The sequence below is a fragment of the Pelodiscus sinensis genome, chromosome 23 (assembly GCF_049634645.1).
Source record: "Pelodiscus sinensis isolate JC-2024 chromosome 23, ASM4963464v1, whole genome shotgun sequence".
In the NCBI taxonomy this organism is placed as follows: domain Eukaryota; kingdom Metazoa; phylum Chordata; order Testudines; family Trionychidae; genus Pelodiscus; species Pelodiscus sinensis.
In genome coordinates this window covers 23,941,141-24,159,126 of record NC_134733.1, presented here as the reverse complement: position 1 = coordinate 24,159,126, position 217,986 = coordinate 23,941,141, and the positions used below count along the sequence as shown (strand labels likewise).

Here is a 217,986-nt window from a genome sequence, read left to right as displayed (position 1 = left end):
CCCCACACCTGCCCAGGCTGCCAGGCCATGTGCTTGTGTGAATTACTCAGCGGGAGGGGCGGGAACTGGTGCTGCCTGGCTCCTTTTATTCAAACAGGCAGCTTCCATTGGCCAGTTTCTGGCCAGAAGCCAGCCAATGGGATTGTGCGGGGGTGGGAATTACACCTGAAACCTTCCCCCTCACAGTTTTTAAAGAGAAAGGCCCCAGGCACTTTTCTGAGCTGCATGTGGGGCTGTGGGACAAGCAGGGGAGCTGCCTGGGGCTCCCCACAGGATCCAGTGGCTTGGGAGGCAGATTCAGCAGATGGGCCATATTTTGCCTAGGCCTGATCTATCCCCATTCTCTCTCTCTCCCCATCCCCGTACACTCCCCCTCCCCGCCCATCCACAGCCCTCTGGCAGTCTAAGTCTCTGTCTATCCGGTGCTAGGTGCTGGGCTTTGGGGCTGGGCTTTACCCGCCAACACAGGGCTGTTTGCACCCTGCCCTGGACCCAGGCTCGGGAGCCTCGCACCGTGGGGCTGACTCTCCCTCAGTGTGGCCCCCCCAAGCCCTCTACCAGCCCTGTCCTGGGGGCCGAGCGGTGTTGGGAGGCGAGCGCTGTCCGTCCGTCTGGCTCTGTCTCTGGGCAGACAGGGCAGCAGGTCCTGGCACGTGGCTCTGGGCAGCTCCCGGCCTATGACTCCTCGGGTACTGGGGTGGGGGGGTGCCACCCGGGGCCCACTCTAGCCATGCAGTGGAGCTGCCACCCAGAGCTGCTGAGGCCCAGTTATCAGGGGAGGGCCCTGGCAGGAGGGGAGGGGCTGGGTCCTGGGAGGGGGCTGGGACCTGGGGGGAGGGGCCAGGACCTGGGGTAGGGAGCCCTGGGTCCTGGGGGAGGGGAGCTTGGCCAGCCGCCTGGCCCAGTGGTGCAGTCCCCACCCCACCCCCTTGCCTTCTGCACAGATGGACACAAGCAGCCCCTGGCCCCTCTGCTGGGAGGTAGGGCCCCGCACTTAGCCCAACCACTGGGCTGTCTCCTAGGGGGCTGTGCCCCCACCTGCCACATGCAGAGCCTGCAGCAGAGCCGCCTCCACTCCGCCAACCATGCCAATTACCCCCGCTGGGCTGTGGCTCAGGGCACTGGGTGCCTGGCCCGCTCTCCCGGGGCTGGGGACACCAGTTACCAGGGTCTGGCTCCACGGGGCTCCAGGGTCTGGCTCCACAGGGCTCCAGGGTCTGGCTCCACGGGGCTCCAGGGTCTGGCTCCACAGGGCTCCAGGGTCTGGCTCCACGGGGCTCCAGGGTGTGGCTCCACGGGGCTCCAGGGTGTGGCTCCACGGGGCTCCAGGGTGTGGCTCCACGGGGCTCCAGGGTCTGGCTCCACGGGGCTCCAGGGTGTGGCTCCACGGGGCTCCAGGGTGTGGCTCCACAGGGCTCCAGGGTCTGGCTCCACGGGGCTCCAGGGTCTGGCTCCCCCGGCCTGGGTTCTCACACCTGCCTCAGCTCCCCAGCCCCGGCCAGAGCGCCAAGGGGGAGAATCAAGGGCTTGTTGCAGGGGGCTTGGGCCCTGGCGGATGTGTGCGCCCCAGGGCGCTAGTGAGACCGGGCCCGGAGGCTGCAGGCAGTGGAAAGGGCGTTAGCAGTGCAGCCTCCCCCCATCCAACCCCACCCTCTGGGGCCCGGGCAGCGCAGCAGAGACCCGAGTAGCCCCTGGCCTGGCCAGTTCCCCTCTGCGGCTCAGGGACCCGCTGGGAGGCCGGCCGACGCGGCCCTATCCGGAGGCTGATGCAGAACGCGGGTGGGACATCACAACAGCAGCTTGGGGCTGGAGGGAGACGCTGCCCTGGGGCTACTCACACACACCCAGCCAAGAGAGGCCGGGCACCGCGGACCCCTCCTGCGGGCGCGGAGCTGCGCCCAGCGGGCTCCCTTGCCAGCCAAGGGCTGCGGTTCCCCTGCACAGGCGGGGGAGGAACCGGGGCTGGTGAGATGGGATTTCCCTGGGCTTTCCATAAGAGCCTTTGAAAGGTCCAAGAGCCCCAGTGGCGCCCAGGGCCAGCAGGAAGTCCGGCCGGCTCCCGGCTCCACAAGGCCGCTGCCGCTCTGACATGCGGGGGGGGGGGGGGGGGGACGCCCCAGCTGACCCTGGGCTCCCTGCAGTGCCCCTCCCCCACTTGAGAGACCAGTCCGCTAGCCTGTCACTGTCCAAAGAGCATAGCGGACTAGCCCCCCCAGCCCTAGTGCGCCCCGGGTCGGGACACAGACTCCGGGCAATGGCCGGGGCCCAGGCTAGCGGGAGCGGGAGAACTGGCAGGAATCGGTGCCGGACGGACGGCGGGGAGTCCCGGGCAGGAAGGGGCGCAGGGAAACCCGCTGGTCGCCAGCGGGGCGCGCTGCGGGCGTAGCAGGAACACACCGGGCCCTGGGCTGTGGGATGCGGGGCGGGCGGGGGCTCCGAGGCCTCCCCGGGCGGGCCAGCAGCCGGTTGCGCCTGGAGCGACGCACAAGGGCGGCTTGGGAAGCGGCTTCCCCCGCAGCCCGCTACCGGCGGCGCCCCGCAAGGCCCTTGGCAGAGCCCCCCACAGCCCGCTCCCCGAGGCGGCCCCGTCCGGAGCCGGGCGCTGAGCTCAGCACCCTGGACAGCAGCGCGGGCAGCGGCAGCCGGGCCGGGATCGGCGCAAACTCTCCGCGGGGCGCCCCAGCGCCTCTGTGCGCCCCGCCCCCTCCCCGCAGCCCCGGGAGCCGGGAGAGGCCGCGTCCCGAGAGCCCAGGCGGGGAGCGCCCGCCCACAGGTGGCAGCTCCGGCCCGCGGGGCCCCGGGACAGCACGGCCCGGCACCGACCTGCCAGCCCGAGCGGGGCGGGGGCTCCCCAGACCAGCGCTGCGCCGCCGCCTAGTTACCCCGCGGTCCGACTGCGGGGAGCGCCCAGGGGCCCCGGGATAGCGGCTTGTGTCGGCCTGGGACGCTGCCAGCCTCGCTTCGGAGCGGCGGGTGGGTGTGTCCGTCCGCGTGTCTGTCTGTCTGGGTCTGTGTCTTACGCTCTTGTGTGTGTGACTCTGTGGGTGGGCGTGTCAGTTTGTATGTGTCTGTGTCGGGTGTGTGTTTGTGTGAGGGAGTGTGTTTCTGTCAGTCTGCGCGTGCCTGTGTGTGTCTGTGTGTAGGGGTGTCAGTTTGTGGCTGGGGGGTGTATCTCTGTGTCTGTGTGTAGGGGTGTCAGTTTGTGGCTGGGGGGTGTATCTCTGTGTCTGTGTGTAGGGGTGTCAGTTTGTGTGGGGGTGTATCTCTGTGTCTGTGTGTAGGGGTGTCAGTTTGTGGCGGGGGGGTGTATCTCTGTGTCTGTGTGTAGGGGTGTCAGTTTGTGGCTGGGGGGTGTATCTCTGTGTCTGTGTGTAGGGGTGTCAGTTTGTGTGGGGGTGTATCTCTGTGTCTGTGTGTAGGGGTGTCAGTTTGTGTGGGGGTGTATCTCTGTGTCTGTGTGTAGGGGTGTCAGTTTGTGTGGGGGTGTGTATCTCTGTGTCTGTGTGTAGGGGTGTCAGTTTGTGTGGGGATGTATCTCTGTGTCTGTGTGTCGGGGTTTCAGTTTGTGTGGGGGTGTGTATCTCTGTGTCTGTGTGTAGGGGTGTCAGTTTGTGGCTAGGGGGTGTATCTCTGTGTCTGTGTGTAGGGGTGTCAGTTTGTGTGGGGGTGTATCTCTGTGTCTGTGTGTAGGGGTGTCAGTTTGTGGCGGGGGGTGTATCTCTGTGTCTGTGTGTCGGGGTGTCAGTTTGTGTGGGGGTGTATCTCTGTGTCTGTGTGTAGGGGTGTCAGTTTGTGGCTAGGGGGTGTATCTCTGTGTCTGTGTGTAGGGGTGTCAGTTTGTGTGGGGGTGTATCTCTGTGTCTGTGTGTAGGGGTGTCAGTTTGTGTGGGGGTGTATCTCTGTGTCTGTGTGTAGGGGTGTCAGTTTGTGGCTAGGGGTGTATCTCTGTGTCTGTGTGTAGGGCTGTCAGTTTGTGGCGGGGGGTGTATCTCTGTGTCTGTGTGTAGGGGTGTCAGTTTGTGGCGGGGGGTGTATCTCTGTGTCTGTGTGTAGGGGTGTCAGTTTGTGGCGGGGTGTATCTGTGCGGGTGTCTGTGTGGGTGCGTATTTCTGTCAGTCTCTGTGTTTCTGCGTGTGGAGGGCCGAGGCTTTCCCGGCGGTGCCCGGGACTCTGTACCGCTGGCGCTGCAGCGGGCCGGGGAGCCGAGCCGTGGCTGCGGGTTCCGGGCGCCCCGCCAGGCAGACCCAGCAGGGCCGGCTGGGGAGCCAGGGGCGCACCGCGGCAGCCAGGGCCCGATCCCAGCGCCCCGGCCCAGGGCGCAGCAGATGGGGCTGTTCATTGGCGGGGCCGCTTTGAGGAGCCCGCCCTGCCCCGGGCGTCCCTCTTCAGCCGCGGCACAAAGGCGAGAGGCGGGCCCCAGCGGAGGCGGCTCCATAAAAAGCTCCGGCCCCGGCTGGGAGCGCGATTCCACCTCCAGCCGCTCTGCCCGGACAGAGCTCCCAGCCCGCCTGCCTTGGCCCCATGGCTCCGCGCAGCGCAGTGCCCGAAGCGGCGCGTCTCCACAGCTCCAGGCTGGGCGCGCACAGGAGCAGCGGGGAGGCCGCCGAGCTGCGGAAGGTGAGCGATTCGCGCTCAAGCACTGGGGCCCCTCGAGTCCGCCCCCCACTTCCCGGGACCCGCAGCCCCGGGGCCTGACCCGCGCGGCTGCCTTGTGCCCCCGCTGCCGCGGGACTGACCCGTGCGCTTGTGCCCGCAGACCCTCAAGCCGCTGATGGAGAAGCGCAGACGAGCCCGCATCAACGAGAGCCTGAGCCAGCTGAAAACCCTCATCCTGCAGCTCATCGGCAAAGACGTGAGTACCGGCCGAACCCGCGCAGCGCCCCCGGGCCGCCCCCCCGCGCAGCGCGCTCTGTCCTGCGCCCCGGGCCGCCCCCGCGCAGCGCGCTCTGTCCTGCGCCCCCGGGCCGCCCCCCCGCGCAGCGCGCTCTGTCCTGCGCCCCCGGGCCGCCCCCCCGCGCAGCGCGCTCTGTCCTGCGCCCCCGGGCCGCCCCCCCGCGCAGCGCGCTCTGTCCTGCGCCCCCGGGCCGCCCCCCCGCGCAGCGCGCTCTGTCCTGCGCCTCCGGGCCGCCCCCCCGCGCAGCGCGCTCTGTCCTGCGCCCCCGGGCCGCCCCCCCGCGCAGCGCGCTCTGTCCTGCGCCCCCGGGCCGCCCCCCGCGCAGCGCGCTCTGTCCTGCGCCCCGGGCCGCCCCCGCGCAGCGCGCTCTGTCCTGCGCCCCCGGGCCGCCCCCCCGCGCAGCGCGCTCTGTCCTGCGCCCCGGGCCGCCCCCGCGCAGCGCGCTCTGTCCTGCGCCCCCGGGCCGCCCCCCGCGCAGCGCGCTCTGTCCTGCGCCCCCGGGCCGCCCCCCGCGCAGCGCGCTCTGTCCTGCGCCTCCGGGCCGCCCCCCCGCGCAGCGCGCTCTGTCCTGCGCCTCCGGGCCGCCCCCCCGCGCAGCGCGCTCTGTCCTGCGCCCCCGGGCCGCCCCCCCCGCGCAGCGCGCTCTGTCCTGCGCCCCCGGGCCGGCCTTGCGCTCTCTCTCCTGCGCTCCCCGGGCCCAGTGGCGCAGCGTCTGCTCTCCCCAGGCTAACCTGCCCCTCCCCCCGCAGAGCTCGCGTTGCTCCAAGCTGGAGAAGGCGGATATTCTGGAGATGACCGTGCAGTTCCTCAAGGAGACCCCCGGCCCCTGCCCCTCAGCCCCAGGTGAGTGCAGCCCTCTCGGCTCAGACACTGCTCGGACCGGCCGCCCCTCCTCAAATCGCTCTGCCGGGGAGCCCCTCACCCCGCCCGCCCCAGGGCAGAACAGTCAGTGCCTCCCCCCATGGTCCACCTGAGCTTGTGGGGGCTGGTGCCCCTGGGAGCTGCTGGCTGGGCTGCTGGGCCTGCTCCTCCGGCATGGCCAGGGCTTCCACACGCCCCCCCTCCCCCGCCTTTGCCACTGCCCGCGCCGCGCCACCCTGCCAGCGCCTAGGAGCCCAGCAGCCGGCCGGGGAATTCCATGGGGCCGGGGCTCCTAGCCACTGGGCCTGTGGCCGCTCTGGTGGCGGGGAGGAGGGGCTCATCACGTTGGCTGGTCCTCTGGGCAATTGTCCCCTTTGCCACCCCCATTGGTGGGCCTGGCCCAGCCTCCTTGTGCTCCTCTTGCACCCCGGGGGCCTCCCCACGAGCTCCCCTCCGAGCCACTGGGACTGGGCGGTTCCTGCCCAGGCAGCCCTGGCTCCGCACCCTAGCGCTGACTCACTCTCTCCCCTGCAGACCCCGCCGAGAGCTACCGGGAAGGATACCGCGCCTGCCTGTCCCGCCTCCCCAGCCTGCTGGCCACGTCCCACCTCCTGGGCCAAGACGCCTGCAGCCGCCTGCTGGAGCACCTGCAAAGGGCTAGCACTGAGCCCTGCAGCCGCCAGCCCTGCCGCAGCCCCATGGACTTGTGCCCAGCCTGGCGGAGGGCAGTGCCAGCCAGCCCGGCCACGGGGTGGCGGGAGGCCTCCCCCTCTCCCCCTCAAGCTGCAAACCTGGGCATCTGGAGGCCCTGGTAGGGCAGTGGACTCTGCACCCCTCACTGTACATAGCGTGTACATAGGAGCGCCCGGCTATTTATTTGTACCTGGATCGCCCTGTTCCTCCCCGTGGACATGTCGTGGACAGACCCTGCGTGGTCCGGCAACGGGGAAGTGGAGCCAACTCAAAGGGCTGTCCTCTCGGCCCCCTGCCTGTGTGGCCAGCAGCTGCCTGGCCCTGGCTGCGAGTCGCACGGGTTTAACAGGCAGGAGACTCTTTTTACTTTCTACAAATAAAATGCTCTGTCCAGAAGCCTGGTGAGTGTGGGGCGTGGGCGTGAGCTAGCCCTGCGGCACCCTGGGGAGCTCTGACCCCGGGCAGGGGCAGCCCCAGGCTAGCTCCTCCCCTGCCCTGGGCCCCTGTGGGGGGTTGGGTGTCCAGGGGTGCACCGCATGGAGACTGCCCTGCAGCAGAAGGGGAGCAGGCTGGAGGGGGCATGGGGAGTGTGTAGCTGCTGGCAAGTCCCCTGCTGTGAGGGGGGCCAGTCCCTGGCACTCAGCCGAGCACCCGAGGCTTAGGCATGTGACCCATGACTTTCCGGGTGGGGCATGACAGAACTGCCCTCCTCCACTGCCACTCCCCCCCAGGATGCTGTGCGGTACCCCCTCAGGATACTAGTCTGGCCTGGTGCCTGCCAGGGGTGGAGCCTCATGGCCGGTTGAGCGTGGCTAGTTCGCGACCGCAGTAGCCACTCGAGCAGGCACCTGGGCATGGGGTACGAGCGTCAGACTCAGCACTTTCCATCTTCAGAGCAGGGTGCGGAGTCTGGGCTGCTGGCCGGGGCCCTGAGCTCCTCCCCCTGCACATGGGGCCAGAACCGGCCCCTGGACGTTCCCCGCTGAGGAGGGGAATACGGAACTGGGGTGCTGCCGGGGAGCGAGCCTGCTGGGAATCCCCTTCTGAGCCAGGGCTAGCTGTGCCCCAGGGCTTGTACGGGGGAAGTCAGGTGCTCGGGGTCTCGTCTTGTTTTGCCCCTGGCTCCGTGTGGGATGATCCTCAAAACCCTGAAACCTGTTGGTCCCAACTTGGCCCTGGGATGGGAGGGGGGCTCCCCCCAGCTGACAACCAGCCCCCCCTTGAGGTGCTTCATTTGAGGCATGCAAGTCAGAAAAGGTTGGCATCAATCTGACTCAGTTTCCCCAGCTGTAAACTGTGGCTGATAATACTCGCCTGTAAGTGCATTAGAGGCAGGCCTGCCTCCCCTCCTTCCCCCGCACCTGGGAACAGTCAGTGCATGGACCGTCAGCTCAGCTCCAAGGTTACCTGCAGACCCATTTCCCCCTGGATCTGAAATCCCAGGGTTTTTTCTTTTATCATCCCTACTGGCCTGGCGACGTCAGGTGGGACATGCCCCCCACCCGCTCACCCGGGCTCCGTGCTGGCTTCGGTTCCCTGTAGCCTGTGGGTTCACAAATGTGAGTTTGAGCCCTTCTGGGTGCCAGGAGCGTGGGAAGGCGCCAGAGGTGGCTGGTCCACGGACACCCGCGCTCTAAAGCTGAGAGCGCCTAGGGTGCCGGGGGACGGCTCGCGGGAGGCAGGGAGCTTTGGCAAATGCTCATTCGTTTTCATCAGGCGACCACGAAATGAGCAATGAGCCCAGGACGGGCGTGCTCCCCTGGAGGAGTGCGCTGAGCCGCTGCAAAGCCCCGGCCCTGCACTCCGGGCTCCAAAGCGCTCTCGGAAGGAGGCGGCGCCGTCGGCGGGCAGCACGGCCTCCGCCCCGCTTCAGTGAATTGCGCAGCACGCTGCAGCCGAGGCTCCCTGCCTGACGCAAGGCTCGGGCGGCCCCCGGCTGTTCAGCTCCTGGGGTCATGTCTGGTCCTGCCCCGCCTCTTGCAGGCTGGCAAACCAGAGCCCTTTGCAGGCCTTGAATTTGCCTCCCGAGGGGCCTTGCCGATTGGGGGAGGGCGGGACAGCTGTGTGAACCTGCTACACTTGCTAGGAGGGAGGCCTCCCTTCCCGCGGGGGACAGGCCCCAGCGTGCAAGCCCTTCCAGCCAGGCAGGCCTGGAGGTGGCCGACGCTTGCAGAGCTCAGTGGGAGAGGAGGCAGATTGGCACGATCCAGACTAACAACCTGCCGCAGCAGGCAGGGCCCCGGGCAGGGGCGGAGGGAACCTGAAAGTCACACCAGGCCCTCAAGTCTCTGGAGACCCAACCAAACCCTGCCCAGGCCTGAGAAGTGTTTCGGTTCGTGGAGCTGATCCAAATGCTTTGAGTTCCTACACGAGGGCACCGCACAGTCCTCACTCCTGGGGCCGGCTGGCCCTGGAGGCCGGGGGGAGGGCCATGGACCCACACAAAAATCAGTTGGGTGGGGGTAGTGGGGGCTGGAGTGCCGAGTGGGATCCCCAGTGCTGGAGGGAGGAGCCCTGAGCCCCGGGGGCCGGATCCAGGCGAGCCAGAGACCACATCTGGCCCCCGGGCCTTAGGTTCCCCACCCCGCCGTAAGGTGAGTGCTTGGGCAGGTCACCCAGGAGAGATTCCAATGCCACCAAGCTGATTAGCAGAGCTCCCACAGCTGGCAGCTTATGTTATTACTGGTGGTGCACATCCTCACATGCCTTGGTGCATGTAACAACCTTTATTCTGCACAGAAATGAAAAAAAATAGAAGGAACATTGCCTGGCTCTGCACATGGTGCAAGGGACCTGAGCTGCAAACCCCACAACCCATGGGGCCATTTCCTCTCTGTCCAGTGAAAGTCCCGGCCCCTCCTCCTCCTCCACACGAGGGGAATGACTCCCCAACCGTGCAGCAGCTGAGAGCTGCTCCTGGGCCAGCATTCTCCTGCAGCAGCGTGGAACTGAGACGGGCCCCCCTGCACGCCCAGGCCCGAGTCCTGCTGCCGATGCCCGGGGCTCTCTGCTCACCTGTACACAGCCCACCCCCACCCCCAAAGGCAGGTGGACGGTGCAGCGGTCATGCCGCCCCTGGGGCCGAGCAGCAGCAGCACCCCCAGGCTCTGTGCATGTGTCCCGGGGCAGTGAGTGGCAATTGCCTGCCCCGCCCAGCCCCCGTCACTCAGCCCAGGCCTGTGGGCAGGCGGCGGGACAGCTGCATGTCGTGCTGCTCGCGTTTCCCCTCCGCTAGCCCTAGAACTGAGCCCATCCTCTCCCTCCACCTGCCCCCTCCACTTGCCCCCCTGTCCCTCCATCTGCTCCCCTCCATGCTGCACAACCAGCCCGGGGCTCAGTGTCTCCCTTAGCTCGTGCGGCTCACCCAGCTACCAGCGCAGGCTCCCCAGGCCAAGTGGGGCTGGAAAGGAGTCTCCGGGCCGGGGACAGCGCGGAGGGTCAGCAGCTGGCACTGGCCTGCCAGGCCTTGGAAGGGACAGCCCCGGACTGGGGCTAGTGCAGCGAGCTGGGGAGGGCTGGAAGTGGGCTCAGTCAGGCGGGACGGTGCCACAGGAAAACCGGACTCTCTTCCCGCCGTGGCTCCTGGGCTCCGTGGCCGCCTCTGACCACACACCTGGGGTCTGACTCCTTTTCTCTGGTGCCTGGAGCGTCGGGCCCTGAGGCCGTGACCCCCGCCCCTCGCTGGGCCCGCCGGGCCTGGGCTCGCTGCAGGGGTAGCCAAGGAGCAGCCGGCTTGAGGGCGGTCGCGTCTGGCTGAGCTTTTCCAGGGACGGGTCACTCTGCTTGGCTGCCAGGCCAGCCGGGCATCGTGGGGAAGGTGAGAGCAGCCACCCTCTGTCAGACTGAACCTGGCTGGGACGAAGTTACCCATCCTCAGAGCTCTCCCCCCAGACACGGCCCCTTGGCGGAGCCCGAGAAAGTCTCCAAGGCCCAGAGGCGAATCCCCACATGGGCATCTCTGCCTTTGCTCGCTAGACCCTCGGGACTCACACACCGACAGGAAACGCAGCGGTATCCTGCCGTCGGCCCCACCCTGCAATTGCTCCAAACCGTCTGCCTGCCGGCCGACCTGCCCCGGTCTGGCACACAGGCGATGCCGAGCCTTTTGCACGGCATTTGCTCCCGGTCAGTAAATAACATGGGAGTGGTGATGGGGAGAAAGGTCCAGCGCAGATGGCAGCAGGGGAGATCTAACCCCAGCTCTGACACCGAGTTCCTCTCTGGTGTTTGGCTAGTCACTTAACAGCCTCAGGCACAGGAGACTGGCCCACCTCCCAGGGGTGCTATGCGGGAGAATGTTGGTAAAAGGCTTTGAAGCAAAACCCACGGCCCCTTGTCAGAGGACAGGGCCTGTCTGCCAGACCCGGATGGTTCTAAGGTGAGGTAGCACTTGGTGAAGCTTTGAATGGTCTTTCCCAGATGCGTATTGCTGTTGCTGTTCAGCAGGGAAAGCTTGTAGAGCCCCCAAGCCATCCTGCGGTGCCTCCGGAGCACCACTACCATCCTCCCGGCAGCCTGTTAAGAACAGGGCACAGCCCCCAACACAGAGGTGAGTTCTGTACTTGCACGTCACCAACCAGTTATCAAGTGTAAACTCCTCAGCCTCCACACCAGCCGAGCACGGTGTCGCAGCACCCGCGGGTGCTCCTGCCTTGCCACCCACATCATCTCCCCTTTGATAGCAGGTTCCTTACCCCAAGTCTCACAGCAAACTGCCTGGTCACTCCCAGCCCACTGCACCCCAGATCTCACACCAAGGACAAGGCTTTTCGAGACCAGCTCGTGTCTGGAATACTGCATGCAGGTATGATCAGCTCCTCCCACAAAGGAGCTCCTGGCACTGGAAAAAGTTCAGAAAAGGCAGCAGAAATGGTGAGGTGTTTGGCAGGGCTACGGGATGAAGAGAGATGTGAAAGACGGGGACTTTTCAGCTTAGAAAAGAGGAAACTAAGGGCGGGGATCGGCTAGAGGGTTATAAAGTCATGACAGGTGTTGAGAAAGTAGATAAGGAAAACTTATTTACCTGTTCCCACAACACAGAGAACTTGCTCACCAGAGGAAATGACTAGGCTAGGCAGCAGGTTTAAAACAAACAAAAGGAAGGGTTTTTTTCCCTCAGAGCATAGTCAACCTGTGGAACTCCTTGCCAGAGGATGTGGTGAAGACTAGAACTTTAACAGGGCTCACAGAAAATAGCTTCATGGAGGTTGGGTCCATCGATGGCTGTCAGCCAGGCTGGACAGGGAGGGTGTCCCTACCTCTGTCTGTCAGAGGCTGGGAGTGGGCGACAGGGGAGGGATCACTTGACGATTCCTGTTCAGTTCGCTCCCTCTGGGGCACCTGCATTGGCCGCTGTCGGCCGACAGACACTGGGCTGGAGGGACCTTGGTCTGACCCGTCGGTTGGTGCTTATGCTCCTGTGTAGAGACGGCAATGAGTGACCAGGGTTTCTTATCTAGGGAAGGGACACGAGCGAGTTTGTTACCAGGTGAAAGCAGGTCAACGCGTCCTCGCAGTCGTGTTTCCAAGCTACGGAGCAGCTTCTCTCATCAGCAAGTGCCACGTGGCCTTCAGGGCGAGCCCAGGCTGAGCATGGGGATCTCTGGCTTATGCCCAGTAACCCCTTGGCTCCCCCGCCCCACAGCCCGGGCCCAGGCAGCGCCAGACACTGCTCCTTCTTGTGATGGGCCCTTCCCCCTCCTGCTTTCAGCTGCCGGCTCAGCCGACGGGAGGCATTCTCTTGGGGGGGGAGTGACCAATGAACTCTTTTCCTCGTCAGTTTTCCACTCTCGTCCACCTGGGCCTTTCCGCTCGGGCCGGGTGAAACCCTCGGGTGGAGCCCAGCATTTCGCACTCGGCACCGGCTCTCTCCTGGCTGAGCTCCCAGCGACGGCTCGACTGGGCCCTTGCTCCAAGGGGTGTGGCTGGAACGTGGGGGGTTGGCCAGGCGCCGCTCACAAGCACTCCCTAGAGTCTGACCATTCTCCTACCGCCTGTGAACGCCGGGGAGCCGGCCTGGGGGCAGCCAGGTCTCCGCCTGTGAACGCCGGGGAGCCGGCCTGGGGGCAGCCAGGTCTCCGCCTGTGAACGCCGGGGAGCCGGCCTGGGGGCAGCCAGGTCTCCGCCTGTGAACGCCGGGGAGCCGGCCTGGGGGCAGCCAGGTCTCCGCCTGTGAACGCCGGGGAGCCGGCCTGGGGGCAGCCAGGTCTCCGCCTGTGAACGCCGGGGAGCCGGCCTGGGGGCAGCCAGGTCTCCGCCTGTGAACGCCGGGGAGCCGGCCTGGGGGCAGCCAGGTCTCCGCCTGTGAACGCCGGGGAGCCGGCCTGGGGGCAGCCAGGTCTCCGCCTGTGAACGCCGGGGAGCCGGCCTGGGGGCAGCCAGGTCTCCGCCTGTGAACGCCGGGGAGCCGGCCTGGGGGCAGCCAGGTCTCCGCCTGTGAACGCCGGGGAGCCGGCCTGGGGGCAGCCAGGTCTCCGCCTGTGAACGCCGGGGAGCCGGCCTGGGGGCAGCCAGGTCTCCGCCTGTGTGCCCGTGCAGCAGGGCGAGGCCGGGCGGCCGCGGGCCGGCAAAGGGGCCCTCTCCTGTTTCACAAACACTCCCAACGGTGCCAGCAATCCCGGCCGGCGTGTCTGGGTTTCCAGGTGTGCAGGATCCCGGACTCAGCCTGCCACTCCCGGCACGAACCTGGGCCTTGCACCCCCCCCCCCGGCTACCTCCTCTGCCACCAAACGCCCCCGGGCCCACCGCAGAGCAGCTTGTGGCCAGCCAGGTCCTGGCAGCGTGGCCGCAGGCTCGTGGCCGAGTGGGGCTCAGCTCGCGCTCCCTGCCCGTGGTCTGAGCCAGGCTCTGCCAGACCCTCACCCCGCGGTGGGACGAGGGGCTGGGCTCTCTTGGGCAGGCCAGTCACTGGACAGCTGCCTGCATGGCCTTGGTGCCAGGGCAGGGCTGGCCTGCTCCCCAGGGGGACAAGGCTGGAACCGTCCCTCCCTCTGGGCAGCCTTTCACCTGCCAGCTCCCTGCCTCCCCCAGAGCTGGGCCTGGGCGCTGCAAACCCCACCCTCTCACTCCCATTCACTAGCCCCTGGGAAAAGCGGAGCAGCTCTTGGAGGAATTGCAGCATCTGCAGCCTGACGTCCCGCCGGGCGGGTCTCCTCGCTTCCACGCGTTCCTGGAAGGCTGGAGCTGTTGCAAAGCCCTTGCTCAACCTCAGACACCAGGAAGGGCAGGGAGGGGAAGAGATGCCCTGAGGAGAGAACATCTGCCTGGCTAACCAGACTGGCCTCTGGGTCCCTGCCTGCTCACGGAGTGGCCCTTAGGCTGGCCTGCCTGGGAGCGAATTCCCCAGCGCTGCCACCAGCACCGGCAATAGCGCAGGCCCTAGTACCCCGCTCAGGATCTGCAGCCTGCGCCCGGCTTTTGGGGGGCTGGGAGTGTGCGGTGCCCGCTGACGCTGCAGGGAGGTGCTCAGGGCCGCAGGAGCCAGGCCCTGGCGCTGGCAGAGCTGGGCCAGGGAGCACCGGGGGCAAGCCTGAGCCCATCTTCCCTCGGCCGGGCGGTGCTGCCGCTCTGCTCACTGCACCTGAGCCGTGCTCGTGAGCCAAGAGGGCGCAGGGTGCCCGGCAGGGAGCAAAGCCCTTAGCGGGGGCCTGGCAGGCAGTGGAGGAGTGTCCAGACCTGGGGCCACAGGCCAAGTCCCTTCCCGCACCAGAGCGGCCCAGCAAGGGCCGAGCCACCTTCTCTGCTGCTGCCAGGCCCCTGGCCGAGAGGCGAGCACCAGGCCTGTGCCGGGGGCTGCTGGGCATCTGTCCCGGCTGTGAGCTCGCTGGCGGGGCCCGTGGCCGGAGTTCCTCCCGCGTTTGGCGCGAGCCCACCTGTTCCGCCAACCCGGGAGCAGCCCAGTGTGATGTAGTGGGGGTATCTGGCTGGGGCTGTGGGTGACCTCTGCTGTCTGTACCACGGCCCAGCAAGACAGGCGATGAGTCATTATGCAAAGAGGGTCTCTCAACCTGTCTGTCCAGCTACCCCCAGGGAGAGAAACAAAGGGAGGTGGATGCTGCCCGGGCTGGGGGGCAGGGCTGGAGGAGAGTTAGTTAGTTTCTGTCTGGGAGCATGGAGGAAGCAGCCTCAGCAACAGGCTGGGGGTTTAGAAGCCGAGACCCCCCCCATCTCAAGAGGGCCTGAGGCATCCTAGGCCTGCCCTGGAACCAGATGACATCTGTGCTGGGCTGTATCCTGGAGAAGCAATAAACTCCCCCTGTTCTACTGGCTGGCGGAGTCCGTTTGTGCCATTTCGGGGGTGCAGGAGGCAGGGGAACCCCAACACGTCGTCACACCTGGCCCCGGCCCGGGGCTGGCAAAGGCAGGCAGGGTGGCTCTGCCGGGGCTGCGGGATGCGGCTGGTCTCCCAGCGGGATGCTCAGCCCCTCCCGTGGAACGGGGAACTGTTTCCCCTGGGAGCTGACAGCCGGGGGTCTCCCGAGGCTGGGCGGTCGGCGTCCTTCCGAAACAGCCTGCATCTGGCGCCTGCCTTTACTGCATCCGAGGCAAACCCGGCCCCATGCAGGGCCAGTCCTGGGGCCAGCCTCCCGCAACCCGCAGCCTTCTCGCGCTCCCAGCTCCTCGCTGGCGGTGTCTGTGTCCCTGTGGGCTCTCTCCGGAGGGGCGGTCCTGACCCCTCGCCCTGACCCCTCACCCAGGCAGGCAGAGGGGCAGGTCCCTGCTTCCTGGCAGCAGTGCTGGGCAGAGGAAGCTCCCACACCCTGACCCCATTTCCCTGGCAGAAGCCCGGGAGGCGGGCTTACACAGGGAGACTGCAGGCAGAGGGGTGGGCGGGGCCCCCCAAAGCCCCTAGTCTGAAGACTCCTGAGCTACTTGCCTCGCTGCACAGGTGAGCTGGGAGGTCAGCCAGGTCAGCGGGAGCAGAGGCACGTCTGAGTGAAACTGCGGCTCTGGCGCGCTGGCTGCCAGCGGCGTGTTGGCACCTGCAGGCAAGGGGAGGGAGACGGCACCCGACCGTCTGTAGGCGTGGGGGGGACGCGCTGCTCCCGGCTCTCTCGGTACCCCTCCGCCTCTGCAGGTTACGCTGCATTCTCCTGGGGCAGAATCTGACCCTGTCTCCCTCCGACAAACACTCCTCTTTCCGTCCCCGTCTACCCCCCATACAGTGCGCGCGGGCACGCGGGGGCCTCCCCGGACCCGGCAGCAGCCGTTCAGCCCCTGGGGCAGGGGGCTTGCAGATGGGTAGTCACTGGTCCCGGGGCAGAGGGAAACCTCCTGTGGGGAGTGGCGGGTACCCTCCGGTCCTGCATCCTGTCTGCAGCAAGATGAGACCCCGCCAGCCCGTAGAACAGGGGGGTTTGTTGCTCCTCCAGGACACGGCCCAGCACAGACGGGACGCGGTTACAGGAGTCAGGGCCCGGCAGCCTCAGACCCCTTGGGTGGGTCCACAGGCCCCTGACCCCTCAGGACTCAGCCTAGTCCCTTCTCTTCATGTTTTCCCAGCCAAAAACTGCCCAGCCCCTAGGCCCTGCCCCCAGCCAGGTGGCCGATCCGCCTCCCCCCTTTGCCTCTCCCCCGAGAAGGGCCTTGGTATCTGCTCAGGCTGGGACCAGGTGTCTGGGCCAATGCGCAGGTGGGTGAGCCAGTGGGAATCGCACAGCGCAGCGCAGGGGCACAGGGTACCGAGCAGACAGCCCCCCGCTGCGTCACATAGGCCCAGACTCCAGCCCCCTCGCGTCCTACAGCTCTGAGCTGGCTGGGCTCTGTCCCTGGGCGCGCGTGGGTCTGTCCAGCTCTCGCGGTGCCCGGGAGCATGAGCTGTGGTCGGCCTGTCCAGCCAGCGGGGTCCGTCTGTCCGTTGCTGAGTGCAGCTCTGCCGCTGGCTGGCTGTGCGATCTCCCTGGCGGAGGCAGCATGTTCAGTGCTGCAGGGCTCCCGGGAGCTGCCCCGACTTGCAGCCCAGAGCGGCGGCTCCGCCCCCCACGGCTCCCGGTGAGTGAGCAGTTTCGCTCGGCCTTTCCAGGCCCCAGGCTGCGCCCCGGGGATTGGCACTGGAGCTCCCGAAGCCTGGGAACGGGGCGAGAGGCCCGCCCCAGACACTCCCACGCGGCTGGGTGTGCGCGGCGCCTGCAGGCAGCAGCACCGGAGTCTGCCCTGGCGCTGCCCCATGGCTGCCCATGTCAGCAACGCTCCCACCGCACACGTGGCTGCCGGTCTGCACGGGGGTTGTAGCTCACAGTGTCTCTGCCCCCTGGGCCGCTCCAGCCACAGGCCTGGGCTCCACGTGCCACGGGGGCTGGCTCCAGACCCTGCAGTTACCTCCCAGCCAGTCTGCAAAGAGCCGGGAGGTGACCAGCCCCACTGCTCGCGGAACCACTCCTGGGGTAGGGGGGCAGCTGCGGAAGCGCAGCCTGTCCGTGGGACCAGCCTCTGGGGCAGGGGAGCCGCCGCAGCCCGGCCTGTCTGTGGGGCCAGCCTCTGGGGCAGGGGAGCAGCCGCCGCAGCACGGCCTGTCTGTGGGACCGGACTCCTGGGGCCTGTCCAGGGGTCTGAGTGGAGATGGGCTGGCAGGGGCCTAGAGGACGGACGTGCCCCTCTTCCCAGAGAGCAGCTGAAATCCTGATGCGGCTGCCCCCGGAGGACCCTTTAAGGGAGGCTTCCTGCAGGGCAGGGAGCAGGGAGTCCTTAGCACTATGGGGCAGGCAGCTGGCGGGGGAGCCCCATGCTGACGGCCTGGCTCCCCAGGGATTCCTGTGCTGCCCTGCCTGGGAGGGATAGAGGCCCCGGCTTGTTCGGCGGGAGGATGACCTTGGCTGGGATAGGGGAGAGGATCTAGGGAGCGTCTCAGATTTTCTCTCCTCCTGGCGGCCCTTTCCTTGGACAGGGGTTCAGCTGGGGTGCAGGGACCCATCCCCCACATGAGCCCAGTGATCTAGGCACAGGAGAACAGGCGTGCCAGGGAAAATAGCTTCCCACTCCTCTCCCCCACCCCTGCTGGGGGCTGGAACCAAATCAAGCCAAACCATGGTCATGGGCTGCACTGTGGGGCGCTTCCTTCTCCGCTGGGCCAGAAGGGGCAGGGCAGCATCTCCAGACAAAACCTGCTCTGTGGAGTCCTCCCGCCCCGAGCCTGCCAGACCGCTCCAGCGTCACAGTTCAGAGACGCGCTGGCACTTCTGGCTGCTTATTCCACACCAGGCGTGACCCGTTGCTGAGCCAGAGCCTTGGCCATGTGCCCGGGCGTGTGGGGAGGAAAATCTGTGGGATCCCAGCTCCTGCCGTGGGGCAAAGGAGTAAACTGGAGTTCAGAGGGGCTGACCCGGAGCGCTCCTGCCAGGAAAGCTCTGCCAGTGAGCAGCGCGGCGCTTTGAAACCAATCCATCCCTGGCCCCGCCCCACTGCCTGGCAGCGTCCCCTGGGCCTGCAGGTGGAGCGGGGCTCGCAGTTTCGGTCTGGCGTGTCTTGCGTCACCCATTCATGCACCTGAAACTCAAGGCAAACAGCTCTCCCAACCCAGGGCCCTCCAGCAGCTCGACGTGCAAGGAGCTGGTGCAGGAAGCGCCTGTCAGCTCGCCCTCGGGGCACTCAAACGGACTAATTCCACCTCGCTCCGCTCGTCCGACACGGGGCGAGACGTGGGAAAACGAGAGCCAGCCTGACGCTTGTGTTTCCCTTAACAACCGTTTCCAGGCGAGCCGGAGTGGGGGGGAGCTGCTGTCAAGTGGGCAGCCAGAAATGTCAGGGACCACCCTGAAGACTCAGGCATGGTCTGTCCGACAGGTCATGCACCCACAGGCCGCCCAAGACAATCTGGCCGACGGGGCAGGTACCTAGCTTGCCTGTAGCTAGAGTGGCCGTGTAATGCCGATTGCAATGTACCAGTGGCCTGGGGCACGTCAGGGCCAATTGCCTAGAACCAGGGCACAGCCCAGGACTGGGGTCCCCCTCTGTACGGCCCCAAACCAGCCCCACCAAGCGCTGCTGTTTGCACCTCTGGACAGCAAGAAGTTACACAAGCAAATCCCCTCACACACCCCAGTGCTCCCTGTACCCCCCCAGCCCCCCCTCACACAGGGGAGCAGTTATAGCCCATCCCCCACCTCCCCTCGGACACCCCAGTGTTCTCTGTGCCCCCCCAGCCCCCCCTCACACAGGAGAGCAGTTATAGCCCATCCCCCACCTCCCCTCGGACACCCCAGTGCTCCCTGTGCCCCCCAGCCCCACCTTACACAGGGGAGAGGTTATAACCCATCCCCCACCTGCCCTCAGACACCCCAGTGCTCCCTGTGCCCCCCCCCAACCCCACCTTACACAGGGGAGAGGTTCTAACCCATCCCCCACCTCCCCTCAGACACCCCAGTGCTCCCTGTGCCCCCCAGCCCCCCCTCACACAGGGGAGAGGTCATAACCCATCCCCCACCTCCCCTCACACACCCCAGTGCTCCCTGTGCCCCCAGCCCCCCTCACACAGGGGAGAGGTCATAACCCATCCCCCACCCCCTTCACACACCCCAGTGCTCCCTGTGCCCCCCCAGCCCCCCCTCACACAGGGGAGAGGTTCTAACCCATCCCCCACCTCCCCTCACACACCCCAGTGTTCCCTGTGCCCCCCCAGCCCCACCTCACACAGGAGAGAGGTCATAACCCATCCCCCACCTCCCCTCAGACACCCCAGTGCTCCCTGTGCCCCCCCAGCCCCACCTCACACAGGAGAGAGGTCATAACCCATCCCCCACCTCCCCTCACACACCCCAGTGTTCCCTGTGCCCCCCCAGCCCCACCTCACACAGGAGAGAGGTCATAACCCATCCCCCACCTCCCCTCAGACACCCCAGTGCTCCCTGTGCCCCCCCAGCCCCACCTCACACAGTAGAGAGGTCATAACCCATCCCCCACCTCCCCTCACACACCCCAGTGCTCCCTGTGCCCCCCCAGCCCCACCTCACACAGGAGAGAGGTCATAACCCATCCCCCACCTCCCCTCACACACCCCAGTGTTCCCTGTGCCCCCCCAGCCCCACCTCACACAGGAGAGAGGTCATAACCCATCCCCCACCTCCCCTCAGACACCCCAGTGCTCCCTGTGCCCCCCCAGCCCCACCTCACACAGTAGAGAGGTCATAACCCATCCCCCACCTCCCCTCACACACCCCAGTGCTCCCTGTACCCCCCCAGCCTCCCCTCACACAGGGGAGAGGTTCTAACCCATCCCCCACCTCCCCTCACACACCCCAGTGCTCCCTGTACCCCCCCCCAGCCTCCCCTCACACAGGGGAGAGGTTATAACCCATCCCCCCCCAACAGGCTCTCCCAGTCCCAAGGGAGCAGCCACAGTCCCAGGGCGATTCACACCCCAGATCTCACCCCAAGGAGCTCGCTGGGCCTGCCTATGGCATCCAAAGGGTTATTAACAGCAGACGCGGCTGAGGGTAGCGGGCTGGGGAAAGCGCATCCCCCCGTCCCCAGGGCTCGGCGCAGGCTCTGAGCGGGGGGGGGGACACGCTGCCGGCTGAGCAGTCTCTGGGCCCCTCTGGTGCGGGATGGGTCAGGGAATCCTTCCCGGCCTCTGTCCCCGGCGAAGGGGCGTGTGGCGCGGAGGGCGGGTGAAGGGATGGAGGCGCCCTCAGGATCCTTTTGTCCCCGGGTGTGACGTAGTGGGGGTACCTTGCTATTTGCTAGGCTTGGGCTGTGGGTGACCCCCACTGGTTACTGTCTGGACCACGGCCCAGCGGAGTAGCTGATGGGACAGGGAGGTGCCTGTCCGACCGGTTACCCCCCCAGGGAGAGGGACAAAGGAAGGTGGATGCCGCCCCTGGCTGGGGGCAGGGCTGGAAGTGAGGGAGTTGAGTTTCTGTCTGGGATCATGGAGGAGACAGCCTAGGGAAGGGGCTGGGATTTAGGGGCCCAGTCTCCCCCATCTCAAGGGGGCCTGAGGCATCCTAGGCCTGCCCTGGAACCAGATGACATCTGTGCTGTGCTGTGTCCTGGAGGAGCAATAAACTGGCTCTGTTCTACTGGCTGGTGGAGTCTGTCTGTGCCATTACAGGGGTGCAGGAGACAGGAAAATCCCAATGCGCCGTCACACCTGGCCCACGCGGCGGGGAACCTGCCCTCCTCCGGTGGGATGGTGTGAGGCCCCCAACCCTGCACCCCTCCGCAGCCAGAGGTGACTCCGCCGGCCAGCAGAGGAGAAGGGTTCTTGCTTCTCAGACACAGCTCAGCGTAGGAGCGATGCTCACACGGGAGCCAGGGCAGAGCCTTGTTCCTCTTGGGGGGAGGGTAAAACATCCTCACCCCCCCTTAGCCCAGCCGGGACTGACTCACCGCCCGGCCCTACCCCCAGCCTGGGGCCGTCCCTGCCTCTCTTCTTCTGTCTCTCCCTGGGAACAGGGTTGTTATCTGCCCAGGCTGGGACTTAGGTGTCTGGACCAATCCACACGTGGGGTGAGTCATGGGGAATCGCACATAGCAGCACAGCCAGGTGGAGACACGGGGTTACAAGGTAGACAGCCCCCCCACATCACAGATGGTGCCTCCCAAACTGGAGTGTCACGTGGCCAAGCCGCCTGTCCACGTTCTGTTTAAGCAAAGAGCAGAGGGGCACCTGTTGGGGGAGGTTTGTGGGAGAATTCCCACACCAAAGGGCCACTGCGGGTGGAGCATGGCTATCCGCTCAGCCGCCACCCTCCACAAGAGGTGGGCGCGCCTGCTGCTGCCTCTCAGAAGCAAACTTTTAAAACACAAGCCCAGAGCGGATGCTCATCAGGTCCCCACACGAATGGGGCAGGCGTGTGACAGCACAGAGAGATGCAGCACAAGCTCTCACCAGACACCTGTGCCCAGAGTGTGGGGTAAACACGCAACAGTGCGAGAACAGTTCAAATCTAGGGCCGTCCCCCCGATGGAGCCCGGTGTGTTCCTGGTGCTCTGGAAAAGGTGAAGGGGGGGGGGCTGTATATGGTGGTGGGGGGGGGTCTGTGTATGGTGGTGGGGTGTCTGAGAAGCAGTGTGAATTGACAGTGCAGTGATCCGCCAGCATCGCTCCCTCCCGAATCGATCACATGGCTGGCTTTTCCCTCTGCGTCGTCATCCTTGAGCCTGTTTTGTTTCCTGGCCGTTAAATGACTCTTGTTCCTTTCTCTCACTTGTTTGCTGCCACTGATTCTGTTGCCCGGGAGTAGCAAGGGAGGGAGCCCACGTATAGCTCAGCCGTCGCCCTTTACTCCCCGAGATTGCCGGTAGAAATGCCGGTCTGCCCCAGCACCGCCCCAGCAGCCCCAGGAAGCTGAAAGAGGGAACACCACCGTGGGGAGACTTTTCCTGAGGAAAGCGAGTCCAGAAAGGGCCTTTCTGCTGGGTGCTCACACATCGCCCCCCAGGGACTGAATGCGAACAGAGCAGGGCCCAGCAGTGGGATCCCGACTTCCGGGTGGAGTTCTGTTCTGGTGAGTGCTGTGCGCTCCCTTTGGCCCAAACGTTCAGACGTGGCTGCTCACTCAGTCTGGGTTTGCTTGTGAGTGTGCCCCCTCCAAGGGCGGTCTGGCCTGGTACTAGTCTGTGATGCCTGTTAATTGCTTAAAAGGGCTGGATGGTGCCACTTCCTTCCGCGCAGAAGGAAAACGTTTGTGCTCGGGCAGTCCCCGTGGCCTTGGGTGCGTGCTACCCGGTAAACCTCGAGGCGCTGTCAGTCAGGGCATGAGCTGGCCACGTCGGGTGAGGTGGGTGGAACCAAAGGGCAGATTTCTCCTGCAGTGAGTCAGCCAGAAGAGAGCTGGCAATTCGTAGAGAATCCTCCGCCAAAGCTCTTGGCTATTTCGATTTGAGACAGGACTGACTCTACGGGAGATGTGGAGCCTCCAGGGTTTAGCAGCTGCAGAACCCGCCACGCCCCTTCAATGCGAGACTCATCTCTAAGGAGCAGGGGAACGTGTGGCCGGGTGGCTCAGTTCTGTGGCCTGCAGTGGGACAGTAGATGTACTTTCCAGGCTCCATGTCATCAGGAATGTCTTACAGCAGATTAGCCCGGCTTGTGAGATCCCTGCCAGCTTGGAAGGAGGAGGCGTGGTGGGATACAACGTGGCATGTGAGGCTGCAACCTTAGCAGAGGCCCCTTAGTCTCACGCAATGAGACGGGCCACTGCGCAGAGACTTGCTCGCTTTTAGCCTTAGATATTCTGGAAGCCACCTTGTGAAACCCAGAGGGAAGTTCGACACGTTCACTTGCCCACGCAGTGCACATCACACGTCCCAGGGTTTTGTGGCTGAGGAGCGTGCTGTGCATTACATAGCTCCCCAACGGAACTGGGGCGGCACATCGGGGTTCCCCCGACTCCTGCACCCCCATAGTGGCACGAACAGACTCCACCAGCCAGTAGAATAGAGGAAGTTTATTGCTTCTCCAGAACAGCATAGGTGTCATCTGGTTCCAGGGCAGGCCTAGGATGCCTCAGCCCCCCTTGAGATGGGGGAGACTGGGCCCCTAAATCCCAGCCTGTTGCTTAGGCTGCTTCCTCCATGATACCAGACAGAAACTACCAAGTCCCTTCCAGCCCTGCCCCCCAGCCAGGGGCTGGCCTCCCCCTCCTTCCTTTGTGTGTCTCCCTGGGAGGTAACTGGTCGGACAGGTTGGGAGCCTCTTGCATAATGACTCATCCCTGTCCTGCTGGGCTGTGCTACAACCAGCCGCCAGCGGAGGTCACCCACAGCCCACCGCCCAGCACAGCAACCAGCAAGGTACACATCCCGTGCGGCACTCATCTCCAATAGCTTCGCTGGAACCTCCACTTGCCCAGTTCTGGGCCTCTCTTTTCTAACTCTAGGGGCTTTGCCATGTAACGGCTCTAATTCTTAAGCTGCTTGCTATCGCCCAACAGGGAGTGCACTCAGAGACTCCCACGTCAAGGCGCAGTGAAGTGCAGTGTATCTTGCGGTGTGTTGGCCGCGTATTCGATTCCTTGGCACGCGGTAGAGAAACGCCACATCTTTCTCCAGATGACTGCGGCACGGGTGTGTTTTATCTTACCGCACTATGATTCGTTCGGGGGAAGATACAGGTGCCCTGACCACTTGGGTGAGATGGATTAGTGAGATGATGCATGTTCTATCAAGTCAAGAAAACCCAGCAGCTTTTCACTGTGATCCCGGAAATGTGCACCGTTGAGAGCCAACTCCCAAAGGAGGGGCTTCCGGAATACCCGCTTGCTCTGCTCCTGGCACGAGGGCGCTGAGGTTCACACCAGCGCCCAGTGGAACGCTAGCAGATTTCGGCTTCCATCCAACACTCCTAAGCAGACCCGCTTGCGCTGTCAGCTGCACTTTGCCCATTTTCGGGAGGAAAGGCTAATTCACAGACAGGTTTTATTCCCCAGGCCCGCTCACGGTTCATTCCCCCTTTCCCACGTTGATACCAAACTGCCATCAACCAGAATTCTCACACTGGACTTCCTGACCCATCTGCAGCTGCGTGGGGCACCTGAAAATTTGGGGCACCCGAGTCTTAATGTCCACCCACCCTCCTCCTCCCATCCCTGTTCCGTGGCTCAGCTTCCTCCGGAGAGGAGCGAGTTAACGTCCTAGTGACAAAGCCTGCCAGAGCGATTAGCAGAACGCCGAGACGGGGACAGAGCCAGTCCAGTGGTCGTTAAGCCCCGGGGGTATCCTGCCAGTTCCCGAATGTTCTGGGTTAGTTGACAGGACCCGAGTTTAAAATTCGCTTTAAAAATGTTAGTGCATTGCTGAGAGCGATACAATCACAGTATCACCCCCCGCTCCAGGCTGCCATGGGGCGCAGGGGCACCGGTTTATTGGCACTGCCCAGGGCCCCATCCATCCTCAGGACGGCCCTGAATAACCGGCACCAGTCTCCAGTCGCTAGCACCAGTTAGTCTCTGAGGAGGTCCCTGAAGATTCCCCACAGACACAGACTTGGGAAATTTCCCTCCTGCCTCCCCCGTGCAGAATCGTCTCCCTCCTGCCATTCCCAAGCCGGAAATTCCAGGTCTCTCCTCTCTGCCATGGCCTGTTCCCACTGGCTTTTCCCACTGCTCTTCGGCTGTGCTTATCCTCTGGGTCTAGCTCAGTATCTGCCTCACAGGGACAAGATGCTGCCAAGGGTGCCCTAGAGGAGAGCCCGGAGGGGCTGAGGCTGCAGGCCCTCCGACGCGTGCTGGGTTTGAGGCAGAATTCCTGCGGGCGGCTCCCAGGAGCCACGCCAGAGCTCTGGAGCGGCAGCCGCTTCGTTTCTTCCCACTGCATTTTAGTCAGTGTCTCTTGCTAAGGCATGGAGCGGCCGGGGGCGGGCGGTTCACTGCGCTGGACAGCTGCCCAGGAGGAAGTGTGCAGAGACCAGACTCAGTTCACAAAGGCTGCCAGCTGGACTGTCGACAGTTCCCAGTTCCCCGTGTCACCACAAATCCCAGGGGCGAGTCCCTCCCTCTGCTTCCGGCAACTCCAGTTTGTGAATGAGTGAGGCAATACCCAGTCTGGGAGCAGCGCTCGCTTCTAAGCACGTTAACCCTTCGCTGTTCCCCTCACAGGGACCTGCTGAGACGCCAGGGTGACTCCAGGCCTGCAGCGGAAACAGGAAATGAGGGGAAGACTCCCTGGTGCCCCCCAAGCACATGAATAAAACGCACAAACTCCACCCCATGCAGCCTCCTCCCAGCCCAGCTTTTACCCAAAGGTGAGACGGGCCAGACCCCCTGGACTTAGCTCGCTGCGTGGAAGGTGCCGAGCAGAGCCCTCGGCAGGCAGGCAGAGGCCCTAGGACGGTGGAGATTCTGCTTCTCTCAAATGGCTCTTTCCCCCGGTATCCTTAAATAAAACGCAAACAAAGCAGACCAGCCGGCATCCCTAGAAACAATGGGCATTGCAGACAATGCAAGAGCCACTGTGGCTTTAAATAACGGCCGAGGCAGCAGGAAATCCAGAAGGCGCCATGGCAGGGAAGTGGAGGCAGCGTGCCGAGGCGCTGCGGCAGGGGAGGCAGCGTAGCACAGGAAAGCGAACCTTGCGCCGGGCGGTGCAAGTGAGTGGGAGGGCAAGGGCTGAAACTGGAGCCCTGTGGCTAGTGGCAGGTCCCCGCGCCGTGGCTGTCAGGGCGGATCCCGTGGCTCGTTACTGCAGATACAGATGTGGGTGCGGATACACGTTTTGTATCTGCACAGAGCTCGACCTACCAACTAGCTGCTTACAGTCACCATGAAGCCTTCTGCCCACACATCCAAGGATCAGACCTGTTAGACTGGAGAAATACTCCCTGGGAAGGCAGGACCGGCCACGCTGTGGTTGGCTGCTCAGCGTGGCTGGGAGGCTCCTAGCCAGGGCAGTGAGCGGCGGGTGGGCATCAGGCAGCGCAGGGCCCTGAAGGCGCCTTGCCCTAAGGCTGGGCTGCCTGAAGGGCCTGGTTCACTGCTGGGTGCGCCACTGGAGTGACGCTGGGGCCACGCTGGCACCACACAGCGGGAGCTAAGGCCCAGAAACGTCGAGGCGAGGGAAGGAATGGTGCTCGTCCTCTCATAGGCCAGTGACAAGAGTCCAATGCCGGCGAGAGGAGCAGAAAGGGAAAGTCCCCAGCCACGTACAGAACAAGCCGTTCGAAGGAAATACCCACTCAACGACTTCTCCGAAAAGTAAGGCCCGGCCCGTCGCTGGGATGATGCATTCTGCAACTGTTAGTCACCGTGAGCAGTGCTTAGTTTCGCTGGTGCGAGTGGAACAGGTCACATGACTACTTGTGAGCGTGAGCACTCCGCCGGTCAGCCAGGCGTGCCGAATTGGGCTCTTAACCCGTGCAGAGGCTGTTGGTATCGCCACGTAAGGAGCAGCTCTGGGAAAATGACTCTGGTTTGGGCTCTCGCGGCTGTCTGCAAGGAGTCCCAGTGCATTCAGTCCGGCTGAGGAGCTGTCCCCACGCTGCTTTCCAGTAGGGCCAGTTCTCATCCGGGAAATACAAACACACATTTTCCGCAGTTCTTCCCTACCCCACTTGCTCCCTGGTGCACAATCCCTGGAGAGCCGCCTCGGTTGTGGTTTGGCATCTGAGTCTCGGGCAAACATTTAGGCCTTGGGCAGGGATGGGACATACTGGGGGGACTTGTTATCTCTGCGTCTGAAAGCAAATTCCAATCCCTTTCAATGACCATTCAGCAGCAAGTGTGCTCAGGGACAGACCCGCTCTCGCACGAGTGTGAAACTGGAATAACGCCCTTCAAGTCAATGGAGCCTCTCAGCTGGTCCCGCTGCTTGCCGAGAGCTGGTGTCAGTTATGAAAGGACAGGTGGTCAGGCAGAGGCAAGATCCATTGGGATCCCTACGTGGTGTCTTTGCCAGCAAACTACGGCCGGGAGCGTCCCACTCCTGGTTCTAGGCGCATGGGTCGTGTTGCTGGGGGCCAGGAAAAGACAGAAGAGCTTGTTGGTGTTTGATCTGTGACCTGAAATTAATCCCAAGGAGAGCAGCCCCGAGCGGGAGGGTGACTTTCCTGGGAAGGCTGAGAAATGTGGAGGGGCAGAATTTAAGAGCCAGGTTGAGTTTATTTGTATTTCTTGTTCTGGGATGCTGAGCTTCATCAGAATGATTGTTCTGGAGCCGGGGGGGGGGGGGGCAGTTTAGACCGCAGCCATGACATCTCACACAGGTGTGAGATCAGACTCTAGGTGTCTCTGTTGGACCGTAGCACCCACAGTAGCAAGTGCCCGCTCCCTGCACTGTGAGAGATACCTGGTGACTACGCCCCTTTCCCGTGGGAGGAGAAGCGTGGCCAGAACTCGACTCCACACCGAGAACGACAAATCTGTGTTACTAATGGAGCTGGTTGAAACTTGGACTGTCTGCTGGGTGGGAAACGTCGAGGACAGGGAGACACTGATGCAAAGGAAACGGCTTGGTTGGGACAGCTTGTCTCCAGGAACATTCCCCCTGAAATGGGTTTCAGGCGGCTCTAGCTGCACGTGGTCTGGCTGTGGTCTCGCCTCCAGCAGTCCCAGTCCCCCAGGCGTGGCACGGCTCTGCTCGTCCCCTCACATTTATGGCTGACACGTTTTACATCCAAAATACCGACTCACAGGTGGGCGTTACTCCCCCCCACAGGAAGAATCCCACACCGTCTTCACACTCCTGCCTGAAGAATTCGCTGCATCCCCCCAGCTGGGGTCTTTGTTCCACAGTTAGGCCTCAGGGGGGGGGGAGGGTGTGAGGGGAGGGAAGGGAAGGCGAGGTAGGGCTGCCGAAGGACACTGCCGCTTGGAAGTCACAGCAACAAGTCCTTCTGAGTTCAGCTCCTCCTCTTCCCTTCCAGTGACCGTTAGGCTCTGTCTACACTTAAAATGTGGTGGTGCTTCAGTGTAGGCCCTGGCTACAGTGATGGGAGGGGGTCTCCGGTCGTAGTTAAGAACATAGGAATGGCCAGACTGGGTCAGGTCAACAGTCCATCCAGCCCAATATCCTATCTGCCAGCAGTGGCCAATACCAGCTGCTAATTAATTATGCAATGAAGTGCAGCAATATTCTACTCCGCACTTCATTTGCATAAGCTTTTGTGGAAGAAGGCTGCAGTATAGACACAGCCCTGATCTCTTTTCTAAGCTGAAAAGTCCCATTCTTTTCAGTCTCTCTTCATGTGAGACTTGTTCCAAACCCCTCATCATTTTCGTTGCCCTTCTCTGAACCTTTTCCAAGGCCCAAATATCTTTTGTGAGACGAGGCGACCACACCTGTACACAGTATTCCAGATGTGGGCGTCCCATGGTTTTCTATGGAGGCAATGCTATATAACTTTATATATAGCAAGGAGTTAATCCGTCTCCTTCCTACCAGCCTACGGCTGTCTGCAGCAGGGGTGATGCCGGGTTACCTCCGTCTGGCAGGGAGTGAGTTTTGCACCCTCCTGTGATACAAACAGTGCGTGTGAGTTCCAGAGCAGCCCGCCCTTGCTCGTCCCGCCACGTCTAGAACTGGACCATGAGTGCTTATTGAAGTAGGAATAAGATCCTCCGGAAAAGGGCGCTTTTTCCGGAGGATCGGGGCCAGTGTAGACGCTCTTTTCCGGCTTTTCTAAAAGCCGGAAAAAAGCGGCGGACATTTTTATTTAAATGCCGCGGGGGATATTTAAATCCCCCGCGGATTTCCCTATTGCGATCGCTGAAATTAACATGCCCCTTCTGGAAAAGGGGCCAGTGTAGACGTAGCCCTGGTGTGAACAGAAAGTCTCAGAGTACTTCTGCTTTGACTTTGATATATTAAAGAAGAACAATCCACAACTGAACTGTCTAAGCATTCTGTATCTAGGATACCTAAACCTGTAACTCAGGGCTGCTGCTTTCACTCTTGGTGTGACAGCCTGCCTGCATGCATCATAAAGTTTTTCCTTCTAGGTTTCTCTCCTGCCTCACTGATTTGACCTCCGGCCTCGGACCCTTCTGGGGGCTCTGTACCCCAGGGGAGTGAGATTTCCCCCTCACATGTATCTGCCCCTTGTGCAAGTAGCCCCTGGGGGGGCTGTGAATAACCCTGTGGCACTAGCTGGGTAAGCCAGTGAACAGTACATGGAACATGGAACTTGGGTGCTGCCAGCTCTTGTGATTTATCCTGAGTTCTGTGTTTCTGCCTTCTGCTGCAGCAGTTCTCTCTGTGTTCAGAAAGCAGAAGGAGCTGAACTAGCCTGCCCGCCCTCCCCCCACCAGTGACTGGCACGGGCACGTACCTGCTGGTCTGAGCCCTCCCTGCCCTCTGGCCCTGGCAGCCCCTCGATCCCTCAAGCTCTCCACTCCTGCCCCCCCAAGCAGCGACAGGGGCCGTGGAGGCAGATTAGTGGCATTTCAGTGCTGGGGAGCACGTTGCCTGGGGAGAAGCACAGCCCCTGGGCGGGGAAGGCGGGCGAGCGGCAGCCCCTGCCAAGCAGTGTTCCCTCTCCAGCTGCCCATCCACGGGAGGAATAAATCGTATCATGTGCACCGAGGCACGTGCAGATGTGCACCACAACAGGCACTGCTGCTGTCAGGCAGCAGGGTGGCCCCGGGCTCTCCCTAAGCGGCCCCCCAAGCGCGGGGCTTACAAGGGGACACTGCTGGCGGGCCACGCCCCGCAGCCAGTGGCGGTCTGACGTCACAAGGGGGAGGCGATGACGCAGCGCGATGACCTCACGCTCCGAGCCAACCCGGGCAGGGCAGGGGCGGGCCCGCAGCCGAGGGGCGTGTCCCGCGCAGGCCCCGCCCCGTCCCCATTCATCCCCGTTGGGCTGCGGCCGCACCTCGCTCGGGCCCAGGTGTCGCCATGTCCGCGGGGGGCCCGGACGCCATCCAGATCAGCAGGTAGGGGGGGCGGGGCGGTGACGTGGCTCCTCCCCCCCCGCCCTTGCGGCTGCGGCACCTGCTTCGGGCAGGAGGCCCCGAGGGGCGGGGGGGCTTGTGTGTGTGTGTGTGTGTGTGTGGGGGGGGGGGGCAGCAGCACTGGAGGCCTGTGTGTGTGGGGGGGGGCAGCAGCACTGGGGGCCTGTGTGTGTGGGGGGGGGCAGCAGCACTGGGGGCCTGTGTGTGTGGGGGGGGGCAGCAGCACTGGAGGCCTGTGTGTGTGGGGGGGGGCAGCAGCACTGGGGGCCTGTGTGTGTGGGGGGGGGCAGCAGCACTGGAGGCCTGTGTGTGTGGGGGGGGGCAGCAGCACTGGGGGCCTGTGTGTGGGGGGGGGGAGGGCAGCAGCACTGGGGGCCTGTGTGTGTGGGGGGGGAGGGCAGCAGCACTGGGGGCCTGTGTGTGTGGGGGGGGGAGGGCAGCAGCACTGGGGGCCTGTGTGGGGGGGGGGGGAGGGCAGCAGCACTGGGGGCCTGTGTGTGTGGGGGGGGGAGGGCAGCAGCACTGGGGGCCTGTGTGTGTGGGGGGGGGAGGGCAGCAGCACTGGGGGCCTGTGTGTGTGGGGGGGGGAGGGCAGCAGCACTGGGGGCCTGTGTGGGGGGGGGGGAGGGCAGCAGCACTGGGGGCCTGTGTGTGTGGGGGGGGGAGGGCAGCAGCACTGGGGGCCTGTGTGTGGGGGGGGGAGGGCAGCAGCACTGGGGGCCTGTGTGGGGGGGGGGGGAGGGCAGCAGCACTGGGGGCCTGTGTGTGTGGGGGGGGAGGGCAGCAGCACTGGGGGCCTGTGTGTGTGTGGGGGGGAGGGCAGCAGCACTGGGGGCCTGTGTGTGTGTGGGGGGGGAGGGCAGCAGCACTGGGGGCCTGTGTGTGTGTGGGGGGGGAGGGCAGCAGCAGCACTGGGGGCCTGTGTGTGTGTGGGGGGGGAGGGCAGCAGCAGCACTGGGGGCCTGTGTGTGGGGGGGGGAGGGCAGCAGCAGCACTGGGGGCCTGTGTGTGGGGGGGGGAGGGCAGCAGCACTGGGGGCCTGTGTGTGTGGGGGGGGAGGGCAGCAGCACTGGGGGCCTGTGTGTGTGGGGGGGAGGGCAGCAGCACTGGGGGCCAGTGTGTGGGGGGGGGGAGGGCAGCAGCACTGGGGGCCTGTGTGTGTGGGGGGGGGGAGGGCAGCAGCACTGGGGGCCTGTGTGTGTGTGGGGGGGAGGGCAGCAGCACTGGGGGCTTGTGTGTGTGTGTGTGGGGGGAGGGCAGCAGCACTGGGGGCTTGTGTGTGTGTGGGGGGGGAGGGCAGCAGCACTGGGGGCTTGTGTGTGTGTGTGTGTGGGGGGGGAGGGCAGCAGCACTGGGGGCTTCTGTGTGTGGGGGGGGAGGGCAGCAGCACTGGGGGCTTCTGTGTGTGGGGGGGGAGGGCAGCAGCACTGGGGGCTTCTGTGTGTGGGGGGGGGAGGGCAGCAGCACTGGGGGCCTGTGTGTGTGGGGGGGGAGGGCAGCAGCACTGGGGGCTTGTGTGTGTGGGGGGGGAGGGCAGCAGCACTGGGGGCCTGTGTGTGTGGGGGGGGGAGGGCAGCAGCACTGGGGGCCTGTGGGGGGGGAGGGCAGCAGCACTGGGGGCTTGTGTGTGTGTGTGGGGGGGGAGGGCAGCAGCACTGGGGGCTTGTGTGTGTGTGTGTGTGGGGGGAGGGCAGCAGCACTGGGGGCTTGTGTGTGTGTGGGGGGGGGAGGGCAGCAGCACTGGGGGCCTGTGTGTGTGTGGGGGGGGGAGGGCAGCAGCACTGGGGGCTTGTGTGTGTGTGTGGGGGGGGAGGGCAGCAGCACTGGGGGCTTGTGTGTGTGGGGGGGGGAGGGCAGCAGCACTGGGGGCCTGTGTGTGTGTGGGGGGGAGGGCAGCAGCACTGGGGGCCTGTGTGTGTGTGGGGGGGGAGGGCAGCAGCAGCACTGGGGGCCTGTGGGGGGGAGGGCAGCAGCAGCACTGGGGGCCTGTGTGTGTGGGGGGGGAGGGCAGCAGCACTGGGGGCCTGTGTGTGTGGGGGGGGAGGGCAGCAGCACTGGGGGCCTGTGTGTGTGTGGGGGGGGAGGGCAGCAGCACTGGGGGCCTGTGTGTGTGTGGGGGGGGAGGGCAGCAGCACTGGGGGCCTGTGTGTGTGTGGGGGGGAGGGCAGCAGCACTGGGGGCCTGTGGGGGGGGAGGGCAGCAGCACTGGGGGCTTGTGTGTGTGTGTGGGGGGGGAGGGCAGCAGCACTGGGGGCTTGTGTGTGTGTGGGGGGAGGGCAGCAGCACTGGGGGCTTGTGTGTGTGTGGGGGGGGAGGGCAGCAGCACTGGGGGCCTGTGTGTGTGTGGGGGGGGAGGGCAGCAGCACTGGGGGCCTGTGTGTGTGGGGGGGGGGAGGGCAGCAGCACTGGGGGCTTGTGTGTGTGTGGGGGGGGGAGGGCAGCAGCACTGGGGGCCTGTGTGTGTGTGGGGGGGAGGGCAGCAGCACTGGGGGCCTGTGTGTGTGTGGGGGGGGGGGAGGGCAGCAGCACTGGGGGCCTGTGTGTGTGGGGGGGGGAGGGCAGCAGCACTGGGGGCTTGTGTGTGTGTGTGGGGGGGAGGGCAGCAGCACTGGGGGCCTGTGTGTGTGGGGGGGGGAGGGCAGCAGCACTGGGGGCCTGCGTGTGTGTGGGGGGGCAGCACTGGGTACTGGGGGGGCTGTGTGTGTGGGGGGGGGCTGTGTGTGTGGGGGGGCAGCCCTGGGCACTGGGGGCCTGGCCTGTGTGGGGGGGCCTGTGTGTGTGGTGGGGGGACAGCCCCGGGCACTGGGGGCCGTGTGTGTGTGTGTGTGTGGGGGGGGGTGCAGCCCACGGGGCTATGGCAGGGCGTTGGTGGGTTATTGGCAGGGCCTGGAACATGTCATGTAACTGGCTAACCTGTTAAACACCGTGTTTAACCAGTTAACTGGTTAAAATCTGGGGGGCATGAGCCTCCCCCTCTGGGCTGAACCCCTTCTGCGCTGTAGGCAGGGGCTGTTCCAGCCCCACCGGTTAACTGGTTTAATCTTCGCATCACTAATTTCAACCTAAGGCTAGAGCCCCGACTGGCTGCTTCCACACGGCAGGTGAGGTGCTGTGTGACGGCCCCAAAGGCAGTTCTGCTATCCGCCCCTCGCTTACCACGGGGCGGGGGGGAGAGTGTGGGAAGAGCGGTGCCGGGACCTGCCAGCAAGGACCCTTCTGCAGGCCTACCTTGTAGGAGCCACGCGGGGGCCTGTGGGGTGCAGGGCGTGGTCCGTGCTGGCGAGTGCTGAATACTCGTGATGCAGCGTGTCAGTTGCTGGAGTGCTGTTCTGGGTGCAGGGATCCCGAGGTCACAGCCTCCAGTGCGTGCGCAGCGAGCGTTGTCAATGACCCTCCCCCTGCCGCCGATCAATAGACCTGTCTGCTGCCTGGCATTGGCACGCTGGGCATATGTGGATTGCTCTGGCTTCTTGTCTCATGGCATCTCCAGTCATGTGCCCATGGGAGTAATTAGAGTTTAGAAGCAGGCTGCGAGAGGGTTCAGCGTCCTTTGGGGGATAGTCATTTACTTGTTCCTCGGTGCCTTGGTCTGAATGCACTTAGGATCAGGGCTCAGTTCAGAAAGTCACTGGTGCAGCTTGCTGTAATCCACGCTTCTAAAGTATGCTGACTCACTGGGTTTCATCTCCTTGTGCTGCTGTGGGCTAGCTAAAGAATTCCATGTTTGTGATCCTGTTCCAAATGCTTGTAGCAAGGGTTTGAGTTGTAGGTGATGATAAATACCTGATCGTGTTTCACACCTGCCATTTTTCCACAGGGGTTCAGTCCCTCATTGAACAAAGTTCTCCGTAGGCCCCTTTCTCTGTAATGTATGAAGAGAGATTGCAAGCTGTGTCCAGGCCTTACTAGCTCCTGGTCTAGGCTGGCAGGAGGTTGGGGTGGCACGGCAGAGGTGCAGCTACTTCCTTCACTGCTGGAACAAGGCGATGAAGTTGTGTGAGTGTGGTGCGGCGGGGGAAAGCGTTGTGTGCAAGGGTCTTCTCGCGGTGTGTGTGTGTGTACAACTCTATCCCATTTGGGATATGTTTACGTTGACCCAGTTTGGAGCCTGGCTTATTTCTGTAGCTACAGCACGGCCTTGGTTTGCAGCTGCAGAAGCAGTGTCTCAGCTGTACTTTTTGGTGCTAGGCTGTGTTCCTGAACTGTCCCTGCATGAGTCTGAGGCTACGTCTAGACTGGAAGCCTCTTTCGAAAAAGAGCGTCTACCCTACAACCAGAACTTTCGAAAAGCAAGGCACTTTCTTGAGAGAGAGCACCCAGGCAGTCTGGACGCACTCTTTTGAAAAAGCACCATTTTCATGACATAGCACTTTTTTTCGAAAGAGCACTTTGAAAAAAGGCGTTCTTCCTTGTAAAACGAGGTTTCCCGCGGTTGAAAATACTGCCGCGTTCTTTCCATTTACTTTGGAAAGAACTCAGCAGCAGTCTAGATGCAGGGGAAATTTTTTTGAAAAAAGCCACTTTTTATTGGAAAAACCCCGTGTAGTCTAGACACACCCCGAGGTAGGGATGTTAATTTAGATTAATTGGCAAATCGAATAGTCAGTTCCATTTGCATTGACTAGTCGATTAGTCGACAGGCTCCTCTGCCTTTGAAGTGGAGCAGCACTCGCAGGGCTGTCCCAGCTCTTCAAAGGCAAAAGCACTGTGGGGAGCACGAGATGGGGGGCTCAAGCAGTCCCCTGCTGGCCCCTTGCTGCCACTTTGAAGCATCCCCTCCTCCTCCCTTGGCGCTTTCTTATAGAGGCAGTGGGGGGGAGGGGAAGGAGACTAGTGTGTCGACTGGTCGTTCACGTCCCTAGTCTGAGGGTGACCAAGGTAAAAGCAAAGTAAACATTCTTGATGAGCTTAGGTTTAAATGCCTCTTGTCTTGGTATCGCCGTTCCTGGCGATTCTTGGGACGGTCCCGCTCCACACCGCGTTAGTCGCTGTTGCAGATCTTAGGGGCATTGCTGCTTTCCACGCAGGCATTGTCCTGTTCAAGGGCCAGGCTCAGTTAGAATCACAGATGGGATTTGCATTTATAAAAGAAAACTAGAATTTAATTTGGGAAATCAGTTATAATAAAACCATTGGCTAATGGCCCCCTGCAGTATTTGCCTCACCAACACTGGTGAGTTGTTAAACATGAAACTAACTAATCGGTATCCCTGGGTAAATGCGAGTGACAGAATCCTAGAACACTAGGACTGGAAGGGACCTCGCGAGGTCATTGAGTCCAGTCCCCTGCCCTCCCGGCAGAACCCAGCACTATCTAGACCAGTGGTCTCCAACCGTTTTACACTCAAGATCACTTTTTAAATGGCAGGGCAAGCAAAGTCCCCAGCCCTCCTTGAGGCCCTGCCCTCTCCATTCCCCTCCTCTCCATCGTTTGCGGTCCCCTGCCCTTCCTCACTCTCCCTGGGTTGACAGGAGGTGCGGGCTCTGGGGTGGGAATGAGGGATTTGGGAATGTGGGAAGGGGTGAAAGGAGCAAGCTGTGGGAGGGAATTTGGGTGCAGGAGGAGGTGGGGAAGGGGCTGCTGGCTCGGGGAGGACTCCAGGCTGGGGAGGGTTGGGGTGCTGAGCAAGCCGCAGGTTTGTGGATATCGGGTGCAGGAGTTTGGGTTGGGGTGTGTGAGGCGCTCAGGGTGGGGAGGTTGTGAGTATGATGGGCTCAGGACACAGGTTCGCGGTGTGTGGATGGTGCAGGCGTGTTGTGGCAGAAGACTTGGAGATGTGGAGGCTGCAGGAGTTTGGGGATGTGAGGGGCTCAGGGCAGTGGGTTCGGGTGCATGATGGTCTCAGGGTTGGGGCGGGGGAGGGTGCAGGAGTGTTAGATGCTGCGGTGAGATGGGGGTTTGGCCCCAATTGGGGGCTTGTTGACCAGGCTTCATTTTTAAATAAAATACGATGTCCTACCCTAACGTTTCAGCATTGTCTGTAGTTATGGGTGGGGTGGGGAACCTGTTTTGGGTCGGGGTCCCTGACCCACAGAACAACCAGTTGGGGACCACACAAGTGAGATGCAAAGAAACAAACCCTCCAAAAACCCACCAAGCTTCATTGATCTGGCCCTGACTGAGACACTTCCCTCCCTGGCACTCCAGCCCTATGGAGGGGGAGGGTAGGTAGGACAGAGGTTCAAGGTCTCGGGCCAGATTAACTCTTCTGGGGTTCCAGAGTTAGTGGATTTTGTGGGCCCCTCTACAATCTGAGGTGGGGCCAAAAATGAGGGATCCAGTGTGCAGGACGTGGCTGCCAATGAGTGGGATAGGGATGGGGGGGGAGGCAGAATCTGGGTGGAAAGTAGGGTACAGGAGCAAGCTGGGGGTAGGTGTCTGTCCAGGAGGCAGGAGCAGAGTGCTGGTGAGTGTCTGGCCACGGGGCAGGGTGGTGGTGGGGTTCTGGGCAGGGGGCAGGTTGCTGGAGGGGGCCCAGGGCAGGGTACTTGTGGGGGTCTGGGCAGGGTGCTGGTGGGGGGTCTGGGCAGGAGGAGGGGGAGGGGACAGGGACAGCTTGGCTGGTATCTGAGGGTCCCGCAGCTGCATGCCAGATCCAGCATCTCAGGAAGCATGCACACTGCTCCTCCCCTCCCCAAACAGCAGGCCTGCTTCCTGAGATGTCGGCTCTGGCGCACAGCCGTGGGAGTTCTTCTCTGCCCCTCCCTGCTGCAGGAAGGGAAAGAGGAAGGCAGCATGGGGAAGGAAGTCCTGTGGCTGCGCACCAGAGCCGGCATCTCAGGAAGCGTGTCTGCTGTTTTGGGGAGGGGGGGAGCTGTGTGTGTACTTCCTGAGATGCTGGATCTGGTGCGCAGCCATGGGACTGTGCCCCCCCCCCCCAACTCTTCAGGAAGCCATTTTCACAGGGGGTTGTAGGGTTGTAGCGCCAGCGCGGGCTCCTTATTGGGGGTGGGGGAGAAGTAGGGAGGGCTGGGAACACCTCGCAATCGACTGGTCATGCACCCGCAGTCAGCCAGTCGATCGCAATCAACGGGTTGGTGACCACGGGTCTAGACCATCCCTGACAGGCGTCTGTCTAACCTGCTCTTAAATATCTCCACAGATGGGGATTCCACAACCTCCCTGGGCAATTCATTCCAGTGTTTAACCACCCTGACAGGATGTTTTTCTTAATGTCCAACCTAAACCTCCCTGGCTGCAGTTTCAGCTCATTGCTTCTTGTTCTATCCTCAGAGGCCAGGGAGAACAATTTTTCTCCCTCCTCCTTTTGACACCCTTTTAGGTATTTGCAAACAGCTATCGAGTCCCCTCTCAGGCAATAATGACTCTGTCTGACTTCACTCCAATACAGCTGATGAAGTGGGGTTTACCCACGAAAGCTCATGATTCTGTGTAATGTGATTAGCCTCTAAGATGCCATAGGACTAATTCAGAGGGGGAGCCGAGTTAGTCTGTAACTAGAAAAACTTAAAAAACAACAAATGGTCTAGTAGCACCTTAAAGACTAACAAAACATGTCGATGGGATCATGAGCTTTTGTGGGCACAACCCACTTCTTCAGATGACTGGAGTGTTAATGGACTACAGGCAGTCCCTGACTTACGTCGGATCCGCACTTACGAATGGGGCTTTCTCGCCCCGGAGGTCGAGGTGGCGGATTGCTACCTGCGAGCTCCGGGGCGAGAGAGCCCCGTTCGTAAGCTGCTCTGGTGCCCCTGGTCTGCTGGAGACCGTCTCCAGCAGACCAGGGGCACCGGGCGGGTTCCCGCACTTCTGAGGCTTTGCCAGAGCAAAGCCTCAGAGGCGCGGGACCCCGCCGCGGCTGCGGCTTCAGTCCCGGTGCCTGTGGTCTGCTGGGGACGGTCCCCAGCAGACCACAGGCACCGGGACTGAAGCCGCAGCCGCGGCGGGGTCCCGCGCCTCTGAGACTTTGCCAGAGCAAAGCCTCAGAGGCGCGGCACCCCGCTGCCACTGCGGCTCTGCTCCCCGTGTCCCTGGTCTGCTGGGGGGGCACAGCTAGTGTGCCCCCCCCCCCCCCCCCCCCAGCAGACCAGGCTTTTGTTTTGGACCCTGGGGCAGAGCAGCTGGGGCGCTGCCGATTGGTCCTGCAGCGCCACTCTGGGCACTACTGGACCAACCCGGCAGCACCCCAGCTGCTCTGCCCCATGTGTCCTGATTCAGCCGCTGCTGGTCAGTTTCAGCAGTGGCTGAATCAGGACGCCTGGGGCAGAGCAGCTGGGGTGCTGCTGGGTTGGTCCAGTAGCGCTGAGGAGCGGTGCTACTGGAGCAACCCAGCAGCACCCCAGCTGCTCTGCCCCAGGCTTCCTGGAATCAGCTGCTGATCAGTTTCAGCAGCAGCTGACTTGGGGACGCCTGGGGTTCTTAAGTTGAATCTGTATGTAAGTCAGAACTGGCGGTCAGTTTCAGCAGCGGCTGAATCTGGACGCCAGTTCCGACTTACATACAGATTCAACTTAAGAACAAACCTACAGTCCCTATCTTGTACGTAACCCGGGGATTGCCTGTACTTGTTTTTAAAGTTACAGACTAACATGACTGCCCCTCTGTGACTTCACTTTTGTTCGCTAGTTTTGGAGAGCACTTCTGGTAGGCTCTGGAATGAGAGATCCTTTGACGGTTTTTACACTGGAGTGAGAGCTCTATGGCACGTCTGAGTTACAGCAGTAGCTGAGGGTGGACATGAGGATGGTCGAGTAGAGGGCCTGCTAGGAGAGGCTTGGTCAGGCTTGGGAGCAGGAGACTGGCTTTCCATCTGCTTCGTGTGCTTTGGGTTAGCTCGTGTGCCTGGTCGAGCTGTCAGTAGCACTTGTTATGTGGTCAGGGCCAGACCTTCATCTCCTGTAGACAAGGGCAGCCGGGAGGCTGGGGGGAAGTGCAGGAATGCACGGTGGTGGTAAAATGTGTATTAAAGTGAACGTGCATTTTACCATGGCTACAAGCGGGCTGTGTGTGTGGCAGTGGCTCCCCGCAAGCACTGGCTCTCGCCTGCTCCCGCTGTGCTGTGGGGGGCTGGATGTAACTGCATGTTAACCAATGAGCCCTCGCTCGTCCGTTAACCGTGTAACCCAGGGCTACTCAACATGCAGCGTTTGTTTGCGGCCCGCGGTGCGGTTTGGGTTTACGTGGGGCTCAACACGCGGCCCACGGGTGGGAGCCAAAACCAAAAAGCAGCCAATAGAATGCTCTTCTGTTGAGATGCATTTTGGCAGTTAAATTCCTGGACTGTCGTTGCTCATTGAAAGGTCTGTCATACAGGTGGAAATCGGGTCAATATTGCACTGTATGAATATCAGCAGAACTGACTTAAACGGGGCCTGCGTGTTGTGCAGTCTTGCCTTCATCTTTGTCTTCATGCCTGTTGGTGTGAAAGTAGCTACAGTAAAACTCCATTAGTTCAGCATCCAATGCTCTGGCACTCCTGATGGTCCGGCACCATCAGGAACCCGGAAGTGCTGGGGCAGCCGGACAATTGGAGCTGCTCTGCGCCCGGCTTCCCTGATTCAGCCGCTGCTGAAACTGGCCAGCAGCTGAGTTGGGGAAGCCGGGGGCAGAGCAGCTGGGGTGTTGCCGGCTTGGTCCCGTAGCGCTGCCCCTTGGGGCTGCGGGACCAACCCGGCAGCACCCCAGCTGCTCTTGGGGACTCCTAGAGCAGAGCATCCGGAATGCTGCCGGGTTGGTCCCGCAGCGCCGAGGGGCAGCGCTATGGGACCAACCCAGCAGCACCCCAGCTGCTCTGCCACAGGCGCCATTATTCAGCTGCTGCTGAAACTGACCAGCAGTGGCTGGATCGGGGATGCCTGGGGCAGAGCCAGACTATTGGAAGGGGGGGAGCTATGAGGGGCTGGGGTGGCATCCCCCCCACCCCATCCCAGGCACCTCATAGCCACTGTCACGATTGAGGGTTAGCCAGCAGCCTGAGGATTAAGGGGTTAACTACACCTAGCCAGGTGGAGTGACCAGTAGGAATGTAGGTGAGACTTTCAAACTGGGACAAAGGAATTTGGGGGTGGTGGTTGTTATGTCTCTGGGTGAATCCTCTGGGTGAGTCCTCTGCAGCTACAGAGAGGGACAAGCATGTCTGTCTGTCTGTCTGTCTGTGTCTCTCTCTCTCTCTCTCTCTTCCCCCCTCCCCCTCCCAAGAAACTATTCTTCACTTACTGTAAGTAGGGTAAAGTTTAGGTAGTTTTGTTGTTTTAAGGGTTGGGTAGGGGGTCTAATATCTGGCACTGCTTAAGAGATGTTTGGCTTTTCTTTGTAACTAAGTTCTAGCCATGGTGTAATTCCTCCATGAGTATATTTTGTTACCTTTCCATCTGCTCCTTATGCTTGCAACAGGAATATTGTTGTAGTAATAAGTTTTCTTTTCTTTTGATTAACCTGGCATTGGTTACTTGTGTGCCTGATTTTTATAATAGGGGTGAGATTTCCCAAATGATCTTCCCCTAATCTCGTTATTAATATTTGGGTGGTGGCAGCGGAAGTTTTATTCCCAAAATCTAGGGTTTTGAGATTTTGAGGCAAGTTTTATACCAAGGCCTGGTAGATAAGGCTTTGGGGTCACCTGCTGGCCCCCACTTCTGCATTTATCGTGCCAGAGTAGGGAAGGAGCCATGGCATGGTGGGATTATTTTGAGAACCCAGGATTTTTAAAAGGACACAGGTTTTTCTTTTGAGTTGCAAGCTTTGCAGTTTTTCTCTTGTTTTTTTTTTCTTTTGTTTTCTGGGCTGCTCAGAGGGGCAGACAGAAGGTTAAGCTTAAGCCAGACACAGACCATCCCAACCAGTTTTTTTTATATAGCTTTCGTGACAACTGAATAGCTAGGGCAGTTAAGGCAGTGTTGGGGACTCAACCCAGATGGCTTCGGTTCGTTGTCTGACCGCAAAGAGACAGGCAACACCAGCAAGGTCCAATCATAAGCTCTTTATTGAAGAGTGCGCACAACAATAGAGAGCGGCCCGTCTCCAAAAAGAACCAGCCCCAATTTCAATAACAGGTAGGCTTATAAAGATAGTTCCGTCGCGTCATAGACTAGTCACCTAAGCAACACACCCTCCTTTTCTTAGTTAGAAAGTTCTAGTATTCATGCATATCTGGCCAGCCATGCATTGTGGCCTTAAGCCTTTCATAATGCGTTAGCAACTTTCTTATCAATCCCAGAAGACAAGTACCAGGCAACAAGGAGACAGGGAGTTAAGAACAGCAGAGGGCAGAAACAGGGAGTCAGTTTATCAGTTCTCAGAACAAGCTGTTCACTCACCGCAGGTACAAGAACGCAATTTTGTACTTAGCGTACCTTTGCAACCTAAGCAAGTGTGTAGAGTGCCCTTGCTTGAACCGTGTCTCCAGTTCTGCTCAGGGATTACCCAGAAACCTTTGTTAGCTTCTTTTTGGTTTGCCTTCGGATACCCGTCCTAGGCCCAGTTTCCTGTGACCTAACAGCAGGATGTCCAGCTCTAGGACAGATTCGGAGAGGGCAGGAGCAATGTACAGCTGTGCTGCTCCTCCCTCACCTCTGCCTTCTCTATGGGAAGCTGCCCACGAGGCAGCTGGCAGACCTCTAACTCCGAGAGAGGTTGAGCTTCTCCTACGGATAGAGGAGAGGCGAGCACAAACTGAGCATGAAGAACAAAAACACCAAGCTGAGGAGGAGCTCAAGGAACAAGAACACCAGGCCAAGCGAGCAGCAATCGAAGCAGAAACAGAAGTGAAGCACGCACATCGGGCTAAGCGAGCAGCAATCGAAGCAGAAACAGAAGTGAAGCGCGCACATCGGGCTAAGCGAGCAGCAATCGAAGCAGAAACAGAAGTGAAGCGCGCACATCGGGCTAAGCGAGCAGCAATCGAAGCAGAAACAGAAGTGAAGCGCGCACATCGGGCTAAGCGAGCAGCAATCGAAGCAGAAACAGAAGTGAAGCGCGCACATCCGGCTAAGCTAGCAGCAATCGAAGCAGAAACAAGTGAAGCGCGCACATCGGGCTAAGCTAGCCGCAATAGAAGCTGAGGATGAGCAGAATGAACGAGAATACCAGGCAAGACTAGCAGAAATAAAGGCAGAGACCAGACGAATGGAAGAACCACAGAGACTGTATCTTCCCAGGAGTTCGGTGTACAACCATATGGGGAAGGGGTGTGATTATAGCATGGCTAATATGTGTAATCAGGCTGGTACCTTAATCCAGCCCCAGGACATGTATGAGGTTTGTGAATGGGGTGAGGGTACCTCTGGGAAGTTGTCTGTGACTAGTCTGTCCTGGAGCAAGGTAAAAGTTTCTCTGAGTGTTTACCTGAGGGAGATAGTTGTGTGTCTGTGAGTGAGGCCTCTACATGTCTGCCTGGAGCCTCAGAGGAGAGGCTGGAGTCAGATTTTTGGGCTCTCCCTGCCCTATTTCGGGGAACGTGTCCCTCTGGAACAGTCTGGAGTGGCTGGCCAGAGTGAAAGTTTAGTTGGGGGGAAAAGATCAAATTCTGGAGGGCACCCTGAAATTAACCTGGCATTTGTTACTTGTGTGCCCTGATTTTTATAATAGGGGTGAGATTTCCCAAATTATCTTCCCCTAATCTCATTATTAATATTTGGGTGGTGGCAGCGGAAGTTTTATTCCCAAAATCTAGGTTTTTAAGATTTTGGGGGAAGTTTTATACCAAAGCCTGGTAGATAAGGCTTTGGGGTACATTTGCTGGCCCCCACTTCTGCATTTATCATGGGGATAGTGGGGAAGGAGCCATGACAGCCCCCCCTTCTGATAGTCCGGCGTATCTGATAATCCAGCACCCCCTGGGTCCTAAAGGTGCCGGATTATTGGAAGTTTACTGTATTTGCATATATATTGGCATGTCTATGTAACCACACTTAAGTTGCGGCCCTCGGCATGTGCTCTGAGTTTCATTGTGGCCCCCGGGGCTTCCGAAGTTGGGTAGCCCTGGTGCAAACAGTTACGCTTTCACATCCCTCGTTTGGAGCGCAGTCTGTCGGTTTCTCAGAACCCGTGTTGCTGTTGCAAGGGCTCCTAGCCACAAGGCAGAGTCTGACTTGACCTGCGTGCGGAGGAAGGCCCCCTTGCTGGGGCGATGGCTGAGCTCCTTCTTGAGCTGGAGAACTGGATCTCCAGGAGGGTCCAATAAGCGTCCTCCGTGCTCTAGATCTGAGCAAATCACCTGCTGCTGCTCTCGCTTGGCCAGTCGTTTGATTCTAGATTGACTTTTACTTGATCACGCTTCCTCCTGTTGGCCAGAAGTTGCCGCAGAGGTAGACGATGCAGTCCCCAGTGGGATAGCTAGGAGCGGGAACGTGGGCAGACCCCGGTGTCGGGGTGGATGGGCACTGACGCTGTGCTATTCACTTCCCCGGGGCCATGCCCCGTTCCTAGCCCTGGTGCCCCCAGATGCAGGGCTTCCCCGCCGCATGGGGCGCCTGCATGGGGAGGCTCAGAACATGGCAAGGCAGAGCTGCTGGCGCGTAGCTCGGCTCTGGATGTCGGGCTGAGCAAGACTCTGGGTTCTGGTGGCAGCACTTGGGACTGCTCTCTGCTCCCATGGGGTGGGCTGCAGCTGCCTGTTGTTCTGGGACAGCCCTGACATTTGGGGCTTTTTCTTATATAGGCGCCTAATGCGTCCCATCCCGATGTTTCGCGTTCTGTCTGGTCCCCTGGGCACGGCCCACCTGTGGCTGTGCCCAACACTGCCCAGCGCTGACAGGCCAGGCTGGCTGAGTGGCACGGCTCTGCTCTGGAGGGGGCTGGCATGTGCAGTGCACTGCAGCCTGCGTGACCCTCTGTACACGGCCACGTCCTCTTCGGACCAGCAGGGTCGCTGGTGCCAAGGGCTCAAACGTGGAGCCCTGTGGCCCGGCTAACGTCTGTGTTAAGCTCTGTGCCGCCGAGGACATGGAGGTGACTTTAGGGGCAGGTAACTGAGAGGGGACCCGCTCCTCTTGATGCTGGAAAACGGATTCGTGCAGACGCACACAGTGTTTTCTGGCCTACTTGAGAGATCCGCCAGCCGAAAGCAGAGTGGAAGGTAGAAGCAGTATCTCAAAGTCCAACAACTGATGTTCGCTTTGTTGGCTCATCCGTGTAAATGAGACTGTGGTTTGACTTGTGCATTTTATGAAACACTGTAATGATCCAGCCTCGGATCTGATGCTTCTGACAACAAGGGTGTGTGTGAGATTTATTGGACTGTAACTGAGAATTCTTGTTCCAGTCATAAAACTATATTGGAGCAAATATTGCAGATGGCTTGTTCATAGACCAGACACGCCAAACTCAAGAGCGGTCCTATTGGGTCAGACCAAAGGTCCATCCAGCCCCGTGTCCTCTCTGCCGGCAGAGGTCAATGCCAGATGCCCCAGAGGGAGTGAACAGGGAATCAAGTGATCCCTCCCCTGTCGCCCATTGCCAGCCTCTGACACACACCATCCCTGACCATCCTGGCAAATAGTCATTGATGGGCCCAACCTCCGTGAATTTATCTAGCTCTTTCTTGAACCCTGTTAATGTCCTGGTCTTCCCAGTCTCCTCTGGCAAGGAGTTCCACAGGCCGACTATGTGCTGCGTGAAGAAAAACTTCCTTTTGATTGTTTTAAACCTGCTACCTATTAGTTTCATTTGGTGACCTAGAATCATAGAATTCTAGGACCGGAAGGGACCTCGAGAGGTCATCAAGTCCAGTCCCCTGCCCCATGGCAGGACTAAATACTGACTAGACCATCCCTGATAGACATTTATCTAACCTACTCTTAAATAGCTCCAGAGATGGAGATTCCACAACCTCCCTGGGCAATTTATTCCAGTGTTTGACCACCCTGACAGGAACTTTTTCTAATGTCCAACCTAAACCTCCCTTGCTGCAGTTTAAGCTCATTGCTGCTTGTTCTATCCTCAGAGGCCAAGATGAACAAGTTTTCTCCCTCCTCCTTGTGACACCCTTTGAGATACCTGAAAACTGCTCTCATGTCCCCCCTCAGTCTTCTCTTTTCCAAACTAAACAAACCCAATTCTTTCAGCCTTCCTTCAGAGGTCATGTTCTCTAGACCTTTCATCATTCTCGTTGCTCTTTTCTGGACCCTCTCCCATTTCTCCACATCTTTCTTGAAATGCGGTGCCCAGAACTGGACAGAATACCCCAACTGAGGCCTAACCAGCGCAGAGTAGAGCGGAAGAATGACTCCTCGTGTCTTGCTCACAACACTCCTGTTAATACGTCCCAGAATCATGTTTGCTTTCTTTGCAACAGCATCACACTGTGCTAGGACCTAGTTCCTATGTTATGGGAACAAGTAAATCATTTTTCCTTATTCATTTTTTTTCACACCAGTCATGATTTTATAGACTCCTGTCCTGTCCCCCTCAGTCTCCTCTTTTCTAAGCTGAAAAGTCCCAGTCATTTTAATCTCTTCAGATGGCACCTGTTCCCAACCCCTGAACATCTTGGCTGCCCTTTTCCGACCCGTTTTCCAATGCCAATAGATCTTTTTGAGATGATGCGACCACATCTCTGTGCAGTATTCAACATGTGGGTGTCCCATAGTTTTATGCAGAGGCAATAAGATATTCTCAGTCTTATTCTCTCTCCCTTTTTTAATGATTCCTAACGTTCGATTTGCTTTTTTGCCCGCCGCTGCACACTGAGTAGATATTTTCAGAGAACTCTCCACACTGACTCCAAGATCTCTCTTGAGTGGTTATAGCCAATTTAGTCCCCATGTAGCTAAATGCTGGCAGCGTCCAGATCTGTGTGTAGAGCCCTGCAAATCCACAGATAGCATCTTTGTATCTGCATCTGTGGATGTGGATATCTGCCGCTCGTATCTGTGGATACAAGTTTGTATCTGTGCAGGACTCTGTCTATGGTTGTTAAATTCTGGAAGGGTCTTCTGATTTGAAGCATCATTTCCCCCCTTGATTCCACAATGATGGGAGCTTATCTTCTAGCATGCAGTAGTATAGAGAGGGACAAGCGCTCTGTGTAGCCTACAGAAAATCCTTGCAGATAATTCTAACTTTAAAGCATTTGGCTGGATGCCTACTCTGCCCCTCGCTGCCAGGGAGATAAATGGCGAAATCTCTCTCTTCCCTCCCTCCCCATAAATGTCCAATATTTGTAGTTGCTGATTTGAGTTCTGTCGTCTAGCTTCTGAAGAATCCCTCCAGCCCGGGCGCTTTGTATTCTCAAGATCGTGGATGAGAGCCAGATATATTCACCTCTGAATACGAGGCCGGCCCGGTGAGCTTGGAGTGCTCTGCACGCAGTCTTGTGGTAACTCGTAGGCAGGTAGAGGCTCGGCTGAGCCACAGAATTCTGCAGGACTTCTGTGCGTGTGTTTCTTGGACTGAAATAGTCACTGGTCTCCTGCGAGAATGCTGCGGGTGTGGCTCTCTGTATGTACCCTTCAGAGAGGAGTGCGACTTCTGCATGGTATCGTGGAGCCCAGACGGTGAGTGGGAGATGAGGGGCCAGGTACTGTTTGACGTGGCTCCTGCTAGCTCAGGTGGGATGAGAGCTCCCTTCGTGGATGCCTGGCGGAGGCGTGGAGGAGAGGATGCGGAGGCGTCCGTCTCTGGCTTTAACATAGCCAGCGACATCCAGGCCAGTGAGGTCTGGTCTTGTGACTGGGTGCATGTGAAATGGGACTGTACATTTGTGTGTGGCTATCAAATGGCAGCTGAAGTTGGACGGTGGCAAGCGGAGACTGGCTGGCGGCTTGTACAGGGTGTACAGCTTTCTTGGTGGCTACGAAGTGGCTGAGGAGCGGGATTGAAACTGCTGGGCTGAAGAGCGAGAGGTGCAGGCAGCTGCCCTCGGAGTTCGTGCAGCCGGCTGAGCGCGGTGTTTTACCAGCCGAGCAGCTGGCCTCTCCCCGAGGAGGTGGGATTGTGGAGGCTTTGTTTTCCCCATTGCGTTTAGCAGTAGGGTCACCGTCCTGGCCTGCTCTAAGGATGCGGGGCGGAGAGGGGGTGCTAACCAGTGAGATTAGGGGGTAATTTCCTGAGGGGTGTGGCTAGACTTGGGAGTGAAATGGAGTCTCTTGAATACATTCCAAACAGGTGTACTGCTCTGCTCCGTCCTTCTGACCTCCAGCCTAAGTCTGCCTGTGTCCAGGGCAGCCAGTCTGCACAAGCCTCACAGCAGAAGAGCTGGCTGTGGGCTGCGTGAGGCACAGTTCGACACAGGCAAAGCCCAGTGCGATCCGGTGACTTTCTCAACTTAGCCGGCCCCAGCAGACTGGCGAGTCTCGGGCGGCGCTAGGAAGGTCTTGAGCTCTTTGGTTAAAGCCGGGATGTGGTGCAGGGCCTAGGCCAGACTCCCTAAGGGGATCCAGCTGCCCATGACGCAGCGTTCCCTGGCATCTGGCTCATTCCATGTGGAGAAGGACTGGAGGGCAGGTGCATGCGCTGAGATGCTGGAGAAACCCCTTGTCCGCGGGGGCATTTCTGCTGGGGCTTAGGTCAGCTGGACAGCCCCCCAGGGTATGTCTACACTATCACCCTAGTTTGAACTAGGGTGGTTAATGTAGTCATACGAACTTGCAAATGAAGCCCGCGATTTGAATTTGATTTGCATGTTGCCAGGCGCCGCCAGGAAGCCTATTCCGAACTAGCTAGTTCGTGCTGCGTGTAGCCGCGGGCACGGAGTCCGCACTAGAGGACATTTAAAAATGGCGGCGCCTGGCAACATGCAAATGAAGCCCGGGAAATTCAAATCCCGGGCTTCATTTGCAAGTTCGTATGACTGCATAGGATCATAGAATAATAGGACTGGAAGGGACCTCGAGAGGTCATCGAGTCCAGCCCCCCGCCCTCAAGGCAGGACCAAGCTCCGTCTACACCATCCCTGACAGATGTCTATCTAACCTGTTCTTAAATATCTCCAGAGAGGGAGATTCCACCACCCCCCTTGGCAATTTATTCCAATATTTGACCACCCTGACAGTTAGGAATTTTTTCCTAATGTCCAATCTAAACTTCCCTTGCTGCACTTTAAGCCCATTACTCCTTGTCCTGTCCTCAGAAACCAAGAGGAACAAATTTTCTCCTTCCTCCTTGTGACACCCTGTGACGGCGCGTTGGGGGTCCCCCGTCTCCTGCACCCCGAAATGGCACAAACAGACTGCACCAGCCGGTGGAGTAGAGGAAGTTTATTGCCTCTCCACGATACAGCACAGCACAGATGTCATCTGATCACAGAGCTGGGCTAGGATGCCTCAGGCCCCCTTGAGATGGGGGAGACTGGGCCCCTAAACTCCAGCCCCTTTCCCTAGGCTCTCCTCCAGGCTCTCAGACAGCAACTCACTAACCCTCTTCCAGCCCTGCCCCCCAGCCAGGGCAGCATTCCCCCTTCCTTTGTTCCTCTCTATGGGGGGTGGCTGGCCATACTCATTTGCATAGTGACTCATCCTGTTTTGCTGGGTCGTGGTACCCACGGCAGCCAGTGGGGTTACCCCAGAGCCAGCAGCATAGAAACCAGCCAGGTACCCCCACTACGTCACACACCCTTTTAGATATTTGAAAACCGCTATCATGTCCCCCCTTAATCTTCTTTTTTCCAAACTAAACAAGCCCAGTTCATGAAGCCTGACTTCATAGGTCATGTTCTCTAAACCTTTAATCTATCTTGTCGCTTTTCTCTGTACCCTTTCCAATTTCTCCACATCTTTCTTGAAATGTGGCGCCCAGAACTGGACACAGCACTCCAGCTGAGGCCTAACTAGTGCAGAGTAGAGCGGCAGAATGACTTCACGAGTTTTGCTTACAACACACCTGTTGATACAACCTAGAATCATATTTGCTTTTTTTGCAACAGCATCACACTGTTGACTCATATTCAACTTGTGGTCCACTATGACCCCTAGATCCCTTTCCGCCATGCTCCTTCCTAGACAGTCGCTTCCCATCTTGTATGTATGGAACTGATTGTTCCTTCCTAAGTGGAGCACTTTGCATTTCTCTATTAAACCTCATCCTGTTTACCTCTGACCATTTCTCTAACTTGCTAAGGTCATTTTGAATTATGTCCCTATCCTCCAAAGAAGTTGCAACCCCACCCAGTTTGGTATCATCTGCAAACTTAATAAGCGTACTCTCTATTCCAATATCTACATCATTGATGAAGATATTGAACAGTACGGGTCCCAAAACAGACCCTTGCGGAACTCCACTTGTTATCCCTTTCCAGCAGGATTTAGCACCGTTAACAACAACTCTCTGACTACGGTTATCCATCCAATTATGCACCCACCTTATCGTGGCCCGATCTAAGTTATATTTGCCTAGTTTATCAATAAGAATATCATGCGAGACCGTATCAAATGCCTTACTAAAGTCTAGGTATATGACATCCACCGCTTCTCCCTTATCCACAAGGCTCGTTATCCTATCAAAGAAAGCTATCAGATTAGTTTGGTATGACTTGTTCTTCACAAACCCATGCTGGCTATTCCCTATCACTTTATTACCTTCCAAGTGTTTGCATATGATTTCCTTAATTACCTGCTCCATTATCTTCCCGGGGACAGACGTTAAACTGACCGGTCTGTCACCCTAGCTCGAACTAGGGTGGTAGTGTAGACATACCCCCACGGAACACAGGCTCAGGCCTCGTGGCTTGCGTTTGGCCTCTTGTCGTTCACGGGTACGTGAGCCCGCCCTCAGCCTGTGAAGGCCGGAGCTCTGCCACGCAAGTGCAGGTGTGGCTGCCGCTTTGTTGGCAGGAGCGTTTTCCTGCCAGGGGGAGTGTTGCCAGCGTGCATGCCGTGGACCGTGCACGTGCCGGCTTTTAGCAGCGGGTCAGTGTCGGCGCAGGCTTGCGGTTGAATGCTCGTAGCACGCACGTACGCATGGCAAGGTGCGCCTGACCCCTGCTGTGGAAGTCTCCTCCCAGCCTTGCTGCAGCCTCCCCAGGGCTGGCTGCCTTCCAGCAGCAGGAAAACCCCGGGCATGGGTGGAGGGCATAAGCAGCAGAGCTGCTGTGCCCCTCGGGGCTCCTAGTGCAGACGTAGCCTCGGGTGTGACTCACGCCCGGGAGCAGTGGGGCTGGGGTTCGGCTTGCCCGCGAAGGCGTAGTGTGGCGTGGCGTGCTGTCCTCCAGCTAGAATTGACAGGCAGGAGGAAGTGTTAAGGGCTTCCTGTCGGCCTTCGCTGGCTCTAGCTCCGCTGCCTTTGCCAGCTAGGCACGACCTTAGCGCTAACAAACGTTGACTGGTCAGTCGGTCGGGTGCCAAGGGAAATGAGCCTCTGCGAAAAGCCCGTCTCGTACTTCCATGCCCCTCCGGACGTCCCTCCCAAGCGGTCACAGGGATCCAGAGGGCGAGTGTAGGGACGTTCACTGGTGGCCGAGGGACTGACCCTCAGCGAGGGGACAGCGAGCGAGTGAAAGGAACCCTGTTCTTTCCTCCTCGCTCCTCTGTCTTGCAAGGGTCTGACGCCGTGAGCACCGAGCATCTGCCTTGATGGGAGTGGCAGGAGCTCTGCACCAGGCTGGGCAGGGTGAGGAGGGGTGAGCGTGTCGTGGAGGCTGGGCATTTGCTGCTTCCAGGCACAGGTAGCTCCCCACGCAGCCAGGGCCTGAACTTGTGGAACCCTTCCAACCCTCGAAGAGATGAGGGTCCCACGGGCCAGGGCAGAGGGCTTGGACTGGGGCCAGGTGCGGTGGCCCCGTTTGCGTTTCCTGGGCGTGCAGGGGTCAGCGGGGGTCGGTGCTGGGCCCGGCTGCGGGGAGTCAGTGCAGCCGAGAGCTCTGGGGAGCGCCCAGCTTTGGGCAGCGACTCCTTGTGTAACTGTGGGGCAGGATGATTCCTAGGACAGCTAGTTTTAAGTGAGTCATGCGGATTGGCTGAGGGCCCATCTTCCTGTGTTGGATGGGACAGCACAGGAAGCTGCTCAACTCGTAAGTTGGCGTGTGGCTGAGTTGGAGCAGCAGCAGCCGTGTGATGCAAACCGTGAATGAGTGCAGCCCTGTGCCTGCTCCGGCTGCAGCACGCACATTCGCCGGCTCCGGGGCGTCCGCCAGCATGGCCTGCGAGCTTGTCCGGTAGGTGTGCGGCGCTTCTCGTGTGTCCGAATTCTGCCGCGTAACGGGCAGCTCATGTCAGGCCACAGCGGGCGTCTCCCAGGGAAGGAGGGTAGAAAGTAGTGCACGCAGCTGGGGCCGGGCTGGCTGCATGGAGGAGGAAGCTGTCTGTCTGCAGCAGCCTCTCTAGCCCGTGTGGCAGTAGCGGGTGTGTGTGGGGCGGGGGGGCTCCATGTCTCACCAGAGCTGGCCTGCGCCCCCAATACAGCAGGTTTTGTGACCCGGAAACATTTGTGGGTTTGACACTTTCCCCAATGGTTTGGCTGAAGGGTGTGATGGGGGTTGATTCGCAAGGGGTTGGCTGCCATGCCCACTACAGCCCGAGGGCAGGAGGCGGTGGTGCCTTATCCCAGCCGTGAGCCCGGGGGCAGGGCAGTGTTCCGCTAGGATTACCCGCCCATCAGTGGGGCTAGCTTAGTTTTGTGCCCAGTATTGAGTCTGTGGGTGCTTGTTCGGGTGCGCGCCACAAGTTATTAATAAGAGCTTATAAACCTCTCCCTTTTCCCTCTGCTGCCATGTCTCCTCCCCTCCCTTCCCCTCGCCCCTGCTGCCCCCCACCCTCCTCTGCTGTCCTGCCTCGGGCCCTTCTCGCTCCCCTCAGCCCTTCGGGGACCCCCGCCCCATCCTCCTTGACCCCTGCAACAGCCCTTCTCTTCCCCCGTGCCCACTCCTCCCCTAGCCCCACTCTGCTCATCTGCAGCTACACTCCCCATCCCCTCCCTCTGCCCACCTGCCCTGCCTCTCTCCTCCGGGGCAGTTTGCGGGGGCTGGAGCCTGGGGCCGGGACTGCAGTACTAAAAATAGCACCACGGCCCCAAAGCCCCCGCAGCCCTGGCCCCAGCTGCTCCCGGGGTGGGACCGCGTGCCAGGACCAGAGCAGAGGCCGCCCACAGTGCTGTTGATGCTACTGTGGCCCCGAGCTGCCCCGGCTCCATTTGGAGTGAAGCGGCAGCCACACGAGGCCCATTCCCGGTGGGGCAGCCTCCCTGTAACAACCTCACCTCACACCCCCGGCTCCAGGCGGAGCAAAAGGGCAGCCACCCGCCGCCAGGAACCCGTCAGGCCACTGGCTGCCGCTGCACCCGCCGTCTGTTCCCGTGGGAAGGGGAGCGGTGAGTGGTGGTGGCTCTTGAAGGCCGTGAGCGGACCTAAAATTGTCAGTGCGCAGGCGCGCAGCTTAGAGGGACACCGGAGTAGGGCCCTGCCCCCGGTTAGAACACTCCTCGCAAAAGGGATTGGGGTGCAGACACGCCCACCAGGCTGTACTGGACATTCCCGGGGGTGGGGAGGTGCGCATATAAAACATAAGAACGGCCGGACTGGATCAGACCAAAGGTCCATCTAGCCCAGTATCCTGTCTGCCGACAGTGGCCAGCACCAGGTGCCCCAGAGAGGGTGGACCGAAGACAATGATCAAGCGATTTGTCTCCTGCCATCTCTCTCCAGCCTCTGACAAACAGAGGCCAAGGACACCATTCCTACCCCCTGGCTAATAGCCTTTTATGGACCTAACCTCCATGAATTTATCCAGCTTCTCTTTAAACTGTATTATAGTCCTAGCCTTCACAGCCTCCTCTGGCAAGGAGTTCCACAGGTTGACAACATGCTGTGTGAAGAAGAACTTTCTTTTATTAGTTTTAAACCTGCTCCCCATTAATTTCGTTTGGTGTCCTCTAGTTCTTCTATTTAGGGAACTAATAAATAACTTTTCTTTATCAGCCCTCTCCACACCACTCATGATTTTATAGACCTCTATCATATCCCCCCTCAGTCTCCTCTTTTCTAAACTGAAAAGTCCCAGTCGCTTTAACCTCTCCTCATATGGGACCTGTTCCAAACCGCTAATCATTTTAGTTGCCCTTTTCTGAACCCTTTCCAAGGCCAAAATACCTTTTTTGAGGCGAGGAGACCACATCTGTACACAGTATTCAAGATGTGGGCGTACCATAGTTTTATACAGGGGCAGTAAGATGTTCTGGGTCTTATTTTCTATCCCTTTCCTAATAATTCCTAGCATCCTATTTGCCTTTTTGACCGCCGCTGCACACTGTGTGGAAGTTTTCAGAGAACTGTCCACGATAACTCCAAGATCTCTTTCCTGATTTGTCGTAGCCAAATTAGCCCCCATCATACTGTACGTATAGTTGGGGTTATTTTTCCCGATGTGCATTACTTTACACTTATCCACATTACATTTCATTTGCCATTTTGTTGCCCAATCACTCAGTTTGGTGAGATCTTCTTGGAGTCCCTCACAGTCTGCTTCTGTCTTGACTTTCCTAAACAGTTTGGTATCATCCGCAAACTTTACTACCTCACTGCTTACCCCTTTCCCCAGATCATTTATGAATAAGTTGAACAGGACTGGTCCCAGGACTGACCCTTGGGGGACACCACTAGTTACCCCTCTCCAATCTGAACATTTACCATTTATTCCTACCCTTTGTTTCCTGTCTTTTAACCTAAAAACTGGACTAGTCGTTGGGCTAATGAGGGGCTGGTGCTTTGGACCTGGGTCTTCACGTCCCAGGTGAGTGCCCCGCCCGCTGAGACCCCACCCCTCCTCCTCTGGGAAGCAAGTCCGTTCCAAGACCCAAAAGAGGAGATGTCAGCTCAGCTGCTGGCTTTGCTGGACCCAGATTTTCTGACACGCACAACATTCCCCAAAGATTTGAATTTGGTTTGACCTGAATTTTTGCAATGGCCAGTAACGAGCAGACTCGGCTGTGCACCCTGCTGCCCTGCTCTTGGCCTGCCCTGGGATCCAAGACTTGCAAGCCTCTTGCGCTTCCTTTAAACTCTTGGACTTGTCCGTGCCCCAGCCCAGCTGCTGTTCTCGTAGCGCGTGCTGTGCTGCTGGGTTTGTTCTGGGATGAGGATGTGCTGCAGGAAGTGGCTGCCATAGATCAGATTGGGCCAGTGGTCCATCCCTCCAGGGTTCTGTCTGTCCAGCATATGTAACCCAACTTGCAGAGAAGTAACTGCTTCTTGAATTGACTTCGGCACCGGAGGCCTCGCCCAGGCGTGCCCTGGGATAATCCCCTACCTCCTAAACCCATCACTGCAGTAATCCTCAATTAGACCGCAATTAGTTTTCTTTTGACTGAACTCTTCTTGGAAACCGTTTGGTGTCGTACCCAAGAGGCCGCCCGCTATGTCGCCGTTCAAGATCAAGAACTCTTGGGTTGGGTCACGTGCCCAGTGAGGTGACGGGTCAGTCGCGACGCAGTCCGGAGTAAGGGATGTGAAATCCCATTTAGCCAGTTAGACCCTGAACCGGGATCCCATGGGGAGGCATTGGGGCTGCCTCAGTCAGGTGGGGCTGGAGTGCCCCCAGCCTGCGGCATGGTGAGCCTGGCTGGGTGGAGCAGCCTCCTGCCCGTCCGGTCCCGGATAAGCATCACCCGGGCAATGCTCACCACTTCGCCATCGCATCCCTAGTCCTGAGCCGTCGTGGGGGGAGAGGCTGCTGGTTCCAGGTGGTGGAGGACTCTCCCAGGGCCTCCCCCGCCCCTGCAGGTCCTGTCCCCTGGCTCACTCCTGGGTGCTGTGGTGGTTTCTCCAGCCCCGCTGGGCCCCCTTCTCCGGCTTGCACGGACGGGTGCTAGTGCCCTCCACCCCCAGGTCTGCTGGCCCCGGTTAGTGAGAGGCTCCGTGCCTGAGACCTTGCCAGGGTGGTCAGCTGGGGCTTGGAGGGAGTGGGGGGCAGGAAGCGTCACCCAGAGCTGGGTCTCGGGTGTGGCCAATGGAGGCGGCTGCTCGGGCCCCGCGCTTGGGGGGTGCCTCGTGGGCCATGCAGTTTGGAAGTGGTGGGCTGGTCCCTGAAGTGGCGCATTGGTCAGTCCTGCCCTGGGCCCTGCGCCCCGCGGGGCTGCTGTGGAAGGGGCTGGGCCGTTTGCCTTGGCTCTGACGCGGGTGAGAGACCAGCACTCACGTCCTGCCTTGAGGGAGGTCGCGTTGCTGGTTCGTCCCGTCTGCGGCGAGCGAGTGTCAGACGTGCCAGCGCGGCTTCGGGGCCTGGTAACCATGGCGGTGGCCAGGAAGGGGGAGAGCTGGTTTCCGTGGGTTTGACTCTGCGGTGCTTTACCTGTAGCAGTGGACCCGGCAGCGCTGCCCTTCTCTGGAGCGCAAGAGTGCAGGGGCTGCTGTGTCGACAGCTCTGGACTTCCCTCTCTGGGAGGGGGGCTTTCTTGCTGTTCAGTGGCGGGTGGGGTGGCTTTCAAGACATGAATAGTCCCCCAGCGTGGTCCGTCTCGGCACCTGGCGAAGTCTGCTCCTTCGGGGGTGCTTGTGCTGCAGACGCTCAACGTCGTTCTGGAACCGACCGTCACTCTGGAGCCACGTTCTCAGAATTTCCCTCCGGCTGTGACACCCCCTCGCCCCCCAGCTAAACCATGTGACCTTGGAAGCTTCAGGGGTAGCGAGTTAGTCTGTACAGGATCAACTCAAAAATCAACCGGTGGGCTGGTAGCACTTTCTAGACCAGCCAAACCTGTGGCTGGCACAGCCCACTTCTGCAGGGGACGGAGTGCTGAGTTTAGGCTGTGCAGGCCTAGCAGGGCCGTGCTGTGGAGGGGGAGGCCGGGTCCTGGTGGGACATGGTACCAGCGAGGCTTCTGGTCTCCCCTGCTCACCGTTAACCCTTGGCTGCCGTGCTGGCTGTTCCTGCCGGTCACGGTCTGCTTTGGGCCCCTCTCCTGGGGGAGACAGACGGTCTTTTGGGGAAGCCTGTTGACAGCTGTCACCCGATCTGGGGGCGACTTGTCCTGGGAGCTGTGCTTGTTGGGAGGGATCGCGCTTTCTCTGAACAGTCTGTCTGGGGCCGTGTGGCAGGAGCAAACTGACTCCTGGGAGGGAGCATGGACAATTGGGCAATGGGAGTTAGGCCAGCTGGGGGCTCTGGGAAGCTCTGTGCTAGCCCCCCCCCCCCCCCCCCCGGGCCTGAGCCTCATTGACCCCTCTGTGAAATGGGGACTGTACTAGGGATGTCATAGTATAGTCGGTAACCGCTAAGCCGAAGCTTACAGGCTAATGCTACAGACTACACGCATTTACCTCCTCCCCACTCCCCTCTGCAGCCAGTACATTTAGCAGCAGGCTGGCCAGCAGCCGAGCTCCGTTCTGGCTCACGCCGGGTCTGGGCCTACCCCTGCTATGGGTCTCCATTTAAAGTGTATTAGGAGCTGGGTGGGCAGGCAGCCCAGCTCAGTTCTGGTTTCCGCTGGGTCTGGGTGCTCAGGCGGCTCCCCCCCTCCCCCCCCCGCAGACAGGGACTGCTGCCAGCCCCGCCCCCGGGACTCTAGAATAGGCGACTGATGATAATTCCCGAGGTGACTCGGCTATTCAATTAACCGATCGTTAACATCCCTAACCTGTACTGGACAAACATGCCAGTTTTCGAGGCGTCGTTACAGCTTGTAAAGCCCTTGCAGAGCCTCTGACAAATGGGACTGGTGTGAAGGGGGCTGACGTCTCGGCCCCTTTCACCAGCGCTGCGTTAGTTGTGAAAGAAGCAGGAGGTGAATTAACGGGCAGCTATGTTGGCCGCCCCATCTGCTGCCTATGACTTCGCTCCATCGTCTTGTCTCCGGTTAAATCGGCCACTTGTGGGCAGGCTAGTGGCACCGCTTCCGCCCACCGGGAAGGCACCGTGGCTGGTGTTGCACTAGCCGCGAAGGGCGGAGCTGGGTGTTCCCCAGGCTGGCTGGTTCCAGGCGGGGGAGGTGGGAGGAGAACTGAAGTAAGATTTTTTGCATCTTCTTCCATTGCAGGATCATGCGCCAGGATGATGCAAACCTCGCAGGCAACGTCCATGGGGGGATCATCCTGAAAATGATTGAAGAGGCAGGCGCCATCATCAGCACCCGACACTGCAACTCCCAGTCAGGGGTACGTAGGCGGGGGGCTGGAGCGCGGCCATTCCAGCTGCTGCTCTTAGCACAGGATCCTGGCAGAGCACCCAGCCCCATGTCATGTAGTAACCACTTGGGACGGACCCACGTGAGTCTGGGCGGGGAAGGGACTGCGCGGGTGGGAGAGAACCGCGGCAGCGATTGACGTCAGAGAACGCTGCTCTCCGTTCCTGTGGTTTTTCTTGGTGCTTGTGGTACAGGATGTTTGCGAGGGGCTGTGTCGCTGCTGGACCCTTCACCTCTGCATTTCCGGACTCTCTTCACTTAATCATGCAATCTTAGCTCCCGTTTCCGGCATGATTGGGCCTGCTGCAGAGACCTGGCTAAGGTGGTAAATGTGAGCAAGGAACCTGACCCTTAAACTCTGTGTTCAGAGGCAGGTGTCTGGTCTGGTGTCTCGTTGGTGTCCTTTTCTGTAGAAGTGCCATCTAGTGGAAAACACGTGGAAGTTTGACATCGGCTTTTTCTGTTAGCGTGCAAGAAGGGAACGGTGAAACTAGCATTTTTCTTCCTCTTTCCATTTCACTTAAGAATGATTTTCTGTGGTTCTTCAAGTTGAGAAGATTTGTGAGTGACTTAAAGTACACTCTGGGTGAGGGATCTCCCAAGCTTTGAGATTTCCTGGAGACAGACACTGCACTTCTCTCTCACTCAGCCTCTTCTCTGTCCCCAGGTTGGAAACTGAAGTTCTGTCTCTACTTATCCAGAGACCTGATATGCCCAAAGCCGGCCTGGACTGGCACCTTCCAGGGGTTACAGTTTCTGACCTTGTTTGAAATTCAAAAACAGCCTGTTTGCTGAGGCCTTTAATGGGCTCTTTTAGTCTTCAATCTTTGTTGCCTTTCACACTTGGACTATTCAGAGGTGGCTCTTGGAGAAAGAACCATTGGTCGCCCCCTGGCCATGGCGATGTAGTGTATCTTCGTTCTTGGAGCGGTGTTGGGTGGCATTTTAAAATGCTGCCAACAGAGATGTTTTCTGTAACTTGTTAGAGCCCGTGTGTTCTACCCACCCCCGATTCCGCGCCACCACTGTGAAGAGAACACGTGGGTTGCAAGTCCGTGTTCAGAAGTTGAAGAGGGCTTGTCGAAGTTGAACCAGCCAGGAAAGTTAATCTGAATTAACCTAACGATGTGAATTTGAATAAATTGGTTAAACCGCATTAAATCCCTTGGAGGAGGAGGAGGAGGAGGATGTTTGTAGATTCTAGGCCAGAAGGGGCCATTGTGATCATTTAATTTGGCCTCCTGCATAACAGAGGCCATAGACCTTCCCCAGTATCATTCCTAGCGCAGAGCTCTCTTGACTTAAAAAGGTCAGTGATGGAGGCTCAGTTACGACCCCTTGGCAGATGGTTCCAGTGGCTGGCCGCTCCCTGCTAACCATTTGCACCTGATTTCTAGTCAGAATTGGATTCGCTTCAACTGCCAGTTTGTTGTACTTTTTTCTGCCCCACCTCCCCATGCGTTGGAGGAAGGCCAATTAGCTGATGGTCAAGATGACAGTCGGCTGGCACAGTCCCAAGACAATCCCACTTCCCCTCCAGAGGATGCGATAGTCCCGGATGATGAACATACGATAGCGGACCTGAAACAATTCCAGAACCTTTTTAAGAGGGTTGCTACATCACAAGAAATGAAACTTCAGGAGGTGGAGACGCAGCACCATCTCCTGAAGATTATCTGCCCAGCACCATAGGCCAGAATCGCGTTGCCCATAGCAATTATGGAGGTGTCAGAAGACATCTGGCAAACACCTGCATCAGCTCAGCCGACCTGCAAAAATGCGGACAAGGAATATTTCGTCCCACCTAAAGATCTAGATTTTCTTTTCTCCCATCCTCGGCCAAACTCACTGGTTGTCGATGCAGCAAGCCAACAGGCAAAGGCCCCTCACCTTAGATCAAGTAATGGTGACAAGGAGCGCAAGAGGCTAGACCAATTTGGGAAGAAGGTCTACTCGTCTGTCACCCTGCAGCTTAGGTTAGCCAATTGCTCAGCAGATCTGGCAAATCCCGACTTTGACAACTACTCCAAACTAGCACACTTGATGGAGCATCTGCCTGATACCAAGAAGCCCATACTCAGGGCAATCATACGGGAGGGCCACAGAATTGCCCATACAGCACTGCTGTCTGCAATTGACATTGTGGACACAGCAGCGAGAACAACAGCTACAGCGGTCGTGATGAGAACAACATCATGGCTTCAGGCCACGGAGGTGCCAAAAGAACTGCAGTCGAAGGTAGAAGATCTCCCCTTTGACAAGCACAAGCTTTTTTCCGGCAACACGGATGAGATTCTGCACAACAGCAAAAACACGTGTACCACCTTGCGTACCCTGGGAATGCACACACCACCGTACAAGCGCAAGAGCTACACCCCCTACATTAAAAACAAGGACTCGTACTACAGCTGTACTCAGTACAGACCATAAGAGTGCAGTCGTGCCAGGCAGTGCACCCAGAGGAACCGCAAACAACAACCATGTTCTTCTGGTGGCCAGGCCCCGAAGCAGCACACTTGAAACATTGGTTGAGGGCATGCCCGACCTCCCCCCAACCAGCCAGTGCAACAAGACCTGAACCATCTATTTGACCACAGATTACATCCATTCCTTCATCACTGGGCCTCCATAACATCTGACCAGTGGGCCATAGAAATTATCCCTATGGGATATTGGATTCCGTTCAACTCCCTCCCTCATACCCTTTCCCCTACCCCGTCCCTCTTCAGGGACCCATCTTGGGAGATACCCCTCAAACAAGAAACTGATCGGCTTTTTCATCTAGGAGCTATAGAAGAGGTACCCAAATCATACCGGGAAAAGGGGTTGTTCTCCACTTATTTCCTGACCCAGAAGCCTACAGGAGGCTGGAGACCAATCCTAGACCTCCACAAACTAAACAAGTTTCTGTGAAAGTAGAGATTCAAGATGGTCACACTGTCTGCAATCAGACCAGCGCTGGACAGAGGGGACTGGTTCGCAGCCCTCGACCTACAAGATGCATATTTTCACATTGCGATACATCCTAAGATTCGCGGTAGGAAACGCACATTTCCAATACAAGGTCCTACCTTTCGGCCTTTCCTCAGCACCGCGGGTCTTCTCAAAGGTCCTAGTGGTGGTCGCAGCATACCTTCGGTGTCAGGGCTGCGTCATCTTTCCATATCTGGACGACTGTCTAGTAAAGGGACACTCCAACCTAGAAATTGAGATAATACTAAAGACCAGACAGCTGTTCAACCACTTAGGTTTACTAATAAATGAGCAGAAGTCGACGCTCAATCCAGTTCAAGATCTAGAATTCATAGAAGCGCGACTTGACTCAATATCAACCGGGGCATACCTGCTGCGGTAGAGATTCGAGACACTACGCGACCTCATCACCACCCTACTTGTCAACCCCAACATGACAGTACATACCTGCCTTCAGCTCATGGGCCACATGGTGGCCACCACATATGTGGTCTAATATTCACGTCTACATTTCCGAACTCTGCAGCATTGACTGATGTTGGTCTATACACCATGGATACATTCTCTACAAAAGACTGTCCTTATCCCCAGACGGGTCCTGGAACCTCTCCAATGGTGGACCTCTCCCACCAATCTTCTCGAGGGGGTGCCCTTCTTTCAACCAGAACCATCAGTCCAAATCACACCTCACTAATGGGTGGGGAGTACACCTGCAGCAACAAACAGTGCAAGGCAAATGGTTACCACACGAGGCACTACTCCATATCAACCTGCCGAGCTCAGGGCTGTCAAGAATGCATGCAAGCACTTCACATCATCCATCACCAACAGAACTGTCCGTGTCCTTACGGAGAACACGACCTCCATGTTTTGTATAAACAGACAGGGAGGAGCACACTCCCGATCTCTGTGCGGAGGCGGGCCGCCTCTGGAACTGGTGCATCCAACGTGGGGTCACATTAAAGGGAACATACTTACCGGGGTGAACAACACTGGCAGACGTTCTGAGCTGCAACTCCACCCATCGATCACAGGTGGGAACTCCACCCACAGGTGCTAGACTCCATTTTTTCACAGGTGGGGCTATCCAACAACGGACCTATTTGCAATGCAAAATGCCCTTGCTTTTGCTCCCACACAGGGCTGGGGAAGGGGTCCAAGGGAGACACATTCCTAATCGCATGGGATGAACCGATTTACTATGCCTTCCTGCCAATACCGCTAATCCATCTGGAAGCAGCCTGGTCATCCTAGTAGCCCCATCATGGTCCAGACAGACCTGGTACCCTTATCTGCAACACATGTCCATGGAACTACCACACCCGCTCCTTCACTGCTGCAATCTCTTCTTCCAGAATATGGGCAGACTACTGCACCCAGATCCACACACCCTCCATCTCCATGCCTGGCTCCTGTCTGGTTTCGAGGTGCAGAAGTAACCTACTCAGAACAAGTCAGAAATGTCCTCATGCATAGCAGGACACGCCACTGGAGTAACTTACCAGGAAAAATGGAAACGCTTCGCATCATGGTGCTGCCAAAGAGAACTCAGTCCAGACAAGACATCAATCCATATGATACTCGACTACTTATCCTCTTTAAAGACTGAAGGCCTGTCAGTGTCTTCTATAAAAGTTCACTTGTCAGCCATTACGGCCTTTCACGCCCACATAGGAGTCATCGGAGTTTGTGCATCCCGTGATGAAGAGATTCCTTAAGGGCCTTCCCACCTCGTAGAGCATCTCCGCCCTCTTGGGATCTGTATTTGGTCCTGCAGATCCCTATGAGGCCCCCCTTTGAGCCCATGGCCACATGCCCTCTCCTGCTCCTCACAACGAAGGTGCTGTTTCTGGTGGCGATCGCGTCAGCAAGGAGGGTGGGCAAGTTAGGAGCCCTAATAGTGGGCCCTCCACACACGGTCTTTGCTAAGGACAAAGTGACTTTAGGGATAAAGGCTGGATGTGGTCTCAGTCAACACACGCTTCCGCATTAAGGAACCGATAGTTTTACCTGCGTTCTTTCCAAAGCCACATACATCGCTACTCACGCCATGCGTCCCGCCCTCCATGTTAGACGGGCCCTGGCTTTCTACATCGACGGGACGCAGGCGTTTCGCAAGTCCCCACGCCTCTGGCTCCATTGCAAACTACTCCGGGGCAACCCACTTTCCACACCGTGCATTTAGAAACTGATAACGAGCTGCATCCTCCGGTGCCGCTCCCTTGGTAACAAACCACTAAAGACGGCCCCGAGGGCACTACAGAACATCCACGGCATTCCTTAAGGGGGTGCCCTTAAACACATTGACCGGGCAGCCACGTGGTCATCGGACCACGTTCTTGAAACGTTACGCCATGATGCCTCAATTGGCGGCTGACACGTCCGTGGCTAAGGCGGGTCTATCTGCTGTTACACAGCAGTGACTCCGAGTCCCACCAGCCATGGCGAGTACTGCTTTGTAGTCCCCTAGAGTGGAGCACCCACGGGGGCATCCCCCGAAGAAGAAAAGGCAGTTACCTTGTGCAGTAAGGATTGCTCTTTGAGATGTGTGTCCCTGTGGGTGCTCCATGACCCTCCCTTCCTCCCCGCTACTTGAAGTCCAGGTGCTCTGTGGTAGACAAGGAACTGAGGGGAAGGGGTCAGGCCGTGCTTAACTGTCAACTGCCACCAGTGCGAGAGGCTCACTGCGCACGCACAGCCCGACTGCTAACTGCTATGAAAAAATCTCCCATCTGCGGCACCGGGGAAGACCCGTCACCTACAGTGGAGCATCCACGGGGGGACACCTCGAAGAACAGTCGCTACGGCACAAGGCGCGAAACTTCCTTTTTCCTGGCGTGAGGTGAAGGTTTCAGGCCGGCTGTTCCCCACAGCCCAGGTCCGTGCAGGGTGACGGAGGAAGAAATGAGAGATGATGATGAAACTGATCAGTTTGAACTTTGCTGCTGCTTGGCTGTCGAGTGACTGGCTGTGTTGCTAGGGGTTTCCAGGGAGCTATTTGTGTAGTGAACTTCCGCGGGTTACTGACGTGGGGTCATTTTAAGACTGTCACTTTCCTCAGAAGTTGCCTCACGTGTTGGGGTTTTTCTTGTTTTCTGAAGGGAGGGGGTGGCGTCAGACACAGGGGGTTTGGGTGAAACCTGGAATGTGTTTACATTGCTGATTTAAGTGGCTCTTTTCTAAACTGGTGCTTGCTGAGGATGGTCTAATTCACCCCTGATGGGGCAGCTTGTAGACTCCGGGTCTGGCTGCCACCTGGTTTGTCTGAAGGCCGTGGGGGAGGAGCTGCCAGTCAGAGGGAAACTTTGCAAACTGTGAATTGGGGTAAGGCCAAGAAGCCCTTGGCTGAGATTGTAGAAGCTGATCTCTGTGCGAGTGGAAGTGAGGACCTTGATCAAGCTCTGCCAGCCTGGGCCCATCTCTCCCAGCACCGGAAGGATGCCCTCCAGTGGACATCGCCATCTGGCTCCTTGACTGCCGTCCCAGCACCCTCCGAGTGAAGTCTAAGAGGAAAACTTCATAACTCCTGGGTTTTGTGGGTTTGTGTTAGACACAGGTGGGACCCCCGTGGCCTGGCACCCTCGGGACCTGACCAGTCCTGATCGAGGGAGTTTGCCGGACCAGGGGAGGTCAGTGGTGGCCCCTTACCTGGCTCTACACCTGTCCCCACCCTGGCCACGACAGCAGCCCCACTACCACAGCCAGCCCCAGCTGGGTGGCCTGCTTCCGGCTGATCAGACAAATTAGACTCCCAGCCCTGCTGCTGCCACTGGCCCTGGCCGGGATGCTGGCCCCCTGCCACTGTGGCCCCTGGCTGGGATGCTGCTGCATCCATTAAGCTGCCCCCGCCAGCCAGGCGCCCAGCCACTGGCTCAGTGCTGCCAGCCCCACCTGGCTGCCCCTTACTGCCCAGCTCCCAGCTGCCGGCACTCTGGCCCAGGAACAGCGATGTCGCTGGACCAGAGTGTCCTGGATTTTAGAGGTTCAACCTCTATTTAACTATTCAAGCCATGTCGGTGACATTCCTTAGCTGGGCTCTAACCAAATACTCAGCCACCACAGAAGGCTCCTTCCTAGAATGTATATAAAGGCTGATTACTTTGGGCATTCATTTGGCTTAACTGCATTCCAGTGGCAAAGCTAACTCAGTGGGTTGATTTGTTGTTGCTTTAGTCTTGGTTCAGTTTTAAGATTTTTCGTTTCATTGAGGCTTTCAATAGAACGTGTAAGTGACACTGATACAGCGCTGGGCTGGCGCCTTTGCCCTAAAACCCTGAGCAGGTCATGCAGGCGCAGAGCAGGCTGCCGTAGCGCCTGGGAGGCTCCAAGGAGCTGGAGTGACACTGAGCGCTGGCTGAGCTGGGTCGGACGGGGCTTGGCAGGGCTGGATGTAACCTGGGAGTTGTTGGTCAATGTCAATTTCAGCCCCCCCTCCTCCCTCCACCATTGCAATAGGCGAAAGGCCATTGGTGACTAAGTGCAGCCTCTGTCAGGAGCCCCCTGGGCAGCCCCTGTGGGTGTTGGGAGTCCCCCATGGGCAGCCATGTTGCATGTTCTGCCTTCCCTTCATTTCTTGCAACTGTAAAAACTGTTATAGTGAAAAAAATTAAGTCCTTCCCCCTTCCCCCCTGCAAATTCTGCCAAGCCTAGTTGTGCAGCACTAGCAGGGGAGCTCTGGGCACCTGCTGGCAGAGCGAGTGTCTCATGAGGGCTGGGAGCCTGCGTTTGGAGCCAGGCTGCTGTGTGTAGACTACACCGATAATTCAAGTGCAGACAAAGCAGCTGTGTAGGAGCGTAGGCCTGCTTACCGCAGGGCAGGGCGGCCGCTGAGCTTGCCAATAGGAGCTAGCTAATCCCTCCTGGATGACTGAGCCGAGAGTTTAGTTTCACAACTCTTAAGATCCAGCCTTTCAAAACACCACTGAGTTTGGGTGCCTTAACCGTAGGGTGGATTAGCCCATCTACAGACCTAGGCTCTGACTTGCAGACGTCTACAGCTCCAGCTGCAGCACCTCTGAAAAATGACTCTCTCTCTCTCTCTCTCTCCGCTTGAGCACCCGCTGTCGCTGAGTGGGTGTTGCTCAGAATCGGGACAAATAACAATCTTCTCAACCCTACAAAATCCTCTTCAGGGAGTTGGCAGTAGGTGGCGCTGCAGCCCCTCTGTGCGTGTGAACAGCGGGCGCCTGGACCCAAACCAGAGCAATGGATTCCGTTCCTCACCACGCGCCCTCCCGGAAGCGCATGAAGTTGGACAAATGGCTAATTGTCAACATTGTGGCAGCGTAAACAGCCTGAGCGGGAAAGCAAAGCGGCTCTGTCTGTTCTCCGGGCTGGCTCCATGGGGTACACCTGTGCCTTTTTGCCTCTAAGCAACTCCACTTGTATGTCTCGTTGAGCTGCAGTGTTCTGTGATCAGAACCCCTCCTAACAGCACTGCAAATAATCCGGGGATAGTGCGTTTAACGGGCCCCCCTCTGGCAGACGTAGCATGTAGGCAACACTTGAACAGGGGGCACCTGTTCCCCCCCCCCCCCCCATTGGCTTCTTCTCTGAGAAGGAGCAAGAGGAAACCTGAGCGGTGTGCCCAGAATGCACCCATTGCATTTGATCCCTTACCTCCACAACCGCCAATTTCAGTCCAATGGTAAATTGGCTCAGAGCCAGTTCTGAGCCTGAATTATCCCCGTCCTGAAGACCAGCCCCTCCAACTAAACCAAACCGGTTTGGCAGAGCCCCCGACAGTGATCAGTTCTGTGGTGGTACATGCGTGAAAGGGTTAACCTAAATTGGACACTGCCCGGATTGAGATTAGGGGTGTCAGTGTGTAGACTACACGATGAACCAATAAACCTGGGCTTATCGGTTAATTGTCGACTTACGTGCACCCCCCCTTTGCTGTGAGCTGGTGTTGGGGGCGTCCGATCCTGTGGAGCAGCCTGCCCTCTCTTCCCAGCTGCGCTACTGCCTCTGATAGAGAGGCAGCAGCACAGAGGGTGTGGGAGCTGGTACATGTGGGGAGCCAGCTCTCAGCACATGCTGGCTCCGTGGAGCTGCCTGCCTCTGAGGCAGGGGGAAGGGTAGCCAAAGCCAGTGGTCAAGGGATGCCGGCTTAGAAGCCAGCTCCCCCAACTCCCCGGCCCCTTCCCGGTGCTGCTACCTATCCATTAGAGGGAGAACCCTGGGGAAAGCAGGGGAGGCTGCTCTGTGGAATGTCAGCAGAGCTCCTGTCCATGGGGAGCTCGGACCCCGCCAGACGGGCTGCTGCCGCTGTATCAGAGGCAGCAGCACAGAGTGACAGGTAGGAGCCGGTCTGCGTGGAGAGCTGGCTTTTAAATCTGCTCCTCTGGCAGACTGGCTCCTGCCTGCCACCCCACACTGCTGCCTCTGATAGAGGGGGCTCCCTGGGAGCGGGGCCGGGAACGCACTGGCTGGTTGCCAGCCCCACACCGGGGACTGTTGACAATCGTGTAACTGCAAAGATTTGATGCAGTTACACGACTGTTCAGTTACACGCTGTCTACCATCCCTACCGGAGATCTCATGTCAAGGTGTAACCAGGACTGACTGTTTTTGTCTGTTCTAAAGAGCTGGAATATGCCCGGGCCAAGAGCATGGGGGAGATGTGATTAAACGAGTCTGGAATTCGGATGGAGTTCGCGCATGGTGGGCGGTTGGGCTCAGTTAAACAAAGGGTCTTACTCCCACTCCAAAGTCCACCACAAGCCCGGCACCCTCGGGACCAGGGGAGTCAATGCTGGTCTCTGAGCTCCACTCCTGGTTCCCTAGCCCGGCTTCCCACCTCCCTGTTACAGGCCCCCAGCTGGGCTCTGTTCCGGGCCACTGGCCCCCGTGCCAGGCTCCGCACCAGGCCCAAGGTTCCCGGCTGTAGGGACTCTGGTCTACCCACATGGGTGGTCCTGCTGTGCCAGTTTTTCCCCAGAGGTGCTTCAACCCTGGAGCCCCCATGGTGTCCCTGAGGTGCTGGCCCAGGGATATTTGCCGGGCCCACGTCCCGCGTTGGACAGGCTGACCCTGGCTGCATGGTTGCTGTGTGGAGCCTGTAGCAGCGCTGCGGACGGTGCAGCGGGTGAAGCGCTCCCAGCTCAACGTGGCGCGGCGTTGGGGAGGTCGTGTGAGAAGCTGCTTCTGCCTTCCCGGGAGGGTAGCGCTCGCCGAGGGGTTCCGCGCTCTTCCTCAGCCGCGCTGCGCGTTCGCCCGTCCCTTCTGACGGCATGGGTCGCGCTGGGGACTCTAACCGCGGTTCCTCTGCTGTCTGCAGGAGCACTGTGTGGCGGCGCTGGCCCGGGTGGAGCGGACAGACTTCCTCTCACCCATGTGCATCGGGGAGGTGGCGCACGTCAGCGCAGAGATCACGTTCACCTCCAGGCACTCCGTGGAAGTCCAGGTCAGCGTGCTGGCTGAGAACATCCTCACAGGTAACTGCTGCTTCGCCTGCCTCGTGCTCTCCCCGGGAACGAGCCCCTGAAGCAGCGCAGTTTGGGCAGGCGTGTTGCTGTTGCTTAATGCGCCTCGCGGAGCCTGATTTCCAGCTTTGCATTAAGGATGTAATTGGGTAACTGGCAAGCATCACCCTTACCAGTGACCGGTTAACCAGTGCCTGATCCAGCTGGAGCAAGCCCCTTCCCTGGGCCCCCAGCGCCATGGGTGGGGGTGCTCCAGCCCTGCTGGGCCCATCATGCTGTGCCCCAGGCGTGGGATGCTCGCGTGGCCCCCTGCCGGCACCGCACCATGGTGGGCTGATTAATGGATTAATGACGGTTTCAGCAGTTACCGTTTTACACAGGCATTTCCATCCCTACGGTGTGTAACGATCTCTCCTCGGTTTCCCGTTTGGAAAGCCGGTGGAGATGATGGGCGCTCCCCAGCTGCTCCTGTCTGTCCACTGGGCAGCGGCTGGATGGCGTTGCGGGTTTCCCATCTCTCCGGCAGTGGGTCGACGTTGGGAGTAACTTCCCGGTCCCCTGCAGGCAGTACGGATTCTCCATCGCTACCTCTGGGCACCGGCGAGATGCTACCCGCCTGTCCCAAGCATCTCCCCCTGGGGGCGGGCTCTTGGAACAAGGGGGCGCCTGGGTAACAGCTCCAGACAAGCAGGTAAGGTGGTCGGGGTAGTGCCCAGCCCGGCGCCTCTCCAGAGTCCGGCAGCCTGCGTGTGGCGCTCGGTGGGGAAGGCGAGCCCCCGTTGAGACGAGGGCTGTCGTGCAGTGGCTGCTTTGCCTGGACATGGCAGTGGTGGCGACAGAGATGGTCTGCGGGTGCTTGGGTCGGTTCAGCTGCGGGGAAGGACAGGTCCGACTTGCTTGGCGTGTCTGGACTGCACCTGTGCAGACTTGCTGGGATCCACGTAACCGCCACGCCAGCGCCACGGGGCCTTCTGAGCAGCTCCCGGAACTCGCCAGCTAGGGCTTCCGGGGGCTTCAGTCTGTTGGCAGGAGGGGAGCGCTCACACATAACCAGTTCCTCCTCCCTGCACAGCCCGCTGCCACCGGCCCATGCTGCCCCGAGGGAAAAGGTGGCTCCTTCATTTACGGCCGGTGTGGAATCTCTCCCTTTACGTGGGCTGTGAAGCAGTTTTAACGGGGGGCTGTGGCAAGCTCCATTTTCCCACTGGTTGCTTCCCCTCCTCCTCTCCCTGGCTCGCTCCGGGATCTCCTTACGAGGCGTGGAAAGACGTGTAAGGCGTTCTCCAAGGGTCTGCCTGTGCGAGGAGCGTCAGGAGACGGGGTTAGTACGTGGCAGTCCCCGACGTGGTTACAGCATGGTGCCAAGCGACAGCTGGGACCGTACCCAGGTCTGGCAGCTGACTCAAAGCTTAGCGCTGTCCAGTGAGCGCGTCTGCCAGTGCCTCTGCCCGCCTGGACTTGTGCCACAAAGGCACGTTCTGTGTGACCAGCCCGAGTGGCGAGGAGCTCCCAGCAGAGTGAGCTTTCTGTTCTTGGCTGGCACGCTCAGCGGCGGACGCTTCCAGGTCTCCTGGCTCCCCTTCTCCTGGGCAAGGCTCCTGCAGACGCTCAGTGTGACGGGAGAACGAGGCTGTAGCATGACCTAGCAGGGTGCGGTGGGATCACCCTTGTCTGGAGTCCGTGCAGCTAGTGGGTGAATAGCGAGCAGCCTGGAAGACAGGGCTGTGTGCGTGCTCGTGGTAACCCTGTCGGTCCCAGGATAGCGGACACCAAGGCTAGACCTGGCCCCAACCAGAAGACGAGCTCTGTGTGGCTCAACAGCCTCTTTGACTAATGAAAGTCCAATAAAAGTTTCACCTGCCTTGCCCTCTAGAAGGCAGGGTGGCAGTTCTGCAGGAACATCCGCATTCTCCTGCATGGCCAGTAAGGCTTAGTGCTGTGTCTGAAGAGAGACATTCAATGCACGTCTGGCCTTGCGGGCTGTATGTCCTTCCGTGTGTGGACAGCAAAGTAATGGCTAATGCAGTTGCATGACCGTGTGGAGGATGATCCGGTGCCCCTAGCTGTACAGAGGGGCGCTGCCTGACTCGCGCGGATCACGCTGAGCTTGTGGCAAGAATGACGTGGCTGCTGCAGTTGGCTTGGGACTCGACGCTAGAACAGGGTGGGAGACGAGCAGGGCTTTGCAAAACCCCGAACTCCAAAGAAAGTTTGCTGTAAAAGTAAAAGTTACTGTAGTGTCTCCGTTGGCTTCTCCCCCTCGCTTGGGGCAGGTGTGGCGCTCTCTCAGGTTGTGAAAATCTGCGTCTTGCTTCCTGGTAGTAAGTATTTCCTTCTAATTGGTGAAGGGATCTTTCCTGGTTCCTCTTCCCAAGCTTGCCTGACTAGGGTTCTAAGCGACTCATCGACTATCCGATAAGCCTAAGCTTCCTAAGCCTAAGAGGAATGCAGTGGAGACATACCCCGACAGAGGCAGCAAGGGGGGGAAGCAGGAGCCGGCTTAAGCTGGTTCCCCCAGCACCGTCTCTGGGGGGGGCCGGGGAGGTAGAGGCGCAGCGGGAAACAGCACAAGCAGGGACTGAAGCCGTCTATGCTCACGCCGGTTCTGCTGCGATCCTGCTTTTGAACTGTACAAGAGCCTGGCTGCAGTTCAAAGGTGGAGGTGCCCTTATCGACTAATTGCACCGTCGATGGAAATCCCATCGACTATTCGATTAATTCATCTAAATGCAACATCCCTGTGCCTGAGCTGGACTGGGGCTGAGATTTCTGTACCGACGAGTCTCTTTAGTCCTGACAGGTTTGCTTGAAGTACTGACATGGGATTGCTAGTGGCACTGGGGCTTATGGGGCTGTTAGAAAAGTACACGTTCAGGGTAAGCCAAGTGTGCGAACACCAACGCTGCTGTCTGGGCTGTTGACGTTGTCCTCTGCCTGGCTCTAGCTGCAGTTGTTTTCTCAGCGCAGCGAAGGGTTAAATGCCTAGTCCCAAAAGAAGGCCGCAGTTAGATGTGGTGCTCTGATTTTCCTTAAAATATACTCGGATGCTTTCTCCCAAGGCGCACAGATTGCAGTGTGCTCTTAGCATTCAACTTCTGTGTCTAATTAAACTCTTGAGTGACGGCATGCATGGCCAGTACTGAGTGTTACAGGTTAATAGCAACGGAGGGAGGACGGGCAGGAAGAGACCGATGCAATCTGTGCTGTGTGTTAATGACACCGATTTCTTACCACCTCTAAGTTGTCCTGGCATCGGATCTGCTCTCTGCATCAGAAAGTTTGAGCTGCACTGGTTGGAGCAGGGACCCTGTCCCTCGTTGGGTTGCGCTCCCTGCCCCCGGACTCTTGGACATGCATGCGTTTCAGGTTGTGGAACTGGATCAGTTGCTCCGTGGTGGCTGAAGTTTGCAGGCCGGGTTGTTCCCATCCCTGCTGCGGCATCAGACGCCAGTTAATCAGGCTGAGCCTGTAGCTTCGCAGGCTGAACCCTTGGCTCTGGTCTCAGCTGAATATTCTCTTCCCAGACAGTAGTAACCATGGTAACCCATTTTCATCTTCCCACATGGCAGCTGCAGGAGGCAGTGGTGGCTGCACACACGCACAGTTTTGCTGCTCTCCAACTGGGGTTGCTTTCACACCAGCACAGCGCGCTTTGTCCGAATGCCTTGGTGGGGGCTGCAGACCCGAGGAGCGATTTATGTCCGTGGCTTCAAGCTTTCTGCTCAGCCCGGCCCGTTTGTGCTCAGGTCCAGTCTGACAGGCCTTTCCCAGACAGAAGAACCCCCAGTATTTTTCAAACACCAACGTCAGACTCTCCTGGGTCCTGCCAACTACCGAAGGCCCCTTAAGGCTCTGCTTCTGGGGAAAATGATTAAAATCAGCAGCGACTAATTGCTGTGGCCTCCCTGCCTTGGCCCATGCAGCCGCTGGCTGGGAGTGCGTAGGCGCGCGTCTGTCCTAACACTGCCTAGGCAAACTCTCCGCCTTCAGACTGAGGCACAGTGCCTGGGAATCCCCGCGGAAAGCTGAGCCCTTCGGCGAGACGTGCCCTAAAGGGCCTGGCTCAGCAGGGAAGAGCCCAGCCGCGCTGAATCTCCTGGCACAGTTTGCTTACATGGCGCACACGTCCCTGGGAAGCGGCCGACTCTGGCATGTCCCTTGGGCTGCTGCATGGCCTGAGGGGACGCGCTGACGGCTCCAACTAGACTTCCCAGCTCCTCACCCGCCCACCAGCTCTTCTCCACAGTGCTCTTGGCACACTGCTGCCTCCAGGCCTGCTCGCCGGGATGCTGGTGGGCGCGCAACAGTTCAGTGGACAGCAGCTCCGTTTGCAGACGCCAGGGGACGCCTGAAGCGAGGCTGTGCAGATGTGGGCACGTGCTGGCAGGGAGGCCGAAGGGAGGCGACTGCCCTGTTGTCCCAAGTTAGGGCTAAGGCGAGGGGGACACCCCAGGCCAGACGTCGTCACCCCAGCTGGCAGTCTCTGCCCATTCCCTTCGCTTCCTGTCGCCTGCACAAGTCCTTGTTCGTTGCGACAGTTTGGTGTCTGACTAATCCACCCCCATCCCTGTCTGCTGGAGCCTCCCTCTCCTCCCAGCACCGTGATGTAGCCTCAGTCGCTCTGTGGCTGCAACCCCCGCGCTTCTCTAGCAGGTGGGTGCTTATTCTAGAGCATCTTTTCAGGACTGCAAGGGTAAAAAACCCAAGTCTGTGAAGTGTAACTTGAAATGGGGACCAGTGACTTGGCTGCCTTAACGTGTCAGCCTTGCTTGTCTGCAAAACGGGACTTGAAAGAAAACGTTTTGCCCTCAAGCTTCATCATCAATAAACAAGCACAAATGCGAACCCCCCGTTACGCCCGAGGAAGCGCGTGCGGCTTGCAGCTCAGCCTAAGCCGCTCGTCACAGATGTGACTCCGTTTGGTTTTGAGACGAGGACTAAACTGCATCCAAAGATTGTCAAACCAGTTACGTTTTTAAGCAATTATTTTTGGCAGCACGTTGCTCCTGAGTCTAGTGATTTGAGTTGTTGCGGGGAACGAAGGGGAGTGTGAGATTGCAGCGCGGTGGGCAGGGAGGTGGGTGTGACGTTCTGTTTAGGGATTGGCATCTAACCATTGAGCAAAGCAGAAATTTCCTTTACTCTGCCTGCAGCACTGACAGGTAGCAACTAGATGCAAATAAGTCTCTTTGTAGGATTCCTTGTATCTCCTGCAGCACTAATGCTGAGGCTGAGCTGCGGGGGCTTGGGAGGCTTTTGATGATCCTCCCTGTGCCTACCACGGTGACCATGGGTGATGGTGAATCCAGGTTCGATTCTGGAGAAACGGCTACCACGTCCAAGGAAGGCAGCAGGCGTGCCAATTACCCCCTCGTGAGCAGACCTCATTAGCTGATCCCTTTCGTTAATGTCAAAGCCTCCCACATTTGTGCAAACCTACCAGTCCCTCCAAAGAAAGGGATCAAGAGAAAAATAATGGTTGGTCTCCCTCTAGTGTAACATGTGAACCTATGGACTGTATGTGTGTGGTGCCGAATATCCGAGCATCTCCTGGCTTGTCCCTACCTTGTGCCAGCGCCCAAATACGCAGTTTCTCTTGCCTTGTTCTGCCTTCGTAGGACAAATCATTCAGATGCCTCTCAGCATCTCTTCTGCCAAGAGGTGTATCTTGCCCCGCTGCTCAATGGATTGCGGGCTGGGCTGGAGGAAAAGCAGTGAGAAGCCTGCCCTGTGTATCACCACTGCTGCAGTGTCTGCTACACAACCTGAGAGGTGTCACCCTCTCGTTCACCTCCTGGTGTCCCAGTCCTGTCACGATGCTCCCGGATCGGAGGGGCAGACGCTGGAAGAGGCTGTTCACTTCCAAACATCAGACTTTCTTCATAAACTTTTTATTAATGTAGCCTACACGTAGGACCTAAACTTAGCAGGCCCTAAATGTTTCATATCCTGCCATCTGTAAACTAGGTACAAGCACTTGTGTAAAAAAGTGCTCTAGAGATGGAAGCGCATTCCAATGTGGAAATAGAGGCCACACACCTGAAAGAGGAGACTTGTGTTGATCCAGAAACAGTCTCTTCCTGCTCCATGTCCCAGAGATTTGCAGCCAAGGACAGAGTTGATAGATCTAGCCAGATTTGTTACACAGTTGGCCCTTGTTTCTGGCAGCTTTGTTCATATGGGACTCTGGCGGCAGCTGCTGCTCTAGGAGCAGTGAGCCCGCCGATCGGTGGCAGCTGTAAAACCGGCCTGGCCATGCCAGGCCCCACTGCACCGCTTGGTCAACATCATGAGAGCCATGTGGGCCGCACCTGAGCGGGAAAGCAGCAGTGTCGCTGTCCGACCAGCGGGCAGCAGGGCAGGTGTGGCAGGGTGCCAGGGCACCAGAGGCTTGGCAGCTGGCATATAGAAGATCCTGGTTAAGAAGGGGAGCTGCTGTAGCATGCTCTGTTGAGCACATCTGCGGGTGATCGTGCTAAAGCAAACCACACTGGGGAGGGGGTGGGTGGGGAGAGGCTTTGGAGGGTGGGTGCTGTCCGGGTTACCACTCTGCCATAGGGACAGCTGACCTTTACTCGTGCAGGGTGAAATGCTCTGGTCTGGCAACAGCTGCGTTCAGCATGGATGTGGCAGGACCAGAGTGTCTCTGTGGAAGGCCAGTAGCCAGGAGCCCTGTGGGGCCGACAGGACAGCAGGGGGGGAGGTGGCTGGGAGACTGGTGGGCTGCGGCCGGTGGGGAGGAGGGGTGGGTGGGTCCAGAAATGACTTCCCTTGGTCTGGCAAAATCCCTCATCTGGAACTAGTCAGGTCCCGAAGGTGCCAGACCAGGGAGGTCCAACCTGCATTTACCTCCAGCTTCAAGAGGAACTTGGGAGCATTTAATTTCCGTGAGGCGTGGAAGCCAGCCTGGCTGCTCTTGGCGATGGCCAGTCCTGCCCGTTCCTTTCCAGAAAATGCTCTAACCGTCTCCGCTTCTACAAATTGTCAGCTAGTAGACATCCGCCGAGTAACAGCCTCCTCCCCTAGCTCCCTTCTCCGCCTGCCCTGCCACCCTGCAATGCCGGGGTTTTCCCGTCGCTGGCCAAGGATTGAGGCGTGTGCCTGAGCCCGCGAGCTCTGAATAGCGACTGGTGCCGTCTGCGAGGGCGGCTGGCGAGGGTTGCACCGGAGAAGAGCAGCTCTTGAGCATTAACGCTCCGTGGGAATTACCGCTCTTCTGACGAGCTTTATTGAAGCACGGGAAACGATGGTCACGAACTTGCTTTGCACATTGTTCGCTGAGGCCTGGAAAGGGGCTGCTTGCGTGGTTGCCATGGTAACCCCGTTGGCAGGATGGCCATCGTCGGGTGCACAGTGACTTATTCCCAAAAGCTCCGCTCCCGCTTCCCATGGCTGCCTGCCGCCCAGAGAGGATGCGGGACCGTAGTGAGCCACAACCTTTCCCTGAGCGACAGGCCGCTCGTCTGCCCGGGCAGGACCTGGCCTGGCGAACGGCAGCGCTAGTCACGCTCGCTGGCTTCTTGCTCGGGTGTTGCTCTGGGGGAGTTTCTTCATGGCCGCTCTGCTCAGGGTGAAATGGGGCTCTGGGAGACGGCTCCTATTGCCCAGAACGGCCCGGGGGGGCCACGCTAATGTTGGGGCTAAGCTGGTCCTGTGAGCCTGTGAAATCTGGGGCCCCCTTCTGTACTGGGGGCGCTTGTTGAGGCGGCCACGTGTTTTCGGGAGGTGTCTAGCATGGGACTGGAGTGGCAGTCACCTAGTGCTGACTTGGGCTAGTCTCCAGCCGGCCCCGCAGGGACAGCCTTGCTTGGCGCAGATCTTAAGAGCCCCGGGGAGCAGCGGCTGGTTGGGGGCGGAGAACGGGGCGCGAGCGCCTGGCAGCCTGCGTGCGTGGAGCACCCTCCCGACATGCCTCACTGCCAAGCCCTATTGCCTGTTCCTGCGTGGCTGCCGCCGGAGCCCCTCTGCCGCCCCCGGCCTCGACTTCACGTTGCTGTCCCGTGGCTCCGGGGCTAGCCGCGGGTGCGCTTCCCACGTGGCTGCTGGAAAACTGGCCTTTGCCCCTGCCCGTTTCCAGCGGGGCGAGGTGGATAGAAACCACTGACCCTGGAGCTTGGCCGGGCTGAGCTCCCCACCTGGGAATCTGCAGCTACAATTCAGAGCTTGTGCCACAAGGAAAAGATGCTGTAGGGTCCCACGCAGCACGGGGAGCCACAGGGCTCAGTGGGTGCTTTCCTCTGCCGTGCGCCTGGCACGCCACCAGCTTGCTGCTGGAAGTACTGGGAGGAGCGGCCCAGCCAGCCTCAGCAGAGCTAGAGGGGATGGGCCCTTGCGGATCCGTCAGCCCACGCTCCGCCACCACCCCGGCCTGCTTGCTAGGGCTGCGTTGACAACAGGCCCGGGCATGTGACTGAATGCCCCGAGCAGGGGACTTATTGTCCATCGATGTAACAGCTCTGGCTGGACTGCCTTGGCGCTCGAGGTCCTCGGCGTCTCAGACAGCTTGACTTCTGGGAATGTTTATGCATACAGCACCCTGTCAGAAGCGATCCCGTGTTCGCTGCTGTCTAAGGCTGTTCCGCAAGGTATCGGGAGCCTTTAAAATCAATGTCGGGAGAATTTGGCACTGAAGACAGGACTGATTCATGTTGCTTCAGAAACAGAGCTAGTGTGGTCTGCGCTCCCATCTGCTGCGTGCGTCGTTCCACCCGCTGCTCGGGTACCTGGATGTGCTGTGTCTAGAGGCTTCCCCAGAGGGAGGATTCATGAAGCCGGGAGTCTTTAGAAACTGTGCAGAGGCGCGTTCTGAACCTTCAGCAGATGCTAATGAGCCCAGCAGCACTTTGGAGAAAACACAGCTCCTGTGATCACTGGCATTTTAAACCCGCGCCGCCTGTGGGCTGGGCCGTGGCCGTGGCCGTCCCCGCGCCGCCTGTGGGCTGGGCCGTGGCCGTGGCCGTCCCCGCGCCGCCTGTGGGCTGGGCTGTGGCCGTGGCCGTCCCCGCGCCGCCTGTGGGCAGGACTGGTACCTGTAAGCACAAAGCGCGCTCTGGCTGGCTGCAGGGCTGCTGGGAGGGTCTGAGCACTGCCGGAGCAGCCCTGCTGCCCATCTCTTGCAGGGTGCAGCAGTTGGCGCATGCATTGCGGACAGTCCTGGCCCTGGGATTTCTCCCTCTGACCTGCTGCGGCGTAGTAAAGTGTCTGGGGCCAGGACACAGCAGGTGCTGCTGCTGTTGGAGTTGCTGATCCTCCTCCTCTTAGGCTGCAAGTGTCCCTTGATAGCCGCTTGCTAGCAGGCAGCTCAGCCAGGCCAGGCACCAGAGGTGTCTGCAGTAGCCAATGTTCCACGCCCCACAGCACAGGCAAAGCCATCCTGGTTGTTGGGCTCTTTCTCTGATGTGGCAAGTGGCATCCGGAGACGTCTCCTCCAGCCCGGACCATGGGGACCCCCAACCACAATGGTGCTAGCGCTGTGTCCCTATGGAATGAGCTGGGGGGAGAGGGCAGGAAAGTCACCCGGAGCAAGGCCTTGGGAGGCTTAGTAAATGGTTTATACAGCTCCAGTGTCCTCCTCCAATCTCTTCAGGGCCCTCCTGAAATTAGCTGCTGCTGGGCTTCTTGCTATTGGTACCGATCCTCAGCCGGGTAGCTTGCGCTGCGTAGAATGTTTGCTCCTGAAGTGCTATAGGTTTTACTAACCCGTGTTTCCAGTGTCTCCATTGTATTCATGTTCTCTTTGCTCTTTTGAAGGTTCCAAGAGAGTGACGAACAGGGCGACGCTGTGGTATGTGCCGCTTTCTCTAAAGAACGTGGACAAAGTCCTTGAAGTTCCTCCCATTCAGGTAACGACGTAGCTGTGAGCTCAGAGTCCTCCCGCTCAGAACTGTGTGCGTCCGTTTGAAGGGTTTGGAGCAGGGTGGGTCTCATGCTGCTGTCTTAGGCTTTTTTAAACACGGAAAGTCAATGTGGCTGCCTCCTGGCCAGTCGGCTCTGGGTGCAGCATGTGAGTAACACTAGCGTTGCCATTAGGATGTCCTGTCTCGGGGGTGGGCAGTTTCGCGCCCCAACCTCCCATTAAGGAAAAGATGCTCTGCTGGATGTAACTGTCCTCACCACATCTTTGACTGCACTGAAGCAGGTGGCAGTGATCTCCGGCAATACTGCCCCACAGAAAATGAAACTCTTAGCTCCATTGCCACGTGGGCCTGGGATTTAACCAGCTAATGCAAGAGAGCCGGGCATACATTAAGCCAGTGAAGTCTCTTCCTGCCCCTTTACCTGGGAGGGCTGCCAGGTGTGGCTGGAAGGAGAGGAAGCCACTGCTCAGGACTCAGCTTTCTCTCTGGCTGTGTCCAGAAGGGTTTGTTGCTGCTTAGAGGCCACAAGCAAAGCTCCATTTCCTGAGGTGCAGGGCCCCAAACACGTAGCCGTGGAACTGGCTTGGGACCTGTGTGCACCCCATAAAACCGGTACTAAACTTACTGGCTAAAACAGCTGTACTTTGAAGAGCAACACCATGACAATGGGAGAAGTGTCTGACCTCGAGAGATTCAAGCGCAGGGCTGAAAGGGGGGGCTAGTGACACGTCCTTAGGGATAATGATGTAAAAATAAAGGCTGAGACTCACCATAAACTCTCTTTTTCTAAATTAATGTATGTTCAGGGCAATGTGTTGTACAACCACATGCATCCCAGTAACTCTCTCTACCTGGTTACGACTAATCAGTGGCTGATAAGAGTCAAGTTAGAATTAGCTTTTCACCCCCCCAGCCGCGCGTCCACGTGTCCTGTAATTCTTTCTCCTACAAGCCAAGTTCCAGCATGTATGCAGTCCTCTGTGTCTCGTGGTTGGCCCCTTGTAGTGTCAGCAAGAACATCCGTACTGGGTCAGACCAAAGGTCCATCTAGCCCAGTATCCTGTCTGCCCACAGTGGCCAGCACCAGGTGCCCCAGAGAGGGTGGACCGAAGACAATGATCAAGCGATTTGTCTCCTGCCATCCTTCTCCAGCCTCTGACAAACAGAGGCCAGGGACACCATTTTATCCCCTGGCTAATAGCCTTTTATGGACCTAACCTCCATGAAATTATCTAGCTTCTCTTTAAACTCTATTATAGTCCTAGCCTTCACAGCCTCCTCTGGCAAGGAGTTCCACAGGTTGACTACACGCTGTGTGAAGAACTTTCTTTTATTAGTTTTAAACCTGCTCCCCATTAATTTCGTTTGGTGTCCTCTAGTTCTTCTATTATGGGAGCAAAGAAAAGTTATTTATTAATCTGCCCCCTCCACACCACTCATGATTTTATAAAGATCCCGCATGCAGAGATGACCGAGTGGCCAAAGCATCCGGTTTGAAATACCTGGGTTCTCTAGGGCTGCAGGTTGTCTGGAGGCTTCCCAGCTCTTCTGTGCCAAAGCGCTGACCAGGTTTGCTCAGTATTGTGACCTGGGGCTGGAGCCAGTCTCTGCCTGGGCCAGTGGGAGATGGCTGAGACTCTTGGGAAGGAATTGAGGTGGGTTCTTGGAGGTTAAGAATAGTAAGAAGAAAATTGGTAGGGGAGACCAAGGAAAAGCTGGGAACCAAGTGTAGCCATCTAGTGCATTTCAGGGTACCTCAATGGTGAGATCTGTGGGCCAATACAGGGAGGAATCTTTGAATACATCCTGCAGTAAACCACTTGTGTTTGCATGTGCAGTGAACTCCCATTGTGGGGTGGTCTGACACTTGGCGCTCTGGTAGCGCGAGACCTTCCTCCGTCCAGTCCCTCAAGGAGCATGCACACCTGAGGGGAGTCACTGACACCTGGGTGCGTAACTTTACTTTCAAATGGTCTTCCGTGTGTTGGCAGGGCCAGGTGCCTTGACGTCAAGCCCTTGAACAGGCTCGCAGGGGACTCTAAACACCCGCACGCTCCTGCATTGGCCCTGCCGGGATAGTCAGTGGTGCGGCTCCACGGCTGAGTGCGGAGGATTTGCATTGCCAAGAGAGGTGCAAAGCTGCATCTCCAAGGTTTGTCTCCGGATGGGCTAGAGGAAGAGTCTGGTGGCGCAGTGAATTGAGTCAAAGCAGGATATCTTTGTCCTTTATTCAGCAATTGTTTGCATCAGACTTGGGGCAGCGTATTCTCTCCCTTTACTCGGATGTCTCCTTCCAGGAACTCGAGTCCTTGAGAATTCCCCTGCCAATACACGGGTGGAAAATTATTTCATCTGGCAGGAAAGAAGATTCATTTTCTTCTAACAGGAAAAGATTTGTTAAGCACAGAGCTGTGATCCCAGCATATCTCTCTCTCTCTCTCTCTCTCTCTCTCTCTCTCTCTTCTCTCCCCCCCCCCCAATCAATCTCTTCCTTTCTGCCTACAAATCAGAATAAGTTCATGTATCTGGTGTTTTACTTCCAGCCTTCTAAGGATTCTAATTTCCCAAACATCTTCTCCTCTTCCCGTGTCAGAAAGGACTTTTCAACCCCACCCCTCCTATGATCTTGTATGCAATTAGTCCAGCTCAGTCTTGGGTTTTGAAACCCTCTAAAATGACTAATCTTTACTTGTCAAGTTAGAATGAGCTTTTCACCCCATCCACACACCCCTCCATGTGCATATGCTCTTGCAGAAGCTTAAGTGTACAAAGGAAATCGTGGAGCGAGTCCACTCGGTCTGGAATCTTAAACTGGGCCAAGAAACGTCTGAGTAGAAGAATGGTCGGAGCCCAAATAACAATTGGAAACCAATGTTAAACAAGAGGCTAATGCTTCATTTAGCTGGATCAGCTGTTCGGCGGCGGTCCCTTTGAACCACGCATCCACGCGATTCAAAGGGGCAGCTTGGGGGCCCCGGGTCAGCTGTATCGGAGGCAGCAGCACAGGGCAACAGGCAGCCAGTCTCCCCACGCTGCTGCCTCTGATACAGAAGCAGAGTGTGGCATGGCAGGGGGCTCCTTGAGTGGGGCCAGAGTGCACTGGCTGGGCACCCCCAGGAACTGGTAAGAATTCACAAGGTTAATTGCCTATTCAATGTGCCGATATTTAACACCCCTCGTTGGAACACTGAACCGAGTACGAGCTAACAGGCCCTTCTGTGCTGTCTTGCATACGAGGGCAGTGGGCAGCAAACGTTCCACTGGGGAGAGGTGGAGGTGGTCCTCTGCGGACAGAAGATTTGACCGCTCGCTTCTCTGGGGCCCTAGCCTGGCACCTGTAGAGCTGTTTGCTGGGAAGGATGGAGATAAAAGCTGATCTTACGTGTAGCTCAGTGGTTCACAAACCTTTTATATACCTGGGTTTGCCAGTCCATTTCTCAAACTTTTGGTAGACGCTAACCTTTTATTTGTATATTCGTTATGCAAATAAAACGTTACCAGTCCACAGAAAGTTTGCAAATGTGTTTGCTGGTCCGTGGTATAAAAAGCCTCGGCCCCCAGAGCCCGCCAGTGCCAGTCCTAACCCCTAGAGCCCCCCAGCACCAGCCACTGACCCCATAGTCCCCTGCACCCTACCCCCCCCACGTGCCAGCCTCCCACTCTGAGTCCTCTAGTGGCAGCCTCCTGTTTCCAGAGCCCCAGTGCCAGCCCCAACCCCCAATATTAGCCCTGTCTGCAGTACCAGCCTTGCCCCCTGGGCCCCGCAGTATCAGCTTCCTGCCTCTTGGAGCCCCTCACCCTCAGATCCCCAGCACTAGCCCCCCCAGTGCCTGCCCTGTCCCCCTTACCTAGCCCTGCGCTGCCGCCTCCCAGCCACCAGCTTGAGCACTGCTGCCCGGGTCATGGCAGCTCTAAGCCGGCTATGTTGGGCTCTGCACAGCCCTCCCGCCGTGCAGCGAAGCGCTCTTCCGTGTCCGGTAGGGGATCCCGCCCCTGCCCGGCGCTAGCCAAGAGGTGGGGCAAGACACGCCTCTCCCACCAGCCCCAGTGGGAGGGAAGGCGCTGGGTGGTGTATTTTCCCCCCCCCCAGTCCCAGAGCTGCCCCCCCCAGCTGTGTGTGGCCCAGCGGTTGGGAGCCGCTGTTGCAGGTGACCTAGCCAGTGCAGGGATTCCTTTGTCAAGGGCATCCAGAATTTCCCCCAATGAAGATCACGCAGACAGCTTGGTGGGAACCAGAAAACTGCCCGCGATGTACTCGCATCGGGCAGGTCCAGCTGCCTGCATTTCAACTGTGGCAAAACTTCAACCACCACCAAGAGGCTCTAAGGTGCAGGAAACCTAACCGGAGCTCCAGGACTATTGGTTGTTTAAGTTTTTCCGGTTGCAGGCTAACTCGGCTGCCCCTCTGAAGCGTTTCCGCCGTGGCGCCAGGGTGGTCTGCATAATAGGACCCGTAGCTGCCGGAGGAATTCCACAGCGCTGCGCGACTGTTAAGGCTCCTGAGCCGAGTGCTGGTACCGCACCGGCCGCGAGCGCAGTGGCCACCAGCATGCCAAACCCATTGAGTTGCCATGGGATCGTCCATTAGCAAAGCATCTTGTCTTGTGATTCTCTAGCTCCCCCCACCGCGACGGGTCCCTGTCCCACGCTTGCCTGCGATGCCGAGTCTGGCCCTGATCCTGGCGGCGTTGGAGGCGATGGCTCAGGATAGGCACCGTTGGTCTGCCGGCTTGGCAGTGGCAAGCCCTTCCCTGTCTGAGCGCTGTTTACGTGGTGAGCACTTCTCCCTGTTAAGTCCCCATTGAGCTGTCATAACAGACTTGCAGGGGCTTCCTTCCATCCTGGGAATGGCCAACGGCTCTGCTCTGCCGGATGGCAGCCGCCTGAGGGAGCGGAGAGAGACCCAGCGTGCGACGTTGGCCGAGCGGCTCGGTGAGGACGCTGCTCGATGGTTCCCTCTCTCTGGCATCCTCCCCAGGTCTCCAGCACTCCCGCACCGAGAGTGCCTACCCAGACTGACCTGCTACCCGCTGCAGGCCGGCACGGGCTTTCTCTGCTAGGGCGCTGCCAGGAGGTGCTGGGACTTAGCTGAAAGGAAGGTCGCACGCCGATTAAACGTGGCTTTGTGCTGCACTCAGAACCTTGAAGAAAACGAGACACTAGGACAGCAGCCCGAGTAGAGTCCTGTGTATCCTATAATCTTCCCCCTCCCCCCATCCTCAGGGAAATGGTTCTGCCTGCCTAGCTTTTCAAAGCCTCATTCAGCTTTTCCCGGGGAGAGTTCCATAACTCCTGAGCAGCTGCTTATCACAACGGTGAAGGGAAAGCCAACTCGGCCTTTTAGCAGGGGTTAGCTTGGAACCCGAACCTGGCTCTCACCCAGGAGAGATTGCACTGAAGCTAATTACAGCGCCGTTGGCGAGGTAGTTACTGTACTAGCTGTCTACGGGGAAAGGGCAGAGAGCTTCTCCCTGGACTGATCTGTTTTTCTGGGGGGTGATAACCAGCACTTGAGATGTAACAGACTTCTGCACTGTTGGGCAGAGTAATACGGAGTGAAGAGGATTGTTTTTTACAAACGCACCCTCCTTCCAGGGGCCCAGTCTTAGTGACCGAGTTAGCAGCAGTGCTGCCAGAACAGAGCCCCAGTTGCTGGAGCTGTGAGGGAGCTAGCGGTTAACCGTGGGCGTGGTCAGACTCGTATGGCTTCCGGTAAGTGCCAGCAGGCCAAGGCGCGTGATGTGGAGACTTTTCTGCTCCCAGTGCGCTGAGGAGAAATCCGGTTGCTCTGCTCGGTGCGCTGAGGAGCCCTCCCCCTGTGCGCGGTGCACCCCACGCCTGGCATGGGCACACACGAAAGCAGGGCCGCTCTTGCCCCTTGTGTGGCTGGCTGGGAAAGGAACAGGTTTTAGATTAATAGGACTTTGCCCCTGTGGAGCGCTGGGGCAGGCACTTCGAGGTGGCTGCAGCCTGCGAGCGCCAGCTGCTGACCCTCATCCCACAGAAGGTTTGACTAGTCTGCCAGGCAAACGGGGTCAGGGTCAGCAAGCCCCAGTGCGGAGGGCGTCAGTCATCCCAGGATGCTGTCTCTAGTCACTCAGCCATCGCTCCAGTGCCAGGGCTGCGTAGCTAATGGATGTCGCTGCTTAGCATCCTGCAGGCTTTCCAGGGAATTAGAAACTGTGTTTGGGGCTAGTATTACCAGCTATCCCGGCTCTTCGTCGGAGGAAGTGGAAGTGCTCTTGCCTCTTCTGATAAAGGCATAGAACTCCCTTGCAAAACTCCGTCCGGCTTTTAAACCCGGAAGCACCCACGTCTTGGCTGAAGAATATGAAATAGTCCAGCGTAAACAGCTGACACTCCCAGGCCAGGGCCGGACCATTCTTTGCCTTACGCACCGGATACCGCGTGTGCAGAATAGGGGAGTTCCCAGCTGCGCCGGGCACCTGGGCAGGGTGGGGGGAGGCGGCTCTGCGCTCCTGGAGGGGGCGGGGCCAGGGCTGTGGCATGCATCCTCCCGCCCCAGCCCTCAGCGTGCTGCCTGGAGTATGCTGTGCAGGCTCTGGCAGTGACTTAAAGGGCCTGGAGCAGGAGCTGGGCCATGGGGCAGTTGCTCCCTTTGCCCCTCCCCTCCCCTCTCCTGTCGGCAGGTTCAAAACAGTCAGTCCCCAGTGGCTGTGTTTGCGCGAGGTTCTGCTTGTGCAGACGGGCGGGGGCAGGGGATGCCGAGGAGCAGCTCTGTGCCAGCAGGAACTGCGAGGGATGACTGAGATCAGAGGGGCTTCCCCGGAGGCTTTTTCTCTAGATAATTCCAGGCCAAATTCCGTGCGGTGCTGTACCTCCAATCTCGAATGCCCGTGGCGTTGCCCTACGTCCCGGCGGGTGCAGCCCAGCCCTGCGTTCCCTCCCTTTCGAATGCTGAGCCAGCCTGGAGCACTGGGCTGCTGCAGAACGCAGAGAGGTCTTCAGACGGGGTAGAGCCGCATCGTCGGGCTCACCTGCCCTCGGCCAGGCTCAGTGGTTGGCACAGCTCTGGAGCTGTGCTGCCTGGGGACAGTGGAGAGCAGGCGGAACCGGAGCGAGTCGGGATGGAAACAACTTTGTGTCGGTCGCCGCGTCCTCGGAGGCGGCGGGGGAGTGGATGTGGAAGGAGTAGCCAGCAGTGTGAGTGAGGCCCCGTGGCAGTGCTGGCTCTGCTCTGGGAGAGGAGTAACCCACCTGGCGCCCTTACACTAAAACAGTTGGCCTGTCTCTTTCCTTGGTGTCAGGAGCTACTGAAGGATACGTTGTGTGGCTCCAGCTTTGCCTCCTGGCGCCCAAGATGCCAAGCAGAGGAGCCCACCGGAAAGAGGCTGCGTTCCTGCGCCCATTCCAGTGCGGAAAGGCAATGTGCAGTCAGCTTGCAGCAGTGATCTCTTGCGATCTGACGTATTGTCCCCCACCGGGGAATGGGGCTTTAGCAAACTGACCAGGCAGCCTTGCTCCACCCAGAAAGGATCGCTCTTGTGTTTATCAGCAGTGCAGCCACTGTACCAGGAACTAGTCAGTTTAAGCCCATCTCCAGGCTGCTGTCCCATGGAATATCGATTTCAGACGCCCACCAGTGGCCTGGTGCAAAGAGCAGCTGGGAGTCTATCAAACGAGAGCCCGAGAAATTGTACTTCAGGGTTTAGAGTTGACAGTTAAATGCTCAAAAGGAAGGAAAGCTTAGCAGGCTGCCGCTGCCTGGCTGCAGCAAAGAGAAGGTGTTTTGCAATATTGTCATTAGTGGAAAGCCACCCCTGAGGTTCTGGTTGATAGCTGTGTCCTTCCCTGCAGGTACTGTCAGTCAAAACTCCACCAGCGCATCCCACTTCCTCTTGAGCTACAGGTGGAACCTCTCTACTCCGGCACCCTCGGGGCCTGACTGGTGCCAAACCAGAGAATTTGTCAGATCACAGGTGGTCAATATTGTCTAGCAGCATCACCACCATTGCCACTGCTCGCTGGGCTCTGAGAAGGGGTAGGTTAGAGCTAGATAACAGCACAGAATCCAGAATCTCAGTGCTGGAAGAGACCACACAAGTCATTGAGTCCAACCCCCTGCCCAAAGCAGGACCAACCCCAACTCAGTCATCCCAGCCAGGGCTTTGTCCAGCTGGGACTTAAACACCTCTAGGGATGGAGATTCCACCCCCTCCCTAGGGAACCCAGCCCAGTGCTTCCCCACCCTCCTCGGGAAATAGTTTTTCCTAATATCCAACCTAGGCCTCCCCCACTGCAACTTGAGACCATTGCTCCTTGTTCTGCATCTGTCACCAGTGAGACCAGCCTCTCTCCGTCCTCTTTGGAATCTCCCTTCAGGAATTTGAAGGCTGCTCTCAAATGCCCCCTCACTCTTTGCTTCTGCAGACTAAATAAGCCCAAATCCCTCAGCCTCTCCTCCTAGGTCATGTGCTCCAGTCCCCTAATCATTTTCGTTGCCCTCCGCTGGACCCTCTTCAATGCATCCACATCCTTTCTGTAGTGAGGGGCAGGGGCCAGAAGTGGAGGCAGTACTCCAGATGTGGCCTCACCAGTGCCGAATAAAGGGGAATAATCACTACTCTAGATCTGTTGGCAATGCTCCTCCTAACGCACCCTAATATGCCATTCGCCTTCTTGGCTACAAGGGCCCACTGTTGACTCCTATACAGCTTCTCATCCACTAATCTCCGACACCACCTGCTCAACCCTGCATTTACTTCCTCGATTCGACGATCCCTACCTAGACCTTTTCCTTCACCAGGGAAGATGGATGAGAACACTACTTGCACTTCAAAGCCCTTGATCCTTCTTCCCAGTGCTACGTAATCTTCAGTGGCCTGCTCAAGGTCATTCTTGGCCATATCATTAGTTCCTACATGGAGAAGCAGGAAGGGGTGGCAATCCGAAGGTTTGATCCATTTTGGAAGACTCTCGGTCACTTCCTGAATGCTAGCTCCTGGTAAGCAGCACACTTCTCGAGATTCCAGGTCTGGTCGGCAGATGGATGACTCTATCCTTCCTAGGAGGGAGTCCCCAACCACCACCACCTGTCGTCTTCTCTTGGGGGTGGCGGTCGTGGAACCCCCATCCTTAGGACTACGCATCCCATGTCTTCCACTAGATGGTGTCTCCTTCTGATTTCTTTCCTGAGAGATCCCTGCCAAAGCATTCTCTATCGCAGTGCCTGTGCAGAGACCCTGAAAGTGGTTGGTTACTTCTACAGGAACGGGGGATGCCTGAGTTGGCTTCCTTCTCCTGGTGATTACATGCTGTCAGTTTTCTTCCTTGTTCTGTACTGCCCTCACCGACTCTTGTGCCTGCAGGATTAAATGCTGCCTTCTGTCGAGGAAGTCTTCATCTTCTCTGATGCAACATAGGGTTGATACTTGGGCCTCAAGTCCTCTAATTTTTTCTTCCAAAATGGCGACCAGCTTGCACTTAGTACAGATGAAATCCCTTCTATCTTCCGGGAGGAAGACAAACAACAACCGCAGACCTATCACTATCCATACCTGCCTTCTTTTGGAGAGATTCCTCAGATGTTTTTATTGCCCCCCTGAAGGACAGGAGAGAAACAAAATTCAAGGAAAAAACACCAAACATTATGGGGCTCTGCCCAGGGCGCACTCCCAGGCAAACTCCCCTGTTGGCTGCTCACTGCGTTCCCTCTGGCTGCCTTTTTCTAAGGCTGAGGCTAGGCCCATCTCAAAGCCTTGCCTCCAATCCAGTCAGCCACTGAAAGACCACCTGGAACACAGAACTCCCAATTCACACTTTTCAAACTGCCAGAACACAGAGCCAGGACTGGTGACTGTAAACAAACTTTGTGGGACCACGGGAAACTTGGCCACACCCAATGATAAATGGGCGCCTGGCTAACTAACATCATGCCAGACCATGGATGTTGCTGGCTCAGAGCTGGACTAGAGTGGTTCAGCCTGTAGTGTTCATTGCAGACTGTTCTGCCTTTCCCATGCATGTTGGGAAAAGCCTGCAGAACAAGGTGGGTGGTTTCTTGTTGCAATAGGGATTAGTTGTAATGGAAATTGTGGATATTTGTCTTCTCTTTCTACCCCCAGCCAGTGTGCTGGATGCTGTGAGCCTGTTTGTAAACTGTAAGCTCTTCAAGGGCTGTTTAATTTAATCTTGTACAGGTCTGAGCCCTTTATCAGCACATTGTGCCTCTCTCACAACACAAATTTCAAACAGGGCTTGTGTGCTAACGCCTCCCCCACATAATGCCTTTGGAAAGTGCTGCTCCGTCTGCCCAGTCTGAAGCAGATTTTCAAGTTCCAGTTCTGAAAAAAATGCCGTGAGGAAAACGCTTGAATGTAGCTCGAGGGATTTGGGAAGAGTTGGAAGCAGCTGTGCTGGACAGGTCTCTAGTTAAGATTTATTCTTTCAAGTTTGGAATGAAATGTCAGCCGCAAAAGACTTGAGAATTTCATCATGTAACAGTGAATGGTTCCCGACGGACCCTTGTCTCGCTGTGTGCAGCTAGATGCTGCTAAGAGAGGTTGAACAAAATTGGTTCGAATGTATACAAGGTGTAGAGCCGTAGGTGAGATCTGCTGTAGTTATGCCGTTAGGGATGTGAAATCCCGTTTAATTGCTTAGCTGGTTAAGCCGAATGTTTAATCAGTAAACAGATTAAATGAGATGATTTGGGGGGGGGGGTCCTCTAGCTTGTCGTGGACAGGAGCTGCTGCAACCAGGATGGAGGCCCCCCCCCCCCGGGAGGGCTCCTTGGGGCTGGAGCAGCCCCCTGCGTGCAGTGTGCCCGCACCAGTTTAACCGGAACTGGTAAGCCTCAGCCGTGAAAGGTGCTGCATACTGATTAACCAGTTAAACTTTCTCCTCCCTAATGCCAGTGCTATGCAGAGAGCAGGGATTTGGCCAAAGTCGGTGTGTTACACTAGTGAGAACTGCATTGCTCTGTCGACAAGATAACATCACCTACAGAAATGAATTTGTGGTCTGGCTACAGGTCCACCAGCCGGGGCTTCCTTTTCCTCTGTGGAAAAAGGAGCAAAGTGGCATGTCCCCAAGTGAGGCCAGGGGGTCCAGCGAGCTAGGGCCCAGCGAGGTGTCTGTGCACTAGTGGGGGACTGGGTTGGGTGAACAAAATGTGCCTCGGGCTGAGGACTAGGGATGCGAAGGACTAGTCGACTGACTAGTTGCTCCCCTCTTGCTGCCTCTATCAGAGGCAGCTGGGTGGGGAGGGAGAAAGAGGGAACGCTTCAAAGTGGTAGCACTGCCCAGGGCCAGCTGGGTGTCCCCAGGCTCCTCGCGGTGTTTCAAAGTGGCAGTGCTGCATGGAGCCCAGGATCAGCTGGGGACTCCCCCGCTGACTCTGGGCTCCATGCGGCGCTGCTGCTTTGAAACTCTGCGTGGAGCTGGACGCTGGGCTCCCCACGGCGTTTTAAAGCGGCAGCGCCACACAAAGCCCGGGGTCGGAGGGCGAGTCCCCAGCTGATCCCGAGCTCCACAAGGTGCTTTTGCCTTTGAGGAATCGAAACAGCCCTAGGACTGCTGCTGCGCTGCGGAGGCGGAGGCGCCCTAATCGAATAGTCGATGCAAAATACATTGACTGTTCAGTTAGTCAGTTACTCGCAATTAGCATCCCTACTGCGGACTGAAGTGGCTACTGCCTTGAAGGCCTCTGACACGTTCCCCTGTTAGCGCTCCGGAGGCAGCAAGGACGTGGCTGGCGAACAGGAGGTTCCGCGTAGCAGCGGGAGTGACTGGCGGTGCATATCCCCCGTTCCCCACACGCACGCTTTCAGCCCTGCACTAGTTGCCACTGGGCAGACTTTGGTTTGATCGTGATGCTGGGGCAGCCATGGGGTCTCAGCATCGGGTGACATATTAGGGGGCAGGACTTGTGCAGCTGGGGCTCCCTGGTCACCCGTCCTGGCCTTTCCTGTGGCGCGTGACTTGTCCTTTAGCCAAGCAGTGCCCCGTGTGACCTGTGCCTGTTCTTTCCCTTCAGTACGCTGGGGAGGAGCTGGAGGAGGAAGGGAAAAAACGCTACGAAGAGCAGAAACTGGACCGACTGACAACTAAACAGCGAAACGGGGACGTCATCTTTCCTGTGATCAACGCAGGTAATCCTGCCCGAGGGGATTCCTTCGGCGATCCCGCTTAGCTTGCAGAGTTCTCTCCGCACCCCAGGCTCCTGCCGTAGTAGGGTAAGCCAGGGCTTCCCTGCACCGCGAGGGAGGGCAGGGGGCTGGCCCTGAGGCCCTCTCAGGTTTCTGAGTCTATGAAAACAAGAGTTCTCCATCTTGTCCGTCCCCAGCTCCACGTTGGTGCCCAGAGACTCGGGGCCCCACTCCCGTTTGCCTGAAAGAGAAGGTGGCTGGAACCCTCAAAATTTGTGTGCAGCATCACACGGAGAGCCCGAGTGTCGGACTGGGGCATCCATCTCTGTGGGGCTATTAACTTAGGACTCTGGGGGGAAAAACTATATTCTCATAACATGCTGACTTTGGGCTGGGGGGGGGGGCAGTCCAGTGCTGACAGCGACCCATGTTTCATCTCAATTTTCAGCCCTGTTTTATTACCCTCCTAGTGCTTAGAACCCGTATAACAGTGTCTGGGGCTGTTACCAGTACCTAATTCTTTATACCGTGCTTTTCATCCATTAATCTCCGTCCTTGACAAAGGAGGTAAGGATTGTAGCTGCTATCTTACAGATGGAGAAACTGAGGCACAGATTAAAATGACTTGCCCAAGATCATCTGGCTGGCCAGTGACAGAGCCAGGGTAGAACGCTGACCTTAGAGGCAAAACTGTGCTCTATCCACTAGGCAACACTATCTGCCTTCTTCCGATTGTGAGGCATCCAGCCCTGAGGGTGTGGAACTAAGTGTGAGGCTGACTGGGGACCTCTTCATACACCAGTGTCTCAACCCACCTTTCTATTTCCTGCTCCTCCTCCTGCCACCCCGGTAGAAAGGCCCGGGAGAAGCACTGGTAGGGGAAATGGCTGGTAGGGTTAATGTTGGCATGTTGATTCTTCATAGAGTCTCTTTCCCCTGCATGGCCCTGCTCAAGTGGCAGGTGGCCCTGGCTTGCCAGTCCGTAAGCTGTGCACCACTTCCCCGGCCTACCGCTGGTCCGTTCTTGCCCCTTCTCCGTGGTCCTCCGCAGGGTGTGGGCTAGGGATGCCTGCCAGCAGGCACCCTCCTGATGTGGGCTACAGGAGGAGCAGCCGGCGATTCCTCTTCCTGTGTCCGCAAGGCAGGCCCAGGCTCTCCCACTGGCCCGCCCGACGTGGGTGCAGCGCCCACCGAATGGCTGCCCTGTCACTCAGTGGGTCTGGCAGACCGGCCGTTGCCACCCAGCCCCCATTCTCAGAACCTTGCCCTCCAGCTAGCGGGCTGTAGGCCTGGCACCCCCACCCTTGAGGGGTGCTCCCTGCACATCTCTGAGCAGCGCCCCACCTCGGAAGGCTGCTCAGACCAGGCTGTGATCGTTCCTTGGCTAGTGCCAGCCTCCGGAGACTCAGGCTGCCAAAATCCTGCCGAGCCCCAGAAGTGTGTGTGACGTCACCTCGGCTTCCCTGTGCCCCCTCGCTCTGCCAACGCGAGGGCGAAGCTCAGGTTGAAGTCAAGCAATGCTCCTGCTCTCTGGCTGTTCTCAACTCTCTCTCTTTCCTCCCCCCTCTCCCCCGAGGTGGAGCAGCTGACATCAGTCGTGTTACGGTCTTGCCCTCCATAGCAACATTTGTCTCCTGCTGGCTGGCCTCATCTCTACCAGTGTCCCAGCAGCAGGACGTCCCTGACACACACCCCCCCCTTTCCTGCTGACCCATGGCCCTCGGGCCTAGTGCCGCACATGCAGGCAGGGCTGATCTGGGGTGCATGCTGAGTTGTGCTAGCATGGTGGAATGGCCCCCCCGTTTGCACATCGCACTCCTCCATTGCTGGAGAGTCAGGCTTCCCTTGGTGCATACTTGCTGCCGAAGCCTCCCTTATGCTGCTTGCTGACCGCTCCTGGACTCTGCGAACAGTGTTGGAGATCCTCTGTCGGTGCGTAGCTGGGAGAGCAGATGCTCGTGGCAGGAGGCTCCTGCCTGGGGAAACTGCACTCTAGCATTCCACGGGCACCATTGTTACACTGCCCCACGTCCTGTTATAGCCCCTGTGGCCTAGGAATAGAACCCTGGAACCCCAGGGCGGGCAGAGACCTCAGGAGGCAGCGAGTCCAGCCCCCTGCCCAAGGCAGGACCAACCCAACTCAATCATCCCAGCCAGGGCTTGGTCAAGCCGGGACTTGAACACCTCTAGGGATAGAATCATAGAATCATAGAATAATAGGACTGGAAGGGACCTCGAGAGGTCATCGAGTCCAGCCCCTCGTCCTCAAGGCAGGATCAAGCTCTGTCTACACAGTCCCTGACAGATGTCTATCTAACCTGTTCTTAAATATCTCCAGAGAGGGAGATTCCACCACCTCCCTTGGCAATTTATTCCAATATTTGACGACCCTGACAGTTAGGAATTTTTTCCTAATGTCCAATCTAAACCTCCCCTGCTGCACTTTAAGCCCATTACTCCTTGTCCTGTCCTCAGAAACCAAGAGGAACAAATTTTCTCCTTCCTCCTTGTGACACATTTTTAGATATTTGAAAACCGCTATCATGTCCCCCCTTAATCTTCTTTTTTCCAAACTAAACAAGCCCAGTTCATGAAGCCTGGCTTCATAGGTCATGTTCTCTAAACCTTTAATCATTCTTGTCGCTCTTCTCTGTACCCTTTCCAATTTCTCCACATCTTTCTTGAAATGTGGTGCCCAGAACTGGACACAGTACTCCAGCTGAGGCCTAACTAGTGCAGAGTAGAGCGGCAGAATGACTTCACGAGTTTTGCTTACAACACAAAAGGGGGAGGGGGAGATTCCACCCCCTCCCTAGGGAACCCAGCCCAGCACTTCCCCACCCGCCTAGGGAAATGGATATTAGAAAAAACTAACCTAGACCTTCCCCCACTGTAACTGGAGACCAGTGCTCCATTCTGCCATCCGTCACCACTGGGAACAGCCTCTCTCCAGCCTCTGGAACCTCCCTTCAGGAAGTTGAAGGCTGCTCTCAAATCCCCCCTCACTCTTCGCTTCTGCAGACTAAATAGGCCCAACTCCCTCAGCCTCTCCTCATAGGCCACGTGCTCCAGCCCCCTCAGCATTTTGGTCGGCCTCCGCTGGACCCTTTCTAATGCGTCCACATCCTTTTTGTAGTGGGGGGCCTAGAACTGGACACAATACTCCAGGTGTGGCCTCCCCAGAGCCAAATAAAGGGCAATAGTCACTTCTCTAGATCTGCTGGCAATGCTCCTCCTAATGCACCCTAATATGCCATTCTCCTTCTTGGCTACAAGGGCCCACATTGACTCCTATCCAGCTTCTCATCTGCTGTAATGCCCAGGTCTTTTTCTGCCAAACTGCTACATAGCCAGTCTGTCCCCAGCCTGTCTTCCGTCCCAAGGGCAGGACTCTGCACTTGTCCTTGTTGAATCTCATCAGATTTCTTGTGGCCCAATCCTCTAATCTGTGCAGGTCACTCTGGACCCTAGCCCTGCCTTCCAACGTATCTACCTCTCCCCTAGCTTAGTGTCATCTGCAAACTTGCTGAGGGTGCAACCCACCCCCTCATCCAGGTCATTAATGAAGCTGTTGAACAAGACTGGCCTAGAACTGCTCCTTGGCTAGGGACAGGCTAGCCGGCGTTGGGCTCCATGTCTGACTTCTCGCTGCCCAGGTGACTTCTCCTGTCGTTCCAAGTGCTCCCGTGCGGTGTCCTTACTGAGTGCTTGCTCAGAGCTGCCTGTCCTCCTCCCCCCGGCCACGTGCTGCTTCCCTGGTGGGATAGCCCACGTTACGGAAGCTGAACAGCTTACTCGTCTCCTGGGCTCCTTGCCTCCGTTACTGCCAACAGGAGAACTTTCTTTGGGCTCCTGCCTTCTGTAATCAGAGATCCACATCTCTCCATGGCGTGGGGCAGGCGTGTGTCTGCCCCACGTTGTACAAGGGCAGCGAGGTCCTGTCTGGCAGCTAGTCTCCAGGTGGAAAAGGGAATAGCAGACTAACCAGGTTACTTACTCCGAAGCCTCAGGCTCCAAGTTTGCACAGTCAGAGACCACCCCTCCATCAGCCCGGCTTGTCTGCGGGGAGCAGGCAGGCTGGATGCCGGAAGTTCGGAGCACTGCGTGGCTGAGCTGCTGTGCTTGGCTATTTATAGTCCTCCCGTGGCCTTGCATGTGCAATCCAAGAGTGTGCATCTGGGCATGAGAAGAGCCGGTTCTGGCTGCTCGTATCTCTGGCTGCGAGTGTGCTCGGCAGTAATGCTGTGAGGCGCTGCTAGCGCGTGTGACCAAGCAAACTCTGCAGTCCCTGGCTGAGGGGGCGTTAGGGAAGAGGCCTTGCAGCTTCTCTACAGCTTGTGAATTTTAACCACCTGTAAAATTTGAGACTAGTCCGAGGTTTCAGGCGTTTGGCCTGTACCGGTAGTTGCCTAGCGACAAGCCACAAGGGGCACGTGCGTTGTTTTGGTCTCCTTCCGGAGCCTGGTGGGTTTTAGACCCCGTCGCCCTTGCTACTGCCCGTGCTGAGGTGCAGATGAAACGGCCTGTCGCTTCCGACAGCCGCGACACGTTTCCCGCGCACTGGAGATCAGACACGGGTGACTTGTTAGGAAGTGAGCGGGGCTGTGGGCCTCGGCCGCTGCGTGGGAGTGCCGAATGCTCGGGAGCCGGCACGGCCGAGCTCCGCAGCTCCTGTTCCGAGCAGCAGCCGCGGGCGGTGGGCTTCTGGCGGAAATGCGCTCGGCCGCCGCTCTCGATGCCCATTCCAGACTGTCCATGGACGCCAGGAGCCGGGTGTGTAGGGCGGGGGGGGTCGCAGTGAAATCAGGAGCTTTTGCTTTTGCTTTTGCTTTGCCAGCCCCTGCTTCAAACGTGGCCCCCTTGGCAGTGCTGGAAAGCCCTTACCTGTGGCTTGCCTGCCTGTCTCTGCTAGCCATCCCCATCCCAGCAGCCCGAGTAGAACTAAATGGTCCCCAACACTGGCCTTCTGCTTCCTCCCCATTGGGCCGGCTTGGAGACGCGTGGGCCTGCTGCACAGCCACCGCTCGGGGGGGTAGACGTCCTCCTTCGGGCTCCCCGTAAAGTGTCTGTCTGTTGGCATCACTGAATTCCCTTGCTGCTAGAGCCCCCGAGGTCAGCCCTGCTGCTTCGCAAGGCATGTGCACGGCCGCTGCAGACCTGCCGTGCTAGCATCCGTGGGGGAGCTGATGTCTGTTACCGGCTTGCTAAGAGACTGCCTTGCTGACGAACGCTGCTCACGCCTTTTTCTCTGTTCTCCCTGCCTCTCAGACAGACAGACTAAAGGTAAGGCCTTTCCGGGTAATTGACACCATGCCCTGTGATTGCCGCCCGCCCCTGCGCCTGCGCGGGGAATGTTTAAATGCTGGTGGTTGGGGTTATTGAGGGAGGTTGGCGGCCGTAGTCACTCTGTGTGAGCCAAAGCTTGTGCTAGCAGCTCACTGCGCATGGGCTTTTAAAGCAGTTTTCTCTCTGCCTGCGTTCCTGGGCCAAATCTTTTGCCTTCGATTTAAATGCACCGGCCTGGGATGCACCGGTGATCCGATCAGATACCAGTGGCACCTGCCGTTTCACGTGGGTACAAAAATAGAAAGTGTGACGTGTGCAGCCCGGCTCCTTGATGGGACTGTTTTCCCAGCACGTGATTTTAGAATCTTTGATCTGTGACATGAAAAACGTGCGCGCGCGTGCTCTCTCCCACCAAAGAGTGAACCCTTTACACTGGGTTTGGCTCCTGAAGCCGCGTGTCAGGCCTTCGCATGTTCGCCTGGAACCCTTTCCCGAAGCAGCGTGGTGGAACAGCAGGCGCGTGGTGCGAGGCGGCAGGCAGGAACGGACTCTTTGGGCGCTTTGGTTACGGTGGCTCAGTGCAGGATGCAGATGCCACCTGAAACTGGGACCCTTCCAAAGCGCTGACTTTCAGGTGCCTGCTCCTTTCGTGCCCGTAGAGTGAAGCCCCCTTAGTGGCTTGCACAGGAGGTTCGGTTGGGGCACAGGGAGCCCTTTTGTGTCCCGTGGCCCCTCCTCCCTGCAGACTAGCTGACTGGCGCACATCCCGGTTGGTGAAGAGTTCAGGCTTTTTCCCCGTGTGAGCAGAGCCCCGTCTGCCCCAGGCTCGTGACGTGGGTGGTTGTAACAGTCTGAACCCTGAGCCAGTGGGGCTGAGCTCTCCCTTGTCTCTCCATAGAGCCATTCACTGTCGGCTACAGCCAGTCCAGCCTGATCCATCTGGTGGGCCCCTCAGACTGCACTCTCCATGGATTTGTACACGGCGGTGAGTACACGGCTTGACCACTCTTCTGGTGGGTGGTGGGTGGCGTGTGGCTTCAGCCCTCCGCCCCGCATGACTGCCCAGCGAGAACGCGAGTGCAATGGGTGTCAGAGCCCTTCATACCCAACACGCTGAAATCCCACTCGGCTGTGGGACAGTGACGTGGCCCCGGGCAGCGAGCTCCTGCCTGTCAGCCGTCCTGCGTTGGCAGGGCTTGCGCTAGCCTCTAAACAGGCTTTGCAGCTGCCTTCTCCCTAGGCTTCAGAGCCCGCGCTGCAGCCCAGCCCCGGCCTGGAAGCGCTGCGTCTACAGCCGTTCTCAGCCTGCTGGTGTGAGCCCGGCCAGTCCCCGTCTGGCAGGCTCGTCCTGGAGCATGTCAACGGAGCCTTGGAGGCTCTACGGGTACGTCTACACTAGCTCGTTAATTCGAGCTAGGTAGGCAAATGAGGCGACCGGAGTTGCAAATGAAGCTTGGGATTTAAATATCCCGGGCTTTATTTGCATGTTCCCGTCGGGTCGCCCTTTCGAAATTTCACTAGCCCGAACCCACTGCTGCACGGCTACACGCGGCAGTAAAACGTTAATTCGAACTAAGTCCTTAGTTGGAATTAACTGTTACTCCTGGTCCCACGAGGACGTAGTTCGAATTAACTCCTGTAGTAGAGAAGAGAGCGTGGGCCACTGGAGGCTGGATAGACAGCATCATGGTCTGAGATAATGGAGTGGTGCAATTTTCTTCTTTACCTAGAAAGGGATGGGAAAGGGAATGAGCCGGACATTCAGTGAAGCAGTAACGGAGCAGCTGCTTTCTGTGCAGAGCCATTCAATGGCCATGCCCCTTTATCTACATGCAAACCGTGCGGAGTTGCTCCTCAAAGTGTTAAAAATGCCTGGGAATGTTCAGCCAGCTTCCTAACTTACTAAGATGTCCTCTTATGCAAATGAAGTGTGTTCATTACCTCATCCCAATTACGGGAACCAGGTATCTTCCTCCTGATGCAACCAGTGGAGCCAGTCCTAGAGATTTGGGGCATAGCCACACTGAAGAAAGGGAGAAGCCCTTCGCCTCACTTACTGTGTATCTTGCTACTGGAGGTTGAACTTCTCCGGCCTGGGGACCTGACTGGTACCAAACCTGAGAATTTGCCGGCCCATGAGAGGTCCATATTGTCTAGCAGCTTGACCAACACTGCCACTGCCACTGCTTGCTGGGCTCTGTTAGAACAGCACAGAGCACGGAGAGCCAGGACTACTGGCTGTCAACAAACTTTCCGGGACAGCAGGAAACTTGGTCACACCAATAAGTGGACACCTGGAAACTCCTGCTGCCGGGCCAGAGAGGTTTGGCCGATGCATTTGAATAGGCTCTTAAGTTGGCCAGGCATCCCGAGTGGAGCCCCAGCTACGTACGTGGGGGCTAGAGCGAGAACACACTTAGCGTGTGCCGCGACAAGGCCCCACGTGTCTCACTTAGCCAGGTCACAGTGGACTTTCCCCGCAGTTCTCACTTTCCTACTCCCTGGGCCGTGTCTGCTCCGCAGCTCTTAGAGCACAAAACGGTTGTGTGCAGAGTCATGTTTTAACCCTGGCCAAATCATGTTGACTCCAGTATCAGAGGGGTAGCCATGTTAGTCTGAATCTGCGAAACGCCGAAGTCCTGTGGCACCGTATCTAGTCTCTAAGGCTATGCTGTTAGTCTCTGAGGTGCCGCAGGACTTCTCGTCGTTCACGTTTACTCAAACTTTCCAAATCCTGCTTTGGGCAGGGACGTGAAAACGGGTTAGAGCCTGTGTTTCCAGTTCATTTGAACAGAACAGCGGCTTGTATCCCCCCCGCCCTAGCACACGCTCAAGTCGCTGTGTTGGGTTGTGTGTTTTCTACTAGACATCAACGTATTTTTTTCAACAGTTGCTCCCTGAGACTCTCATGTCAGCCGGAAGCACCGGCCGGAGGACAGAAGCTGGTGCTCTGACGTGGCTAGTCTGACGCATTGTTAGGCCTTCTAAAATAGGAGCGACGCAGCTGTAGGCGAACAAGGTCTCCCCCGCTGCCCTCTGCCATGCCTGTCCCTTAGAACGGCCTGCATGGTGGTACGATGGCTGAGAAGGGCTCTGCTCTCTGGCAGTGGATGTATGTGCTGAGGGGCTCAGTTTGGTGCCTCTGGCTAATGTGAGCTCTGCACAGTCCCGGCTTCCCCAGACTTAGTGCTGATGGCTAAAGCGCAGTCTGTGTGGCGGCGCTCCGAGGATGGGGCTAGCACCTTGCGCTGTACAGCAGAAACATGCAGCCGGGCCTGGTTTCTCCCAGGTAGAAGAGGCTTTGATAAGTCAGGGAAATAAAGGAGTTTAGTTGCAAAATTGAGAGGTGTACCCTTAACTACCAGGCATGGTAACTGGTTACCTGGCCCTTGCCCGTTATATCCGGCAGCAGCCAGCCCTAGCCAGCGGTGGGACCCCATGACCATGGGGAGGTCAGCGGCCAGGCCTGGGGTGAAAAGGTTAACCGCTTAAGCACCTTTGTTTCATCGGTTAACCGTTTTAACAGCCCGTTATGTGCCGATCCCCTGAGAGCAGTTCAAATCTGGCTTAAAGCGAAGGAAGAGAATACAGCTGTTGGATTAGTTGCAGGGGAAAGCGGCGCCCTTACTGTTGAATTGAGATTTAAATCCAATGGTCTGGTAGACAAACAGACTTGATGGCTCCGCTTCCCCAGCGCACAGATGTAATCATGCCCCATTCATCGCTCGCCTGCCAAGCCCCAACGCGTCAGCGGGGAACGGCCGTGTGGCAGGAGTCAGCGCTTCCCCGCAGAAGGGGACTGCTGATGGCACATTGTGAAGATGCAATTTCCATGGGGCTGTACAGGCAGACGTATCCCATTTCCTGCTTCTCTTCTAAGCACGAGTTAACTTGGAGAGTGTCACCAGAAATCAAGGTATAATTAGCAGCTGGGAGGGTTAATTGGCACCAAGCAACAGATGCTGCAGCAAACACAGCACCCTGTTCTATTTAAAACCCCGTGTAAATCACAGGGGCCTGGAAAAATCCCACCAAAGCTGTGGAGCGAAGACTGCTGTGAAGCTGTGATCGGTGCACGGGCTGAACCTCGTTTACATCCCACCTCCTGTGCTTCCAAGGTCTTGCCTTAAGAAAATTCATTGGAAACTTTCCTGACGCGCTCGTTCCAATTTGCTTTTGCATTTCCGAGCGGCTTCCCTTCCTGCGTGGGCCCCTCTGGCGGGAGGGCGTCGCTCCAGGCTCACGCCCGGGAGGAGTTTGGGAAATGGTTGTCAAGCGAGCACTTCCCCTTCCTACCGCTGTCAGACCCCTCTGCCGCGCTTGGCTCTTAGCGCCTTCCTGTGCAGCCCTGTTAATGGTAGCCCAGGGCAAAGGCAAATGATCTTGCTTGTCAATCACAGCATGAAAGGAGACAACGTGCGAATTTCCAGCCTCACTTCTACTCAGCCAACATGGATCCTGATGTGAATCAGCCCTTGCTAGTCCAGTCCTCAGCCCCCTCCCATCCACCCACTCAGCCCGGGCCTGTGCGCTGCTTGGCTGACTCATTTGAACCCACGGCACTGAAGTGTGCAAACAGACTGGAGGGAATGGGTGGTGACTGGCTGCGTTCTTCTCTCCCCATGCTGCTACGAAAATCCGTCACCAAACTCTCCAGATCGTGCCCTGATATTCGGGAATAAGACCTTAACTGGCTTGCCCGCTGCGTTCCACATCCTGACGATGTAAAAGGCCAAACACCAGGTACTTAGAGCCCTCTCCATCAGCTCCATGTAGCAGAGAAACCGACTGTTTTCCCTTTGTCTTTTCTCTTTTCCTTTCCCTGCCCATCCCGTCTTTCTCTGCTATTTATTGGACCTTGGACTGCTCAAATTCCAGCCATTGGAAGCAGTGGGCTGTGCCCGTGGAAGCTCATGATACCATCTATGTGTGTTAGTGCAGGACCATTCCTTGTTTGTTTTTCTGGTATTCGGGAGTTAACTGTGCTGGATTCAGAAGTTATCACATGGCCGCTAGGCACCAGAACTGCCACTGAGTCGTGGTGGGATTACGTTTCATTGTATTGCTATAGTTTAGAAAGCTTGTGTCTGTCGGTCTGTCCAGCTGGGAGTGTGTTCTGTCCAGAACTGCTCCCGCAGTGAGCACTGGGACCCCCACGCGTGGTAGGAAGCTGCTGCTTCTCCCAGCGTAACGCAAGGCCCGGGGGCGGCCGTGCCCGAAATCCAGTGGCTTCCTGCAACGCAGAACGGGCGGGGCTGAGAGCAAGGCAGCTGTGCTCAGCAGTGTCCCCAGGCCGGCGATAGGCAGAGGGACCCCAGGTGGGGGAGGCTGTGCCGGGCCGAGAGTGGCCAGCTGGGGCCAGAACGCTCCATGTTGCCAGCCACCGGCCATGGATGAGTAAGTGGCCCCCCCCGCCCCAAACCCTTGTTCCCCAGCACTGGTCAGGGCCGGGGGACACTGCCCAGTGGCCTTGTCAGGCATATCCTTGGGTCCAACCTGCATAGCCCCATCCCCCACCCCTCCAAGGAGCTGCTGGGCCCCCTGGCACAGCTCCCCCCCTTCCCCCCCCAAAGTCCTGGAGGAACTGCGGGGCCCAGGTTGCGCAGCCCCCCCATCCCCTGCCCTCCCCCTCCCCCCGGAGCTGCTGGGGCCAGGCACCTGCCATGCCACCGTTGCTGCTGGGGGCAGCCCCGTGAGCCCCCTCAGACCTCTCAACCCCATCCCCTGCCTTGAGTCCTGGGCCGCCCTGCACCCAGCCCCTGCCCTGAAGCAGTGCTGGGTAAATGGGTTGGTATCTCCACCCGTGAGGTTTGGGTTCTGCTCTGGTCTCTGCCGTGGAAGCTCTGAACTCAAGAGCTTGCTCTGTGCCGTGTGGCCAGCCCTGGCTGCCTGTGGAAACACGGCTCCCCGCTGCAGGCGGGCTGCGAATTCCCCGGGCTCAGAGGAGTGAGCTGGCTCCCCGCGCTGACTGAACCCCCCCCCCCTCCCCCCCGGCTGGTCCTTTGCCTGCCGGCTGCTGAGCGCAGACACCTCTCACTAGCCACCGCTTCCGAGCCCAGCCACGTTCTTACCGGGGCAGGAGTTCAGGGCCTGGGCCTCCCGGGACAGCCGGCGCAGGGGCCTGTCTGAGGGAGGCGGGGCCCTAGTGCTGCACTGGTGGCCTGCGACGGGGAAGGCTGGTTTGCGAGGGCGTCAGGACAGCTGGGAGCGTGGCGGGATCAGCGCTCCGGGGAACCCCTTGCTGCAGGGCCAGTGGAGAAGTGAGCCGCGGCTCGGGGGCTGGGCGGGAAGGTTGCTTTGGCGGGGCGCCTCCCCTGGCGGTTCTGGAGTCGCAAGGGGCAGCCAGACGACGGCATGTCCCAGGCCTGACAAACCCGGCCCCACACAGCGAGGCTGCTGGGCCCGGAGCTCGGCGTTCATGGAGGAGCTGTGTCTAGCCAGGGCCATGAGAACGGGCAGGCCCCCGCTGTGGCTGGAGAGGCCAAGGGCGCCCAGCAGAAGGCAGATGAACATTTGGCATTCAGTGACCAGGCCTCGTCAAGTGGCTGTCGGTTGGGGGCTGCTCTGGAAACGGGGGGCTGGCCATGCCGGGTGGCACTTGGGGGCGCCAGCCTGGGGCTGCTTCGGCGCAAGGGCAGTTGCATGTGTGGAACGGAGCCCATTAGAGCAGCAGGAGGATGGGAAGGCGCAGCGATGGCAGGTCGTCTCTTCCCCCCCCCCCCCCGCCAGCTCAGCCGTCGCATGGCCCAGAGGTGAGCGTGCTATTTGGGACACTACGGCTGCTTGCCAACACGACTCGCCCTTATCGAGCATCCCCTGCAGCCCGGGGGAGACCCCTCCTGCAGAGGGAGTGCGAGAGGAGGCCGGGCCGTGGTGCTGTAGGGCAGGGAGTTAGCGGGTTAAATGTGGGTTTAGCTGGGTAACTGACTGAGCAGGATCCCGGCTGCGGAACCTGTGGGGCTGCCGGGCCCCAGCCCGCATGTGGGGCTGCTCTAAAGCACTAGGGAACTGATGACCCCGTACGCGGGATGCTTACTGGTAACTTCCCGTTCACACCCCTCGTGTAGAGTTCGGTGCGTCAGGGTCTCCCTCTATATGAACTGCCCCTGTTGGCAGGTGGTGGTTTGCTTCAGGGTCTAACCCAGCTTGGCAGCACCCTGCCTCCGCCCCAACACACTGTGCCGGCTGAGCTGGGTGGGGTGGGGTGGGGGCAGCCTAAGGCGCTCGGGCTGGTCTGCACCCAGTGGTGCCCGAGCACTCGGCTTGCAGGCTGGAGGGCTGAGCAGGTGCTGGTTAACTGATCCTGCCTCCCTGGCCACAGCATGGCTCCATCCCGGGAGCTGGCTGCCTGCTGAGCCCAGGAGGGGGAGGAGGAAGCAGGGAAGGCAAACGGGATGGCCCTAGTGGGGCAGCTTTTGCCCCCTTAATGTGAGTGGGGTGGGCATAACTTGCAGGCTCCTGGCTCCGAGTAGCCCGCCCTGCCCTTGCCTGGCCTGGGGGGTCAGTGACTGTCCAGAAAGGGAGGAAATGCTACGCCCCAGTGTGGCTCTGGGTCTGTGCGCAGCCCTTATTGCCCGGAAGGGAGAGTCTCCGTTGGACACCGCGCCCCTTGCCCGGGCTGAGCCTTGTCTAGCCGGCCCCTGGGCCGTGGCTGCTGTGATCGGGACGGGCCGTGGGGCCCTGTCGGCGGGTGATTAATGGGCTCCGGCTGCAGAGTAATGGGATGCTGCCTCGAAAGCCCTCTTCTAAATCAGGGTTAATGTGGTTGCGTTTGTCTCTGCCAGGCCGGCAGGGAGCCCCGTGTCTTGCAGAGCAGCTCTGGCCTAGCTGGCTGCCCCAGAGCCGTGCTCGTGCTGAGGCAAGGAGGCCGGCTCTGGCTGCGCACGGCGAGGAGCTGCCTGCGGCCCGGACTGTGGGCGGGGATTTGCTGCTTCTCCCCCAGCCTGTGCATGTGCGGTGCTGCGAGCAGCAGCTGCAGCCCCGGGGCTGGTGAACGTAGGCCGCTCAGCACGGGAAGGGGAGTGGACGCGTGGCTGTGGAACCCAGCGCCAGGCTCAGGCATGGAGCTGCAGAGCCCCATAGCTGCTCGGGGCAGCCCCCCCTCCTCCTCCTCCTCTTCTCACGCTGCCCGGCGAGAGCCTGAAGCCACCTGTGGCGACCTCTGTGCGGGGGAGACACATCAGGGCATGCTGCATAGTGACGAATGGGCTCGTATACAGAGAGCAGAGTCCCATGGTTTTGTAGCCTGGGTTAGTCCGACTCCCCGGCTGGTGGTAAAACAAGCCCCAGGTTTGTCAGTGCAGTACCACGTGGGCAGCGAGCGCAGCCGGACACACCAGCGGCTGGAGCCGAAGGCGGCACTTAGCCAGCCTAGCAATCAGGGTTGGGAAAGTAAGCGGGTCCACAGTTACTGATCGGCTGCGCTCTGGTTAGCCTTCCCCATTACGCACAACCACCCAGCCAGCACAGCCGGCGGGCGGGGGCTGGTACCCACGGAGGGGTGTAAAGCCGGCTCCGTGTACACAGGCTCCTGGGGAGCTGCCTGCTGAAACGTTCATCCAACGCCTTTGGACCTCCCTGCTCGCAGTCCCTGTCCTTGGGATGGGCGCTCCTGCTCCGCGGGGCTGTTGGGCGGGGGCGGGGGGAGGGGGGACAGAGACCTGGGACAGATCAATCGAAGTGTTCAGCGGTTGAGTGAAATCCCAGACTGGGGATGGGGTGGGGCTTGGGGAGCTGTAGGGGTCTGCAGCATGTTGCCTGCCGGAACGGGCCCCGGCCCTGCTGGGTCCGGCAGAGAAGGGCAGCGAGGTTGCTAATTGTAAATACGGGTCCCAGCGTGCGGCGGCGCGTCCCGCTCCAGTGGTGGGCACCAGCCAGTCGGTCGGGATCGACCGCTGGATCTTGGAGCCTCTGGCGGGGGGTCCTGGCTGGTTTGGCTGGGAAGCTACCGAGCGCTGGCACGTCAGTTGCCTTATCCGCTGCCCTCTGCCGTGGAGCTGCCCCCAGGGGCCTCCTGCTTGCTGGCTGGAGTCGTCATCCCTTGGTACCTGGTGCTGCTGGCGGTGGCTGGCGTGTCCCTGCGGCCCCCGAGAGAGGCGGAGCAGGGGGTCTCCACACACCGTCCTGGCCTGCAGACCCCTCCTGCAGCTCCATTGATCAGCAGTGGGGAACCGTGGCCAGTAGAAGCTGCGGGCTCCGTGCCTGTGGGTGAGGGGCAGCGCATGGTGCCACGGAGCCGTTGCTGTACAAGCCAGCGGCTTTCAGGAGTGAGCTGCCTCGACCCCACTGCTGTGAAATGGAGCCCAGCCAGAGCCTGAACCCCATCCCAGCCCTGACCCTCCTGTCCAGACGTGAGGCCCCCTGCCCCCAGAGCTTACACTGGGACACCCCTCCTGCACCCCAGTCCCCGACCCTGGCCTAAGGGTGAGCCCCCCTACTCTGCACCCTGGGCCTAAGACCAGAGCCTGCACCCCCCCCCCCACCCCAGCCTGCTGAGAGTAAGTGAGGTTTGGGGAAGGGGACGGAGTGAGCAGGGTGGGGCCTCAGCGAAGGGGGGAAGGAAGCCGGGCAAGGGTATTGGGGTTGCAGGTCAATCTTACCTTGCGCTTAAGTGAAAAGTGCCCTTGTGGTTAAAAGGCTGGAGCCCCCTGCTCTACATGCAAGGGGCGAGCCTGCTGGAAGAGGCTTCTTGTGACTCGGATACCAGGACAGCTACCCAAATATGAGAACTTTTCAATAGCTGCATGTACAAATAGACGACTCCACTTTGTAAACTGCCCCCCCCCCCGTTCAGAGGCGCTTACTTAACTTGCCCAGTGAAAGCCTGGAGGGCACTTTGGGGGCCTTCGATGAGTCTGACCTCATTTGGCGCGTGGGGTTAGAATCGGGGGCAGGTATTTTAGTTTCCTGTCTGGGCCCGTCCCAGCCCCTTTGACACGGATAGGAGTGTGCTCCTCTTGCCTTGGGCGCACTCTCCAGCGGTGATTAACTTAAAACAAAGCCCTGCACTCAAAGTGAAATGCTCTCCTCCACCCAAGAGACCCGAGCTCGCTGTTAGGTAGCGCACTGTCTCCTTAAACCTGCCGTGAGGGGTCCCCATGGGCCTGTCAGCCAGTGGCCTGAGCAGGCTGCAGAGCTGCCAACCTGCCCTCTGGGCACCCCCCCACCCTGTCCTGAGCCAGAAGTTCTGGCCTCCCCCAGCCAAGGCACAGAGCTGGGGCGATGCTCTCCCTTCTCCCGCCCCTCACCCTGCCGACCAACACAATGCACCAGCTCACCTCTGGGGCTTTGGCAGCACCCGGCAGCATGGCCCCAAAGAGGACCAGAGCCCCAAGTAGACTCTTCTCGAGGAGCGAGAGATGCACGGTTCTTTACACGGGGCTTGGTAACAAGTGTGTTCAATACAAAAAGGAGGTTTTGAGTGAGTGCAAGTGAAAGCAGCCAGATCAAGCGAAATACAAACTCTCCAATTAAGCCCAATACGCCAGGAGAGCGTGTTTCAAAGTCCGTTCCTCACTCCTCCCCGTTTCAAGTAAAATGCTTGAGGACAGTTGGGTTGCCCTCTGGCTGGGGTTCAGAGCTCTGCGGCTTTCTTCACGTGTATCCTCTAAGGTGGGGAGGCAATTTCAAAAGCCAGCTGACAACCAAAGCCTGATTGCTTTCCATTCCTCGAATAGACTTCCCCTGGCGGGAGGGGGATCCTTTGTTTATCTCCCCATCCCCATGGAAAAATACCAGATTCAAGATGGAGTCCAGCTCCAGGGGCCATGCTCGCGTGTCTTTGTAGGGCCGCTCAAGGTTCGGGCTTACAGGACAAACCAAACCATTTCCAGATCGTCCCCTTGAGCGCCGGAGTATCGCTAATGGCACCCAGCGCGTTTGCAGGCAGACCCACACTCCCTATTTCTAACCTCACGTACAAAAGTGACGTGCACAGACGTGGAATATTCACAGGCGGCGCAGCCTAACGCTGAAATGTCACATGATGCATTTTGCCTAAAGTGTCTTCAACTTATGCATATTCATAAGCCACATTTCGGAAAGCACGTGGGGGTGTGACACCTGCCTCTGGCACAAAACCTCCAAATCCCTCCTGTCTGCCATGTGCCTCCCTCCTTCCTCCCCACTGAGCCCCGTTCCCTCCTGCTCCCCTGCTCTCCCGCCTGACCCCAGGGCTAGACGCTGCCTGTGCAGCACTGGGCAGTGTGGGCTGTGGGGCCAGGGCTGGGATGCAGCGGCCCTGCTGTAAAATACACAGAGAAGTGACATTCTCCCCAGTGGATGAATTGGGAAAGCGACAAGGGGGGATTTTCTTTGCTCCCTTGGTCGTTTAAGGTTAGGAATTCTTCATGAATTCCGAACACGCCGGCAGCTCCCGCTTAGACAGACATGACCCGGGCGACAGCAGAGGCTGTTGGAAAGTGTTTTTGCAAGAGTCTATTTTGAACAATGTTTTAAAAAATAGTCACCATGCTGCCAAACCCTAAGATCCACAGGCAGTTACATGTTACATGCGAAAATATCTGCATCCCCATCTGTTGGGATTCGCGGGGAGGCCAAGCCCAGCTGCTTTCTTAATGCGGGAAGGAAAGCAGTGACCCGCTTGAGAAAAGTGAATGTGAATCTTACCTCGCGAGTCTCAGACTAGAAATCCAGCCCCTGAAATGACTGTAACTGGCTGAAGAAGTGTCCTGCTGTCTGGCAGCAGCCATGGCCTGAGAAATAAGGCAAGGGCAGGGGTTTGCCGTCGGCGCCTGGGAAGGGAAGAGTGTGCCCAAATAAAATGGGAGAAGGTCAGATCCATCCCGGTTTCATGGCCAGAAGTGTAGGCAACACCAGCCTCCATCCGTCCAGCCAAAGAGCCAGGGCGGGGCCGCATGCAGACCAGCAAGGGGCTGTTTGTTTTATTCAAATCTTTTCCTTAGGATTTGGTCTCTTGATGCGGCAGTTTCTGCCCTACCTAGGTTAGAAGGCCTAACGGGAGTGCGGGGTCTAGGACAGGCAACTGCATGTGGCTACAAGGGGAGGGCTCTCTGGCTTGGGGCCGAATTCAGGGGCGCTGGAGATGCAGGGAGGTTAGTGCCTTTCTGGGTGTCTGTAGGAAAGGGGGGGAATGTAATGGTGGGTTTCTGGCTCCATAATCCGCAGTGCAAGGGGACGTGGGGGCTGAAGAGGATCGGCCCTGGGGGGATCTTTCTGTTCTGGGGCGATTCATAGATCAGTGCGGAGCGTTGGGTAGCTGGACATGGCACCTTCCAGATCCGGGATGTGACAGGTGTGTGTTACAAAGTAGGGACCCCAATTCAACATCCCCGTTTGTGTGCACATTTAGAGTTCACCTAGTAGCACTTAGTGCCACGCGCATAGTACACCTTGGACTTCTGAGTCTGGCTAGTGCCTAGCCGGTCCTGAGGGCTGGGCTAATGAAGCTGTGCACAGGTTTGCCTATGGATTTTGCATTGCCTAGACAAGGAGTGACGAAAATACTTCTTCCCCCACGTTGTCAAAGGTCCCCAGACAATGTCAGGAATATGGGCTCATAGGGCTTATTCTGAGATGCATCAGTGCTTGAAGTAGGGTGTTGGGGATGCTGCTGCACCCCCTAAGCCCCCCAGCTTGAAGATGCAGGTTCAGTAGCTCTGAGCACCCCTTCTGTACCCCGTCTGTTCCAGCAGCCCTGCTGAGACACTTAGAGATACTGAGAGGGGAAATGAAAGGTGTTAAGCATCCATGTTACTCTCGGAACTGTCCATATTTGGTAGAAAAAATATTGTTTGAAGATTTTATTACTTCATAGCTAACATCCTGCTCTTTAAAGCGGGGAAGGGATCTGGCAAAGCTGTCGCTGTCTTTGCATGCTTGCCCGGCTGTGGTATTTTTAGATATTCTGTCAGTGGAATCTTACCGTGTGCTGCTTTAGGCCAAGCAGGGCTAAATCTCAGTGGAATAAAACGATCTATTTAAAACTGTACTTGGCAGACTTTCCTTGGGTTACTGAATCTGTAGGTTATTTATAACATCTTACATACAGTAGGAGATGATAAATGCTGCCTGGATAAAACAACGTGGTTGGACACAGAAGATGAATTCCCTTCCCCAGACAGCCAGTTAACTAGAATGAACGGTCCGGCTCCAGCAGTGCGTGAGCTCTAGTTCTCATGCCTTGGTCGGTGGGAAGTGGCTTGTAGGAAATGCCAGAGCTGCCGCGCTGGTCAGCCAGACGGCGTTTCTGTTGGCAGGAGGGCCTGGTGCCACTCCTCCCTATTAGGGTTTCCTGACACCTTCCGCTCTCAGCCCGTTTTCAGATGCTTATCACTTTGTGGCAGATTTCACCTGCTTGGGATGAATGTTGGTCTGTCCCGTGTGTGCCCCAGGCTGGATGTCCCCCTGTGAGCGGGCGAGCGGGGGCATTGGGCCTGGCTGAGCAAAGGGACTGGGGCAGGAGCCAGAAAGGAGCTGGGTCGTGGGGAGAGGATGCTGAGAGAATCAGGAGCCCGGGGAGGAAGTGGAGAGGCAGAGGGAACGAATCCTCATTTTACAGATGGGGAATGGAGGCGGGAGGCTGAGGTTTGCTAACTGCGGGAGCCCGATGGTAGCGAACAGAGGACCGGAGCTGGGTGCCCCAGTGCTGGGTTCTGTAGCTGCTTCGATGGCGGCCCTTGTTTTAGGGGAAATGGCGCGAGGCTTTTCCTGGGCCGGGGGGAGCTTTGCGATGCGGGTGGAACGCGGCGAGCAGGGCTGCACCGGTGGTGGCCGCCCGCTTGGGGACGTTTCTTTCAAGCCCCAGCGCATGGAAGGACTCAGCGGTTGTGGAGCAGAGTGCGTGCGCAGGAAGGCAGGCAGGCCCTGATGCAGAGCCTGAGGCGCTCTGGGCCTGGGGGGTGATCTCTGTCCATTTCTTTTACCTCATGACTCTATTTCCCGGTCTCGGTCTTTGTGGCGCTCGCCGGCCAACAGAAACCGGTGCGGCTGGGGATTTGCACTTCAGGCCGTAGAGCCTTGCTAGCACCGTGCACTGCACAGCTGTAACGCAGCACGCCCCTCTGGCCGGGCGCTCTCTGGGACCAGGGCCCTGCTGGAATACACTTGAACCTCTTCAGGCTGGCAACCCTGGGAACCAGGGATTAAAGCCTAAAGGTTTTGCTGGGGTGGGAGGGTGGTGCAGGGTCTGGGTGTGGGGCACATGCCGCTCAGCTCCCAGGGGTATCCGTGGCTCCACGCCCCTCGCCGCTACGGGAGTGTCGGGGAAGCGGCTCTGCATGCTGCTGTTCCTCCTCCGTGCCATGCGTGTTCCCAGATTAGCTAATTCCTTATGCTCTGGCCTCAGCCGCAGGGTCCAAGCGTGGCAGCATCCAACCCAGAGCACGGCGGTGCCAGTCGCTGGGTGTCGCCGTGTCTCTGGCAAAGGCACGGTGGGTGCAGACTCTCCCAAAGGGCCTTCGACACAGACCCGCCGTGTTCACTGGCCCGTCCTCGGGCTGGCGCTCGGTGGCTGTGCAGTCGGCCTGTGGCGATTTGAAGGCTCAGCGTGGGTTACCTGAAAAGACACCCTGCCTGTTCTCTGCGGCATTGCACAACTGGGCCATGAATCTGTCATCCGTGGGGCCGTTAAATAGCTGTAATAAATTACCCAACGTGCAGCTGGCCAGCGGGGCGGTTTCATTGTCACATTCGCTGGGGAGAGTGGGAACAGGCGCTTCGGAGGTGAAGTGCAGGTTACCGTTGATGGACGACTGTGCTAAATAGACGTCAGGGTGCTTTGCCTCCGCACTCCTGGCAGCAATAGAGTGACAGTCGTTTGAGCAATCAATGGCTGGAAACCTGCACTGGGCCGTGTCCTTGGAGCGTGTTCCAGCACAGGGCCGTTCGCTGCTGAATATCCCTGGTGGGTGCGTGCGTAGGAGCCGTGTGCCACGGAGGGGAGAGGAACACCTCTATGCCACCCCCAGCCACGCCCATCGGTGGTGGCCTCTGAACCCCCGAGAGGTAAACCGCCAGCGGAGGAGCAGCGCACCATTCAGGACCTGAGTGGATGGGGCGGGCCTGGTTGCCGACAGGACAGACTCTGGCCTCCGCAGCCTCGAGGTCTGGAGCAGTGGTTCCCGCCCTCTTCTATACCACGGGCTGGCAAACCCGCGCACAAGCTTTTGCAGACCGGTAACGTTTTACTTGGATATTTGTCCCCCCCCCCCCCCCCGCGCCCCCCAGAGCGAGGCTGCCCCCCGAGGGAGTGGCTGTTGGCAGCACGTGTGCTCCCTCCTTCGAGCCCCCATGGCCGGGGGGCGGAGCACAGAGCCCTGGCCGGGCCGCCATTACCAAGGGGGAGGAGGGGGGGAGGCACCTCCTTTACGACCCCTCTGCTGAGCCTGAGCCCAGTGGGAGTGGGGTTTTCGATCCAGATCTCTGCCCTCCCTTCCTCCGCCCCCACCCCTCCTCAGGGACCCTTCCCACAAGCAGCTCCTTATCCCGCAGGTGGGGGCGCGCCTCAGGAGTTCAGGAGCAGGGGGGGTTATTCCTGCTACTTCCTTATTCCAAAGGCCCCGGGGGTCTGCGCCCCTCCCAGGTCTCAGAGCCCTGACTGCATTCATAAGAAGGCTCACGTTGCACGTGGTTTCTCTGGCCTCAGTTATCCCCTGGCAGGATCTGGGGGGCTGGGAGGCCCCTCAGCCTCAAGGACGTGTACCGTCATGTCTCCATCATTCCAGCCCACTGTCGTGCCCTTGGGTGGCGGTGAGCCAGCGTCCGATCACAGGGCTGCCCTTCAGCCTCACCATGGCACCCCCGGTTCTTACAAGGGGAATGGCTGGTGGCCACGTTCCTGCGCAGGAGCTGGGGCAGATCTTTCCGGACCTGGACGACTGGCTCAGCCAGGGCTCGTCTTGGGAACAGGTGCTCCGGTAGGAGGAGCTGGTCAGGGCCACGTTTTCTCAGCTGAGTCTTATCCTCAATGTGCCAAAATCCACCCTCGTTCCTGCTCAGAGGGTCGAGTTCCTCGGGACCCTTCTCGATTCCGCTTGTGACCACCTCCTTGCGGGAGGCCCGATTCCAGGCTAGGGCAGGCTTTGTCCCAGGGCTTCAGTGAAGCCCGAACGCTACCGTGCGCACTTGCATGAGGTTCCATGGGCACATGGCCTCTTGTCCTCCATTCCACTCATCTTCAGCTCTGCCTGTCCAAGCGTGGCTGAGTCCGTCTGTCTTCAAGCCCTCCAGAGACCCTCTCAGCACCTGGTCACCGTACGGCTGGCAGCCCCGCGCCCCCTTGGCTGGTGGCTGCAGCCCCATGTGGTGAGTGCGGGGCTCCCCTTCGCCAGACCGCGATCGGAGGTCCCTCTAGTAACGGATGCTTTGGACACGGGCGCACCTGAATGATCTGTGGACCCAAGGCCTGTGGTCACGCGTGGCCCTGATGTTGCATGTCCGTATGAGGGAGCTCAGAGAGCTCGGGCGTTCCTGCTGACCTGCAAGGCAAAGGTGTTGACCGTGACGGACAACACCTCGGCGATGTGCGATATCCACAGGGTGGAGTTTGCTCCTTTCCTCTGTGCCTGGCGGCCATCGCCGTGGGACCGTGGCATTTCTCAACGTTAATCTGAGTGCCTGGGAGACATGGAGCTTGGGGCCCCGTGGGTCGTCTCAGCTGGTGCTTTCAATCCCACGAGTGGCCCCTCAGGACGAATGTGATGCTCCCCATTTTCTGCGAAGAGGATTATCCCGTTGGCAGCCCGCCTCGACAGAGCATCCGAGGATCGGCTCCTTTCAGAGCCACGGCTGGGGGCTGTAGCGGCTGCTTTCCACCTGGTGTGGCTGGAGCCATGCCCTTTACGCGTTTCCCCTGCAACGTCCTCCCCGGGGTCCTGCTCAGAGTTGGATAGAACAAAGCGGTGGTGATCTCACCACGTCGGCGGGGCGGAGACCGCGCGGGTTCACCACGCTGCCGTCCTGTCGGCGGCCCAGCCACGTTGCTCAGCCAGCCACATTGCAGCGCGTCAACGCTCCGGTTAGCGGGGCCTTGGGCGGGGCCCCTTGGTGCAGCGACGAGCTGGGCAGAGGTGCTGGGGGTGCATTCCCGAAGCCAAGGGCGTGTTGGCCTCTGGGGACACTGAAAGAACGTACAAGTCTGGGGGGGGGTTGTCCTGGAGCTTTAAAAGACGAGCAGTCCTGGAGCACCTTAGCGACGCGCAATAATGTAGATACCGAATCGTGAGCTTTCCTGGGCCAAAGCCGCTTCCTGCCAGCCCGTGTGTGTCCCCGCTGGCCCTGTCTGGCGAAGTGGGGGTGGCCAGGGAAGCTCGTGATGCTCGAGATATTTTCGTTAGTTTCCAAGGTGCCACAGGGCTGCTCGTTGTCTGGAAAAGGTGAGTTAGTGACACTTCTGTTGCTCACATCCTCTTCCTGGTTTCAACCCAAGCCAGACCCCAGGCCAGCCTCTCGGTGGCGAGAGCAGCCTGCTGCCCCTGTGCTCCCAAGGAGAGGCCTGCGCGACGGGCTTAGAGCGCGCGCTTGCTCTGAGTGCGGAGGCGTGGCAGTAGCCGGCCTTCGGGCACAGCTTGCCCCTCTGAAGTGCAGCTTGCTGCTGCTTCTCACAAGCCCCGTGAGTCCAGGAAAGCCCCCCCTCCACCCCCCCGGGTTTGGTCTGGTCACTGATCCGCACCGCTCCCCTTGCAGGTGTCACCATGAAGCTCATGGACGAGGTGGCTGGGATCGTGGCTGCTCGCCATTGTAAGACCAACATCGTCACAGCTTCCGTGGACGCCATTAACTTCCATAAGAAGATCAAAAAAGGTAAAGGGCTGGGGCTGAGCAGCGGGGGAGGGCTCCGGACTGAATTGGGGTTTCGTTGCTGCCCCTTCACGCCGCTGCATCCAGTCGCTAAGTGCCCCCCCCCCGGGGCCAGAGACCTAGTTGGAGCAAGCAGGTGCTGACCCGAGCTGCTTGGCTCCTCCCAGTCAGTTTGGTTTGGCAAGGCGGAACCAGACTCTTCGGTGCTGTTCACACCCGTGGCCGCAGGGCCGTAGCAGGCAGCCTGCAGCTGGATGCCCAGGGCTGGTCGTCTGTCGCGAGCAGCAGGAATGGCCGTTTAGACGTGCACGTGGTCAGACACGTTCCTACGGGCGTGGGTTATAGCCAACTCCATTGGCCACTTCGCCAGCTTAACTCACTCCTGCGGCGTTTCCTGTTCTTAAAACCAGACCGGGAGGAAATCCAGTCTCCCCCCGGGGCAAGTTTCACGAGTCGGGATTTGGATGCTGGAGGCAGAGCTTGGGGGGGGGGGGGGGTATCCTGGTCAGAGGGACCCGCCCCTTTGGGCACTCGTGCTTACACACGTCTTTGTGATGCTGTTTCCGTCTTGCTGTGTGGGGAATCGTGCGGGAAGCCCCTCTCGCTCTGAGGTGGCATCGCCCCGCAGAGACTAAATGGGCCAGTCCCCCAGGGGCGGCGGGGGCAGGCCTGCCCACGCTCCGCCTCCAGAACACCTGCTGTAGGCGCACTGGGGCGGAGTGTTGCTGCCCCCGGCGTCCGCCCTCCTGCTGTAGGAGAGGCTGGGTGGGTGGGGCTGGACTGTGCAGTGCACCCTCCTCCTGCCCTTGGTGTTCCGGGGCTGGGGCGGCTGGCACCACGCTGTGCAGCTCGCCCTGCGTCCTCCCTCCCCTGAGGCTGTGCTGGGCTCGGCCGTGCGGTGCGCCTTCCTCTGGGGCTGGGGAGGCTGGCACCACGCTGCGCAGCTCGCCCTGCGTCCTCCCTCCCCTGAGGCTGTGCTGGGCTCGGCCGTGCGGTGCGCCTTCCTCTGGGGCTGGGGCGGCTGGCACCACGCTGCGCAGCTCGCCCTGCGTCCTCCCTCCCCTGAGGCTGTGCTGGGCTCGGCCGTGCGGTGCGCCTTCCTCTGGGGCTGGGGAGGCTGGCACCACGCTGCGCAGCTCGCCCTGCGTCCTCCCTCCCCTGAGGCTGTGCTGGGCTCGGCCGTGCGGTGCGCCTTCCTCTGGGGCTGGGGCGGCTGGCACCACGCTGCGCAGCTCGCCCTGCGTCCTCCCTCCCCTGAGGCTGTGCTGGGCTCGGCCGTGCGGTGCGCCTTCCTCTGGGGCTGGGGAGGCTGGCACCACGCTGCGCAGCTCGCCCTGCGTCCTCCCTCCCCTGAGGCTGTGCTGGGCTCGGCCGTGCGGTGCGCCTTCCTCTGGGGCTGGGGAGGCTGGCACCACGCTGCGCAGCTCGCCCTGCGTCCTCCCTCCCCTGAGGCTGTGCTGGGCTCGGCCGTGCGGTGCGCCTTCCTCTGGGGCTGGGGAGGCTGGCACCACGCTGCGCAGCTCGCCCTGCGTCCTCCCTCCCCTGAGGCTGTGCTGGGCTCGGCCGTGCGGTGCGCCTTCCTCTGGGGCTGGGGCGGCTGGCACCACGCTGCGCAGCTCGCCCTGCGTCCTCCCTCCCCTGAGGCTGTGCTGGGCTCGGCCGTGCGGTGCGCCTTCCTCTGGGGCTGGGGCGGCTGGCACCACGCTGCGCAGCTCGCCCTGCGTCCTCCCTCCCCTGAGGCTGTGCTGGGCTCGGCCGTGCGGTGCGCCTTCCTCTGGGGCTGGGGAGGCTGGCACCACGCTGCACAGCTCGCCCTGCGTCCTCCCTCCCCTGAGGCTGTGCTGGGCTCGGCCGTGCGGTGCGCCTTCCTCTGGGGCTGGGGAGGCTGGCACCACGCTGCGCAGCTCGCCCTGCGTCCTCCCTCCCCTGAGGCTGTGCTGGGCTCGGCCGTGCGGTGCGCCTTCCTCTGGGGCTGGGGAGGCTGCGGCGAGCGCATGTCCACTCCCCTGCCCGTGAGTGGGAGAGGGGGCATGTGTGCGGCACGCCATCTCGCCTCCTGGGGGGGAAAGGGGTGGGGCTGGAGGCTTGTCTTCACTGACTGCCCACTGACCGAGGCCAGTTGTGGGCACCGACCGTGCTACTGGCTCCCTTCAGGGCTTCGCGTTTAGTCCCTGTGGTTCAGTCCCCTGTTGCCCACGGCAGGTACTCGCTGCCGGTGCGAAATGAAACCGAGCGGAAGCCTGACACTGCGGCTCTGTTACAAACGACCTGAACACGCGACCCTGCTGAGCGTGCTCGGCCGTGCGTAGCCAGGGTCAGTGAAATTCTGTACCTGCCTCGCACTCACTGCACAGGCTGTCCAGGCCTCCGTGTGGCCACAGCCCCAAGCCGCAGACGTAGCAGAGACTTTGGAGTTGTCACTTCAGGACACGTGATTTTACCCAAATCCGATTTGCTGACATAAAACAATGTTGTTTGCTGATTGTCCCTTGTGGAAAGTTTCAGCCTGGGGTAGGGGTGCAGGGAGTATCCTGGAATCCTAGAGCTGGAAGAGACCTCAGGAGTCATTGAGTCCAGCCCCCTGCCCAAGGCAGGACCAACCCAACTCAATCAGCCCAGCCAGGGCTTGGTCAAGCCGGGACTTAAACACCCCTAGGGATGGAGACTCCACCCCCTCCCTAGGGAACCCAGCCCAGGGCTTCTCCACCCGCCTAGGGAAATAGTTTTTCTTATTCTCCAACCTAGACCTCCCCCCTGTGACTTGAGCCCATTGCTCCTCGTAGGTGAATCATGCCTTGTGGCACGGTGAGGGCAGGGTATCTGGGCCATTGGTTTGCCGCAGTGTTAGCAAGGCAAGGTGGGTGAGGGGATGTTTTATTGGGCCAGCTCCGCCAACTTGCCTGCACACCGGGTAAGTAGTCCCCCCGCTTTAAACCTTCCCCTCCCTCCTGGCCCTTGTCTGCAATGCTGGGGGAGGGACGGGGGGAGGAGAAAAAGGCCTCTGGGGTTTGGGGGAGAAAATGGCCCTTTGGCTACCTGGGCGGGATGGGCTTGGGGAGAGAGAAGGCCTATGCTGGATACTACCCCAACCCTCACTCTTGCACCCCCCCAGCCTCGTGCATCTCCTCCCCCATCCCCTGACTCCTACACGCTCTAGGCCACCAGCCCCCTGCCCTGAAGGACCCAGGCAACTCCGGCTAAGTCTGCTAGTCTATTTATATATGTGTGAGAGTTTTTGAACAAGAACTCCTCCTAAACGGTAAGAGCAAAGACCACTACGTTCAGTATTCCGCTTCCTCTGATTTGTAACTTACAGAATGTAAGGGCTGGGTTGTGCCCGGACAACAGGATGTGCCTTGAACATAAGAACGGCCGTACTGGGTCAGACCAAAGGTCCATCTAGCCCAGTATCCTGTCTGCTGACAGTGGCCAGCACCAGGTGCCCAGAGAGGGTGGACCGAAGACAATGATCAAGCGATTTGTCTCCTGCCATCCTTCTCCAGCCTCTGACAAACAGAGGCCAAGGACACCATTTCTATCCCCTGGCTAATAGCCTTTTATGGACCTAACCTCCATGAAATTATCTAGCTTCTCTTTAAACTCTGTTCTAGTCCTAATGGGATTGCTTCTCATAAAGCCAAAGAGAAGAGAGACAGGATTGCCAAAGCAAGTTCAGTCCTCAAATATGACATTACTGAGCGGATCTTGAGACGGAACCAAGGTGAACCGGAGAAATAGGAGGAACCTGGAATAGATTGCTTCTCAATAAACCTTACAGAAAAGAGAGAGAACAGAAATTTGGCATAGTGCTCTGTGTTGGCACAGCTTAAGATTTGAAAACTAGAAGAGAATATTATTGGAAGCCAAACTGACTACAGCCTTTTTTTGTTAAAACATAGAAAACAAGAGTTCCCATTTACATTTTTTTTTACTAAAATTAGCATGATAAAAATAGCACTGTCTTTTTGAAAAATAGAATCATTTCAATAAAGCATATATATCTTCCTTTTATCTCCTCCCCACCCTGCAATAATTGAGTTCAGGAGCTGAGCAATGCTGGGGAATCTGCCAGTGATCAATAAATCCAGTGTCTTTATTAAGACCCTGATTTTTAGTGTATAGCAAAATTGAGTTTAAGCTTCCCAGCTCATCATTAGCTCATCTGTGAAAGTAGCTGGCCTGTAAGTGAAATGGAATCCCAGCTGGGATCTGTTTTTTTTACCGTGTGTACAAGTGTTGGCCACGAGCTCTTCATCTCTCTGTGGGCTGGTCGAGAGACATGTTGCAGGAGGTCATGTCTGTTACTGGACCAACCTCAGCTGGTGAGAAGGACAAGCCCCAGCGAGCTGCTCTTTCGGTCTGAGCTGGTAGAGCATTTCAGGAAATTATATAACCTCCGAAATACCAGCTTCTCACAACTCCAGCTCAGAGGGGCATGATTAATGTCAGCATTAATCTATAATTATGCAGCTCCCTCAGTGAGCAGAGCAACAGCACATTCCAAGCCAAGTAATGAATTCAAAATCTTTTTTCTAGTAGCCTTGATTTTAAAAAAACCATCTTGGAATGTAGAGAGTGCAGATGGGAAACTTAATGTGGCTGTTTGTTAGAAAATATTCTCTCCACTGCAAATTGTATCCAGCTGCTCAGGAGAAACAGGGTGTTCCTAGAGCGCTAACCAAAATGAGTTTAGAATATCCTGCAATAAAACCAATGCAGATAAACCAACTGTGTGTTAGAAAGGAGTGGACAGGAACATGCTGTAGCCAAGACGAGTATGCTTTGGCTAACGTTCCATCTCATGCCTTGAGACTGAATTTACATGGTGCAACAAGCTGGGGGTTTGAAAGGAAATCTTTCTGAATATAAAGGCTGGTAGATTAAGGAACTTTCCCCACCAATTAATTTCAAAATCAGGGTGTAATAGGATGCTTCTTGCAATAGGACCTGTGTTGGACACACTGTTTTCAGTGCAGAAAAGTAATTTTGGAGACAGAAACACAAGTCATCTTTGTTTTAAAAACTATTAAACTCCTAATGACCATCAATAGAGTCTGAATTATAAAGTCCTTATTTCTGAAACCAAAACTCCATTGCCCGAGTAAAGGCTTTGGGGATTTGGTCTAATGAATGAGTGTCCATCCAAGTCCACCCAGAGTTTGAGACCCTAATTTAGATAGGGCCTTGCTGATCACAAGATCTCACCTAGTGAAGGGCGGGTCAGAGCGCTGGGAATGGGGGGTCAGAGCGCTGGGAATGGGGGGTCAGACCACTGGGTCAGAACGCTGGGAATGGAGGGTCAGAACGCTGGGAATGGAGGGTCAGAGCGCTGGGAATGGAGGGTTAGAGCGCTGGGTCAGAGCGCTGGGAATGGGGGGTCAGACAGCTGGGTCAGAGCGCTGGGAATGGGGGGTCAGACAGCTGGGAATGGGGGGTCAGAGCGCTGGGAATGGGGGGTCAGAGCGCTGGGAATGGGGGGTCAGACCACTGGGTCAGAACGCTGGGAATGGAGGGTCAGAACGCTGGGAATGGAGGGTCAGAGCGCTGGGTCAGAGCGCTGGGAATGGGGGGTCAGACAGCTGGGTCAGAGCGCTGGGAATGGGGGGTCAGAGCGCTGGGAATGGGGGGTCAGAGCGCTGGGAATGGGGGGTCAGAGCGCTGGGAATGGGGGGTCAGACCACTGGGTCAGAGCGCTGGGAATGGGGGGTCAGACCACTGGATCAGAGCGCTGGGAATGGGGGCTCAGAGCGCTGGGAATGGAGGGTCAGCCTGCTGGGAATGGAGCTCTGCTGTAGGACGTTCAGTGACGTCTCTGTGGCTGGTAGCAGTAATGCAAATGGAAAGGGGAGATTGTCACTCTCCACTGCAGCATCTTCCAGGGCGTGTGGCCTAACAAGACTCTAGCAGTCTTGTTTCTAGGGGTCTTGTGGCTTGCAGAGAAGTGGGGGCAAAACCCCATCGTGTGTTCTTTTCCCAGACAGCCCCGGCCTCGCTTTTCGCGCATCCAAGTCCATTTGGCAAATGTCCCAGTACAAAAGAGCGTGTGGGTCTTGGATTTCTCCTCTGAGCGATACCGTGCTTAAGTGGCTGCAGGAAAACAGGCCCTTTGAATGTAATGGAACGAGAGCGTCTGACTATTGACTTTAGTGCTTGGAGTGTGTGGGCCACTTCTGTGCGGGGAATTAATTCGAAACAATCTCCTCTTTCTTAGATGCATCAGATCAGTGTAGTAGCCGCGTCCTAAAGTGCTGTCATATAAAAGATGCCAAATTTCTACTTGTGACATGGACTGTGCTGTTCTCTGGAGAAATAGCAATTACTGCAGCCCTTTATCCTCTTGCCAGACGTGCATGAATACCAACTGGGGGTGGGGAGTGCGTGCACGCAGCTGTAGATCGTGCAGTCTCTCTGTAGCCATGAACTACGCATGCTATGTACAGGTTTCTGACTGCTGGTTTGGGGAGAGAGTACAGCAAACTTCCGATAATCCGGCACCTTTAGGACCCAGGGGGTGCCAGACTATCAGATATGCCGGACTATCAGAAGGGGGGGCTATGAGGGGTCTGGAGTGGGGTGGGGGATGCTACCCCAGACCCCCTCATAGCCCTCCCTTCTGATAGTCCAGCTCTGCCCCAGGAGTCCCTGATTCAGCCGCTGCTGGTCAGTTTCAGCAGCGGCTGAATCGGGACGCCTGGGACAGAGCAGCTGGGGCGCTGCTGGGTTGGTCTGGTAGCGCCAAACCTCAGCGCTGTGGGGACCAACCCAGCAGCACCCCAGCTGCTCTGCCCCAGGTGTCCCCAAGTCAGCTGCTGCTGAAACTGACCAGCGGCTGATTCCAGGAAGCTGGGGCAGAGCAGCTCTGTCTCGGGCTTCCTGTAGTCAGCTGCTGGTCAATTTCAGCAGCGGCTGAATCCAGGACAGCTGGGGTGCTGCTCGGTTGGTCCCGCAGCCCCGAGGGGCAGCGCTACTGGACCTACCCGGCAGCACTCCAGCTGTTCTGCCCCCTGCTTCCCGGATTCAGCGCTGGTCAGTTTTAGCAGCGGCTGAATCGGGGAAGCTGGGGGCAGAGCAGCTCCAATGGTCCGGCTGCCCGGAGCACTTCCGGGTTCCTGATGGTGCCGGACCATCAGGAGTGCCGGACCGTCAGATGCCGGACCATCGGAGTTTTACTGTACTTCTAAATGTTTTAGTGGTGCTACACAAACTTTTTTTCCATAGTCTGCTTAGGTTACTAATATTAATTCTGTACCTTACGATTAATTCTCATTTATATACAAATTAAATAGTAACTCATTTGAAAAGATTTCACTGACAATGAACAAAACATCTGATTTTTTTTTAAATCCCTAATGCCCATCAAACTTCTATACAGAGGTCCTGTCTTAAAAAGTTTTGCTCTTAAATTACTCAGCTTTCATATGAGGCGAGGGGGAAAACCTGGGACTCTTCAGTTTAGAATAGAAAAGCAATGGTACAGGAGGTTACGGTGGGGGTCTGTAAGCCACGAATGGAGTGGGGAAGGCAAAGAGGGAAGTATTTATCCTTTCACGTAGCACAAGAAGCAAGGGTTGTCCAGTGACATGAATAGGTGGCAACTTTCAAACAAGCACGAGGAATGTTTCACACAATCCACATGTTGAACTTGTTGCAAGGGGACCTTGTGAAGGCCAAAAGCATATGTGGGTTCAAAAGAGCGTTAGGTAAGTTCACAAAGAGATGGTCCACCAATGGCTGGGGACCAAGATGGTCAGGGATGCAGCCCTATGCTCTGGGTGCCCCATAACCTCTACCCGCCAGGAGGGGCTGGAAATGGGATGGTTCACTTGCTAGTTGCCCTGCTCTGTTCGTTTCCTCTGAAGCGCCTGGCATCTGAACTACGTGGACTATGGACTGCTCCAGTATGGCCCTTCTCAGTTCCTGTGTTAACATGCAGTTCCCATGGGAATGGAAATGGCAGAATGTTCTACCTCGTTCTCCAAAATACGGGCAAATCGCCCTTTGTAGGTTGGTGCTTTGTGATTTGTTGGTGCCGTTTTTTGGACTTTTGTAAAGTTGATCTGTCAGATCAGAATGGAAAAGAGGATTTCTCCTGGATTTCCTTTCACTGAGTAACGTCCTTAAATAGCAAAGAATAAAACACCTCCGAGTTGCCATCTGGCTGTCTCTCCCTCTCCCTGACCCCAGGGTTCCATGGGGAGGGCAACCAAAATGATTAGGGGGCTGGAGCATATGACTTATGAGGAGAGGCTGAGGGACTTGGGTCTGTTCAGTCTGCAGAGGAGAAGCGTGAGGGGGGATTTGAGAGCAGCCTTCAACTTCCTGAAGGGAGGTTCCAAAGAGGCTGGAGAGAGGCTGTTCTCAGTAGTGACAGATGGCAGAACAAGGAGCAATGGGCTCAAGTTGTGGTGGGAGAGGTCCAGGTTGGAGATTAGGAAAAACTATTTCACTAGGAGGGTGGTGAAGCACTGGGATGGGTTCCCTAGGGAAGTAGTGGAGTCTCCATCCCTAGAGGTGTTTAAGTCTCGGCTTGACAAAGCCCTGGCCGGGTTGATTTAGTTGGGATTGGTCCTGCCTAGAGCAGGGGGCTGGACTTGATGCCATTCTGAGGTCTCTTCCAGTTCTATGATTCTATGACCCTCACGATTCTCATGAGCGTGGGAAGACGCTCTTGTTTAACCTGGAACGCAGGCCTAAGCTTGCAGGACACAGAGCGTCTGTTTAAGGCCAGGAGAGTCTTGCTTCCGGGGGTAGGCCAGGTACAGAAAAAGCTGCTTTTTAGAAAACGTGACCTTTAATCTCAACCCCCCTTGAACAAGCCCTTTGTTTTACCTGCTCCTGTATCGAGGCACTTTCAGACATTACTTTTACTACACACTCCGCTTTTAAAGAGAGGCATGAGGCTACGCAACATAAGCTTGGTCTAAAGGTCATTTGCTCGTCTTCTGGCTTCAGCTAGCTTAAAATCTGAGACGTCAAGAAAAACTCCCCCTTTCCCTACTGTGAGGAAATTGCACAGGAACGTTTAAACAAAAACCAAAGGTTAAATTTCATTAAATGCTTTTAAGCCATTTACAGGAGAAAATGTGGGTCAGATCGCCTGGTCCCTGAGTGAAGCAGCCATCTCCCCGAATGCAAGCTTCCCCAGCTCAATTAACAGTTTGGACGCAGGGGAAATGGCTGCACGTTCAGAATGAGAGCATGCCTGCGTGCACAGAGCAATCTCGTGTCCCTTGTTCACTTTCATAGTCCTCTCCTAGGACAGCATTCTGTGCAGCACATCTGGCTTAGAGTGGGCAGTTGGCGGTCGGTTTCTAGCGGGGTGCTCCACGGGTCGGTTTTGTTCAGAATCTTCATTAATGACCTGGATGAGGGGATGGATTGCATCCTCAGCAAGTTTGCAGATGACACTAAGCTAGGAGGAGAGGTAGATACGCTGGAGGACAAGGATAGGGTCCAGAAAGACCTAGACCAGTGTTTCTCAACCAGTGGTACGAGTACCCTTCGGGGTACTCAAGAGAATTCGGGGCGAGGGGGGGGGGGTACATGAACACAAATGAAACTTGGAGAAAACTGAATTTTTGTTTTAAGTTTTACAGCGCTTCGTTATTTTTGTACTTTTTACACCCAAAAATTTCATCGCCTGCCCAGCTACAATTAAGTTGTTTAAAGAAATGTGTTTCAATGGTAGAAAAAAAATTGTGTGTCTGAAAACTGTAGGTACTTGGGGGTACTGATTTTTTTTTTTAAAGGGGGTACTTTGTAAAAAAAGGTTGAGGACACTGACCTAGACAAATTGGAGGATTGGACGGAAAGAAATCTGAGGTTCAACAAGGACAAGTGTAGAGCCCTGCACTTGGGATGGAAGACTCCCAAGCGTTGTTACAGGCTGGGGGTTGACTGGCTGGCTAAGCAGCAGTTCTGCAGAAAAGGACCTGGGGTGACAGTGCCAGACGGGGGGAGGGGGGGGCGCCACTAGTTCACACTTATTGAACAAGGCATTTTAAGTTGTTAGTTCTCCATTATGGGGGTAGGTAGCAGAGCAATACCGTGAGGGAGTAGAACAGGAAGGAGGCAGAACTGAGACCTTTCAAAGTTTTGGCCCAAGCGAGGGAGCATGGGGGCGTCATTTGAGTTCCCTGCCTCAGATGCCAAAATGTTTTGGGCTGGCTCAGGATGAGAAGCTGGAGTGTTGTGTCCAGTTCTGGTTCCCCCTACTACAGAAAGGATGTGGACACATTGGAGAGCAACCAAAATGATTCAGGGGCTGGAGCACATGACCTATGAGGAGAAGCTGAGAAATTTGGGTTTGTTTAGTCTGCAGAAGAGCGAGGGGGGATCTGAGAGCAGCCTGCAACTGCCTGAAGGGAGGTTCCACAGAGGCTGGCGAGAGGCTGTTCTCAGTGGGGGCAGAACGAGGAGCAATGGTCTCAAGTTGCAGTGGGGAAGGTCAAGGTTGGACATTAGGAAAAGCTATTTCCCTAGGAGCGTGGGGAAGCGCTGGGCTGGGTTCCCGAGGGACCGGTGGGTGGGGAATCTCCATCCCTAGAGGTGATTAAATCCCGATTTGACAAAGCCCTGGCTGGAATGATCGAGTTGGGATGGTCCTGCAGTGGGCAGGGGGTGGGACTCGATGACTCCTGAGGCCTCCTCCAGCCCTAGGATCCTGTGAGTCGATGAAGGGCCATGTCGGGCCAGGGTCAGGGCTAGTTAACGGTTTTTCCTCTTTGCTGTTTCATCCCTTTGGCTGTTGTCGCTGTGCGGCCAGTCTAGCTGGAGTGCCCGAGGGGACATGCACTAACCAGATGGGTGCCATGCAGGGAGACTTTCAGAACTAGAGCAATCGCTGCCTTCGTCTGTTGCTGCCTAGTTCTTCAAATGGAGCACATCCGTGGCAAAGCGAGGGCTAGTCCAATAAGAGCGATTCGCCGCATTCCGACCTGCCAAAGGAGCCTGCAATGCCGTTCATGTAAATAGGTTTGCTCCCACTTGCATCAGGATTGAATTGGTCTCTCTCTCTCTCTCTGTTGGGCGCTGTGGAAGTCTTCGGGAGGTTTGACAAACCAGTCAAATCTGCCTTCTGAAATATAATTTATGCCATCATGTGCCTAAAGTGTCCGTCTGCTATGTACATTGGAAAAACTTCAGACACTTGGCCAAAGAATCAATGCACATAAAACAGACATCAGACTCTCTTGCAGAAAGAAAGCTGTTGCTTGCCATTTCAGCCAGACTGACCATTCCCTCAATGACCTTAAAACATGCCTATTGCTTCAGAGCGATTTTAACTCCGGATTTCAAAGAGAAGCTTCAGAATTGTCATTCATGCTTAAATTTGACACTTCATGTATGGGTCTCAACAAAGATGCTAATTATCTCACCCATTACAAAGATAGCTTCCCCAATTATCACCCCTACTGTCATTACCGCTCAGACACTCACCTTCCCTCCTCACCCCCACTCTGTTCTAAAATTTGATTTGTCAATTTTATGTGTGTTCATTTTTTTGATTGTATCACTTTGGTATCTATGGTTGTGCCAATTTTTTCCACTGTTTGATCTGAGGAAGTGGGTCTGGCCCACGAAAGCTCATCATCTAATAAACCATCTTGTTAGTCTTTAAAGTGCTACATCGTCCTGTCTTTTGTTTCAGCAGGGACCCTGGCACTGAAGGGGACTGGAGGTCTCAGTGGAAGGACCTTGCCTGCTGACTCATTCCCTGCTGCTCTGGGAGGCCTTGGCTTTGGCGTGGTCCCTTTTTCAATCCACACTTCAGCCCGGGCAGGAGTGGCTGGGGAGAGGAGCCATGTTGGGGTTTCAGCGATTGGCTGAGCTAATGCGCAGGGGAAGAGACACCGCCCTCCAATTGCGGCCGCTTGAGGTCGTCTGTCACTGCACTGTGCAAGCGCCAAGTTCTGCCCGATAGGACTTTACGGCAGCTCAGAGCCCAGTGTGTGGAAGTGAAGCAGCTGAAATCGGTAGCTGGAATGCACCCCCAGCCTGGCTCCCAGAGCTGGAAACAATCTCTCGCCACCTCCGTTCCTCACTCAGATCCTCTGAATCATCGAGCAGAGCTTTGTTCTCCATTGGCTTCCCTGGCGCCACAGGGCCAGAAACCGTGCTGGGATCAACGTGGCAATCTCCTGCTGGATCCTCTGAGTGGCCAGAAGGAACCCAGCCCAGCCTTGGAATCCGTGTGTCCATCAGTTCTCTCACACTCCGAATTTCTTTTGGGGGGGCGGCAGCAACGATGGACGTTTCCAGAGGCCGTTGGCTCGGATGAAGTGACTCCTGCAGGCTGCCAGAGAGCATCTTTCCCTTCAGGAAGCCCCCCCGTTCCTCCGCTCCGAGGGGCCTCCGTCTCAGTCCGGGGCAAGAGGGGCTTGCAGTTAGACGGTGGCGCGAGATTCCAGGGGCTCTCCCAGAAGAGGCCCAGCACAACGGGAAACCCCACCCCTCTCTGCACGTCATTTGCCAGCTCCTGTAGATGCCTAGAGATCGGATTTAAAAAATCATCTTCAGGTTGCTCAGCATTTGGCAGCACTTTGTGTGGGCAGCGTTGCTGTCTCTCCTGGGCAGTGGGTCGGGGGATTCCCTTGTCCTGTACGAGTCTCCTCATCCGTCCGTGGAGGAGAGCGCTCTCCTGAGAACCAGGGAACCCGCGGTCAGAGCACAGGCTGGGCAGGAGAGGCACCAGGAACTGCATGGGCCTGCATCTGAGATGGACACTGATGCGCCGTCAGCCTGCAAGCAGGTGCCACATGTGCAGGGCTGCTGGAATTGGCTCTGGGACTCGAGGAAGGAGGAGAAGTGCTGGCGGCTGTGAGCTTGAGCTTGACTTGTAATAAGCTATTTGAATCGGAAGCGTCTGGGGTCCGGCATTCGGCCGCCCCAGGGCTGTGCCCCTCCGCCCCACGCAGAGCGCTGGAGAAGCGGCGCTGGGGCGGACTGCGGCGCTCCCTGTGAGGCCTGCGCAGGATCCAGGCGGTGACCGACTCCTCGCAGTAACTGATCTGGTCTCTTGGGCCCCCTGGCTGAGACGCGGCTTTGAGTCTCCGACAGGCTTCGCAAGCGGAGAGGCGACAGTGCTTCGGCCCCCGGCCAGCACCTCGGGGTCACGCCCGCAGGATTGCGGGCCGCTGGGCACAGGCAGGGGGTTTGCCGAGAGGAGCAAGTGCACAGAGCAACCAGGAATCATGAACCAAGGGAAGCGAAGGCAGAGACGCTTCCGGCAGGAGCAGTAAAATCCCAGGCGATTGACATTGGCGAGGAGTCCTAACGAATCCCATTCAGAAGTCGTCTTTACCGCCTAGGGCGCCTGCTTTTTCTTTCCTTCCCGTGTGTTTCCTTCGTGGGCCCGTTTGTGGGAGAGAGGCTTCTTCAGGACGTTGACAGCTTCACCTCCTGCTTATTCCCCGCCTGCGGCCAGTCCCGTGTTTGGCGTGTCAGCTGTGAGCACGACTCCATCACCGCCAGTGGGGAACGCTGGCTAGCAGCGCAGGTGCATTGGGAGAGGCCGGGCGCCCGAGAGAAGGCTTGATCATCGCTGGTGTCCCTTGGTCCAGGCTCAGGAGCAGTGCTGCTCGCCGAACGCCGTGAAGCGCCAGAGGGACGGGAAGGGTCCAGTAGGACACACGGGTTAGGTGAGCTGGGGAACGAAGCAGGAAAGGTCTCTTTGTCTTTGAGGTTCTGTCTCGTGGAGAGAGGTTAGAATTGGATCCTGCTGGGCCTATGGCATAGCCCTAATGGCCCCCTGGCTGTCTGCGTAAAGCCGTCCCAAGTCCAGCAAACAGAGGGCCAGACGCTACCAGGTTCATAGGCCCCTTAAAAAAAAATCAAACCCGACGCTCCAGCCCCCTTCTCGCCACTCTGGTCCTCAGCAACTGGAGAGGCGGGGAGAGAACTAAACCAGACTTCGTATTTGCCTCCGTCTGTTTCAGAGTTAGCTCCAGTTAGTTTCGCTCCTCCCAGGGGTTTGCAGGACCTGCAGATTTTAGGGATTCATCCCTGTGCAGAGGGCATGGACTGCAATTGAGTCCTCCAAGGCAGGGACAAAGTGGGATGTCCTTACACATACAAGGGCCTGGGGCATTCCCCCCACCTCCGTGCATGCCTTCTGGCTGGGACTCGGGGCTTCCCTGCTTCCCCATTCCACTTCTAGCAGAGCTCAGGGCTTCCCTGCTCCCCCCCATTCTGCTTCTAGCAGAGCTTGGGGCTTCCCTGGAGCCAGAGTGGAGCTGCAGAGGCCAGAGGATCCTCTCTGCAGCCAGCCTGGCAGCAGGGAGCCATCCCTAGCCGGCTGCTGCTGGCCAAGAGGAGGGCATCAGGGAGGGAGAAGCCCTGCAGTGGACTGGAGAGAGCCGCTCTGGGGAAGTGCCGGACAGGGAGCAGCAGAGCAATATGTACAAGAACTCACGGCTGCACAGAGGCATCTGAAAATTTGGTGCCCCAAATTTTCAGGTGCCCTATGTAGCCACATATTTTGGGTATTCCTAGGGACCCAGAGTAGCCCATGTTTTGTGCAGGTCTCTGTGTAGGGAGGGATGAATTCTGCCCACCCAGAGAAATTGCCAAAAACATTTCACTTGTCAACGTTTCCTCCCTCCCTCCCGTCTGGCGGGGGTGCAGTTTTGGAAGCGGGGTGCTCTGCACTGTTACTTTGAAGCCAGCAGGAAGAAACGTGCATCCTCCTCTTTGCCACAGAGCCGTCTTTCTAGGACGGCGCTTGCCTGGCGTGGCTGGGTAGCAGCGCTGCTGTTCTCATTGTGGGGGCACGAGCCTGTCTCCCTGGGAGAGGGGAGGGAGAAGAGGCGACTGTTTTCTGCCCCTTCGTGCTGAGCCGTGGCTGCGCTAATCACTGTTCGCGGGCGGGAATTCATTGGAGGTGGCAGCTTCCACCGCTGCGTGTAAAATTACATGAACGTTGAGAGGCAGCGTAGCTCCTCCACTGCCAGGCTTTACCCGGCTACGTCGACAGACACGCGGGCTTCACGGGAGCCTGGCCTGGTTCCAGCTCCGAGTGCAGGATTCAGCAAGTTCTTCCACCTGAGTCTGCTTTTACTCGCGAATCGATTGCAAATTATGAACCTTTCCTCTGTGGGTGTCTCTAGAGAACATTTCCCATTTGACGTATGAAAGATGCTGCCATGCACGTAATGTGCATGTTACACAGGGTCCGACTGGACCAGCCCAAGAGATGCTCCCCTGTGACAGGCCGGCCGTTTTCTGCCCATGGAAGAGGAGCAAAGCTCCCGGTTTCAGCTGCTGCTCCTTGTCCAGCTGCGAGCTGGTGCAGGCGGCACTGCCGACCGTGTCGTTCTGTTCCGTTTGGGCCCTGGGAGCACGTCCGCCGCACTGCCAGTCTCTGAAACCTCTCATGGGTGGCGCACCTGCAAGTACTTCCTCCCTGCCTGCTCACCCCCTGTAATCTAGGACAGTGCTTGTGACGTGCCCTGTGACCTTGGTAACCAAGAATTGTCGTTTTAGGTAACCGACGCGGGACTGCAGAGGCCTGGTGCTCGTGTAATGGGAACTCAATTTCAAACATTAGCTTTAGTAATACTTTTGAATGGGAGTGTTTTGCGCAGCTCACCTGGCGCCATGGCTGTCTGTGGGGTGGGCAGTTTGCTTTCTCTTCGCTCCCCGGGGGCGAGCTGTGTGCACAGTGTAGTGTGGTACTGGCAGGGCTAGGTAAATGTTCCACGTACGTGTTCCGTGTCACGTACAAGGACAGTTGCCGGGTGCCTTGCCCTCGGAGTGGAAGGTGGTAAGACCTGTGATCTGTTCCCTCCATTCTGCGGTTTTCTAGGTTTCCTTGCTTGTTGAGGTCCAGAATGAGATCACATGCATTCTTCAATGCCTTCGGAATCGGTTACCTTTTAGAGTAACTTAATTTTGGAGGAGTTCCACAATTCCATCAAAATAAGGTAAGCTTACAGGGCTCTATTGTGTAGTCTGGTGGATGCTTTCGGCGTGTTGTATTAACACACACAATCTCCTACAACGGTTTGCAGTCGTGGTCAAGGAATATTTGGTGCTTGGTTGGTTGTATTAAACGTTGGCAGCTCTGGCTCTCCCATACCCCTAACTTAGAGAAAAACCGTCCCGATGGGCCCACATGTCATTCAAGTAGCATGTTTTCAAGACCTCTGCTTGTGGGATTGTGTCTCTGCTGCGACGGTTTGGGTGCCATTGTCAGGGCTTGTTTGGTGTCAAGCGTTGTGGTGTGATTGGCACTTGGAGAAAGCAAAGCAAAGCTCTCCCCTGCGTAACTGTGATTTGCCTGTTGGGGGATTTCTGTAGCTTCCTACCAGAACTCCAGAGAGTGTAAATCCCTAAATGAGGCAGTTGCTAGTGACATGTATTGGAAGTGAAATCCCCTTTCCGGCCTGTCAGCGCGTATGAGCCCTCATGCTGGTGGCTCGCGTTAACCCAGCGACCGCTGCGGCGCATTCCCCGTTCAAGGCACCTCACAAACTCCTACGTGACTGGCTCTCCCTCGGGCACGTAGCGTGGCAGGAAGGAGGCGCATGGGCCTGGAAGGCACTCGGTCCCGCTCCAACCCTCAGACAAGGGAGCCCTGCGGTGGCCCGTGGTGCAGCCATTCCTTCCTTAGGGAATGCGTCAGGGTTGGTTCGAGCACTTTCAGCTTGGGCTTTGGCTTCCTGTGAGACATCAGCTGGTGGTGGGATCCTGGTGCTTGTGGGCCATTAGCCTGGCTCTCAAGACGTGCCCAGAAACATGCCAGGAACAGGGTGGAATGGCCTCCAGGAAAACCAGGATGCTCAGGCAGCGTCCAGACAGAGACCTGACTCAAGTGACCTGCAGCGTGTTTATCCTGCAGTCACATTAGCACCAGAGCTATTGGAGCTGCATCCCTGCAGTCTGAGCTGTTGGCTACTGCTCTGTACGAGCTCTGAGAAAATGTGATTATCTTCATTGTGGCGTTTGACCTTACTTGCTTCCATTATACGTGAAATCTATTGGAATCCATTTCTATGTATTCATCTCTTCAAGCCGGCTCGAAATGCTAGATAATGGCAATGATTAGCATGGGGAGCTGGCTGTTTTTCCTTTTAAATGTCAAAACTCATTAGGCGAATTTATCTGTAGCCGACGTGTAGAAAATCTGTCTTAGCTCTTTGCCTCTTAAATGGCTCGTCACGCACTGCTCTGGTTCTTCTGCTTAGTGAGACTGGGGATGTGACCGCGTACACCTTTAAACAGGAAACCGATGAGCCTGGGCTAACCTTCACGGTTACACGCAAGGCACGCCCCCACCCCACTGCTGCCCCTGTATCCAAGGCAGCAGCACTGGGGAGAGCAGGGAGCAGGCGGAAGTTGGTGTTTGTGGTGATCCGGCTTTTAAGCCGGCTCCCTGCACATACCGGCTCCCGCAGAGCTGGCTGCCCCTCCCCCTCTCCCCATGTTGCTGCCTCTGATACACGGTTACAAACCCCCCACTTTTAACATTGCTATTGCAGACGAGGTACGTTTGTGCTGAAATACAAGTGGAATCGCACTTCCAAACGGGTACTTACTAAAGGGCCTTTGCTGCTGGCCAAGCCAGCACGAGGGAGTGGAAGGGTCAGAGGGGCAGGAGCCTGACAGGAGGGCCTCTCGCTGCCCCATGGTGAACTGGAGCTGTTCTGAAAGACCCACTGCTGCGAGCCTTTCGTTGTGACTCCACCGGCGTGGTGGAGTGCGGACGTAGACAGGAGTGCGCTCGGAGACGCGTGTATCGCGCCGAAGCAGGAGTGATAAAGCGACAGCCGGTAGATGGAAAGACGAGCCCTTTGGATCAGGGCTACCCAACTTTGGAAGCCCCGGGGGCCACAATGATACTCTCAGCACATGCTGAGGGCTGCCCCTTAAGTATGGTTGCATAGACGCAAATATATGCAAATAGCTCCTTTCCCACAATGCCCTGGCGCTCCCGGCACCTCCTCCCTGGAGCTAGAAACGCTGACACCCTGCACCCGCCTGTTCCAGCCAGTCCGTCCGCGTGCGTCTGTCAGTGCTCACGCTGCCTGGGAGACACCGCGCCGCTGTGGGGCGTGTTCCCAGCGGAGGCCACGTTCAAAGGATCCCCCCGCGGGCCGCGTGCTGCGTAGCCCTGCTTTAGACCATCGCCTGAGTCTGCCACGGGCTCTGCCTGTTGAGTTTTACTCCTCACTGAAGTGATTTTCAGAAGCGTCCCTAAGGGGGGACGTGTATTCAGACCAGAAGACTTGCTCCGGGGGAGGGGGAAGGACTTCTGGCCTCGGGGCTGTGCCCCTGAGCGCTGCCCTACTGCTTGAGGGAGTCAGCCGGGGCCTAGTGTGGAGGGCTGTCCAGCCATAGTCCTGATATGCAAACACTTGATCTCCTCTTGCCTCCCCTAGCGCCAGACCCCAGGGCTGTATTCGGGGCGCTGGGATCTAATGGATTGAGCAGGGGGATTGGGAAACAGGAATACCTAGGCTCTAGGCCTGAACTCTGGGGAGCGGGACCTTGTGAGCCCGTGCCTCAGTTTCCTGTCTCTGAAAGGCGGTTCAGAAGTGCCTGCCTGCCCCAGTGGGTGGCTGAGGGTTGGCTCACGATGCTTTGATGTTGAACCTGCTATCACCCAGCGTCCTGCCCGCTCCTGCACTTGTCTGCCCACCTCTTGCTGGAGAAAAATCTGTTACCAGCCCAGCGACCCTCTGACAAGCTACGGACCTTTCAGTGCCTGGCAGCCCCCTGCCACCCTGGCCCCTTGCCCACGTATCACGGCACAGACAAGGGACCTCTCCCGTCTTCAGGCGTCGGCCTGATGATCCAATATCCTACATAGCAAGGTCCCTTGTGCTCCAGCCTTTCATCCCGCCAGCTCTGAGGGCTCAGCTCTGTCTTCTCTGCTGCAGTTTCAGCCTCCGTGTGCCAGCCACGTCGCTTTGGTATCCCTGCATGAGATGGAGCCCCGTTGGCCTGCTGGCCTGTGGTTGCCATGTAGAGTGATTGGTCCTAGGACTAATATTGACATCTCAGGTCAGTAGGTTACAGGCAGACTTGGACAAGTGTCCCTGTGTAGCCAGTGTGTGTTGGGCTCTGGTTCCCCGTTGGTGTGTGTGAGCGGCGCTAGCCACACCCGTGCCCCTGGCTTTGGTGCAGCCTGATCTCCCAGGCTTAGTGGAGCTTGTTCTCTGCGCTCTGGCAGGGCGACAGCCTGGCTAGGGGCTCCAGGGCGGTGTGCTGTGATTCTGTCTGGCCTCGGAGTCCTTGCCCCCGAACAGTGCCGGGAAGCAGGGCTGACCTGGTCCTGTCGCGCCGGCGGCTCGTCTGGGCCAAGTAGTGATGTTGCCCTGATAGGACCAGATTCCAAAGACCTTGCCTCCCTCTGTTCCTGCAGAGCTTCCCACTGTAAATCGTACCCCTCCCTTCCTGTCCGAAAGCGGTGCTGTGCTCTCTGCTGCTGCGAGCCACAGCCCTGCTCTGCCCGAGACGGAGGCATGTCAGCGGGGGCAGAAGCCTCCTAGATCTCCGCTCTCATGGGGTGCGGGGCGCATTGAGAGCCTGTTAAGAAGGTTCCCCAGAGGAGGTTAAAGGGTGTGGTAGGGTAGATTGACTGGCTCTTTTTGCAGACGTCCCCGACAGAGACGGGCGTTTGCCTGCCTGGGCAGAGCATCGGGTACTCCTCTCGGCTGCCTGTTGGCATCACAGAGCGGGAGCATGCTCCCGGCCACAGAAAGGGGAGCAAAACCAGCCCCCACAGCTGGCAAGAAACATTCCAAGCCTTCTCGTTCCTCTCCTGCTACTGAACAGAAAATCAGTCCAGCCTTGGAACGGCCGCAGCGCAGCGCTCTTCTGATCTGCATCACGGGCGGCGCTTGCCTGCCACCGCCCTAGGAGGCACCGATTAACCCAGCCGTCTGTCTTTGCAGGTTGTGTCATTACCATCTCCGGACGCATGACCTTCACCAGCAATAAATCCATGGAGATCGAGGTCTTTGTGGACGCGGATCCGTTTGTGGATGAGCCCAAAGAGCGATACCGAGCGGTCAGCGCGTTCTTTACCTACGTGTCCCTGAGCAAGGAGGGGAAGCCGCTGCCTGTGGCACAGCTGATGGTAAGAATTCGCGCCGCCGGTGTTGTCGTGGGCAGCCCTGGCCTGTGGAGCAGCACGGGGCCATTATTCACTGTAAGGCCTCGCCCCGTCCCCAGCAGAGGCCCCGAGTGCTGGCCGCTTGCCCCGGCCCTGGAAAGGCCGATTTGAGCTATTCCCGGCCCAAGGCGAGACTCCCTGGAGGAGCCAATTCACACGGGAGTCGTGGGGCCTGCCTGGCCTGGCCAGCGGCTTCCCGCTTCCTGGGCATTTCCTGTTCTTAGCTACGCTGGCTTGTCCTTGAGTGAGCCGATCTGGCGAAACGCCCCCAGGCCTTGTCTGGCATTTTCTCCCTCTTGCCGATTAACCCAGCAGATCGGCTAGAGCCTGTGGCCCCGTTTGGAGCCATTCACTCAGCTGTGGCTACCTGGCCTGTGTAGCCCAGGGGCTTGCTGGGAACCCTGCTGCGGACGCTGGAGAAATGCCCCCTCAGGCTGTAACTGCCCTGGGACAGTTTGGGTGCCCGGGGAGGCAACAGGCAGCCGCCTTGCCTTGAGACCCAGGCTAGGGAGATCCCCAAGCCGAGTCGGCAGTGTGTTGGGTGGTCTGCTGCTTCTCTGCTTGGGTCTGATCCTCTCAAGGGGATCTCACAGCCAGCCTCAGGCGATCGCCCCCCTCCCCCTCCAAGGTGGGAGCTTCTGGAGCCCCGGGCAGCAAGGGAAGAAAGCGGCTAGTTACCGAGGACTTTCCCCCACTGCCTCGGGGTGCACATGGGAGTCCTTGCTAGCTCGCTGGCTGCTGTCCCCGCGCTGCATTTCTGCCCCGCTGTGAGGGTCCTTTCGCCTTGATAACTCTGTGCAGCTACCGCCTGGTGCTCTGCTCTTGAGAGCCGCCGTAGCTAGCCGGCCGAGTGCGCTTCCTTCCAGGGCACGGGAGTAATTGTCCCCTGCGCGCGGTAATTGGGCTCGTCCGGCGGGGGGGCCAGGAGCGAGCCACTCGCAGCTCTGCTTTTCTCCAGGGAGCAGTGACTGAGCGAGGTCAGGACATGGCTCGTCACGCCTCCGCAGGTTGCACTTGGTGTCCTGCGCCCGGCCCTTGCCCTGCTCTCGCTGAGGCTTTGTGAGCCCTCCAGCACACACGCTCCCCCTCGGTCATGGCAGGAGAGAAGCAAACTTTTTCCTATGTGCAATTTAGGGAAACCTCCCTTCTACCTGGATCTCTGCTCCTGTATCTCATGGACAGAGACCAGGCCAGGAGTGTTCGCACCGGCACTGTGATGATGTGGCCCGAACCCTAATGCTGGGGAGCAAACTCCACAATACCTGTGCTAAACGTTGGATTCCCCCCGCCCCCCCGCCTTCTCCTCTGGATGACTCGGGAAGGGAGAGAGTTTCTGGGAGGGCTGCTGCTGCAGGTCACAGTGGCTGCAGCACAAAGGGTTTCAAAGTGCCCCAAACTTCCTTTCCCTCGACGTGCTGGTGGGAGGTTTGTCTTTAGTAAAGACGTAGCACGCAGCCGTTCAGCTGCACCTGCCTTGCTAGCTTGTGTGGAAACAAACGTTCCCGTCTTTGCTTCAAGAACGTCTCATTTCTAGTTCATTAACGGCTGAATAGCTTGCACACTTCAGCTTTTCGTGTCCTGTCCTTAGGGTTTTGTTGTCTAACAAGATCTTTCCTTCAATTATTCAGCAGCGAAACAGAAGCATAAATAAGTGGTTGCAAAGCAAGCCTTGCCAACCTTCAAACTGGGGAGATTTCAGTACAAACGCTGCTTCTCTTCTCTTAAACGCGGCTTTAGTCACTCGCCTGCCTTGTTAGTGATCAAAGGCCGGTGGGGATGTGAATGTCTGAACGAAGAGAGGGCCCCGCCGCCCGCTGTGCAGGAGCTCGCTCCACGGCGGGCTGGTGCTGAAGCAGCCCCTTCCCCATTCACTCTTGTCAGTTCCGCGGCGGCGGTTCGGTGTATTTTTAGCTCTCCTGAGCTGCAGCGCTTTGCTGACACGCAATGCAGCGCTGCTGACTCGGAGGTATTGCGTGATTGAATATTGTACGCCCTGGAGATCCCTTTCTGCACGCCGGCATTTAAAGCATTTTGTGGGCTGCTAACTTAGCCAGCAGAGCCGTGTTTATCGGCCACACCTGTTTGCCCCTTGTATCCATCTGTAATGTGCTGCTGGGAAGAAAACCTGATAGCTGGGGCTGTCTACTGCGTTCTTCGAAAGGCGGCTGAATATTGATGGATACGTGGGGGGCTCTGTTTACCTCGGTTATCTCACACCACGAGGGGCCCCATACAAATCGACTTGTGGACTGTTTTCGGTAGGGTCTGTGTATTCTCCTGCCTTGTCTGAAGGACACAGACGCAATGACACTACTGTCTCACCTGCTAGCTTGTTACTGTGCGGCGGCTTGTGGCTGGGGGCTGGATACAGAATAATGCTTGATCCCTGAGACACCAAACGTCACCGTCCCCTTGGCTGGATTCATGCTGAGCCGGTCGCACTCCTCGAGCGTCAGGCCTGGGGTAGGCCCCCAGACCCAGAGATGCGCAGCGTCTGCATGAGCTGCTGTCAGACGTAGCCTGGCCCTGGGTCCCCCGGTGCCTCTCGCCCTCCCGGAGCGGCTGGCAGGTGTGCTAGAAAGCCAGGGTCCAAAGTGGCAGCATCTCCCTTTGGGCCAGGAGCCGGGGGGAGAAGTTCATCTCTGCTCGAGTTTGAGGAGGGGTTAATTGGGAGAAGTACTCTGAGCGCTCGCTGCTCCTCATCCGTTCTAGCACAGCGGCAAGTGCAGTCACCGACAGGATTACCACCGAGGGGGCAGAACTCCTGCAAGACCAGGGGGAAGGGCACTCACCTTCATCAGTGTTTTATAAAGTGCCACTTGAATGAGTCTGGTCTTTCCCGGCCTGGGGAAGAGGCTGGTGCAGTCCCCGGGAATCGAGATTGTGGAGCATCTGACCACTTGGATGTCTCTGCCCAGTTTTCTGAATGAGCTCTGCCGTTCTGAATTGCCTGGGGAGGTAGAGTACATGACCGCTACTCAGGGAGCAGATTCAGCCAGATCAGCCTCCTCCTTGGATTATCGGGACTTCTCTCTAGGGTTGGAATTCCGCATGTTCTGAATTGTGCCGCTGTTGCGTGGGGCCCGTTTGCAGGAGGAGTAACGGTAGTTGGAATTAGGAGCTTTAATTGGAACTGCCTAGCCCATGCCGCGTGTAGCCGCAGGCAGGGAGTTCGAACTAAGGGGGATTTAAAAATGGCGGTGCCCGGGAACATGCAAATAAAGCCCAGGATATTTTAATCCCGGGCTTCATTTGCAAGTTGGAACGACTACATTAGCCACCCTAGTTCGAACTAGACATACCCTCAAGGTTCTCTCCCTCTGATACTGCTGAGCGGTCCTTGCTCTGGTTTGGAAGTGGAGTACCAGGGTCTGGAATGTACCAGATAACCCCAAATACAGTGGGTTCATAGAATCCCAGGGCTGGCAGAGACCTCAGGAGACATCGGGTCCAGCCCCCTGCCCAAGGCAGGACCAACCCTGACTCCGTCATCCCAGCCAGGGCTTGGTCAAGCCGGGACTCGAACACCTCTAGGGATGGAGGTTCCCTCTCCATGGGGAAACTTCCCCCATCAGCCCAGTTGCCTGAATGTCCGTACTCAGGCTTAGCCGACGCTAGAGACTCGTGCCCGCGTAACGGTGACCACAGGCCTAGTGGAGACCGCGCTCTGCCGACATGGCCACTGCCTCCTGGGGCACTGGAGCAGCCGTGCTGCCGGGAGGCTTTTCCCTCCACATAGCTAGTGTCTTCACTGAGCGCGTCGGAGGCACAGCCGGGCTGCTGCAGTCAAGCCCTGAGTGACTTGATTCACCTACCTTGTGTATGCACTGTCTGTCCTGTGTGTGTGTACTGTGTGTACACGCGTGCGTACACACACACACATGCACACGTGCACACACACGCACGCGCACACACCTATCGCATCCATCACAAACTATCCCACTTTAACGCCTCGGTGGAGAGTGGAGGGATCTGAAATTCTCGGCAGAGCAGAGGGGGAGCGTTAGCGGAGAGCTTGGGGTCTCTGCGCAGTGTTTTCAAAGTGACGGCTGCTTGCCCGAAGGGTGCTTGGAGCTCGTCACAGTCTCTTTGAGGATGAATGAACTCTTGGTGAGCTGTTAAACCGAGATCTGCGTTCCCAGACAAGGCCCTGTCAAACCGCAAACGGGTCTCCTCTAGGATTCATCTTTTCAGTCCCAGGAAGGGCGGTCAATTAGATTTTAATTCTAAATGTGCTAATGAGGCCCATTACCCCTACTTTGGGAACTTACCGACTCAGTACTCAGACCAATGACCAGTGCGTGATCTTGTTTGTCCCAAACTGGTCCTGGAAAGATTGTGACCCATGCCCCCTGGCACTGGAAACCATCGTGACCTGGTACTTTTCCATGAGGATGAGGATTGTTAAACAAAGGATCGCTGTCTGGGGAGAAGTCTCTTTAAAGAACGGAAAGCTATCAGGTCTTTGTCTTCAGCTGGCCTCTGAAACTGCCTCTCCCACCCCAAGAGGGATACACATGAAGAAACCTGGCAACAAACAACTGAAAAAAGCTGTAGATTCAGGCTGGAGTAAAGAGAACTCCGACTTGAAGCTTTTTAGCTGAGATAAGAGCAGCTGTTTAGGGGAAGAATTTGCATCTGTCAAGTTTCTTAGGAGATGCGCTGGCAGTTTGTTTATTTTAACTTAGTAACTTACTTTGATCTGCCTGTTTTCATTGCAGCCACTTAAATCCTACTTTTTATATTTAATAAAAACATGTATCAAGCCCAGTGTAAATAATTACCTGGGGGGAGCAACCACTGTGCAGCTCTCTCGTTCACTGATCAAGGGGCTGACCTGACGAGCTTTCTCTGTGTTAAACTTTTATCCAGGGTAGGAGGGATTTATTTAGGGTCTTGGTCCCTTTTGAGGGTGGATTCCTGGGTGATGAGCCCATACAGCTGAGCCCTCCCGGAGCTGAGCCGGTTCCGTGTCTGTGCTGCTCTGCAAGGGGGTGGGAACCCCAGCTCTGACAGGAGCTTCTGGCCCAGCAGGACAGGGTGGGGGAGAGCCCCAGGGGGCAGGAGGTAGCGTCGGTGTCTTGATCAGCGCGCCGGAGGACAGCCCCAAGGGGAATTCTGTGACCCAGGCCATCACAAACCGGTGTTGTTAAGTCTTGTGTTACCTGGTCTGCGACTGCAGATGCTTTAGGACAGAAAGTGTCTGGTGCTGGCGGGGATTTCCGTTCCTGTAAGGGCTGTCTCTCTAGTGCTCGGTCCCATTTACTTCCTGGACAGTCCTCCAGCAGCAAATGAAAGCAGGTTCCCGAGTGAGAACGTGGCTCAGTTCTGCACTAGCGCACCTCGGAGGAGGTCAATGGGGGCGCTCAGCTTCTCGTGCATCCTCATGTCTAGCAGTTGGCGGAATACCACGGTGGAGACATAACTCCTGTAGTCAAGGTTTGAAACGCTGCTGGCGGGCCATGGCCAACGGGCTTTGCTCTAAGTGAAGTGAAAGGATCTGAGGGGCCAGTCGTGTCTTACACCTGCTTGAGTTTGGAGTGACCCTTGTCACACGTGGATTTACACGGGATGTGATGAGGGCAGGCACCTTGCAGAGCACCTCCGAGGGCACGGACAGCGTCGCTGCTGTCACGGGAGTCGCCTGTACCGATTCCTGGGGCTGGGCCTTTGCAAAGTCTGCCACTGCCGAGCTAGGAGGTCTGCTCAAGAAAAACTACTCGAAACATTCCATTTCCATGGAGCAACGGGTGTGTGTAGCCTGGCCAGCTGTACGCCCTTTGGTTAGGGACCCTCCATGGGAACGAAAAGGGAGCGGGAGGAATTCGTTCCACTGTGTCTGAATCTAGACTTCATGTCATTCCAGACACTCTCATCTGGCACCTGGTAGGGAGATCTGCAATCGTGAATTTGCTCTTGCAGGTACAATTTGCTCATGTGACTGGTTGGGTTTTAGAGAGGGAAGAGGACGGGTGTGGCTCAAAGAATGATTTCACCACTGACCTCAGCGGGGTTCACGGGTGAAAAGTGGTGCGTGAGAGGGGAGAATTGGCCTGTCTGGTTTGCTCCAGAGAGTTGCGCTCATCTGTTTGCGTGAGACCTTTGCGTTGTCCCGGTTGCTGTCTTTGGCCAGAATTCATCGCGAGTTCTCTTCCAGGCTGCTGGCTGGCTGCGGGAATGCGGTGTTCCCAGAGCGCAGTGTGCTGCGGCTTCGGAGCACCTTGCTCTGTGCTACCTTGCGCGTTTTCCTGCTCCCTGGAGCAACACCCACAGGTGATCTCCAGGCTCTTTTTGAGGTCGTCTAGCTCAGCGGTTCCCAGCCGCCGGTCCGTGCCTGCTTGCTGCCGCAGCTCTGGGGACTGGAGTACACAGTTCCCGCCACGGCTGTTGGGAGAGGCGTGTCCTGCCCCGCCTCTCAGCCAACCAGCGCTGGGCAGGGCGGGGTCTCTTCCTGGCCACAGAAGAGCGCTTTGCTGTGCGGTGGGAGGGCCATGCAGAGCCCAGCACAGCAGCCTTAGAGCAGCTACGACCCGGGCAGCAGCGCTCAGCTGGCGGCTGGGAGGCAGCGCAGGGCTAAGTGAGGGGGACAGGGCTAGTGCTGGGGGGCTCTATGGGGTGGAGGGCTCTGAGGCAGGGGGCTAGCACTGGAGGAGGTTCTGCGGGGGTTGGGTGCAGTGGGGCTCTGGAGGCTGACACGGGGGGAGTCTGGTGAGGGGGACTCTAAGGGTCAGGGGCTGGCACTGAGGCATTTGGGATGGGGGCTGGCAGGGGTCGGGTGGCTGCAGGAGACTGGGGTCAGTGCCTGGCGCTGGGGGTAGTGGAGGGGTGGGGAGCACTGGGAGGTAGGGCTGGCACTGGGAAGCTATGGGGGCCGGGGCTTTTGGCAGACCAGTAACATTTGCATATTCATTATTTACACAATGAATATGCAAATATGCACAGAAAATGTTACTGGTGAAAGGTTTGTGACTGGCTTGCCGTCCCCGGCATAGAAGAGGTTGGGATCCCTGGTGTAACTGATCTCCCCCTTCGAGTTCTCTTTGCATGGGTCATGCCTGGTAACAAGCGCTGCTTTCCAAACGCTCAGCTGCCTGGCCCGGAGAGATCTCCTCCAGCTCTGACCTCGGCTGCAAGGACTCTCCCCCGCACTCAGACTGCAGAGGTCTACTGGTCGGCCCTTCCCCTGCCCAGCGCACAGGCAGCGGGATCCCCTCCCAATGCCATCGGGTTGCACCGAGAGCCCTTGGCAGTGGAAGCGTCGGCCCCAGGGGTCCCCTAAAAGTAAGCCTGCAGCAAAGGCGCGAGGGTGAGCTTCCTGCGAGGCCGTGGAGGTTCTGTACCCGCCACTTCCTTCTAGGCGGAACCGAGAGGGGTTCTCCAATGGAGACGTAAGTAGAAATGGTCTTTGTGGCTGTGCTTGCTGTTGTGCATGGCCCAGGGGAGACGCCTAGCTGGCCTGGTTCCCTGCTGGGATTGTGGATGCGACTCCTCGCGGCACCACCTTGGAGCACAAAGAGCCTTTCAAGAAATGCTCCCAGCCGGTGAGGTCTCGCCCTGCAGGCTCCGTGGGTGTGACTGAGCCGTGCAGGCTGCAGACGAGCTTTGCCGACAACTAGAACTGCCCGCACGTTCGGTGGGCCGGTGCAGAGCTCGGTACGGAGCCGCTTCAGCAACACCCAGGCCGAGCGGGAGAAGGTCTGCTGGGTTTTAAAGTTCAGCACAGCAGCCTGTGTTGTGAACTAGAAATAGCAGCTCCGTTGCTGGGGGAGTTGGTTTCGGCAGCTTGGTCTTGCCATTGGCTGCTCGCAGGGGTCTGCTGGGGGAAGGAGCTGCTGATCAGGCACGCGAAACTTCCCAGCCTACGATCTGTGTGTTAGGAACTGGGCTTATGGCAAATTCAGCCTCTTCCTCTGAAAGGCGCCAGTAGCAGCCACTGGATTCAGCCTTTCGAAGGAGATGGGAGCGGGGCGGGGACGCGCTGGGTGCCCGGGCAGTGAGCTCGGCAGTGGTGAGTTCCAGCATCTTCCGGGAGGTGTTGCCTCATCAGGCCTTGCTCCTATAGGAGGTGCGGCCCTGTAGCTGGTGCGAGGTCAGTGGCCTTCACGGGAAGCAAGGTGGCATCGCCGCGTGCGTCTCACAAGGCCTTGTGCATTTCTGCCCAGAGTTTTTCACAAAGAGCCGCCTGCTGGGAACAGCGGCTAACCCTCCTCGACCTGCTTATGTCCCCCGAACACTCCTTGTAGCTGTGCCTTTCACGAGCCTCGTGACTACACGGATTTACAGCCGGGAGGCTCAGATCTGCCTGCCCCTCGCCCGGCACAACAAGTTTGCCCAGGGTGCAAGTCGCTGGAGCACTCGGGCAGAACCTCGCACGCCCTGCTCAGTTAACTCTCTAAATCATCGGGCACCAGTGGTAATTGCTCTCCCCCTCAGCCAGAGACGCCTTCTGTTTCCCGTGCTAAACTCAGGCAGGGTTTCTCTGCGTGACTTCACTAATTACAGAGGCCTGTGAGCGTCAGGCGTGCAGGAAATCGGTCTGCCCGCCACGCACAGCCTGGCTCAGCCTCGATGGCTGCTCGTTCTAAGACAGGCTAGTGAGGCTGCTCACTGGGAACGTCACTGCTGCTTCCAGCCGCCCGGGGAGCCGCGCAGGCGCTCAGGTGGCAGGAAAGGCAAACGGCAAAGCGCTTCGTTTGCAGGTTTCCCGTTGGAAAAGAGCAGCAACGTGGATGAATCCTCCCATGGACGCCAGAAGGGAGATGAGGATTCAGGACCAGACTCGGCTGCTCTCGCCAAGCATGCGGCTGTCCAGCCTTGGGCCAGAGCGGGGAGTGCTGAGCGGCGCTCGCCAGGGCCCTGCGTGGGAGGGAACGCGCCTCCAGCCCTGCTTGTCTAGCAGTCTGAGCTGGCAGCTTAGTTGAGTGGCCTGGGCAGGGCTGAGCCTGGGTCCATTTTGATCTCCCCTCTGGCACCGGGTCACGGCGCCGCTTGGTTCCTTCCCCGTCCCTCACGTGGAGAGGCTGCAAGTGAGAGAGGGGTTTTAAGGGAGGGTCAATCAGCCAGCAGAACAGACGACCTGGGGAGGTGGCAGACCCAGCCACCGGGAGCCTGTCACGACCGGCTGCCCTTTAAAGCAGTGGTTCCCAAACCTTTCGGCATCACGCCCCTCCCCCCAAAATAGCAGCAAAACTTGTTAAGCAAAGGAAAAGGAACTGACTGGGGCCGAAAAACAAAAATAGCAGCAAAGCCTAGGAGGGGGAGGGGGAGGGTTGAGCCGCCTTGCGCGTCCCCCAGAATTTCTTCACGCCCGCCCCCCAGTTTGGGAGCCCATGCGTTAAAGGGTGCGGTAGCCAGTCCATCTGGGCCGGGGCAGAGCCTGTGGTATTACCTGGGGCGGGCAGCAGGAGGGGGGTCGCCTCCCCTTCCCCCACTCATCGGAGCAACCCAGCAGCCTGCTCGGCTCCGCCGGCCGCACGAGGCAGCGGGGAGCAGAGCGCCCGGCCCAAGGGGCCCCGCTCCCCACCGTGCGGCGAAGCAGAGGGCGGTGGGGCAGAGCCAGCTTGTGGGTCGCTCCAGCTCCCGCCACCGCGGTCAGTACACGAGGGGGCCAGCCCCTGCTGCCGCCCCGCACCAGGTCCTGTGTCGCTCAGGCGAGGGGGCTTCAGCCAGGGGCGGAGCAGGGTCAGCAAGAGTTGCCCTGTGTCTGGGGGGGAGGTTTGCCCCAGGTCCTGCCCCCCGAGGGATGACCCTGGAGGGCATCAAGGCTGAACAGGTGACTTGGGGCCGCTGTTTCCCTCTGTGGGGTCCGTGGTATGAACTGGTCTGCTGCCTTGGAAGAGCTTGGTCTAACCTGCCTGGGAACGGTCCGGCCCGGAGCTCCCACGGGTGTAGCGGTACGACCAGGCCTGTCTGACCCTGGCTGTGCGTCCTCCCCGCCCGACACACACAGCACTGGGACATGCACCTACCAGGGCGTTCCAGCCGGGCTTGTTACTGACTGAGCCAGCCCCGTCCCGGGAGCATGTGCAGTCCAGAGGGGAGCCAGGTTTTGTGGCTCCCCAGCGCTGAGCTGCTCTGGAAGGGTACGTCTAAACAGATACTGTCGACAAAGAGCGTCTAGACGACATCCAGTTCTGTCAACAAAGCAAGCCGCTTTGTCGGCATGAGAGTGTGGACGCAAAGGACGGTGTAGGTGCAATAACGCCTCCTGTGGACAGAACTCCGTGGACAGAAGGCGTTATTCCTCGGAGAATGAGGGTTACAGCCGTCGACAAAACTGGCGAGTTCTGTCGGTGTTCTGTCAACAGAACTCGGCGGCAGTGTAGACGCAGGGATAGTTTTGTCGACAGAAGTCCACTCTTGTCAACAAAACCCTGTAGTCTAGACACACCCGAAATGAGCGCTCTCTCTCTCTCGCTCTCTCTGTAATTGCCTGGATAAAACATCCCCATTCTCCTGTGTGTGGAAAGGGACCCCCAAGCCCTGCAGAGGGGGCAGACAGGGCTGGTGTGGAGAGGGCTGACTGTGGCAGGCGGCGTGTCACCGGGCAAGGCAGTCGGAGTTTGTGACTCTGCTAGCCGCAGTCTGTGGAGGAGGTATGTCTGTGGCAGCCCCCTGTTTAACTAGAGAGATGAGCAACCCCCTCGCTGGCCTTGGCTAGGGCCAGAACGGCCATTCCACATGAGCTGATTCTGGGGCTTGCACCAAAGCTCCGAGTCTCTCCAGAGCTTTGACCTGCTATGGGACTTGCTCTGCAGCCCGGAGAGCCCAGCCCAGCCAATTCCAGCCATCGCTTGGCTTGTAACTCCAAGGGAAGGAGGCAGGCAGCACCCCGGGTGCACCACGGAGCATGAGTGAGCATTGGCGGTCGGCCAGTAGCCGTGCAGGCAGACGCTGTAACACCAGCAATATAGGTGGCTGGGACTGTTAACAGCCAGGGAAGGGCAAGTCACTTAGTGCTGAGTCATGGTCGGGTCGTCCGCTTGGTGGCTCTGACCTTCCGCATTGGCCTCCGCCCGTGGCTGTCAGCTGCAGAGTAGCTCCCCTCCCTGGCAGGCCCAGAGCAGCCATGGGGGATGCAGCTCCTGGAGCTGACGGATGCACAGATCTCTCTTCTGGGCAGGAATTTAATAATTAATGTGTATTGTTCCCCTGCTGCGCAGGATGCTGCATTTTTAATGGCTTCTCCCAGGCAGGGCACCATGTGCTGCGTTGCCTTTCGCTTCTGCCACGTGCTAGTGGAGGGAATTGGGGCGCACCAGAGCCCCCATCGTGTTCCTAGTTAGAGCGCGCTCAGCCCTCCGGGCCCTGTGAGTAAATCGTCTGAGAGGTGACAGGGTCTTTGTAGAATCCCAGAGCCCCGCTGGAGGGAGCCGTGTGGCCGGCGTTCCTTTAGCCACACAGAAGGAGCTCTCGTCTGTTCCCGCCGTGCGTTCTTCCGTCCCGCTGCTCTGCCCGGTGCAGGCGCTGCTGGACTTGCTTGGGTTCGCCAAGGCATTTGGCCGCCTGCCCCGTGACACGTGGATTAGAGAAGGTGACTGGTGTGGGATTAGCGCGTCCGATGGGAGGAAACTCGGCTCCTCCAGAGCCCCAGCTAGCAGGGAGCTACGAGAAGCAGGCCTGTTTCTGGTGGGGTCCGACAGGGATCATCCTTGGCTCCAGCAGCATCTGCATTTCTGCCAGCGTGCTGTTGACCAGCCCTGTGCAGGAGAAGGCTGCAGAAGAGGCACAGCTGGGTGGGGCGATGCGCAACGAGGCCAGCGTATGCTCAGTGATGGGAATTGCTAGCTGCCACGGCCACCGTCCAAGAAACGGTGCTTGAATCCCGCCAGATGCCAGGCACGCCCCGCGGGGAGCCAAGAACACCAATGCCAGGTCCAGGGGAAGGCAGACTCGGCCCCCCGTGATTCCGACAAGGGCCTGGGTGCCATTGCGGGACAGGAGCGCTCTGCACAGGGCTGGGGCGAAAAGGGGAGCAGCAGGCAGCAGCCGGGACAGGGTCTTGGGTGGCCGCTGCTGGGGCTATGTCCGATTCTGGGCCCGCCCGCCAGGAAGGATGTGGAGACCTGGAGCGTTTGGAGAACCCCCAGCTGTTCCCGGGCCTGGGAAAGGACCCTCCCAAGGGAAGGCTCCCAGGGAGCTGCTGAAGGGAAGGTCGCGAGGTGCCTGGTTGTGGGGGCAGGGGCTGGCGTGGAGTGGAGATGGGCTGGCGGGAGCTTGCAGACAAAGGTGCAGTTCAGCTTCGATACGAGGTGCAGGGAGGCCAGCGAACACTGGGCGAGTTACTGGGCTGGAGGGCTCGCTGCCTCCTGGAGTCTGCATCAAAGGCCGACGGCGCCTCTGCAAGAGGTTCTGCCAGCTGTGGGCTTGGGCGGCGGGTGTGTGGGGGTCCCATCTGGCTTGGCGGCTCCTGCTCCACAGCTCCAGTGTGTCAACTGCAGGGGTCGGGGAGGAACGCCCTTCTCTCCCTCCCCCTCCCCCTCCCCCCCGCGCACATTTGTAATCTGGGTGCTTGATTCTCCCCCCCACACGCACCCATTTTCTCAAACACTGGAAATCGTCCCAGCTGGGCAGGCTGCCTTGGGGGCGGCCAGAGACTCCTTTGTGTCTGCCCAGCTGGTGCGTCTTGCTTGCGTGACCATGTCCGGCTGGGCGCCAGACGCGGGGTCAGGAAGGAATCTCCCCCCAGGTCAGACGGGCAGGGACCCTTGGGGGTCTCCTCTGCGGCAGGCGGCGTGGATCGCGGGCTGGGATCCTCAGGCGTCTCTCGCTGTTCCAGAGGCTTCGCTCCATCTCTTCCGGTGCTGCCTGGCGCACACAACGGCGTGTCTCCTGCGAACTTGACAATGTGTCAGTTTAACGTGTCCCTGGGCTCCGCATTCGGGCATGGGGCTGCCCTGGGGTGGCCGGTGACAGCCAGGGGGGCGGTCGAGGTGATCTCTCGGTCCCTGGAGCTCAGTGAAACCGGCGCAGCGTTCTTCCCTGCAAGAGGGAGTTCACGTCCGTGTCCTCCCCCGCCTCCGGTTCCCCCTTGAACTGATGAGTCACGGCTTGGCATCTGCGCTGGCAGCTCCAACCTTTGTTCAGTGCCAGCGCTGGGGAGAAATGCTCCGGGCTTTCTCGTCGGTGAGTCCCCGCCACTGCCGCTCGTTGGGCGTTGCCTCGGGCTCCAGCCCTGCGGCTGCGGGTGGGTGCCTGTGCGCTCCGGCAGCCCCAGCAGCTCGGTGGGGAGGGGCGAGTAGGCGAGGGGATAGTGGAGTGCTGAGTCGCTGCCGTGGCCCTCGCGTGCTGCGTCGGCGCCATCGGCCCTTGCGCCGTGCTGGGAGAGCGACACGAGGCCCGTCCAGCATGTTCCACAGACTCGTCCGGCTGGGAGGCCTCGGCCCAGCCTGCCCAGTGAGGGGGGAGAGGTGGCAGACGCCTCGGGGCCACCGTGCAGCATTGGCCGCCCCCCGCCGGGGGAAGCGGTGCGGCGGGGCGTGTAGTGATCTGCCCGCCATGCCGGCTGAGCTCAGTGCCCTGCCCGGCAAGTGGGTTCGAGGCCGGTTGGGGGGGGCCGGGCGCGTACGCGGAGCTGACGGGTGTTTGAGCGTCGTGCGCCGAAGGACACGCGAGTGACACTGAAGGTGCTTGGTCGTCACGTCCTGGCCCCTCCACAACGAGTTTAAGCCCCAGGGGAGCCGACCCCTCAGCAGCCTTCCCACGAGTCATTCAAGCCCCATAAGAAGTCAGGCCCGTGCACAGGAATTTCGGGGCGGGGGGGGGGGGGGCTTTTTTGTGAATGTGAGCCCACGTTTGTAAACATAGCGGAGTTCAGAAGAGCCTGCCAGGAGAGGTTAGTGGCAGTGGAAACGGGGAGTGGTGAAATGATTCTATTCACACTCACCCTGCAGGCCATGGTGATCTCGCACGCTCGCACGCGCGCACTGTAGCTCGCTGAGGGACTGCGTAGGAGATTGAAGGTGACAGGCGAAGCCGAGCGAGGGCCCAGCAGCCCTGCAGCTTGCTGCCTGCCAGTGGGCCCAGGGAGCCGTTCAGCCGCCTGCCCCAGGGAAGCCACCGCCGCCCAGAGAGGGGCAAGCCCAGGTCTTTGCAGGGCTGCGCAGGGCGCCCCCACCCCCTAGAGAGCCTTTAACCAGCCCTGCGGGGCAAAGGGAAACGCTCCTCGCACTAATCCCGGCCCCAGGGGCTCACTGGGGGCTCCCACGGAGCAAGCACACGAGGACGGGCGGGGGGAACGCGCCTGCCCCGGACACTGGCCGTGGGAACGTGAGGCCTGCTCCCCCGGCGAGCCCGCATGAGCCATCTGCCGGCGCTCGGAGCTGGGCTCGGCCTTCCTGGGACAGCCGGAGCCCGGGACCCGCGGCGCTCGCTGGCTCCCTCCCCACCGCAGGGCCGGGGGGGGATGCCCCAGAGACTGGCTGCCGGGGGCTTTGCTCTTCCCTGGGCCGCTCTACGAGGCCGCTTCTATGCCTCAGGGCACGTCCCCGCCTGGTGCAGGAACAGGCTGCTTGCCCTGGAGCCAACGCCAACGCCTCCCGCCTGAGCCTCCTTTCCCTGGAGCCAGCGGCCCCGAGCCCCCCGTGGGACGACTCCAGGCTTGCTGATGAACTGGCGAACCCCGCGGCTGGGAGACGCTGGTGGGTTTGGGGGTCCCTTCCCTCCCCCCCCAAAATGCTGATTTCTTCCCCCTGCCTCGGGCAGTCCCCGACCCAGCTTGGCCATTACAGGGGCCCTGGGTCACCATGGGGGGAGTGCGTTTGCACCCCTCGCCCCCTCCGCATACGGGCCTGGAAGTGCCCCTCCCGGCAGCCTCCGTCGCCCCTGCAGCCGGGCTCGTCCAGGGCAAGCAGGCTGGCAAACGCCGGTTTTGACGACTCCATGTCGCCCTACCAGGCTGCACAATGGACCCAGGCTCTCCGTTCCCCGGCCACCTTTCCCGTTTTTTCCTGGCAAGGGCATCCAGGACCTCAGACCACTGTGAGCTCAGCCTCATCTCCAGGGGCCACCCCCCACAATTACGCTGTACCCCCCTACTCGCCACCTTCCCGTCCGCCTCGGCCCATCTCACGAGCCTCGCTCGCGCCGGAGGAGACGGTCCCAGTGATTCGGGGGCGAGGGGTTCTGCTCCCGGTACGTCCTGATCCCCACGGCGAAAAGGGGCTCGGGCCCATCCCCCACCTGCCCAGCTGAGGTTCCGCAGGGTTTCCCTTTCCTCGCCCCCCCGCCCTTGTCCCACAGGCCGTGGCTGCACTACGCGCTTTGCCGGAAGTCAATGCAAATGAAGCACAGATTAGCACTTTCTCGCTCTTCATTTGCATAATCTCTTCCGATCCATTTTTGCGCAAAAACAAGCCGTGTGGATGTTTCCGTTTTGTGCAAACCCCCCTTTTTGTGCAAGATCCTTATGCCTCCCCCCGCCCAGCCCCCCCCCAGCCTGCTTCCCAATGGTCCCCGCCTGCACGCTGAACCCCTCGTTTTGGGCCCCATCCCAGAGCCACGGGGTGCCCACAATCTACTATCCCCCCCCCAGGCTCTGGTGTGCGAGGGGAAGGGGGACGGGTCTTTCTGCTCCTCAGTCGGGAGCACGTCAGCTCTGCCGCTCCGCCCAGACCCCCTGTCCCAGGGCCACCGGCCCCTCGCCACGGATGCGCATGGCTGGACCTGAGCCACAGGCCTGGGGGGTATTCGCCAGGTCCTTGAGGGTATGTCTACACTACAGCGCTAATTCGAACTAACTTAGTTCGAATAGTTAAGCTAATTCGAATTAGCGCATCCAGACTTAAAAACTAGTTCGAATTAGCGTTTTGCTAATTCGAACTAGCATGTCCACACTGAGTGGACCCTGAACCGGGGCTAAGGATGGCCGGAAGCAGTGCCGGCAGGGCATCAGAGGAGGACTTAGAGCGTGGAGCTGCTGCCTCAGGCTAGTCGAGGGCTGTGCTTAAAGGGACCCGACCCCCACCCCGGACAAACAGTTCTCAGGGTTCCCCGCTTGCAAAGCAGTCCTGGCTTGGAGTGCCCTGAGTGCCCACGCTCGGCACATCACAGCACTCGGCCATCAGCCCGGCTGCGCTTTCCACAGGCTGCCATCTGGGGGGGGGGGGTCAATTGGGGGGCTGCAGGAGAGCTTCCACCCTGAGGAGCCCACAGAGCCAGCCCAGTCCTCCCCATCAGGGGCTTGTACCCCATTCCTCCCTCACCTCCTTCCACTTACCCCTCTCTAGCCCCCCTTCCTGATGTTCAAAATAAAGGACACATGTGGTCAAAAATAGAAACTCTCTTTATTGAACAAAACTCGGGGAGACTGGGAAAAGGAGGTGGGAGAGGGGAAGAGAGAGAGTGGAAGAGGGGAGGGCAACTAAAATGATCAGGGGTTTGGAACAGGTTCCCATATGAAGAGAGGCTAAAGAGACTGGGACTTTTCAGCTTAGAAAAGAGGAGACTGAGGGGGGACAGGATAGAGGTCTATAAAAGCATGAGTGGTGTGGAGAGGGTGCATAAAGAAAAGTTCTTCAGTAGTTCCCATAATAGAAGGACTAGAGGACACCAAATGAAATGAATGGGTAGCAGGCTTCAAACTAATAACAGAAAGTTCTTCTTCACAAAGCAAATAGTCAACCTGTGGAACTCCTTGCTGCAGGAGGCTGTGAAGGTTAGAACTATAAAAGAGTTTAAAGAGAAGTGAGATAAATTCATGGAGGTTGGGTCCATGGAGTGCTATTAGCCAGGGGGTAGAAATGGTGTCCCTGGCCTCTGTTTGTGGAAGGCTGGAGATGGATGGCATGAGACAAATGGCTTGGTCATTGTCTTCGGTCCATCCCCTCCAGGGTATCTAGAATCATAGAATCATAGGCCTGGAAGGGACCTCGAGAGGTCATCGAGTCCAGCCCCCCGCCCTTAAGGCAGGACCAAGCTCCGTCTACACCATCCCTGACAGATGTCTAGCTAACCTGTTCTTAAATATCTCTAGAGAGGGAGACTCCACCACCTCCCTTGGCAATTTATTCCAATATTTGACCACCCTGACAGTTAGGAATTTTTTCCTAATGTCCAATCTAAACCTCCCCTGCTGCACTTTAAGCCCATTACTCCTTGTCCTGTCCTCAGAAACCAAGAGGAACAAATTTTCTCCTTCCTCCTTGTGACACCCTTTTAGATATTTGAAAACTGCTATCATGTCCCCTCTTAATCTTCTTTTTTCCAAACTAAACAAGCCCAGTTCATGAAGCCTGGCTTCATAGGTCATGTTCTCTAGACCTTTAATCATTCTTGTCGCTCTTCTCTGTACCCTTTCCAATTTCTCCACATCTTTCTTGAAATGCGGCGCCCAGAACTGGACACAGTACTCCAGCTGAGGCCTAACTAGTGCAGAGATGAGCGGCAGAATGACTTCACGAGTTTTGCTTACAACACACCTGTTGATACAACCTAGAATCATATTTGCTTTTTTTGCAACAGCATCACACTGTTGACTCATATTCAACTTGTGGTCCACTATGACCCCTAGATCCCTTTCCGCCATGCTCCTTCCTAGACAGTCGCTTCCCATCTTGTATGTATGGAACTGATTGTTCCTTCCTAAGTGGAGCACTTTGCATTTCTCTTTATTAAACCTCATCCTGTTTACCTCTGACCATTTCTCTAACTTGCTAACGTCATTTTGAATTATGTCCCTATCCTCCAAAGAAGTTGCAACCCCACCCAGTTTGGTATCATCTGCAAACTTAATAAGCGTACTCTCTATCCCAATATCTACATCATTGATGAAGATATTGAACAGTACGGGTCCCAAAACAGACCCTTGCGGAACTCCACTTGTTATCCCTTTCCAGCAGGATTTAGCAACGTTAACAACAACTCTCTGACTACGGTTATCCAACCAATTATGCACCCACCTTATCGTGGCCCTATCTAAGTTATATTTGCCTAGTTTATCAATAAGAATATCATGCGAGACCGTATCAAATGCCTTACTAAAGTCTAGGTATATAACATCCACCACTTCTCCCTTATCCACAAGGCTCGTTATCTTATCAAAGAAAGCTATCAGATTAGTTTGGCATGACTTGTTCTTCACAAACCCATGCTGGCTATTCCCTATCACTTTATTACCTTCCAAGTGTTTGCATATGATTTCCTTAATTACCTGCTCCATTATCTTCCCTGGGACAGACGTTAAACTGACCGGTCTGTAGTTTCCTGGGTTGTTCTTATTCCCCTTTTTATAGATGGGCACAATATTTGCCCTTTTCCAGTCTTCTGGAATCTCCCCTGTCTGCCATGATTTTTCAAAGATCATAGCTAAAGGCTCAGATACCTCCTCTATCAGCTCCTTGAGTATCCTGGGATGCATTTCATCAGGACCTGGTGACTTGCTGACATCTAACTTTCCTAAGTGATTTTTAACTTGTTCTTTGTGTATCCTATCTTCTAAACTTACCCTCTCTCTGCTTGTATTCACTACGTTAGGCACACCTCCAGACTTCTCGGTGAAGACCGAAACAAAGAAGTCATTGAGCATCTCCGCCATTTCCAAGTTCCCTGTTACTGCTTCTCCCTCCTCACTAAGCAGTGGGCCTACCCTGTCCTTGGTCTTCCTCTTCCTTTTAATGTATTTATAAAAGGTCTTCTTGTTTCCCTTTATGCCTGTAGCTAGTTTGATCTCATTTTGTGCCTTTGCCTTTCTAATCTTGCCCCTGCATTCCCGTGTTGCTTGCCTATATTCCTCCTTTGTTAGTTGTCCTAGTTTCCATTTTTTATAGGACTCCTTTTTTATTTTGAGATCATGCAAGACCTCATCAAGATCATCAAGCATGGACGTGGGAAGCCCCCAGCACCGGTTTGTCGCAGGGTAGATGGTGAGGGACAGCTTAGGCAAGTAGTGTGTGGCTGCGCCGGCGGGCGCGGTGCGTGCCCAGTGTGTGCGCTGGCCGTGATGGCGGGATGTGAGTGTGTGCCCTGGCCATGCTGGTGGGGTGCGGCATGTGCCCTGGCTGTGCCGGCGGGGTGCGGGTGCGTGCCCGGTATGTGCCCAGTGTGTGCCCTGGCCGTGCCGGCGGGGTGCGGGTGCGTGCCTGGTGTGTGCCCTGGCCGTGCCGGTGGGGTGCGGGTGCGTGCCCGGTGTGTGCCCTGGCCGTGCCGGCGGGGTGCGGGTGCGTATCCAGTGCGTGCCCTGGCTGTGCTGGTGGGGTGCAGTGCATGCCCAGTGTGTGCCCTGGCCATGCCGGTGGGATGCGGGTGCGTGCCCGGTGTGTGCCCTGGCCGTGCCGGCGGGGCGCGGGTGCGTGCCCGGTGTGTGCCCGGTGTGTGCCCTGGCCGTGCCTGCGGGGTGCGGGTGCATATCCGGTGTGTGCCCTGGCCGTGCCGGCGGGGCGCGGGTGCGTGCCCGGTGTGTGCCCTGGCCGTGCCGGCAGGATGCGGGTGCGTGCCCGGTGTGTACCCTGGCCATGCCGGCGGGGCGCAGGTGCGTGCCCGGTGCGTGCCCTGGCCGTGCCGGCGGGGCGCGGGTGCGTGCCCGGTGTGTGCCCTGGCCGTGCCGGCGGGGTGCGGGTGCGTGCCTGGTGTGTGCCCTGACCGTGCCGGCGGGGTGCGGGTGCGTGCCCGGTGCGTACCCTGGCCGTGCCGGCGGGGCGCGGGTGCGTGCCTGGTGTGTGCCCTGGCCGTGCCGGCGGGGTGCGGGTGCGTACCCGGTGCGTGCCCTGGCCGTGCTGGCGGGGCGCGGGTGCGTGCCCGGTGCGTGCCCTGGCCGTGCCGGCGGGGCGCGGGTGCGTGCCCGGTGCGTGCCCTGGCCGTGCCGGCGGGGCGCGGGTGCGTGCCCGGTGCGTGCCCTGGCCGTGCCGGCGGGGTGCGGGTGCGTGCCCGGTGCGTGCCCTGGCCGTGCCGGCGGGGTGCGGGTGCGTGCCTGGTGCGTGCCCTGGCCGTGCCGGCAGGGCGCGGGTGTGTGCCTGGTGTGTGCCCTGGCCGTGCCGGCGGGGTGCGGGTGCGTACCCGGTGCATGCCCTGGCCGTGCCGGCGGGGCGTGGGTGCGTGCCCGGTGCGTGCCCTGGCCGTGCTGGCGGGGTGCGGGTGTGTGCCCGGTGTGTGCCCTGGCCGTGCCGGCGGGGCGCGGGTGCGTGCCCGGTGCGTGCCCTGGCCGTGCCGGCGGGGCGCGGGTGCGTGCCCGGTGCGTACCCTGGCCGTGCCGGCGGGGCGCGGGTGCGTGCCCGGTGTGTGCCCTGGCCGTGCCGGCGGGGTGCGGGTGCGTGCCCGGTGTGTGCCCTGGCCGTGCCGGCGGGGCGTGGGTGCGTGCCCGGTGCGTGCCCTGGCCGTGCTGGCGGGGTGCGGGTGTGTGCCCGGTGTGTGCCCTGGCCGTGCCGGCGGGGTGCGGGTGTGTGCCCGGTGTGTGCCCTGGCCGTGCCGGCGGGGCGCGGGTGTGTGCCCGGTGTGTGCCCTGGCCGTGCCGGCGGGGTGCGGGTGTGTGCCCGGTGTGTGCCCTGGCCGTGCTGGCGGGGTGCGGGTGCGTACCCGGTTCATGCCCTGGCCGTGCCGGCGGGGCGCGGGTGCGTACCCGGTGTGTGCCCTGGCCGTGCCGGCGGGGCGCGGGTGCGTACCCGGTTCATGCCCTGGCCGTGCCGGCGGGGTGCGGGTGCGTGCCCGGTGTGTGCCCTGGCCGTGCCGGCGGGGTGCGGGTGTGTGCCCGGTGTGTGCCCTGGCCGTGCCGGCGGGGCGCGGGTGCGTACCCGGTTCATGCCCTGGCCGTGCCGGCGGGGCGCGGGTGCGTGCCCGGTGCGTACCCTGGCCGTGCCGGCGGGGTGCGGGTGCGTGCCCGGTGCGTGCCCTGGCCGTGCCGGCGGGGCGCGGGTGCGTGCCCGGTGCGTGCCTTGGCCGTGCCGGCGGGGCGCGGGTGCGTACCCATCATGTACCTTACATGGGTCTCCGGATGTCTAAGCCGTGCACCCATCTGCATGTGTTCCCACCTGCCTAGTGCCTGCTGCCTCCTTGCTGCTGGAGCTGTTGCCCGGCTTAGGAATGAATCTGGCAAACGGAAAAGGCCCGTCCCCTAAACCCTCTGGAGGATGTTTCCAGCAGCAGGCTGGTCCAGAGCCCGTCTGGCCTTGTCACTTGGGTAAGCTCAGCAGCTCCCCTGAGGCTTCACTGCCCTGCTCACTGCTGCGGGGATGCGGCGAAACGCAGGCTGGCTACGTGTGTCTGCAGGGGAGGGTGGGGGCGAGCGTCCCTGGACTGCAGGCTAGGACTAAATGGTCCATTTTCAGAGTGGAGAGAGGGAACTAGTGGGGCTTTCCAAGGGTCAGGACAGAGATCTTGGCGTCATCATGGACAGTTCTCTGGAGACGTCCACACAGTGCGCAGCGGCCGTCAAAAAAGCAAAGAGGATGTTAGGAATCATTAAACAAGGGATAGAGAATAAGACGGGGAACATCTTATTGCCGCTATATAAATCCATGGGACGCCCACATCTGGAATACTGCGCACAGATGTGGACCCCACCTCTCAAAAATGAGACACTGGCATTAGAAAAGGTTCAGAGAAGGGCAACTAAAATGCTGAGGGGTTTGGAACGGGTCCCATATGAGGAGAGATTAAAGAGACTGGGACTTTTCAGCTTGGAAAAGAGGCGACTAAGGGGGGAGATGATCGAGGTCTATAAAATCCTGAGTGGTGTGGAGAAAGTGAATAAGGAAAAGTTCTTTACTTGTTCCCACAATATCAGAACTAGGGGCCACCAAATGAAATTAATGGGCAGCAGGTTTAAAACAAATAAAAGGAAGTTCTTCTTCACACAGCGCATTGTCAACCTGTGGAACTCCTTGCCGGAGGAGGTTGTGAAGGCCAGGACTATAACGGTTTAAAAGAGAACTAGATAAATTCATGGAGGTTAGGTCCTTAATGGCTATTAGCCAGGCTGGGCAGGAGAGTGCAGCGTTCCCCCTGCTGCTCTGGACGTGAGAAATAACAGGACTTCAACGTTCTCTTGCTGCCAGCCTCTGGTTGTAACCCACCCGCAGAACTGTGCTGAAGTATTTCTCCGTGAGTAATGAATGTGTTCACCCAAACACGATTCGCAGGGGTACCTGCTGCCAAGTGCTGTGCAGAGGGGATGTGAAAGCGCGCACAGTTGTAGCTCAAGTAAACCGACTCAGGAATTTCTCAAACACACGGCCACGCAGATGTGATCCCAGCAGGGACTTGGCAGCGTGTGCTTGGCTAAGAAATGAAAAGCTGCCGTACGTGCCTGAGGAATTGATTTACTTTCCTGGCTAACCCACGTAGCAGACCTTCCGGGGCATAACTGAGAGGGTTCCCCGGAACGCCTGGCAGACCTGCTCTCGCTGCCTTTTCCCTGAAGGGGCTGCCAGCGCTTTTGTTTGGGGAGATGCTTGAGGGTACCGATCTCAGTGCAGAACAGAACGTTCCCTCCCGCAGACGTGTCTTTGCTGCGTGCACCAGAGGCTGGGGCTGTCCTCCAGGTGCCCTGGCTCCCGCGGTTCTTTGAAGCAACCACCCCCCCTTGGGAAGTGTCTCTAAGAAAACACATTGCCTGTGGGTCCGCTGGCAGAGTCCCCTCTGTGCCCTGTAGAGAACTGAGCACGTCTGCCAGGCAGAGACTCTGGGTGTGTCTACACTACCACCCTAGTTTGAACTAGGGTGGTCATGTAGGCAACCGGAGTTGCAAATGAAGCCCAGGATTTGAATTTCCCGGGCTTCATTTGCATCTTGCCGGGCGCCGCCATTTTTAAATGTCCACTAGTGCGGACTCTGTGCCGCGCGGCTACACGCAGCACGGACTAGGTAGTTCGGACTAGGCTTCCTATTCCTATTCACGAGGAGTAACGGTAGTTCAGAATAGGAAGCCTAGTCCGAACTACCTAGTCCGTGCCGCGTGTAGCCGCACGGCACAGAGTCCGCACTAGCGGACATTTAAAAATGGCAGCGCCCGGCAAGATGCAAATGAAGCCCGGGAAATTCAAATCCCGGGCTTCATTTGCAACTCCGGTTGCCTACATTAACCACCCTAGTTCGAACTAGGGTGCTAGTGTAGACATACCCTCTGTTACTACCTGTGGCCATGCTGACCTGCAGTGCGCTCTCTCTACCCACCCACCCACCCCGTTCACGGGGAGCTTTCTGGTACTCAAGTCTTTGGTTTTTCTGGTCCACAGGTAGAAACTGAAGATGAGAAGAGGCGTTTTGAAGACGGCAAAGGGAGATACCTTCAAATGAAAGCGAAAAGGCAGCTCCAGCCGCCTCCCCTCGATCAACAATGACCCTCCATCTTAGACCTCAATATTTATGTATGGGAGAGCCACCTAGAAATAGGCATCTCCATGTAGGAATATTTACTTGGACAAATAAACCTCACTAGTGTTGTATGAGCTGTTCACAGGCCCTGTGTATTCCCTGCCCTGCGCCTGCCCAGAGGGAGTTAGAGTTCAAGCTGGCTGCCGAGCCGCGTTCCAGAAGATGCGCTTTCTGGGCTTTCAAAGTGAACCTTTCAGCTGGTCCTGCAGGGTTGCGAGCCGGAACGTCCTCCTCTTGTGTTCGCAGGCAGGCGGAAATATTGCGGCGTCTGAGCTGCTCTTCACAAGTGACTGTGAAATCTGAAAGGCAGGGAGGCCAGCTTAAATCTGACTGCGGATTTGGTAAACGACTGAGCAGTTTAATAGAAGTCTCCAGTCTGAGAGATTCCAGCATTCCAGGCAAAGTGCTGGGCCTCCCTGGCGGCCACAGGCCCTCGCCTGCTCCCCAAAACCTGCCCCTTCTCAAAGGCCACTTTCTGAAAGACAGCTGCATGATCCGCTTGTAAAGGGCCCATTGGATCTGATGTCCGGGTACCGGACACAGCGAATTGTCCGTTCCGGTGCACAATTGGAGAAAGTAACTCGTCTGCCAGAGGTGGTGGCACCGCAGCATTGCAAAGAATACACAGGGCCTTGACTCTGTGATGCAGTTAATCTACTGTCTGTCCTCAAATACGTGCACCAAAGCTTGTTTAGAATACCCCAGTACCGATGCTGCTCCGTGTTGTACGGGACTCAGTTCGTTCCACTCAAGTCCATGTAATATTTATGTGCACCTCTAAGTTATTTACTGTGCACCGTGACGTAAATAAAGTTCGGCTTCAGCTGAAGAAGATAGCAGGTGTCTTTGTTTTCCTCTTCACAAACTGTGTGTGGCCACACTAATCATCCAGGTGGGTGTCCGGGAGGGTTGGGGTGGGTGAACGTGTTTATGGGGTGAATGGGAAATGCCCCTTAGCAGGGGCTACTGCGTGGCAGGAGTATCTCGGGGCGTTGAGGGGGGCCCTAGGGGGTTCTCACTCCCATTGGACGCTTCATCGCCGTTGTAACTCTGATCTCAGTGCACCAGGGAAGAGCGGCGTTAACGGGTGGCCAGCAGGTGGCAGGACTCGCTGGTGCGGCCTGTACTGAGCCCAGGGTCCTTACAAGGGGGCCCCCGGATGGGGCAGGGCCTCGGGTGGGCTGTGGAGCCCCACAGGAAAGAGCTCAGCCAGCCCTCGGTTCCTTCTCCCTGCCAGTGGCAGGCAGTGGAGCGCTGCTCTGGCTCTGGCTCTGGCTCTGCACGGCGCCCCTAGCGGTGTTCCTCTTCCCCGTCGCGTCAATCACTGCAACGCTGCATTGCTACTGCGCAACGGCCGAGGGGATCGCCGCTGTGCTCCTGTCCCAGCCTCTCGCTCCCTGCCTTGCGTCCTGCATCGGGCCATGCTAGGGCCGGGCCTAGGTCCCAGCTCCGGCCCTGATGGCTCCTTCCACGAGCCATCGCTCCAAGACAACACGCTTCCTTCCCTTTGGTAACTCTTCTCCGAGACACGTTGCTCCTGTCCAGTCCAGACCCTCCTGCCTCCGCTCGGTCAGAGCTGGCAAGAAGAAACGGGGAGGGGGGGTCTATATACCACGCCAGCGCTACTCAAGGGGGACCCACGGCCTGCCTGACACTCGGGGAAAGAGCTTTCCAGAGAGCGTACCCACGACTGGAATGGGCATGAGCAACGCCCCTGAAGGAAAGTAGCCCCGTGTTTATCCACGCTATGTTCCTAGAAACTGCTGGGCAGTTGGTTTTGTCCTGTGGCTGAAGGATGGGGACTGTCCCGCTGTTACCGTACAGGCGTGTCCCAGCAGAATCGCGCAGGAGGTAACGACTAGCACAGCAACTGGGCGAGAGTCCGGCTCCGAGCAAATGTTTATGGCCCATGTCAATCCTTCGCGAGGGTCGCACAGGAAAGCCTGGCGCACTCTGGGCCGACGCCTGTAGCGCAGTAAGTGGCACTGCCGGCCCGAAGCCCCCGGGCACTGCTGCCCTGACGTCGTATTCCACGAAAGCGCTGAAGTGACACGATCACCCAGGCCACCTGAAATGCAGCAGTGTCACTCGTGGTAGTGCTCGCACCAGTAGCACGTTGGCACTTCCACACGACGGCGCATTCGTTTCACGTGGCCCAGCTCTCGTCAGACAGACTCTTCCTGCAAACTTTTTGGCTTCCTTGGTAATGAATTGGAAGCTTCCGGGGGGGGGGGGCGAGTGAGTCTGTGACTGGAAACGCTTAACGAATGGTCCTGCCGCACCTCACAGGCTAACGGCACGTGTGGATGGGATCGTGCGCGTCCGTGGGCACAACCCACTTCTTCCGATGGCAATGGCTGCACCCCTGGATGTCCTGCTGCCCCAGACAGATGCGCTTTCCCCTAGCAGTTTGACACAGCGGATCTCTCTCTATCCACCAGAACTCCATTCAAATTCAAAGGTAAACGTGAACAAGGAGGCAGGATCGCCAGAGGTCTTCAGACCTGTGGGAGCAGGGCTGTTTGCGCCCACTGGCATTCGGCCAGAGCTGGGGGGTGACGAGAACCAGGTACGTTGCAAACGAGGGGGTGGAGAGAGATTGCACGTACTTTTCTTTCACCTCAGAAATGGCTTCGCAGAGGCAGCTGGGTTTCCAGTCTGTTTCAGGGTTTCCTGTGACTGTGTTTGGCCCTTCCCCAGATGCACCCGCTGGCTTTCGCAAGGGGCCTGCGATGGGCAGCACGTGTGCGTTCCTGAGAATGAGTTTTCTGCATCCAAAGGGGAGGCTCCACGCCGCGCTTTGCTTTGCCTTGAGGGGCAGTCGCTCCGTCCGGCGCAAAGGGGGGGCCATGCCAGTGGACTGGCCCAGGCTTGGCCCCTGCCACTCCACTGGGGTAAGACACAGGGGTCCTTCCAAATCAATGCAGCCGCCTCTTTCTTCAGCCAGGGTTTATCTGAGCACCACCCCAGACAAACCTAGACGCCAAGCTGCGGGGGTGTGCGCACAGCGATTGCCCCTTCACAGGAGGATTAGCAAAATCAACACAGCGAGCAGGCTTGGGCCCCGGGGGATGTCGACACTTGACGGTTAAGCCCGGGGATCAAGCTGCGACGTGCATAGTTACGGGGGGATGCTGTAGAATGGCAGCTGCTATCCGGCGCAGGAATGAGGAGGAAATACTTAGTTGTGACTGTAAGGGTCAGTGGTTAGCGCCGCTTCCCACGGCTGTTCCCGCCGTGCGATTGCTCCTTGCTGCCGTTTGCACACGGCGCTGTTCCGATGCAGGTTTCGGTGCCTCCTGAACTCTGCAGCTAACGCGCCGCGGTCCGGTTTGATTTGCATTTGTTGCCGTCACGGCCGAGGAACGTCCCAAGCACTGTCCAGCCTTCCCTGCGCAGCTGGGAGCTCTGGGTTCGGAAGCTAGTCCCAAGCCCCAAGGTGAGTGGGGCAGAGGCTGCGTGAATGCGGGGGCGCGAGGCTGGAAGGAGCAGACCTGGGGGCCTGGCTGCGTCCCTGCTGCTCTCGCCCCCTTCACTTAGGGGCAGCCAGCCCCAGTCAGGCGCCTTGCCCAAGCGGCAGCCCTGAAATGGGCTCCCCATGTGCTCGTGCGCCTTGACCCCGTGGCTCCGGTCCAGAGCACCCCGACCTAGGCAGGGCCAGTGGCGCCTCTGGAGGACAAACTCCTTGTGGGGCAACTGAGGCCTAGACAGCGGCCTCGGGATGCTGCTGACTCAATACCCCAGGAGCCGGGGGCCTTCCATGGACAGAGCCGGAGCGCGGGGAGGCGCTGGGGAAAGCCGCGCCGGCCCGGGGAGAGGGGACAGAACCACCGGAGCAGCCGCAGGCCAGGGCCGTGTTTGCCCTGGAGAAAACTGCCGGTTGATGCCTGGCGGGAGCCTGCGCGGCCCTCCCCGGGGGGCTGCAAGTAGGAAGCGAAAGGCCCTGCTCCCAGGGGAGGCTCCCCAGCTGCTGCGGAGGCCGTTGGGCAGCAGGCGCAGGCGTTCCGGGGCTGGGAGTAGCTGCCCGCTGCACAGCGTCTGCGCACGACGGGGCTGACGCAACGACCTGCTGCAGCCAAGAAGGGACCAGGAAGGAGGTATAAAGAGGCCATGTGGTCGACGCCATCTTGGTTCTCAGCTCAGCACTTCATCCCAGAGGCAGCACTGCAGGGATTGAAGAGCCCGGAAGACCTGGGAACCCATCCTGATGTTAGGATGCGCAACAAGAACTTTTAACCAGCAGCTGCAACATCTCTGCTAGAGCCTGCATCGAGGACTGGGAGATTCGGTGCATGTAACGTACTGTACTTTAATAACCTTACTCTCAGGCTTTTCTTTCTTGTGATAATAAACCTTTAGTTGTTAGATGCTAAAGGATTGGCCCAGCGTGATTTGTGGGTAAGGTCCAGAGGGTAAATTGACCAGGGATCTGTGGCTGGTTTCTTGGGACCGGACAGAACTTGTTCGGGGTAGGTGGGATTGGGTGCTAGGACCCCCCACCTGTGTATGAGGCCCGGGGCCATCTGGGGCACAGATATTGCTGGGGTGTCAGAGGGGTTTTGCTCGGGAGGCTTCAGGCAGGCTGCTGGAGCGCTCTGTGGGACTGGTTTGTGGCCTGTTTGGAGAGGTCACTAGTCTGGGGGCTGTAAGGAGCCCCAGATTTGAGCAATTTGCCCTGAGCGGACGCCCTCAGCTGCGCCCAGACAAGGCCTGGTCCGTCACAGCGTCCTGGGCCCAGTAGTTCTCGGAGTGCAGGTCAGGTCTGAGACTTTGGGCACACCAGTGGCAGGGGGGTCTGTGGCGCAGTGGGGGGCTGTCTGCTCTGTGACCCGGGTCCCCCTGCGCTGGGATGGGAGATTCTCACTGACCCTCCCAAATGTGGATTAACCCAGACACCCAGGCTCAGCCTCCCAGGGAGAGACAAAGGGAGGGGGGCGGAGACCAGCACCTGGCTGGGGGCAGGGCTGGAAGAGAGTTTTAGTTTCTGTCTGGGAGCATGGAGGAGACAGCCTAGGGAAAGGGGCTGGGATTTAGGGGCCCAGTCTCCCCCATCTCAAGGGGGCCTGAGGCATCCTAGGCCTGCCCTGGAACCAGATGACATCTGTGCTGTGCTGTATCCTGGAGAAGCAATAAACTCCCCCTGTTCTACTGGCTGGGGGAGTCTGTTCGTGCCACTACGGGGGGGCAGGAGGTGGGGGACCCCGATGCGCTGTCACAGGGTCACGGCAGGGTCACTGCCCTCCTGTTGATACTGAGCCCTGAGAAACCTTCTCCAGAAGGTGGCACGTGACTGCGGCTCAGCAGGGCTGGGCAAAAAGCCAGGGAAGAAGTTTGCCTCTGACAGCCACCAAGCCCGAGTGAGCCCTGGTTTGAGTGATGTTCAGGACTCATCCGTCAAGGGCTGTCTCTCCCAATCTCTGCGTGGCTGCTGCAGAAAGCAGGCTCCAGGAGAAATGGCCGCCTTGTACTGTTTTGGGCCATACACGGAGTGACATCCACAGTTCCCCTGACCCGTTCTGTCCCCTCCCCCAGCGAGCTGCGAGCAGAACTCTTGACGCTGTTCAAATACTGCCTGGCGTGCGGTGGGGGCTGCAGACGTTCGCCCAGCTCTTCTCCAGCTGGGGCAGGTGCCCTCGGCCGCGGGGCGTGTCCACACTGCAGGTGCCCCTGAGGGGGGTGTCCTTGGAATACGTGGGGGCCTCGTGCAAGAGCTCAGCCTGTCGCCGGCCGTCTGGTCTTTGGCTTGTGCGGAAACCGAAATTAAACCCAAACGTGTTCTGCCTCCCGCTGAACCTTGGAAAGGTCGGCCCGGCTTCTAAGTGCATCACAAAGATGGACAAAAATCCGGTGTCGCGCCCGCAGTCCATCCAGCCCACAAGCCAGCGCCAGAGGCCCCCGAAGGAATGAAGAGAGCAGGGGGCTCTATCGAGGGAGCCATTCCCTGCTGTCCAGCCTCAGGTTCTCGCAGTCGAGGTTTATGGACCCCAGAGCACCGGGATGCATCTAGACGACTAGCCATTGAGGGAACGATCCTTCCTGAACTTACCTCGGGGGGGGGGGGCAAAGCGTGGGATAGTTTTGGCTTCACACCCCCCCGCAAGGAGCTGCACCAGCTGGCTGCATGGAGAGGCACTTCCTGTTTGTTTGAAAAATCTGCAGCCTATTAACTTTGCCAGGTGCCTTGATTCTCTTGCTCCATGAAGCGACAGGGTTTTCTTACCCACTTCCTCCAGCCCGGTGGCGGGTTTATCGGCCCTTGGTCGTCCAGGACCTCCTCTGCGGGGACCGCCGTCTTGTACAAGGAATCCCCTCCAAGGAGCGTTCACTTGGGACCAGCTTCCCACCCCCTGCCATGAAAACTGACTCAAGGAATTAACTCGTCTTCTTTGCAACCTCCTCGTCTTCCTCCCGGGCTCCTTTAGCGCCTCCACGGGCCGGGGGCCCCACGGGCTTGGCAGCTTCCTGCACCCAATGGCTTTAACGAGCACGGCTGATACTGTCGTTTGCTATTCTGCAAATGCGCTGGGAGCCTGCCAAATTACACGCTGGCATTTGACTCGCCACCGCCGCGGCCCCTTGCTCTTTTCCTCACACGGGTTTGACAGCCAGGTTTAAAGGGTGTGTTTGGCCTCTGGTCTCCTTTTCTCTGCTGTCTAGCCACAGGGCCGTCCTCTTTTTAGTTGTCTTCCTGGGTTTTTCTTTGGAGTACACGTGTAGCTTGAGCCTATTGTGCTGCTTGAGTAAATCGTTTCCATCCTCAGTTTTGTGGAGGTCTCCTTTTTGACATTAAATGCTAACGTGGTGAGTTCTTTGTACTTCCCGCCCCCTCCCAGCCCACTCCCTGAAGGATGCTCCATTGAATTACTTCAGGCTCGCTGTTACCGGGCTGCTAAGTCACAGTCACTTCTTGAAAGCTGTTGCTTGCCATTTCAGCCAGACTGACCAGTCTCTCAATGACCTTAAAACATGCCTATTGCTTCAGAGCGATTTTAACTCCGGATTTCAAAGAGAAGCTTCAGAATTGTCATTCATGCTTAAAATTGACACTTTGGCTACATCTAGACTACATCCCTTTTTCGGAAAAGGGATGTAAATTAGACATATCGCAATTGCTAATGAAGCGGGGATTTAAATCTCCCGCGCTTCATTAGCATAAAAATGGCTGCCGCTTTTTTTCAGCACAGAGCTTTGCCGGAGAAAAGCGCCAGTCTAGACACTGCTCTTTCAGAAAATAAAGCCTTTTCCGAAAGATCCCTTATCCCTCTGTGAAATAAGGCTGCAGGGCCTCCAGCCAGGGAGCTAGGCCGTAGGCAGAGCCAGGGGTGCTGCTACCTGCCCCAGACAGAAGCTGGCTACAGCCTGCGCCAAGGGCAGCTCCCCTGCTCAGAGCGCTCACTCGCGAGGAGGCGGAGCCCCCAGCCCCGATCTGGTTCCACGCTCAGTGCTGGGCACGTCGCTGCCGGCGGATTTGGGTCTCTCACCTGGGGTGTGTGAGCCCCCTCCAGCTCCGTCCTGCACCCAGCGCGCTGCTCCTGCTGGCTCTGACCGTCAGCCCCCCGGCACCGCTGCCCCTTCCCTCTCACGGCTCACGAGCCCGCAGCTAGCGTGGGCAGCCGGCACCTCCCTGCGTCTCAGCAAGGCCCCCCCTGCCCAGGGCCGATTCGGCCGCTCTAGGCGGCGGGCGACCCAGGCGTCGCTTTCACGAACAGAAGCCGTCTCGCCTCCCCCGCAGCCCAGCTGGGACCGGTGTCACGTTATTGGATTGTGAGGGGAGCAGCCGGGTCACTGCTGCACCCATGGGGGGTGTTCGCCCCAAAAGTGGTACAAAGGGGCCATGTGAGGGGTCAAACAAAAGCTTATTTTCTTCTGCTTCTGTGTCGGCTCTTCATAGATCTGTATAATGTCTGTGTGCGGAGTTAGGAATCTGTAACCTGTGTGGAGACTGGACGTCTCTCTGAATGTGGTTGAGCAGTGGGCAGAGCCCGGCCTATGGACATGCTAATTAGCAAGGCCCTAGGGACAATAGCACCCAATGGGACACACCTCGGGAATGGTGACCGACACCTAAAGGCTACCAACAGGGAGCACAGGGATAGGCCGCTGGCCAGGTGACCTGCTGCAGCCAAGAAGAGGCCAGGAAGGAGGGATAAATAGGCCATGTGGTCGATGCCATTTTGTTCTCAGCTCAGCACTTCATCCCAGAGGCAGCACTGCCGGGATTGAAGAGCCCAAAAGACCTGTGGACTCATCCTGATCCTAGGATGTGCAACAAGGACTTTTAAGCCAGCAGCTGTAACATCTCTGCTAGAGCCTGCATCGAGGACTGGGAGATTCGGTGCATGTAACGTAATATTCTTTAACAACCTTACTCTCAGGCTTTTCTTTGTTGTAGTAATAAACCTTTAGTTGTTAGATGCTAAAGGATTGGCCCAGCGTGATTGTGGGTAAGGTCCAGAGGGTAAATTGACCAGGGATCTGTGGCTGGTTTCTTGGAACCGGACAGAACTTGTTCGGGGTAGGTGGGATTGGGTGCTAGGACCCCCCACCTGTGTATGAGGCCCGGGGCCATCTGGGCACGGATATGGCTGGGGTGTCGGAGGGGTTTTGCTCATGAGGCTTCAGGCAGGCAGCTGACGTGCTCTGTAGGACTGGTTTGTGGCCTGTTTGGGAAGGTCTCCAGTCTGGGAGCCCCGGATTCGAGCAATTCGCCCTGAGTGGACGCCCTCAGCTGTGCCCAGACTCGGCCCGGTCCCTCACAACCGGCCCTACAGAGGGACAAGTGTAGGGTCCGAGGGCTGTGCCGACCCACAGGCTGTCAGGGGAAGTGTTCAGCAGCATTTGGATGGTTAGTCACTCGGAATCCCGTGCCGCAGTCTGGCCCCATGGCCCCAGACCGCATGGCCCAGGCCGGGGACACCTCGACAACCAGCTAGCGGAAGGGTCAGGCCGCGATTACAGGAGAGTCACTGAGCGAGCCCCGTGCAGGCGGCCGGGAGCAGGCGCGTACGGAACCGGAGCAGTCCTGACCCGCTAATCTAACCATAATGCCACCTGGCTGCCGCAGAAGTTGAAAGCGCGGAGATCAAGCTGTGTCCCGCCTGCCGGCCATCTGCCTGCAGCAGCAGGGCCCTGGGCACGCAGCGGAGAGTTTGACCTTGTGCGGGGGTGGCAGCGATCCAACGTGCTCCGAGCCACCTCCTCTGCGCAGAGGCCAGCTCCCGCAGGGACGCTGCTGCAGTGCGGGGCTCTGGATGAAGGGCAGAAACCAGACCGAAGACGGGGAGGGCTTTTGGTGGGCCCCCCCTCCCCAAGCATGTGCCTTCTTCTGCCAGAACAGGTCTGTGCTCAGTAAACCAGCTTCACCTGTTTGTGTCTATTTCCCTGCCAATGCAGCTTCTGCAAGCCCGGGCACCGAGACGCCAGCAGCTGAAGAGAGTAAGGGGGAGCCCTTTCCCCATGGCACAGCGGCTCGCTGCCCTCTTACCTCTAGCAGTGCCCACAGTGTTCACGCTGCAGAGCAGAACGCAAGGGCAAAAGCTGCACCAAAGTGACACTATTGTGGATTTCGACTCACACTCAAGGTCTCTTTCTCCTGCCGAATGCACAGGGGCGAGGTAAAAGGGCCGCAGTCTGTGACGGGCGGGGGGCCCTGTAGAAAAGGGCAGAGCCCTGCGCTCGGTCTCCGGCTGGCGGCTGGCCCGAGGAAAGGCCTGAGGGAAGGCTGCCCGGTTTCTCTGCTGCTTTGCTTTGTCTGGGGATCTTGTGCAGACAATAGGAAAGCCCAGAAGAAAGGGCCTTAAAAGGAGTGAGGCCTGGAGCCGGGCTCGTAGCAGGAACGTCCTGGTTCCGAGGGGCACGGCCGTGTGGCCTGGCGCCTGGCGCGCGCTGCACCCAGGTTTATGCAAGTGGTGCACGGGGGCGGGGCAGCAATAGCCAAGTCGCCTGCCTCTCAACAGCCACAGGTCAGGCCTGGCTCCGCCGCAGCCTGCCCCGAACTAGAACCTGCTCCCAAGGGGTGCCAGCCCCGTGGGCAGAGCAGGCAGGGAGCGCCCCTGCGGGAGGAGACACGCACCCCTGTGGGTTCAGGCCCGCTCCGCAAAGAGAGCAGTTCGGCCCCCCGTGCAGTGGTGGGAGCTACTAATTTACTAGCGCCCCCACGCCCAGAGCGGCAGGCAGGTACCAAGCTGGCTCTCGGCGTCCCCTCTGTCCACGGTACCTGCCTCGGCTGGGGCAGACGCAGAGCGTGGGATCGGGATGAACTCGCCACTTGCTTTTCCCCGCTTCCGGGCCCCCATTCCTGCCAGCAGGCTGTGTCAGAAAATCACCTTGCCAGAGTCTCCCCGTCCCACCTTCCCTCCGGTCCATAACAAAGGGCCCGTAGTAGCAACCTGCTGTAGGCACATGACCTTGGGCCCTGGGAACAGCTTCCGGGGGGGGAGGCGGCATTCCCGTGGAGCTGGAGCCCTGGTGGGTATGAACGCTGCAGCTGTGACTTGATGTGACTGTTTCCCTGGACGTAAGTGACACGTTGCTTGGTTAACTCCCCGACTGGCAGACGCCGTGAGCTTCTGAGCATCCAGGTAATCCGGCACTGGAGGCTGCCGCTGCTGCCGCACAGGAGGGAAGCGAAGGGAAGGGCTTAGCGGTGCCGGGGGCAGGAGGAGAACAAGTCTGAGCTCAGCTGCGCAATGGGAGCCGGTGCCTGGGGGGGCGGGTTTCTGTCGAGTGCTGCCAGCCAGGGCACAGCAGGGCCTCGCACCAAGCGGTTAGGCTCCAGGCCGCCTGCGTCCTCGTTTTTGCAGCTACAGACAAACGCGGTTCCCCCAGAGGCTTTGTGTCAGCGCCCAGGGGCCGCGTTGCTTATGCTCAGACAGGCCCAGTGGGGCTGTGGCCGAGCTCCAGCTTGGCCTGCTGAACCGGCTGCACGCTTTTGGCTTGCAACAGGAAAACAGCAGAGGGGAGCAGGCAACATCTGATCCGAGCCCCCTTGCAAAGCAGCTCTGCTCGGCGGGGTGGACAAGAGGGGCTCAGACCCCACCGTGCACGATGCAACAGGAACCCGGAAGGGGAGAGGCAGAAGTCCACCTCAGGGCAGTCCCTGCCCTCCCCAGCAGCAGAAGCAGCAAAAAGGCTGCAGCTGGCAATGCAGGTTTTCGAGGTGTGGAGTGGAGACATGGGGCATGCTGGACTTGGCAGGGAGGGGCTGGGTGTGACGGCACGTTGGGGTTTCCCGTCTCCTGCACCCCGTAATGGCACAAACAGACTCCACCAGCCAGTAGAACAGGGAGAGTTTATTGCTTCTCCAGGATACAGCACAGCACAGATGTCATCTGGTTCCAGGGCAGGCCTAGGATGCCTCAGCCCCTCTTGAGATGGGGGAGACTGGGCCCCTAAATTCCAGCCCCTTTCCCTAGGCTGTCTCCTCCATGCTCCCAGACAGCAACTCAACTCCCTCACTTCCAGCCCTGCCCCCAGCCAGGGCTCCACCCCCCTCCTTCCCATTGTTCCGCTCCCTGGGGAAGAACTCATCAGACAGGTTCGAAGCCCCCTTGCGTAATGACTCATCCCCTGCCCTGCTGGGCCGTGCTGCAGCCAGTGGAGGTCACTCACAACCCACTGCCCAGCACAGCAACCAGCAAGGTACCCCCGCTACGTCACACTGGGGAACAATGTTCACACCTGCTTGGGGCGCATAAGCCGCACATGGAGCCAGTGACCCAGCGCCAGTTCCCCGCAGTGCCCCGTCCCGGCGTTCAGGGGAGTCCAGTTCTGCTCACCCTCCCCAGAGCCACTGCCAGACTCCAACCCATTGCCCGTGGCTGGCCGGGACGTCAACAAGCAGATCTGGCTGCTCCTGCCTGGAGCCCGCCTGCCTCCACGGAATGGGGGTCACCAGCAGGTGGGTGCGGTCAGGCTGCTGGGGGGGGAGGGCCCAGACTTTGTTGACGGGAGATGGCCCTTTGGTGCGTGGCTGCTGGCTCAGAGCCGGGCACAGGGGGCTTGTGCTGCTGTGTCCCGTGCGAGGCGTTAGCCAGCTTCCCACCACCTAGCCTCTTCCCTGGTGTGACGGCGCGTCGGGTCCCCCAAATCCTGCAGCCCCGGAGCAGCAAGAACAGACCCCGCCAGCCGTAGAACAGGGGGGTTATTGCTCCTCCAGGATCCAGCCCAGCACAGACGGGATGTGGCTACAGGGCCCAGGGCCAGGATGCCTCAGACCCCAGGGTTAGGGGTCCATTGCCCCTAGGCCTCAGCTTAGCCTCTTCTCTCCATGCTCCCAGACAGCAACTGACCCTTCCTCCCAGGCCCTGCTCCCCAGCCAGGTGCTGGTCGCTGCCTTCCTCCCTTTGTCTCCGTCCCTGGGAGGCTGAGCCGAGCTGTCTGGGTTAATCCTCATTTGGGTCAGTGAGAATCTCCCAACACAGCACAGGGGGCCCCTGGGTTACAGAGCAGACAGCCCCTCCCCCCACTACGTCACACCTGGCCTCGTGTCACCTGGGGACAGTCATCAAAACCGCAGATGGGAAAGCGAGACCCGAAATCCCACTTACCCGGTTAACTGGTTAAACATTAGGGCTGGCCAGTGAATTGCTTCCATGGGAAAGGGTGGGGCTGCTCCCTAACCGCAACCAGAGAGCAGTGCCGGGTAGGGGGTGCGTGCGCCCGCCGGCTAACCGCTCACGGGCCTGCGGGAAAGCCGCATTGGGTGCTGCAGGCCGCGGCCCCCTGCCGAGGGGTCCAGGCTGCCGTGTTTGTCTGGGAGACCGGGGCCCAAGTCCCCTCCGCACTAGGCTGCCTGGGTGCGGGGCCTCGCTGGCTGGGGATGAGCGGAGGCTGCGGGCCAGGCCTGGGGGGAACAGAGCAGTGCATCTGCCTGTCACAGCTCAGGCAAGGGGAGCATCTGCCTTGGCTCCTGCCAGGGGTCCAGGGGGGCGGGCAGGGGTCCAGGGGGGCGGGAACAGCTGCTCTCAAGCGGGGCCAGGGCTGCCTGAGACCCGCTGCAGGACTCAGCCCGGGGGCGGGGCTCTGGCTTTGCCCCCTTGCCCTGCCCAGGGCAGCAGAGCGGGAGGTGGGGGCTCAGGAGTGCCCCCCCCCCGGGCTCACCTAGGGATTGTGATTGGCGGGGAGGGGGGATGAGGCCCCTGGAGAAACAGACGCTGTGGCCTGGCCCAGCCAGAGCAGGGGGCGATGCCTGCCCCTCCTGCGCCCCTGCAGCCACATGGAGGGGAGGGGGCTCCTCAGCCTGCCCCCCTCCCGCTTATGGGGGGCAGCAGCAGCGGCCGGGCAGAGCCGTCCCTGCCTCCCCGGGCGGACCCGCAGAGCCAGCCTGGCCGTGCGCCTGGGCACCCGGCACCGTGCGCAGCGCTGCGCCCTCCTGGCCGGGGAATCCCGCCCCGCCCGCCGCGGGAGGGGGCTCGGCGCCGGGCTCTCGCCTAGGCATGCGCCCTGCCCGCCCCGCCCCCGAGCCGGGAGCCCGGCCACCGGGACAGCCGGCTGCGGCTCCGCCAGCCCGCCAGGTAAGAGCCCAGCGGCCCGGGCCGCGCACCCAGAGCCCCCGCAGACGTGGCTGGGGAATCGCTCCCCGCGGAGGGGCAGCCCGCCCCGCCCCGCCCTTTGGACCGAGACGGGCTTGGAACCGGCTCGGACCTTCCTCGCGCTGCGGCCGGCGGGGACCCCGGCTTCGCCCCCGCGCCAGGGGCCGGGTCGCTCCAGCCTTTGTCCGCGGGCAGGAGCGCAGCGCCCCGCGGGGGAGGGCGGGCAGGTCCCCGCAGCCGGGCTGCTGGCGGGGCGGCCCCGCTTTTGCCGAGGGGTGGATGGGGCGGGGGTTCTAGCGGCGCTTCCCCCGAAAGGCTGGGCTGCGAAGGCGCCAGCAGCCGCCCGCGTTCACCCCGGGAGGACCCGTCTGCCCCGGCTCACACAGAGCCAGCCGGGCACGTCTTCCGGGCAGTCCCGGGTGCGCCCGGCCTGGCCACGAGGAGTCTTGGGCAGCCCAAGGAGAGGTCCCCAGCGCCTGGTTTCCACTCCCCAGGGCTGTATTTTCAATTGTCCGTACCCGAGAGAGGGGCTGGAACGGGAGAAGTTAGATGCCGAAAGGGCCTTTTTCGACCGTCCACCTCTCCTGGCCTGGGGTCGGCTCTCCCCGCCCAGCGGTGCGGGCGCTGGTCTGTAGAGACTCAGGCGTGGGGCTTCTGTCATTTCCCGGGGGCGATTCTTCCACAACAAAACAGAACCAACCCCTCCTCTGTGCCTTAACCCTTCCCTGTCCTCACTTCCTCTGGTTCCTCCGCCCTCCAGGGCTGGACAGGGGAGCCAAGTAACAGCAGCTGGCTTTCAAAGGGAAAGGGGTGTTATTGGGGGGGAGCAAATGGTGCGGTTTTTAGCCGTTCCCTTCGTGTTCTCATCTTGCCATTGGTCAGCTCCTCACAACCGGCTCCCCGTGGACTGACACCAGCGCAGCCCGGCGCTAACTGGCACGGTCTGGAACGGGGGCGGCGCGCTCTGGCGCTAGAAATCGCTGCTCGGGGTGGTCTGGCCTCCCATTGCCATGAAGGATCCAGACGGGGGTGGAGAAGGTTTTAATCGGCTGTGCCAGTGAGGTCGCTGGGGGACTAGCGTGGAGGGCAGAGAGAGACCAGATGGGGCCGGGGGATGAAACGCAGCCGGTGCGGGAGCTGCCCGCGGGGCGGCAGAGGAACGCAGGCCGACGTGCTGGGCGCGCCCTGGGGGTGAGGGCAGGCCGGCAGGGAGGCCGGAGTGTGCGGTGATGTGGCCAGGGACTGCTCTGGAGGAATGATCCGGCCTGGGCACCGGGCTGCTGGGAAATGCGGCTCCGTGGCGCAGTCAGGAGCGAGGCGGGAGATGGGTGGGGGCAGGGCTGAGCAGTGGGTGCTCCCCAGGGCTAAGGATGCACTGGCGGGATAAAGCCAAGTGGCGCGTGCGAGCCGCGAGGAGGCCGAGGAACTCCCGGGCGGTGCGTGAGGCCGAAGGGCGTTTCGGACACGAACGGCACTGGCTGCTCTCGGGCTGCGGGCCAGCGTGTGGCTCATACTTGGGCCGCCGGTTCGGCAATGGGGCTCGCCCCCAGGGCCCGGTATTTGCAGAGCGGCCTGGGGGGTGTAATGGGTCGTTTCCAGCTGTCACTCCAGGAACTGTCCTGCTAGTGTCCCAGGAGCTGCCGGAGGGCTTGGCCGGTGTCTGGCAGGAGTCAGCGTGTTCCTGGCACCGCGCAGGGCAGACCACCCGGCCTACGCGCCTGTTCGGAAAGTCTTCCGGAGAGCTCGCGTGCTCCCCACCCGCCAGGACGCGCCGCTTCCCTAGGCGGGCCTGCCCCTCCACCAGCAAACGCGCAGACAAAAAATTCCTAACTGTCAGGGTGGTCAAATATTGGAATAAATTGCCAAGGGAGGTGGTGGAATCTCCCTCTCTGGAGATATTTAAGAACAGGTTAGATAGACATCTGTCAGGGATGGTGTAGACGGAGCTTGGTCCTGCCTTGAGGGCGGGGGGCTGGACTCGATGACCTCTCGAGGTCCCTTCCAGGCCTATGATTCTATGATTTCCTCTTGCGGTGCGGGTGGCCGCAGGCCGGGTCCGAGAGCGCTGAGGTGGTGCTGCTGAGTGTGGGGTTTCCCTGCAAAGGGGGGTGCTGAGGCCTGCGGTGATCACGTGGAAATGGGCTTTGGGAGAAGCTCGCCGTGGCCTGTGCTGTAAAATCACTCGGCTCCCCCCGCCTCGACTTCGCCCTCGGTCCGTTCCCTTGCAGGGCAGACGTGGGGCTGGACCCCCCATCCCAGCCTTTGGAGCGTGAACGCGGCCGGGTTTGGCTCGGCAGTGACGTGGGCCCCTGGGCGAGCGGCTCTGATGTCTCTGAACCGTTCCAGAGCTGCTGCTGCAGCGGGCGCTGCATTCAAACACGTGGACCCGTTGGCGGTTGGGCGAGCAGCCCCGGGCAGGGCAGACGGCCCCGCTCCACCCCGCGCGCTTGGCAGAAGGGGCGTCTGCTTTTGTAAAAGCCGGTTGTGTTAGGAGATTCCTTCCTGCCCCTCCACCAGCAAACGCGCAGACAAAAGGCCAGCTCGCCTCCTGGGCCGCTCCCGCGCACTGCGCATCTCCAGTGCTGCCCGGGGGCCACAGAGCGAGCAGGCTGCCTCTCAGGAGTGTAGTTCGCGCTCCCTTAACAGCTGTCTCCCGCTGCTCAGCGTAGCTGCTCTTGTGCCTGGGCTGGACGTCGCTGACATGCTGGGAAGAATCCAGTGCAGCTTTGGGGTCTTCTCTAGGCCCACGTGTGACCCCTTTGGCTAAGCGGCAGTTCAGAGCCTGCATCCCGGGGGTGGGGAACCTCAGGCTCAGGGGCCGGATGCAGCCTCCAGGTTGCCTGAATCCAGCTCCCTCCTCCACTTGTGTGTGTCCCCTCCCCCTCCGACTGATTTTTCTGTGGGTCAGCAGCCCCTGATCCAAAAAAAGTTCCCCGCCCCTGGGGTATAAAGATGGGAATAAGCTGCTCTGTTGTAGAGCAGGGATGTGAATGGGTAACCTAGTCACTGGTTACCCGGTAAGTGTCATCCTTCCAGGGTACCAGTTAACCGGTACCTGGGAGCAGCCCCGCCCGCAGCCAGCTGGTTGCTCCAGCCCCACAGGGGTCAGAAGCAGAAGCCCCCACGCCCCCCCCCAAGTCACAAGTAGGTACTTCCTGGCAGTCTCTTTCAGACGGGGTGCAGGGAGAGGCAACCGCCTCTAGGCCAGGAGACGGGCTGGGAATGCTGATGTGCTGTAATAGGAGGTTTTCCTACTGTTCAGAGAGACCCTGTGGGCTCCTGCCCTGTTTCCTCCCCTTGCTAACGCCCCTCGCGGCAGGGCTCCTTGCTGGGAAACTGGACGGTGGTTTGCCCGAGGGCTACGTGAATGTCAGCCTTAAGGTGGGGCCCACTCCCACGCGGGGCCCTCAGGCTGAGGGGCCCAAATTCAGGCCAGCCGGACCATTGCCTTGTTGCAACGTACGTTCCGGTCACCGGGCCCTGAGTTTTTGTGCCCGTCGCTCTCTTGGTGGCTTCCTGAGTTCTGCAGCTCTGGCACGGCCTGCGTAATGAGCGAGGCTGCTGGGTTTCATTAGCCTCTTCCGGGTGGGTTTCCAGAGAGGGTAATATTGGCATCATTTGAGTTTAATATTTAATGCGATCTGTAAAAACAGCAGCTGCAGCCGATCAATAGGAAGAGAGCTCAGGTAATGCATTGGCCGCGCAGCGGAGTAGCGCCGGCTCTGTCACGTGCCCTTAACTACAGCAGCCAGCGAGCAAAGCCCGAGTCTTGTTTACATGGGCCATGCCGAGTGCCGGCGCTTTCGTGTCCTGAGGGGATTGGAAATGAAGGCGACATTTACGAGAGAACCGGCTTGTTCTTGCCTGTTCTCAGCCGCTTTGGCCTGGATCGATGGCTTTGTCCTGCTGCCCTCTTCAGATCGTTGCCAGACGCCTGTGCTGCCTTTCGCCCGCTCCCGTAGGACTGCTCCGGGCTTTCTCCTGCTGGCCGGGCCGGCGGGCACTGGGGGGTTCTGCCGGGTTCTGCATCTCTTGCTCGGAGCAGCAAACGTGGCCAGCCGAGCCTGGCTGGGACTTCCTAGCCCCTTATCCGTGCAGTAGCTCACCCACCGGCCAGTCCTGGGGCACAGCAGCCGCGCCGGGGAGGCTGCCGTCAGACACGGGTTGCAGAGAGGGGGTGTGATGGAGACAAAAGGCGCCTGGCCCGGCTGTCAGCTTCAGCAACACAACGCTAATTGCGGGTGCCTTGGCTCCCGGCTTTTCTCTGCTCCTCCACTGGTGAATGGCCGAGTGGCTCCCCTGGAGACGCCCCTCTCCTGTTTGTCTGACCACCTGGCGCCTCGCCAGGAGCCCAGGCTTGGAGCTCTCCTGTCCCTGCCCCTTTGCTTCGCTCCCTTGCGGTAGGCGCCAGGTTCGGGTGGGCCAGGGGCGACAGAACTGTAACTAAATGCTACTAACAGAGCCAGGGCTGCAGAGAGTGGCACGCAGGCCCACGCCCTGCCCCACGCCCTGCCCCACCCCCGTTCAGCGGCCGCCGTGTTTTGGAGCCTGTCACTGGGCTAGGAGGCCACGGCGAGTCCTTTCCTGGTTTCTCGCGGAGCGGCCGCAGGAGCGGGAACCGTCACTCTTGCTTTCCCACCGTTTTTCTTTCCGAAAAGTGTTTCCCGGCGCGGCGAGTTTCCAGAGAGCAAACGTCTCGCGCTTCCCGCCCGTCCTGCCGGCACGTTCCTACCCCAGCTGCCGACAGCACCGAAGAGCCGCGCCGGCACGGACAAGACGCCAGCGCGTGACAAGCTCTGCCGGTGCGGCTCTGGGAGTAACTAGCACTTGGCTTGGCCAAGAGCTTCAGAACCTCGTGGCCATCTTCGGGCATTCAGACGCCCTGTGCGCAGGCCAGTGGGCTCTGGAGCTGGCATCCCCGGGAAAGGGGAATTATGAATCCCTGAGAAGCGGAGCTGCCTGCCAGAGAGCAGGGAGAATAGGAATGTGCTTCTCGGATACGCGTGGCGTGAGCCTTCCTGCAATCGGCGGGACTGGAGTGTTCATTGAGCACCAAAAGGACTTTAGCAGCAACACTGGCATCTTTCACCTGCGCTGCCCTGGGTTGCGTCCTCCCCCCCCCCCCCCCCAATCCTAACGAGGAGCAGGCCTGCTCCCACCGCCTGCCCTGAGCGGGTCGCCCCGTCGTCAGCTCAGTCCCATCCAGTCCCCTTCCGGGTCCGGGTGGGGGAGACAGGGCTGGCTGAAGAAAGTGCTGCTGAAGCTGCTCTTGGTTTCACCTCCTGGATCGAGGGGGAAATCTGTTGTGGCCAGACCCGGAGTAGCGCCCTGGTAACAGCTTTTCAACCAGCCTACTACTGAGATGTGCCAGGCCAGCCTCGACCCCGTTCTGCTGGCCTGGGAGGGCGGAGAATTCCCAGGCTTCGTGGGCCAACCACGGCAGGCTTCGCGGTGCCACGAAGACCCCTGTGTATCCTCCTCTGTCCCACAATCAGCCCAGTGTGGGAAAACTGGCAAAACCCCCTTGTGCGCTTTTGATTGTCCTCTGCTTGTGTGGCTGGGCCCTGCAGATAGGACGTGGACAACGTTCCCCTTTGAGTTTCTGAAATCCCTCTTGGTTTTACCTTTCCTTTCTCATTGTCTGCTTGGTTCCCCCCGTGTAAGGGGGTTGGGGGTGTTGCTAACAGAAGCCATGGTGTTGGCCAGTGGTGCCAATAACCCTTAGTAAGATCATCTAGGAGGGGCAGTGCCTTGTTTTGGGGTAATTCGAGAACGCAGGGACCTGTAAGTCGGGTGCTTGTAGGTGGAGAAAGTTTGGCTTGAGAGGCAGGTGGAAACATGAGATTGCCTGAGGGAGCGGCAGGCAGACCCCGACGGAGGGCTATGCAGGGGCCCCTTTGCTTGGTCGTGTTTGTAGACGGGAGCTGATGGAAATTGCACCCCGCCCGGCCTGACCCCGTGTACGTGGGTGAGCCGTTCCGTGTGGTTAAATACGTGTCACTCAGCTAATGTCTAGGGGATTATTATACATCGTTAGTGAATAATGAATCTTTCATACCCTCAAGTGTCACTCATTCCCAGAACCGCGCCGTGGGGCTCCGCCGCCTTTGTTCCAGCTAACTGGCAATTACGGAACGGAAGAAGGGGAGGCGTCCTCGCGCTGCGTTCTTGCTGGGAGGGGCAGGAGGCAAGGGAGGAAGACCGCCCCTTCGGCCCTGGTGGGGATTCCCAGGAACGTTACCGGGCTCGGACGTCTCGCCGGCGCTGGTCCGGCGCAGCTCTCTGGCGGGCTGAGCTGGGAAGGCATTGTGTCCTTGCTGAGACGATGGTGGCACCTGAACACTGAGGAGACCGAGGATCTGACCAAACGTTTGGGGGGGTCTGTAGCCAGCCTGGAAGAGCTGCTGTTGGCGGACACTGCTCTGAGGCTTAATACTCTGTTCTGTCTTCTGTCCTCTTCCCCTTCTGCCTCTCAAAATGCCCTGAAGGAACGTTAACCCGCCGAACGCCCCGTGCCGCAGAGAGCCGGCACCTCCGGATCGGGGCGGAGATTCTGCCTTCCGTCGGCCTCGTGGGCCAGGCACAGCGAGAGCTCTGTCACCGGCACGCGGCGAGGGCTTCGGCCACAGGGGAGCAGGGCGCACGCTGAAGGCTGAATTTCCCGGATTCTGTGGCTGGGGCGTAGCCTTTCCCCTCGCTTTTGTGCGGTTTCCTGCAGGGCCTAGCGTCCCGCTGGCTGCTGTACAACGGCTGGGGTGCGGGTGCTGGCGGGGCCCTGTGCACAGCGCAGCGATCTGTGCGGTTGCTTTTTTTTCCGTCGTTCTCTTTTCAGGAAGAAAACGCAGGTTTTTCCGGGTGGAAAGCCAAGGGTAGCTCCCTGGCGCTCGGCAGAGCGGCGGACTCTCGCTTTCATTCATCCTGCGGCAATCAAAGGGGCCCTCGTGGCTTCCGTCCTGCGGAGCAGTAACACGGGTGCTGCACAGAGGCGCTGTGCCTGGCCTAACGTCCAGCTCGCCCCGGCCAACCGCCCCAGGGGCTCCGAGGCAGCCGGGAAACAGGCGTTAGGCCCGGGCAGTGGGGGGCAGTTCCCTCTGGAGGCGGGAACCCCCTGTGACCCCAGACACTGCCTGGGAGCAGGAACAAGCACTCAGCCTGTCAGCACTTTGGCCAGTTTGCTGCGGGGGGGGGGGGGGAGGGAGCATCACCCACAGAGAGCTGGTTGTGCAGCCATGAAAGTAACTGAAATGTCTGACGGGTGCTGGAGCTCTCCAGCGAGGGGGGTTCCACCGCCGCCCGGGCCGCCCGTTGTAGAGCTTAGCAGCTCCGAGCGCTAGGGAGTGTTTCCTAGGAGCAGGATCTCCCGCGGTGGCGGTGAAGCCCGTCACTTCCTGTTCTCCCTCTGGCGCCCATGGCCCTCCGGAGAAGCGCCCTCACCCGAGCCGAGACTCTTCTAGATGCTCCCTCGGTCTTTCCTCAGGACTCACCGTGCCCGGCTTCTTCACCCTGTCTGCACAGGTCGGGCTTTCTAAACTTTTCTCCCTCCGGTTGCTCTCCTTCCTCGCGCACACGCTGCTCCGGTGGGGCCGAGGCCAGCGAGACGTCCCCTCCCGTATCTGACACGCAACACGCGCCGGCAGATGCACCACGTTGTTGACTCTCGTTCATTTGATAATCCCAGACGCTTTTTGGCTGAACTCCGACCTCACCAGTCACTTCCCATTTTGCAGGGGGGCAAATGGTTTTTCCTTGTCTTGACTGAATTTCCTCTTGCTGAATTCAGACCGATTCTCCAGTTTGTCCAGGTTGTTTCGCATCCTGCCTCAGTGCTTGCTGGGGGTGGCAACGTGTAGGTGACTGTGCCACTGTCCGATAAGCCTGGGCTTATTGGTTAATCCTGTTGACCACTCACACCCCCCTTGCTTCCTCTGTATCAGAGGCAGCAAGGTGGGGGGGAGGTGGGAGCCGGTGCCTGTGAGGAGCTGGCTTTAAGCAGGTTCCCCGTGAGCACCGGATCCGCCTGCTCTGATAGACAGCAGCGCGGAGGGGGAGGGGGGCAGGTGGGAGCTGATACGCACGGCTCTACGGACCCTCCTGCCCCCCCTTGCTGCCTCCCACAGAGGTGCGGGGGGGACAGGCAGGAGCTGGTGCTGGGGGGAGCCGGCTTTCAAGCCAGCACCCCCTGCAGGACCGGCTCTGTAGTGCCCCTTGCCCACCCTGCGCGCTGCTGCCTCCATCAGGAGGGGGTCCGGGCGTGCCGCAGACAGAGGCTGCTGTCTGTATCAGAGGCAGCAGGGCACCAGCCAGCCGGTTTGCGTGTGAAGCTGATTTTTAAACTGGCTCCCTCGCGGCCCAGCTCCCGCCTGGCACCGCACACAGCTGCCTCTGAGACGCAGCCCCTGGTTGCTAGGGGGCGCCCCGGGAGTAGGGCCGGAGCGCACTGGCTGCCCGCCCCGCCCCCGGGGACTGTCGAATAGTCGTGTAACCGCTACCGTTCGATGTGCTCACACGGTGTTCGGTTGCCCGAGTTCCTGGGCTGGGAAGCTGCCCGGGTTCGCTGTCATGACGAATGGCCCCGCTCCAAGCTCTCTGCTCTCAAAGGCCGTAATGGCGCCGCACGGGTGGGCTGACACGGTTTGTGCCACCGCCGTGTGGTCACGGAACGGGCCCCTCCGCGGCGCTGCATGAGCACGTGGCAAGGAGGCGCCTCTCTGGAGCGGCAGCATCATGTCCCATTTCACTCTGGTCCCCGCTGCCCTAGAGCGCAGGGCTCTGTGCCCTGGACATGGTGGCGCTCCGGATGCAGCCCTCGTGAGGCGCGGTCACCCCGGAAGCGTGGCCCTTGTGTGTGGCACGTGAAGGTCGCTGGCCAGCGGCGGGCCCGGCTACACTACCTCTGTAGCGTGCGGAGGCCTTGCCTTGTTGCTGCAGCGGCTGCCTCGGTTTCCCTCGCCAGTCTCAGTGCTAAATCAAAACTCCGTCTCTTCTGGGATAGTGAATCCACTCAGAAGGGCCAAGCCCGTGGCTGCTCCGGTCCTAGCCTCTGTCCCAGGCTTCTCCCTGCCCCTCCCTCCCTCAGAACCGCCAGCACCTCGGCTGTCCCTGGGGCCCATTTCCTGCTCCTGCTCCCACCCCTCTGGGCTAAATCGTGTCCTTGCACAGACCAGCCGAGTGACCTGGGCACTGCGGTGCCTGGGTTGCCTTCCCATCTGGGGGCGCAGTGGGTGCTGGGGAGGCAAGAGGTCAGCCCATGGGATCTGGCTGTGCCTTCTGGCTCTGTCTTCTGAAAGGAGACTCAAGGAGCTTGGCTTGTTTCTCTTAACCAAAAGAAGGCTGAGGGGGACTTGATTGCTCTCTCTAAATATATTAGAGGGATAAATACCAGGGAGGGAGAGGAATTATTTAAGCTCAGTACCAATGTGGACACAAGAACTAATGGATATAAGCTGGCTAGTAGGAAGTTTAGACTTGAGATTAGATGAAGGTTTCTAACCATCAGAGGAGTGAGGCTCTGGAACAGCCTTCCAAGGGAAGTAGTGGGGGCAAAAGATCTATCTGGCTTCAAGATTAAACTAGGTGGGTTTATGAAGGGGATGGTTTGATGAGATAACATGATCTTGGTAACTAACTGACCATTCATTATCAGTGGGAATAGGCCAATGGAGGGATGATAGGAATTACTAGAGAACTTTCTGGGTGTCTGGCTGGTGAGTCTTGCCCACATGCTCAGGGTTTAGCTGGTCGCCATATTTGGGGTCAGGAAGGAATTTTCCTCCAGGGTAGATTGGCAGAGGCCCTGGAGGTTTTTCCCCTTCCTCTGTAGCATGGGACATAGGTCACTAGCGGGAGGATTCTCTGCAACTTGGGGCCTTTGAACCATCCTTTCAAGGACTTCAATATCGGAGATCTAGGTGAGAGGGTTATTCTAGGAGGGGTGGGCGAGATTCTGTGGCCTGCACTGTGCAGGGGGTCGGACTAGATGATCATAATGGTCCCTTCTGACCTTAAAGTCTGAGTCTGAGTCTGTCGCCCCAAGGAGGCCACGAGTGTTTGGAATCGCGGGGTGCCGATGGTCCTGGTGAGGACGAGCTGCCAGTGAGCCGGTTGCTGGACTGGAGATCTCCGAACCCGGGGGTGACTGGCAGGCACAAAGTGGTGGGTTCCCGCCGTGCTGTGTTTGCAGATGCCTACCCCATTTGGACTGGCGGGCAGGCCCCTCGAGCAGTCCTAGCCACCGGGGCTGGTGCAGGACAGGCTGAAAGCCGGGATGCAAGGATATGTCTGGTGAGTGAGGTCCAGCCCTAGCACGGGCGCCTGGGGGTTGTTACACACGGACCCATTTCTTTCCAAATTCTTCCTCCCGGTCGCGCTCATACTAAGGGACGGCGCTCGCCCTCGCTTTCACGGCAGCCATATCTCGGGTGCAGAGCTGGGCCGGGCGGCTGCCTTGGGAAGGGGGCCATGGCACAGCCGGTGCACTCAGGCCAGGCTGGGCCGAGAGCCAGGCCTGCGGTGGCCTGAGGGCAGGGTCAGCATTGCCCGGTGCCGGTGGTTCTGGGGAACAGGCACAAAGCAGGCTGTCTCACACTCAGGGCCGGTAGGGCGACCTGGTACCCTGGACAGCATCCCATTCCCCTAAAGGGCAGCTCCCGCTGTCGCTGTCAAATCCAGAGCAATAGGCTGGCCAGGGACAGTCACCTGCGAGGCCTGGGACGACGCCTGAGCCCCCAGAACCTGCTCGGCCAGCCCGGGGCAAAGGCAGGGCCTTTTATCGCCCCCTCAGGCCGTGCCTGGAAGAGAACATGCCCAAAGCTACAGAGGAGACCGGTGGGTCTGTGTCCTGAGGCCCCGGCAGCTGGACTGCACGATCCTTTGCCGCTTGTGCTCACCCCGGCAGTCAGGTACCAGCAGGAAGGAAGAAAAGGGCGGGGGTGCCAGAAACAGTTGTATCATCTGGAGCACTTCCTTCTGAAGGGCCCGGGGCTCGGATACTAGGGTTGCTAGATGACCTAGTCCAGGGCTACTCAACACGCGGCCTGTGGGCCACACACGCCCTGCGGCCTGTTTGCTGCCTGTGGTGCAGTTTGGGTCTACGCGGGGCTCCACACGCAGCCCACAGGGTCGTGCCCACTGGGAACACGCTGCACAATAGCAAGGTGAGCACTGAAAGAGGCAAGCGGACGGGCTGGCTGCAACAGACAGGTACAGGGTGTCGGCGTTTCTAGCCCCCAGGAGGGAGGTGCCGGGAGCGCTGGGGCATTGCGTGAAAGAAGCTATTTGCATATATGTTTGCATGTCTATGCAACCACACTTGAGTATGATTGTGGCCCCTGGGGCATCCGAAGTTAAGTAGCCTTGACCTAGTCTGTCCAGCTTGAAAAGCAAACCCTGGACATGGCGGTAAATACCGGGCATCGGTAGCACAGCCTGATTGGTGGTTTTCTTTTCTGAAATGCCAGGGATGATCCCTCCGGGCTGCACTTTGAGGTGGTTTAGAGGGGAAAAGCATTGAAGGGACCCTAGTCTAAATTCGCTTCCTGATCCAACGTAAGTTTGGAAAAAGGTCTTTTGCTTAACCTACAGAAAGCAAAAAGTTGCAAACTTCAACTTCCCACTTCCTGTGCGGCTGAATATGTCACCTCTCCACAGCACCTTTGGGGGCATGATCCCCTGGGGAAACAAACACGCAAGGGGAGCTAGCTTACCGCGTTTATTCTCTGGGCTCGCTTGGTAAACGGGGGAATGACCGAGAGCGGTGTTCCGGGGGAGCTCGGGGCTCCGGATCGAGGCTCAGACGGGGGAATGACTGAGAGCGGTGTTCCGGGGGTGCTCGGGGCCCCGGATCGAGGCTCAGACGGGGGAATGACTGAGAGCGGTGTTCCGGGGGTGCTCGGGGCTCCGGATCGAGGCTCAGACGGGGGAATGACCGAGAGCGGTGTTCCGGGGGTGCTCGGGGCCCCGGATCGAGGCTCAGACGGGGGAATGACCGAGAGCGGTGTTCCGGGGGTGCTCGGGGCCCCGGATCGAGGCTCAGACGGGGGAATGACCGAGAGCGGTGTTCCGGGGGTGCTCGGGGCCCCGGATCGAGGCTCAGACGGGGGAATGACAGAGAGCGGTGTTCCGGGGGTGCTCGGGGCTCCGGATCGAGGCTCAGACGGGGGAATGACCGAGAGCGGTGTTCCGGGGGTGCTCGGGGCTCCGGATCGAGGCTCAGACGGGGGAATGACCGAGAGCGGTGTTCCGGGGGTGCTCGGGGCCCCGGATCGAGGCTCAGACGGGGGAATGACCGAGAGCGGTGTTCCGGGGGTGCTCGGGGCCCCGGATCGAGGCTCAAGCGGGGGAATGACCGAGAGCGGTGTTCCGGGGGTGCTCGGGGCCCCGGATCGAGGCTCAAGCGGGGGAATGACCGAGAGCGGTGTTCCGGGGGTGCTCGGGGCTCCGGATCGAGGCTCAGATGGGGGAATGACCGAGAGCGGTGTTCCGGGGGTGCTCGGGGCTCCGGATCCAGGCTCAGACGGGGGAATGACTGAGAGCGGTGTTCCGGGGGTGCTCGGGGCCCCGGATCGAGGCTCAGACGGGGGAATGACTGAGAGCGGTGTTCCGGGGGTGCTCGGGGCCCCGGGTCGAGGCTCAGACGGGGGAATGACCGAGAGCGGTGTTCCGGGGGTGCTCGGGGCCCCGGGTCGAGGCTCAGACGGGGGAATGACTGAGAGCGGTGTTCCGGGGGTGCTCGGGGCCCCGGGTCGAGGCTCAGACGGGGGAATGACTGAGAGCGGTGTTCCGGGGGTGCTCGGGGCTCTGGATCGAGGCTCAGACGGGGGAATGACCGAGAGCGGTGTTCCGGGGGTGCTCGGGGCCCCGGATCGAGGCTCAGATGGGGGAATCACCGAGAGCGGTGTTCCGGGGGTGCTCGGGGCCCCGGATCGAGGCTCAGACGGGGGAATGACCGAGAGCGGTGTTCCGGGGGTGCTCGGGGCCCCGGATCGAGGCTGATGGGGGAATGACCGAGAGCGGTGTTCCGGGGGTGCTCGGGGCCCCGGATCGAGGCTCAGACGGGGGAATGACCGAGAGCGGTGTTCCGGGGGTGCTCGGGGCCCCGGATCGAGGCTCAGACGGGGGAATGACCGAGAGCGGTGTTCCGGGGGTGCTCGGGGCCCCGGATCGAGGCTCAATGCTGCCCCAGCTGTGCACAGTGAGACAGTTGCCAGCCCCAAGAGCTTCCAATTGAAATACCTAACACATGAAAGGGCTGGACGATAGAGCAGCCTGGCCCCTGTTCTTCAGCTCTGTGACTTGCTCCCTTCCCGCCTTCGTGCTGGTCATGTGGAGTCAGTGGCAAGCAGGCAGGGGCGCCAACAGCCTCTGCAGGGCCCTAGGCAAGATGTGCGAGAGGGGAGGACGGCTCTGCACTTCCAGAAGGGGCAGAGTGTGGGGCAGAAGGGGGTGGAGCAGATAGCCCTCAGAGCTGCCTGGAGCATGGTGCACCCCTCCCAGCCCTCAGTGCTGCCTGGAGCATGGTGCACCCCTCCCAGCCCTCAGTGCTGCCTGGAGCATGGTGCACCCCTCCCAGCCCTCGGAGCTGCCTGGAGCATGGTGCACCCCTCCCAGCCCTCAGTGCTGCCTGGAGCATGGGGCACCCCTCCCAGCCCTCAGTGCTGCCTGGAGCATGGGGCACCCCTCCCAGCCCTCAGTGCTGCCTGGAGCATGGTGCACCCCTCCCAGCCCTCAGTGCTGCCTGGAGCATGGGGCACCCCTCCCAGCCCTCAGTGCTGCCTGGAGCATGGGGCACCCCTCCCAGCCCTCGGAGCTGCCTGGAGCATGGTGCACCCCTCCCAGCCCTCAGTGCTGCCTGGAGCATGGGGCACCCCTCCCAGCCCTCAGTGCTGCCTGGAGCATGGTGCACCCCTCCCAGCCCTCGGAGCTGCCTGGAGCATGGGGCACCCCTCCTGCACGCCGGGCAGCAGGGAAGAATCACGCACTGCGCAGTGTCGGTGCAACGGTCGTGCACAGATGAAAGTGCCACAGTAACCCCAGGCCCCGGTGGGAATGACGCGTGAGGCCTCAGCTAGACCCTCCTTCTGCCTGGCTTGAATCGTTCCCGTCTCTGCCCAGCCCAGCCCGGGTTAAATCCTGCAGGTGACAAGGTTTCTGTGCTTTGGCAAAGCCAGAACAGACGCCCTCTCACCGCCTCCTTGCAGAGATTTGCCACGGCGCCAGGGAGTCCGTCTGCTTGCCCGGTTGTGTGCTGCCCAGACAGGCTGCCAAAGGCCTCCCGGCGGTCCCCACTCGGGGTCCGGGATTCCTAGCTCGGGCTGAGAGTCTAATTCCAGCGCCTTGCCGTCTCCTTCGCAAGGGCCGGGACCTGCCCTCGGTGTGAGGGGCCGGCCGTGCCCTTCGCGTGGCCCCGAGGGCTCGGTCTGGGACGCTGCGTGTGGGAGGGGTCCGCCCGGCGCGGGCTGGGCCTGTGCTGTGGGAAGAGGCATTCGGCGGACTAGATATTTATACTCCTGGCGAGGGGTGGGTTGCCATGGCAGTCAAAAAAGAGGGAGACAGTGACTCCTCGGCAGAAATAGCCGCATGTTTTCAGTTGCCTGCGTGTATTTTTACCAGACGTGGCTGGATTTCACCAGGTAGTTGTAAAATAATTTCTTTTAACCCTCCCCCCACCCCCCACCGACTTTCTGTCTCTGAGCCACAGAGCCCCCAAGCAGCTCCGAGCGGGTGTCTATTTTTAGCGTGTGTTCGTATATTTAGATCTCCCAGGGTGCGCATCAAACGCTCTGCCCCGTGCAGCCACGCCAGCTAGGAATGGCAGAAGAGAGCCAGGCACAACCTCCCCGCCCAGACGCCCTCGTTAACCCCCCACCCAGCCCTGTAAAGACGGGTGAGGCTCAGCTGGAAGGGGGCTGGCAAAGCTGGGGAGAAGCAAGTCCCCCCGGGCAGGCCCCTGTAGCACAGCTTCTCAGCAGACTCCTCAGCGGGGGGGGGGGGGGCAGTGCAGGCCAGGCGGGATTAATCCAGGTGCACTGTAGAGCTCTGCTCCTAAGGCCCCAGCTCCTGGAGTCCCGGGATGAGCTCAGACTATCGACTGGTCTTTTCTTTCTAAAGGGAGGGTCTTGGCGCGGGTGGCTGTGACAGAAACAGCGGCTCCGGGATGCCCCCAGGCATCTCAGTGGGGGATTCATGCCAAGACTCCATGCTCTGGGGGGTCCTGTGCCGCTGGCCCCGTGCCCCTGGGGGAGGGTGGGGCTGTGGGGTGGTTCCTTGTCACGGGGGACTTAGGCTCCGAGGTGGGGAGAGCTCATGGGCAGCCCCCACTGGGGCGTTATTGGTGATACGGCCTCGTGAGTGTCAGGGAGCAAGGCCATAAGCCCACAGGCCACGGAGCCCAGTGGCCTCGCTGACAGCAGCTGGCACCGGCGGGCATGAACCGAACTGGGCAACGCTCAGCTGATCCGCCCAGCGCCCCGGGCCAGCATCTGGCAGCTGCTGGAGTCTTGGCGCGATCGGGGGCCTCGCAGGGAGCAGGAGGGCAGCACCCTTGGGTGGCAGCGTCCCCGCCGTGGGGCAGAGCCCCCATGCACACCTGTCACACGGGGCCCGTGTCCCCCGTGGCAACACCTGCACCAGGCGGCGAGTAACCTGCTGTGATATAGTGGGGGGGGGCGTCTGCTCTGTAACCCGGGGTCCCCCTGCACTGTGCGATTCCCGCTGACTCCCCCACATGTGCATGGCCCAGACGCCTCGGCCCGGCCTGAGCAGAGAACAAGGCCCTTCCCGGGGAGACAGAGGGAGGGAGGCCGAGATGAACACCAGGTGTCGGGGGAAGGGGCAGTTGCTGGCTGGGAGCCATGAAGGAAACAGCCTGGGCTGAGGGTCTGGGGGGAGGCGCTGGACCCCCAAGGGGTCTGAGGCTGCCTGGCCCTGACTCCTGTAACCACATCACGTCTGGGCTGTATCCTGGGGAAGCAAGAAACCCCCCTAGTCTAAGGGCTGGCGGAGTCTGGTCTGGCTGCTACTGGGGTGCAGGATCGGGGGAACCCCGACTTGGTCACACCTGCCCTCGCTCCCCACCACGAGCACACCCCCCACCCTCGGCTGCTCTCCTGCGCCTTCCCCCGGCCTCGCTCCGCCAGCAGCCTGCTGCTCTCCTGCGCCCCCCCCCTCCGGCGTCGCTCCGCCAGCAGCCTGCTGCTCTCCTGCGCCCCCCCCCCCGGCCTCGCTCCGCCAGCAGCCTGCTGCTCTCCTGCGCCCCCCCCCCTCCGGCGTCGCTCCGCCAGCAGCCTGCTGCTCTCCTGCGCCCCCCCGGCCTCGCTCCGCCAGCAGCCTGCTGCTCTCCTGCGCCCCCCCGGCCTCGCTCCGCCAGCAGCCTGCTGCTCTCCTGCGCCCCCCCCCCCCCCCGGCCTCGCTCCGCCAGCAGCCTGCTGCTCTCCTGCGCCCCCCCCCCCCTCCGGCCTCGCTCCGCCAGCAGCCTGCTGCTCTCCTGCGCCCCCCCCGGCCTCGCTCCGCCAGCAGCCTGCTGCTCTCCTGCGCCCCCCCCCCTCCGGCCTCGCTCCGCCAGCAGCCTGCTGCTCTCCTGCGCCCCCCCCCTCCGGCCTCGCTTCGCCAGCAGCCTGCTGCTCTCCTGCGCCCCCCCCCCCCCGGCCTCGCTCCGCCAGCAGCCTGCTGCTCTCCTGCGCCCCCCCCCCCCCGGCCTCGCTCCGCCAGCAGCCTGCTGCTCTCCTGCGCCCCCCCCCGGCCTCGCTCCGCCAGCAGCCTGCTGCTCTCCTGCGCCCCCCCCCCCCGGCCTCGCTCCGCCAGCAGCCTGCTGCTCTCCTGCGCCCCCCCCCTCCGGCCTCGCTCCGCCAGCAGCCTGCTGCTCTCCTGCGCCCCCCCCCCCTCCGGCCTCGCTCCGCCAGCAGCCTGCTGCTCTCCTGCGCCCCCCCCCCCGGCCTCGCTCCGCCAGCAGCCTGCTGCTCTCCTGCACCCCCCCCCCTCCGGCCTCGCTCCGCCAGCAGCCTGCTGCTCTCCTGCGCCCCCCCCCTCCGGCCTCGCTCCGCCAGCAGCCTGCTGCTCTCCTGCGCCCCCCCCCCCTCCGGCCTCGCTCCGCCAGCAGCCTGCTGCTCTCCTGCGCCCCCCCCCCTCCGGCCTCGCTCCGCCAGCAGCCTGCTGCTCTCCTGCGCCCCCCCCCCTCCGGCCTCGCTCCGCCAGCAGCCTGCTGCTCTCCTGCGCCCCCCCCCCCTCCGGCCTCGCTCCGCCAGCAGCCTGCTGCTCTCCTGCGCCCCCCCCCCCGGCCTCGCTCCGCCAGCAGCCTGCTGCTCTCCTGCGCCCCCCCCCCTCCGGCCTCGCTCCGCCAGCAGCCTGCTGCTCTCCTGCGCCCCCCCCCCTCCGGCCTCGCTCCGCCAGCAGCCTGCTGCTCTCCTGCGCCCCCCCCCCCTCCGGCCTCGCTCCGCCAGCAGCCTGCTGCTCTCCTGCGCCCCCCCCCCCGGCCTCGCTCCGCCAGCAGCCTGCTGCTCTCCTGCGCCCCCCCCCTCCGGCCTCGCTCCGCCAGCAGCCTGCTGCTCTCCTGCGCCCCCCCCCCCCCCCCGGCCTCGCTCCGCCAGCAGCCTGCTGCTCTCCTGCGCCCCCCCCGGCCTCGCTCCGCCAGCAGCCTGCTGCTCTCCTGCGCCCCCCCCCTCCGGCCTCGCTCCGCCAGCAGCCTGCTGCTCTCCTGCGCCCCCCCCGGCCTCGCTCCGCCAGCAGCCTGCTGTGCCTCTCCCCAGGCCTGGGCTAGCTGCTGCCCCAGCCCCAGCCAGGGCTGTGCGGAGGGAAGAGTCCTGATCCCCCAACTGCTCTTTCAATCCAGCTCCTCTCTGGGGTCCGTAACGAAACCAAACTGGCCCTTTCTCCTTCCAGAGCAACCCCGGTTCCCTTGCCCGGGTCAGCAGCACTGGGCCGCCGGGCGCCTCTTCTCTCGGGCCGGAAACGGGCCTGACCCGAGATGGCCCCGAGCCCGTTGGCTACTCAACGCAGCCTGTTCTAAGGCAGCGGGAATGAGCCGGGAGGAACCTGCTCGCCCGTGGGCTTCACTGGAACCCTGATTCCACTGTGGTGCTGTTCTGGCCGTGCGCCCATCCCCACGGCATCCGGCCTGTTCATTACCGTTCCCCCAGCGTCCGGCTCTGGATGGGACGAGTGCTGCTTCAGCTGATAATCCAGCCCCTGAGGAGACTCCTGTCCCAGTCAGGCCCCTGTGGGCTCCCTCCCTTTCCCCTGTTCTTGTCAGGACGGGGATCCTCGCTTCCTTCCGTGGCCTGTCGTCCCACTCTCGCTGTGTGGCTCAGGGCTGGGGCAGCCCGATCGCACTGGCTGTGGTTTCCATGGCTGTGTTTTTCAGACAGAGGTGTGGGACCTGTGGGTGTGTAGAAAGGTCTGGGAGGCTGAGCGAGGGTTCCTGTTGGAGCACTGGCCTCCAGAGGGATAGCAGAGCTGAGGCTCTGGACTCCGGGGGGGTAGCAGAGCCGAGGCTCCGGTCTCCGGAGAGGTAGCAGAGCCAAGGCTCCGGGCTCTAGGGGGTGGGGGGGTGGCAGAGCCAAGGCTCTGGACTCTGGGGGAGTAGCAGAGCCAAGGCTCCGGAGAGGTAGCAGAGCCAAGGCTCCGGGCTCTAGGGGGTGGAGGGGTAGCAGAGCCAAGGCTCTGGACTCCGGGGGCGTAGCAGAGCCAAGGCTCCAGAGAGGTAGCAGAGCCGAGGCTCCGGGTTCCGGGGCGGGGGGGGGGGGGTAGCAGAGCCAAGGCTCTGGGCTCCGGGGCGGGGCGGGTAGCAGAGCCGAGGCTCCGGTCTCCGGAGAGGTAGCAGAGCTGAGGCTCTGGGCTCCGGGGAGGGGGGGGGGGGAGAGGGCAGCAGAGCCAAGGCTCCGGTCTCCGGGGGTGTAGCAGAGCCGAGGCTCCAGGATCCAGAGGGATAGCAGAGCCAAGGCTCCGGTCTCCGGGGGTGTAGCAGAGCCAAGGCTCTGGGCTCCGGGGGATGTAGCAGAGCCGAGGCTCCAGTCTCCGGGGGGGTAGCAGAGCAGAGGCTCCAGTCTCCGGGGGGGTAGCAGAGCCGAGGCTCCAGAGGCATAGCAGAGCCAAGGCTCCGGGCTCCGGGGCGGGGGGGGTAGCAGAGCCGAGGCTCCGGTCTCCGGAGAGGTAGCAGAGCTGAGGCTCTGGGCTCCGGGGGGGGGGGGGGAGAGGGCAGCAGAGCCAAGGCTCCGGGCTCCGGGGGATGTAGCAGAGCCGAGGCTCCAGGCTCCAGAGGGATAGCAGAGCCAAGGCTCCGGGCTCCGGGGGATGTAGCAGAGCCGAGGCTCCAGTCTCCGGGGGGGTAGCAGAGCCGAGGCTCCGGGCTCCGGGGGGGTAGCAGAGCCGAGGCTCCAGTCTCCGGGGGGGTAGCAGAGCCGAGGCTCCGGTCTCCGGGGGGGTAGCAGAGCAGAGGCTCCAGTCTCCGGGGGGGTAGCAGAGCCGAGGCTCCAGAGGCATAGCAGAGCCAAGGCTCCGGGCTCCGGGGCGGGGGGGGTAGCAGAGCCGAGGCTCCGGTCTCCGGAGAGGTAGCAGAGCTGAGGCTCTGGGCTCCGGGGGGGGGGGGGGGGGAGAGGGCAGCAGAGCCAAGGCTCCGGGCTCCGGGGGATGTAGCAGAGCCGAGGCTCCAGGCTCCAGAGGGATAGCAGAGCCAAGGCTCCGGGCTCCGGGGGATGTAGCAGAGCCGAGGCTCCAGTCTCCGGGGGGGTAGCAGAGCCGAGGCTCCGGGCTCCGGGGGGGTAGCAGAGCCGAGGCTCCAGTCTCCGGGGGGGTAGCAGAGCCGAGGCTCCGGTCTCCGGGGGGGTAGCAGAGCCGAGGCTCCGGTCTCCGGGGGGGTAGCAGAGCAGAGGCTCCGGTCTCCGGGGGGGTAGCAGAGCCGAGGCTCCGGGCTCCGGGGGGGTAGCAGAGCCGAGGCTCCGGGCTCCGGGGGGGTAGCAGAGCCGAGGCTCCGGGCTCCGGGGGGGTAGCAGAGCCGAGGCTCCAGTCTCCGGGGGGGTAGCAGAGCCGAGGCTCCGGTCTCTGGGGGGGTAGCAGAGCCGAGGCTCCGGGGTGCCGATTACCTCCCCAGCTGGGCGGGTGCTGGGGCGTGCGCCTTGCTCCTAGTTCTCGGGCGCTGGAGTCTCAAGGGCTGTGAGCAGCCTAATGAAACCTGCATCTTATCTCACTGCAGCGAAAAGCTTTTCAGAGTAAACAGCGATTGACGCCGCGGCGGCTGCCGGTGCTGAGTCGAGTGCGCGTTGTTCCGCGGTCTGGCGGGCGCCTCCCAAACTTAGCGCCAGGGCGTGGGACGGGGGAGGGGTTTGTGCCTAACCGGGCGGCCGTGGAGCCTGCGTTTTCCTGCCTCCCCCGTAGCCTCGGTGAGGAAACGTGACAAACCAAAACTCGCCGGCGGACGACGCGTGTGACCGTTTCCTTCTGCCCCTCGCAGCGCTGGGGCCACTGCCGCCCACGGAGGGGCGCAGACTCGCTCTCTCCGGCCCAAATCTCCTCCCTGAGCCCTGGCCCGGCTCCCCGGAGCCACGCTGCTCTGTGGCCCCGGCCCTGGCCGAGATGCGCTGGCACGAGCCGGGTTCACACAGTCCCAGTGGCTGCGGCAAGTCAGCCGGGCTCCGGCTCAGGGCGGTCCCACCTCAGGGGCTCCGCTGGGCCGTGCACGACCCCAGGTGTGCCAGGCCCTGCCGGGGGGGCAAGCTGTTCTGCTGCTGGGCTGGGCCCTGAGCAGAGGGGCTGGGCCATGCGTGTTCCCCAGGGGTGACATGGGGGGCACAAGGGGTCATATGCCCCCCAAGCACTGTGCACAGGAGGGGCCAGCTAGCAGCCAGCAGAGGGGTCTGGCACCCGCGGGAGGGGTCCCCTGCACTCACTGGGGGCGGGGGGCGGAGCAAGGTGGCCCCAGCTGCTCCGTTCTCCTGGTGCAATGCTCCAGGGGAGGGGTGGGGACGCCCCACGCTCCCAGAGCCTCATGGTCGGGGGGAGCAAATCAACAGGGGCCGCTTTGCCCCACTTACACCACCGCTGCCACCGCCAGCCCTTCTGTTGCCCCTGGCTGCCTCCGTCGGAGCCGAGGGGTTTGTCTCTGCCCTTCCCCTGGCTGGGGGGGGGGGGTCAGTGGGCAGGAGCCCCTCCCAGGCTGTCCCTCAGCAGTCTGCCCCCCTGGGGCTTGTGAGTCTGTCTGCCCCTACCCCTAAGGCCTCGCGGGTCTATCTGCCCCCCCCCCCCAGGACTCACAGGTCTTCTGTCCCCCCTCCCCGGGAATCGCAGGTCTGTCTGCCCCCCAGGGCTCGTGGGTCTCTGCCCCCTCCCCAGGGCTCACAGGTCTGTCTGCCTCCCCCCCCCCCCCCCCGCCCCCGGGGCTCCCAGGTCTCTGCCCCTCCTGGGGACAGCGCTGGTGTGTAGCTTGCCCCTGGCCACATGCAGGTTATTCCCAAGCCGAAGACCAGTCACTTCCCCAGGTCAGCTGGGCTTTCTGCCTCGCTGGGTGTGTCCAGGCCTAGGGAAAGGAAACGCCAGCTGGTTCCCCGGGTGCCGCAAGGGGCCTGAGACACACGCCTGTCACTGTCTCCGGGTTCGGCGGGACTGAGGGTGCTCTAGACAGCTGCTCTTTTTGTCCTGGAGGCCGGGCGGCTGGGAATCTCCAGGCTGTGCCTAGAAACGCCTGGCTCCCCCAGAATCCTCCTTCCTTTGGCCTGGCCGCTCACCCCCCTCCCACCAGGACACCCCCAGCTGAGGGGGGAGCCCACTGGCCCGACTCAGCCTCGTGGGGCAGGGAGCAGGGCGTTGGGATCAGAGGCGTTAGCCTGTGGTTGAGGGTTTCCCAGGCTCGCTCCGGGGGGCGAGAGGGCGCAGGATCCAACCGGAGCCTGTCCGGCGTTGTGCCCTCTCGTCTCAACTCTCTCCGCCGGCGCCTTCCCCTTCTGCACTGCGCCTCCAGCTGCCCCCGGTCAGAGCTCCCGTAACCCCCCGCCCTGGGCCCCCGCCCACCCAGCCCTGCTCACTTCAGTCACCCCGTGTGACGGCGCGTCGGGTTCCCCTGATCCTGCAGCCCTGGAGCAGCAAGAACAGACCCCGCCAGCCGTAGAACAGGGGGGTTATTGCTCCTCCGGGTACAGCCCAGCACAGACGTGACGTGGCTACAGGGCCCAGGGCCAGGATGCCTCAGACCCCTTGGGACGGGGGGTGCCTCAGTCCTTAGACTCCCAGCCCCCTCCTTCGTCTGTCCCCTTCATGGTTCCAGCCAGAAACTGACCCTTCCCCCCACACTCCCTTCCTTTGTTCCATCCCTTCCCTTAACCCGTCGGACTGGTCCGGTCACTGTCATGGGGCCCTCAAGGCGCCCCCGCTGGGCCGTGCTTACAGACAGAGGCCAGTAGGGGTCGCCCACAGCCCGAGCACAGCAGCCAGCAAGGTACGGACACTACATCACACCCCGTCACCACCTGCTGCCCTTTCTATGCCATCTCTGACACTGCCGTGGGGCGGGCCCCCTCCCTCCGTGGGGAGCCCTGTCCATGCCGCGAGGCGCCCAGCGGGGCTTTTACACAGTCGCCCTGTGAGCCGTTACCGTGTGAGCGCTGTTCCGGCCCCCGTGCAGGGGTGAGGAGCCCAGGGCTGAGGTCATATCTCTGGGCCAGTCGGGGGGAGAGACGCTTGCGAGCCACACACAGCTCTGTGCAGCCCAGTCTCTACCCAGCAGAGGTGGGTCCGAGGAAAGCCCTTTGCTCCCCCTGTCCGTGAGGAATTGCCTGGCGCTGTGCAGCAGCGGAGAGCGTGACGGCTACTCCCTCCCCTTGTGGGACACGGCACTGCGGGCGCACGTCCGCACGAGAGCTCCCTGCCCGGGGACCGGGAGCGGCTGGGCAGCTGCTGCCTCCGCACGCCCGCGAAGGGGAAAGACAAACGGGCCGTGGCACCGAGAATCCCGACGCGTCGGCCTTCGCGTGGACAAAACGCAGGTGGCGAGCCCGGTGCTATCGGGCCCCCCCGGTCGCTCGCCCGGGGGGCAGTTCTGAGTCGGCGCGTGGAGCCTGTGTGCTTCCCGGGGGGCGTGTGGGGGAAGCCGACTGGCCGGAGCGGCTCCCTCAGCAGCCTGGAGCCAGGGCTTTCCGTAGTAGCCTCCCCTCTGGTATTTCTGCCTGGGCTTTCCCCCGCCCTCAGCTTCTTGTCACTGGCCAGGCAAGGGCCGTTCGTTCTGGGGGAGGGTGCTGGGTCGAAACCCTCAGCGTTAGCCACATGGGGAGCCGCAGTGCCCTGCCCTGCCCGGGGCCTCCCTCCGTCCTGGTGCTCTGCGCACTGCGGATGGCAGGCCTGAGCTGAACGTCCATGGTGCCCAGAGCAGACCCCAGGAGAGAGGCTCCTAACCCCCTTCTGTCTCCCCGCAGGTTCCGGAGTCGTCGGGTGTCGGGCGCGCCCCTGCCAAGGTGCCCTGGATGGCTTGCGCGCCGCTGTAGGATGTCTCTACCTCCCTCCTCCTCCCCGGCACGTCACCCCGCTTGCCTCCTCCACCGATGCCCCCGCCCTCCACCATGAATGATGATCAGAGCCTGCACAACAATGCGGTCGCCTGGCTGGTCTGCTCAGGGGTCTCGGTTCTAGCCAACGCCTGGGGGATTCTGAGCGTAAGCGCCAAGCAGAAGAAATGGAAGCCCCTGGAATTCCTGATCTGCACGCTGGCGGGGACTCACATCCTGACCATCGCCATCCCCGTCACCATGTACGCCGTGATCCAGCTCCGGCGGCAGCGCTCGGACTATGAGTGGAGCGAAGGGCTCTGCAAGGTCTTCGTCTCCACCTTCTACACCTTAACCTTGGTCACCTGCTTCTCCGTCACCTCCCTGTCCTACCACCGGATGTGGATGGTCCGCTGGCCAGTCAATTACAGGTAAGTGGTCTCTCTGCCGCCGGCTCACTTCGAAAGCATGGCTGCCCCCCGAGCAGCGACTTGCAGGGCAGGCCGGCAGGGAGCGAGTCTAGATGGGGAACCTGCCGTCTGCAGAAGCTCTCACTGTGCCTGGTGCCCCGCCCTGCGCAGCGCAGACAGCACGAGCTCCGTCCAATCTCGGCTGTAGCGGGGCTACTCCCGTGTGTCTGACAGCTCCTGCCTTCTGCCCTTCCCTGCCGAGACGGGCCCGGAGTCGGGTATTTCCCTCTCTGCAGACCTGGCGCTAGGACAATCAAGCTTTTCAGCTCCCCCTTTCCAATAGCAAATGTCCACCTGAGTTCTGCACATAGATCTGATATTTTGGAGAAGAATATTAAGGCAGTTGGTCAAAGAATTCTCCTCCAGAGTTTATTCTTTGAGCTTCTGAACTGCAGCAAAATCACAAACTTCTGCCGTCTCTGATACGTTTGGGTCTAATCCTCTTTTGTCGCTTCCTCTGCAGTTTAAATTCATTCCCTCTCCGATCTGCCCTGGCGAATATTTCTCCTGCTGGGGCAGGGTCCAGCCACCCCACTGGGAGGCTGGTCACACTGTGCGCGCTTCCTGGGGCGCTAGGGGAACTGTGAAAACTGCCTTGCTAGAGGCACCGTGCAATTCACAGTGTGTGAAAACCGCTGCACAATCACCCAGACCCCTTCGCTTCCCATCAGAGAATCCCAGAATCCCAGGGCGGGCAGAGACCTCAGGAGTCGAGTCCAACCCCTGCCCAAGGCAGGACCAACCCAACTCAATCAGCCCAGCCAGGGCTTGGTCAAGCCAAGACTTAAACACCCCTAGAGAGTCCCTCACCTCCCTAGGGAACCCAGCCCAGCACTTCACCACTGTCCTAGGGAAATCATTTTTCCTAATCTCCAGCCTAGACCTCCCCCACTGCAACTTGAGCCCATTGCTCCTTGTTCTGCCACCTGCCCCACTGGGAACAGCCTCTCGCCAGCCTCTGGAACCTCCCTTCAGGGAGTTGAAGGCTGCTCTCAAATCCCCCCTCTCTCTTCTCTTCCGCAGACTAAACAGACCCAAATCCCTCAGCCTCCCCTCGTAGGTCATGTGCTCCAGCCCCCTCAGCATTTTGGTCGCCCTCCGCTGGACCCTCTCCAATGCATCCACATCCTGTCTGCAGTGGGGGGCCCAGAACTGGACACAATACTCCAGATGTGCCATCGGCTGCTGGCTGGTGAGCCGCTTGCAGAGAAAACAGCACGTTCCTATGGGACTGTTCTCTGCAGTTTCCTTGTATCTCCCTTTCCCCAACATCAGCTCACCCGCCTTCCCCTTGTTTTATTCAGACGCTGCTGGAGGAGTGACTTCTAACTAGACTAAAAAGTACCTGGCAGGCACCTTCAAACGAGCGTAAAGCAACCCCCCCAAAACATTCTGCTCTTGGGGCTTGTAAGGGAGGCGTCCGGCTTAGCGCATCTCGGTGCAAAGCGGCTCCGTGTGGAGCTTGCCGGGCATGCCAGCCTGCGCCCGGAACCGCCGCCCTTCCCAGCCGCGCTCAGCGAGGTGAGACCCTGCCTGGGTTTTACCCCTGCTTCCCCAAGTGGGGTCCGTCCGTCAGGGCTGGCCGTCTGGGTGGAATCAGATGGTGGCTCTCGTGAGCCTGCTGCCGAGACGAATGAAAACGAGCGGCCCCGTGGCACGGAGACGCTAACACTGCAGGGCCGTTTCTCCATGCGCTTGCTGGATTTGCATCCATCCGGCTCCGTGCGGCGCCTCGCCTGTGGGACCATCCCTGAGGGGCTACCGGGTGGGTCTGGGCCTTTGAAAACAGCCAGGAGTCCCGTGGCACCGAGAGACTAACAACCATCTCTGAGCTGTCTCAGGGCTCCGGGCTGTTTTCAAAGTCACAGCCTCACACCACGACCCCCTGAGGCTGAGGTCCTTTCCCCCTGCCACCCGACGGTATCCGCCGCCAGCACAGAGCCGACGGAGGAGGAGTTATCGGTGGGAAAAACGCTGCTTGGGGCGTTCGTACAATTGGCCAGAACTGCCCAGGGCGAACGGACGAAGGAAGAATCTTGGGGCATCCTCCAGCTGCTGGGAGGCCTTGTCCCTGGCTCCGGTCCGGCTCCCGCGAGCGCCCACGACTCGGAGTCGCCTCTCGGCTGGGCTGGCTCGTATGCCCAGGGGCCAGGTGGGATTACACCGGGCAGCTAGTCCAAGCCGTTGCCTGGATCGCTGCAGCCCCATTGGTTTGAGCAGAGCTGACGTGTGAGCCAGGCCTGCCCCCTGCCAGCACATGGCAGAGATCCCCCGGTCTGGGCAGCAGTCGGGGGAGCCAGGCCCAGCAGCGTCCCCACTCAGCTCCTCCCCGTGCCGGCCCAGTTCCTGGCGCTGTGAGCTGCTTTCCCAAGAGCAGGTGGCTGGAGGTGGCGCTGGAGAGGGACCGGGCGAGGGCGCCCTTCCCGGAGCAATTGCACTTTTCCAGTGGCAGAAATCCTCGTGAGTAGCAGAGTGAAGCTGACCTAGGCTGGCAGGGTCCTGCGGGGCCGCGGGCCAAGGCCTGGGCCCAGTGGCACGGAGACCCCCGTGTGGCTGACATCCAAACGGCACCGCCGCCCCTGAGGCGCCCACCCGCCTGAGAGCGAGGGGCGGGGCGGCGCCGGTCCTGCTGCTGCAAGGTGTCGCTGAGGGGCCTGGGCCCGCGAGGCGCAGAGCTGGTGGGAAGTGGCGTTGCCGGGCCCTGCGTTCACAGCCGGCTTGGAGAGCGCTCGCCCTTCGCGTGCTGCCGCGTTGAGGGGACGGTCACGCCCCAGGGCCTGGCTGGCAGTGGCGAGGCCACGCTACAGGCCAGGAGAAACCCAACAGCCATGTGTGGCACTTGGGAAGGGCCCCGAGTGTAGACCAGAAGCCAGCGTGTCCGCGTGGCGTGCCCGGCTCCGTTCCGCCTCGTGCTCATCACAAGCACAACTTCAGGCCCTATTCCTCCCCCGTGGCCTGAGCCTCCCTCAGCCAGGGGCAGGGGCAGCTTCCCACCGGTCACTCCTCTGTATCCCCCCCGGTGGTGGCGTGGCTTTGGGAGCAGTCCGTCCCTGTGTTCCCTGGAAGCTGAGCACTTGGGCAGCCGCCCAGGTGGAATCGAAAGCCGCCCAGCTGTTTAGCAGAGCCACAGCCAGGAGCAGGTGTTTCTACTGGTGGTGCACATCTGCACATGCCTGGGTGCACATAACAACTTTATTCTGCAACAGGTGGACACAATTGAAGGGACATTGGTCAGCACCTGTGTGTTTCCCAGGCAGCGCTGGCCTGTGGGTCTCCTCTGTCCCCAAGCAGAGCCCGTCTTTCTCTCCCCCGCAGGCTGAGCAATACCAAGAAGCAGGCAGTGCACACGGTGATGGGCATTTGGATGGTGTCCTTCATCCTCTCCACCCTGCCGGCGGTCGGCTGGCACGACACCACCGAGCGCTTCTACGCCCGGGACTGCCGCTTCATCGTCACCGAGATCGGCCTGGGCTTCGGCGTCTGCTTCCTGCTCCTCACCAGCGGCAGCATGGCCATGGGCGTGGTCTGCACGAGCATCGCCCTCTTCCAGACCTTCTCGCTGCAGGCAGGCCGCCGCGCCCACAAGCACCAGTTCACCGTGCCCGCCATCGTGGTGGAGGATGCGCAGGGCAAGCGGCGCTCGTCCATCGACGGCTCCGAGCCCGTCAAGACCTCGCTGCAGATCACCTACCTGGTCACCGGCGTCGTGTTCATTTACGATTTCCTGATGGGCTTCCCCATCCTGGTGAGAGGCGGCTGGGCCCGGGGGTTGGATCGGAGACGGGGGGACGCTGCCCCGGCTGCTGCAGCCCAGACTGGAGGTTGCTGGCGTCCAGGGGTCGCCTTCCAGGCAGCGTTCGCCCAGGGCGGGGCTGCTCCCAAAATGCAGCGGCGCTTGCTGGTTCCTGGGGCACGTGGCACCGGGCTCTGGGAAGTTGCCCTTCCACTCCCGGAAGGGGAGGGTGGCAGTTTGGGCTGGTGTGGCAGCGCCGTGGAATCATGCCGTGGCGTTGGTGCCCTGTTGCCGGAGCCCTTGGGACTCTGTTCCTGCGGCGGAGGACGGTTTCATTCACAAAGAACCGACGATCAGGGGTGGGGCAGTAGGCAGGGAGGAAATCAACGGAGGCTCTGTCCAGGGGGCAGAGCACCAGGCCCTGGCTGGGGACGAGCTGAGGAGGGCTCGGAAGGGGAGATCCGCTCATCACCGCCTCGGGCTGTAACAGAAACCACTGCTCCACCCCCAGGCCTACAGGGCCGTGACCTCTAGCAGCTCCCCTGAGAGCCGTGGGGTCTGGGGCAAGAGGACAAATCCCCCACTCCCAAGGGAGGGCTCTGGGGATGCTCGAGGGGAGGCCCGCTGACTGGCCTGCCTCAGTTTCTCCACACAGGAATTCCAGGGTCAGGACCCACGTGTTCTGCCCGTGCTGCGAGGACACACAGCCACGCTCCCTGGCACCGCGCTGTGTCCCTGCTCTGTGCCGGCTCCAGCGCCGCTCCTGGGGAGCTGGGAGCCTGCAGCTCTTTCCTGGCCTCGGTTTCCCACCTGCCCTGTGTGAGCACAGCATTGCTCTCAGCCTGCGAGAGGGGGCCGCTTCCCGCAGCCGCGGAGGGAGGGCGAGGCCGTGGGATTCGGGCCTTGGACTCTGGCGCTTTTCAGGAGCTCTGTGATTCCGGTTTCTGCTGCTGGTGGGCACAGGGCGGCTCTGCAGGGCCGAGGTTCGGAGGGAGCATGGGGCCTGGAGTGGCACAGACCCTGCAGGACCGGGCGCACCGTGAGGGGGAGTGGAACGGGAGGACGTGGGGAATGGAGAGCTAATGCAGAGTGGCGATACCTTGGAAGGGCCTTTCTCTCCCTGCGTGATGGAGCGAGGGGCGGGGACAGGCTGCGTGTGGGGAGCCAGGGTCAAGGAGCCGGGAATGGAAGAGAAACCGTAATGAAGAGGCAGGGGGACGATGGGGGGTCAGCCCCCACGGCCTGGGCATTGCAAACCCGTTCCGCGGAGCCAAGCGCCTGTGCCACTGCCCTGTTCGCTTGGTGAGAGGGGCCGGGGGACACCTTGTCAAGCAAGGAGGGATGGGCTTGTGGCTAAGGCAGGGGCTGGGCCCTGGGAGAATGTAGTTCAGTTCCCGACTCTGCCACTGCCTCCCTGAGCAACCTTGGGCCTGTCTCCCGGTGCTGCATTCCCATCGGCAGCGTGGAGGCGGTAACGCTGCTCAGCTTTGCGAGGTGAGGGAGGGATTCCCTTGATACTCTGGGGAGTGGGCGTGTGGGTACAGCAATAGGGACAGGTGCACGGGAATTCCACCAGCTGTAGGGCAGGGGAAGCCAGGCCCCAGAAAGGGGCAGAAGCACCGGGACTGCTCAGATTGGTCCTGCCCCAGCCCTTCCCCCATTTGGCTTGTGATGGAGACTGGGTGCCAGCAGGTCCCATGCCCAGGCATAGTTGAGCACCCGTCCCCCGACTTCCATAGCCCCTGCCACCATAGTACCTGAATCCCTTAGCCCGGCTCTGCCACCGACTGACTCGGTGTCCTTCAGCCTTTCACCTGCCAGGCAAGCTGAGGTGGGGCGAGTGCGGGGTAAGGAGCGTGTTGGCAGAGGTGCTAGCCAGGGGGGATTGCTCCGTTGCCAGCTTTGCCCCCGGCTCAGTGGGCAGGGAAAGGGGCAGCAATGCTGGCTGGGCCGAGCGCCCGGGAGACGTCCTTCTGCCTCTTCCTCTCGCACTCACCGTCCCTGGGCTCCCGCTCCAGAGAGGCGAGGGGCGTGTTCGGCTCAGTGGCACTGGTCTCTGGAACTGCCCTGCGGGAGCACTGGCACCATGAGCGAGGGGCAGCAGCGCCTGGCGCGGGGGCGGGGGCCGGGAGGCCCTGGCAGCGTCGTGGGCAGGCTGTGTTTGCGGGCAGCCAGGCCCGGCAGGGCTTTTCTGCATCGCTGGACACTCATTCAGCAGCCTGAAATTATATTTCCTGCTTCATTAGATGCTTAATTTGAATCCGGCAAGTTTATTGTTTCCGCTTTAAATCTGACCTGATTCCACTGGGGCTTGGTGCCTTTTTATGGTGGGTTTTCTTTCCCCTCTTTTTCCACCCACCACCGGCAGGACCGTCCCCCTTCGCTCCCGCGTCTGCCCCTTCATGTCTCAGGGACTGGTCGGGCACAGCAGCCACCTTCTGTGCCCGATGTTCCCCCACCTTTGCACCCCCTGCACCTTGCAATGGGCCGGCCGTGTGCCGAGGCGGGCCGGCCTCTCGCTGAGCCCCCTGCAGTGAACGCCCGCGCGAAGCGGCATGCTGGTCCCTGAGCCGAGAGCCAGGACCTCGCGGCCCCAGAGCCTCCTGGGGCTGAGCCGGGCTGGGTCTCCTTCCTGCAGAACTGCTGCTTGGCTTTGCTGTGGGGGGCGGGTCCGAAAGGCGAGCCCGGAAGCCCAGCTGGTCCCCCGGGGAGGAGAGCGCAGGCAGGGGACGTGGGGTTTTAACCCGGCTGCTCGGTGCGGGGTGGGGAGAGGGCGAGCGCGCTGGGTGAGCGGCCTTCTCTGGAAGGTGCCAGGGAAGACGCGGGGCTCCAGGAGCGCGTGCTGGGTGGAGCAGATCGCGGGGGGTTGAAATAGCTCCGGGTGGGCAGGATTCCCACTGAAAATTCTGCTCTGGAAAAAGCGGCATCCGAGCGGGATTTACCCCATGCTGCTGTCTCGGCGCCACGCGCGCAGGGCGCTCTGCTCTGCTGGAGGGCCGGGCCGATGGGCTGGGCGCGGAAGGAGGACTCCTTGTGCCTTGGCGCGGTGGCTGTAGCAGCGTCAGTCTCCGGGAGCAGGCGCGCTGCAGGAAGGCTGAGCAGAAACCCCGGGGAAAGGAGGCAAGGGCAGCAAAGCTCCTCTCGGTGCCGCTCGGGAGGAGGCTCTGCTCCCGGTGCCTGCTGGCGCCGTTCGGCTCTGTGGTGCCAGAGGCCCGGAGCCCGATGCCAACACCACTCCCCTCGGAAGCAGCTGTGCCGGGGGTGCAGCAGCATCCAGGGTCCCGGCCAGCCCTGCAGGCTCCCGAGGAGGTGCTTTCACTGCTGGGAAGGGGGACACCGTGTGGATTTGGGGGGTGGGGGGAGCTCAGAGCCTGGCACAAGTGGCTAAGCCCTGAGGTCGAATTCACGGGCAGCGCCCTGGGGCCTCTGGCAGCCTGTAGTGCGGACGCAGCCCACGCCAGCAGGTTTGCTGTTGTAGGACCGTCACCTCCCAAACAGCGTTGGCATCTGCAACCTCTGCTGGCGCATGGTCGGCATCGGGGCAGCAGGCAGGGCCTGGCTTTCTGCCCCCGGCCCGCGCGGCTGTGCTGACGTAAGCGCTACGTTCGCCCAAGCCTTCGGGGCTTGTGTGCAGCGGGAAATGGCGTGGAGGTGCGATCCCCGTGAGCGAACACGCTGGGAACAGGACTGGTGCGGAGCCATGCCCGCTGGCTGCGCTTAGCCCTGGGTTACGGGATGCTCGAGAACCCGGTACCAGCCTTTCTCCAGGGCCTGCCTGGCTCCGGGTGCAGGGCCTGGGGCGGGGCGCTTGTCCTCGCGCTGCCCGGGAGGTAATGCAATGAGCCCAGGCCGAGCTGAGCGCGCTCCTGCCGCCTGCCGCAGCCCAGCGCTCACGGTGCTACGGCGTGGGGGGAGGGGCCCGTCTGCGAGCCTGCCAGCTGTGCTCTGCGGGAACTAGGCCGAGAGCCAGGCCCCGTGGGGGGGGGGTCCCGTGCACTGGGGTGCCAGGCGCGTCCGGTCGCACTGCCCTGTGCTGCCAGCCCCTGCCAGGACTCTCGGTGTGTTGCCGGGGCCCATGGAGCGGGGGGGGCTGCTCTCCTTGGCGTTTCCTTCCACCCGCCCTGGGAGCTTCGCGCTTGGCTCCTCCCGGTCTCCTCCAGCGCCTTGCCCCGGCGGGCTGCCTGCAGCGTGTCCCTGTGCTCTGAGCTAGCTGGCCGGTCTGTGCTTGGCACAAGGTGCCCTCGAAACGCGGCTCCGCCTGCTCCTGGCCTGCGGGTGATGCGCCCGGCTCTGGCACTACTGCCCCTGCCGCCCCAGGCGTGCTGCTGCCCCGTGAGAGCCGCTCCAGTGGGGTGATGGGGCAGGTGGGGAGCGCCCCGCTGGGCTTCGTCCTGGTGAGCGAGGCTGGCGGCGGGATCACCAAACCCGGGCGTTCCGGGCCAAGCGCCGTGCCGAATGTCTGCCTCTCCAGGGGGGCTGGGTGGATCCCCGAGCACTCGCTCAGCGCATGGGGCTCTCTGCCCCCTGAGCCCCCCTGTGCCTACTCCAGGAGTGGCAGCCTGCTCTCGATTACCTGCAGCGGTCCCTGCGAGAGGGGACACCCCGCCCCTCCCTTCCTGCAAACCTTCTGTCTATTGTTATTGGGCCCCTGTTCCGCACTCCCCCCCCCCGGCCTCCCCAGCCTTGGACCCCCAGCTGGCTGCAGGATTTGCAGCCCGTCTCCTTCCAAACCGCGCCAAGAGTTCCGCGCTCGTGCTCCACACTCTGCATTTCCCCGCCCTCGTGTCCGCCCAGACACCAAGTGGTGGGACTCTCTAAGACCTGTGGAGGGTGGGGAACCCCAATGGGCCAGCGCGTATCCCACCCATCTCCGCGGCCCATTGGGGACATTAGTTGGCAGCTCCTGCATGCAGCCATGAGCACGCGCCATGAGCCTCCCCTTTTCATTTACGCACACCCCATCCGTGGCCCCCCAAAGTCGCGAGACCCCTCGTCAGCCTCCTCCGGCACCAGCGAAAGCCGCAATATACACCAGCAGGAGGAGGATGCTGGGGGAGGGGGTGCTCTGCGACCGTGGGGCCCACTTCCCTTCCTCTCTGGCTTCACGTCTCCGGGCAGAGTTCCTCTGGGCGGCGTCCACGGGCTCCATCGACAGCTTTGAGGAGCAGTGGGCGCTGGCCGGGGTTCTCTGCTCGGTGTCCCCGTCCGGCTCCCTTGTTCTGACCCTGTGACCCACACCCCCGACTGTGTTTTTCATTATTTGTCCCCTGGAATTAGTTGACCCCCAGGCCTAATCGTCCCTCCCGCAAGGCTGGGGGAGGCGCTTTTAGAAGTGGGCAGGCTGCCGCCCACCCCCTCTCCCCTGGGTTCCAAATAGAGCTCCCTGCCCGCGCCCGAACGCTCCCTTGCCCTGGGCGTGGCAAGCGTCGCGAGCGCCTGAAAGCTCCGCCCACGGTCCCGTTCTGCTTGTGGCTTTGGGAACAAGCGGGGGACTTCCCCAGGCGCCGTTAGGCACCCCGTTGTGACGGACCGGGCCGTGTCTGGGCACAGCTGAGGGCGTCCGCTCAGGGTGAATTGCTCAAATCCGGGGCTCCTTACAGCCCCCAGACTGGTGACCTTTCCAAACCGGCCACAAACCAGTCCCACCGAGCGCTTCAGCAGCCTGCCTGAAGCCTCATGAGCAAAACCCCTCCGACACCCCAGCAATATCCGTGCCCCAGACGGCCCCGGGCCTATACACAGGTGGGGGGTCCTAGCACCCAATCCCGCCTACCCCGAACAAGTTCTGTCCGGTTCCAAGAAACCAGCCACAGATCCCTGGTCAATTTACCCTCTGGATCTTACCCACAAATCACGCTGGGCCAATCCTTTAGAATCTATATCTAAAGGTTTATTATCACAAGAAAGAAAAGCCTGAGAGTAAGGTTATTAAAGTACAGTACGTTACATGCACCGAATTTCCCAGTCCTCGACGCAGGCTCTAGCAGAGATGTTATAGCTGCTGGTTTAAAAGTCCTTGTTGAGCATCCTAGGATCAGGATGGGTTCACAGGTCTTTCTGGCTCTTTGATCCCTGCAATGCTGCCTCTGGGATGAAGTGCTAAGCTGAGAACAAAATGGCATCAACCACATGGCCTCTTTATACCTCCTTCCTGGCCTCTTCTTGTATGCAGCAGGTCACCTGGTCAGAGGCCAATCTCTGTGTTTCCTGCTGGCTGCTCTCAGGTGACAGCCCCCATTCTTTGGGTGTGTCCTTGGCCCATCAAGTGCCATTGTCCCACAGGGCCTGGCTAATCAGCCTGTCCATAGCAATGCTTAACCACATTCAGAGAAATATTCAGCTTCCACACAGATTACAGATTCCTACCTACACACACAGACATTGTACACTCACATAAATAGCGTACACAGGATCAGCAAACAATAAGCTCCCATTCAATACCCCACATGGCTCCCCCCACACCAATTTCTGGGGCCAACACCCCCACCTAGGGGTGCAGCAGCGATCTGGCTGCTTCCCTCCAATTCGGTAACGTGACACCCGTGGCCGGGGAGTCTCCCCCGCAAAGGATCCTGCTCTGGCAACGCTGGCGACAGGCAGCACGCCGGGAGATCAGGAGAACCCCTGGAAAGGGGGCTGCTCTCTGTGTGTTCTGGCAGGTTAACCCAGCCAGGTAAGTGACAGGCAGCCGCTGGGCATGGAGCCGTTCAGCCATTCAGTGAGGGGGGGCTCTTCATCCCGGCACTGCTTGGGGGGGCTGTATTCAGTGCTCCTGTCGGACGCTGGCGTGTGCCAAAGGCAGGTCCCCAAATTCCTCCTATTAAGGAACGTGCGGTAAATATTGTCAGCAAAACCCGTCCCATCGGGAGGTCAGCGCAGTCAGGTAGCTCAGCCGGGGATCAGCGTGCCGTGAGATATCACTGCTCCTCGCCTCTCGTCGAGGCCTGGTGAAAGGGAGACTGGTCCGCCAGCGTTAAGGCTCTCTGGAGATCTGAAAGCTGTTGAGACCACCTGCCAGTCGTCCCCAGAAAAATCCAGCTGTGGAAGGGACGTTCTGCCGAGCGTGGGGCATCTCTGCTGGCCAGCAACAGCCGAGTGCCCCCCTTCGGATAAGGGTGCAGTAACCTGGCCCTTGTTTAATGAAGACTGGCAGGAGGAATACCGGCTAATTCAAATTAGGGGTTTGAAATCGGAATCCTGTTTCACTGCCGCATGTAGACGTGGGCAGTTACTTCGGGCTAGTCAATTTCTAAAATGGCGAATGGCTGGGAACATGCAAATCAAGCGCGGGATATTTAAATCCCAGGTTTGATTTGCAATTCCGGTCGCCCTCGTTAGCTTCCCTAGATCGATCTAGGGGGCTAGTGTAGGCGTACCCATAGTCTCTAAGGCCGTGTTTACCCTGCACGCTTCAGCGTGTGTCTGTGCAGCAAGCCAGTTATTTCAAAATAATTTAAAAATAACAGGCTTCTTATTCCAACTACTGTGATCCTCTTTTTGGGAGGAGTAAGGGAAAGCAATGGCTGAGTGTTCTCCCTTTGACTTCCTGCTGCATAGACAGCGCCAAAAGTCAAGTTAAGGCACTTTGACTTCAGCTACGCAATTAACAGAGCTGAAGTTGCGTAGCTTAACTTGACTTAAGCCCGCAATGTAGATGTACCCTGAGGTATATTGGTTTTACAGTAACAGACTAACATGGCGACACCGCCGAGACTTTTTTGTTGTCCAGAGTGCATTGCTGTGTCAGATCCCCTGGGTGAACGTTCCGGTTTTGAAGGGAACAGCTAACTGTTCTGTCACTTGAAAGCAGAGACTTGCCGTTCGTTCCCACTGCTACTAGCTCATGGGGCATTCACAGGGCTCCCAACCCTTTGCCCTACAGCTGGCTCATTCTACACAGAGCACAGAAGGGTCAAGCCGCTGAAATAATCACTTTAGGGAGAAACACACCCCAATATTTCAGCCTCCTAGAGTGCGGCTCTCTATTTATCAGGACGTGTGTCAGCCAGCGGGCATGCTCGTTAATTAGCATACTCAAGCTGATGATTTAATTGCCCTGATTCTTGCAGGGCAGCTTCCCTGTCATAAGCACGGTAGTGTCTGCTCTCGTCCACCGAACGGCGTGTGAAGGCTTCTCACATTGAATGTGCCGATGCCTGACTGAGAGCGGTTGTTTTGTGTAGCTCGGTTCGTGTGTCCAGTTCAAGAGCACCAGGCTGGCTGGGGTGTCCAGGCTCGCCCACAGCTCCCCACCCTTTGTGGCCTCAGAACTAACCCATCCTCCCACACCCACACTACAGATTGGGGCCTTGGCTACAGGCTAAGTCAGGGGAAAGGCTCCAAGCCAGCTTAAAACCAGGCTCGTTAGCCAAGAACCTTTCTTCTCTGGCTCATACAGGTGGGACTAGTACACGCCTCTCTTCCAAGGGCTGACAATGGAGGAAGTGTGTTAGCATCTCCCTCCCAGCTAGGAAAGGGACAGTCAGTGCCACAGTGGCCCATCCACAGCTGGATGTGTAATACAGTCAGCCCAGCCACAGCTGGATGTTTCATACAATTGACCCACCCACAGCTGGACATGTACAATATGCCCAAACCGATTACCCTCATTCAATAAGATTTAACTTCCTCCAGTCAGGTTTGCTCTTAAATCCATAAGGTTTGCCCGGCACGCGTAGTACGTGCGCTTGCGAAAGCCGATAGGATTTGCGGGGCCATTGCAGGAGCAGCGGCGGGTTGTGCGGGTCGGCAGGCCCAGAGAAGAGAAGCTGGAGGCAGAAGAAAAGGAGGTGAAAAGAAGTTCTTGGGTGGCCCAAACGGCAGAGAGGAATGGGGGCTCTGGGCTGCCGTGGTTCCAGCCCCGAGGAAGGCTCCGGAGAGCGGTTGTGCTGGGGGCTGCACAGGCGTGTGGGGAGTGGCAGTCCCTGTCCTAGAGAGCCCTGCCCCCTGCTGAGGCGCGTGGGAGTGAGCGTGGACTGTGTTGGGTCTGCCCTAGGGCTCATCGCACCTGGCGCAAATTGACAGCAGGGACCCCCCTGTGGCGCGGGTGCCACTAAGCTGTGGCACTAAGAAGGCCACTGCCGGCCTCCCCTCCTCCAGCGGGGATCTCCTCTCGGCCTTGCCGCCCAGGCACGGGGCTCCTGGCGGGAGGGCGAGCAAGCGGCGCTGCTGCGGCACCTCCGTGCCCTCCAGCCCTCCCTCTGTCACGATCAGAGTCAGTCCCCTTGGCCGTGACTTGCGCTGTTCTGCGAATGGGCGGGGGAGGCCCCACTGCTGCGCTCGATGCACACGTATCGGCTGCAGAGTCTGGGCGTATTTTTTCTTTTCTGAACTCTGCAACGTCAGTAGCGGGCTGCTTCGTGCGACGGTGGCTGATCTGGGGAGAGCATGCGCTGGCCTGGCTCCTTGGCCTTCGCCCAGCCCCTTCCCAGGCTGGCTGAGTGGTGAGCAATAACTGGGCCCCGCTGTATTTACCTGCACCTCTGCAGGTACCAGCGCTTGCAGCTCCCATTGGCCGCAGATCGCCGTTCCCGGCTCCGAGAGCTGCGGAAAGTGCTGTCCTGTTCCGCGCTGCTTCCTGCAGCTCCCATTGGCCAGGAATAGCGATCCACAGCCAATGGGAGCTGCGGGAAGTGGTGTCCTGTTCCGCGCTGCTTCCTGAAGCTCCCATTGGCCAGGAATAGCGATCCACAGCCAATGGGAGCTGCGGGAAGTGGTGTCCTGTTCCGCGCTGCTTCCTGAAGCTCCCATTGGCCAGGAATAGCGATCCACAGCCAATGGGAGCTGTGGCAAGTGGTGTCCTGGTCCGCGCTGCTTCCCGCTGCTCCCATTGGCCAGGAATAGCGATCCACAGCCAATGGGAGCTGTGGCAAGTAGTGTCCTGTTCCATGCTGCTTCCCCCAGCTCTCATTGGCCAGGAATAGCAATCCACAGCCAATGGGAGCTGTGGCAAGTGGTGTCCTGTTCCGCGCTGCTTCCCGCCGCTCCCATTGGCCAGGAATAGCGATCCACAGCCAATGGGAGCTGTGGCAAGTGGTGTCCTGTTCCATGCTGCTTCCCCCAGCTCTCATTGGCCAGGAATAGCGATCCACAGCCAATGGGAGCTGCGGCAAGTAGTGTCCTGTTCCGCGCTGCTTCCCGCCGCTCCCATTGGCCAGGAATAGCGATCCACAGCCAATGGGAGCTGCGGTCACCGGCCCCTGTGGAGAAGCAGGTAAATAAAGTGGCAGGGCCCAGGAGAGGCGAACCCTGGTGAACCGCCTGCATCTTCTTGCCCACCCCTGAGCTAGAGCAACAGCCACACTGGCAAGTTATAATCCAGCGAACAGGAGCATCCCCCGACTCGGTCTCCCCGCTGTCACACCCTATAGTTACATCGCAGCTCCTGCCTCGTGCGGGGGCGGGGGTGTCTCACGAGGCCTGCGGGGGGGGGCTCTTTGCAGCCTGTGTTCCCACCTCTGGCCTGCTGGTTATTCGGCTCCTAACAGCTCCAGAAATGCCTTGGGCGAGGCCGGGCAGTAAGTAACTCTGGACAAAGCCTCTCTGCAGGGGGGTGGTTGCTCAGCAGGGCTTGGGGCTCAGGTGCGAACTGGCCCGTGCGTCTGTTGGGCGTGTGCTTGGAACCGGACTCTGCCGTCCCAAGGAGCCAGCAGGCTGCTGGACGTAGGAGCGGCCGGGGCCCTGAGCCCGCAGCCGCCTCGCCACACTCTGCAGAGCAGGGAGCTGCCAGGGGCCTGCACGTGCGTCCGCCTGGCCTGGCCGGGCGTGGCTGAAGTGAGGCGAGTGCCGCCCGTCCTGCTCCTGCTCTGACGGAGGCAGGCGGGCGCCCACGGGTGGGGAGGAGGGAGCCACCCGCACACATGCGGTCAGAGCTGGCACCTCTCAATTTTGTGTCCCGTTCGTGCCTGGGGAATAGCTCCACCGAGGCCTTTACATGGGCCGACAGCTCCCACGCCCTGCAGGACCCCTGCGCCTGAGCCGGCGTGTGGGTTGAGCTGGCTCTGCTCCCGCCAGGCCTCCCCCGGCCAGGGTTCCTGCGAGAGCTGCCTGCTGGGTGGTGGCAGGGGGCTGCCATTAGTTCTGGCTGCAAGAGGCAGGTGAGTTAACGGGGCGCGTTTTTGCTGTCAGCCTCCCTGCTGCATAGCAGGGATCTGAATGGGTAACCTGTTACCCGGTAAACGTCCCCCTTGCTGGGTGCTGGTTAAGCAGTATCCAGGAGGGCTGCTCCAGCCGCCCCGTGCACAGGGGGCTGGGAGCAGGAGCTGGCCCCCCATGCGGCTGCTGGCTCCTGATCCCCAGGATGGGGGGTGGACAGCAGCAACCAGGAGCCCCACGCGTGGCGGGCCAGCAGCTGCAGCCTGCTTAGTGGTTAACTGGTGAAACCGGCGATTAAGCGGGATTTGACGTCCCTGTTGCCCAGCGAGTGGCTGGGGCTGGGGTCCTGCAAAGGCTGTTTTCACGGGTGTGGCTGGTGCGGAGTCCCTGGTGCGAGGCTTGTGTAACCCTCACTGGGCAGCAGGCGCCCCGGGGGCCCGCGTGGCACGTCGCGGATGGGCCATGGCTGGAGTGCTGCTGGAGCGGAGGGGGCGGCTGCTGCCTGCAGACTGCCACGGCAAAGTTGGTGCAGAGATTCCTGTGTGGAGACACAGCCGCTGCCCCGGGGCATGCCGGAGCCGTACAGCGCACAGCCTCCGCCGGCTCGGGGCCTGCCCGCGTGCTCAGCTCCATCGCCTCCAGCTGGAGTTAGGGGGAGGGCCACATCCGGCCCACCAAGCCTTCCCATCCAGCCAGTGGCCAATGGGAGCCGAGAGGTTGTGCCAGGGCGGGGGCAGCACACAAAGCTCCCCCCCCCCCACGCCCTGCATGTGGCACAGGGAGCAACTAGCTGCTTTGAGTGGCCGGGGGCTGCGGCGGGCAGGGAGCCTGAGAGTCCTGCTGGCCAGGAGCCGCCTAGGTAAGCGCCTCCCAGCCACAGCCTGAAGCTGGCACCTCACTTCCTCCCACACCCCAACTCCCTGCCCCAGGTCACCACCTAAACCCTCTGCAGTCCCCTGTCCCCAGCTCCCTCCTACACCCTGCACCCCTCCCTCCCCGGGCCAGAATCCTCTCCTGCCCCCCTACTCTCTCCCAAGCTCTGCACCCCAATAGTCTGCCCCAGGTCACCACCCAAACCCTCGGTACCTCCTCTCCCCGGGTCACAGCACCCTTCCAGACCCTGTACCCCAACCCCTGCCCCAGGTCACAACCCCCTCCACCCAAACTCCCTCTCCTGCACCCCAGCCCCATACCCCAAGCTCCCTTCTGCACCCAACCCTGCACCCCCTCCTAGAAAAGCGCTGTCTTTGACCTCTTTCCAAAATCTTGCCATGGCCCCCCAAAATTATTGCCCACACTTGCTGTAAGCCCTGCACTTGGGCAGGCACCCAGGAGAGACTACACAAATGCCACCCAACTGATTAGCAGGGTGCCTCAGCTGGCAACCTGTTTTTTTGGTGCACATCTGCACGTGCCTCGGTGCATGTAACAAAATGTATTCCGCACATGGGTGGAAACCATTAGAGGGGCCGCTCCTGAGGCAGAGAAGGGGTCCTTTGGATGCGCTCTCTCCACTCAAGGGGGGTTCTTTGTCCCTGGACACCCGCTGCCGCGGTCTGGCCATGCAGGGAGGGGAATCCCACATCGCAGGGCTGGGGCGGTGTGAGCCCAAGCGTGGGGAGCTTGGGAAGGCTGGAGAGAGCTCTGGTCCATGGGAGGCCGGGCACAGGGAAACCTCCCACGCCCGGCTGTGACTCAGCTGAACTGTAAAGGCCAGGGAGCAGGCTGCCGGAGAAAGCGCCGATGCTGGTTTGGAGCCTTCTCAGCAGGGCCGGAGCGGCTCACGGCGAGACGGGTGCTGCCGCTTGCCCGAGGTCGCCGGGGCGGGATGCGCCCTTCACCTGAGTGCGCCACGCCGGGACGCTGAGCGGGCCGTGCACGGGCTGAGCCTCCCCTGCTCGCTGGCGGGGGACTGGGACCCCCCTCCGCCCTGGGTTTCATAGCCTGCCTCCGGGCCCGCCGCTCCCTGGGCTTGCTCCTGCCTCCTCTGGAGCTCCTAGGCCGGATCCGGAGACCAGCGGTGCTGTCACGGGGGCGGGGGGGTTGCCGGGGGAGGCTTTCTCTGTGTGCTCAGGGCAGGGAGGTGGCTCGGCACTAAGGGGCCTGCCTTGGCGAGGCTGAGCCAGGCCCTGCAGCAGCTTGGCCTGGGGAGCCGGTGGCCAGTGCCTGGAGGCTTTCCCAGGCTGCCAGTGAGCAGGGCCCCTCGGCCAGGCTGGCCCCTCGGCCAGGCCAGCCCCTCCCTGCCCCCGGCAGCTCTGACCTTGCCCCGCCGAGCAAGGCGCAGGGAGGCCCGGGCCGGGGTGGGGTGTCTGGTGCCCAGCGGGGCGGAGGCAGAGAGCTGGAGAACCGCTGCTGGACCATGACGTGGCTCTGGCCTTGGCCGGGTGCGTGTGCCGCTCGGCTGGTTCGCCCGGCTGCAAAGACAAGGGCTCTGGTGCCTCTGAGCCGGGGGAGGGAGGGTGCCACGAACAGCTGTGGCCAGCACTGGCTCTGCAGGGCGGGGGGGCCCCGGGGCGTGGGCCGTGGTGCCAGCGCTGCCTGTCGGCCAGGCCGGGCCCCTTTGCTCTGGACACGCAGCAGGTGGGAGCCCTGGGGGGCTGCCCTCCCCATGTGCCAGCACTGACTCACTGGTGCACGCGGCCCGGGAGATACCCGCCCCCCAGCATGGGGTGAGCAAGTGGTGCCGGAGCGGCCCCTTCCCTCTGACCCCTGGGTTCTCTCCCCCGACGCAGGCCCTGGTACAGCCGCTCCACCTCCCGCCCCCCTGGGCACAGCAGTGCGGGCAGGGCCCCGGGTCCCACGGCTCCCAGGGGGAGGTGCTTGGCTTGAAGGCTGAGGACTCGCCACCCCACGGAGGCTGGTTAGATGTGGGGCCATTTGGAGCCTGCCCAGAGCTGTTCCTCTGGGCCCAGGAGCCGGGCGTGTGGCGAGGCAGAGCAGGTCGCAAGCCCTGGCCAGCTCTCCACAGCCGGGCCGGCCGGGATCCGACCTGCGCCGAGCGCCCGCTAGCCTGGGCCCGGGCCGGCCGCCAGCAGCTGGCACACGGACCCCGCGGCAGGGCCAGGCCGAGTAACTCGCCCGGCTCCCCCTCTCCCAGGTGGTGAGCTTTGCCAGCCTGAAGTCGGACACGTCCCACAGCTGGATGGTTTTGTGTGTCCTCTGGTGCTCGGTCATCCAGTCCCTGCTCCTGCCCCTCTTCCTCTGGGCCTGCGACCGTTACCGCGCCGACCTGCGCGCCGTCTGGGAGAAGTGCGTGGCCATCATGGCCAACGACGCCGCCGAGGAAGGTGAGCGCCAGCGGCTCCGTGCGGACATGCGCCGCCTCCCCGGGCCAGCGTGCCCTCCCCGGGCCAGTGGCTGTGGCCCTCCCCGGGGCACTGGTCCCGCGGGCTGCACAGGCATGGCAGGGCTGGGCGACGGGCACTGCGGGGCGGTGGCTGCAAACGCTGCTCTGCAAGCGCTTAGCCCAAGGGAGGCGCAGCTCAGGCCCAGGGGCGCCACCAGCCTGCTCCCCCCCACACTCTGCCCCAGGACGCCTGGGCCTCCCTCTGGGGCGGGGGAGGCGGGAGCCGCGTGGCCCCCTCCCTCCCCAGTGCTCTGGGGGCTGGGGCGCGCCCCCTCCCATCTCTTCCCCTCCCCTTGATGGGGGGGCATGCTCCACATGCTGCCCTGCCTCCTCCCCTCCCCGTGGTGGGGCGGGGCCTTAGCAGAGGGGGCGGGGCTGTAGCTGCGGGGACCACCCACTCAGACCATTTCAAGCCGCATGGTAGGCAAGCTGGTCCCTTGCCTGGAGCCGCCAGGCAGCCCTGGGCTCTTCACTGTCACTGCCCCACGTGGTCCCCGGGTGGGTGCGGCTGGGGGCCCGACGTCCTCCCTGAGGCCAGAGGGGGCTCTCACCTGCCTGACACGGCTCCCTTGCTGCTGGCCTCCGCAGTGCGCTGGGCTCTCGGGGAGTGTGGCTGCCCTCGGCAGCCCTGTCCGCAGCCCCTCCCGCGGCTCCCTTCCCCCGGGGCTGCTCTGCGACGGCGGGACCCCGCGTTCTCCCGCGTGCCCACAGGAGCGGCGCCGCCAGGGGCTGGGGAGGCATTTTCATTCTCCCGAGCGAGCCGGCCCCGCTGGCTCCTGGGATGCAGACCGGCTGGGGACGTAGCGCCCTGGGCACTGCTGGGGAATCGGCTACCGAGCCCCCCCGGCGGGTCTAAGCGGCGCGCGCTCCTTTCTGGTCCCAACTGGCTCGGATCCTCCCCTGCAGAGAGCAGCCTGGACGGTACCATCCACCCCGACCTGCTGTTCGAGCAGCCCTACGACTACAGCTACGGAGGGGAGATCCTGGCCCTGGAGCAGGTTGCCAGGTGCAACCTCTCGGCGCTAGAGCGCGGGATCCCCCAGGTGTACCCCGGGCGCCCGGCGCAGGAGGACAAAATGCAGTACCTGCAGGTAACGGCTCCGGAGTGGGCAGGGGGCAGCCGGGAGCTTTGCTTAGTGGTGGCCCAGCTTGGGGGGTCTCTACCGGCAGCTTTGCCCCCCTGGAATGTCCCCGCCGGCTGCCTGGGGGTCCAGGCACATTCCGCCCCTCCAGGGCCGCTTGCCCTTGTCTGCCCTGGCCCTGGCCCAGCCGTTGTGGGGCCGTCTGGCCGCGCCCTGGTGTCAGTGGGAAGTGGGCGAGTGGAGGCAGCACAGCAGGCGCAGGAGAGGGTGTGGCGGGGAGGGGTGCATGGGAGCGAAGGAACGTGATCAAAGCGGGCGGCATTCTGACTGGCGGAAAATCCGGCAGGGCAGCTGGGGCGCGCCCCCTTTTCACGTGCCCAGCTGCCTTTGCTGCCTTTTCTCAACGCCCCGTCCCCAGCGCCACCGCCAGCCGCCTTGCTGCCCCCCAGCTCTGGCTGCGCAGCGTCCTAGTCTCGGCGGGAACAGAGTTCCACGCGGCCAGCCCGTCTGACCCACCCGCTGGCCCCCAGGCATGGTGAGCACTGGCGGGGGGAGGACTGGAAGTTGGAGCCACGGTTCCACACCCAGCAGTCAGTTCTTACGCGTGTGCACTGGGGCCGGCCTCCTTTGTGCCAGGCGCTGTACAGACACCGCCCGGCCCTGGGAGCAGCCGCCGGGCAGAGGGGGACACGCTCCGAGGGGAGAAGCAACATGCCCCGGTCACATAGTCCCTGAGCACTTCCCTAGGGGCTCCGCTCCAGCCCCCCGGCTCACCCAGGGGTCTTCTCAGCCTTAGCCCAGCGCTGGCAGCAGCTTCGCCCTGTCCGCCCCACGGAGAGCTCGAGGCAGTAGCAGAGGCGCCGGCTGGAGCTCGCCCGGGCCTGCTCTACGACGGCTGGCGCCCCTCAGCGTGGTGGCTGCCGTGCTGCGGCCCTGGCGACGGAGCCTTAGGCCGGGGGCTGATCTCTGCCGTTGCTCTCTCCCCTCGTCTCCAGGTCCCGCCTCTGAGGCGTTACTCTCACGACGAGACGGACATTTGGACGACGGGCCAGATCTCCGCCTACCTCCAGCACTGGGGGCTGGGCGAGGAGGCGGCGGGCCTGGCCCGCCTCCTGCTGCCGCGGCCCCCCCACAGGCGGAGCAGCCTGAGCTCCTGCCACGAGGAGCGGCTCCCCTCCCGCAAGCGCCGGAAGTCCGCCGAGAGCGTCCTCTCCCCGCAGCCTCCCCCCCGCGAGGGCCTGTACAAGTGCTTCAGCAAGGAGGAGGGGGTGAACTTCATCGACGAGAGCCCCCTGCCCAGCCCCCGCCGGGGCCCCCCGCGCGCCGCCTCCTTCTCCCTCCTCCCCCAGGTCTTCCTGCCCCCGGCGGGCGGGTGCCCCAGCTTCCCGCTGACCCGCTTTGAGCGGGAGCCCCAGGGGCTGCGCAGGTTCCCGGCGCCGGGCAGGGGGGACACCCTCACCGTGCCCAGGCCCCCGCACGCCCACGAGGACCCCAGAGGCCTCTTCCCTGAAGGAAACCGGGGACCAGTCCCTTTCAAACTCGGGGAGGGCCAGGCCCTGGGCAGCCGCCCCGCAAGCAGCAGCTGCTCCGAGGCCGGGGGATTTCGGACGGGGTTGAGCACCACCTGGGTGGGGCAGGAAAACCTCCAGAAAGTGGGGAGCACCACGAGCTTTCTGAGCTCCCCGTCTGCCTCGTCTGGGTACATCACCTTCCACTCCGACTCCTTTGGCTCGGCCTCCTAGGCCTCCCCGACACCACCTGCCGCGCAGGCGGGTTTTCCGCGGCTTTCCTCGCGCTGGTCCACGGCGCGGCCTCGGGCGAGGAGCGGGAGCTGGGCCTGGCACCAAGAAACCTGAGGCCCTTCTCGTGCCCGACGGAGGGCGGCAGAGAGACTGGCTGGAGGAACGTCTGAGCCGAGGGCGGTGCAAAAACCTTTGAAATTCCTACTCAGGTGGACAAACCCGCAGCATGGGCCTCCCAGAGCCTGGCCACGTGCGGACGGCAGGGGAGCCCACGAGGCGGGGATCAGAGCAGGTGTTGCAGCCGCTTTGTCCCAGGCGGCAGGATGGCGCCGTCCTTAAAGCGCTGGCGGGTGCCGAGCACCACGGTCTCCTGGCGTTTCCTCGTGGCTGTACCACGGGCATCGTTTCTCCCGTGCTCGCTAGCACGTGGCACCCTCCGGCCAGGCTGGTGCTGACCGTCGAGCTCACACATCCTGGAGAGAGGAAGAACGGGGTTTCTCATTCTCTGCCGGGCGCAGCCGCCTTCTCCCCAAGGTAGTGGCCACGAGAGCGCCTTGCGGTGGGGGGACGGTGTGTGCGTGCGTGTCGCTTCTCCCAGCCCCCTCCCCCTCGCGCGCTGGGACAAGGCCTAGCTAGCAGGAAGGCCTGGCCCGTGCGTGCGCGCTGGCACACGCAGCTCTCACTGCCGTGTGGCGCAGCTGGCAGAGTCCGACGGACACGTGGGCCCGGCATAGGGCAGGTCAGAACACGTCCCGGCCACACGCGGCTCTCACTGCCGTGTGGCGCGTCTGGCAGAGTCCGACGGACACGTGGGCCCGGCATAGGGCAGGTCAGAACACGTCCCGGCCACACGCGGCTCTCACTGCCGTGTGGCGCGTCTGGCAGAGTCCGACGGACACGTGGGCCCGGCATAGGGCAGGTCAGAACACGTCCCGGCCACACGCGGCTCTCACTGCCGTGTGGCGCGTCTGGCAGAGTCCGACGGACACGTGGGCCCAGCATAGGGCAGGTCAGAACACGTCCCGGCCACATGCGGCTCTCACTGCCGTGTGGCGCATCTGGCAGAGTCCGATGGGCACGTGGGCCCGGCATAGGGCAGGTCAGAACACGTCCCGGCCACACGTGGCTGCTGTTCGTGCTGGCGTGTGGAGCCAGGCAGCTCACACAGAACCCGCTGTGTCCTGAGCCCGTCACACAGACCCGGTTGACATTTCACCCGGACCAGGCTGTTTCTCTCCGCTGCTGCTGGGCTTAACAGCAAGACGCAGCCAGACAGTGTGACCGGCCCGGCCTCTGCCGCCGGCCCATTTGCGGGCCAGGTCTTTCCGGGGGTCGCAGAAGGGGGCGGGTGTTTGGCGAGGCGCGCTGATGCCCTGGGCAGAACGCAGGCCCGGATAAGCTTTTGGCACCAGCGAAAGGCTGCGGTAATCGCCCACAAACCGACGTCTCTCCTCGTCCTTTCTCGCCCCTGAGTGTGCACCACAAAGGGAGGAGGGAAGGGGGGAAGAGGCGACATTTCCATGTCAATGGCTGCGTCCCAGCCTCGCTGTTAACCTGCTGTTCTGCACAAAGCAGCCGCTTCGGAGGAGTCAGGGTCTCTGTGTTCTGCCTGGAGAAGAGATGAAGGAGCTGGGGGCAGGAGAAGGGAGACTTTCCGTGTGCTCCTTGGTTTCACGAGGACACTCACTAGTGGGGAGAAGTCACACCCTGCTAGTGACCAGAGGTGAAGAAGTGGGGGCGCCCGGGGGTGCAGCTCCAGCAAAAGTCGGCAGGGGCTTATGAAAGGGCCAGCAGGGACCTGGGTTGCAACAGGACAGCACCTGCCTGACATCGCAAGTGACTTTCCCTGCTGCTAGTGACCAAGGGCACCATGTTTGTGCAAGACACTGTGTGCACATGCACAGATCCAAAAAGTAACTCCTCGACACTTGTACGGGTCACTAGCAAGGGCGCCGTTTCGGGCAGCTGGGGGGCAGCCCTGTGCTCCGGGACGCGGCTGGCTTTTCCTCCCGTTCTGCAGGCGCTAAGGGAGCGAGGGGAAAGTGCCTGCATTCCGTGCATGCCTCTCGCACCTGGCTGGTGAGCTCCCTTCATGCACGGAATGCAAATACTTTCCCCTCGCTCCCTTAGCACTTGGGAAACAGGATGACCATCCCGGAGCGCAGGGCTGCCCCCCAGCCACCCGAAATGCTGAGGAGCTACGTTTTGGATGTGCAGTGGGTGCGTTTGCACGGCGTCTTGCACAGGGGCAGGCACCTGATAGCGAATAGTTAGGCCCAAGGCAAGGGGATGGGCTCAGAGTGTGATTATTCTATTTGATTACTGTGAATAAAATGTTGTTTCTCTAGGGGGAAGGAGACGATTGGCACCTGCTAAGCTACCACCCCGGCTTCAGCGGGCCAGGGACGGAGCCCACCCTGACCAGAGGCACAGAGGGGGTAGAACCATTTGTCTGGGGCCTGTAATGGCCAGTTACCAGACACAGATCTGTGACTCGCTCCATGCAGCTCCATGACTCACCGCCAAGGCCGGAGGCTGCTTGTTCCTGCATGTGGGACCTGGCCACTGGTCACGTGGTCACGTGGCTCCTTGCATTCGTGCGGCTCTCAGCCTCGTTGCTCTGGAGCGGCGTGAGACTGGGGAAGGGAGGCCTGCTGCTTATGGGCAGATGCTGGGACCTCCAGCGACTTGGTGGCCTCGCCGTGGCTCCAGGCACAAGCTACGGGTGAAGTGGCAGGTTCGCGCCGTGACGCTCGTTTCCAGGCCCTTCCACCGCAAGCAACGTGGGACGTGCGAAAACAAAACTGGCCCCCAACCCACCTCCCCTGAGCCTTTGGTTCCCCCCCAGCAGCCAGTGGGGGGGGGGTTTCTGGCAGAGCCGTTTCCGTTCCCTGCCCAGCCACGTATGCACTGCCAGCGAGGACCCGCCTCCTGGCCCACGGCCCCTGCTTGGACTCTCGGCACCACTGCCCACAAGCAATGCACTGCCCCCGCTCGCCCCCGGAACCCGCCCTCCGCCCTGTGCGTCAGCACTGGCATCCAAGTTAGGATCATCGGGGAAAACTCCTCGGTGACCGGCAGGCTGCTGATAATCGCTGCTGATTTCCCCAGCCCCAGGCGCTGGGAAGTGCGGAGAGTTGCCGTGGCAGAGTCTAGTCTGCTCCTGCCCTCAGAGCCACATGCCCCTGCCATACGAGTGCCCTTCCCTGGCACGGGCATCACCTGAGAGCCGGGACACAGTGGCAGAGTGGGGAGCTGAGGGACGGGGCACAGAGGCAGGCTGGGGGGCTGAGGGACGGGGCACAGAGGCAGACTCGGGGGGCTGAGATATGGGGCACAGTGGCAGACTCGGGGGGCTGAGATATGGGGCACACTGGCAGACTGGGGGCAGAGGGATGGGGTGCAGTGGCAGATGGGGCGGAGGGATGGGGCACAGTGGCAGACTGGGGGAGCTGAGATATGGGGCACAGTGGCAGACTGGGGGAGCTGAGATATGGGGCACACTGGCAGACTGGGGGGCTGAGGGATGGGGTGCAGTGGCAGATGGGGCAGAGGTATGGGGTGCAGTGGTGGACTGGGGAGCGGAGGGATGGGGGTGCAGTGGCAGACGGGGCTGAGGGATGGGGTGCAGTGGTGAACGGGGCGGAAAGATGGGGTGCAGTGGCAGATGGGGGTGGAGGGATGGGGTGCAGTGGTAGACTAGGGGGCTGAGGGATGGGGTACAGTGGCAGAAGGGGTGGAGGGATGGGGTGCAGTGGCAGACTAGGGGGCTGAGGGATGGAGGTGCAATGGCAGATGAGGGATGGGGTGGAGGGGTGGGGTGCAGTGGCAGATGGGAGCAGAGACGGGGTGCAGTGGCAGACTAGGGGGCTGAGGGATGGGGGTGCAGTGGCAGATGGGG

At 59.9% G+C, this 217,986-nt stretch overlaps 3 protein-coding genes across 6 annotated transcripts; all 3 read left to right on the top strand.

Moving 5' to 3' along the window:
* The first annotated feature begins 4,070 nt into the window (after window positions 1-4,070).
* Window positions 4,071-6,844, top strand: HES2 (hes family bHLH transcription factor 2). The gene is made up of 4 exons (XM_075906334.1): window positions 4,071-4,617; window positions 4,757-4,852; window positions 5,644-5,737; window positions 6,290-6,844. Exons 1-4 carry the CDS (start codon window positions 4,522-4,524, stop codon window positions 6,568-6,570), a joined length of 567 nt encoding a protein of 188 aa, XP_075762449.1. The 5' UTR covers window positions 4,071-4,521; the 3' UTR covers window positions 6,571-6,844.
* A 22,775-nt stretch (window positions 6,845-29,619) lies between these two features.
* Window positions 29,620-156,468, top strand: ACOT7 (acyl-CoA thioesterase 7). Of its 3 annotated transcripts, none has more exons than XM_075906808.1 (10): window positions 29,620-29,754; window positions 56,633-56,750; window positions 67,035-67,191; window positions 76,930-77,021; window positions 89,035-89,149; window positions 94,415-94,429; window positions 95,331-95,417; window positions 112,097-112,213; window positions 132,109-132,293; window positions 155,492-156,467. In XM_075906808.1, exons 1-10 carry the CDS (start codon window positions 29,717-29,719, stop codon window positions 155,594-155,596), a joined length of 1,029 nt encoding a protein of 342 aa, XP_075762923.1. In that variant the 5' UTR covers window positions 29,620-29,716; the 3' UTR covers window positions 155,597-156,467. The 3 variants fall into 3 exon arrangements, with proteins under 3 accessions (XP_075762923.1, XP_075762921.1, XP_075762922.1); XM_075906806.1 differs by lacking the exon at window positions 29,620-29,754 and adding an exon at window positions 50,665-50,822 and having other exon boundaries at window positions 155,492-156,468; XM_075906807.1 differs by lacking the exons at window positions 29,620-29,754; window positions 94,415-94,429 and adding an exon at window positions 50,665-50,822.
* Window positions 156,469-168,690: 12,222 nt separating this feature from the next.
* GPR153 (G protein-coupled receptor 153) lies at window positions 168,691-217,615 on the top strand. Of its 2 annotated transcripts, XR_012897277.1 has the most exons (7): window positions 168,691-169,144; window positions 192,550-193,049; window positions 196,404-196,833; window positions 211,013-211,202; window positions 212,168-212,352; window positions 213,339-214,619; window positions 216,434-217,615. XR_012897277.1 is itself a non-coding variant. In XM_075906344.1 (6 exons), the coding sequence occupies exons 2-6, from the start codon at window positions 192,676-192,678 to the stop codon at window positions 214,083-214,085; spliced, it is 1,926 nt and encodes a 641-aa protein (XP_075762459.1). In that variant the 5' UTR covers window positions 168,691-169,144; window positions 192,550-192,675; the 3' UTR covers window positions 214,086-216,153. The 2 variants fall into 2 exon arrangements, 1 of the variants encoding a protein (XP_075762459.1); XM_075906344.1 differs by lacking the exon at window positions 216,434-217,615 and having other exon boundaries at window positions 213,339-216,153.
* Window positions 217,616-217,986: the final 371 nt, after the last annotated feature.

What these genes read in the sequence shown, in the direction of transcription:
- HES2 (XM_075906334.1), top strand. Translation starts at nt 4,522, where the DNA reads ATGGCTCCGCGCAGCGCAGTGCCCGAAGCGGCGCGTCTCCACAGCTCC. An exon ending in AGGCCGCCGAGCTGCGGAAG is followed by an intron (nt 4,618 to 4,756) that starts GTGAGCGATTCG and finishes TTGTGCCCGCAG; the next exon opens with ACCCTCAAGCCGCTGATGGA. An exon ending in TGCAGCTCATCGGCAAAGAC is followed by an intron (nt 4,853 to 5,643) that starts GTGAGTACCGGC and finishes CTCCCCCCGCAG; the next exon opens with AGCTCGCGTTGCTCCAAGCT.
- ACOT7 (XM_075906806.1), top strand. Translation starts at nt 50,722, where the DNA reads ATGCAAACCGTGAATGAGTGCAGCCCTGTGCCTGCTCCGGCTGCAGCA. An exon ending in GGCTGAGAACATCCTCACAG is followed by an intron (nt 67,192 to 76,929) that starts GTAACTGCTGCT and finishes GCTCTTTTGAAG; the next exon opens with GTTCCAAGAGAGTGACGAAC. An exon ending in TTGAAGTTCCTCCCATTCAG is followed by an intron (nt 77,022 to 89,034) that starts GTAACGACGTAG and finishes CTTTCCCTTCAG; the next exon opens with TACGCTGGGGAGGAGCTGGA.
- GPR153 (XM_075906344.1), top strand. Translation starts at nt 192,676, where the DNA reads ATGCCCCCGCCCTCCACCATGAATGATGATCAGAGCCTGCACAACAAT. An exon ending in CGCTGGCCAGTCAATTACAG is followed by an intron (nt 193,050 to 196,403) that starts GTAAGTGGTCTC and finishes TCTCCCCCGCAG; the next exon opens with GCTGAGCAATACCAAGAAGC. An exon ending in ACAAAATGCAGTACCTGCAG is followed by an intron (nt 212,353 to 213,338) that starts GTAACGGCTCCG and finishes CCTCGTCTCCAG; the next exon opens with GTCCCGCCTCTGAGGCGTTA.